We start from the raw sequence: 285,658 nt of genomic DNA on the forward strand, positions 1-285,658 counted from the left end.
TTTTCGTCATTGCCTTGTCAGCACTTAGCTACCGAATAAGATAAATAACCAAACTTAAAGTAAACACAGCTTCCGCTTGAAGACCTAGCCATGCCATGATCAACTTATTGCGCTTCAATCAAACTGCATCAGTCAACAAAGTTCAATTCCACAATGCAGTGAAAAAATTGCAGCATAAAGGTTTTATTCTAAACATAATTGAGAGTTCAAGAAGTTTCTCAAGAAAATGTTCTAGCCTATTCTAGACATAATTGAAAGTTAAAAACATATAAAATTTTATTAAAATAAAAATTATTTTTTTAAATAATTAAACAATAACAATAACAAGTGGATCTCAGTTGGAGCTAATCTAAAAGCCTGTGGCGTCTCAGCGCCTCAATCAAGGGCCAGCGCAGCGAGGAAGAGTTCATAAAGTTCGCATACAGCCAGAAAGTGAAGAAGAAGCTGACATGTCGCCAATGGTCAGACGACAGCCAATAGTTTTGCCATTGTATTAGATCGCGCGAGTTACCAGTGCCTCCTAGGGTGGTGTACTTTTGTGATTCAGCTGGTGTGCCTCCGTATGGTATTTTAGACCGAGGTAATTTTAGTTAAGACAATCGGATTTTCTCTTCTGTGTTCCGAAATGAACTGAAATTACTTTATTTATCGAACAAAAGCTTAAGCTACAAATGTTTAAAAGAATGCTTATGTTGTCTTAATTGTGTCCGCGAAAAATCTGTTGCGGCAGTTCCATATGTTTATTCGAACTGTCGCAATTGACATCCTATCCAATGCTGAGTCGGCATTGCAACAAAGTGTAGTTGTGATCACTTGAGATCACTGGGGCGATGAACTCCTTCTAGGTGGCTTGGCGGGTGGTACCGAATTGTGTATACACTGTATGGTCGATTCGGCAACTCCTCCAACTAAAGTGAAGGCCACATTGATGGAGTGGTCGAAGCGTAATTTAACGGGAGCTCTGCCGAGGCGAAAATGATGGTCCTTCTTTTGCAGGTCAAAATACAAGCTACACATATGGTAAAAAATGCAAACAAAATGTAGATTGTGTAAACGTAGGTTGTTGCTGAAGTTTTTATGACAATTAAGACGTCTTGGCTGGATAGAGATCGTAGGTGGAGTTTAAATAAGTTTATGACTTCGAACGTGTTGTTAATATGGATCTTCTTAAATGACTCTATTGAGAGTCGTTAAGCCGTTAATATTGACCGTGCAATTGGTAAATGTTAGCATCACTGACCCACTGATTGAGAAACGTCTCTGGCAAGTGTCGTTGGTTCTCACGGTGTTAAATATTTAATATTCCACTTCCTTGATGATTCCTTGCAGCCCGAAGTCTTTAATGTCGCATGTTTGACCGTGGAGTATTCCTTTGATGCAGTGGATGTCGATTAGGTTGGTTTGTTCGACCACTTTCGCATATATAAGTCGTATGAACCTTCGGAAACTTGTCTTGAAAGTACGTAACTTGGTCGTTTTGATTATATAAGGTGGTTATCTATATAAATGTTCTTCGGATTCAATTCTGATGTTCTGATTGGATATAAATTTATTTATGGATTCAATTTCTGTTTCTGATAATATAAATTTAGGTATTATATTGAGCTTAGTTAGCAAAATACTTTCCGCTATGTTATTATTGCTAATAATATGGTTTTCTAAAATATCTATATTGAAATTAATTCTAGTAATGTATTGGAGTAAGTGTATTTCGTTGGGTTCGTCATTGCGTGTTTTATATATATTGTTATTGTAGTTTTTAATGAATTTGTTAATAATTGTTTGTTCTAGGCTTATGTGTTGTGTAATATTTTCAAATCGAAGTAATATCTTTGATAGGTATATTTTGTTGGTTAATTCTCTGTGTAATTTGATTTTTATTTTTCTTAACAAAGTTAAACCAAAGACACTAGAATAACAAGATGCGTAACGCCATACGATTTTTTGGCACACGATTTTTTCGCCGTGGCTCTAGAGGCGGCTCCAGGCTCTCTCGAATTTTTGTTAGAGAGCGAGAGAGCGGAGAGCGCTACAGCGAACAGGTCTTTTCTACGCATACAGTGATAGCAGACAACTGTATGTGTGCACACGTATGCTCATGCATTGTAAATTTGACAAAATATACCCTTCACCTTAGAAGTTCTTTGACTTTAAATCTATATTATTTTTGATCAATTGGCACCATGCGAAAAATTCTTGTTTTGCATTGCCTTAACGTTATTATTATTTGAAAATAGATTAGAAATAGCCAAAACTATGTACATATTATCACAAAATAAATTTCAAAAATGACTTTATATAAGAATATTTGTCATTAGAGTATTCATCTTGCGGCGTGTGAAAAATTAATAAGGCAATGATTGTTGAGTGCTTGTGTCCGTACTTCGTGCCTCAAGATATGAACAAAGCAAAGACACTAGAATAATTCCAGTGTCTTTCATACGACTTTTGCAATAAACAGTTATCATATTTTTATTTATTTTATAAATTTATATTTTCTACTTCGTATTATTTTTATGAAATATTTATTTCTCAACGTAATGTCATCTTTTTTTTGTACTTCCTTTAAATATTTAGTATATTAAGTCATTTGACTTAATATGATGTAACATTAGCATTAAAAGTGTACCAAAAAAAAAAATAAGTCGCTTTTAAAAAAATTGTCAGATGAGAGAAAACTTAGAATTGAACATAAATATAAATGTGTAAACGGTAGCTAATTCGAGCGGCGATTTTAACAAACAAATTTAAAAAGCTTTAAAATTATAATAGTCAGGGCGCGAATTTTTAAAAATTTTTTTATTTTATCATATTGCTAGGAAATTGGCAAAAACTACCCTAATATGTACCATGTAAATTCGTTTCTTCGATCAGAATTGATTTCGGCCCGAAAATCGTCTTCTAGCACAACACGCACACTTATACGCGTTCTCGTCTCTTGTTTTTACTCACACAAGCAAGCAAATTATATTTTTAGATTTCTTACGGTCTCAGGGTGAGCGAGCGGAAAGAGAGCAATTTTGGCCGTCACTAAAAAAGTGGCTGCATAGTGCCAAACCAATGTATTGCCGTTACGCATCTTGTTATTCTAGTGTCTTTGGTTAAACTTATCATTTATTTGTTGGGCGTCTTTAGCGTCCATATTTCCTGTCACAACTTTTGTTTACTTGCTTTTTCTTATTCTCTTGGAAATAAATGTCCCTTTCCTTGATAGCCCATTCGAAAGCTTCTTGGAGGTTGGTAGGTCTCATGGACCTTACCTCTAGTCCGAATGTGCCTTTGATACTCCTGATGAACGTATTTAGACAGGTGTCCGTAAAAAATTTCTCCTTTCGATTTTCTTCCTAATTGACCTTAGAAGCATTTGACCGTAGGGTGTCTTATCGATTCCTCTGATTAATAAGAGAATTTCTTCTACGTTATTAATAAAGTGTTGCCGTCATAAGGCGGTAGGAGACGGATTACGTCCGGAATCTTAAGAGACGAAACAAGGTCCATGTTGCTTATTGATTAAGTGGCGGAGAGCTTGCTGGATAAGCCCAATAGTCGACATCTAATAATTTGTCTTTCTATTATTTAAACTGTGACTGTGGCGGTCTATTTGCTTTAAAGTTATTCTCTCTAAATTGAACGTTTTCACGGTGTAGTGTAGGAGCAGTGTGGTACTAATTATACGGTTGCTTATGTTATTTGTGTAGTGTAGTAGTAGACTTCATTCGCTAAAAGATTTTGTGAAACCGTTATGTGGCGCCGATCCCGTTTCGTTAAGCTAACGCTTTACACGTCTCCTTTTTTCACTATGCACTTTAACTAGACGAAGAAGTACCCATTTAATTGTTTAACCTATAAATAAGAATATAAAAATTGAAGTATAATATGCAAGTCAAGAAACATAGACGTAACGTAAATACATACATAAGTCAGAAGTGAATAGAATGGAATTGACTAGAATAAAATTGAATAGAATGGAATAAAACAGAATAAAAGTGAATTGATAATTAATATTCCATAATTGTGAATTGAATGAAATAAAACAATAAAACTGAACAGAATTGAATAAAATAGAATAAAAGTGAATAAAATATAAGTGAATAGAATAGAAGTAAATAAAGTAGAAGTGAATAGAATAGAAGTGAAATATTAAAATGTGCAGTTACATTATTTTACGAACGAATAAGTAAGCCGATAAGGTGATGAATACTGATTATTTTTGGCAAACACGTAATATGTTTCAGCACAGCCACTGACCAGCTCCATCCAGTTCGAAGATCTCATTTTATTCACCAATGCCTACCGATATCCCAGAAAAATAATGAAATGTAGCGTTCGCATTCACACTAGCTGAGTATCGGGGAACTCGACTATAACATTCTCTCTTGTTTTGGTCTATCCAAATCCAATTGTGTGTATTAGAAAAACTTTGTACATAAAATGGTAGATTTTTAAAATACTTTTGCTGCACCGTATAGGGCCATTTGATGCTAATACTTCACATCTTGTACATAAAATGGGAAGACAACATTTGTTTTCATTGCTCATATTTCTCGTGAATCCTATGTCTACTTATGTTTGCATTTGTGATGTCCTGGTCTGATACCTGATCATTTTTGGTTTGGTTCTGGACGTTTAGATTTTTTCTCGTCATTAACTTGACGGGTTGTATCTGTTGTTTCCCTTCCTTAATAAACTCACGGTATTGATTGTGGCCATAATACTGTTGTTTAAAGTAACTAGCTGGAACTTCTTTGTATTTGTCCGCGGGCTTAAAATGTTATTTCGTCTATTGACATTGGGCTGTCCGATGGGCTTAGTCGTTTGGTAATCAGGAAGTTAGTGTTTTTAGATGTAGAGGGTTGCTGTAGTTAAGGGTATGAATTTCCTCTAAAATGTGCTGTTTGGACCGTTTATTTCTCTGCAACTCGTGGGAACCATGAACCATAGACCCAAAAATATTAAAACACCGCAGGCCTTGACTGCGGGTGGTCTCCTTGACGGAGAGCGGCCTACTTCGGTGGTAACACCAAAAAATGCTCCTAAATGGAGTGTGCCAACGGCACAAGCACGCCCAGTTGCGGGAGGGCAGCCACACCGAGTCACTCGAATGTGGTCCAGGCCGGCCAAGCGGGACGGACTAAAAACCCATTACCGCAACTTGGTCAGCCTGGGGCTCGGGATGACCCTAACCGTAAGGGGCTAGCGGGGCAAGTCACCCGCAGAAGCTTTGTCTCTGGCCGTAGCCACTAGATCAAAGCCCCAACTCTGCTTTGAAGCGGGCAAACTCCACGGAAACACCTAAGAGGCAGAAGGTGGAGAAGAGCAGGCCACTGACTGCTCCTTTCGATGGCCCAAGTACCTCATGGGCTGCAAAGGCAACTGAGGTACGCAAGCCATCATATTGCGGCCGTAACTGGGACCATTAAAGTTGCGCTCGTACCAGAGGGGTACCCCAAAGCCATCCTCAGCAGTGAGAACATGTCAGGGTGGGTCACCTGATAGTGGACTGCCGCAACGCAACCACTGCTGAGTGGCTGCAATTAGCAGTCCCCAGCTTCAGTAAGTGGAGCGGTGTCTCCATGGAGGTAAAGATGGGCGACGACTTGCCGTCGTCACGCAACATCACCATCTTTTGCCCCAGGACAGGAGACAAGACAACAAAGGATCATGGAATTGATCAAAAAACAAAACTGAGAAAAAAAAAACTGGCGTCTTATATCAAGGAAGAATGAGGGTGGTGGCTCGCTCCTCAGCCTTGGCATTGATGACAACTCATGTGCCAAGATTATTTCTAGCGACCACAAGCTGAGCATCAGGTTTGTAGACTCTCAGTTTGTGGTCTAAAGAAGGCCAAGGCGATCAAAGTCGTCACAAGACGGGTCAAGACTCCTCGAAATCTACCAGTCTCCGCGGAAAAGGAGAAGCCCAATAAGCTCTCCGAATCCAGCGAGGATCTGGCGGATGATGACGATCTTGATGCGACCATCATCGAGATGGGGGATTACACCCCGCTATCCTCTCAGGAGCTAGGTATGGAACTAGACCTGCTGAGTAAAGAAGAAGCAATACCGGCGGATGGTGATCTGGGTATCTCCAGATCAGAAACGCCGACGATGGAGCCGATCATTTAATGGTCGGGAGTACATGGATAGGTGAACATCCCTCGCGCCAAGGCGGCCTCGGCTGTGATGGCAAGAATGTTCACCAAGCAACATATTGGGCTAGCTCTGGTACAGGAACCCTGGTATAACCAGGGAATAAAAGAACTGTACGTGAAGAACGCCAAGGTAATTTGGGATCAACGGGCGTCTACCCCTAGAGCCTGTATCCTGGCATGTAGAAGTATTAATTATTATATACTTAAAGAATTTCTCACGCGGGACTGTGTACCGATCGTGGTAGAAGATGTGGGAGCAGCCAAGAAGACTGTGGTGGCATCGGCATACTTTGCCGGTGACGAGGCGTGCCCACCGCCCGAAATCACTGCACTGATGCATTCAACCATCATCATTGGATGTGATGCACATGCACATCACGTGATATGGGGCAGCAGCGACGTGAACCAAAGAGGTGAGTGACGCTTAGAATTTATCTTGAATAAAAATCTAGAAATCCTAAATGTCGGCAATGTTCCGACATTTGTTACTAGGGTAAGATCTGAGGTTCTGGACATTACACTTTGCAGCAGATCAGTGGCTTTGCATATAAGCGACTGGCACGTATCTCTGAGGAGTCAATGTCAGATCACAGAATTATTCGTTTTAACATAGGGCTAAATCTAGAATGTAGCGAGCGTAGGCGCAATTCCAGGAATACGAACTGGGAAGGGTTCAATGCCTCCTTACTGTGAGATCCAGTTACTAGGGTAACCGGGAAACTCCGTACCTCTCTAGAACTGGAGGCCGCCGTAGAAGATATTAACTCGTGTCTTACTTAGCCGAGCCAAGAGGGATAAAGATACTCCATGGTGGAACGACCAATTGGAGAAGTTGCGGAAAGCGACCAGGCGTCTCTTTAACAAAGCAAAAAGAGAAGGGAACTGGGATGCCTACCGGAATAAACTGACCATGTATGAGTTTAGATCAGGAGATCAGGAAATCCAAACGAAGGAATTATATAACCTTCTGTGAGGCAATAGTAAACACATGTGAAGGCGCTAGACTTCACTGAGCAATCTCCAAAGGAGTGCCAGAATCAAATCAGGCACTATGAAAGGAGGATAACTCTTATACTATAGGAAGTAAGGAGAAACTTGAGCTACTACTGGCAACTCACTTTCCGGGAAGCACGCTTCAAACGGATGGGAATACCCCGGTAACTGCACAAAGTAGACCGCGTGCTACTGATTGGGCCAAAGCAAAATCACAAGTAACAACAGAGAGATTAGGATAGGCAAATTGTACATTCCAGCCCTACAAGTCTCCTGGTCCAGATGACATTCAGCCAATCCTGCTTCAACGATCAGGAAAATACTGATCAGCAGCCTAGCTTTAGGACTCATACCTACTGCCTGAAGTATAGCAAAAGTGGTCTTCATTCCGAAAGCTGGAAAGAAAGACATCACTGTTCCGAAGTCGTTCAGACCCATCAGCTTGACATCGTTTTTGCTAAAAACGTTTGAAAAGCTAGTGGATGTCAGCATTAGAAGCACTCTGCTTGTGAAGCATCCGCTCCAAAGGACGCATCATGCCTACAGGGCGGGCAGATCAACTGATACTACCTTATATCACCTGAAAAGCCTTATTGAGGATTCACTGACTCATACGGAAGTGGCGTTATGTGGCTTCTTAGACATACAGGGTGCTTTCAACAATACCTCCCATGAGGCTGTCAACGCCTCCCTGGCAAGAAGAGGACTAGATGCGACAACCAGCAGATGGATCAAATCACTACTGGCATCACTACAGTATCCACCACAAGGGGTTAACCAAGGGGGTGTCCTCTCGCCTCTCCTGTGGAGCTTGCTGGACAGACTGACCCGCATGGGTATACTTTGCCAAGGCTATGCTGACCATATTGTCATTATGGCTAGCTTTAGGCCTGAGCCTAAATCCTGGCAAAACTGTTATTGTTCCTTTCACAAATAGGTACAAGCTACAGAGAATAAAGGCAATAACCCTGTCAGAATGTCGCATAGAGGTCAACAAAGAAGTTAAGTATCTTGGGATAACCCTTGACTCCAAACTTAGCTTCAAAACTCATGTCATAACACAATTGATAAGTGCACCAGAGCAATTTCACGTGTAGAAGCATTATCTCAGTAATAAAAACAGTTGGACATCCCTGTGGAAAGTAACCACAAAACCACAAATAAAGTGGTATACAGATGGATCCCTCACCGACGAGGGAAGTGGGCTGGGGGTTGTAGGCCCCATGTTGAAATACCACGAATCAATGGGCAGATACACCAGCATTTTTCAAGCTGAAGCCTATGCTATTGGACGCTGTGCAGAGTTTAATCTGCAAAGGAACTATCGTGACAAGGACATTGATATACTGTCTGATAGTCAAGCAGCCATAAAGGCGCTCAGCAAAGCTAAGATAACATCTAAGCTAGTAAATGAAGTGAGAACAGCCCCAGACAAACTAGGAGCTGTCAACAAACTCACAATAAGGTCGGTCCCGGGACACAACAACATCCCGGGAAATGAGCTAGCGGACAACCTAGCCAGGAAGGGGCCAGAGAACCCTCTAATTGGGCCCGAACATTCTGTGGTGTTGGTCACCACAGAGTACTGGGCTTACTTAAGTCAATAGCGGAAGAAAAACGTCTGTCCTTCTGGGAACACCTACCAGGACTTAGGCAGTCTAAGATTCTCCTCCGTGAATATACCCATAAAAGGTTCAAGACCTTAATGACATACGGGAAAAACACCGTGCGCATTTTGACTGGCCTTCTTACGGGGCATTGCCGACTTCACAGCCATTTGCACAAGATTGGCATTGAAGACTTCTGCTGCACGGAGGAGGAGAGCTCAGCACATATTATATGTGACTGCATGGCGCTTCAATCAAGAGGAACAGATTCCTCGGCATGTATGTAGTCCCACGGGAAACAATTACCCCAATAAAATTCTGGCATTTATACAGTGCATTGGACTTCAGGGGGATCTTTGAGTCATGAAGGGGTAGTACAATAGATCTGACTGGGTCGCAGTACACAGACAAAATCACTTAATAATAATACTTCATAAGTCAAGCTAAGAGGCCTGCTTCACAAAGTTTCAGCTTAGGAACAGTAATGGTCTTTAATGGACCAACACGAGATTTCGAGCAATATAACTAGCCGGAACGCTTTCCTCCTTTGAACACAATGTAAACACAAGCACCATAAGCCTTAAGGCTAGCATCGCTAAACCCATGAATTACACGATCTGAATCTGAGTCCAGCACAAAACGTGGGAATTCATCGCTAAAGCTAATACAAAAGCTAATATCGAGCCATTTCGTATTTTGAGACTCGGGTATGCTTTAATGCCAGGATAACTTCTCCTTACAGAGCTGTTGCAGAAAGATTTTACACTTTGCGATGACGTGTCCAAAGTCCAATCGTAAAACCTCGCAAGTGAGGATAATACAGATCGTCTAAATGTGGTCGATGATGACTGCAGAGCAGCAAATGAGAACAACAGACGATCTGGGATAGTATCCCAAGGGAGACGCAAGTTCTGGCAATGTCATGGCAAGCCTATGTTATGATATTATGATATTATGATATTATGATATTATGATATTATGATATTATGATATTATGATATTATGATATTATGATATTATGATATTATGATATTATGATATTATGATATTATGATATTATGATATTATGATATTATGATATTATGATATTATGATATTATGATATTATGATATTATGATATTATGATATTATGATATTATGATATTATGATATTATGATATTATGATATTATGATATTATGATATTATGATATTATGATATTATGATATTATGATATTATGATATTATGATATTATGATATTATGATATTATGATATTATGATATTATGATATTATGATATTATGATATTATGATATTATGATATTATGATATTATGATATTATGATATTATGATATTATGATATTATGATATTATGATATTATGATATTATGATATTATGATATTATGATATTATGATATTATGATATTATGATATTATGATATTATGATATTATGATATTATGATATTATGATATTATGATATTATGATATTATGATATTATGATATTATGATATTATAATATTATGATATTATGATATTATGATATTATGATATTATGATATTAGTATATGATAATATACTACGCATATTATGTCTTTCGCCAGCCATCGAAACTAAGATAAAATAAAATACATTTTTCTTAATTTATACAACCTTGCTAATATGGATACGTTTCTACTTAACGAATCCTAGTATAGTTTAATAATAATATCTCATATGACTGTTAGTTACAGTGTGTTAAAGTCAGTTATCTTGGTGCGGTATTATTTGGACTCTGTATTAACGACTTAAATAACTTTCAAATTTGGTGCCAAGCCAACAAGCGGCTTAGCTCTAATAAGTGTAAATCCATGGCATTTTACATTAACTTACTTCTATATCAAATAAACGGCACTCGAACGCCTAGATACCGAACACGATCTTGATGTACAATATTAAAAATAAACCCATAAGGGTATATGCTATAAGGGTATAAGAGTCTAAGGAATATAATGATACGCGAGAAAGCTCCTATACATTTCGCTGGTGCGCCCCACACTAGAATATTGCTCCATTATCTGTTCCCCGCATATCCGTTTGTTATAAATATATGATTAGGGACAGTTTCCTCTGTTTGCCCTTAAATGCCCACCCTTGGAAAAAAAAAACAATTTGTAAAAAATTAAAATAAGGCTGAAATATTTCAATTGTGGCGGCATCTGACGACCAATCGACAGAAAACAATTAGTTAATGAATTTAAATATTTAATACGCGACTTTGCGGCGATTCGCACCTCAATCGTTAAATAAAACATCCGAAAACCAAGATTATGGGAATTGCCTTGTACTTATGTTGTACCTGTTGGTATTATATTCCTATTATATACCTACGCTTTAAGTTTTCGTAAACTTTAAAATTGCAAAAAAAAACGGACTCCCCCTTGCTAAGCAAGGGATATCTGAAAGTCTGTTTATTACCCGGAAGGTATATTGATTTAACTCAGCAGTTTGCAGAGCAGTAAAGAAGTAAAAGTATATAAAGTACAGTTGCGGTAACAATAATAGCACCACAAGCACATTTCGAGTTTGTCCCAGCGTTTCTCTATTTTCTGACACTTTTTCATCATTTTACTTACTAAACTTAAATACTACAATGATTTTCAATCGAAATAAAAAAATTAGTAACAGATTAAATGGATACTTTAAAAATGATTGGTAAAACAAAAAAAAACCTTCAAATTTAGGCGGTAACAAAAATAGCACTGTTTCTCGTAGTTTGCCAAAACTAAGTAAAAAAATAAAAAAAGGATTCAACAAAGGGATCATATCTTAAGAACTATGTTTAAATAATCTTAATATTTGGTTGCGTGACCTTTGTTGGCAATAACTGCTGCGCATCGCCTTGGCATGGAGTCCACCAAGTCCTGTCACCGTTTTTGAGAAATTTTGGTCCATGAATCCTTGACAACACCCCAAAGATCCTCGTTATTATTGGGTTTGGCTTCAGAAATCTTTTTTTCACTTCCGCCCAAAGGTTTTCGATTGGATTCAAGTCGGGTGACTGAGCAGGCGATTGCATTACTCGGATCGATTTCTGCTCAAACCACTTTCTAGCTTTCTTGCTCGTGTGTTTTGGGTCGTTATCCTGTTGAAATGTCCAAGCCAACGGCATATCATCCTCGGCATATGGCAGCATCACATTTTCCAGGAGATCTGTGTAAATGTGCTGATCCATGATGCCTTGAATCTAATGGATCGGACCTACTCCATAGTATGAAAATCACGCCCATACCATGATGTTTGATCCCCCGTGCTTTACCGCCTTAAAGGTGAAGCGAGGATTATATTCAGTTCGTGGTGGACGCCGAACATAAGACCGAGAGCCTTTCCCACCAAACAACACAATTTTGCTCTCATCTGACCACAAAATGTTGCGCCACTTCTCCACAGGCCAGTCCTTGTGTATCTTGGCATATTCGAGTCGCTTTGCCACATGCTTAACAGTCAAAAGCGGGACTTTTCTGGGACTGCACGCATTAAGGTTGTTTTGTCTTAAGCGTTTGCGAACTGTTTCCACGCTTGCAGCTATCTGAAGCTCCTTCTTCAGTTCCGTCGCCGGCTTAAAAGGCTCCTTCTTGCTTTGCCGAACCAAGCGCTTGATCTCCACGTTGGACATTGAGGGCTTTCTTCCACGTGTTTCGTCCTTTTCGACAAACAGCATTGTGGATCATTTTGTTTGAACACCCGACAATTCGACCAATTTCAGCGTAGGTTTTACATTCAGAGATCATGTTTTTAATCAAATTTCTTTTTTCGACGGTACAATGCTTTTCGCGACCCATAACTAGAGAATTTTTGGTCTTCGTTTGGAACAAATTCAATTAAAACCTTTAATACAACTCCTTTTTTCAAAATTTGTCGAAAAAAATCCCAAATCACTCCTATTAATTTTATTCAACAAATACGTGGTCAGTGCTATTTTTGTTACCGTCTCATTTCGCGCGCTTTTGCAGCAAGTGCCCAAAAACAAAAAGAACCGTTACATTGAGAGAGTAAAAATTTCTTGCTCAGAGAGCCAACATATGGAACTTATTATTCATGAAATCTGACTTAAAAAAAAATAAACATTTTATAATTTTTTTTTAGCAAATCAACTTTCCATCTGCAGTAGTGCTATTATTTTAACCGCAGCTGTATGTACATATGCATACATATTCATATATTTAGTATCGTATATTATGTATAATTATAAATCTATGTGCTTCCTCTTCTATTTTATACATATACATTCTTACCTATTAATTATATACTTTGGAAGTCGGAACGAAAACGATATAACCATTGGAATAATCAAAACAAAACATAACAAAATATGTTCCATTTCTTGTTTATAATTTTAAAGTGCCGTTATTCACTTTAAAACACTTTTTGATAACATATGTTTTTGGTTCTTATTTGATAAGCATCCACTGTATCAATTATTTAAAAATATTACAGAGAAAATTATAATTTTGTTGTATTTGATCATAAATTGTTCTTATTCTTTTTATAAAAAAAAATGAAACATGCATTCATCTCCAACGACTAACTAGCTTTAATATTCTACGTATGTATTTATATTTACACTTTCGGTGCGCTATTTTATTTAGCATTTTATGTTTGTAGTCATGTGTTGCATACCTCTTAGTTTCGTCAATTCTTTTCAATTGATTTTTGTACACATGTCATTTGTTTATAATAGTAGTAATACTTTAAACAAGTATATTATAACGTGTTTAAGAATTTGCATATATGTGCTGACTTTTTGAAGGTGCCCTATACATATGTAAACCTTTAATAAGTAAAAGTAAAAGCTACATGCAAAAATCTCAGCACAGCACTTTAGTATTCATTTATTTGAGATCTATTTGTCTGAACTTTAAAACATTCCCTTCATATGATTTAGGCAACAACAATACAATAAAGATCCGTTATATTTCGTTTCATTTTCTTTTTCTATGCTTTGGTAAAGCTTTTGTGAGGTTGCGGCAGCTCTAGACTCGACCAACTTGCTCTGAGATCGTGATCAAGTTGGCTGCTGCAATTTCTTGCGCTCTCTGAGCCATGTCATGATTCACTGAGCCATTCCTTTCCCTGGCTCATTCGTAAGCTCGTTTTGCAGTAACTTTTCTACTTAAACATTTTATATAGTCGTACGTATGTAGCTACCGCTTCAGTTTGGTGCTTAAACGCGTTGCTCGTACTTCATTAAGCCGTAATCAATTCAGGTGGTGTTGCTATTGCTTAGTACACATACTTTAAAAATATATAGTCTTATGTTGTGAACATCCACCCAAAGTATTGTTAAATAGCTTAAAGGAATTAATAAAAATACAAGAAGAATAGTGAAAAATAAAATTATACGCCATTCATACAACTATGAAAGCCATGGATCTTAACGGATTTTACCAAACTTTTATTTCGTTCCTGATATGGGGTGCATTTTCCAATTTTCCTGAAGTATTTGCAGTACGTGTTGCCAACTCACAGCAAAATCAACCTAAGAAAGGTAAGGAAATCCCATCTTGGTAATTTTTTTCACCTAAGAAGTCTTGAAATATCATTTTGTGATTTGTCGACAGTACATATTCCTTTCATTAAAATGATTATTTAAGTGCAATACGTATATACTCGTATACATCTAAACATGACTATATTTCCAAGGGGTGTTCCAAAGATTTGGGGGATCTTTTGGGTATCTTTACTGTAAATTAATTGGAATGTTTTGCAGGACAAAACGTTGTTTTGCCACACTTGCTTTCCGTTATCGTTTTCATAAGAATATATATATTAGAATTATAGGTTGATTATTTGGCCAACCATATATTATATGGATCAAAACATTTTAAAACTTAAATACCGTCTTTACCTATTCAACCCATACGAAGTAGAATAGTAAAATTATACACAATTAAATACATATGTATGTGCAAATAAAGTGAAAGGGAATAAATATTCAAACTAAAGAAAAATTGAATGGTTTAGGAGAAAGAGCAGTGCAAGTCTACAGATTTAGGGAACTGGCCATATTGGACCCAATGTAGATAGATAAACGTACTTTCTAAAATTTTCCCATACGACGGGCTGGAATGGAAAATTGCCTACACTTTAGGTAAAATTTTCGAAACAAACAAACTACAATATTAATCGCTCTTTTCTATATTTCTTATACCACAAAATTTTGCTTGTATCTGACATTATTTTTGTTATTTATTAAAACTTTTTTTATTTAAATTGCCTTTTTCATCAATATATATTAAAGTTAACAAATTTATAAAGAAATCAAAATATTTAGCCTTCATAAGCTTACACTGGTTTAGCCTACCACTTACTTTGCGCAATAATGTTATACTTTTTTAATTTTACTGATAATGGTATTTCTTCAACTTTTTAATTGCTGAATCGCTGACCTTGTCAGATGTTAGCATGCTACTCCCTACAAATTACGAAAGTGCGAACACTTCAACAAGCTTCAAACTTTTAAATCGTTGAAACCCCGATAATAAGAAAACTCTGTAAGATTAAAGTAAAACAACAGGATTTATTTACTTCGGTCTTAAATTGGAAAGCATTAAAAAAACATATTAAGATCTTTGCTAATAGTTTCTAACTTACTACATATGTACATATGCATGTAACTAAAAGAATTTAACAACCAACATAAATAAAGATATATTAGATAAATACTAGTGATTTCTTTTGTCAGACCATTTAGTAAAAGTTATTTGTAAATTTTTTAGCTGAGAAAGAAAAGTAAGAATTTTTAGACTTTAAGAATAGTGTATAACTATTTTGAGTGAGTCTTAAAAATTTTTTTTTTGCAATTTTCATGGAAAATAATATCAGCAGATATGTATGTATGTTCGGATAATAATATTCGCAGATTTATGTACGTTTGTCATGAAAGTTGACTCCTGTTTTCAATTCGGAGGTCGTCATTTCCATCATTTTTTGGTATGATCTCTTAAAAACTATTCCATAGTTTTTTGTAACCGATTGTAATTTTTATTAATTCACAAAAATAATCTATGCTTCATTGCTTTTCGATTTAGAATACACACCAGATAAAAAAAGAGATATCCGAAACGCACTTGAAAAAAGTTTTTTCGCTTTCAATCGAAATTTTGTTTTGAATTTTAATCTACACATCTTTTAGAAGCTGTGTTAGCGATTTATGTCATTAATCAAACACACGTTTTAAGTGTTGAAATCCAATTTTAGCAATAATATGTCAAAAATGAAACTCAGGAAGGTGATCGAATTTTTGACCCTTTTTCAAAAATACATGTACATAACTTCCTAAAATGAAAAGCCAGTTCAATTTATTGTATATGTATTGTATTGTATATGATTGAAATGAGGTGATCACAATGATTTTGTGCATTACACTTGGAGTTAGGCTTGTGATTTGTTGAAAAGGGTGAAAGGGAAAGTCTAGCCTTAGACTACGTCATTAAAACTCATTGTTTGCAGTTTATGTTTATATAAATATATTATATTTAATGCGGTTTTTACTTTTTATAAATTATTTTTCTGTCATTTATATCTTTATTTGCCTACGTTACACTTACTAATACTCTTAATTATTTGTGGTATGGTCGACAAAAATTAACCTAGCTGGTGGTCGCGCCTTTAAGTTTCTTAAGTTACTTTGAAGAACAATGTCCGCCATCCATTTGCGCCTCGCTCTCTCTCATAGCTGACCAAAGGACTTGTTGACATACGCGACATATCTAGAAGCTGGTTGTGATATTTTAGGAATACATGCATACGTTATTATTTCGAAATTTTCTAACGGATAAACGGGTATTTGATAGTTGATGTACTCGTTTTTTGATCATTCAAGTATGTGCAGATATGATTTGAATATACATAAATTATAGTATAATTTGGTATCTTCCTTAATTAACATTTTTCTAAGTGGTCCTTAACCAATAAATACAAATGTTTTATTTGAAATGAATGCAACATCAAAATACAAATTTATTAAGCTTAAAACCGGTCTGCAAGGGGTATTAAATGGTGCAGCCTTAAATTATAACTGATTCAAGGTGACTTCAAACTGAAAATTTGTGTATGTATGTACGGGCACCCAAACATATTTATTCAATGTTAAAGACAATACAATGGTATTACATTACTAAACTTTAACTTGCAAAACAGAAATGCTTTTTTTAATCAACACATTTTTTTTGTAATGTTATCGTTGCTGAAAATATGATAAAGTTGTTAGGTAAACCCATGCTAGTCATCTCTCTATTTCCATGAATACAAACTAACAGAGTAACATACATATGTGACACGTACGGAATGTGGGACTGGTTTCCGATTGCATTTATACAGTCCCAATATATACATACCTACAAACATATGAATGTACGTATGTATACTATATAAATATGTATGTCCGTTAGTGCAAATGTTTCGAAATAACGTAATTGATTACACTAGCGTACAAAATAAATTGTATAAATAATTTCAAATGGATCTCACAATGTAGAGTGACACATTTTTATGAACCCTATTAAAGAGTTTTTAGAAATGCAAGTTCTATTTCCGCAGTATACCCTTTTACCTTCTCTAAACCGTTCCATATATCCATCCATATCCATTTTTAAAAACGACCATATCACCAAAGACACTAGAATAATTATTCTGATGTCTTTGATATCACCCCTTTCGAGAAATATAAATAAATAGAGTAATATGTGAATTATTTAAAAATTACCATATTATAGATAGGCTATATTAACAATATTGGGTGCTAGGACCGTTTTGTAAATTGTGAATTACACAAACTCTATATCTTGTTTATATCGTAAATATTTCGAAAATCAGAAAATATGTCTTTCTAAAGTATTTTCAGTTCAGTTAATTAACAAATTTATCATCAATCTTAAGATAATATTTAAGCAAATTTACAAACAATGTGCGTAATTTTATTACCATAAAATTATCAAAATATATTTATAAATTTATTTTAAATATGGTTGCATGTATAGTTGTATGTAGATTTCCCATTGATTTTTAAGTCTATTACGGCTAGAAATTGCGGACCAAATACAACACAAAATAACTCACAAAACAAGACTAAGTTGAGGAGCCAGTTTTCTGGTTTACTTTAAAACTGTGTCTGTAATTCATATATGTATGTGTGCAAAAATATTTAACTGTGTGAAATGTTTATACTATGTATGAAGCTGTCTTTGGAGCCCAACGAAATGGAACAGAAAAACTAGTCGACGACAACAGACAAAAAGCTAATAATTTTGTTGCTTGTGGTCTTTTTAAGCGAGAATAATCAAACAAAAAGCTAAGCTAGAAAAGTTAATCTTGCGTTTGGAACATGTACATATGTTTATTTCAAACTCTTCACTTTAATGGGATTCCAAGATCAGAAAAAGTTAAGAGATAAACAGGAGAGTATTGAAAACGATTGATTAAAAAGTGCATACATACATACAAATGTATGTACAAATTATCATTTTAGTAGATTTTCCATATATTTATTAGCGTAAGTTTATTAATTACAATAGGGCTTGCGCGGTCTGCACTTAATGAGACGAATAGTAAGTACGTGGCGATGACCGACGCTTCTAATCTTCCAAAATCGACTGACTTAAGTATAGCAAGAGTTCTTATCTCTAAAGCTTAACAAGTTACAGTTTCTTATAGGTAAAGCTCGATCTATAGATGGGAAAAGCACTTGAGGCTTACGACTATATTTCGGGTGTTTTGTGATTGTGTTAACTCCTCCCCTTCTAAGACGAAGGCTGTCCACAGACTTTTTACAATTGGCAAATCTATTTGAAAGCGGATCTTACGGGTAACATTGGTTGTGCACTAAGTTCCCATACTGCCAACCTGGTACTGCGTTAAACCATCGAAGGGAAGGCAGCTCTGCGTGTCTGGATGATCCGAGAAGTTCGTAAATGCTGCTGATTCTCCATGTCATGGGTTCGCAACAAGGTTCTGGAGATGATCGTAGCGAACTTGGAAAAAATCTTTATTGTAACCGTCGACTTGTTGACGACGATGATGCTGATGTTGGTTGAACTAGTTGACCATCAAAACGTATGTGTTGAACGCACTCTGGTTGGCGTCTGATGGCAGATATTATTCAGTTCGTCGTTTCAGTACCCAGGCGCAGAAATAGTTGCCGCATCTTTACGTCTTTAGCAGATACTACGTTGATAGATCTTAATTCCCTCTTCTACTCTTCTCATCTACTTAAGAGGTAGTTACAGTTTTAATACTAAAGTTTTGACAATAATTAAGTATAACAATTATAATTTTATAATAAAGTTCATTCAGATATTTTTGATATTAAAGTATGTAGTAAAACGCTTATTGATTGCAAGTATTGATTTTCCTATTTAGTTGAACAGAATCAGGAAAGGGTATTGATAACATTAGTGTTTTATTTTTTTTTTTAATCGGGAATTTGAAATCTAATTAGAGTGAGTGCGCTATACTGTTATTATGCCGTTTTGGTAATGCATTTATTTTCTATGGTAGTTTCAGGAAATATTTGTGGTTGCGTGGACTTTAAGTTTTCAAATCATTCGGGTCTAGCATTTCATCACATACCTTTAAAATTTTCTAAAGAGGATGAAGCGGAAATAATACAAAATGTTTAAAGATTAAATAAGAAGGATTTGACAAATATTTAATTGAAAAATGTTTGCAAACTCTTTTACTAGTGTTCAGATTTCACGTTTGTATTTTGCTAACTTGGCGATGGTCACAAAAGGAAAAGAAATACTAAACCTAGCGTAGATTATCTTTATGAACGACCCTCCCTTTTATGAGGACCGTTGTCCCGAGGTCTGCTTCGATTAGTTCTTCCCTATACCGTGGGGTTAGTTTATTTCCCAAGCGATTGTTTTGTTTTACCATGACGGTTTCTCCCACCTCAAAGGTTCTGTCTCGTCTTGTTACATTTTCTCTTCTTAGCTGTTTTTTAAAAGAAGCCAATACTGTATTCGCTGGACCTTTTATTTTATTTCGCATAATACCAAGAGCTTGGTAAAATGTTGAACTTCCCTCGTAATCTTTGAAAACTTTAAAAGCGACATGAGCCGCTTTTCTCCACGACACATATGTTTCACTTTTGCCATCAAAATCTGGCAGAGATTTAATTATATCTAGAGGCTCGCTACAGACAACACCTGGTCTAATTTCAGCATCTACATAAGTTTCCACCTCTGGGGTGTTCACTGTTAATTTCCCGATTCGCTCATTCATCTCCTGCAATTGCTTTTCAAATGATTGTTTTTGGACTGCGAGCGCACCGGCAACAGCACTCTCTACGATCGCTTTTAACTGAGCTTCAAATTCCATTTCGCTAGTTGTCTTTGTTTTTGACCACCAATTATCTGATGACCTATTATTTTTTTCTGCACTGTTTTGCCTACTTGCCTGGTGCGCTGACCATTTATTTAAGCTTGACACTAGGTTGTCCAAAAGGTTATCACTGTCACTCATGTATTTTTATTATCAATACTCTTTGCATAGGTTATAATATAATAATAATAATAATATTTCCAATTCGTTCAACAAGCGTTATACTTACAATATAATAATAGTGATTAACAAACAATTTTAAGGTAGATGGTCTTAGTAATTAATATTATACTTTATGTAATCACGAAACTTTTATTTCTTAGGTTAGAGTTAATTAGCCAAAGCCGCTGGTTTTGTCTCCGGATCCTCCTTTTGTTATTTATTTATAATTATTCAGTTATCGTAGGTTTTTATATCCGTTTGGGCGCCAATTATCATTTTAGTAGATTTTCCATATATTTATTAGCGTAAGTTTATTAATTACAATAGGGCTTGCGCGGTCTGCACTTAATGAGACGAATAGTAAGTACGTGGCGATGACCGACGCTTCTAATCTTCCAAAATCGACTGACTTAAGTATAGCAAGAGTTCTTATCTCTAAAGCTTAACAAGTTACAGTTTCTTATAGGTAAAGCTCGATCTATAGATGGGAAAAGCACTTGAGGCTTACGACTATATTTCGGGTGTTTTGTGATTGTGTTAACTTACACATAGTTTATAGTTCCAAGCTGGCGAAATTGGTTTTTCGCTATGTACGTTTCTGGTTAGTTTTACATAACGACGAGTTGCTTTAAATGAAGCTTTTGTCTTTACAATTACAATACTAGATGCGAAGAGAAATATGTACATATAACATAAAATCTGTATTCAAAAGATATAAAACTTGGCAAAATATTATTGTTTCTTTGCCTACACATGTTATAGCAATCTTCAGCAGAGTTTCAAAAATAAAACTTTAAGTAAGTCGATCTGTAATCCTTATTTCTCGTATATTCTGATGTCAATTATTTACTACGTTGGAGTAACGACCCTTCCGAAATTTTTTGTTTTAAGCATGGGATATTACATTAATATGTAACCATATTAACAAATCTTAACAAAAAAACCTTATAAAGCTAATAATTTCGGTATTTACAAGCGATACGTGCACAGCAAAGTAACGGTCAAAGTTTGGCATCCCGCAAATTCTTTGCGACCATATACAGCTATATACAGTTTGTCAAGAAACTGTTTACACGCTGTGAAATAAGTTGAATTTTTGACTTTAAAGGTAAAAATTAAGGGTTCTTTGCTTAATTGAACGCAATTTTTTCATAAAATATAATTAAACAATATTTATTTTACTTATAAATAAAAAAAATATTTAAAAAATATTAATTATACAAGAAAATACACAACAAATTCCAAGTTTACACACTTTTGAGACTGTCAAGAAACTCTACACATTTTGTTTTCCTACATTTTTTTGTTCTTTTTCTTAGAACGAACTCGATTTTTCCGTTATTTTTGTCTTTGCTTTGCTTTTTACAACGCTTCTATTTTTTAACTTCTGACTGTATGTGGTCTATAATATAGCATGAAACTTTCCTATATGTTGGAGTATGTTTGTTATGGGGTAGTCGATCAAACGCAGCTCAAGTATAGGACGGTGCGTGCTGCCAGACTGTCGGAACGAAGTCCAATGGCGTACGCGAGGCTAACTTGAAAAATTTATTAGAGTGCGAAAACAGTCATCGAGAGTGAACAAGAAGTGAAATCGAAACCACGCGAATCGAGAGATCACAGAGATCAGAGATCGTCGAAATCCATACAGTAAGGGTGCTACATAAGAAGTCCTTGGTTAGTGTCCTGCGACAGTCATAACAGCCGTGCGCTTTGGGAATGTTCTGCTATTTGTAGTGTTGAATGCTTTTGTCAAAGTAAAGTTAGTAAAGTTGGAATTGCATATTGGCGTCGCATCGATCGCTTACCGAAAAGCTAAACTCAATTATATAATGCCGATGGACTCTTCGCAGATCATAGATAATGATGTCACCGCTTTAAATACAACTTTTCAATCAATTTGTATTCTAGGTGCTTCAAACGTGACGTTGATCAACCGTTGTAAACTCTTTTCATAACAGAATAGTTCACTTTAAAGACCCAATAATACCATAATACCATTAAAGTTAAAAGGAATTTTTAGGCGTTTAAAGTCTTTTTTCCTGCTGTTTAAAAAACTCCGTTATGGTCATTGAGTCACCATCCTTAAAAATATGCATTTCTATTCGAAAATTGTTTGCGCGCTTCGCTCTTCATGCTCTACTCATTCATCTTTCGCAAGCATTTCTTTGCCATCCACCTTAGCTCCGCATTCACTGGTGATACTATTACGCGACTTTAATCTTTCACTTTTTTTCTGGATCACTTGTATCGAGCAAAACAAAATGATTTAGTGAATGGTCTTATCGACTGATCACTCGGGACCCACAGTAAATGTTAGATGTAATTGGACTTCGTTTTCATATTAGATTTATATATTGCATGAAACACACGCTCTACTTGATGATCCGTTCCGGAGGATTTTAATCAAACTACTCTTCAAATCTGCACAAATTTCCAAATCTCCATAAATCTTTGCTTAGCAGCAATGATGTCGATCACATCCTATACTGGCTGTAAGTTAAATGTGTTCCAGTAGCTTCTGTTAAGTCCTCGATTGCCCCCCTACATACTCAGCATATAATAATGCTGTAATCTGTTCCTTATAGCCGGATGTAACGTTTTGAAAGCCTCCGTGAAATTAAGGTATCCTTACGTGGTCCCGTTATCAGTTCAGTCTAACAGTTCAATTTACATTGTTATTCATTGAGCAATGAAGGTTTTTTGCCACCGAGAAAGAATCCTTTAAATTTTTACTGCATATCATGTCATAAATTGTCAGATATTAACAGTTATCGTAACAAAAGTAAGCTCAGTACCATTCCGAGGCTGAAAATTAATCATTGATCAGCTACCAGTTTAAATCCATTGTTCATCTTTGCTAGCACGGCTTTCTTATAATCCCCCTGGTTAACCTTTATGAGCCTAGGCTTCCAATTATCAATGCAAAGTGGTTTGACTGCAGGAAAGCCTTTGATTCTTTTGGTTATGAACTACTGATACACAAGCTTAAACTAATCGGCTTATACAACCTTGCTAATATCCTACTGTATCCTAGTATAATTTAATAACATTGAAAATTTCATTGAGAAATGACTGAGTTCCGGTGCTCTCAAGTCATTGATCTTTGTCGACTTTTATTTGGTCTCTGTAATAACGACTTCAAAAACATTAAATTCTGTTGCGAAGCCAGTAAGCTACAAAAAGAAAAAACAAGAGAGAATGCTATAGTCGTATAGTATAGTTTCCCGACTATCTGATACCCATTACTTATCTAGGGGGAATGCGAACCCAAAATTTTATCAGTTTTCTCGGATATCGATAGATATTGGGGAATAAATTTAAATAAATAAATTTTGGGCGGGTTTAGGGCGTGGCAAAAAGTTTTTTGGCAAATCGCTAGAAATTTACAAGACTTATAAAATTATGAAAAAATACAACAAAATTTTAAACACGTGGGCGTGACAGTTTTGGACGGTTTTAGGGCGTTAGAGTAGGCGAGGACAGGGTTACATCGACTAGGCTTTGATCCTGATCAAGAATATATATACTTTATACCGCTTCCTTCTACATGTTACCTATTTTTCAACGAATCTAGTATACCTTTTTACTGTACGATTTATGGGTATAATAATAAGCTAAATCGAGACTAAGTTTTATTGTTATATATATTTTTTTTATTTTATGCAGAAAATCAACCAGATCTTACACCAATGGGGTCCTTCTGGCAGCAACATGTGGCCACTCCTAGTAGTTCAACTCCATTCGATTCACCATTTTTTTCGGCAACACACGGCCTTGTGCAGACTCACCCGTCTATAGGTGGAAGCCACTCTGGGCCCGCTCCATTAAATGGCAATAGCCTTGGGTCTGGAGCTCCATCCTCAATCCTAGCTGGTACTAAGCCAGCCCTAACCGCTGGAAGCGGTTACCTAAACTCACGCGGGAGTCTACCGACCTCTGCACGTTATCCAGCTAATAAGATCACAGGAACCGTCGTGGAACCCAACCCAAAATCTCCATTCCGCCACTTAGATTTCTCTACTAGTGCAACTGCCGAGCTGCGGCGCAATCCTGCGCTATCTGCTCCTGATGAATGTGCACGCGCTTGTCGCGAAGGCGAGCCTCCGAGAATTTGCTACTATCATTTTACGTTGGAATACTACACAGTATTGGGAGCGTAAGTATTCAAAATTCCAAAATTTTTTACTAGAAATATTCGATTTTTTAATAGGCAGTTTCTATACTATTGTATACTATTGTAGATTCGTTGAAAAGTATGTAACAGGAAGAATAAAGCATTTCCGACCATGTAAAGTATATATATTCTTAATAAGGATCAATAGCCGAGTCGATCTCGCCATGTCCGTCTGTCTTATTATTTTATTACCGCCGAGACATCAGGAACTATAAAAGCTAGAAGGATGAGTTTTAGCATACAGATTCTAGAGACAAGGACGCAGAGCAAGTTTGTTGATCCATGCTGCCACGCTTTAACTTTCTCAAATTGCCCAAAACTGCCATGCCCACATTTTTGAACTATTTTCGAAATTTTTTCATAATTGTATTACTCGTGTAAATTTCCATCAATTTGCCAAAAAACTTTTTGTCACGCGTTAACGCCCTAAAGCCGCCAATTTGGTCACGCCCACACTATTGAACAATTATCAAATTTTTTCTCATTTTATTCCCCAATATCTATCGATATCCCCGATTATGAAATTATTAAATTTCGCGTTCGCATTCACACTAGCTGAGTAACGAGTATCTGATAGTTGGGGAAATCGACTTATTTTTTATATACAATGAAAATGAATTTAATCATATGAATATCGATTATAGCTTTTTATTTAATATGAATATTTATTTGGGCTTAAGGTGTAACCTCCTCGACATAAGACTCACATGGCGCAGGCACATTGAAGACAAAAATACTCATTGTCGGGTCTCGCACCCTCCAGCAGCACCTAAAATTATGTCTTCAATTATTGCCAACATTGGAGACACAATTAGTCTGTGGCACCTCAGCTTTCTTTTTATATTGCATATTCATATGCATATCGCATATCAGCTGGGTGAGCAAGTAAGCTCTTATTTTTTTTGTAAAGACCTACACCTCTGCACTATAGGCTAAATGATACCTTTTTGTGGCCAAAATTAAGAACTTCAAAACGGAAAGACTAGACTAGGATAAAGACTTGACCATGCCTTTTACAACAGCAACAATTGTGGCCGTGGCACCGCCCCCTTATATTTAATTAACTAATTTTTGAATATGGATTTCTCTAATTTCGTATGCTTTTTTTAGTCCAATCAAAAAACAACTTATTTCGTAATAATCAAAATTAAACCAAAGACACTCGAATAACAAGATGCGTAACGGCCATACATTGGTTTGGCACTATGCAGCAACTTTTTTGGTGACGGCAAAAATTGCCCTCTGTCCGCTCGATTACGCTGAGAGCGTAAGAAATCTAAAAATAGAATTTCCTTGCTTGTGTCAGTAAAAACAAGAGACGAGAACGCGTATATGTGTGCGTGTTGTGCTAGAAGACGATTTTCGGGCCGAAATCAATTCTGATCGAAGAAACGAATTTACATATTTGGGGAGTTTTGGCCAATTTCGTAGCAATATGATGAAATTGCGCGCTGTTTAAAAATATCAAATTGTAATATATAAAAAAAACTGAATATGAAAAACAACTGAATCTAATGTGCATTTAAAATAATAAAATTGGATCATTTACATACATCATATTAAGTCAAATGACTTAATAAATATACTAAATAATTAAAGCAAATACAAAGGAAATTATTATAGCTACTGTAATTTAAAACGTAAATTTTCCAAAAAGAAGACATTACATATGAAAACTGTTTATTGCAAAAGTCATATCAAAGAATTATTCCAGTGTCTTTGCTTTGGTCACATCTTGAGGCACGAAGTGCGGACACAAGCACTCAACAATCATTGCCTTATTAATTTTTCACACGCCGCAAGATGAATACTCTAATGACAAATATTCTTATATAAAGTGATTTTTGAAATTTATTTTTGTGATAATATGTACATAGTTTTGGCTATTTCTAATCTATTTTCAAATAATAATAACGTTAAGGCAATGCAAAACAAGAATTTTTCGTATGGTGTTAATTGATTAAAAATAATATAGATTTAAAGTCTAAGAACTTCTAAGGTGATGGGCATATTTTGTCAAATTTACAATGCATGAGCATACGTGTGAACACATACAGTTGTCTGCTATGCGTAGAAAATAGCTGTTCGCTGTAGCGCTCTCCGCTCTCTCGCTCATGAACAAAAATTTGAGAGAGCCTGCAGCCACCTCTAGAGCCACGGCGGAAAAATCGTGTTCCAAAAAATCGTATGGCGTTACGCATCTTGTTATTCTAGTGTCTTTGGTTAAACTCACTTTTATCTGAAAAATCTCTCCCAAAATCTCAAAATGTGCAATTTTTAATTACAATTATATAAACAAGAATTAAATAAGCTACAACATGCGGTACATTTCATTGTTGGACTCAGCTGGACTCACTTCAAATTCCTTTTAAAAATTAAGTTATTATCAAATAGTTGTTTTTGTAAGGCAACCGGAAGGTGCGACCTAAAAAGGTTAATTACAAAGAAAGTGCTTAAAAGTGCTTTTTAAGCACTTTAAACGAAGTGAAACTCAGTTTAAATCTCAAGTTAAACATAAGTTTTTGTTTCAACTAATATACCTAAAAGCGCTATTTAAAACACTCAATTACAATCCAATACAAAACCACTTATGAAATTTATTATATGATATGTTGTACAGATATTCAATAAATTATTGCGTTAAGGCAATGCTTTAACGTAATATAGATTTAAAGTCTAAGAACTTGTAAAGTGATGTGCCTCATACGCAAGTACTAAAAGCCTTACATTGGACTTTGACGGCTGGACGATGCTTTATCTTTCTCTCAAGAGATAAGAATCTTTGCAATGCTTGCTGGTAGGACTCCCCCAACAGATCTAAACTTAGCTTGTCTGGCAATCGATCAGAATAATCCCCGGCCGGCAAGCGAGCAAAGTGTTTCACGATATGAGCTTCACAGTAAAGCTCTTCCCTGGAAGCACGAGCAATTGGGTCGAGGTAACTCTCCACCTCCCAAAACCGACGAAGCAGCACATCAAGTCGATCCAGTTGGGTTTCCTCATTAGGCGGAATAACCGTGCACGACGATATAAAAGCCTTGCCATTGGAGCGACTGCAGCGGCAAACGAACCAGGCAATCGCGGCAGAAGTCCGTCTGGACAACGAATAGCAGGACGTAAATAAGACTGGCGCCTATCAAGGCGATGAGGGCGATTGAACTCTGGATCCGCGAGTTTCAGGTTTTGGGGTATTTTCCAGTTACAAACGTCGACGTTGGTCTGATGTTTTGTTATATTGAAAGCAATGACAGCAGTGATGGAAGTCAAGTACTCGGAGGTTCGAGATCGCATTGTTAAGTTAACTGACAAACCACCTGCTTTGAAACTAGAGTCACCTATTCCAGTAACACACCCCAAAGATTTTTCTGAAGTTGGCACATGTGGCTAGGAGTACGACATCTTTGCCTTAATCGTGAGAAATAATAGCTCAAGATGGACCTGACATTGCAGAGGGCTCTGTTACATGATTCAATAAATCAATCTCAGTAACCTGATATATTTTGAGTGACGAAGACGAGGCTTAGTTCTTCAAATGAAGCGGAGTACGGTGCTTATATCCGCAGGCATGACAATGGCCAGAGTTGCACTGCCTCCATTTTTTGTTTTTTTTTTTTTTGTTTTCGCACGGGTCCCACGGCCACACTTCCCTCCCAACCGACCGAGGGGCGCTGCCGTGTATCGTACGGCTCGATTTGCGAGAAGATATAGACGCGATATAAAACAGAGAACAGGAACGAGGAAATGAATATAATGTAAAATAACCATATTAAATATTACTGTTAGTAGTATCGAATTATGTAATTAAAAAAGTTAAAATCGATTGCTTTAAGAGCGGCAGGGACGGTAAATTAATTAAAAGTAGTCTACTATAATAAGAGGTAATATACGGTTTGCATCCCAATTTAGGCGCGGCAAGGCTAAAAGTAAGAATTTTTTTGGACCGATTCAATGCGGTCCGAGTGGACTGCGTATTGTGGACTCCAAACAGGTGATTCGTACTCGAGAATCGGACGGACTAACGAAATAAATAAGGTTTTAGTCAAGTAAGGATCATCAAATTCCTTAGACCACCTTTATTTTATAAAACCAAGCACACCCCTGGCCTTATTGACAATAGAGGAAATATGGTCAGAAAATTTTAGTTTTGGGTCCAGAAGAACACCAAGATCATCAACTCGTGTTATTCTGTCCAAGGAGCACCCACTTAGAGTGTATGTCATTGCGTATTGGGTTGGCACGACAAAAGGTCATAACTTTACACTTGAAGCCATTTAAGTCTAACACGTTATCACGGCACCATATTTGAAATCGATCTAGATCGGATTGTAAGTCTAAATAGAATAATTTAACATCGACTGCGTACATAAGTAAACGCGAATGTTTTATTATTAAGGGGAGGTCGTTAATGAATAAGGTAAAAAGAAGCGGACCAAGATGGCTCCCTTGTGGGTCACCGGATGTGACTCGGAGAATACAAGATAAAGAATTTTTAAAGAGGACTTGTTGCGTCCTGCCATTCAGATAGCTTGAAACCCAATTTAGATGATCAACAGGGAAATTAGAAGGTAATGATTAACAGAGTCAAATGCTTTACTAAAATCAGTGTAGATGACATCTGTTTGAAGATTATTTTTGAAACCCTGTATTACGAAAGAAGTTAGCACCAAGAGGTTAGTGATTGTTGATCTGCGTATCATAAAACCGTGTTGACACGGTGATATGATTGATCTACAAAGGTGCTGCAAATGAGGAGTGATAACATTTTCAAAAAGTTTCCTTCCATATATGAGAGAATTGTGAAGATTAACCGAGCGCTTAAATATTTACAAAGGATGCACTGAGAACCGGCATTTTAAAATTTTATATAGAGTCTGGACTTTACATTTCTTAGGTGTGTCAACTCTTTATTAAACCAAGGAGGTTTAGAGATTGACGGATAGTACATCGGAACACAAGAGTCAAAAAATGATTTAATTGCGGTATAAAACATATTAATCGCATCCGCCATTATGTTGCAGGATTAAAGATCGGACCAATTAAAGCCAGCTATAAAATTGTTTAGCCTTCGAAAATTTGCCTTGCGAAAACAGGGAATTCGCTTTGTTGACTTCTCTGAATTTACTTTTAATACCGTACCTATGTCGATTGCCACCTCGAAAGTAGGATGATATGGATCTTCAGGTTGAGTAAGAGGTGCTACCCTCAGAAATACACAGAACCACACTTTCAGGACTTGGTACAAAACACAGATCCAACAGACGACCAAGAGAGTTTGGAATATAATTAACTTGCGACAACGATAAGTCGAGCAAGCCGTCAATAAAATCATGTTGTGCTAAAGGGAGAAGGATATTCGATTGTTTTTCTGGGGACCACATTGTGCCAAGTATATTAAAATCACCTAAAACTACCAATTGGTCCCTGTCAGACAGTTTATTCAAGATGGAAAGATGATTCTGATATTCTGGGAATTCAGAAGATGGCGGAATATACGAGCACGTAATATAAACTGATCTGTCGGAAAAAGACAGCTTTACGCATAAGAATTCAGAGTTACGGGACTCGTCAAAAACGCGAGGGTAGATCTAACCGCAATTAAGACTCCACCTCCCCGTCTGGAGGGATGGTCATACCTATATATAGTGTACATATCTGGGAAGACTTCGGAGTTAAGTATCTCCGGCTTAAACCAAGTCTCTGTGAACACTATTATATGGGATGCAAATGAAAGACTATCACAATACAATTTGGTTAGTTTGCTACGCAAGCCTCTAGCATTTTATTAGGAGATAGTTTTTTGAAGAAGAGGAAGAAGATGAAGTGGCGGATGGTGCAGTGGTCTGACCACGTGAGGGAAGTTTAATTCCCACGGGCCCCTTTTTTCTATTTTTGATCTTAGCTTCGAACTCTTTTACCACCATACTATCCGGCCAAAAATTACCCGATCATATGGTCGAAAAAAGCTCGTTTGGGACATTTATCTTGAAAGATGATAAGTCCCTAGCGTAAGAGAAGTTAAATTTTTCCACTTTTATATTATCCGCTTTTGTTTTGTCTTGTATGTAAGAGAATATATCAGATGATGTTTGATCAGGGGAAAGCCGAGAAACGAAAATTTGTTTCTTTAGTGAAACCACCGCGAGGGGTTTTGGCCCTGCAGATTGCATTTCTAAAGTGCCAACTTGTGCCGGTAGTTCGGACTCAATGTTTCCTTGTGGTGGTAAACTAATCGGGACAGGTGGAATCACTGGTTGAGAAACCAGTGCAGACAATTCGCAATCTTTAGCAATCACAGGGTGGGGTCCCTGCACAGCGGATTGATCGGATTGCTCCGCATCTTTTTTAGCTGCCGATCTTAGCAACATATGCGGATTTGCTGCGAATGACAGCTGATCAGTTGTGGAGTCCTGTTGATCATTTACCCGTGGTTGCGGGGCCTTTGGTAGCCTACCACCAGCGGCTTTTTTGCGCTTTGGAGATTCATCTAATAGCTTAAGGTCATTAAACTGTGAATTAATCGCGGAAAGAAGATCATCGGCTCGACGAAAACTATCTCTAGCTACGCCAAAACTGTTGATCAGTTCTTTCAAGCCATCTTTAGTTTGGCGCATAAACGATTTCATCTCGTTCGCAACCACAAGGCAAGCATCACAACAGTAATTTAGATTTTTACCCTTTGCTAGGTCATCACTTCTACGGCCATTAAAACCAGCGCACTTAGTATGCACCATTCTTTCACATAGCCAACAAGTCATTTTTGGCTGCTCAGGTTTTATAACCTGGCAACAATTTTTATAAAAGCAGACAACATTTACGGTTTCCATGCTTATCTAAAATCAGACCACTGTGCACGAAAACACAAGATCAAAACTTTCAAGCGAGCTGGGAGAGTGAGAGAGTGAGAGCGAAAAGTGCAGTTTATGTGTATGCAAAAAACAACAGCATACAGCCCTGCGAACAACGCACAAAAGGGAGAGTAAACAAAAAACAAAGACGAAAAATGCAAAATACTTTGTATATTTGTTTAAACTACTGCACAAATCATAAGGAATAACTCGCGAAGCGAGCGGATCTTTAATAATTATGTTTAAAATATATGATAATTAAAGAAGATTATTAAAAACTACGGCTGGTTTGGCAAACACAAAATAAGAATCGGGGCGCAAAAAAAACGACCGTTCGCTTTGAAAGCCAAATTGTGTCATTAGGCATTAACTGATAACCACTCTTAAGGCGATTTATACAAAGGTCAGTTTTTTTGCTTCTTGAAATCGACTTCCTGGAGTTATGTTCTTAAGGCTTTGTCAGTACTGAATTGAGTGCCCAGAAGCATAACAGAAAGAACATGTCGGAGGATTAAGGTGGCTAGAAAGGCTGATTCACGCATATTAGCTGTACAATTAGTTTCCACCATGGCGCAATCCGTAGTCACCAGAGTCCTGCATCGCTGTTCCAGATATGATGACATGGAATCCCCTTTGGAATTAAGATTTTGAAGGCTAGGTCCTCCAAGTGCTCCTCCCATTTGGCCTGACTCGACAGATCCAGCTTTTGGGCAAGTACTTGGACGTTAATGCATACAGCAATTTGCTCCGTTGTACCCAATCCGCTTAGAACACGAATATGAGAGTTGAATTTATTCGACACGAAATATTAAAACAGATACGCTCTGGACATCCGATATCTCCTGACATACGCTTGAAAAACCAAAAGTCAATTAGAAAATCTGTTACACTTTATACAGTTGCCGTCGGTAATGAGCGAATGATTTTCAACGACGTGTCCCTTAGACAAGATCGTAGATGCTGCAGCTTTTCTACGCTTGTAGAATGACTATCTATTATCGTCGCAAACATAGAATACAAGTTCCAGTGAATATCGTGAGCTCAAGAGATGGCAGCGACGGTGCCGGTGTCATGCCGGAGTGGACGTAGCTGATGGGCACAATCATACGTAGAAATGCCGCCAGCAAAGGTTGCGTGCGGATGCGTTTACAAGGCACGCTTTGAAATTTGAGGAGAATGTCATCAAAGTTCTCACTTATATAACTCTTAATTTCTTCAAAATCCAGCTGGATCGTCGGCAAACGTGTCGAGTATTTGTAGGGATGTCTGCTGTATAGATGAGGTATAAAATAGGACCAATTACGCAGTCTGGGGATTCTCCAGCCTTAATTTTTGTTCCGCACTGCAAACTTTTTGTCATAGACTTTAGAAGTTTGTGTATTCTTTCTGGTAAAGCTGTAAACATTAGACAATCAAGCCAGACCCTGTCAAATGCGTGGGTATACGTCTAAAACTACGTCCGTACAATATTCTCTATTTTCGAATCCTACTTATTATTTTATTATTATTATTACTTATATTATTTGCGCTGTAATTCGTTTCACATGCTCAATGGTTCCGTGGCTTTCGCGAAAACTAAATTGATAGGCTGGGACTTTGTTGTGGGCTCTCAGATGTAGATTAAGTTGGATTATCTGGCATTTTTCCAAAGGTTTCAAAATACATAAGAGTTGACTTATTGGTCTGTAAGGCGAAGCAACAGAGTGGTCCTTACCAGGCTTTGAAAACATTATGATAATCGATCACTTTTATCATGGTAACTATGTTTGGTAAAGAGCTGAGTTATATAGCTAACGCCGGAATGTGGCCGCTCATGATCATTTTCGGTGTTATATGGTCAAAGCCACCCGGATTTTTTCCGGATAAGATTGTCTTTAATTATTTTAGTTTGGAGGAAACACAATTGTGGTGTGTTGTTAGTGGCAGTTTACGGATAAAGACGGTAGCGCTAATGTACTAGTAGCCTGGTTTGGAGTTAATACATTTTGTAGGTGAGCGCTAAATGTGGAGGCTCAGTCTGCTTAACATTGAAATATTTCTCAGCAAAACGCTGAGCGTATTCCTTCTCTACCGTGTGGCTATTGTTAGCTTTTGTTTTGCAGATGGAGATCTGGAGGACTGCCATTCTCCACGTAAGCGTCGCTTTTCCAGGACGAGTTTCGATTTGTTCGTCAGTCCTATTCGGATTAATTGTAACGTTTCTGATTTTAGGGCTGCTGCCGTAAGAACGGATTCTAGTGTACCTGTGCAGCTCCTTTAATCAGATTCAGTGTTAAGTTTTGGGTTTTTAGCTCAATGTGTGAGCTTATACATTTTTATACCCGTTACTCGTAGAGTAAAAGTGTATACTAGATTCGTTGAACAGTATGTAACAGGCAGATATATATTCTTGATCAGGATCAATAGCCGAGTCGATCTACCCATGTCAGTCTGTCCGTATGAACGTTGAGATCTCAGTAACTATACAAGCTAGAAGGTTAAGATTCAGAATACAAATTCTAGAGACAATGATGACCACGCCCACACTTATGAAAAATGTGTTGATGTTTTTTCACATTTTTATTAATCTTGTAAATTTCTATAGATTAAAAAAAAAATGTTTGCCACTCGCACAGTTTAAAAAATCGTTCTAATTTTTTTTCGTTTTATTGTTTGTTTTGCCAATTTCTATCGGTTTACCAAAAACACTGTAGCAACGCCTCTACTAACGTCTTGAAAATTTTTTTAATTTCTTCTAATTTCCCAATACTATCGATATGCCAGAATTTTGCGTTCATATTTCCACTAGTAAAAGTAACTTGTATATGATACTCCCGGAATTCGTCTATAGCATTCTCTCTTGTTGCATATTAATACATTTTTTTAACTGATAAAAATTAGCTTGACCAACAAAACCCTGCTATAATACTTTAAAATATTGGTTGTTTTTAATTTTTTATTCCGAAACGAAAACACGGCTTACAAAATACAGTCGTATTTCTAAGTTTCTCTTGCACAGCTGTATATGTATTTTTGAATAAAGAGTATAATGTAAAAACTTTACCTACTTTAGGATTGAACGATGGGCATAAATGCGTGTGCAGTTTAATTCTAATGCGAATACTTACAAGAACATTTTTGTCTTTATCAGTTTTAAGTTTTTAAGTATCATTATTATTATTGTCTACATGTTGCATTAAGCTTTCTGACATATGCAATCGATGAATAATCATTTCTGAAATAAGCTTACGTATTCCAAATTAAAATGGGAAGGGTGTGAGAATACTTTTGTATTATATTTAATTTCGAATAATTTTTAATGTGAAGGGACCTATATTTAGAGCGTGGCTATGCAGTTTAAACTTTATTTTGTGTACTTATGTATTCATTAAAAAGAGTCTAAGGAAAGAGACAAAAGAAAAGATTAAAAACATTGGACAACAGGATACATTTAAAATGCATTTAAATGAATGATTATAATCGTGTATCAACAGATCAGAGTCAGCCTAACATCATACTATTCTAGTCAAGCCAAGCACAGAAGAGGTGTTAAATAAATCGACAGTATTGTAGCGAACAATTTCTTTGAGAACCAAAGACCGAAATCTAACGATCAACGACGACAGCTCAAAAATGCTGGGCACATACAGTTTTGAAAATACGATAATTCGAAAATGTCCACAAATACAAAATATTGACCTTTTTCAATTTGCATATCAAGTTTGTCCTGCCTACCCACCCATTAGAATTAAAATTAATACATACTTTCGAAAATATTAGACATTAAAGACAAAATAGGTCTTCTCGGAGAAAGTGTTTCCCCATCTCTTTTAGAAATAAATTTTATCAATATATTTGCCCCCCTCAAAAATAAATATACTTTGTACGCATATTAAAACTAATATTTTATAAAATTAATATACATTAAATCGTAAGTAGCTATAAAAGCTCTTCGTCTGTTGCGTTATTATACCAGTTACTTGTAGTGTAAAAGGGTATACTAGATTCGTTGAAATGTATGTAACAGGCAGAAGGAAGCGTATATGAACCGTATAACCGAGATCTCAGGAACTATAAAAGCCATAATGTTGAGATTCAGCATACAGATTCTAAAGACAAAGACGCAGCGTCAACTTGTTGACCCATGTTGCCACAAACACTCTAGCGCCCACAAACCGTCCAAAACTGCGACGCTTACATTTTTGAGTTAAGTTTTGGATATTTTTTTTTTTTTATAATTTTATTAGTCTTGTAACTTTCTATAGACTTGACAAAAATCATCACGCCCACACTTTTAAAAAATGCTTGGATTTTTCTTCGTTTTATTGTTAATCTTGCCAATTTTGATCTGTAAATCAGAAACCCTGGTCACGCCCCCTTTCACCTACACTCCCAAGATAGACACACAAACACTGTTAAACAATTTTTAAATATTTTTTCATTTTATTCACCAATATTGGCTACACTTAATATGTCTTTCCTTACAATTGAGCAAGTTTAAAATAAATAAATCAAATTAATATATTTTTATCGGATTGACCTAATTATAATTATAATTATTTACACACAGTGCGTGTCAAGTATGTACTCCAAACGCAACGAATACGGTTTGGAGCCATTGTCAGTGTGTCTTAGCTGATGGAGTTGAACGTGGAATTCTAACTGCGAATCGTATGATACCCGGGCCAAGCATTCAAGTGTGTGAAAACGACAAAGTCGTTATTGATGTGGAGAACCATATGGAGGGAATGGAAGTAACTATACACTGGCACGGTATATGGCAACGTGGATCGCAGTATTATGATGGGGTGCCCTTCGTTACTCAGTGCCCCATTCAGCAGGGTAATACCTTCCGTTATCAGTGGACAGGAAACGCTGGGACACATTTTTGGCATGCTCATACCGGTCTACAGAAACTAGATGGACTCTACGGCAGCGTCGTGGTTCGACAGCCACCATCAAGGGACCCTAACTCCCATTTATATGATTTTGATTTAACAACACATATAATGCTTATCAGTGATTGGTTGCATGAAGATGCAGCAGAGAGATATCCTGGACGCTTGGCTGTTAACACAGGCCAAGATCCGGAGTCTATGTTGATTAACGGAAAAGGCCAGTTTCGTGACCCGAACACTGGATTTATGACTAATACTCCGTTGGAAATATTCACAATTACGCCAGGACGTCGTTACCGCTTTCGAATGATAAATGCATTTGCTTCAGTCTGTCCAGCACAGGTAACAATTGAGGGTCACGGCATGACGGTTATAGCAACCGATGGTGAGCCTGTGCATCCTGTTGATGTAAATACAATCATTTCCTTTTCAGGTAAGTTCCTTTTTTATTAGAATAATATCTACAAATATTTATATTTATTTCTAGTGAATATTTTAAAAGTGGAACTTTATTACAGATTGCTTAATCATTATCTTAGACAAAAATCATTCACTTAGAAATAAATAGCTAGTGCAGTTTCCCTCCCGCCATCTTCCATTACGTTTGAAAGCTGTCAAGCTTTCCATAATTTGAATATGTCTTACAAAACTCAAACTCCACAAACATTTCTAGTAATCCCTTTCACATTGCCATCAAACTTGGGTACCTTCGATTTTCAATATTTCGTTTTGGTATGAAACTTGCAGAGATTTCAAATAAGAAGTTTACATTAAGAATACGATTATTGGTTTACCCCAAACTCTCACTCCTACAATTGAAAGTTAAGCTAGAGGCCCGCAACCTCACTATACTCTTTTTTTGCACGCGAACCTCTCGAGCGACCTGGTTCTGTGCCTGTGTACAAACGAATAGCTTCGGACAGTGATTATTTCGGTCACCTACCCTAGTAATTATGGTAATTATAGCCTGGTACAAACAGATAGTGTTAGGTCTATGGATACATAGTCACCCATCAGTTTTTGATCGAAGAAACCTATTAAACCTGATCAAACCTATGACAACCACTTTATAACTACGACTGCATACTATTTAAAACCTTCCTGAACCAGAACTTCTCAAAAGACCAGAAATAATACAAGGATATAGCGACGGCCAGAAAAACCTAGCTTAAGAGTATTATTAACAAGAGAGAATGCTATAGTCAAGTTCCTGGACTATCAGATACCCATTATTCCGATGGAAGTGTGAACGAGAAATGTAATTTTTTTTAATATCGGTAGAATGTGGGAAAAAAATAGTGTCCGTTTTGGGCGGTTTGTGGGCATGGAAATAATACAAAGTAATATCACAATATTTCTCAAAAGTTTGGGCGTGGCAGTTTAGGGCGCTTTGTGGGCGTGTGGAAAAGTTTTTTTGCATATCAATAGAAGCTTACACGACTAATATAAAAAAAAAACCGTTTTCAGGCGAGTGAACATGTGAGCCTTGGGCAAAAAGTTTTTTGTCAGATTTATAGAAATTTACAAGACTAATAAAAACATAAATAAATATTAAAACATTTACCAAAACATTTAATCTCAACCTTCTAGCTTTTATAGTTCTTGAGATCTCGACGTTCGTACGGTTACTCTACGAGTAACGACATCTCACATTCACTCGATTTAAAAAATTTCAAAATTATTCTTTCAATTTCCAGTCAAAAACGTTAAGTTGTTGCTTAACTTATAATGCTGGTTCTTCCTAGAAAAGATATGCTGATGCTGATATATCAGAGAAATGAGAGTAAAGACAATAAGCTATAGATAGATTACTCATGCACGAGTGCTTCGTGCTTACTTGTGACAGATATATACAGACGAACCATAATTCAAAATGCCAATGGTTCAATACTATTTAAATGTTCCAACATACATGGAAATAGCATTGGTCGCCTTGCATTTCAAAGAATTTGAAATATTGAAATATATTATATACAAGCACAGAATTCTCACTGCGGAAAAATCATATCCATATATGCCCACCGGAGACAGTTGATGCATGCAGGACCAATGAGGGTTCTGTGATAATAGCAATTTAGAAAAAAAACAACGTTTTTAAACTATACAACAAACAATACAAGAAAAGTCAAGAATACTAAAATCTGAAATGATAACACAACTTCTAGCACTCTGTAATCTTTTTAACGTCATATCAATTTAGTATTACCTTTGACCAATACAATCACTTCACCACTGAAATTAGAACAGAATTAGAACAGTTCGATCACTTTTCTATAAGGCCAAAACATATGCATATGAAATCGTCAATTTTATACCGATTCATTTTGCTGCGACTCAAAAGCTGCCTAACCAGGTGCGGACATTGCGGCAGGAGTTTTGCCTCGGAACTAGTGTATACCTCCTATATATGGCAGATATACCCACGAAACAGCGAGCAATGACATCTACGTTTGAAGATGATGCCGCTGTATTAAGTAGTTCAAAATGTCCACTTGATAACCGGAGTGACAAAAAATCCCCATTAAAAAGAAAAGTTTAAAAGTTGTTACCGTTGCGAAAATGCATTTTATTTTTATACTTTTTTTTATACTTTGTGGTATATACACTCTCGAGTGGGATAAACAGTGTTTCTGAAATAAGAACTATTTTTCTATTTTTATACCTGTTTCTCGTAGAGTAAAAGGGATACTAGATTCGTTAAAAAGTATGTAATGCAGAAGGAAGCGTTTCCGACTATATAGAGCTTATATGCTCTTAATCTGAATCAATAGCCAAGTCGATCTGGCCATATCCGTCTGTCCGTTTGAACGTCGAGATCTCAGAAAATGTAAAAGCTAGAAGGTTCAGAATACAGTGACTCAGAATACAGATTCTAGAGACAAAGCCTCTATAATTGTTGATATTTTTTCACATTCTTATTAGTCTTGTAAATTTCTATCGATTAGCAAAAAATTGTTTGCCACGTCCACTCTAACGCACTTAAATCGCCCACAACTGCCACGTCCACATTTTTGAAAATTGGTTGGATATTTTTTATTAGTCGTGTGAATTTCTATCGATTTGATAAAAATCTATTTGCCACGCCCCCTCTAACGCCCCAAAGCCGCCGACCAGGTCACGCCCACACTTTGGAACAATTTTAAAATTTTTAAAAAGTTTTATTCACCAATATCTATTGATATCCCAGATATCAGTATCTGATAGTCGGGGAACTCGGCTATAGATTCATTCTTTCTTGTTAGAGATGGATAAATGTTTTGTTGTCCGCCACTGATTTCGTCCCTGGCGAAATCGCTCTTTACCGATTTTGAAAGGTAATCCCACCGTTGCTTGCCTTCACTTTCTTGTTGGTCGCTTGTGCCACTCTCTCACTATTGTTATTTGTATGTTGTATTTTACTTTTGTCATTTGCTAGCATCTGCTCTGTCACGTCAATAACACAATGGTCACTTGTGAATCATTAGCTCTTCACACAAATTTTAATTTTTGCGTTTAATGGCATTATAATGATAACCACTTAAAAACATGAAGCTCGCTTTGATGTTATGTCTTCGGCTAACTATATTTGTGATAAATTTTATACATTCAAGGTGAGCGCTACGATTTTGTTATAAGCGCCGATCAACCTGTTGGAGCTTATTGGATACAGTTACGTGGACTTGGTGAGTGTGGTATTCGTAGAGCTCAACAACTGGCTATCCTGCGTTACGCTCGTGGACCTTATCAGCCAGCATCTTCTCCGCCAACATACGATGTTGGAATACCGCAAGGAGTCGTAAGTATCTATAGACCAAAGACAAAATATATTTTGAATCATTTCGAAAAGTAGATATGTTTCCTTATTTAAATGCTTATAAAATTGGTAGTATTGTTTTTTACAATGCTAATTTTTTGGCAATCGATACTGACAAAATCCTGTTGTGACTTATTCTAAAATACATTAATGAGGATCGATTTCTTAAAAAAAAATAATATATCTTTATTGCTAGTTTATTTAACTTGAAAACCGTCTAGAATGTTAGACAAGAACTCTTTTATTTATTCAGACCATAATTATAATTAAGCATCAGCAGCCCATAATTGCAGCTTATCCCTCCCTAGTTTATGGGGGTGCGCAGTCATATTATATAATATCATATTAATTGTATTATCGAAATAGGGCGCGTTAAAAAGCTTAGTGGAGCTTTTAAATCTTTTATTTATTTTTTGACATATTTTAATTATTCGATTAATTAAATGACTCATGGAATTCAATTTTTTTATTTGTTTTTGCAAATTTGATTTGCTTCTTATTTTCTCTGCTTAAATGACGTTTCAAAATTCAAATATAAACATAATTTAATTAACTGGTGCTGTGTATTTCATGTGATGTGAATGGTTGTGAATATTGTAGTAAAAATCAATAGAGTATTTATATTTTTCTTTACAAAAAAACCTTATATATGTATATATGTATATTATAAATAAAATGAAATTCTATGTATTTTTCTTTATGTTTCTTTTAATACCCAATATGTATATTATCACCAAACCAAAAACCACTCAAACCTTGGTTATCCGCACCTGTATATATACACACAAAAACCGTTGTATTTTATGACCGTCCAAAACGCAACAAATAATTGCAAAGGTTATGAATCCTTTGGACGCCCAATGTAACCGTCAACGTAACGATGCCATATGCGTAAGCCAACTTAAAAACGCTCTTGAGATTGATCGTGGTATATTGGCAGAGAAGCCAGACGTAAAAATATTTTTACCTTTCCGGTTCTTTGTATACCGGGCTGAAGATCTGTTCCAGCCAAACACTTATAACAGGTTTTTAGGTACGTAGCAAAAAATAAGTTTTAATATAATCACTAAGTACAAATATTTCAGTGGCACCCACCGGCGACCATGTAATTTCACTTATCGATGAAATTTCATACCTATCGGCTCCAGCGCCACTGACTTCCCAATATAATGATATAAACCCAGATCAGTTTTGTAACGGGGACAATCGTCCCGCAGATTGTGGGCCAAACTGTATGTGTACTCATAAAATAGATATTCCACTTAACGCAATCGTGGAAGTCGTTTTAGTCGATGAAGGTAAGCTTTTTTTGAAATATATATATTAAAGCTCTTGTATACTTTTATTGATGCCCCATAAAGCTTATATTTTCTTGATCATCCTTTCTGGTGACATTGACATTGGGTCTCACGTCGGACCCTCTCGGAGTATGATCCCGACTATTCATAATTGTAGAATTTGAACATATTTATTTCAAAAAAGAAATTAGGTAATAGTTAACAACGAAACATATGAGAAGCCACGTATTTCCCGCAAAGTTTAAAAATGTGCAAAAATGAGAACACTATAGTAAAGTTTCCTGACTATTAGATATTTATATATATTTTCTCATATTTCTGAACCCTGGCTTCCGTTGTTCCACTTTTTTAACAAGATGGGCAAAGGTCAAACTTTTGAAAGCTCGATATTAATCGGATAAATCTTAAATATTCGTTCTTAATCTTAACTTTTTAATTTTTAAAGAATCCGAGATCTCGGCTTGCATACGGACGAAGGGTCGTTTGCCTGCCTGACGGAAATACGGAAATGGGTAGATCGACTCAGCTATTGAAAAAAAAAAAACAAAATTTTTAAAGGTTTGTTTGTGCGTGGCCGTTTTGTAATTTTTGTAGGTGTTAGAAGGGCGTGGCCAACGAGTTTTAGGTATGCCGATAGAAATTGGCAAGACAAACAAAAAAACGAAGAAAAATCGAAACATTTTTTAAAAGGGTGGGCGTGGCAGTTTTGAGCGGTTTTTGGGAGTTAGATTCTAAAAGATTTATATTTGTGCTACCAGCTTTTTGGCATCTAAATTTTTTTTAATTAAAACTCAGCCTTAATTTGGGAAAAGTTATAAATTTTATTTCTTGTGAACTTGCGCTTAGAATAACGGCGACCAAGCGATCAAGAAACAAATAGTGAGACTTTAAAACGACCGCCACTGCCGGCTAATATGCGTTGCTGCAGCTGAGGCCTTAGAATATAATAGATATAGCATTGCTTAGTATTAAGTATACTATTTTGCTGTTTAGAAATAATAAGGCCAACATCTCCTACTGTCGACATGCTTCCTCCGTTGTAAACTCGCTTTTAAAAGAATAATCTAATGGCAGCAGGCACAATTTCATGAGCGCTCTACACAAGATGCTGTCCTTTACTTTCTGCCATCCGTCTAAACGATTGTAGTTCAAGCTGTCAAGTTAGACTCATAAGCGGCTCAGCAGGTACGCAAAGAGGTGGGTGAATGGTGCGCCAATCGTTATTGTCAGCCAGACAAAATTGACTAATAGCTTAAGAACTGGCGTCGCTCACTGCTAATTGTGACAATTCCTCCAAATCATGTTTTTTATAATGAACACTTTCATAAAAATTAATCCAGTACAAAATCATTTATGATATTTATTATGTGATATTATGTACAGAGGTTTGGCTATTAATATTTCTATGCTATTTTCGAATCTATAATGTTAAGGTTATGCAAAACAAAACAAATTGAAAACTTGTAAAGTGAAGGGTATATTTTGTCAAATCTACAATGAGACGTGAGCATACGTGTGCACACATACAGTTATCGGAAACCCGACTCAGGGAGACGGAATCTCGGTTCCGGCGGAAGCGAGGGCTGAGCAAGCAGGCCCCTCAGGTTAACTAGGGAGTGCATTGCGGCTGTACAGGTGGAGAACTTGGCTCCTACAGCATCTACTATCGCGACAAGCCAGAAGACGATGGACTACACTACCATGCCATCGCAAAAGGCGGGATGGTCTTCGGACCTGACCACGGCTCTCCAGAGCCAGAACCTGAAGTGCATACTCACCAGGATAACTGGCAAGATAAACATCCTGCTATCCGCATTTGAAACTCAAAGGCACGTCACAAGAGAGACTAAGGACTCTCAGCCCTTAACAACAGGGCGATAGAGTTGTATGAAGGGGCCACTAGCGAGCACCGCTTGACGAGCAGTGCTACCCAGACATAGGTAGAAAAGCCTACAAAAAAGGCTTCTCACAATGCGCAGGTGCCCAAGGAGCAAGTTCCCAACGTTCAGGCGCCCAAGCCGAACTACCAAGCGACTGGTAGCAAGGGAGAAGGAAAGGCGACATCCAGAGCAAAAGAGTCCAAGCCAGGCAGCTATGAATCTGTCTCCCAGAATTCTAGCACGACTGCAGAGTGGACCAAGGTGAAGCCTAAGAAGAGGAGCTCCACAGCTGCATGGTCGCTCAATCGCGGTGGAACGCGATGTAAACATCATGCTCCTAAGCGAACCTTACGTCACTGGGGACAATACTCCAAGATCCTAGACGAGTCAGGTAAAGCAGCTATCAAGTGTTGCAGCTCTCCCCACGTTCAGGAACTGGCTGCATCACCTATGCGGGCAATTGCATATGCGAAGGTAAAACACGTGTATATGTACTGCTGCTATGCTCCGCCTAGCGACGCCCCCGACCAGTTCGAGGAGTTTGTGGAGGTGCTTGTGGGCCATGCGAGAGGGCGAAGCCCAAGGATCATTGCTGGTAACGCTGTGCGACCACGCTATGATTTCCTTTAGTCTCTCCGGAGGGCACGCCGATCAAGCATGGGATACCAGGAAGATCGATGAGGAAAATGCTGGCTTATCAAATCAATTCCCTGGTAATCCCAAATAGGGATGCAGAGAGTTCGGCGGCTGACCTCATGAATATGCTTGGTAAAACTTGCGAAGCAACCATGAGAAGGAAGAAAAAGGTACGGCGCAAACCACACGTGTACTGGTGGAGTGCCACCCTAAGCCAACTACGGTCTGATTGCTTCAGGGCTAGGAGAACGGCGAAACGAGCCAGAGGCAGTACCCACCACGCGGAGCTCATGGTGGCTTTCAGAAGGAAACGCATAGAGTTCAAGCGTGGCATGGCGGCTGCCAAATCGCTGTCGTATAAAAAACCGTAGACAAGCGTATCAAACCCAATAAAGCCGCTGGACTAAATGGAATTCCTGGTGCAGTTGTTAAAGCATTGGCGTTCGGTAGACCTGACATCTTCAGGGCCACCTTACAGCAATGTCTTTTGGACGGAATCTTTTCAATAAGGTGGAAAAGCCAGAAAATAGTTCTGCTGCACAAATGCAAGGGATCAGCATATGCTGCAAACAGCTACCGCCCTCTATGCCTACTAAATATAGTTGGAAAACTGTCCGAAGATATCTTGTATACTCGAATAGAGGCCGTCGATGCTCTCAGTGACGAAGGAAGTCAGCAATATGGCTTTCGGAAGGGAAAGAGTATCCTGGACACTCCTTTGACCGTGAGTAACATCGACAAGACCGCTCTTGCTGGTGATACATGGCTAGTTGGCAGGGAGGAATACTACGCAATAGTGACTCTGGACGTAAAGAACGCCTTCAACACCGCCAGATGGGCCGCAACTCAGCAACTTTGGGTACCGTGTCCCATGGTACGATAAGGAAGCTGGGCCAAAAAGATACCGAGGCTTCGGCAGGTGTTCCCCAAGGATCTGTACTTGGACCAATCGTGAGCGTGCAAGTACTGAATAGAGCACAAGGAGATTTTTGTTTTAGTACGTAGGCAGAATTGCGCTAGGAATCTTGCATGCCACCTACGGACGGTATGTGATATCTTTAGAAGGTTTTAATACTCGAACAATAATAATCAGATCGACTCGGCTTTTGATTTTCCTTCTGCCTTTTACATACTTTTCAACGAACCAAATATACCCTTTTACTCTACGGGTAACAGGTATAATTGAGCATACGAAAATATACAAATAGTTACGTTACAAAACGTTATAGACTATACACGCAAATGGGCAATATTTAGGTTAAAATTAAGAAAATAAGAAAGGACAAGCAGGAAACAAGATGCCTTCAAATCCTTTACCCCAGCCATCCAACCCCCTCATACAAAATATGAGCCCATATAAGAAGTTTCTGCGTACTAAAACCCAGTAAACAAGTTTATGCCTTTGCAAACCCAGAAAACGATAAGCCAATATTAACTAGCTATTACTTCTCTGCCCTCTCCGGAGATTGGAACTGCTCAGATGAGTTTCGGAACAAAAAAAAATTGACCAAAGCATAGAAAAAAAACAAGAGAGAATGCTATAGTCGAGTGCCCCTACTATCAGATACCCGTTAGTTAGCTAGTGTTCATAATTTTTGTGGGATGGGTATCGAAAGATATTGGGGAATAAAATGGTAAAAAAATTTAAAAATTGTTCAAATGCGTGGGCGTGACCGGCTTGGCGGCTTTTGTGGGCTTGAGTGGGCGGGGCGAAAAGTTTTTTGGCAAATCGATAGAAACTTACAAGACTAACAAAAATGTGAAAAAAAAACTTGCGCTGCGTCTTTGTCTCTAGAATCTGTATGCTTAATCTCATCCTTCTAGCTTTAATACAATATTTCCTGAGATCTCGACGTTCATACGGACAGACTGGCATGGCTGGATCGACTCGGCTATTGATCCTGATCAAGAATATATATACTTTATATAGTCGGAAATGCTTTCTTCTGCCTGTTACATACTTTTCAGCGAATCTAGTATACCCTTTTACTCTACGAGTAACGGGTATAAAAAGACATCTCAAACTAATCTCAGCCCTACAAAAATTAAAAGGATCTTCTTCAGGACTTAATGAAGTACCAAATGATTAAAAATTAGCTTTCCTACAATAAAAAACAGAATAACAAAACTTTTTAATGAAATAATAATAGCCACATACTGCAACCGAACCATTTCTCTAAACTGCTGTTGGGTTTGTGACACAACAACCTACTTAACGTAAACCAATTTGGATTTAAAAAAAGGCTAGTCGACTATCTCATTACGAATTCAAAATTCCTTACCTCCTCGTCCTCGTACCTACCTCGTCATTCTTGATTTTGTTTAAGGGCCTTCGGTCGAGTAGCACTCCATAATCCACAAACTGCAGGAATGGAGAAAGATAATCAACTACATAAACATCTTTATGAGTAACAGGAGAATAATTGCCCGCGTTGGCCCCCATACATCTAAACGACTACGCCTATTCTATTTAATTCCTTACCCATATTCACTCATCTGCGTAATATTACTTCACATTGCTTTCAATAAATTATCTAAAATAAAGGAAATAAAATGTATTGCATATGCCGATGACTTCTTCCTTATCATACATTTTAATAAAAACATAAATACCAACTTCAGTATAGACAATGAGGCCCATCTAGCCTTAAATTTTATTGCAATATTGTAATATACACTTCCTAATGTCGCGAAGGCAAAGGTCTTATACATTTTTAGAATGATAAAATATATGGCCAAGTAGCAAGTAGCAAAATATCTCTCTTCGTTGTGGAGGAATTCGCTTTCGAACTAGGAAACAAAACGGCGACTCGATTATATTAACACTCCTAAAAAATTACACATATTTTGGGATCAGATTTTAAACATCCAAGCAGATTAAAACTTTTTTGCAGTGAACTAGTAAATTATTAAGATCCTTAATTTCTTTCTCATCTTTTATTTTGCAGTTCAACAACCCAATTTGTCACATCCTTTCCATTTGCACGGTTACGGGTTCAGTGTCATTGGTATTGGCCGTTCTCCTGATTCTTCAGTGAAAAAGATCAATTTAAAGCACGCCTTGGACCTAGATAGGCGGGGACTTTTACACCGTCAGTACAATTTACCGCCTACTAAGGATACAATTGCAGTACCAAATAACGGCTATGTGGTTCTGCGGTTTAGGGCTGACAATCCTGGTATGCTTTAAAAGACAAGGTGGTTTTATTTGCGTACTTATTAATACCCTTAACTATTTCAGGCTTCTGGCTATTCCACTGTCATTTTCTTTTCCACATTGTTATTGGCATGAACTTGATTTTGCAAGTCGGCACTAACGCTGATCTGCCACCCGTTCCGCCAGGATTCCCAACATGTGGAGACCACACACCATCCATTCCAATAAATTAATATTCTACCCGACGCACAAGTAAATAAACCCATATGGCGACAAATTTGAAAAAAGCAAACAGGACATACCTACTGATTAAACAGTTTGTAAACATCACTATATATGAAGCCAGTTTGTATATATATATATATATATATTTAAAACGCACAATGCACTGTTTTTATTTAATAATTTTAAACACTGCCAATGTCCAATTATATATAAATAACAATATACCTTTCCTTCTATTTTCACCCAGTAGCTTACTATCAAATGTATATATTTTATTATTTGTGTGTATTTGTAGGAACCAAAAATAACAATACATTAATTTATTTTATGAAAAAGCCATTATGTAACCTTTTTATTGTTGAAAATGACTGCAAGCAACAACCCACTTCTGTTTTATTTTATACAAATTTCCTGGTAACATTTTCATATTTACTTGATCTTCATATGCAACTATTTTCAAATACAGTTGCGTTCAAAGAAATAGTGTAAAATGGTTTGTATTTAACTAAGAAATAATGAAACAAAGTTTTTTCACGACTATGCTATCGATATAATTTCTTGTAAATGTAACATTTCTGTACAAAATAAAGCTATTTTTACTAAATTTTAGGAATAATTGTAATAATTAACAATGAATATATTTAAATATTGTATTTTTTTAATTGGTAATATTTTTCTAAAATTATATCTTTTTATTTTACGTCATCAATTGCTACTTAAACATTTTTCTAAAACTTTGTTTATTATTAAAATGTAAATACCAAAATGTCCTTTTGATTATTGTGACAGCAAAGTTGATTTGCATACAAGTATACCTGTCATTATGGTGCCTTATCGTTCAATCCTGGGTACACTTAATTGGTTTTTGTGTTTGTATCTTACGCCCAAAATTGTAATATCACAATATATATTAAAAATATGCTCACAATGAAAAAACCCCTTAATTATAAATGTACACTCAATTGTTAAATTGTTTAATATGTATACAATAAAAATATATAAATGTATTTTAAACCCCGTTGGGAAAAGGATGTATAAGACCCAGTATATATTATGTAACAGGTTATGTAAAGTAAAAATATTCATGACCTGGGGACCTCCTGCACGTCCGTCTACATGTACCTCTATATGTACCATATGAACATGAAGACATCATGAACGACCAGATCAAGAAAATTGGGACGCGCATGCATTGATTATAAAGTGGAAATCATAAACGCATAAGCAAATTTAGACATCTGTTATGTGTATAATGTTATTGTGAATGTCAACGAGGATCTGGAGATTTCTTGACGGCGATGCAAGAAATGCACGTCTGGTCACGAAAAAATTCCTAAAAATTTTGAAAATATTAAATTTGTTTTATATTCTCTTATAAAATCCTTATACTAGTTTATTTTGTCAACAGCTTTTAAGCTGTCCTTCGATGAGACGCCAAAAAGTTTGTTCGCTGACTAGGTAGGTCATTGCGGCTGAGGCGGAATCGACTGTTGGGATGCGTTAGACTTCGCGCTATGTGGTTGGTGTAAGCTTGACGTAGTACTTTTTAACTGAATTGCGTTTTTGACTGGAGGTATGTCCAAGACTTGTTGCATTTCGAACATACCACGGTGCCCCGGCGATAGTTTTGAAGATCTTTTATTGAGCTCATTGAACGATTTCCATATTGATATTGCCGGTATTTCCCCATTGTTGATAGTCATAGGTCCAAATTGGTTTCAGTACAGAGTTGTAGAGTAGTACCTAATGGCTCAGACTCAGCGGGAAGTGTGCGTTGATCAGCCAGTGAAGGGTGTTGGCTTTGAGTTTAAGTGGGTTTTTTCTGCTTCAATGTGCTTTTATTCTCCAATTTAAGACCCACTTCTCAAATTCCACCAGGTGAAAAGCAAGATGCGCTGATGCTTGGGTCGGTCATCTGGAACTGCTAAGAATGGCGATGTCGTCGGCAAAGGTGGATGTTGTCAGACATCTGCTTGTTGATAGGTCAGCTGTGTATAAGAGGTATAGAGTTGGCCCAAGAACGCCGCCTTGGGGGACCCCTGCTCCAGTTTGATGGTCATTGGATGTAGCAGTATTGCTTCTCACTGCAAACGTCCTTTCGTAAAGGTATGACTTGAGTAGTTTGTGCGTCCATTTGGGTAGTTTCAGTTTGATCTTAAGTACGTCTAGCCAAACTGTGTCGAATGCTTGGGATACATCCACAAAAACAGATGTGCAGTATTGTCTGTTCTCGAATGCGGTTCCTATTTCTGTTGTTATTCGGTTAACCTGTTATACAGTTCGATAGTTGATGTGCTGGTATTATGTTTTGAGCTCTAAAGTAAAGGTTGAGCGGGGTCCGAAGCCATTTTTCGTAAAGCTTTGAGAGATAGAAGAGTAATCTTATGGGTCTGTACGTCGTAGCAGATGTCGGATCCTTTCCGGGTTTAGGAATCATTATGGTAAATTTGTTTTCATCTGTCTGCAAAGTAAACTACTCTCGTTATGGCGTTGAATAGCATTAAGGCAGTTAGTTCAATGAGCATGGTTTAACATTGGAGATTCATTGGAGAAGCAGATAACCGCCGAGCAAACGTACTACATGCATAAATATATACCAATATTGGATATTTCTTTTGTACCCATTACTCGTCGAGTTCGTTGAAAAAAGTGTTCCAGTGTTTTAAACCATTTTCTGACTTTTTATGTTACCATTTAAAAAGATTTTAACGTCGTTGATTAAAAGGGGGTGTGTTTGACAGAACTCATTTCTCTTAGTACAACAGTTATTTCAAATTAAATCTTTTAGACACAAAACTATTTAATAAATATGTAGCGCTTAAAAATCATATTTAAGGAATCTACTTAAGGCTTCATTTTTATTAATTTTAGTAAAAAGCTTAACTTTTCAGGGCCGAGTTTTTCCTTGTTTTTATATGAATAGTGCGATGTTTGTAATCGAAAATTGTCGTAATAGCTTTTTTTCGAGCGCTACTTAAGTAATTGTTAACTTAAGTGTTTCCCTGTATTTATATTATATGGCAATTCAAGAACTGTTTAATTCATCGATCCACGTGATAGACGAACGTGTGAAGAGTTGTGATGGTGTCCGAAGCACAGTACGATCAATTTACGATCATTCAAAAGTTATACTTTGGGCAGTGTGTACTAACTGTTGACGAATTGTTTTATTATTATTAAGTGGGTTTGTATGTGTACTGCGACCCAGTCGGATCTATTATACTACCCCTTTATGACTCAAAGATCCCCCTGAAGTCCAATGCACTGTATAATGTCAGGATTTTATTGGGGTTTAGGGCTGCAATTGATTCCCGTGGGACTACATACATGCCCAGGAGTCTGTTCCTCCTGATGGAAAGCGCCTTGCAGTCACATATAATACACACTGTGTGTGTCACAATCTTGTGCAATTGGCTGTGAAGTCGGCAATGCCCCGCAAGAAGGCCAGTCAAAATGCGGACGCTGTTTTTCCCGTGTGTCATTAAGGTCTTGAACCTTTTATGGTTATATTCACGGAGGAGAATCTTACTGACTTAATCGACTGCCTAAGTCGTGGTAGGTGTTCCCAGAAGGTTAGACGTTTTTCTTCCTCTAGTGATTTTAGTTAGCCCCGTACTCTGTGGTGACAACACCACAGAAGGGTTCGGGCCCAATTAGAGGGTTCTCTGCTTCTTTCCTGGCTAGGTTGTCTGCTAGCTCATTTCCCGGGATGTTGTTGTGTCCCGGGACTAACCTTATTGTGAGTTTGTTGACAGCTCCTAGTTTGTCTAGGGCTGTCCTCACTTCATTTACTAGCTTAGATGTTATCTTAGCTTTGCTGAGCGCCTTTAATGCTGCTTGACTATCAGACAGTATAGAAATGTCCTTGTCACGATAGTTCCTTTGCAGATTAATCTCCGCACAGCGTCCAATAGCACAGACTTCAGCTTGAAAAATGCTGGTGTATCTGCCCACTTTTTCGTGGTATTTTAACCTGCGGCCTACAACCCCCAGCCCACTTCCCTCGTCGGTGAGGGATCCACAGTTGACGAATGGTATGAAAACCACTTTTAATATGTCTCGTTTCGTTGGAGAGGTGAGAGGCTGACCAAGACACCAACACCCAAATATTTATTAAGAAACTTGTGTTGTTAGCTCAACTATTTGGTTGTCCACTTTTTCGCTTAATTGTCAATAACGGACAGAGGGGATGAACAAACCAACCGGAAAAGCCGATGTACTAGGGAATGGCGTCTGATGGTATTGATTCATTATTGCTTTGTGTGACTATGTGGGTGGCGGTGACGTGATAGGCCGCAGTTTGTTGTTTTTATTTTTCGAGGCTTAAATACCGGAAAACATTTTGACGGAGAGGGTCTTACTTATCGCTTTACCGACAAATTAACGTTTTGACAGATTTTATCGTCTTTTCTATCCGCAGCAATGTGAATCGAGTATGGCTTCCTAACATTGTGCATAAAATAAAAATTACAATTTTAATTAATTGAATTCATTTATATTAAAATACTTTCATAAAATTCCGTTAATTATTCATGTAACGAAATTTATTGACTGTCGGATACGTTACGACTCGTCATTTGCTCCATTGAGAAGGATATTTTATTTTTCATTTTTGGACCACGTAATACCAGGTATATTAAAATCACCTAGAACCTCCAATTGGTCGAAAAGTACCTCCGCTGGCGTGAGGGTAGACCTAAGAGCGAAATTAAGATTCCACCTCACCTGGAGGGACGATTATGCCTGTATATAGTGTTTTCATATATGGAAACACTTTAAAGTTATCTATCTCCGGCTTAAACCAAGACTCTGTAAGCACAATGATATGGTATGCAAGGGAAAGGCTATCAATTAGTTAGCATGTCTCTTGAATTTTGAAAGGAGATTGTAAGACTAGGTGTTAGTTTGATGAGAGAGAAGTAAAATAAAAGATAGCTTATTTTTGCATAGGACACAAATGATATAAATATTCTGGTAATTCAGACGACGAAGTAGTAGAAACAGAGGTTTTAAAAAATTACAGCTATACGCATATGAATGCACGAATTAAATGATCGCGACTGCGCGCAGCGATGAGCTTGCATCCGCTTTCCTGTCTTTGACTCTTACGAATAAACTTAACTGTTCTCTCTGTTTCTTAATTCGCTCAAGATATGATACGCTCTGTTATTCTTACGTTCGTTTACATACGTTTCTAAATTATAACTTCCACACCTCTCCTTAATGTTACCATTTTTCACTTAATTTCTCAATACCAATATTTATATAATTTCATAAGCTTAATCAACTTCTCATGTTTCAGTTTTGACAAACTCTTTTTTAACATATCGGCCATCATAACGTTAGTTGGTACATATTTTCTTTTTAACATCATCTTTTTGGATAACTTCTGAAAAGACACCTGGTATCGAAATTCTTAAGCCGCGTATGGTTAATTGGATTTTTGCAAAATTAATGAGCGCAAAGATTGTCTCTATGAATGACTGTTGGGGTGTCCTTCTTTGCACATCCAATCTCGATAGCTTAACAACTCAGATGTTGCGCCTCTTTTACAGCGGATGAGAGCTTAATGTATTCTGCTTCCGTGCTGCTTAAGGTAACACCGTTTTGTTTTCCCGACTTCCAAGAGGTAGGGCCTCCCGACAAGAAAAAAACAAATCCTGTATGAATGTACACATTGATCCTGGGTTCGCATTCCTTTGTGATACTGCGTAGTAGCATGATGGTTAACAGATCGTCAATATTCATGAGGTTAACTTCGTTTATTTTGACTACTAAATCGGAAAACTTTTCTGTGTCTTCTAATATCACCGCCTGAATTAATTTTCAGTAGAATAAGGGGTTAAAATAGTGCGGCTTTGTGGGCTAGCCCGTAGATTGGGATGTGTTGTGCAGCTTTTTCCATACATCGTTTGCAGTTTCGCATTTTTTGGTATGCCTTAGCTCCGATGTTGACATGGCCAAAATGGGATCAGACTTAGCCTTTACATCTTTGCCTAACCACTGTGAAAAGTTATCTTCGGGGTTTAAAAGGGTCCCGTTGACATACACTTTTGAAAAATGTTTCGTTTTTTTAAATATTATTATTTTTAGAGCACATATCCAGCCGAGTAACGGGTATCTGATAGTCGGGGAACTCGACTATAGCATTCTATCTTGTTAAACAACATAATAGTCTATAAGCTTGCTTTCCTTTATTGCTTAAAATTTGTTTGACGTTGGGACTCCCGTAACGACCCATTCAACTATAAACATGTTAAAATATGCTTTTTCATAAAGCCAAAGTATACTAACGAAATGATATTTTTATAGATTCTCAACCCTCTGGATGCAATTTGTGACCGTAAGCGGGCCGATGCGGTTTGCGTTTCGAATTTAAAAAATGCTAAAAAAGTCGACAAAGGCGTTTTGGTTGAACGCCCTGATGTGAAAATCTTCTTGCCTTTCAGATTTTTTGTATATGAGCCCAAGGCGCTTTTTATACCAAATACCTACAACAGGTTTTTAGGTATGTACATTCGAAAACTATTTTGACTTTTTCAGTGACTAACAAAAAATTAATATTTGAAATGGGTTATACAATATTATAGTTGTGCCTAGTGGGGATCATCTGACATCTTTGGTCGATGAAATATCATACATATCACCACCGGCACCTCCCCTTTCACAAATTGACGACATTCCTCCCGAATACTTCTGCAACGGGGACAACCGACCGCCAAATTGTGGACCAAACTGTGAATGCACACACATGGTTGATATACCACTTGGAGCTATTGTTGAAGTTGTGTTAGTTGATGAAGTGCAGCAAGTGAATCTTAGTCACCCATTTCATTTGCATGGCACTGCGTTTTATGTTGTCGGACTAGGTCGATCGCCGGATAAGTCAATAAAAAAAATTAACCTAAAGCATGCTTTGGAACTTGATCAAATGGGAATGCTTGAGCGTCATTTTTCTAAGCCCCCACTTAAGGATACCATAGCCGTTCCTAACAATGGATATGTTGTAATCCGTTTTCGCGCAGATAATCCAGGTTATTGGCTTTTTCATTGTCACTTCCTTTTTCATATCGTCATAGGCATGAACCTTATTTTTCATATCGGTACTACAGCTGACCTGCCCCCAGTTCCACCACGATTTCCCACATGTGGCGACCATGTGCCGCCGGTTACATGGTACTAGTCCAGTAGTATAGATATTAAATTAACATATAATTAAGATATATTTTATAACTAATTTATTGCTAAGTTAACCATTTTGATTATAACAAAATTGTAACATGATGTTGATACATAATATGCTGTTGATACATACAAATTTACTGTTTTAGGTTATTAACGTTACATTCAAATAATAGCAATAAAACTTTCTTATAAACAGAAAACATAATGTAACGTTTTATTATTCGTTTCTAAATATTAAAAAATATTTTAAATATTACTAATTTATAGTCGCTTCGGACGCTGATCATCTTATATCACTTATCGATGAAGTATCTTATATATCACCACCTTCCCCGATGCTATCACAGTATAATGATATACCTCAAGAGTATTACTGTAATGGGGATAATCGGCCAGTAGATTGCGGCGAAAACTGTCAATGTACTCATAAAATAGATGTACCTCTTAATGCAATAGTTGAGGTCGTTCTGGTGGATGAAGTTCAACAGATAAATATAAGCCATCCATTTCATTTGCACGGTACCTCCTTTTATGTACTAGGACTTGGGCGCTCCCCGGATAAGCAAATTCAACGAATGAACTTAAAGCATGCCCTGGAGCTTGACCAACGCGGATTGTTGGAAAGACAATATTTGAAGCCTTCCTTGAAGGATACTGTTGCGGTACCAAACAATGGATATGCAATTTTACGATTTCGTGCAGATAACCCTGGATTTTGGCTTTTTCATTGTCATTTCCAATACCACATTGTAATAGGCATGAATTTGGTGTTTCAAATAGGTACTCCCAATGACTTGCCTCCGGTACCACCTAATTTCCCTCGTTGTGGCAACCATTTACCACCCATAAAGACTATTTAAGCACCTCATTCTTAGATATTTCATTTCCATTAATGAAAGCATAGAGGCAAGATAATATTAGGAATTATGATTGCAGCTCCTCATCAAATAAAATGAAATTGGAAGCTTAATATATGTTTTAAGGAAGGCGATAAGAAATCAAATATTTGCCACTGTTGGATTAAGTAATAAATAAATCGTGGTAGATGTGAGTATGCAAGTATGTGAGACGATGAAATCGTGCAAGGGATGTAGAGGGACCACTGAGCGGGACCACTGAGCTGATGCAGTGAATTATTAAAAAAAAAAGTTTGAAAGTTACGTCTCTGAAAAAAAGATAGCTCCGGCGATACAAGCAATAACAATACAACGATCTCAACCAAAAAGTTAAATATTTAGATAAGTAAATAAAAATTCGTAGATTGAAACACTTGAGGAAGCTGTGGCACAGGTCTAAGTACATCTTCGCGGAACCGCAGAATTCTTAAGAAGGAAAAAAAAAACGTTCTGCATAAAAAACGAAAATGAAGGAAATCATAAGAGAAGCGGCGACATGTCGGCAAACTTATTTCCAGCAAACTAACACTCAATGTACCCCAATCGAGAAACCGTCGTTCAAAATACCATCATTATCGACAAAGCTATTTTAATAGTTGAATCCACCTGATTCTCAGCAGAAGACACGAAATAAAATATAATTACGTCGTTTTTGAGCTAAAAAAAAAATCTTTTTTAGCTATTTTTGATAAAAGAAAGACGATTTTTTTGTAGCGATTTCGAACGATTCTGTTTAACTGGTTTCAGCGAAATACCCTAAGGCTAGGCTTCTGATTTCGATGGTAGCGGAAGTCCTGAATGTCTCCGATCCATTACCAAACTGACTCTTAACTCGACTCCCAGGTGGCATCTACTCAAAGGGTGCAGGATTACCTCCCAGATCACTGTCTACACCGAGTTATTTGTCAGTGCCAGCGGTGGCGCATATACAGGTTCTGGCGCGATCAAGAGTGACCGTTCAGTTTTTGCCCACACCGATTGTAAGCGTTGGTTAGTGTGACAATGGTCTTTTAAATTAATTCATTCATTCATTACATTTCAATGACTGAAACAAGATTCATGTTTTCAGTTTCCTATCTAAGCAACTCACATTAAATATATAAAAAAAGTGTATACCAATAACCGTTAGTTGTTTGGTAAGTCGATAGAAATTTACAAGGCTAATTAAAATATGAAAAGCTATCAAAAGATTTTACAAAAATGTGGGCGTGACAGGTTTGGCCGGTTTTTGGGAGTGAGAGTAAGCGTGCCGAAAAGGTTTTGGCAAGTTGATTAAAAAATTTACAAGACTAATAAAAATATCGAAACATTGTTGCCTTGATACATTACATTGTTACAACATTATTTGGAAACAAACTGGCGCTTAATCTTAACATTCTAGCTTTTAAAGGTTTTGAGATCGAGGCGTTCATACGGACAGACGGACAGAGCCAGATTGACTCTCCTACGACGCTGATCATGAATATAAATACTTTATATGGTTGGAATCGCTTCCTTTCCTTCTTGTTACAAACTTTTCAACGAATCTCAAAAAGTAATAGGTGCAATTAAAGATACTTTCCACATACATTTCTCCTCACAAAAGCATTAGCAAACACTTTACAATCAAAGTATTCCATGCTAGTGTTCCTAGTTCACAAATGAATTTTAAAACCAGACAAAATGAGTTCAATCTAAAACAAGAACCGAATATTTCAGAGTCTCTTAAAATAACTCGAAAAGAGTTAAGTCACGGTTGCGCGATCCACACGAAGAAAATAGTTGTTCAATGCCAAAGTTTTGGGCACTCTACTGGAAGTGGCCCCTATATGTCAGAACGTACGTACATACGTTTTGTGCACAAGCGATAAATGCCTGTGTATGTATTGTAGTGGTGATCATGTCTCGATCACCTCTAGTAAAGACAGACAATTAGCAAGCGTGCACATGCAAACATCAACTGGGACTGTCGCAGTAGCTGGTAAATACCTACCTCCAACAGAAAGAATTGTTCTTCTTTGAATTCGCTGAATGTTTGCGTCGTAAGGCAACACATATATTGCTGGTGGTAACCACAATGCTAAGCATGCAAATTAAAGTTGTTACTGATTAATTATTAAAAAAAAAAAAAAATTTTATTTTATTATAATTTAATATTTTATTTTATTTTATTTTTCACGTAAACTATTACAAGGCACTCTTTTTATTGCTTATCTTTTATTTGAAACTGCTCAAGATCTCGTCCCGATTAAGACTGATCTTCTAAATCTTAATCTTTCAAAAATTTCAAATATGTTTAGGATAAAAGCTTTATACTGAAATTATTTTACAGCATTGTGAAATTGAAATTTGCTGGCTGGTGTTTGGTTGCTTATCGTGTGGCTAAGGGCTAGCGACAATGACGAACAAAGAAAATGCTGCTGAGATTGGAGTTTGAAATTTGTTTATCAACTGGGGCAGAGTGCTATATTTAAGGGTTAAATAACTTGCATGGTGGGGAAACCCATGATCCTAGACTAGAGGTAAAATGATGCAAAAAATCATTGCACATGGGCCATATTTGAACCACGGGAGAACTCACTTTCTACTTTAACAACCCATACATCTATAATTCTGGTCAATATACAAATCCAGGACTCGGTGGATATTGACAATGCCACCAGCCTTTTCATAGGTACAGTAATTGAGGCTGCTCTTCTTGCTGCACCGAGAACTCCACATGAAGTAGAGGCTCCCAGCAGACTTGCCAACTGACTGCAAAAGGCTCTAGCTCGAAGAAAGCAGACAAATATTTATAGGGTTTTGGATAACTTGGGTACTGACGTGACCAAAATCACTTACTGTGGAGAATTGCGAAACGATTCTAAACTCAGCCCATCCCAAAACCGGAATCGGAAGTCATTGACACCAGAAAGCTGGTGTCGGTTTAGCGCGGAAAAAACTTAAGTGTTCGCCAACGGCCTTGTACACCCTATACCTATGCATCGGATCTTTTGCCGCAGGTTAAAGAGTATTTGAAATCGTCCTATGAAATGACCCTACCTATTACTACCTGTTAATAGCAAAACTGTCACCCAAAAAAGGTCCAGGAGAAGATCTTCTTGACAATAGAATCAAGAATTTGAGTTCCTTGTTTCAATATGATCCTTAACAGGCTGCATAATTACCAGGACTTAACCAAAGCTTTCCTGAAATTGTGGTTTCTGCCTGCATCAGGGTGCTCCTGAGCCAATACAGGCATACAACAAATAAAAATTACTAAGATAAAATGTTACAAATTCGTAAATGATCGAATCATATTATTATTCTCCCTAGTACTATTGGGATAAATCTTCTACTAGTCTTAAGGAACAAACCTCTAATGAAAACTGCAATTCTTTAAGCATATCAAATTTAGTTGTGTTGCTCAATAAAACTTTACTGTACAATAGTATATTCATTATAGTATATTTATATAAATATAAAATTAATTTTATTCGTCATGTCTTGCCATAGTGTGGGCATATTTTTTGGCAAAATTTACCAAGCTATACAAAAATTTAAAAATAAAACGAATCCCTGTATGTTTAATCTCTACCTTTTATAATTAGTAGTTAGTATAGTAGAGTGGAAAACAGGGTGTCTTGTGACGAGATATACCGGACCCCCTAACGTCTAAGGTTTTATCTCTATCCCGACAAAACGGTCGGTTGTTGAGGATTTGCGTCACTATAGTGGAAAAATCATCAAATGTTAATGCTTTCGGCCGTTTCCTCGTCCTTGGCCAGATTAATGACCATCCGTCTCATGTCGTCCAAAATCTGTTTGCTGCCACGAAATGTAGTTGTGGTCTGAGTAAAGGTCCGTGTGTTTAGATCGACAAGCAATAAATCGTTAAAAAGCTGCGATGAAGGCTTTGGTATTTAGGTCGCTAACTTCCTCGATTTGAATTGCTTTAGTAGTTTAGCATAGAATAATTGGAAACCAGTCTTTCCGATACGTGTGCTTTTTCCATTGCACTCCTTAATTAAGCACGGACCATCGTAATCCGAACCGGTATGTTGGAAACAATGGCTGGCTTGAACTCGAGGTATGGGGAGCGGATCCAGAATTTGGGGACTGGTGTTCTCGCGTTGGAGATGCGTAAATGTTGCTCTAGTGTGAAAATGTACGGCATAAAAATGTCCAACTAGTAAGGTAGTGTGTTCACCCATCGCACCCTTTGGGATCAAAATCGGATGTTTGACGTATTCTGCTGGAAAAAACCGAACTGCTCCTTTGATGAAAACGAAAAGTCTGAATAAATCGATAACTGTAGCTTATTACCCGAATGAGACGCGTCCATGATGAGATCTATAGTTTCATCTGGAAAGTATGCAGAGTTGTTAGCTGGGTTGCCCTTACTTCGGTGTTTACGTCTTTACTTCGAGCCTCGAACTTACTTGTGGACGGTGGCTAGTCATAGACTGGTTTGGCCAGGCATTAAGCTCCAGAAGCTTGTATGGGTGACGTCCGCGAGAAGCGCAATCTGCAGGATTTTCTTCCCTTAGAACATGGTTCCAGCAACTCCGTCAAAGGGGAATGTCATTAAAAGGGTCGGTCTCAATCTTGCGTCAAACAATACGCTGAAAGTTGGTGTGGGCTTTGGAGACTCGAAGCCCTCGGAACATTTTTTCGATATCGGCGCGTAGTACAAGATTAATGCAGTCTGAAGCGTAAACAAACTCAAAGAAGGTCACGCTGAATCGGTGGCGTAACATGAAGCCAGTCTTTGAGCGACATTCTGTCCTTGCCAGATCCATCAAAGACCACTCGACACTTGGAAGTTAGACTATCCAGTTTTCTGCGTTTTTTTTTTAATTTGAGCGGGTGTGACCAGTTCCATGTGACCCCGTTGTAGTCATCTAAGAAATTTTCAGAAAGTTCAGCTTAAAGTTTGCGCGTTCTCGGATGACGCTAGAGCTGTTGGCTGCGAGTGTATTTAAAGATCAAATTCCTGAAGTCGAAAGGCGGTCGACGCTTGATGCTGTAATATATATGGCTGCGTTGTGCCATTAACCAGCGCGTGATGCTTGTGTCGACAGATTCATCATGTGTGCTTTAATGTACCAGCCAGCGTGGGACTGAGACAATTGAAAAAGAGCTTTCTTAATTTGAGAAATTCCCACCGTGATGCAAGATCCAGTGCGATAAATTGTTGGCACTTAAGCAGTGAATGATTCTGTATGAACGATGGACATTTAAGCTGACAGATGATCTTCGAGTTTGGGTTGTGCGTACGAGTTGAAAAGTCTCCAAAGTAACGTAACGAGATGTAAGAAATTTAAAAATTTGTCGATGGTCACACCCTCTTTCTCGGAGTCGGTACACTGAACCGAAGGACCAAAAAGTCTACGAATAACGGGTTAAATCATTGGTACTGCATTCCGCTCTCTGTCTCTTGAACGAAAATTCGGGATAGCCTGAAGCCAGCTCTAATGAGCTATCATACCCGCTATCAATTTCGATGCTGGCAAAGGTTTTGGGCTAGCCATCAAGTGAAGCGCTCTTAGCACGGAAGCAGCTGGCGGACGAGGCGCACTTCCGTCGGCACACAGCTGCAGCTGCTATTCTATCCGCTGATGTTTACTCGGTGCCGCTGTCGTTGCGGATTTCATGGCATAGCAACTACAATTTTGTAGTCCGCTATCCTTGTGTATTTGTTCTCACATAAATCAAATCATCTCGTGCCGGTCTCCACATCCCTCCTTTATTAATGATTTTAAGCCGCCATTAGGATTTTTGTCTGTGTGCTGGAGTGCGTAATCACAGTGCGAAAAGCAGAAGCAAAGTCAAAAAGTCAGGTCCTAAGACAGGAGAGAGAGAGAGGAGAGCTTCCCTGGAAAGATGGCAAACAATATTATTGTACAGCTGATGTGCCGTAAGCTTAATTGTATCTCCAAAGTTAGCACGTTAATAATTAATAAATTTAGGAACAGCTGGCAGCTGGAGGACCCGACAGATTATGTTTTTCAAATGTAGTTTGTAACCCCTAACTCGTGCTCGTTCATATCCTCAATGCCTGGTATTTTGTCCAGAGGATTACGTTGAACATCAATGTTATGATCGCCGCCCTGGTGATCCATGCGGGGTTAGATTGTACATGGGGAAAAATTTTGAATTTTTCTTTTTATAGTTTTTAAAGTGTGCGTATGCTATTTTCAGGAGTTTACCCCTTCTCTTGAATAAGTTTTAAACATCCTCATCTATGTTTTAGACATTGATCATGCACGTGGTCAATAAGGTGGGGTTCACCTGTTCAGTGCAGTAGTTGGACGCGTTCATAATCTCTGCATCTTCTTGTGAGAAGTCTGCCATTTCGGAAACAGTCGTAGACTTTAGAACTTTGTGTGAGGAGCAGAATGCAGCATTCTGTCCTAAGGCCGACTGTTTCTACAGTGCACTATGGTAAAAAGGCGGAAATTTTGGAATTAATTACAATTTTAAAGATAAGGTCATGATTTTTTTTATATTTATAATTAGGATTTACATAGAATTTTTGATCTTGAAGGCGTGTTTCATCTCCGCTCACAAAACAATCCTTGAAAATAAAGGGAAAAATGTATTTATATACAAATGAAAGCGGTTAGAAAGGTAGATGAATGGGTGGCGAAGCAGGTGTGGGTGTTAATATGTCTGTGGTTCAACCGGTGAATCCGGAGGTGTCTTTCCTGGGGGATTGGCGGGAGGACACAAGATGCAAAAACCATTATTATGAAATAAAAGTCAATAAATTTTTCTATATTTTATTAAGCTTATTGCTATTCTTCAACTTTCTCCTCTAAAATATATTAGGGCAATTGAATTCGCCTCCCTCTTCCACTTTTTCTTCTTCATTATTAGATTGATAACTTGATTTTTAAAGTTCTGCTTCCGGATTTTGAAGAATATCGATAACTTCTTCTGGGAGGAGTTTCTTTTTTCCAAACTTTCTTAGCGTGAGATTTTCTATCGCTCTTGTAAAGTTTGTTGCGCGCTTCTGACGCGTTTTCTCCAACGAGAGTAACGTTCCGGTTATAATGTTTAAAATTTTACCATCAATTAATCTCATATAAGGTTCGTATTTAACTGCTATTATTTGGTTTTTGGAAGTGTAGGAATATGGTTTACGGTTTTTTATAGCCACATCCAAAATTGTTTTTTCTTCAATGTAAGGGCAGTACGTTCCTTTATAAACTCAATTTTCAAAGGCCGACCAAATCTCACAGATTGTGGAGATGAATATATCCAAATAACTCGATTGTGGATTTCATTTATTAGTGTTAGCGTTATAATTGGAGTGACAAAAGGGATTGCTTTGGCCCGTAGATCCATCGAAGCCATAGCTCACAATTAATGTACAAAAACATTAATACCATATGATTCCACATATATTTGTAAAAACATACAACTTTAACTTTGGTGATTCGTTGTGCCATACAAAAGTAATATTCCACAGAACACTAGAACGTTAGTTAGTAAACAATTGAAAATACTCACAAGCAATACATTTGACAATTCAACAACAACCACACACAATTATCGGAAAACATATATTCACGAATAATTTACATACTCTGACTTTTTTTTTCCATAATTTAAAATAAACTCAAAGTTTGCTATAAAGACAATTTTTGCTCTGCAATTGGTTTACCTTTTTCTGCCAATTTTCACAATTCAAAGCACCTCTGATTTAGCTGATTTGAAAGCGCGCCAAAAATAAATGATAACTCGTAAAAATTTTCTAAAATTATTTGTATGCTATCTTGTTACTTAGGAATAAAAATATTAAAGCAATCACTCACAAAAAAAAATGTCCGGATTGAATAATGTGATATTTTCCGGATATGCAGCCGTAAAAATAATATTTCAATGCGAGCTGGATGCTTAGACGGGCGCTTGAAATAGCATTGAAACTCTTGTGATGCACGGCACAACCCCAGGCAAGGCTCTCTTTTTTCGTTTGGGGGTAGCGTTCCCATACCACTGATACGGCCTCAGGTTCATTGGATGGTTTGTATTGCAATAGAACAGAACATTAACCGATTATTACATCTTGTCATGGATTCTAACGTAGGCAATATGTAGTTTCATGGAAAATAGCCTAATTTGCCAGCCGTATTTTGACTCATTGCCAGAAGATTGGAGGTATCCCATATGCCCTTTTTCCCAAGACCTTCTGGTACTCGACGCACTGGTTGCTTAACCGTTTTCCGACATAGACGATGGAAAGTTTTACCCGGCTCTTCAAATGTTGGCCCCTCAGAGACTCAAATTACGTGCAGATATTTATTACACACAGAACTTTTTGCCGAACAGAATCTTATGAATCTTATGGCTAATGAAATTAATTTTGAAACCGGAGTCAATGATCAGGGAAATCTATCAGTTGTCCACTCGGCAATGCATATAAACAGGGTGCATCCCTTTTGTATTGCTTGGATTTATTGTCAGTAGACATCTTAATTTACCGTTTCGAAGCCCGAAATAGGAAAACGTTAACCAATAATTTCACTGAAGCAAAAATGCTAGCGTTCTTTGTGAAGGCAAAGCTATTGAATTCCATGGTGTGGTTCACTGGTATAGTCCATAGGGTTTGTTCGGCGTTACATCTACAGTTCTAACAATTTACAGATGACAGTGACATTGAAGAAACACCAAACAGAAGCCAAGCAAAACGCTTGACTGTTTTTATGACACCATTTCAAGTTTAGTTGATCTGTTAGAGTCTTGGAATCCCGAATAAGCTCGTTCGTGTTATTAGAAACAAACATTTCGAAATAAGAAATGCGATCTTGAATATCGACATCAAATCGTTTTTTGAATATAGGGAGGTTTGTCGCCGGCGTTAAGCGTTCTTGTCTGATGTCAGGCGTTGCAAAGATACGCAAAATCATCCCCTTAAAACGAAAAGTTTCTGAATTTTGTTAACAACAGCAAGAACTACCGTGGTTGGAACTAATTCAAGGGATGTATATCGACATTATCTCGTGGTTTATTAGTGGTTTTCATTTAGCTTTGAAAGGCATCTGGAAGTTTTAATGGAATTAGCTCTCAAGTAGCGTGCCGGATTAACGGCCAACATTGAAAAGAGAGATTTCTGAATGCGGCGGGTGCGTTACTTTGGCCATATAGTCGGCGGCGGTGGAATTCATGCCGACCAGAAAATGTCGAAATTAGTTTTATGGACACAAAAAAACAGCACATCGACCTAAACTTGAAAGCGGTTTGTTCGGGACCGGTTAGTCTCGAGCAATCCTCGTTGTCCCCCAGCCGGGTGGCGGGCAGCTAGAACGGAGACACCAACGGTCGATCGATGCTGCTAACCAGCAGGTACTCGAGACCGTGTCCAGTACGACCGGGACGCGACGGAGACCTCCGGACGGGGGCGATCGGTGGGGATCTGGGGATACCTCGGGTTCGTCTGCGCGGGAGTCATCCTAGGAAATTTTGTCTGTCAAGAAAAGAAGCAAAACAGGACTTACTATGTGCAGACTACACCTTGGTACCCGGAATGGTGGAAGAGCCCTAATCTCTAGGATCGGAGGACTCTTTGTCCTTCGCGGGTAGGAGAATGACATTGTGGGCATTGTGCCCTGTAATGTGGTCATCGGCTCCGGGGAAGGCAGAAACGATTCTGCCGGGCCGTAATTTGTTCTATGGAAGATTTTCCTCCTTCACGACAACCATATCTTCGACTTGGGGATTCCTCGGAAATTGCCATTTATTGTGTTAGTGGAGTTCTTTAAGGTGCTCCTCTTTCCACCGTGTACTAAACTGCTGATGTTAAGCCTTGAGATGTTGCCATCTATTGAAGCAGTGAAAAGCACCGGCCCTCCAATAGAAAAACTACCTGGTGTGGGGCCAGCGATTATGTGAGATCTTCGGGGATAGGGGAGAATTTTAGGGGTCTAAAATTGAGGTAAGCATCGATCTTAGTGACAAGTTAGAATTAGAAGGCGAGACAGGCTACAGTCGTAGAGGAGATATATCGGATGGCGTTTATCATATTGTATGCCTTGCATGCCCTTAAATGGCCGTGTTGGTCCATGAATGGAAACCAATTTAGTAAGAGACTGGGAAGGGTTTTTATCTGCCAGATGCTTCTGCTTTCGGCCGTATGCTCGGTTCTGCGCAATGGGGACCAGAGTTCTTTCTGCCTATCGGATTCCTTAACTAGGGGCCGTGAATTGGGCGGAGTTGAGGTATTGCGGCAGCGCTTAAGGAAACGTTTGAGAAAACGTTAGAGGAAGTCGATAGTTATTCGGGGATCGAATAACCCAGTGACCCTTCTCGCTTTGTATAGGAGGTTTCCACAGCTATTTCAGGAGGGACGAAATAGAATTCGTCGGACTTTGCCCTCCACCGAATACCGAGCGTCTTGGCTGTGCTTTCGGCATCGATGCCGGGACATCTTTCAGTATGCCCTTGAGGTTTGAGGTTCACTTTCTCAAAGAAAACCCGCAGGAGCTTAGAGCTTGCAACTCTCGAATGGAACTTGGGTTTCGTTCACGGACTTCGCCCCTGCCAGAAAGACATCGACGTATATGTGCTGCTTAATGATGAGGCTGGCTTTTGGAAATGGCACTTGGTCGTCCTCTGCCAGCTGTTGCAGTACTCGAATGGCGAGGAAAGGGGCGCAGTGGACCCCGAAGGTAACTGTTTGCAATTCGAAGTTTTGGATATCTCCATCCTTAATTCGAAACAGAATTCTTTGAAAAAGGGTACGTTTCGAGTCGAACTAGATCTGACGATACATCTTTGTAATGTCCGCACAGTCGGCACTATGTACAGTTCCTCTTATTTCCCATTGGCACAACGCTTCAAATAGCGGCGAAGGCAGACATGACCGCTGGAACATATACATCAGATGGGTGTTTATTTGGCCATGCTTTCGCTTGGTAGTTCTGGTGATGACCATCTTCTGTTAAATGGCCATCTAGTCTTTCGCTGCAACAAGATCCAACGGCGGTACTCATACTATCACGAGAGCCGCTTAGTTCGACATTATTAAACGCGTAGCGCAAACACCCTACAGCATTGTCGCAGGTAGGTTGGCACCCCAAACTCGACTAGCCCATCTATTATATTGTTTCATTGCGACGTGTCGAAGGCGTTCCTTTTAGCGAGGATGGCCATGAGGCATTATTCTTTCGTGTGTCGTTTTAATCTGACATCTTCGATTGTTTGCGGTGCTAGATTGCCGACTTCTTCCATTAGGCATACTGGCCAAAACGCTAAGAGTATTCTTGGTAGCTTTCTCGCGCCTAAAAGCGCCTAGTGACCCATATTCCTCTAGTGCCGCTCTGCCCCTCTTGTTAGTAATTGTATTACCACATCTCTCTGACAATTGGTTTAGGCTGGGATCTTGTCACTCATTGTGTACCCACCATACGCCAAATTTGGTTCTAACAAGCCCTTCTTTCACCAACACCTCCGATCTTTGAATGGCTTCTCTTGTGCACAGCCAGATCACTGCGTAGGATAATATTGTTCATTTATTTTTTACAAGAAGGGGTATGTACATGTAGCGAAGCGTGAACTTTTTCAGCGGGACTCCCGAATTTTTAGGTTGCCACAGTACCCTTCCATTAAGAACGTCACATAGTTTAAACGCATAAATTAATGGTTTTTGAACAGTCTAATGTCACAATTTCAAGTAAGCACCTAAAATATTAAAAACTAGAAGGTTGATCCAGCATACAGATTCTAGAGACAAAGACGCAGCAAGTTTTTTGACCCATGTTGCCACGCCCATTCTAACGGCCACAAAAATGATTTGAAAATGTGTTGATATTTTTTCACTTTTTTATTTGTCTTGTATTTGTCTTGATTTGCACAAACAAAGCTTGTGGTGGTTTCATAAGTCATTATATAAATTATTGAATTCGGCTCTTTCATTTGTATTGCAGTTATGGGGGTGTCACCATTTCTTTTAACAGAAAGTTAAAAGTTGCTCTTGATGTAAAAAATTACTCGCCCGAATCCATCACGTTCACAATTACACCTAAAAGATATTAATGTAGCTCATTTCTCGAAAAGCTCTCACTCTGCAATTTTCTCGCTTTGCTCATAGCTTCTCGCTTCGCTTCTCGCGCGCACTCTGCCGTCATCCTGAGGAAACTTTTGGTGGCGGTACGAAAGATCAGTTTCGGGTTCTCTCTGTATTCAATTGTTGGGACCAAGGAACGAAGTTGGAAACCCAGCTTGCTCGACTGCGCTTTCGGAATTTTCCTAGCTTGTTAGATATAATAGCATAAGTACTAGTAGGTGTCATCAATGCTTCGAGCATCGGCCGAAAAGATTGTTAATTGGAACAGGGTATATTTTTATTTTCCCTTTCCCGCGCAAGTCGACCCATGACTTAAGGCCAGTCGTCTCGTCTCGACGCGAAAGGCGATAGAGTTTTCATTTTAATGTCTTATACAATTCTTACAGCAGCCGAGTTTTAGAAAGCAAGATATTTGTTGTCCACCGGAGGTCGTGTTAAAAGGTATTGTACATATAAAATTATATTTTCCTCCAGGTTGACGTTTGTCAAATCGAACTTTTCTTTGTCATCAATAATGTTATGTAGTCGGATCGGGCGTTCAACAGCCACAGCTGATGATTATTACGTGCGAAATTTGGAAACTTTACCCTTGACCGAGACACGCTCACAGGGCACACCCAACCGTGCTGATGATGGGCCTGAGAAGCTTTCGTACGCAAGACTTTTAGCTGCTGCCCACGAATGTGGGCCCCAACGTCGTCCGAATTTGATAAACTAAGTCTCGGAATTAGTAAATTCCGAATTGTTACTCTTTAATGCTTGGTCACTCCGGTAGACGAATCTTATAGGTTGCCACAATATCAGCATCAAGATGGTGCCTTTTTTGCCCATAGAGGCGTTTTTGAAATCGGATTCTAAAGGGCCTTCCTCGAAGGTGACCCGAAAGAGCACTTAGCTGAAGGGTAATACTGCCGATGAGGGGAGTATCGCGCTGGATATGCCTGCAGATTGGTTTTATATATGTTCCATTGCGATTAGCATTGTTTATATTGTTTGTGCAGATTTGTGTAGTTTTTATTCGTGTAGTTATGTATGCTAATTTATTTCTCAACTACACATAACACATTACATAATATTTAGTAGAAATGTATGATGAGTAGACTGTGTAATAATATATAAATATACGCAGCAGGAATACAATTTAATTAATAAATTGTCAAATTTAAGCGGATCAACTACACTGAGAATATTAACTGTGGCTGGGCGCTTATATTGACACGCTTTAAATACAAACACAAGTTGATACTTTAAAGTTTTAATTGTTTACAGTCTTTCTACTTAAGATGTATTTGCTTTTAATAAAGACTTGATGACTACTTGATCGGTTCCATAAAAGTTTCGGTTGTCCAGTCTTCTGCATTAGTATCTGTAAGCATCATCCAAATTAAAAATATTAATTTTAAAATTAGAATAACAAAAATCTTATAACAAAGTTAAAACTTTGGTTATAAAATAAAATTCATTTAAACAAAAGAAAGAGGTCATGGGAAAACCAAAGATTATGTACAATTGCTGCTTAAAAATGTCGAAATATGATATGACTAAATTTATCAAACAAAGAAAATTCTGGTATATAGCGATTTGTGCCATTTAACTTTATTTTCCTCTCAAAAATAAAAAGTATACCGAAATTGATTCGTGCCTTATGGCTGCATCTTAATGTCGAGTAGCTTATATGTAAGTATGGCTTAATGGTAGCTATTTAGTTTTTCCGAAATGTCGGCATTTAGAATGCAATTCATCTCGACGACGAGGCCTTAAAAAATTTGTAATCTTATAAGAAACCTTTATTCTGGATATTTTATGCTCGCTACTCGTAGAGTGAAAGGGTATACTCGATTCGTTGAAAATACGAACCAGGTTTGAGTAGCCTATTCGATCTGGCCCTGTTCGTCTTCCTTTCCGTACGAACGATTTTTGTATTAGTTTTGTAAATTTCTATCGATATGCCATACAACTTTTTGCCACGCCCACTATAACGCACACAAACCGCCCAATTCGCGAGTAAAAATCGTAAGGTGTGTGCGTTATTTGGAAGGATTATTGCAAATTTTCCATTGCACACTGGGCCAGATTCCTTTTTTTTTGGCATAAAGTCTAAAAATGTTGTAAATTGTATTTTGAATTTAACTATATATTATGAAAGAGCACAGATTAGGGACACCAAAAAGAAATTTAAAAACACTTAAGTTGCAACACTGCATTTTTTATGCGATATCAAAATCATATGTTTGATCAGCTGTTTGTTCAAGCAAAATTGGCGTGTCCAAATATTTTTAAATAAAATGGAATATAAAGGTCAAGGTATGCTTAATATAGATATAACTTATTGAGAAATATGTGTTCCATGTTGTCTTAGTTTAGGCAAAATCTAACCAAAGTGTTCGTCTATTGTGAAGTGAGAAATGATTTGTGCCAGCTTGTGCCAAAAACTAATAACTGATGTGTTTACTCAAAACTGTAATTAAATTGATGTTAGTAGCGCCTTTTGCCTAAATTTGTCTATGCTTTTTATATTTTGCCTTTTAAGACAAGTTTGAGATTAGCCGATCGGTTCTGCTGGATGAATGGATCAAAGGAGATCGAAATGAAAAACCCTTAGTTGACTGGGTTGTTGGCGAATTTAAATTAAATGATATTACTATTGACGAGGAAGCTAAAATCGCTAAGCAAATCAGAAGCTTTAAGTTAACCGTACAATTGAAGCATTTAGAAAAAAAAACATTCCAGTTGGCTTTCATCCACGATGATGGTTGTCGTGGAGCAAAACAACAACCAAGTCGCTTCAGACTGTCTGATGGGACGACCTCGACTCTCTTATAGTGATGCAGGGGCGCGGCTCAAAAGAAAAATAGCTACGGATCTGGCTAATATTGAAGAAAATAATACAAGTCTTCCTGTCCATGAAGCATCAATTTCAGCCAAAAAGGAAAAAAGAAAGAAATTGATGTTCTCAGAGCCAGTACCGCTCACACCAATTCAGGCTTTTGCATTTTTGATTGACAGCTCTCTATCCAAAGCAAAATACAACGACATAAGAGCTTTGAACAAAACACAATTTAGCAACATTTATCCATCGTATAATAAAGTCAGAGAAGCTAAATTAGCGTGTAGACCTGCGGGAGTTTATGTGACAGAGTATCTTTCCAAAATTTGCTGAATCATATGGCCAGTCGGCCAATAGAAAAAAAATCGTTTTGCCGAAAGAAGTCGTCAATCTTGTAGATGAACCAAATGTAGAACATATTAATAATGAACATTTTTTGGGAAACGATGATAGCGACTCGGATTCGGATCACGATTTTCCATTTTCTATGCATTTCGACGTAGAAAATTTTGATTAATATAATAGTATAATTATATGTGTATTAAATAGATACATAAGATAAGATACATAAGAAAAATTCAGCTTAAATTTATTATATTAATTAATAAAAAGAAATAATCATGCCAAATCTACTCCTTAACTTTATATCCTAATATGAGCGGCATGGATGGGCGTGGTCTGACTTACTTGAAATTATTTTAAATGTCAGATGTTCCAATTCTACAAAAATTTAGCTCTCTAGCTTTATTATGTGACTTTATGCCAAAAAAAGGCCAACAAATCTGGGCCAGTGAGCATTGTAGAGAACACGTTTTGCCAGGTGAGCTTTTGGGTCAGCTGTGTAACAGCAGGGCATTCGGTTCGTGACTGCGCTACCAGCAATAAGCTGATTGGTTGTGCACTGGAGGAGGCGTTTTCGTCGCTGGAGGTTCCCGGTGCCACTGCTGCTGTCACCGCCGTTACTATCGCTGCTACCACCGCCACAGCTGCAACCAATACCGCCCTTGCTGGGGAGGCAGCAAGCCAAGGGAGACCTGGTCGGCTGGGATCCACAGCAAGGATCCGAATGTCTCTGGGAAGAATATGGCGGAAAAAGTCCGCAAGGACGGCGAGCGAAATTAAGAAAGTGGTGGCACACAGAAAGTTTGGTGAAGTGGGCCTCGAAGTGCAGCAGATCGCATCACAGAAAGCTAAGAACATCTTCATCAACGTTGATACAGCCTAGACGCCGGAAGCCTTCATGAGTGACTTGTTCAAGAACAATATTGCGGACAGGATGGACATGGCAGTCATAGTCGCAGGTTGATGAGGCCACTGTCAACGTGACGCTTAATGTCAACGCCGAGGCTTTAGACGTTTTGTATGTAGGCGCACATAGCTGATCTCCTAAACCAGCCAAGCGAGGTGTACGCGTTCGACAACTGTAGATCCCACAGCGATATCGACGTGACGATCGTCAACTCGGCATCATCTATGTGGGTCACATACGAGTGGTGAGTGGGCGAGTGGGAGTCGAGTGACAACAACATGATTACTGTTGTGGCAAATCCGAGAACTGCGAGTACCGTTGAGAGCTTTGCTCCGGTACCGTGCTGGAACTTCTCCAATGCACGTTGGCCACGATTCGAACAGGAAATAGTGAGTAGGGCAGCCGACCTTCCGGGAGAATTATCGTTATCCTCGCTGAACCAACATGTCTCTACCCTGCGCAGGATTGTAAATGGCGTGTGCGAACTTGCTCTTTTCAGGAGACTTAGGCGCATCCCACAGGATGCCAGACATAATGTGATAATGTTGCCAAATGAGCTGATTGTGGTTGAAGTGATGCGTACCTCAGCCGGGTACAAAAATCGTATTCTAAAGGCTAAGGAGAACAGCTGGAGACGCTTCGTGGGAGAAAACTCACACGACATCTGGGCCGGGTATACAGAATGGAGAGCTGGTCACTTTTTCCTAGCTGCGGGGTGCGATGCACCGATTGCACGATTTCCTCAGGTCCCTCTTCCTGGCTATAGGGCTCCTGGTACAATTACGGTCCGAACCGAATTGTGTCTCTATTCCTAGGGATCAGACCTGGAATCAAAATCGAGACAAATCAATCCGGGCCAAGATACAAATCTAACTGTAAGACAGGCAGGAATAAGGGCGGCGACATCAAGATTATCATCGAGGGAGTATCACGACAATTATTCCGAAAAAGGCAACGGAACCGAAACTTTCAGAAAAAGATTAAAGTTCCCTTGTCGAAGAGGTAGAGTGCATTAATAGCTCTGTTGAAAATCAGTGCCTCTTTAGCGTACCATACATAGAATATGGTACGAAAATTGGGACCAGGTTACAATTCCTAACATAAACTTTTTAAGCCCCAAAAACAACACCCTTAACCTTAATCGCGCTTCGGGCAATACCAAAATCACGCATCGCTTCACCGAACAACTTTTTAAAGCACTTGGTTCACATTCTTCGTCCTTCCCAGACTCCATTAAACGCCGTGATCTACAGAAAAAAAAATACGCTGACATCACACCGGGGATCAAGATACACGATAGGAATTCTCTGAACGTGCACCTAAAACTGGATCCGATGCGCTCTAAATGTGAAAGAGAGACACTAACCGCGTTAATAGCCGAGTATTCAAAAATATTGGGCCATCTTTAGTGAAGATTATGAAAGCCACTGGAAAGCCATACGGGCTGTCTTCGACAACCTAACGAGAAAAGACTCACATCGTATCAACAGAGGCTATGTTAAGACGTTATGAAAATGAAGCCCTCTGTCAACGTAAGGAAACTGAAAAGTTTCCAAGTCATTATATTAAACAAATGAATGTTACGCCACAAATAAAAAAGAAATGCTCGCGATAGCAAGGGCTTCGAAAAACCATACCTATATGGTGTAGCATCCATCAAAATTAACATCGATCATCAGCCTTTGACGTTCGCATTAGAGAACAGCAACTTTAACGCCAGACGAAGAAGAGGACGATTGCGATTTAATTTAAAAGCCCGCCAAGTGAAATGCAGTGGCCGACGCACTTTTACGTGTCGCAACGTACGTCAACCAATTGGTCTCTGACACGGCAACTACCTTCGATTTCATACCTACAATCCAATTTATTTTATTCCGTCACTCAAAACCTAAAACTGTCGTTAAAAAACGGGATAAAAAATGCGAAATCCTACCTTCAATCCTTGACGATGCGGACAGCGGCACTATGATGTGCCTAAAGTGGCGGACCATCTGGCGGCAAATATCAATGTGTGCATCAGTAGTTCCTGTGCTGGGAACAACAACAGTATAGACGAAGCAAGCAGTGAATAAACTGTGTCTGCTACCCCTTAAGCAATTTCGTTGAAAGCCACTCTTCCAACGGTAGGGTCACGCAGCCACCAGCCATTCGAAATTGTATACTTTGTAAATATGGCATCTTTGGAGGCTCCTCTGCGGCTCCTCAGCTGTGCAGAAATATCTCCATTATCTAAGCTCTCCTCTTTCGCAGGCTTACTCTTGTACTCTCGAACCTATACCTTTGGCTTTGCGTTCTCTGTTCGCTCTGCACTTAAGTCGCTCGTTATCATTCGCTTTCGTTAACCTGTACTTTACATTTGCTTGCGTAACATTGCTGACATTACTGATTATTATGTCCCGTAACTGTTTACGAACCCTAGGAATTGAACTCTATACAACCGAATACGCTGCATTCCAAAACACATATTGTTGTCGACAGATACAACAACTCTATGCATGAGGTGATAAAAAAAGTTCCATCTAAAGCACAAGACTAGGCTGTTTGGTAAAAAATAAAAAATACATTCATAGAGTACAGTACTTGTAGTTCTCGCATAGCAAACCCACTTTAATCATCCACTGTGTTCTCGTATAAAAAATAACAAGATAAAATGCTAAGGTGGCCAAAGTTTTTCGGCAAATGGTTAGAAATTTACAAGACTAATAACAAAATGAAAAAATACCAAAACATTTTCAAAAGTGTGTGCGTGGCAGTTTTGTGCGCTTTGTGGGCGTCAGAGTGGGCGTGGCAACATGGGACAACAAACTTGCGCTGCGTCTTTGTCTCTAGAATCTGAATTCTGAATCTCAACCTTCTAGCTTTCATAGTTCCTGAGATCTCGACGTTCATTCGGACAGACATGGCCGGATCGACTCGGCTATTGATCCTGATCAAGAATATATATACTTTATATGGTCGGAATCGATTCCTTCTGCCTATTACATTTTTCAACGAATCGTGTATATCCTTTTACTCTACGAGTAACGGGTATAACAAATGAAGGTGTTTGCAGTACTAAAGTTTGTGTAGATGACACCGGCGATGTAGGTATGCAAGCTCCGAAATTCTTGTTGTTGATCTCCATTTTTCAAGACCGTACTGACATTTTGTTATAATTGATCTACAAATGTGCTGTAGGTTCTTCAATAAACCTTAAGTATAGCCGACATATAACAGACACCTAAATAATTGCTTGCATTGAATTTGTTACCTCTTTGTGAAAAGGAATAAACGATATCTAGCTGTCCAGAATGAGGAAACGAAGAATATATTGTTTGGGTAAATAGATCGGCATTAGATTGCATTATCTAATGTTACCGCTGCATATTAGAAACTAAGTGAGGAGTAGAAAGAAGTGATTTTTACGATTTGGATCGTACAACCGATTAAACAATTAAATTCTTCCTAATTAGTTTCACCATGTTAGCTAAAAAGAATGTATTTTTTTTTTGAGTTTAATTGCATTACTTACCGGGTTAATTGTTTCATCTTCATCAATGTCGGAACAATCAGAGCTCCAACTGTTTTTTTCGTGTTGATCCTGAACAGATGGACCATTTACAATATTTTGATCTGATAAGCACGTTTTCTCGCTTCTGATATTCGTATTCCGGTTGGAATCATTAAGAGGCAATTCAAAGCATTCCGTGCGCCTCAATGAACAGTGGGTAATGTTGGGGGCTTCACAAGAACTTTTTTGCCATAGGCTTTGATGCCGTATGTTGTACCTCGCTATTTGATCGCCTTTGAGCTTTTCGAGTTGGTTAAATAGCACCCTTTTAATCTCGGCAACCCACATTTCTTTTACACCGATTGTCGATGCTTGCAACGTATAAACTTCCTGGCGCCCTTTGAGCCAAACTTCAAATCGTTTTGCATCGCCGCTTACGGACTCTGTTAAGCCAATTTGAGACATCTACAATGTAATACAATGGTAATGGTAATCAACTTCATACATATTTAAGGAAAGTTATATGTTATTATTGGTCATATTAAACAAGTTATACCCTCTGTGTGTAGCGCCGGAGATATTCACAATTTAGAGTGCTCATTTAAAATCTTTTTACCAGTGCCACCCAAAGTATTGTACTTACATACTTGTGTACTTTCTGTCTAAATCCCTTTTAATTTGTTTTTTGGTATTAAATTATTTTAACATTTTTTTTTTCTAATTTCCAAACAGGTTTATTGAACGTGGGATAACAAGTATGCAACAAAAAATAGTGTAATAACGGCTGCAGGCAATATTTTTCTTCTAAATGTGCGAAAAACGCCTTAAGGAGATGATCCAGTTTTCTTTGACCAAAATGGATGTAAAATAACAAACCAAAAAAAAAAAAAAAAAAACAATGCAACCTCTTTTATTTTATTTATTTTTGAGTCTTCTGGACTCCACGTAAATTGTATATTTTTGTATTCAAAAAATGTATAGTACATGTAAAGTTTAATTATCAGGCAGCTTAAACATTTATATATTTATGGAGGGGAATTATTAATTCTATTGTATTTAACGAATTGTTGTTATTCGTAACGAATTTTTACATTTTTACAAGGATATATATTTATTGACAACTTATATTAACAATTAGGATATTTATTGCAACAGTGTTCTAAATTATAGGTCCTGTCGGTAGAGTCTTTTTAGTCTTCTCCTTACTTTCTGCCATAAAAGGGTTCTAGATAGAACATGGATGATGGTTCAACATGTCTTCGTACTTCTGAGGCTAGTTTTTGAATGAGGCCACCAACCTACTCTATAGTCAAATCTCTTTCTGTGTTTGTAGTACACATGTACCAGGGAGCGTTCCCCATTCCTCTCAGGGTTTCAATCTAAGTTATACAGATTTTGCTTATGTGCGATTTAGCAGAAATTCCATAAACTTGAAGATCATATATCCATCGAGCTGAGGATTGTTTTATATATGGCGACCTTGTTCTTTAAGGAGAGCTTTGACCAGGGAGGAGTATCTGATTCATCAGTGTTCACAGTTTGGACTGATCCTGGAGTTGGCATGTCAGCAGTATACAAAGAACACAATGTAGGGCAGAGGGCGCTGCTTTGGGGGACACCTGCGCAAATTGGTCTTTCTATGTATTGATACCAAACAGATCGACCTTTCCTTTAGAGAGCTGGTGACAAGCTTATGTAGTTGTGGGGTAAGCAAAGGCTTTAGCTTACATTGTACCCCTTTGTGCAACATCAGCAAAGGCTTGCTAAAACCCGCCACAGAGTATTTCATTTCTTTGATGACCTCCAGTGCGAATCAACAACGGTGGCTTTTTCGAGATTCTGATGCAATGTCAAGTGTTCGAGTGCAAATTGTCTGCGAATGCTTCATCAGCCACCTCTTAAGTCGCCTGGTTAGTTTCCAGAGGGAGTAGATTTATTATGCATTCGTATCATATATATCAACGCATATCAAGCGTTCAGCTGTATCTGGGGACAATTGCCCTCTTTTATGTTGACTAGAGTGTTGAAAGGTCTGTAAGCTAGCGGCAGCTATTTGTAATTTGCTCATGAATATTGAGATTGCGTCCTCAATATCCTCAGCGCTACTCAGGTCGAAGTTTAAAATTAATTCTCATATCAACTTCAAAAATACCAACAGAGAAGCCATGTGTAAGTAATTGTTGTCTACGTGTTTTGAGTTGAGAAGAATGATGCAGTGCAGCATCACTTGACGACAAGCAGTTTGTTGTCAAGAAGACCATACGATCTGAGTATAATACGACTAGAATGTTGGTTAGCCTGTGGCTTGGACCTGGCATAAATTATTGGCAAAAGCTTCCTGAAGTTGCCGCAAGAACACGATCTGATACCACCCCACCATTGGTGTTTCGCGTCAAAGTGGCCTCCTAATCAAAATATTGCCAAACGAAATAAACAGGGTTCAGTTGGGGGCAGATATGAGGAAGCTTTTTGCATCTTCCAGGATACCATGTAGGCTGTACCAGATTTTGCCAGCATTACTGCTCTCCCTGTACAGTTACCTCATATCCTGAAAAGTACACTTTCTTCTTTCTACACTTTATATACAGTGAATTGGCACCAAGGAAAACTTTAGGCTGAACGTATCTTCTAAGAAGTCATAGAGCACGCTCTAAACTAACCCTGCGCCTGCCTACATTTGTTATTTCTAATGCATCAGGCACCTTTGGTGCTTGCATAAGATTAACATAAAACAGGTTTTGCCTAGTCTTAGCATTGACGACTTCCTCGTTAGATCCATCTTAAATTTTTCGCCAGTCAGGTCTCATCATGCAGTAAGAACATTAAATTCCTTTTCGGTGAATGCATGTTCAGTTAAATCTTTTGGATGTGTTTTTTGGCTTGTCCTCCCTTAATTGGCGGTGCCAAAACTAACAATTCAAGACAAATAATGTTCTGACTACCATTCTAAATGACATTGCGTCAGTTGTATATATGCGAAAGATGCCCGATTTAGAGGTGCAGAATTTAACTCTCAAGAATAACTTCATTGAGTGCTCTTTTTAAGTTACCAATGCTGTTACTGCTGCATTTGACCTTGATGCATACGTGAGCTTGGAGCAGGGATGTCATCATCTCCACTGTGCCCATTGGCAGAACTTCCTGAGCTTCCTTCGCAAGCCTTTGCTGCAGAGAGACAGGAGTCATTTAAAACGATCAACCTTGAAGAGATGGAATTAATATACTATAAGTTTCCAGAGACACTCTAGTGAAGAACAAACTCCAGTTCGGGAGTGCACTGTATTTGTATATGTATATGGTAGTAATCACGACGGTTGTTGTGATTGTGCCAGTAACAGAAGTGGCAAAACTGGTCAAATCTGCATATGAATTATTTAATTCCCTCGGCGGCATTTTCAGATTTAAGGCTATGTCCCTTGCGATTATAGCGCATATTTCAGCTGGCGTTTTACTAACAACTTTCATCCTTTTAGCATCAAATGCGCCTTCTAAGGGCTCTGAGCTAGAAGATGTTTTTCTGTCCATTTTTGATTATTTCAATTTCAAATTCAATTACGAAAAAAAGGTTAATCACCACAGTTCACTCTCTCGCTGTCTTGAGTTACTTGTTTTTTTTACTTTTACTTAAGTTAAGTAAAAAGAAACTCAGAAACTAAAAAGAAACTCAGAAATTATTTTTAGTTTCTGAGTTTATTTTTACTTAACTCAAGCCAGCGAGAGAGAACTAGGCTCTAGCCCTAAGGAGAGAGAAGTAAAATAACTGAGCTTAATATTCACCGAATATGACTAAAAATAGATTTGTAAACCGAACTCGCGATAACAAGACGAACGAGATCACTTGTGGATTAAAGAATAGCTAGATATTCTAGATAGATGTAGATATTTTAGAACCTGACACCTGCTCGTCTCCTGCTTTGGTTTTATTTATTGAATTTTCTTAACTTCGAGACTAACATTAAGCTTATTAAAAGACAGACAACATAAATGTCCATATTTTTATATCCGTTACTAAAAGAGTTTACTAGATTCGTTGAAAAGTAGTAATAGTAGGAGTGTAACAGGCAGAAGGAAGCGTTTCCGACCATATAAAATATTGTATATATATTCTTGATCAGGATCAATAGCCGAGTCGATCTGGTCATGTTCGTCTGTCCGTATGAACAGTATAAAAGGTAGAAGGTTGAGATTCGGCATACAGATTCTAGAGACATAGACGCAGCGCAAGTTTGTTTACCCACGTTGCCAAACCCACTTTTACGCCCTAAAGTCGCCCAAAACGCACGATATACGCAATGTTAGACGTCTGTTTAGGTTGACGCCGAGGTACGTTATTTTGTTGACTTCGGGGATAAGGGTGCTATTCAGTCAGAACGGAGGCCAAGTTTGTCTGTTAAGAGTAAACGATTACACTTTTGTTCGTTTATTTTATTATTGGCTATTTGGGTTGTTGCACGGAGTGGCCATCTGGAGCGGCTGAGGATCGCAGTGTCGTCGGCAAGGGTGGTTATAGTTAGTCATTCACAAGTGGGAATATGCGCTGTGAAAAAGACTAAGAGTTGGGCTAAGTGTGCTGAATTAGAGGACAGGTAAATGTGTTTTAATCTTATGCATGAGACCTTTGAGCCAGAAGCGGTCGAATGCTTGATATACATTGAGGAATATCGTGCGCCAATATTCTTTGTTAACTTTCTCGATAGTTCCATATTTTTCTTTGAAGACAAATTGATGGGCTGGGATAATATTGTGTGCTTCCATAAAAAAAGAAGGCATACTTCGAATAATTTAGGCAGGCATGATAATAAATTTATTGGTCTGTAAGATGACGGAATCTTGTGATCTTTAACGGGCTTCAGTATTATTATGATAATAGATTTCTTCCATTTACTTGGGTACTAGCGGAGACTTACTATTCCATTGAAGAGTTTGCCGATGAACTCAATAGCACAGTTCGAATTTTCCTGAAACTCTTTCTGGCTTTAGCTCCCTGATGAGTTTTGTGATCAGACTGGATTTTCGGAAGATCATAAGCATTTTTAGCAGGGTTTCACTGGAAGACATCCCTGAGATGTTAGGCAAATGCTTCGGCTCTGTCTATGTCACTGCGGACCCAGCAAACCTACGGGATTTCTTATAGGGGTGACGGTTTCAATCGGAGAGCTTAGATTTGGATGTGTAACTGTTTTTCGATATATTTCAGTTGTGCATTTTCGGCATCTTGCTTCAGAGCCCGGTTTAGTCTGCGCGTGGCGGTGCTTTGATCATAGCGATTTGCTGGTTTGGCTCGCCTGTTGCAGACGCCTCTTTGCCAGAAATATCTGTTCAATTTTCAGGTTGGTTTTAAAGTTCTTTATTATATATAAACCTCCCTGTGAGGTTCGTTTCAACCAGCAGCATGCCGTCGATGTGGTTTACATTTACGATTTGCCTTCCACATGGATATACGTAGGTTAGACATTTATTATTTGGATCGTTGTGCTAAGAGCAACTAAATCACCATATTCTAGTGGAACATGAGTTCTGTAGTTTGCCGTATGGTTTCCCCCGCAGTTTCCACATCTTTTTCTTTTGGTAGTCATTTTTGTTAGCGCAGACTGACCGAAGTATGCAGTATGTCTTGGTGTGACCATACTTCTGGCAGTTAGTGCATTGTATAGGTCCGTTGCGTTTGTGTGATTCTTCCACGCAGTAAGAACTGCAGGTTGTAGATCGGGTGCACTTCCTTATTCTTTAGGTGTTTGCTATCTGGTTCGAGCCCGATCTTGAAAAGTGGTTGCGGCGTTTTGTTTTTGCTTATTATGATGCTGACATTTTTGGCACAGAAGCCCTTGTCTTTAAGGTAGTTCTGTTAATAAGTCGAACAACATGGAAATAGGTGGGGGCTTTGGTTTCTTTCGGGTCTCTTGCCCCAGCTCTGCTTGGTGGTTCTCGAGTTCTGCTAAGATGCAAAATCGGTTGTCATTGGTGCTCCTAGCTTGTACGTTGCTTTTTTTTTTTGGTACGGTTGGACCTAATATGGCTTTTATTAAAAGAGCCTTAGTTGCCATATGGAGTTTGCTTGAGTGGAAAAGCCAGTCCAGCTTTTTCAGTTTCCAAGAGGATTTGGCTCTAACTGCCGTGATATGGGCTTTACAACTCAACGTCCGATCAAGGTGAATTCCGAGGTAGCAGTGGAATGAGACGTAGTCAATGGTATTTCCGTCGAAAAGAAGACCTAGGCAGGTTTGAGGTCGCAGAGTAAATGTGACACAGGCAGACTTAGTGCAGGTAATGGCTATGTTCCATTTGGTAGTCCATCGGTCGATTGCATGCAGCCATTCCTGAACTGCATTGGAAGCGACTTGCAAGGATGAGTGCGACGCAAGCATGGCGGTGTCATCAGCGTAGGTGGCCATGATCAGCTGAGCAGGGGGCGCTTCATCGGTGTTGGCATGTCAGCAGTGTACAGGGTATACCCCTTCCTGTATACCCTGTACACTGCTGAGCACAAGCACACTGTGGAGCCCCTGCATGAATGTGTTCCATGCTTGACAGCGATGAAGGAGCTGAGGATGGCATAATGGGCTGCTGGGAGGAGATCTTTAATTTTATATAGTAGACCTTCAGCCACACCTTATAAAACGCTTATTTCACGTCCGAAAATACGCCGACTGTGTAAAGCTTGTTTTTTTTTTTTAATTCGTTTATTGAACCATTAAGATTAACTTTTTAGTTATTTATAAAATAACATTATACCATCCAGGACTCCCCGCGGTGTGGCCGTGAAGCTTTGCTGTGTAAAGCTTGTGCTCAAAGCCATGCGTGATGTGCTTTACAAGGCGATGGATTTGTTCGGGGCAACCATGAGACTTCCAGAAACCGAACTGGTGTTGTGTGATGTGTTCTGTTACCTGCGGTAGTTCCATCAAGCGGGTAAGCAAAATTCTCTCAAAAACTTTGGAGAAAGCTGGTAGCAGGCTTATCGGGCGGTATGAGTCGATCTGTGTTGGTGACTTTCCAGGTTTGGGGATCATTACAATGCGCGTCTGTTAAATTGAAGGGCATGAAAGTGGAGGACAGGTGAAAAGCGAAAGCAGTTGCTTTTTCATAATCCGTCTTAAGCCACATGCCACCTCGATCCTGAATTGGTGATTGAAAGAAAGGCTGTCTCTTGATGCCTCTCGTGAGTTTCCATATTGAGAGTCCACTATTACTATCTGGACCAGCACTCTCCAATAAGGTATCCAGGTTTGCTTTACGGTTATTGGCTAGCAGACGGCGCAGTCTATTAGTAGTACTTGAATATTGCTGATAAATGCTAGGATCTCCTGTCGCGATGTATTGTCCTCTGAGGCGTCTTTTGTGGCTGAGCAAGTCACTAGCCTCTATGCTTAAAATGGGAGGCCTCCTTATGGCCGTGAGACCAACTTGGTGAGGGGTTGGTGTAGCCTGCCTTGCAGCTTCTATGATTGCAGATGTAAAATAGTCGACGTATGCTTCCAGCCTACTGCAAGTGTCAATGGGAATGCTGAGTTCTACAGTAGCGTCGATGTGTTCTTTGAATATCCGAAAGTTCGCTTGTTGAGACAGCATTTTTGTAACACTTCTAAATGATTGGGCGTCCTCATCTAGCTCAACCATGATCAGATCAGATGACAGTACTGTCAGCACATTAACCCTGATTTGTTGCTGTCTAAAGCCTTCGGAGATCCCGAAATCAATGGCACTTAGAGAGACATTTGCGCGATAGGGGTAACAGTGGCTTCTCCAGTGTCAACGATGTCGATTCGATTTTCTGCAAGTGCAGAATACAGCACCCTACCTCTGGTACGCATCCTGTAATTTCCCCACCATCTGTGTTTTGCGTTCCAGTCACCTGCCGCAAGGAACTCCGTGCCAAATTGTGTGATAAACTGCCTAGCAATAGCATCTGTCCATCTAAAAGTCGGAGGGCAGTATACTGAGGCAGCATTAAAGTTTCCTCTGCTTGCAATCAGCTCAATAGTTACTGGATATGATTTTTCGATAGAGTGGCGAATGGTTGATGAGAGACATTTGATCTAACAAGGATCGCCGCTCCACAGTGTTGTATTTTTTGAGATCAATATAAATCATATTAAGAGGGAGTGAGATCGACTTATTGCGTGGAGTATATACACGTACAAGGCTATGGCCTTCATTCTGTAGGCATGCGATGATGTCCTTCGATGAAACTTCATGGTGTATGCTACGCAACACGATTCTATATGGTCGGTCCTCGGGGAGCTGGTGATGATGAAATAAGGATCCTTTCTTTAGAAAATGCCGAGCCACCTGCCTGTAGGTATCCGAGGCGTTGCATTGAACAGCGCAGTCACCTGAATTTAGTGCCTGATGGTGTAGGAATCTCCTACAAGGGCGTCCAGTTCGCTGCGAAAAGCTGTGAAGTTCACCACATTGTGAAAAATCATTCTGGGTACCTTAGAGTGATGGATTGGCTTCAGGGTGCGGGGCAGCTTGGTTAACACTAGCCGGCTGTTTGTTCCGTATTGTTTTCCTTGAGGCACGAATAAGGGCTTCTTTCGATTAACAAGGCTCATCATCGTCACTCGAGGATACGACGTCCATATCAAAATCTTCATCTTTACTTAGGCGTTGGAAGCGATTTGTGGAGTTGATTAAAGGCTGATCAGATGTCGCCTTCTTTGCCTTCTTTTAGCGAGAAAGTGGAGATGCACGGGGACGAGATGGTTGAACTTGATGATGTTATTGTGAGGGTAGTACTGCAAATTGTATTTGAAACACTCGTCGTAGTCAAGGCAGAGTCATAATTTGGCAGGATCTTCAGCAACGGCAACAGCCAGCAAATTGCTTCATCGGCGTAAAGTCCTACCTCCACTTATGAGGTAGGCCATTATTTTCCATTTTCCGTTAATGATTAATTTTTTTTTTTTTTAACTTTTTCACTTTTACACTTGACAGCTGTAGAAAACTCCACTTAAAAACGAAAAACCTCTACTTTCTTCAATATTTTTTTCCGGAGCTCTGAGAATAATATTAATACGCACCTCCCTCTTGCTAATTAATGGGTATCTAAGTATCAGGGAACTCAACTATAGCGTTCCGTCTTGCATAGATTTAATTTACTGACGTATGATCTATCATTCGTTTTTTAGGCATGCGTCGAAAAATTATAATACCCTCTCCAATGATATGCAAATAAATTACAAAAGATATGACTTACCTTTACATCGCTTTTAAATTGATAACTGCTTTTGTTATATCCCGATTTTGATGTTTGCTTACAAAGCAGCAAAGACTTTTGATATAAAAAGATATGCCGCCGTTTTGGCTTCATTCGAAGACGAATGTCCTTTTTAGACTCTATCCACACCTGGAATGAGTCTTGCATCAAAAGTTCACCCTGTTTCGCTAAATCACCCTTAAAAACGCAATTAATTTTTTATTTATGATATGATATATTATTTATTTGAATAATGAATACCTACCGAAAACCCTGTTATTGAAATTTGGTGCATCGAATCGTTTACGCACTTCAAAACGATTAACATACAGTCCAGTGCATTTTTAAGTTCATTTCTGCAGCTATCGTTGTCAGTGAAGAGCAGCAAGTCCTTTAAAAGAAGTTGGTACTTTGTAATTCTTTGAACTGGCTTAAGCAAATATGCACCCAGAGGAAGTTTATGACCAAGTCCTATTTGACATTCTTTGAAGAACATATGAGTATCCACTAAGGTTTCACGTAATTTCTCTGAGCGTTGTATATTTTGACAATAAAATGAGTATAATTGATAAAATTTGTCACGCTGAAAAGTAAATGATTTTAAAATGTCTTTGCATAATTTGATTAATCGTACCCTTTTAACAAAGCATAATGCAACGCGTTCAGTGACGGATATACAGTTTTCAAGATCCTTAAGAAAAACATCATTATGGAATGAGTAGATCTCATTAAGGTTTCCGAACAGCACATTCGCTTTACCTTGCAGACTGGCAGGAGCACTTTCATCCGATTTCAAGCGATCATAGTAGCCCTAAAAATAATTAGTAATTTTAAATTTATTTTTTCTGACTTTTATGAGCTATGAACTTTAAAATTAGCAAAACACGAATACTATGGCATTGATTTCGTTTAATCCTTCAGGACAAATCAAGTGAGATTGCTATAGTCGAGTTCCTCTTCGTAGTTGGAGTGCAAAGAGAATATTTAAACTTTTTTTGAAAAAAAAAAAAAAAATGCTTGGGAGACTTGTGGGCGTAGCAACATCAGGAAATAAACATGCGCTGCATCTATGTCCCACATTTCTAGCTTTTATGGTTTATAGTTAACAATCCTGATTGAAAATTTTTTTAGAACCGTTGCACTATAATGCATGTCTACCGCAGCCAAGGAAGCGACATATTTAAGAGCACTCATCAACAGAATAGTGCTCTTAAGATGCTATAACGTATTTAGTATTCTAAATCACAATCAAAAGTGGTAACATGCACATAGATTAAATACAAACCGAATAGATCCCAGCTTGCGTCATGAACACAGGGATAAGTACTGTAAAGCATTCAAATTATATTTATTGGCTAGGCATCATATGAATCAAATAATTAAAATATTGTTACTTTGAGGGCACGCTTTGCAATTTTTGGTTCTGTTTGCAAAGTAACATACATTTAATTCTAACAGTTCGCCAACGTTCAAGAACCAGAAGACAGAAAGTAGCCTTTATAATTTCATAGGAACTTAACCTTCGTTACGAAGGGATTTACCGGAGAGTAATTCACTTTAGGAATTCCTGTATTCCGTCATGTCCAGTTATTTGCCCGTAAGTGCCAGTAATTTTACCAAAAACCAAATATAAATAATACAAAATCAGTACGATGTACATCTTTTTCTTTTGGATATATATTTTTTATGTTCTTTTTTCATAAAAGTAGGACAACTAAATCAAATAGCTGACATAAGAAAAGTCGGAAAATTATTAGCTCATTAATGGAAAAAAATTCCTGGCTTCAATATTTTCGTTATAATGCGATATAAAACTACAACGCCCTCACTTTTATTTTTTTTTTATAAACTTTTTTCATATTTTTGTTAGACTTGTAAAGTTCGTTCGATTTGACAAAAACTTTTTGCCACGCCCAAAACAGCCACGCCCACCCTTTTGCAAAATGTTTTTATATTTTTTCATCAACTATAGCATTCTCTCTTGTTTTACTTATAATGCGTTTTTAACCAATATATTGTATTTCTTACCTTTAAGATTGACGCTATTTCATTAACGTAGATTTTCTCCGTTTCAAAAAGTTCCTTTAAAATATGACCACGTCTGTGTCGTTGCATTTCTGGGTCCTAAAAAGTATAATTTTAAATAAATTAAAGATATGTAATGAATACCATTTAATATACAGTTGCTGATTTTTTGCACTACTTCGATTAAATTAAAACGAATGAGTTTAATCCAAGGTACAGGAATCCCAAGAATGAAAAGACAGCGAATATATAGTAGTTCTTCTTTATATGTATTAAGTTATTATGTTAATAAACCAAATATTTTTGTAGTTTAAAACTATTTCGCTCCATTGCACTGTGGTCCATAAAGTTGGCATAAAGTCTAAATTTTTATGTCCATATATCGTCCTTTATCAATTATTTTCTTAAAGAAAATTGATCATATAAATAAAAAACAAGAACGAAATTACCGAAGGCTTCACTAAAGCATTTTATAAGCTATTAACTGAGTGTTAAACAGTTAATTGAGAGAAGGCAATTCCAAATTATTTGCTTACGTTTGCACATGGTACGATTGATAATACGCATCCATGAATTATAGTAAAATATGGAAAATAAAAGCCAAGGTATGTTGTTTTTAACGTAAGTATGTAGTTAATATATGTGTAGTTGTACTGTTTTTGTTTTTTATAACATCTAATTTATGTGTATTTGAACAGAAAATTCTAACGTGTCCCCTGTGTTTCGCGGAGTATAACTCATTTTCTGACAATTTCTGACTAAAATTAAAAATGTCAGTTTGTACCTTTAACTATTATCTTTTGCCCATTTTTGTTCGTTTTCTAAAAACTTGATTTTATATATAGGCAAGTTCGAGTTCAGACATAGCGACCTCCTGGACATTTGGAGGCGTAAAAATCATCAAATAAGTTATGTTTTAGATTACGTTTACGATCTGGGATCGAAAAAGACAGAAGAGATTGACAAAAAAATAGTAAATTTTGAATTATTCATTAAAAGAAAACTGACCGAGTGTAACAGACAACTTGACCGATTTATTTCCAAACATACTAAGTGAATGGCGTCTAAGATAACAATTCTTGTTAGTTATTTTGAAAACTCCAAGACACCACAGCAAATGGGACGCCGAAATTTATCTTACCAAAATGCAGGAGCAAGATTAAAAAGGAAACTGGCATCTAATCTGGCAAGTGAAAGTGATCACGAAACAAGTTTTTTTATTTCTGCTATAAAAGTATGAAAGTTGCCTTTGTTCTTTAAGAATCTTTAAAAATACAAAAACTTCCTAACGAATCGAGGATGCAAAATTCAATGGCAAAAACCAACTCCTCTTTCACCATATGAAGCTCTAGATTATCTCCTGGAAAACACGCTGACAAACACCAGCCTTTTAAATAAAAGCCATAACAGCGACATATATCCGCCCTATAGCCGCCATTCAAATCTGCAAGCTTTTGGGTATGCGTTTTAAAGTTGATATTTTGGGAAGGTTACTTTTTGGAAATAGATTCTTTGACGAATTGTCTACCTCGTACGGTTTAAGGTTAAAATGTAAGGAAGGAAGCTGTCCTCATATAATTCTATTACTTTTTTTTTCCATTTTTATCAACCTTTTTTATTCATTGCAGCTGTGATACGCTTTCTGCAGTTACCTGTGACGTTTATTCTCATGTAGCACACTGTAGTGTATTGAGCACTGTACTCCAGTATGGCTATTAAGAATATTAGCAATAACATTGTAACACTCCGTTGTAATAGGACTTCATTCCAAGTGTTTTATAATCCTCGATTTCTGATTTCAGCATTCTAACGCTGCTAGGTACAGCCACATACATACATAAATAAATGCACACACAACATGCCTTCCTTAGCATATTCTAAAACCATATAATATAAAGCCCCGCTCTCCTGCTGTCCTCAGCAGCAGCGCATCCCTGCGCATTAAGGCTTTGTTTTAAGCAAGTTAAGTGACAAAAATCATGAAATAAAAATAAAGAGCAGCGACTAGTAGAGTCGCTCTCATATCTTTAAAAAGAATTCAAAACTCTAATCATTATGGACACAACAATAATACAACACTGATGTCTCCCTAAGACACCTACCACCATTATAATTGTTTAGTTATCTAGCTCTTTAATTTTCTGACTTTTCTTAAAAGTGACATAAAATCGTTATGACTTATGACCAGAAAAATTGACGCCAGCACTAATTAACATCATTCCGCTCAACGTCGCAGCTGCACTTCTGACTCAAAAAGCGATGGAACACAAGTGCTTCTGAGTGAACCATAGAATTAGGCAAGGTGGCCATTAAATGCGGCCTAGCGTATCCACAGAAGAGTGGAAACCGTACCAATGCGCGGCGTTGCATATGCTCAATCTAGCGATAGTCCGGAGCAATTCGAGGACATGCTTGAAAAGCTGGTTGACCATGCAAGCAGCCGCAGACCAGCAGTCACTGGTGCTGACCTCAATGCCTGGGCTACAGAATGGGGCAGTCGGACTTCTAATCCAATAGGACGAGCAGTGATCGATGACATGAACCTGATAGATCTCGTATTGCTAAACGACGGACTCAAACTGACGTTTAATAATGACAGAGGTAGGTCTTTCATCGATGTCACCTTTTTAAGCAGAGTTCTAGTGGCTACCTCGAACTGGATGGTGCATGAGGATATACACTGAGCGATCATAGCCTGATCTCGTTCAGTGTCCGAACAATGAGGGCGATGCAGCGGAGATGTGCGCTAGGGCCAGTATGGGACTTCAGGAAACTGGATGAAGACATGCTGACCACAATGGACACGCGGTGACCATGGTGACAGCGCTCATGGATAGGCCCAAAGCAAGGGGGACTCGCTTACAAAGCCGTATGGAAAAACGTAACGCCGCAGGTGCAGGAACTCCGCAGGACTTAGCCGCCCTGGCTAACATCGTGTCGGAGCTATTCCCAAGTCAATACACGTTATGGCAACCCGCAGTTAACAGAAGCTGGTCCAAGAAGTCACCAAGTTAGGAATATTGAGCATCAGCAAGCCCAGAGGTGTGGAGCTTCACTGCTTCGCCGACGACGATGCGGTAACCGGAGCTCCAGGGCAACAGTAATGTGGCGATGGGGGCAGTCATAGAATGGCTCGAGAAAGTCGAGTCTTATGCTGCGCATAACAGGACAGCAGTATGCATGTGGAAGTCTAGGGAGTTGAAATCGCCCTAGCAGAAACGCTAAAATACCTGGGAGTCCTAAAAGACCGAAGTTTCTCGTTTAACGCTCACGCAATGTATGCCAGTTAAAAATGCGGCAATGACAGCTGCAGCCTTGGTGAGAATTATGCCCAACGTGGGAGGACCCATATTGCTGGCTAGGAGGCTGCTAGTGGCGGTGTTAAAGGCAACGCTGCCTTTGGATAGTACCCGCGCATTGTCACGGACAATGGCTCTCAGACTAATCAGAGGCTTTAGAACAATATCGGATGACGCAGCGCACGCTCCTTTAAGGCAATACACTCATTAACCTGGACATAAAGGGCAAATACCTAGCGAGAGAGGGGTTTATCCAGTTAGGTATCCGAGAGTTGATTCAAGGAGTCTGACAGACTAGGTGGCATGAGTCGCAACGAGGACGCTGGGTGTACCACCTTATCCCAAATCTATCGGAGCGGGATAAGTGTGAGCATAAAACTGTGGACTACCACATGACCCAGTTCCTTCCGGAACATGGTTGTTTTCGAGGGTATCTATCTAGGTTCCACCAGTGCCTCTACTGCACAGACGCAGTGGAAACATCCTTCTACACTGCTTCAGGTTCGTCGAGGAGAAGGTGCAGCTAGAGGCGTTCGCTGGGGCACCTCTCAGTCCGAGAGTCACTATGATGAACCTTGTCTGTAAGGACAAGATGGCCAAACGAAATGATGGGTGAGGAGTACTCCCGTGTGGCGGCGGGGCAAGAATTCTACCACTGTACGTCCGTCAAGAAAGGTGCGTCACGCTGCTGTACATCGCAAAAGAAGATGGAGTGCGACTTGGCATCCCATCCTGCTCACCGATGAAATACTTTGACTGGCAGTCCCGGTAAGTTTGACAAGGAGAGGAGAGAGAGCGGAGGCTTTTTTAATTCTCTAAAATATCTTAAAGATCTTGCAGTTTTGACGATTCAAAATTAACTTTTAGATTCTAAACGCAGCGCAAAGTTGTTCAGGAAGGTTGATACGCCCACATATTTGAAACATTTTTGGAGACATTTTTTTTTTGTACTTATCGAGTTCAGATTTCTATCACACAGTTCACAGTTATACTGTTGTATGCGCTATGTCCTCCATTTTTGACTCTTGTTAGGGACGAAGCGCGCTACTGTTTAAACTGCGTCGCATTTGTAAAGATTTGGATCCCTTATTTTATTACGGGTTGGACACACAAAATTAATTTGATATACCCGTTACTCGTAGAGGAAGGAAGCGTCTCCGACCATATAAGCTATATATATTCTTGATCAGGATCAATATCCTCTCCGACTGTCCATATGAACGTCTCGATCTCAGGAACTATAAATGCTAGAAGGTTGAGATTAAGCATTCAGATTGTAGAGATAGTTGCATATTTTTTTCATAATTTTATTAGTCTTTAAATTTATATTGATTTGCAAAAAAAACATTTTTGGCACGCCTACTCTAACTCCCTACAACCGCCCAAAACTGACACGCTCACAATTTTGAGCCATAATTTTATTAGTCTTTTAAATTTCTATCAATTTGCCATAAAACTTTTTGCCACACCCTAAAGCCGCCGAACCGGTCACCCCCACAATTTGGAACAATTTTTAAATTTTTTCTTATTTTGGGAACAATATCTATCGATATCCCAGAAAAGTTATGAACTTTCGCATTCGCGGTCACACAAGCCGAGTAACGGGTATCTGATAGACGGGGAGCTCGACTATAGCATTCTCTCTTGTTTTATCAGAAACAAAGCTTTTGCACTTCCAAAGGTTGTGTGATTCGTTAATTCCATTTTAGCATTGATCAATGAAAATATGAAAAAACTTTTCGTCATACCAGAAACGTCAAAATTTTTTACACTCGATGAATTGAAAGTAGCCAGCTCAGGGAAAACTCGAAGCAGTTTGTTTTATCTCTTCACTTGGAAAGCAATTTGGAGTACTCTTTAAAATTTTATGATACACCGAAAATATGGACCTACAGAAGAAAGATAATGGTCTTAAGACAATGCATTGTCATTGCAATGACGTAATAATAGATGTATTTTGACAGCACTATAAGTATCAGCAGTTAAGTCGATTTATATGCCCCATCTGTAAGGAATCTCAAGATCTGTTACAGCTACAAAATATGTTGAGCCGGAAACGGCGCCTTCTACCTGTCACATACTTTTCAAGGAATCTAGTGTACATTTGTACTCTACGAATAACGGGTAGAACATTTCCATTTTTGGCAAAACATTACTACAAATAAAATATGAAATCAAGGGAAAAAATTTGTTTCAGGAAGGAACAGGAACAGCTTATTAATATCTATTTGGATCTTAACTGAATAAGATACAAAAACAAAGAATTGAATGAAATAATCAAAAAACTAAATAGATCATTCGAAGATATAAATAGAAATAAAAACGAAATGGTTTTTGCACTAAATCTCAGCTTAAGGCGCCCCTAAATTTGATGATATCATTATTATGCTAGTGTACGACTATTCATCTTCAAAACTTCGAGCCTAGCTGGAAAGGCTTGGAATGTAGAAAAGCGAAAAAAACTGTCAATTCGAATTACTCTACATGGACATAAACAGTTACTCTTCTGCGACAAGAAGCCCAAACCATCTGTGCAACTTTGCAGGAACTCTCCAGAGTTGCTCTTCGTAACAATCGCTTTTGAGTTGCTGTCAGATGCTTTATTCGCAACTGCGTAGGACATTTCGGGGCGATTGCTTGTTATAAATGAAGAAGTGTTAAGCAAGTGGCATCCCAATGTAAGACCCTTTAAAGTTGACGTAAGTTTAGAACTCAATGTTTATTTGTAGAGTTCCTAATCTATTTTCGGATTCAGTTTTCACTTGTGAATTTTTTCGCATCAATTATGACACTAATTCCATTTACATTTGTATCCGACTTGAAAGTTAATTACCTGCGGTTTTTTAAATATTTCATTGGATTTTGGAAGATGTGTTATATTTAAAGAGCCAGTGAAGTAAGTGGTGCCATCGCTGATTCCTTGTGTTACATCATTTGTATCCTCAGTCTGCAAGATAAAATGAAAATTAAACTCAAAAGAAAGCTATTTTCGGCAAGCCGAAGTTTAAAATCCAGTAACTATAGTCGAGTTCCCCGGCAAACGCCAAATATGCTAAATCTTAACCTTTTAGCTTTAATAGTTCTGAAATCTCGAAGTTATATACCCTTTTACTCTACGAGTAACGGGTTAACAAGAAAAATTCGACTAACAGATAGCCGTTACTCAGATACTGGGAGTGCGTGTGAAAAATTTTTAGAATTATTTATGCGTAACTATTGAACTTGACAAATAGAGCAGTAAATATAATCGATAGATAGTATGGGCTTTGTAGGCGTTAAAGGGGGCGTGGCAAATGTGTGTTTCGCAAATCAAAAAGAATTTACAAAACTAAAGTTTTTTGGGAAATCGATAGACATTTTCAAAACTAACAAAATTATGAAAACATATCCAAAACTTTTTTCAAAAACGAGGGCGTGGCAGTTTTAGGACGTTAGAGTGGGCTATGCAAAACGTTTTTTGGCAAAACAATATAAATTAACAAGACTAATAGAATTATGAATATATAAATACATATCTGTAAAGTATGTATGCTTAATCTTGACCTTCTAGCTTTTATAGTTTCTGAGATCGAGACGTTCATATGGACAGTCGGAGAGACGGATATGGCCAGATCGACTCGGCTATTGATCCTGATCCTGATATATATACTTTATATGGTCGGAAACGCTTCCTTCTGCCTGTTACATTTGAACGAATCTAGTATAACCACTTAATCTACGAGTAACGGGTATAAATATAGAAACAATAATTTCTTTTTAATATTTTCAATTATGTTGAAAACTTTCCAATGGCAGGTAGTCGTTAGATTTTAATCAAACTAAAATCAAAATTAATCATTTCCTATTTATTTTCCGACTGTTTATGGCGGTCGTTTTTTGTTTACAAAATGAAATCAAATGAAAGCAACAAAAAATATCCAGATTTTGATATAATATAATTTCGATATCAATTTGATTGAAATCTGACGTCTATATCGAATATCTGCCATAGGTAAGATAGAACATTTTTTTGTCATTATATTTCATTTTGGTTTTAATTTGATAAACATCGGACGACAATCTGTCAATATCTGCCATAGAAATAATTGGAAAATGTCTAGCTTATAATAGAAAATAAATCTCAGCTTCGTTGTTTGCGGTCATACATTGTATTATACTAATTATATATGTTAATATTTATACGTAAATATATGAAAAAGTATATAAGCTTCGGCTTGCCAAAGCTTTCTTTTTGCCATTTTTTAATTTCACTGATGCTTAATGACTAACACATGCCCTAGCGAACTTCACTCTGAATTGCATCGCTGACAAAAATTGTATTACAAACGATATACATATACATCACAATTGTTGTTGTATATTCAGAGACTGCACTTAAAACGCAAACGAACAGCAAACGAAAGCATAATCAAAGTTTCACCTTTAATGACACCAATTTCTATTTCTTTTTTAATATTATATACCATCAAATTCTTAAACAGAAACTTGTGTGAAGCAATTGCCAATTTTATCTAAGCAGATTTTTTTTTAATTCTAAATTCGGTGTTTTCTTTATATTCAAACCAAATTGTATCTACACTCCCATTATGCGAAATTGTTCGTAAAGTTCAAATATCGAGTAGATATAATAAAATATATTAAGTTTGTTTTGGTTCGTTGTTACAGAATTTCTCGCTTTATTTTGCAAAAGGGCACCATCATCTCTTCAGTTCTATAATACTAACCCTTGCCAGAAGAATGGTTTTCCGTGAAAGTTTTTCATCTGTTCCGCTCTCGTGCAGGCTTTGTACGTTTTTGGATTTTATGTCAACGCTTAAACCTTCATCCAAGTATGAACAACCATCGTCATCACAAAAAGACCCGCTGCAGCAACAGCTTGATGTTAAGTTTTCATGAAAGTCATCATACTCCGTGTTACAAAAAACACCTTCTTCAACTGCATTTAGGCAATCCTTGGAAAGTTCGTTTGGCGGAGTTGCGATACATTGGTATTCATTACATTCGCAGCAATCTTCTTCTGAACCGCAAATAGAATCTTTGTTTAGGCAAGACCCATCGCAACTAGACAACGAAACAGAAGCGCTTGATAATAAATCAACGGATTGTGGCATAAAAGACTTTCTAAATTCATTTAGGTCACTGTGGTCACCAGTGGGAAAAATAGTTTCACAATCTCTATTATATGATCTGATAAATTTACAAGAATTAATTTTGCTCATAGATACTAGATAGGGATCGTTCTTGTATGAGTTTCCGCTGTCATTGGAAGTGTGATCCTCTTCTTTTATATTCAGATCATTTAACTTGCGCTCTAAGTCAATGTTACACTTTTTTGTGCTTTGCGCGGCAGCTTTAAGCAATTCATTGGTTGTAGCCTTAATTAAATTCTTTTTTAAAAAGTTCTGCAAATCGTTTGGGTCCCCATTGTCCCTTATTTGTCTTTCAGATTCCTTGCTCAGATGCAGTTTTTGAATATTTTCGTAATAATCATAATCTACGCTGTGGAAAGGTTTGCTTTGCTTGCTAGGAGGAACTTTATTAAGAAATGCTTTGTTCTGATGTAAGCCTTGGGAAATCGAACAAGTTTTGTAGTCGTACTTTATATCGGTATATTTGGTCTGGGGATGTTCTGCTTCTGTAATGGACATCTTGCTCTCAGTGGTTATCAGCGGTCGACGATTTTTTATATACGCACAATCAAACTTTGTGTCATGGTATAGAGTTCTCCCCTTATATTCTTCGGGAGGCAACTCGGAGTTACAAGCGCTTAATTTACTGCTGTTACTGACGTCTCCAATTCTTGAGTTTTTAAATAGCCAGTCTGGAGAATGTTGATCGAAGCGAGTTTCGTTAGGTTCCGTTACCGGCTTAAGAATTTGGGTCTCTGGTTGTAGATGGGTGGTTCTAATTCCGCAGGTCTCAATGCGTGCGATGCGATCTGCTCGCGATTGAATTCCGCCAGCCGCAGTCAAAAAATCCGAATGGTCACGCTGGCCTTTTAAGATACCATCATTTTGATAAGCACCAGCCTCTGTGTTGGCATGGCTTAGATTGTTGCAAAGGCAAGAGGATTGTGAGAAATCGTTCTGCGCCTTGAGCCTTGACATATAGTCCTTGTCTTCACTTTTGTTCAAGACAAATCGCAAAGAATAAACTTTTGGTTCAGTCTTAGCGGTATCTGGGCAGAGACTTCGACTGGTTTTATGGCTATTCTCGGGTTGAGAAAGATTTCTTAGTTGTCGGCGGTTTCCTACAAAACGAGTCTTTTTATTACGACGCGCAGCGATCTGTGGCTCGCTCGACCTGTACATAATAGCTTTCTTGCCTTCGTGTATATAATGGGTCATAAGAAGTTCCATTTTGGGTACATAGGTACTGTTACGGGTATCTGAATCTTCTTCCATCTTTGTGGGGTGTATTTGCATCTTGGGAGCAGACATATTTTGGTCAAATAGTTTGTGATACAATAAAAAGTGTTTTGGCGCCTGGCTTGTTACTAATTATTTTCTTGTAACATTTTTACAAAGCTGGTGCATTTGTTCTTTTCACATAGAGAAGCTGGTTTCTTTTGCACATTTATTTTAACAAAATCGAATGCGGTTTATTTTGTTGAAGCCAGGCACTCGCCTCTGAGGCCAAAAACATTCCGACGCGACGCAATGTAGTTGCTACATCAAAAGATCAAATCACACTGTTACTGCGAAAGCAAGTAACAGAGGTAGCGGTCTCAATGGTTTTACACCCGCTGTTAGAAACTACTGTTACAGTCCGGTCTGTTCCCCAAACTGTTGATTGTGATAGATTGTTTGAAAAGAGAGAGTTCGTTTTAAAAGACCAAATTGGATGGTAACTCGGTGGGGTATACATTTTCGGAAAAGTTTTTTTTTTTAAATGTATTTTTAAGGTTAACATTCGCAATTTTGAGAACATTATTTTAAAATATAATTTCTAATCTAAAATTTGCTAATTAATTTTTTTTTTAAATTATACAAAAAAATTATCAGAGAAAAAATGTATTTAACTGGTGATTTCTAAACATTAGAAATACATTTGTTTTTACTTCAAAATATAGTTTATTAATATTTATTGAGATTTATTTGTGTTCAAAGCCTAAACTTTAAGCATACGTTTTTCCCTGCATTACCACAATTCACCATTTCCCGAAACCTTCACGAATGCGGTTGCCTTTGGCGCTCTCACCGACACTCTCTCTACCCATTACTCTATATTTATAAACAATTTATGATACATTTTGTGATATTATTATATTTGTTCCGTAAAAACTTCATCTTAATATCTACAAAATGATTGTTTTGGTGATAACCCTTCAGTTGGGATAGATATGTAAGGTTGTTGGTTTGAGTATTATGTGTACCATCATGGTGTTTCGATCGGGTATGTTTATGTACATTTATCTACACGCAACCAGTTTGGGGCTACAGTTCTGTTAAGAGCAGCAACCTGTAGAGAGATTTCTGTTACTGCAAGTTTTATAAAACTTGTTTAGAGTTCACTTACTCCAGGCTTTCTTAGCAAGTTTTTGCTTGAGGCCAAGCTTAAACTGTAAATTGGCCGTAATATCTTTAATTATTGTCCCAAGCTATATACATATGTACATATATGTATTCTGGATCGAGTAAGCTTTAAGCTGCCGGTTTTTGAGATGTTCAAATGCCTTTATGTGTAATATTTTATGGTTTAATGACAGAAACAACTTTAAATTATGTCTTCGGAATAAACGTTTTGTTCATTTAAATACTACAGCTTGGCTGCGTTACATTGAAGCTGAATATCAATAAAAAAAAAAGTAAGTATATGTTGTAAGACGTACATACATATGTATATAACAGGTAAAAGAAAGCGCACGCGACCCTATAAAGTGTAACAATTCTTTTTACGGTGCAATAGGCGAATCGACCTGGTCGCGTCCGCCTATCCGTTTGATTGTCTATATCTCAACTATCTAAAATTAAGATTTTAGGGTGTATCATGGTCAATAAGACCTCAGCACTAGAATGTAATTAAAATGAATTAGATGTATCAGTTAAAAGTCGGTTTCCCGATTAACTTTTATTTTTAAATAAAAAAAGGGTGTTGTATTTTGAGTTATTAAAAAGTTTTCTGACCCGACACGATACGAAGCGGACTACATTTCCTGTGAGAAACTATTAGTTTCAAGAAATGTAAACAATTTTTACACCTTTGCAGAGGGTACATTAGTTTCACCTAATAGTTTGCAACGTAATAAAGTCCCCTTTGCGAAGGGGAAGTATACATTTTAAATCTTTAACAACAGCTGCCCGTCTCCATTAAACCTCTCAGTAATAAAGCTTATAAATATAAAAAAACCACATAATGATCAAAAACAACTATTTTGTGATATCCTTTCTATTATTTTCAATTCATATTCCGACTGCCTTAAATACACCCATTTTATGTTGTTTTCCTATTTTGATAAAAATATAAAAGAAATGATATCTGTACGTCTTAATGTGGATATCTTTATGTCAAAATATAAAAGAAATAATATCTTTATGTCTTAATGTGGTGCTTACTAAATAACCACTATTTATAATCAAAGTACGTAGAATGAAGCGTTTGCGAACCAATAAAATGTATGTGTTCTTATCAGTATAAATATATTTATACCCGATACTCGTAGAGTAAAAGGGTATACTAGATTCGTTGAAAAGTATGTAATAAGCAGAAGCAGGACCATATTTATCGATTCAATAGAATCGATCTAGCCATGTCCGTCTGTCTGTATGAAAGTCGAGATCTCAGGAACTATAAAAAGGTTGAGATTCAGTATACAGATTTTAGGGACAAAGACGCAACGCAAGTTTATTGACCCATGTTGCAACGCCTACTATAAAGCCCATAAACCGCACAAAATTGTCATGCCAACAGTTTTGAAAGACGTGTTCATATTTTTCCCATTTTTTTAGTCTGGAAAATTTCTATCGATTTGCCAAAAAACTGTTTGCCATGCCCACTCTTACGCCATAAAGACGCCCAAAACTGTCAAAACCGCACTTTTGAAAAATGTTTTAGTTTTATTGCTTTTCTGGTCAATTTGTATCTGTATACCAAAAACACTTTCACCTACAAAACGGTCACGCCACATTTTTGAACAATTTTTTAATTTTTTCTCATTTTATTGACCAATATCTATCGATATCCCAGAAAAATAATAAAATTTCCCCTTCGCATTCACACTAGCTGAGTAGCGGGTATCTGATAGTCGGGAAACTGATTATAGCAATCTCTCTTGTTAACATATAGTTAAAGGAGTTTTTGGATAATATCAGAATTTTTGAGAGTCAATTAACTTCCAATGTTTTTACCTCAATACCATGACCAAAAGAAGTTCGCATAAGCTAAGTATTACCATCCCTATCTTGATAAGTATATACATACATACGTATATACAGTATATATGTACATACATAGTATGCAGACTTTTGCGTGTGTTAAAAATAAAATATAAAGTATTGTTTAACAATTTTAACAAAAATACGTTAACGAAGACAATAAATAACAATTTTTTAAGTAGGTTAATTACAGCGCTAACCGACCAAGCCATTGATGTTTAAAAATTCATTTTAAAAACTTTTGTTGGATGTATGTGAAAAATGTAAATAAGTTCATGACAATAATTTGTAACATGATTACAAATTCAACTACCTCGTTAAGCCACACTGAATGCAACAAAAAAATTCAGGTCGACAATCAACGAGTGTGTTAGTCCAGCGGCCGCAATCGTTCACATAGAAATTATACCTTAATAATTGGCACTGTTCATTTGGCCCATAGAACCGATTAGTAGACCAGAGAAGACCAGAGAATGCTTTAAATGGTATTTAAAGACCTCAACCACCGATGGGGCTGACAATTCTCGGGAAGAGACCTTCTAGGTAGGCGACGGTTGCGACATCCTAAAGGAGCCATTCCCTAAAGGAGACAGTCGCGAGAGCTGAATTTTCGGTCCAAAGTGGAAGGTCATCATTTCGTGGTCAAGATCAATAGAAGTCCAAAGAGCCCAGAGAAAACCTCGTTGAGCTAATAAGTTTTTATAAGCAATAAAAAAACGAGGCTTATATAGCGATTTTAAATGATAGCGAATGAGATTTTGCATCGATGCGATATGTACAGGTTAACGAAAGCGAATGATAATGAGCGACTTAATTGCAAACGAAACACCAAAGGGTTTTAGGCATAGAAGTTATTTGAGTGTTAGCCTTTTCCAGGCAGAGTATTTCTTTGATAATAATTAAATGTTTAATGATTAATACTTTTTATAAATAAAGATAACTTTTCAGCGGCGAGTATCAGCCTTGTGTTTGATACACAAAGACAAGAGCCCTCAGAGTAAATTCTATACCATCCGCTAAACCAATTATTGTCAACTTATATAGCTTTTGTATACTAGCATTTCATTTTCCTTTATTACTCACGGTACTAGCCAACAATAAAAATGCGATATTAATTCAACTACGATAAAATGAGAGGGTTACCAAGATCCTAAGAGCCGAATATGACGAGCTTACGCTGGCAACCAGGTGCCTGGATATCCGATGCCTCTCCCTCGGCCCAAGTCCTATTCCAGTACGAGGGCACTAATTCGCCTACGTAACAATGCACTTTATAAAATGCCACGGAATCTGATCCTTAAAAAGACTCGGAAGCTTATTCTAAGCATGTAAAATTGTAGCAACAGAGTAAGCTACCGCGTAAAAATATATAAATACACAAGCAATAATTGTTTTTAACTTTGGATACAGGAATACATAGTTCATTGCCAATGGAAATCAAGATCGTAAGAAAGAAGATTCGCTTAATGGTGGAGGAAAATCATCCTTTTATGAGTATCAAGCTGGAAAGGTCCATAGATCAATTTCAAAGTTGAGGATAAGGGCCTCAGCTCGCTGGAACTGATATGACCTGCTTATTGAAAAGATAAATGTAACTTTATTGTTGTATTAGCAAATAACTAATTTGTGGATCAAGCAGAAGAAAATTTGGTTCGTACCTACTGCAGTTCCGCTTAAACATTCCCCAAGGGTGATGGATTTTGGCAAACCAATAAAAGGATATCAAACACCTTTTCGCAGATGACAGGTTTTGGCCAAGTTTTCGGACAACCCATCTGAATCCAATTTATTGACAATTTCCATTATCTCGGGGTCTAATCGTTGCTCAGTAAGAAGACAAGTAGTTGAAATTTTAGACAGATTTAATCGTTTTTCGGGAATTTTGTTCAATAACGAAACATGTTCGGGTAACAAGGGATTTCTTGACAGGAAATCGACGTTAGCCATACGCTTACCCTCTCTATATTGAACATCAAAATTTAATGACTGTAAGTAGGCCCTCCAGCGACGAACTCTAGGGGTTAAGTGGATTTTTGTGCGTGAAGCTTTCAATGAATTACAATCTGTTAAAACTACGAACTCGCGGCCAAGCTTTCCAGCTCATAGGAGTGGTACCTGGATTCCACAGAGGTAGTCGCTTTACTGAAGTATTCAATTACATGGGGCTTATTGTTTATTCGGTGCAAAAGTCCTCATTGCGAATCCATCAGTGTAGTGCAGTGCAATTTAATAGATTATTGCGGGTCGAAAATCACCAATACAGAATCGTCACAACTTTGAAACGGATGTCTTCAAGCTCAGCGTTCTATGTAACGCCTTTGCCAGATGATAGCGTATACAAAGGTTTCATAATCTGGGAGATACTAGCCATGAATTTGCGAGAATTCGGAGCCAAGCCGATGAAATCTCTAACGCCAGTGACTGTGTGAGGAGAAGCCATGGAGATTAGCGAAGCTTTCGTGAATTAGGACGAATCTCTTCCGCTCGTACTTCATAACCTAGATACTGAACGATACGTTTTTTTTTTAAGGAAATTTTTGAGGTTAAGGGTGAAACCAGCATTCGTAAGAACATTCGAAACATTCGGCAGCTGGTATTTTCTCGTTTACGAGTTCAGTTCCGTCCTTTCCGTTCTTCTTTTTGGCGAGAAACATGGGGCTAGCAAAAGGAGGATAAATTGGGCCAACAATATTACACTTTATTTACACTGCGGCCGGCAATATTTTTCGAAGCGCTGGAGAAATAAGTGCTGTAACTTGTTCCAAGACATACCGTGATAGGAAATTTGCGAAAGCTACTGGGATGCGGTTCCCTCGATGCAGTTGCTCAGTGCCATGGTCAATTTACTACAACATGTAGTAGTAGTACTACACTAGAGGGCATAAGTATTTAGACAACTGCCGGGCTATGCTTTCCATAGTACAGTCAAATAAATAAGAAAACTATGGATAATAAAACAAAGAGTGCAATTACATTTACACGCGAGAGGTATATTTTGCCGTTTACCTTTTCAATTATCCTTCTGATTAGATAGCTACACAGATAACGATTTGGGCGGTGCCAAAGTATTAAGACATCACATTTAATTAGTTCGCATTGATCTGTTGTTCGAAGAATATCAAACTTTTGACTTTTTTTAGATCAATTGAACATTTGTTCTTGATAACGTGTTACTACCTACTTTTATTTCATTCCTAAATTTGTTAAACATGGGGAAAACAAAGGAACTGAGCGAATTTATGAAAAATGAAAAATTAATTAATTAATTAATTAATCTGGTATTTCGGTGAAAAATATCATTGATTTATACAAAATTCACCGGGCAACGGTGTATTACCAAATAAATAAATACAAAAAACACACACAACCAAAAACGTTGCGCGTAGTGGCCGACCACGTAAAACAACTTAAAAGGACGATGGTTATATTTTACGGAAGTTTAAGCAGAATGTTCTACAAACTCCCCGATCGGTTGCCAAAGAACTAGAAGAAGGAGCAGAAATCGATATCAGTGAAAGAACGGTTCGCAGACGTCTTAAGGAAGCCGATTTTGGAAAATATGTTAGCAGAGTTATACCACAATAACTCCACGAAATTAGTTAAAGCGCCTCGACTTTGCCAAAAAATATGTTGGTCAGCCTGCATCATTCTGGAACAATGTTTTGTGGAGCTCTTTTGAGTTTCACTGCTCAAAAAATATTGAAAAAAAGTGGCACCAGTATGTCAATGAATAAGTCATTCAGGAGGGTCTGTTATGTTTTGGGGATGCGTAGCTTTCACTGGCTTGGGAGATTTGGTTCCTGTTGATGGAACCATGAATCAAAGAAAATATTTAGATGTCCTTAATAATCATGCATTACCCTCTGGTGATAAATTGATTGGAGAGTCCTTCATACTCCAGCAGGATAATAGAAAACCTCTGGTCATATATAAAACAAAAAAAGGCGTGCAAACTTATCTAGAAGTCGCGAAGAAACGATTTTGGAAATTCAAACCTTACGGAAGGATATTTTAATGGATTATATCCACAGCTTGGTACAGTCTGTACCAAAACGTCTTCAAAAGGTGATAGACGCTAAGAGAGGGTATATTTTTTATTAATTTGTCATAATCTTTTAGTTAACTTTTTTTCTTTTCAATTTAAACTATTTAAATAATTTGTCCAAATACTTATGCCACTGCTAATTTGTAAAAAAGTAATTTTTTGTTAAATCAACAATGAAGTTATCCATATGTTTATGTTACCTAATTTAACAACGATAGCCTATTTACTAAAATTATTGAACAATTTTGCTTTAAGTTAACAATGAGTTACAAAGAAATATATTGAATATATTTCTTGTCCAAATACTTATGTCTACTAGTGTATGCTACTGCTCACATGACGGCGATGCTTGCATGATTTTCGCAAGTTCATCGAAATTCCGTATTGCATTTCGAGAACTGCACGCCACTGTTCCCTCGGAAATCGCAGGGTGCGGCCAAAGACACTATTCTAGTGTCTTTGGTGCGGCACAGATCCCACTTTTGATATCGGCTCATAAGGATTTTGAGTGTTGTTGTACATCTTTTCTGTAAAATGTAATCTATTTTGTAAGGCTGAGGTATCAACGAGTTCTTCTATCTGCTTTGGCTTCTAACCAACAACTGACGCTCTCGCCTCTAGCATGGTTCATTTCCTTTTCTCGTATCTCTTTCGCACTTTAACCACGTTCAGCAACAGCACTATCGGTCACGCTCTAACACATTTATTCCCAATCTCAGATAATTTGTCGCTTTATTCCCATACATTGAAAATAAATGAAATAAGTTAAGCATCAAAGAACGCAAGGAGAAGAGGAAACAGTACAGCCTTGCCACACCTGTTACTTTACCACATATGTTCATCCGTCTGTTCGTACATCGGCCTTATCTGCTTTTGGCCCGATATTTGTTTATATTTAAATTAGATAAGAGAAAAATGATGCTAATACATTTCAATCAAATTTTATTTATAATATTTGACACAAAACTAATGGCTATTATTGTTTTATGTATTTTTGATTTTGCATTGTCTGCCATATCTGAGCTTTTGCACAGCATGTCAAAAAAGAGCAATGTGGGTCAACCTGGAAGAGAAAAGTTTTAGTGTTTATAAAAATATTTATATTTATATAACGAAATATAAGGATAAGGAACGAAATATTTGAAATTACAAGAGAGAATGCTATAGTCGAGTTACCGGACTATCAGATACCCGTTATTCAGCTAGTGGAAGGGAAAATGGGAATTTTCATAATTTTTCTGGCATATCGATAGAATTAGATAGAGAATAATATATTAAAAATATTAAAAAATTTAAAAAAAGGTGGGCGTGACAGTTTTGGTCGTTTTATAGGTGCTAGAAGGGGCGTCCAAAATTGTTTGGTATAATCAAAAAATTTTTCAAAAGTGTGGGCGTGGCAGATTTGTGAAGATTGGGTATTGGCATATCAATAGAAATTAATAAGACGTATACAAAAATGAATAATATAAAAACATTTTAAAAAGTGTGGTCGTGGCAGCTTTGATTTGCTTGTGGGCGTAAAAGTAGGCGTGGCAAAATTGAGAAACAACCTTGCACTTCGTCTATGTCTCAGGAATCTTAATCTATGTCTTAAAAATATGTTGATATTTTATAACATTTTATTTTATAAAATATATAATAAAAAAATATATATATATAAAATTCAATTTTGTCGCGCCTCTAACGCCACACACACACTTCTTAAATGTGTTGAAAATATACCAAAAACATGTTGTCCACGCCCAATCGGTAGCTTATTCGGGCGGCAAATATATAACATCCATATATGGAGGCATATTTATTGTTTTTAAATTTATCAGCTGAGTAACGTGTATCTGATAGTCGAGGCACTGGACTATAGCATTCTATAATATCATGTTTTTTCTACCAATTTTTATCGGTGTCATTTTGTCATCTGCCTTCTAGTCGAGTTACTGGACTATCAGATACTCATTACTCATTTAGTGGGAGGGGGAACGAAAAATGTTGACACTTTCTTAGCAAATCTATAGAAGTTTACAAAGCAATTAATGCGTCGCCAGGGTAGGGCAGGGGGAGCAGCTTCCCTCCCCCCCTCTGGACCTAAAAGGAATGTTCCAAGAAATTTCATAATTTGCTGCCTATTACGTAACTTCCAGTTGTTTATTTACACTATGTACCGTTCTTATTCTCTTAGTCAATCTGCCTCCAATTCTATCGATAGGTGCTTTCACTAAGAGTTTCCAGTGTTGGAAGATGAATTCTGGTCAAAAATATATGTAACTAAACGGGCTCTGTTTGAAGACAAATACTTCTGCGACGTCATTTTATTATCATAAACGACAGTCTCTCAGTTTTTGTCTGCCTACTTGCTCTTCTGGCTTGTTTCAAACTTCAACATTCGGTACATCTAACTTGCTATTCGGCACGAACTCAGATATGGTGGATGTTTTTAAAGGACCGGACATTCACCATCGCCAACCTTGTCTACATTTCTTTCTTTACTTTTTACTTCTTTGTATGGACCTTGACATTACCCTTTAATCTCAAGCCAACTCCATATTGAGTCTGATCACAACAAGCCAGTTTACTTTGATTTGATCAGTTTGATACTTTACTGACTTTCACTCTTTCTCATTGATGTTTCACTTTACGCTCTTTGTTCAACTGATCTCTTAATGTAAGGTGATCAACACTCAAGTCAACACCCGGTTTTTGTTATGCATCCCTCTATTCCTATTTGCCAATGAACATTTGGCACGTCAGTAAATAATATTGATTCCTTTTGTACCAAATGTTGCATTTTGCATGTTGTATAAAAAGTGGCACGGTAAAGCAGCGATTAACGCAACCCTACAAAAACACGAGGTATTGGATGTAACAGAGGATTCTCCCCAGAAGCGGAGATGTTTAGGGACATACATTCGGACATGCCCATATGGATCAGAATCGATCACAGGAATCGTGGTCCTAAGAACCTTAAACCCGGAAAAGCTTAAAGAAAAGACCCTACGTTGGATCCCAGCCATTGCCATGCATATGCGTGGCACGCATACCCAAAAAAAAAAAAATATATGTTATAATATTTTTAAATTTGTAATAAGCTTGACAATTTCTATCGATTTGCCAAAAAACTTTTTGCCATCAGCACTTCAACGCCTACAAGCCGCTCAAACTGCCACGCCCAATTTTTTTTTTTCATTTTTCTTTAGGATTTCATAACTGGACTGTGGTCTTCTCTCTTGTCTTAGGTATAGAGACCTTAGCACACTTAGTTTTTAATCGTCTAACGGCATAAGCAACATTTTACGGTCATAACTGATGTTGCTTATGCCGTTATGTTGACGATTAAAAACCAAGTATAAAAAAAAAACACATCCTTACAAGGCAATACGATAATAAATCGTTTAATAGAAAATGTTTTGGTGGACAGGAATTATTTTAGAAAAACGGGCGCCGTTTGCGTAAATTTTATATTATGAATTTATAATTTATGCAATATATGCAATATCAATTGTAGTCATACAAGTTGATTATTTTTTGCACGTGGGTGGTATCGTCACTTCACCCTTAAACGGCAAACCGTAAAGAAGGTCAGAATAATATTGTTTTGTTTGAATGTGTTTTTTTACATAGGTGGAACTAATATTTGTTTAAGGGTATCATGTATTACCTGTCATAACTTGCATGAATTCTGCAATGAAAACGTTATTATTGAATGTTTGATTAATTATATTAAACTACTTACCGTCAAAATCAACCGTACCGGATCCATCCGCATCAATTTCTTCTATAATCATATCTAAGTCTTGGTTAGAAAGCTTATCGTCCAATTCGTGAAGAATGCCTCTTAGTGTTGCAACTGTCAGGTATCCTTTCCCCTCTTTATCATATACACGGAAGGCCTCTTTTAACTCATTTTGAAGAGCTCCCACATCTTCCTCAACTTCAATAAAGCGAGCTGCCAGTTTGCAGAACTGGCTAAAATCCAATTTACCAGTTGTTCCTTTATCGACCTCTTTAATAAGGGCCTTTACCGCAGGTGGTTCTAATTTCTGACCCAAAATTTCAAGAATGCTAGATACATCAGCATGTTCGATCGATCCTGCACCGTCGTGGTCGAAAGCCTTGAAGGCGTTCCTAAGGACTAATACGTCGTTTTTTAAATAGTAAATAAAAGTTTAATTTTATACTACTTCTCAATTGTTCCTTGTCGTATTCTCCATCGGCCTGAAAGAAGTATGGATATATAATAAAATCTTTAAGATAATGAACTATATGTTCATGTCAGCCTGGTGTCTACAAGAGTAATGTCATAATTATACTCGTTTGGTGGACGGGTATGTTGTATTTCCAAAAATATATTGCATACAGATGCATGTCTTTCATGCACAAAAAGGGTACGTTTTCTTATGTGCATTTTTTGTAACGAAGTCAACTTTTGCTCGGTAGCCCGTCTGTCCGTATGCAACTGATTTACCATAAATGTTCGAAGACTCTACTTTAGCGATGTAGAACAATATATCCCTTATATGTATGGCTAGATCGACTCGGCTATTGTTCCTGATAAAGAATGTATGTCTATGCTTTATGTGGTAGAAATCGCTTCCTTCTGCAAGTTACATACTTTTTAACGAATAGAGTATACCCTTTTACTCTACGAGTAACGGGTAGCGGGTGTTATTGCAATAAATACTAAGTTAATGATAAATTAAAAAATTTTAAGGTAATATCTTCTTCACTGTCTGGTTATTAAAATCCACATAGCGCACGTTGTCGTCTACATTTTAATGTTTTGAAAATGATCTGCAGATTAACGGCAGTGATGACAATTAAGTTCCTATTTGTCTCATACGTAGATAGACACTATCTATATCAAAAAAAAAAATATATCAAAAATCACTTTCCCTTGACAGCTTATTTCCAACCACTTTACAAACTTAATACTTTATACTTTATCGCTTGTGGAATTTATATTTATATAAATTGTGTTTTTTCATAGCAAGGGTAAATAATTATATTTATATTTATATTTAGTCAACAGTAAATTTTATATAAAAAATTCAGAATGTGCTCCATTAATTTTTAGTTTAATCAAAGTTATAATATCGTAACTTACCATTTTAAAGAGTTTTTTTTTGTTAAATCAAATTACACCGCTAAGGTTTAGGAAAACCCTTTAAATATAATATAAAAATACTATATTACTATTACTATACGATATTTTTGATAATCTAAAAAGTGTCCCAGAAGAGGAGCTAAAGAAACAGGGTACGCTACTTTCAATTATCACCAAGCTTTTAAACAATTCGATTTGTGTTTTATGTTAGCTAAGTTCATCGGCAATGGAAAATGCCAAAGCTTTTCCGAACGAACGCTAACAATAAAAATGTAAGCGACTACATCTGTATACAAACGGCTAAATTTTCATCCTAATCGATGATAAGGAAATAAGAGCAAGAAGCGCTCGAAGAGTAAGGGTGGTCTTTATGCCGAAACTTTTATTCCTTAAATTGTAAAAGCAATAATCCAATTAAAAATTTTTATTTTTTAGTTTATATAAAATTAGAAATTTAAGTATTTTTGATACCATAAAGGCAACATATTTCTTAAATTAATGATTTACCATAACACTTAATCTATACGGGAAATAACAAACATTTTCTTTGACAGTTCAACCATAAATATTACGCGGAACTTATATTTTTAAGCGTTCCTCGTTGCACAGTAATATTTATATCTTTAAGATATCTTTACTTACTGAATCAAGCTTCCTTTCCTGTTACTGTTTCTTCCTAATCTACCTAATCAAGAGAAATGCGCGATAATTGATGAGTATCAAAATGTACCATTGCATATATTTTACCGAAGTTGGTGCATTCATCACGTAGTGTCAAAATGGGGTGAAAGCTATTTATATTTTATTAATTTAGTGAAAGTTGTTAATTAATATGATTTTATCGTAGATAAAGTACTTCACGAAACCAATTTTACCTTCACACTTTCAAAAATGTGTGATCTCATTGTTTGTTATACCCGTTACTCGTAAAGTAAAAGTGCTAGTTTCGCTGAAAAGTAGCGTTTCCGACCATATAATGTATGTATGTATATATTCTTGATCAGGATCAATAGCCGAGTCGATCTGACCCTTTCCGTCTGTCGAGATTACCATTCCAGAGACATAGACGCAGCGCTAGTTTGTTGACTCACGCTAACGCCCTCAAGCCGCCCAAAACTGCCACGCCCACACGTTAGAATAATGTGGTACACAGCCTACATCTCGTAGCAGATGACATGGAGGGGACTGCTGGGCCTATAGAATCGTTCCCAAGGCAGGCACTGTCGCATTCTACAAGGAAGACGCCCAGTGAAAGACAATAGTTCCATCATGGCTTTTAATTATTGATGGTTGGACGGTCTGTGAAAACGAATTTCTGTCTTATACGGTGAAATAGCCAATGGCTGGGCTTTTTAGGCTTACGTTGACGCTATGACCGTTATGACTTGTCGCTCCGAAACTTGATTTACGTGGCGTCTCTCACATTGACAAAGTTACAACCCACAAGTGGGCCAATGATGCATGTGCCTAAGCACTCTTTTCCAATGGCCCTAAAAGCTACGTATAGGTAGGTACATATATAGCGATGTACAATTAGCAATTTGAATGGAGTATTACAGTTCAAGTTCTGCTGGAGCTCCAAAGTGTGATTATTTGGCAATGGTCCGTCATCTTACACCTCAAGAAAATATTAACCGAAAAACTGCTAGGAAAGACAACAGATCTGATCTTAAATACGCCTGCAGATGAGCGGAAGGGCAGTTTGTCCCCTGATCCTATATAATGTAATCAGTATTTCACGCGTTTTCGATTCTATAGAGTATATACATTCGTGATCAGGATCACAAGCAAAGTCGATTTGGCCATGTTCGTTTGTCTGTCCATATAGAGTTGTGGTTAAGCATTACATTTTAAGCAGTATTATTTTAATTTAAAATGCTTGCCAACCCCGTTTCGGGGTTTGTAGTCCCAAACTGCCCGGCGCACACATATGAAAAATTGTTGAGTTCTTTTCAATGTCTTTTGCCCACAAACAGCGCAAAACTTCAACGCCCACACTTTTTTACTGCCAATATCCAAAGGAATACGGGTTTTCTGGATTTTGCTCTCGGATTGTTTCGGTGGTGTATAGGACTTTGCAATATCTGGGTTTTTGTAAACGCATGGCTTTCATTGTTTTTTCAGTGCGCTCCCACAGCCCATCTCCTCGCCACCAACACAGGTGGCATTGCACGTACCTGGTCAAGCTGAAGTCACCAAGATTGCACCGATCACGGCTATATATTACTTTGGTTGGACGAACACGGGTTGACCTTTTTGAGGTGTGAAGTTTCTTTAAGTGACACCTTTTTTGGTATAATTTGGATTAATGACACCGATTAGGATAAGAGAGATCAGAAACCCATTTTTTTCAATTCCATCATCCTGCTGGTGTAATTCGTGGCATATCTCAGCCAGATATCTCATTCGCGGTATCTCATTAACCAACCCGTTTTAATGTTTAAGCTGGACTGTCTGCAGATCGTGATAAAATCTCGCCTTATTGATTATGTCAAAGAATTTTCAAGATTTTAGAGAGGGTCGAAGAGAATGAGTGATTTAACTCCGCGGTGTTATTGATTGCATACCGATGTACCGATCGCATTATGTTACCAAGTGACCACTTGTCCTGCGCCTTCGAGAGCCTCATTTCTTCTTTCCGGTCCGTGTGTTACCACCCCTCGCTGCGATGTAAGAGAAATTAAAGCTTTCACGACTGGAAGTGACCCAATGAAGGTAGGACAACAGAGAGTGCTATAGTCGAGTTCCCCAAAATATCACCATTTTTCTGGGACATCGATAGATATTAGGGATTATAATGAGAAAAAATTTTAAAAATGTGGGTGTGACCGCCTTGACGGCTTTAGGGCAAATCGATTGAAATTTACAAGACTAATAAGATTAAGAAAAATGATTAGAACATGGTTCAAAAATGAGGGCGTGGCAGTTTTGGGCGGTTTTGAGTCGCTAGAGTGCGCGTGGCAAAAAGATTTTGCGCAAGTCTATAGAAATTTAAGCGACTAATAAAATTATTAAAAAATACCCCCCACAAAAATGTGGGCGTAGAACTGCTACGTGCTATGTGCGTATTTAGGGCATTAGAGTGTGCGTGGCAATAAGTTATTTTCCAAATCGATAGAAATTTACAAGACTAATAAAATAAAATCAAAAGTGTGGGCGTGGCAGTTTTCTTCGGTTTATGGGCTTTGGAGTGGGCGTGGAAGAATGGGTCAACAAACTTGTGCTGCGTCTTTGTCTTTAAAATCTGTGTGCTGAATGTGTGCTTCTAGCTTTTATAGTTCCTGAGATCTCGACATTCATACGGACAGAGATACTAAGAAATACGAAGGCATTTTTCCATGTCCCTTTTCGGGATCGACTTTTTATTCCACTTATTTTTGTAAAATGGAATATGTAGATAGCATATTTAGTTTTTCACGTTAGACGTATTTTCTTTACATTCTTGAACGAATTCACAACTTTTAGGCTGTACATTAGAATAGCAGAGTCTGGTTTTGTCCAACTTAAAGTCCACAAATGATCAATATTTCTAAAAAGTGAGTTTGTTTAAGTTAACTCGTATGTTTAAAAGGGCAAAAAAAAAATATATATATATATATTTTAGTGGGTAGAGGACAGAACTGCTCTTAGGAGAAAAAATAGCAATTTTTAAGCTGAGAAACGAAGGAAAAAACATATAAGGACATTCAAAAAATCCTTGAATGTTCTGCCAAAATGGAAGCCTGAAAACCGTGGTACCATTTGTAAAAGCTATCTGTGCTTGAGGATCGAAAGTATATCCTGTTGCATCTTCTAGGGACATAAAGTCTGAGCTGAACTTGGGAATCAGTGACGTTACAATTCGGAGATACTGACTCAAAATTTAAGTCCGAGGAGTCCAAAGCCAAAGGTGCCCCTACTTAGCCAAAGGCATATTAGGGCTAGGGTTAACTTCTTGGGCTTTTCGAGGGCCACTAAGGCGGCGAGGCTATAGTCTGATGTGGTCTAAGAGGCGGGCAGGCCGAGCTGGGTGCTGTAGCTGGCACAGCGCCTGAACGTATTGTAGATAGGCATTTGTATTTGTGATTCTGCTTAAATATGACACAGAAATCTTTTTTCAAAAGGGTGTTAGGAGTGGTGAATAGTTTTGGATGAAGATGCATGGTCACTCTAATATGCGATCAGACCTTCTCCGCTTCTCCGAGTATGCAGCGAGTGGGAGAGGTGGGGAACGCATTGACGAACAGCTCCGTGATAAGGTGGTAGGACTTTTTGTATATAAATAAATAGGAAGGCCATAGTCTATTTTAGATAGCATTAGGGCTCGAGTAATACTTATAAAAGTATTGATTTTTATATATAGCAGTACTTGGAACTTAAAAATGTAGTAATATTAAAGCGAGATTCAAAGTTGTTTTCTAAGATTAATGCAATGGTGTTCAGAATTTAGCTTTAAGTCGAAGGTTATACGCAGAATTTCTAAGTGGTATACACTTTTAATACAATTATTCCTATACATAATCTTAGGAAATGTACATCGTTGTTTCTGTAGTAGCTTAAACTTATCTGAAGAAAGCGAAGCACTTGGGAAGGCTCCCCACGAATCCAAGTCTTCCAAAATGTTCCTCTGACAATGTCGAGGTTTTTTATATTGGTAAAAATAATAGCGTCGTCAGCATACATGGATATCTTTATGTTTTTATGTCTTTTCAAAGTGAAACTGATTTGTTCAAAAGCTACAATGAAAAGCTACTACTGACTGTGGGGAGCCTTGGGGGATGCCGTTGAATAAACTGTTTGTTCGGAGATGATGTTGACTCGAACCCTGAAGGTGCGGATGGCCATAAGCCCCTTAACAAGGTTCGTAAGCCTCCGAGCTCGGGTCTACAAAAACTGCATGTAAACCCACGCAATCGATTTCTTGTTGAAATACGCAACAATGTGTCTAGTGTTTATTTTTGAATGCTACCTGATTATGGGAGACCAAGCTATGGGGGCCGATAGACCACATTAACCTACCGCCTATTATTTTTTATATTGTTTTACTTAAACATGACGGAAGAGAAATCGGACGGAGACTATTTATTTCATTAGGCTCTTTATTTGGATTGGCTATGAAAATAACAATGGAGGAACTCCATGTCTGTGGGTAGGAGCGTATGTGTTTGGGCACCCGGGCAACTTGGTGGTTTAAGCACCCCGTTTTACACTGTAGCTACTCGAATCACTATTTCACGTTCGAAAATATCCCAATTAGCTTTAAAAGTATTGTAAATTGGTAGAGGAGGTGTGTAATCCGGGCTAAAAACAAAGAGAGGCACATTGATATGGGGAAGTGGTCACTCCCATGATGATAATCTAAGGAAGCGCAGCTACAATTTGTGCGGATACCATTGAGATGTCGACATGGGTGAAAGTACAGTGTATGAATAGGTGGGTTTCTGAACCATTCTTGACCAGTACCAAGCTTCTTTCCGCTATGGCCCGTTCCAAGATTTTACCACGAGAATTTAAATGGCGAGATCCCCAGAGCGAGCTCCATGAGTTGAAGTCCCGTAACATTATAATGGGGTTATAATTGGATCTGGTTGAGAATGTCATTAATTTTCCTAATAGTGAAGCCTTGGAATGAGGGATGTACATATGTGTTTATAATGGTAACTATATTACCAATACAAAGCTGTAAGGCGGAACAGAGAAAGTGATGTGTCGTTTTATGAGCACATCGGCGCCTTGCTTGGCCGACGCGTTTTAAAGCAGGTTGGGGCAGAATAAGTTTTTGAAACTGTGAGGTAAGTGTGTTTCTTGTAGACATATCACATCTGGCGAGTGTTCTCTGATCAGAAGGGTAAGCTCGTTAATATTACTAAAAATACCATTTATATGGTAATGGACATTATAAGTATAAATGGCTGGGATTTAGAGATTGCACAGGGATCGGCGCGCATTTTACCGTGTGCTTGAGGGGCTATCTGCTTGTCGCAGCTCATGTTTGAATTTGAGTTTGTTGTTGTTTGTTGGGTTGCTGCTGTAGCAGCATGAGAGGTTGAGGAGTTGATCAAAGTTTTGGGTTGTTTTTGTTTTTGTATAATGCGGGCTTCTCGCATACTACATTGTTTTTGTTCTGAGTAAGGTATTGTGGGCATTGAGAAGAGCAGGCCGGATTATATATAAAGATTGAAGGTTTCGGGGAGTTCGGGGAACTCCTCCGGAAACTTATCGTATGGACGATTTTTCTTGGTTTTGGCGCTGACGTTAAAAAGACCACAGAACGATAGAAAAAAAACACTGACATCCGCACTCGAAAGGAGATAGTCAGTGACTGCGATGGGTCAAATACAGTGGTATTTGGTGGAACTGGTTCACTACAATATATCCGACGACCTACAAACACGGAGTACCACCCAAAACACCCACTCAAGGCTTTTAATCATGGTGGACCTAAAATCGTGGTATGGCCTTTTTTTTACAGTGGTACGAGTCCAAAACCTATGATTTATGTTATTATAGACCGCATATGTAATTATGCTTAGTGATTTCTTACTGTCATATGCTAAATGGAATATGCCCTTAAAACATGGACATTTCAACAGGATAATGTTCCGAAACACACAAGCGAATCGGCTAAGAATTGGTTCACCCAAAATAGAATAGAGGTAATTCCATGACCACCACCAACTTCCGAATCAAAACCGATTGAAAACCTCTGAGGGGCATTAAGCAATATGTGTCGAAGACCTCCCCGACGTCTAAGCGTTGCCAGGACATAGTGGACTTCATGCCGCGTAAGTGTAAGGCTGTGCTGGCTAACAAAGGCAATCCAACCAAGTATTAGACCCTAATTAAAACATTAATAAGAAAAGTTAAGTTAGTTCTAAGTCAAGTTGAATTTTGTTACTATTTTTTTTTTCAGTGAACATCAGAATTTCTGCCTAATATGTTGTTTTAATTTATATTTTCTAAACTATTGAAGAAATGAAAGTGAAACATTTGATGAATTGTTTGAAATCAAATACCTAATTATATTATAAAAAATTTTGCTAATTAAGACTGTAAATCATAGGATTTTTTATCTTAAACTCGCAGGTCCCAAGCACTGATATTTTAATGAACACAGCTGCGTATAGTTTATATAGTCGGAAACGCTTCATTCTGCCTCTTACATACACACGAGTAAAGGGTAGAAAAATTGATAGAAAGGAAGCAAGGACATAATTAACTAAGCGGCTAAGTCTTTCACATGCATACCTTAAAGCCCAAAATCCCTGATAATGAATTTCAAGTGATCTCATAAAAGGAAGGCTTGGTCTAAGAGTATACCGCTGGTTGAAAGGCCACGGAAAACTGATGTAGTCCGGCGGTTTTTCCGCGGAGTCCGGAGTCCGGAGTAGAGTATCAGTTTATTGCCATACGCCGACTTATAGATAAAGTTATTCCGAGACCGCTACGCGAAAGCGCATTCGTGTATCTTGACGACCCGCTGGTCTGTTTACCTACTTTTGAAAAATACTTAGCTATGTTGTTTAGCCAGGTCAGTTATACGAATTGTCTGAATAACAATAACTAAATGGCAACAGCACCAGTGCTTGTCACTCCTGATTTTAAAAGGCCGTTCACTATTCAATACGACAACGCGTAAACTATTGGAGTCAGAGGAGTCTTTTTTCAGACTGGTGTCTGGATCGCATATGTGTGAAGTAATCAACTAATCAAGGCGCAGAGGGATTACAGCATAATTGAACTGGAATGCTATGCTGTCATTGTCAGAATCACAAAATACTGTACTTATGTTTAGTCAGCGAACACGATAGCCTAAAATTGCTTTTAGTCCAAATGGATTTTTTAGATAGCGTCTTAAAATACAGTCTGTAATGTACAATTCAGTGTTTATGTTAGTCTAAATTTGCTTATGGGACAAACGAATTTGTCAAGGAGTCGGTTTTATAAGTTGCTTGGAAGGTCTGTACCTGTATGAAGGATAGTGAAGGAGTGTAGAGTATGCAAGACCAATCACCTTTGACCTATGGAAGAACGCGAGTCACACAAATGACAGCATCAAACGATCGAAATTGGTATTCCCAAAGTAACCTATATCCGCTTTAAAGAAAAATCAAGCAGAGGAGCTTAGTTGTTTATAAAAGAAGCCACCGGCAAATTAATTAAGAAGGGGGACAAGTTGTTTTTAAGAAGAAGAGCTTTACAACTTTATAAAATTTTAAAAATTAAATTAATTAATCCCACCTAGAATAGCACTCTCTATGTTGTATATCGGCCTGTTACTATTCTGCATATTACTACCAATAGAATGTAGTAATCCTTTAATGGCGGAGGTATTATTCACCAGCTTCTGTACTGTAGCTGGAGCTGTTTACCCCCTTGCTGTATTGGTCATCCTTACAATGAAAATATTAGACCGATTATAAGCCGGATTTAATCCTTTTAAAGAAGCTTTAAAGGATATTATCGAGGGCTGAACGCTTACCGAAGTAGAATTTCTATGCGAGTGATTATGTCCGTTGTACTAACCTTTTGATACTCGAAGCCGACCTGGATTTGCTATTAATGTGCTATTAATTTGACTCAACTTACTATTATATAAGAAGTTCGTGTATAACAAGTCCTTTCAAACTGTTACACTTTAAAAAGAGGGTTCTGCCACAAACAAAACATCTCATGGATATAAACAGACAAGAGACGCAATTACAAACGTAGAAAAAAGAAAGCAAACCTACATATATAATAACCCACAACAGAACACTATCCGCCATAATGCTCAATATAAAAGGCTAAGCCCAGGGCTATCACTACCCATAGGCTGTCGACCCTACGCATCTGCAGCGCCTTCAGTGTCTAACGAGGTTAAGAGTTGCTGGACGCATTACCCAATCTCCGACCTCAATCTAAAGACAATAGAATAACAAGATGCGTAACGCCATACGTTTTTTTTTTTTGCGCACAATTTTTTGGTGCAGGATCTAGAGCTGGCTCCAGGCTCTCTTGATTTTTTCTTCAAAAGCCAGAGAGCGGAGAGCTATAGCTTGCCTATATAGCCAAAAGCTAAACGACCACTGTCATATCACTTCAAAAGTTCTTAGACTTTAAATCTATATTCTTTTTGATTAGTGGGCAGTGATTTTTGATTAGTGATTGTTCGGTGTTTATGTCCGCACTTCGTTTCTCAAGAAATCCCTTTAGCAAAATCAGTTTCCATATTTTTATTCAGTTTATAAATATTAATTTTTAAATGCAAGCTTGTATTATTTTTATAAAACATATTTTTATACCCGTTACTCGTAGAGTAAACGTAACGTAACAGGCAGAAGGAAGTGTTTCCGACCATATAAAGTATATATATTCTTGACCAGGATCAATAGCCGAGTCGACCTGGCTGTGTCCGACTGTCCGTATAAACGTCGAAATATCAGGGAAGAGGAACGCTGTTATCCTTGCAGGAAAAATCCGAAATCATAGCTTTTTATGAATGCGGGCTGTCTTTTCATAAAATTACAGAAAAAAACGGTGGTCATCGCAAAACTAAAGCCAATTTTATTAAAAACTAGTAAAATTATAGAAAAAACTGCAAAGGTGGTAATAACAGTGCCTTTAACGCGGCAGATCGCAGGTCCTCCTCCAAAATTCGAGAAAAAAAGTTGTGAAAACCCGAGCAAATCGTTGATTCAAAGGGTGATTAAGAAAGCTAAACATTTAAAACACGAAAAACAGAAAAACAAAACCAGGATTGAGTTTTGCTCGAACTCATAGGACCTGGTCTAAGGAGTGGCATTATGTTGTATTTTCGGACAAGAAGAAATTTAATCTGGAGAAACCAGACGGCTATAGTCATTGCTATCATGATTTGCGTAAAGAGGAGCACATTTTGAATCGCTTTCACAGTCTGGTTGGGGGTGTCATGGTATGGGGCGCAGAAAGAACGCGAAAGATTATAATTGTGTATTAAAAACTGCATTTCCCTACTTTAAAAACGTTTTTGGGAATCTAGAATGGCATTTTCAGCCTTAATACAATAGAAAACGTGTGGGGATGGTTGGCAGGGAAGGAATACGAGGGTGGTAAACAATATGCCACTCAAGAGGAATCGATACAAAAAATATAAAATATATTAATTTCCTTTAAAAATATTCTAATCTAAATATTTAAGTGTTAAAAATCATCAAAAAACTTAAATTATCGTAGAGGGCGCTAACCTGATGACCCAATTTTGACTTACCCATTTATGGATTGTTTTTCTTTTTTATTTAAATAAAAATCTATAAACAACAAACTGAATCCCATATAAACATTTTATTTATAGAATTGTTCAACTGTTAAGGGAAAAAACTTTTTACAGGTTTCTAAATATCTCACATCAAAGATTTTTGCTCAAGGGGCGCTACTTTATAAGGTCGGAAACATTTCCTTCTGCCTGTCACATATTCTTCAACGAATCTAGTATACCCTTTTACCCTATATGGAACGGGTATAAAACGGTTAAGGCGATGAAGGATGTTAAGGTTGAGGTTAAGATCTGTGAATTGATGCACAGGACAAAATATGCAATGCCGCAGCCGCAAGCACTTACTTACATGTATATCGAAGTGCTTGGCAGAAAATTAGTTCGCATTTTGACTGTAATCAGTGCAACTACAGAATACAAATCAAAAGTTAATTGTGACATTTAATCAATTCGTTTACTTGCATTATGTAAGTCCGCGCATATGGTGGATTTAATTTTTTGTGTTTATTATATGTGTTGATGTAGCTGTAGTATAGTTCTTGTGGCAAGGGACAAGATTTTATTGATTTATACCGTTGACACGCCCACTCTAACGCACGCGAACCGCCCAAAACTACCAAGAGCACACTTTTGAAAAATGTTTCATTTCTTAAATGATATTTGTCTTACCAGTTTCTATAGATAAAATGAAATATTAAAAATTTCCCCCTCGCAATTCCCCTAGTTATGTAAAGCGTGCTCCTATTTTTGAATATTTTATTATACTAGCCCAATAAAGGGTATATGATAGTCGGGGAACTTGGCTATTGGGTTGTCTCTTGTGTGTATTTTTTTTTTTTTATTATTTATTATCCTGCTTACCAAAGGTAGCTTCTTTTACTTTATGAAATATTTAGAATTTTATATTTGAACTACCATATTTGTTTACCATGCCAATACCTATTACGAAAAACAAAAACAGTTAACGGTTATGAAGTGCATCCAAGTGTAGACATATTGGTTAAAAATATGATTATTAAAAGACTATAATAAACCAATTACTTATACAAATTTTAAGAAATTCGATCAATTTCCAAATTGCGAAGCACAGATGCAGCCAAGTCAACTTAAATTTATTGAAACGTAACCTAAACACGTTGTATGCATATATTGCTGTAACACCGGTCTCTCTCTGTGACGTTAAACAGAGCCAAAAAAGCTAGCTCAACGATCAGTTTGTTTCAGTTAACTCGCGGAGAAACTTCGTCGGGGCAAGAGCTTAAGCTTTAAGGAAAATTGAAAAGTCGTATTGCTTGTTGGCTTGTTTTGGTTTATCGGTCTAAGTGTCATGTGCTAATGAGATAGTTTTGGAAGAGGTGCCGCATTCTTTTCCAATTGCATAAGGTTTTATACCTAGCGCAGTGCGAAAACTGTTAGGATGAAATATTTGTATTTTACAATTTATTAAAATGTGTGTTTAAAAGTTCGTTTACCCTGGTGAAAGTGTGCTAACGGTTTCGTATAGCTCCATATACTGTCGTGAACAAACACAGTCACAGCAGTAGCATTACTGCTGGCCCTCAGAAAGATCATCTCACTGCAATGCATATGCATAGAGTATTAAAGTGCAAAAAAATAAAATTAACATGATACTTTAATAATCGAAGTATTTGTCAACTAAAGCGTGTCCCACTTTTTAAAACTTTTGAATCCACTTATACACTGGTACGAATAACCCGAAAAAAGGAACATATTTTGGATTATGATTTCATCTAATTATATGAAATTATACAAAAACTGCAATCGATACGGTAACAGATATTTAGATGAAATATAATTTTGACGTTCTGCGTCAATTTTTGTAATATAATGTCACATATGTATAATTATAATAACATATTAAATAGAATTGCAAGGATAGAAGCCAGGTCTTACACTTTGGGAAGCCGAACGAAGTTTTTGTTTTTTGATATTGATTGCAAGCAAGAAAGAAACTAACGGTATCAAGCCAAAGAACACATGTTAACTATGTTATAATTACACAATCGTGATCGGTTCCTATTTCTATATCTATTATCGCCTCAGCCGCAATGTCTATACCATGTACATACCCTTAAATCATAAATGGTATACCACAGATTATTGTACAGTAAGATATTTTTTTGTTATTATACCCTGTCCATCCCCCTATCCGTATGAACGCCTTGATCTCAGGAACTATTAAAGCTATAGAGTTTTATTAAACTCTTTAAACATGAAGATTCCAGAGGCATAGACGCATAGCAAGTATGTTACCGCGCCCACTATAACGCCCACAAACCGCCAATAACTGTCCCATACACACTTTTAAAAAATGTTAATTGTTTTTGTCTTGTAAATTCTTATTGATCTACTGCAACGCTTTCACTTTTTAAATTAAATAAAAAAATATTTAGAAATGTTGAAATTTTTTTTCGCACTATCCTAGTTGCGTAACGGGTATCTGATAGTCGGAAAACTTGAATATATTGGGGAATAAAATGAGAAAATATTACAAGTTTTAAGTGTGGGCGTGAGAGTTATTGAGGAATTGTGAGCATTAGGGTAGGCGTGGCAAAAAGTTGTTTGGCATATCGATAAAAATTTAGAAGACTAATAAAAAATGAAAAAAAAAATTTTTCAAAAGTGTGGGCGTGGCAGTTTTGGGCGGCTTGTGGCTTGGCATAACGTTTTTGGCATATCGATCGAAGTTTACAAAACTAATACAAAGATAGCAAGGTATTTTGCGTTGGACGGGATTTAGGAAGTTGCACTTATTGGAAAATAAATATTGTTATGTATTAAACATATTCATTGTATAAAATGTGATTGTGTCTCCTCTTATGTAAATTAAAAGATAATTGTTACTTCATAGGCAATCTGCACTACAGTAATTAAAAAAAATCACGTTTATTGTACCCACCAAGCTTAAGCAGTTGCTTAGACGCACTAGTTTTTTGATTGCTCGTAATCTAAACGTAACGGCTCATGATATAGTAGGTCATAAATTTGGATGATTATGATGCAAAACGTTTTAATCAAATCTTAAAATTTTATGAACCAATACCAATTTTAAAGCCAATTATGGGAAAACTGTTTCTGGTTCGGTAAGTTCTTAAACCCATGGACTTTAGCGAAAGTTATCTTTCGAATGCAAGTTTTCATATATTTTGGTATTTTTTGTAAAATTTAGTAAATTAATCCTATCGATTTAATTATACCTGTTACTCGTAGAGTATGTAACAGGTAGAAGGAAACATTCTTATCCTATAAAGTACACACCTGTGTTCAGAAAAATAGCAGTGCGAGGGAAACTAATTAATACAAACGTATTTTTCCATGTCCCTTTTCGGAATCGACTTTTTATTCCACTTATTTTTGTTAAATGGAATGTGTATATAGGGAAAAAAAGAAAATCCGGTTAGTTTTTCATGTTTTCCTTTTTTTATTTACATTCTTAAGCGAAATCACAACTTTTAGTCTGTTCATAAGAATAGCAGTGTCTGGTTTTACCAACGTAAAGTCCCGAAATGATCAATATTTTTTAAAAAGTGAAACTATTGAAGAAATAAAAGTGAAACATTTGTTAAGTTGTTTGAAATTAAATACCTAATGATATTATTTAAAAAAAATTCCCATTAAATGTGTAAATCATAGGAATTTTGTATCTTAAACTCTCAGGTCCAAAGCACTGATATTTTTATGAACACAGCTGTATATATTCTTCATCGAAAGCACTCTATGTCTGTATGTATTTCCGTCTGTCCGGCCTTATGAACCTCGAGAACTCAGGCAATAAGCTATAATATGTTCTATAAAAGCTAGAAGGTTGAACAAACCGAATCTAGAGAGTTTTTTTTCGGAACGCTACCACGCTCTTTGCTTTTCAAAATTAGCGAACGATTGGCGAGAAAAGGAGCCGGAAGAAAGGAGGAATTAAATATATAATAAAATAAATATGATATAAATAAATATTATTAAAAATAACTATTTGTTAAAAAACTTATAATCCGATGCTCTAAGAGCGGCAGAGAGTTAAGATTACAGATAATAGGATAAAGTCTATTATAGTCAGAACATAATACTCTGTAGGGGTATATAGGGTTATGTAGTTTCTAGTAAATCTGCTTGAAACAGAGAAGTTTAGAGACTAACCATGCCAGGACTAACAACTTCACCACGAATAAGCTAACAAATAAAAACTGTTGCAGGCATCGTTTTACGGTAAGCTAGGGTAAATTAATTAAAAGTAGTCTACTGGATGGTAAGCATGCGTTAATATATGGTTTGCACATCACTTTAGGCGCTTCAGTCCGAGTGAACTACGTATTGAGGACTCCAAACAGGTGATGCATAATAAACGGACGGACTATCTAAATGAAAGGTCTTGGTCTTTAACTACTTTTTAAAAAACCAAGCACACCCGTGCCATTCAGATAACTTAAAATCCAATTTGAAAGTTCAACACGGAAAATTAATAAATATAATTTCTTTACTAGAAGAAAATGATTAACAGAGTCGAATGTTTTACTTAAGTCAGTGTAGATTACATCTGCTTGGAGATTATTTTTGAAGGCCTGTATTACGACTTAAGTTAGCTCCAAAGGTTGGTGGTTGTTGATCTGCGTTTCATAAAACCGCACTGACATGGTGATATAATTGACCTACAAAGGTGTTGCAAATGAGGAGTGATAGCATTTTCAAAAAGGGCTAGCCGACAATTAGAGATTTCTCTGTAATTGCTTGCTGTAATTTGCTACCTTTTTTATGAAGAGGAATCCCAAATGATTCCTTCCACTTATGGGGGAACTGTGAAGATTCCGGTGATAAGTTAAACAGTTTCAGTAGAGGCTTGCAGAAGGCTTCCGCACAGAACCTAAGCACAAAGCCAGGGATTCCGTCGGAACCTGGCGAATAGACAGGCTTAACACGCTGAATATCGTAAAGCAGCTCGGTTTCGTTTGATATCGCGTAAGAGTACGGCTGTTCGTAATGATGTTACGTCGAATACGTTGTTTGAAAAAACTTGGCAAATAGATCGGCTATTGCCTGATCTGATGTTACCGTAGTATTTTCAAAAAATAGAAGTGTTTCGGATCCAGTGCGAAGTGGAACTTGCAACGTTTTAAATCGTTTTTGTAGCACTCAGCACTAAGCACGGTAAAATTTAATTGAGCACTTAAATATTTAGAAGGGATAGACTGAGAACCGGTAGTTTTAAATAAATAAAGTCTTGACTTTAGATTTTTTAGGTCTGTCAACTATTTATTAAAACAAGGAGGTTTGTTAGAGATTGATGGATAGTATATCGAAACACAAGAACCAAAAAATGTTTAATTGCGATATAAAAAATATTTATGGCATCCGCCATTATGTTGCCGAAGTAAAGATCTGATCAATTAAAGCCAGTTATAAAATTATTTGGCCTCAGAAAGTCTGCATTTCGAAAACAATGAATTCGCTGGGTTGACTTCTACAACTTCTCTTTTATTGCCATACCTATGTCGATAGTCACCTCGAAAGTGGGATGATGTGGATCTTCAGATTAAGTAAGAGGTGCTACTCTGTACAGAAACACACTTTTAGGACTTTCTATAAGACAAAGATCCAATAGTCGACCAAAGGAGTGTTCGATTTTTATTCTGGGGACTACGTAGTCCCATCACCTAGAACTACCAATTGGTCCCTATTTGAGACGGATTGGATAGCGGACAAATGATTTAGACATTCTGGGAATTCAGAAGACGGCGGAATGAAAGAGCATGTAATAAAAACATATCAATCGGAAAATGTTTATTATTTAGTTGTTGGAATGGTTTTTAAGTTTTAAGGATAATGTAAAATTTAAATATAAATTTATTAGACTAATATTTTATAAGAAATAGTAATGTTAATATGTTGCTCTTTCGTAGAGTCTTAGTTCAGAGTATACATAGATTACGAAACGGGATATTTCGAAAAAGCAAAATGTTGAATTCTAAAGCACGCGGAAAATATTCCGAATAAGAGAAATCTCTTCAGTCGAGTACTTTGTCTTTCAGTTAACAGTTACCTAAATAGGCAGCCTTTCTTGAATTTGCAAGCTTATAGTTCCCGAGATCTCGACTTTATCGCACAGGACATATATTAAAGTTTTTAAGAAAAATTTAGATGGTGTGAAGTTTTGAATGGTTTTGTAATTAATAAATAATACGATTTTGAAACACTGTATCTGGAGAAGTCAGCATGCAATCCTGTTATACTTTACGTTTTATTTTTTTTATACGTTTATTTATATATACCTTATTTTTCGATTTCGATTTGGGCGAAATCTTTCTTAGGTGCCCTAGCAAAACATTTCGAGGCAAATCGATAGCAATTTACAAGACTAATGCAAAAATAAAAAAATATCAAAACATTTTTCGAAAGTTAAGGCATGGCAGTTTTTAGCGACTTGCAAATGTTAGAGTGGGCGTGGCAAGAGTTGGAAAGAAACTTGCGCTGCGTGTATGGGTATGGAAGCTGCAAGCTTAATCTCAACATTCTAGCTGTTTTAGATCCTAAGAGCGAGACGTTCATACGGACAGACAGACATGGCTAGATCGACTCGGCTATTGATCCGGATCAAGAACATATATACTGCTGTTTCATACTTTTGAACGAATCTAGTGTACCATGTTACTCTACGAATAACGGGAATAATTACTTATTGGCTGTGTGCTATGTCATTGGAACTTTGCATAGCATAATATTTTTTTAATAACATTTTAACATTGTAGATTTCAGGGGGCTTATAATCACAGGCCATAATGTTGTTTATAACATTAGTTTTTTGTAGATGAGAAGTAGTAAAATGTGTGTGTATCTTTGTGTGTTTCTTGTTATTTGAGGAAGTCCAATGTACTACCTGTGGACTTTTAGATGAAACTGTATGACATTAAAAGCTCATTTAAATAGAACCGCTTCAATTAAGTAATTTTAAGCGGTCTGCTATACGGTCGATTAAAAGATTTACTTACATAGCAAGATAGCTAGATACTCCCCTGACGTGAAGACAAACAGTTTATAATTAAAAATCCCGTGTGTAACTTAGAAGTATAAGTCCGTAATCCACTACATTTAATTAAAACTTATTTAATATCGTAAAATTTTCATATTAACTATTGTGAGGAAAACAATTTACAATGGGTAAAATAAATGTATTATTTCGCTAGCTCCTGTAAAATACCTCAATAATTTTCTATAATAAATCATTTTTCGGCATGATATGATATCACTATAGTCACTATATTTATGCTCTTTATTAAATTCTGGGGCGTCCTGTTTTCCTGTTTTCCAGCTTGCTGCCCTAGACCTAAAACAAAAGATAATGCTATAATCGAGTTCCCCGACTATCAGATAACCGTAACTCGGCTATTTGAAATGCAAAAGGGAAATGTCATAATTTTTTTGGTATATCGATGGATATTAGGGAATATTTTGTATTAGCTGTGTGAATTGCTATCGATAAGCCAAAAAATTGTTTGCCACGCCCACAAACCACCCAAACCTGTTACGCCCACACATTCTCCGGGGTACTGTTTAAAAACAAAGATTTAAAAACGTGGGCCAAAAAACTTGCGCTGCGGCTATGTCTCTAAAACAGACATAGAAAGACAGACGGACAGACAGAAAGACGGGCGGGCAGGGTCAGATCGATTTGATTATTGATCCTGATCAAGAATATATATACTTTATATGGTCGAAAAAGCTTCCTTTTATCTGTTACATACATTTCAAAGAAATATTATACCCTTTTATTATTGTTTTTCAAATATTCTATAGTTATATGGTTTTGTTTAATTTAAAATCAAAAATATATATATTGTTAAAAAACTCAGAAAAATAATAGAAACGAAAATTGCTTTTATTATGTACAACCCTTTGTATACCTCTCGTTGATTTGTTAATTAGTATTTAACGATTAAAGGAAAGCGTTCTCGTCTCCATGAATAATATATTTTTAAATTCAGAATCAATAACCGAATCGATCTTGTCATGCCCGTCCGTCCGTATGAACGTTTAGATGCTACGCCACTTTGTATTGTGACGTTGCCACGCCCCATGTTATGTCCAAACCGCATAAAACTACCACGATTTCACTTCTAATGTTTTGATAATTTTCCATTGGTCTTGTAAATTTCTACCGATGTGCCAAAAAATGTTGCCACACCCACACTTTTGAAATAATTTTTGTTTATTTTTTTCGTTATATAATTTGATATGTAAATTTATATTTACGTTGTATGACGGTAAACCGGTAAAACATTTTGGCCAAATCCCATCCAACGCCCACAAACTGCTAATAATTGTCAATTTATATAGATCTGCCAAAAATGTAGCAATTTCTCATTCCCACTCCAAGCTTGTAATAGTCGAATATATCATGTTTTTTAATTACATATCTACTGTAAAGGTATTTCGGCTTGCGGAGTCTATTTTCCTTTCTGGTATAATTAAGATATTGGTTTAAGTTTAAGGGTATACGCTTACCGAAGATAGCGGCTTAGGAATGAATATTTATTTTTCAAAATAGTTAAATGAGCTGGTAATAAATGGACTAAATAACAGCGATTCATGTATCTAATATCTTCTTGTCATTTCTACGTTTTATAAATAAATTTGTTGTACTTTTGAAAAATACTATTGTAGTAAAGGAGGCCTATCAATTAAGTCGGTGTAGCCATTTTCCTTCGTTTCAATTGATTTTCAAAGTATAGTTGATCGCCTTTTGATTTAAAAATTTTGCAACCGTCTTTAATATATTGCTTGTATCTCATATCTGCTTTTCAAGTTTTCTAAGAAAAATTAAAATGTAATTTATCTGTGTTTTCTTTTTTGTCACATTCTCACCAGTAAAGAAAAAAGAGTATTACAGCTATGGCTTTTCAAAGTATTTTTGTTCTCGTGTAATAATCTTATATACTCAGGGGCAATATACTATAATCGCTTAGACTAAAGCACTTTTTCAGCATTAGTTTTTGGCGCTGAGTAGTAAAAAAATGCAATTAGAGACTAGGAAGTATGGGTTTGTTTTAAAAGGGTCTTCGTTTTGGAGTTACACCTTTTTATTACCCAGGTGTGTGTTGCTTGTTTTTGGGTGAAATCCAGTTTACTACCCTGTTGACTTTTTGCTAACACTGTACGACATTAAAAGTTAATTTAAATGGAATCGCATCAATTATATATACATTATGTAATTTTGAGCCGTGTACTATACGGTCGATTAAAAGACTTAAATAGCAAGCTAAATAGATAAAAAGTCTATTAGGCCGAAGCCCACGTACTGACCTGACGTCGCGACAAATGTTTTAAAATAAAAAAGCCCGTGTAGAACCACGTCCGAAATCCACTAAATAGAAATTAACTTCTTTTTTTTAGCAACATGCTTAAAAAAATTGCATTGTTTCTTATTATCTGGAGTTGCGGCACATTGGCTGCGGACATCCTAATGGCTACGCAAGGTAAGAATAGTTTTAGACTTCATAATTTTTGATTTTTGGTATACCTGTGTACTTCGCATTTTAATAGTTAAAATTCGAAATTGTAACTTCTTTAAATTGTTTCCCCAAAAATGCCTTCTATTCAATTGAAATTGATATGCGTCTATATTGGGTTATTGATTGAGTATTTCATTTAACAGTTAATTCTGATAACGATAGGATATTACCTCATCATGTAAATAAATTATATTGAGGTTTTCCTTAAAGTATATTATGCAACTTTATTTTCATACACCGATATATTCCAAGGGTGCTCACTTTTGTTTTGTTTTCTAATCGTTATTGCTATTAATGCATATTACACAAATAATTTTTCCTACTCATTTCATTTGATTGTTCAACAACAATGTCATTGTCCAAAAGTCAAAAATCGTTGAAATGAGTTGTACTTTTCGTTCCCGGGAAAACCTATTTGTCAATATGTATTATATAGTATACATATATGTACATGTGTATGAAACGTTCACAAAAAGTTTCCGTTTGACTAGTGATTAAAAAACAAAGGAGCCTGTCCAAAATGTTTTACATTTACCGATATGAATTGGCAAGACGAATAATGTAATGAAAAATTATTAAAACATTTTTGAAAAGTGTGGGCTTATCAGTTTTGGTTTGATTTTGGGCGTAGCAACTTCACTAAACAAGAGAGAATGCTATAGTCGAGTTCCCCGACTATCAGATACCCGGTACTCAGCTAGTGTGAATGTGTGAATGTGAATGATATTGGGAAATAAAATGAGAAAAAATTTAAAAACTTTTCCAAAGTGTGGGCGTGACCGGTTCGGCGGCTTTAGAGCATTAGAGTGGGCGTGGCAAATAGTTTTTTGGCAAATCGATAGAAATTGACGAGACTTATCAAATTATGAAAAGTGCCGAAAAATGATTTAAAAATGTGGGGTGGCAGTTTTCGGCGGTTTTAGGGCGTTAGAGTGGGCGCGGCAATTTTTTTTTTTTGCAAATCGATAAAAATTTCCATGACTAATATGATTATGAAAAAAATTTCCAAAAATGGTTCAAAAGAGTGGGCGTGGCAGTTTTGTGCGGTTTGTGGGCGTTAGAGTGGGCGTGGCAACATGCGCTGATCTCGACGTTCATACGTATGGACAGACAGACGGACATGGCCAGTTCGACACGGCTATACTAATCAAGAATATATATACTTAATATGGTCGGAAACGTTTCCTTCTGCCTGTTACATACTTTTCAACGAATCTAGTATACTTTTTTTCTCCACGGTATAATTAGGAAAAGCTTCCCTCTTACTTTATTTTTCTAGTGCTTGCAAAATAAGATAAGCCTATTTTGTGTACAAAGTAAAATTATCTTTTTAACAATTTTCAGGCGGAACGAAGTCACACAAGATACCATTCTGGGAATTGGCTAAGGGATTAATATCCAGGTATATATGAAAACAAAAATTATTTAAAAACTGTTTGTATAATGTAATGTTACCAATATTTATTTAGTTTGGAAATTTGTTTTTTTGAAGTATATGTTATTTTTCCTAAGTTATAACTATATATTGTCCCCGTATTGTATTGAGTTAAGTGTAGTTTTCAGCTGATTGAGGTGAAATTTGTCTGCGTGGCCGTATATTGAAAGACAGTAGTCTATCTTGTTGATTATAATTGGTTTAATGATTTCGATTAGGGAGGGGGAGTTAGTATTGTACTTAACCGAGGAAAGATGTTTACCTATGCCTAGCGGATTTCCGAGATTGCTTTTATGTCTGGGAATGTGAGAGTGCCACTTAAATTGATGGCAGATTGTGAGGCATAGGATTTCGACGGTGCCTGATATTGGGGGGATATTGGTTGGGCCTGTGATAATTTTTCCCATGAAGTTATACTTGTAGAAGATTTGGATGATTTGACACTTGTCTTTTGATAAGACTGAGCCAGAGTAACAGGGGAACTCGACTATAGCACTCTCTCTTGACTTAATTTGGACCACTGTAAAAATAAAACAAAACCAAAACTTGCCTGCTTGATTTTAAATGTATCACTACAGCGCAGTCTGCTGTATTAGATTTCGATTTTGGAATAAAGGGAGAGTAATCGAAACACAAGCACAGTAGAGAACAAAATCATTCGCGAAAAGACCCTAGTTTTAACAATTACGTGTACAAAATATAATTATTAAAGAATTTATTAAAAACCAACGCTGGTTTTTACAAAAGCTAAAATAATTTCGGAGCCTTATGGAAGGATATTTCAATAGATTATATTCACAGCTTGGTACTTGTACCGAAACGTCTTCAAAAGGTGATACACGCTAAGGGAGGGTAAATTCCTTATTAAGTTATAATTTTTTAGTCGATTTTTTTCTTTTCAATTTATGCCATTTAAATAATTTGTCTATATACGTATGCCACTGCTAATTTAAAAATAAAAATAATTTTTCCTAAATCAGCAATGATTTGTTTATATTACATAATTTAATTATAAATTAAATTATATTAATTAATTTAATTATTAAACAATTTTCTTCAAGTAAACAATGAGTTACAAACAAATATATTTCTAAATACTTATGCCCAATAGTGTATTTCAGTTTTTCGTTACAAATGTTACGGCAAGTCTAAGATGCACCATTTGCAACTACGGTTGGACCAAAGAAAGATGCGTAACGGTTTGGCACTATGCAGCCACTTTTTTGGTGACGGCCAAAATTGCTCTCTTTCCGCTCGCTCACGCTGAAAGCGTAAGAAATCTAAACATAAAAAAAATTGCTTGTGCGAGTAAAAACAAGAGACGAGAACGTGTATATGTGTGCGTTTGTGTAAGAAGACGATTTTCTGGCCGAAATTAATTCTGATCGAAGAAACGAATTTTCATATTAGGGGAGTTTTGACCAATTTCGTAGGAATATGATGAAATGAAATAATAATTAAAAATTCACGCCCTGACTATTATAATTTTAAAGTTTTTTGAATTCGTTTGTTATGATCGCTGCTCGAATTAGCTACCGTTTACATATTTATATTTATGTTGATAATTAATTATTTGTAATATACATATGTAATAATCGATACCCAGGGAACACCACGGGGAGACCATTACAATTGTAATGAGTCCTATATATACATGAACTTCGCGTTTATTTTTCACTACTTATCGCAATTACTATTTGCGCTTATATTTCCGTTTTTTACTATTGCAACAAATTTTTGAAATTGTTATAATTGTAACTTAAAAACAAAAATTTTCCAAAAAAAAAAATTGTATAAAAATAATACGTTTTAGAAAATACTGTTTAAAAAACTGTTTATTGCAAAATTCGTATCTTGAGGTACGAAGTGTGGTCACAAGCACTCAACTTTTTATTAATTTTTCACACGTCGCAAGCTGAATACTGTAATGACAAATATTCTAATATAGTCATTTTTGAAATTTATTTTGAGATATTATGATTTGGCTATTACTCTTTTTAAGTTATATTTAAATAATAATAACGTTAAGGCAATGCAAAACAAGAATTTTTCGCATGGTGACAATTGATCAAAAATAATATAGATTTAAAGTCCAAGAACTTCTAAGGTGAAGGGCATATTTTGTCAAATTTACGATGCATGAGCATACGTGTGCACACATAAAGTTGTCTGCTATCACTGTATGCGTAGAAAAGAGCTGTTCGCTGTAGCGCTCTCTCGCTCTCGAAAAAAAAATTCCAGAGAGCCTGGAGCCACCTCTAGAGCCACGGCGAAAAAATCGTATGGTGTTACGCATCTTGTTATTCTAGTGTCTTTGGTTGGACGTATGTTGGAACCAGGCTTCAATAAGACTGAGCTCACATTTTGTTGAGCTAATAAGCTTTTATATTAGCAGTTTTTAAAAGACGAGGTTTATTTGTCGATTTCGGAACGATATGTCTATTGAGTTTAGCGAACAAGAATTGAATCGATGCGATGCGCACGAGATAACAAAAGCGAATTGAGAGCGATTTAATTACAGAGCGATCAGCAGAACGCTAAGCCAAATTGTAGATGCGAGGGTACAAGAATAAGAGCTCGAAAGAGCTTGTAAAACGAAGCACACACCTCGTCAACCCGTGTTGTTCTGTCCAAATAACACTCACTTAGAGTGTAAGGGAATAGAAGTAAGGTCGAAATTTGAAATCGTTAAGCGCACATGCGTGATCTTCGTCCCGCCGAAGAAAAAATTAATTATTTTGTCACCAAAGTTATCGGTTTTGTTTTTTAATAAACTAAATAAGAATTTCATGGCGCCCCCGGGTGGATTGTAAGACCGAGTTAGCAAGAAATGTCCTTATATTGCACGCAGAATAAATCGAACCACAACAAACAAACTGTAGAGTTAAAAGAACAGTAAGAGTATACAAGTGATGTTTTAATACATTTTTTTAGATATTTCACAATTTCCAACAGATTAATTTGCGAATCGTAAAGATGAAGATTGTAATTTTAAATATAGAGTCTAACCGCTGGTTTAAGCAAAACAACAAAAATCAAAGCGCCGGAATTTACCGCTCCCTTTATGTCAATGTAATTGTGTGATTGCATTTTTGTGTCGTTGACAGTGTTCGCACCCTTTTACAATCCTGTTCTCATCCTTTTTTATCAGTTGTCAGACTAATAAGGTTTAGCATTGAAGGTTTAAACATAGCATAACTACGGTTCACTCCCTTTTACTTGCTGAATCTCCTTGCGTCAACTAAGAAATTTCCTTTCCTTTTATAGTAGGTTCTAGAGTGCTTATGAATGGGATGACGTTTGGTTTGGGCTGTTGGTACCAAGATGCTGATTCCTAACAAGAAAATGTGCACCTCCTTGGATTGCCATTACTTTCTTCGCACCATGAGCGACTTAAACTTTACAAAGTATAAATATAAGAATCGCTGGTGGCTGGGTGACCCGACAGTAACCTTTCGAAAACCCATCTCCTTTGTTCAGTCCAATCACAATGATGGCGTATTAGGCATTCGGCGAGTGCAGACGTGTTTCGTGCTGCTCTCCAACTAATGTATAATCAACTAATAAATAAATCACAAAATCAGTGAAATTAAAATGCAAAACGAAATTCGTGATCAACGTCAATGTGAAATAGACGCGCGTCGGCTCTCTTCAATCAAAAACAACGCGTATTTCTCGTTCGTTTCTACGGAAACGCTCAAGCCCTTTCAAGACCAGAGAGCGAACTCTTGCTCTCCGTCGTTGCCAAGAACAGTTCCAAAATCTTGGAAATCCACAATGCCGCAACCAACAACAAATTACACACATACTCCGTTAACCATTGTAGGCAAGCCTACAATCCAAGTGGCCGCCCGAATTCGGTCATGCAGACTGGATCGCTACGTTTTTGCAAAACGTCAACGGAGTCCGCAACATACAACAGGTAATAGAGCCAAAAGAAATTGTGGTAGCGAAATAAAAATTACTACTACCAACAATAAAAACAGGTTTGCACTGCTAGCAGAAAACGCAAGCGAGGAAGCTAATAAAACGACAGATAGTATATCTCAAAACCAAAGCCTTCACCAATATACATCAAAGAGATTACTACGAACGCTAGCAAATAAAATAGTTCGGATAATAATAATAATAATATCGCAAACAACAAATGTCACGTTATACCTCTAAGAAGCGAAAAAATTCAAGAAACTAAGCTTCAGGTCAAAACCGAAACCAGTTTCATGCGGTTTCGAAGTTTTTAAACAAAAACGGAAAAAATATTACACGTACCAACTCAAAAGCAGTAAGGGCTGCAAGTGGTACTAAAAGATATTGAGCCTGATGTCACACCCGATGAAGTTACGAATGCACTTCACGAAAAGGGCTTTAAGGTTAAAACAGATATTAATATTCTTAATAAAGATAAGAAGCCCCAGAGCGGTTGGGTTGAGCTAGACCCACTAGCCAAACATTAAAGAGAAAAAAACTGTACCCAATTTACAATCTCAAATTCTTATTACACCGTAAAATTACTGTAGAAGATCCACATAAGCGTAATAGTCCAGTACAATGCTCCGACTGCCAAGAATATGGCCACACATATTGTACCCTTTCTACCATCTGGCACTTGCCCGGCTAATAAACTTGATCCAAATGTGTACATTGTGTGCCAATTTCCGGGGATCTTAAGAGTCGCATGAACAAACGAAATGCTTCGGCAATTGATACCCTCTTCCTCCAGTAAGCACCATACCGGGTGTTTCATTTGCCAGTGCCCTAAAATCGGGAACGGAAGGTCCTGCGTCCAAAACAGAGTTCTCAAAAGCGCCGCAACCTCGAGCCGTGCCAGACGACCTGCAACAACCCACAAGTGCCATTGAAAAAATTAGTTAATCATTCCAAGTAACGATGACGGAATTTATGTCGTTCATGAGAACAACAATGCAGGATCTTACTTATGCCTTAGTTCAAGTATTTGCATGTCGACATTCAAAATAAAAAAATGTCCTCACTTCGTATATGTTTGTGGAATGCGAATGGCGTCTCAAACAAACTTGATCTCGCTAGGGTCTTAAAAGATAAAGAAGTTGACATGTTGCTCTCAGAGACCCATCTAACCAGCCTATGCCGAATGTGAAGAGTCTTAAAACTCCCCACAAATCTCGTGTAGGGGAGTGGCCCAGCAACCGCCGCGATGCAGGGCGGCCAGGGCAAAGCGGAGAGACCGTGAATTAACGGTACCCCGTTAGGCCTTGGACTCGAGAGGGCCAAGGGCACAGGTGTCGAACGGTAACGGTGCGGACGTCGGACAGGCACAAAGAAGACGCACCGTCAACTAACGGTACCGCTCTGGACCTTGGACTCGAGTTGACCAAGGGCACAGAGGTCGACCGGTAACGGTGCGTTCACAAAGAGGACGCACCGTGAACGGTACAACTGTTGAACCTTGTACCCGAGCTGGCCGTGCGAAAAGTGGAAATAACGGGATCCCCGCCTATAAAGCTCAAGGCAGTCAGGATAGTCGAGGAGAGTACCGGCGCGAGTCGCGCGGTCATCGCGCAGTCGGAAAGGAGTCTGAAGGCGGAGAGTAGGGATCAGTCAGTCTGATCGCTCGTGGAAGAAGATAGTGAGACCGAGCAGTGAAGGAAAGAGTTCGGGCGTGAGAATGCGCGGACAAGTCGGAAATGAATAAACAGTGACAGCGTCGGACAGCAAGAGGCCCGCAGGACACGGAAGGACGATCACCACAAGTGAAGAGTGATCCTGGGAGTAGAGGAGAAGGATCTGGCATATCTGAAAGGGTCAGTGGAGAGGTGGCCAGCAAAGGCAAAAGCGTAGACTCGCCCATGGACGATACACCATGCACCATAACATCCTAAACCCGAGCGTTGCCTCGCCCGTGGACGATACTCCCTGCCCCATAACATCCTAAACACAAACCGACCGGCAGGTGGTCTTCCAGAGGAGACGACAAGGAAGTGGCGTGTTCAAAAGGGACAGTGGAGTCAGTGGTCGGCAAAGGTGGTCCCAGGTCGAGCGTTGCTCGCACGTCGACGATAAACCCTGTCCCATAACATCCTAATCCCGTCCGGGCCGACTCGTCGTCCGTCGTCAAGGAGCAAACAGGACAACGGAGGCAAGGCTTTGCAGGAGAAACGCCGCATGAGCAGCGAGATCGCTGGAGGCGTTATCCATAAGTTGGTAGAATAAAACGACTATAATAAGAACCATTCGCTTTTCCTTAGTCGGGCAATCACACAAATCATAAATTTGGTGGGACGAACGCACAAACTCTCTGAGCTAGCCGTTGCAATCCGTAGCGAGCAGACATAGAAAATCAGTTCCTTACACTATGCCTAACAAATGGATTTACGCTGCCGCACGTCTCCGATAGACAACCTACTGATCCACTGAATTTTCCACCGAACGAAATTTAAAAGTTATCAAAGAACAACTGAATCCAAAAAAAAGCACCTGGCCAAGACTTAATATCTCCAAAAATGATTATAGAGCTACCAAACTGTGCTGTACAATTATTTTCCCAACCAATGGAAAAAGTTCACCTTATTATGATTCCAAGGCCAGGAAAAGATAGAACGCAGCCATCATCCTACAGACCAATAAGTCTTCTTTCATGCATCTCCTTGAAAAATGACTCATCATTTTTTGCTGTAAGGTGCAATGCGAATACCTCCGAGAACATGCGAAGGGGAGTCCCTCAGGGTAGCGTTTTTGGTCTGACACTGTATCACAACTGACATCCCTACAAGTGATCGAACAACACTATCAACTTTTGCTGATGACACCGCAATTCTCAGCCGATCGAAAAGCCCCCTGTAGCTGTCCCCCATTAACTCTAAATAACGTCCAAATTCCACGAAATGATTCAGCCATTTACCTCGGAGCTCATCTAGACAGAAGATTTGCTTGGCGTAAGCACATTGGAGCTAAGAAAACGCATTTGAAGCTGAAAGCCAGTAGGTTTCACTGGCTTATCAACTTACTCTCTCCACTAAGTTTGGACTACAAGGTGCTGTTATACAACACAGTTGTATAAAAAACCATAAAACCAATATGGACATATGGATGTCAACTATGGGGCAATGCATTCAACTGCAACATTGAAATAATACAACAATCAAAAATCCTGCGAGCAATAACTGGTTCGCCTTGGACCTACGGATTCCAGTTGTAAAAACTGAAATTGTCCAGCAGAAGGCTAAATATCTAAAGCAACACATCCAAATCGATTGACCAAATCACTTATAGAAGTGAATAACAACACGCGCCTCCAACGTAATGATTCACCTGCCCAGATGCCAAGACCTAGGCCATTTAGTATAACTTTATAATTAAGTGAGGAGATTAAGATTTGTAATCTTAATGTTAGTCTGTATATACCAAGAGAAGATTCAATAAAATTTCACCACCCCTAAAAAAAATAATGGCGTTCAGGTATGCGATTGCAAACGGTTTCCGGTCGTTTAATCGTGACTAACGCTTTTTGGAATGCCCCCAAACGGCGTCCACGCCTGGCTGTGAAGGCAGTGTAATGCCGGTTTTATCTGTCAATTGGAATTTCCCAGTACCAGACGTCTGATCTGTCGTTTATCTTGGCCTTTAGTCCACTTATGGTCTTTAGTCCATCCTCGACACTAGGTAGGCGTCATGTTTGTGTTCTCTTTTAGTAGTCGGAACTGCACATTCTATAGCCTTTCCTTTTTCTTCTGCTCTTTATTTTCATCCGTTACGTATACCATATATGCCATGATTTTGTAATGCCCTATACTGCCTCGACTAAATGTTGTGGTATTTTCAATTATAATAAGGTTGATGGATATCCGTCAGAATTGCAACCCCTTGCTTCTACAATTCATATATATCCGATCAAGTTTTCCCTCTACCGTGCACTCGGTTAACATGAGCTTCCTAAACCAGATTGCTCTCATTCGTTAAAATTCTCATAGCCTCCGCTACTAAGTCTCAACTTGTTCTTCGTATCTGGCCAGCAATAAATACTCCAGTAATTTTGTTTATACCTGCGCGCATTGCTGATTGTGGTGTGTGTCTGGTTCCACCAGTCGATTGCGACTGCAAGATAAGTCGCATGATATGCACCAACTGGAGGAGTAGCGTATCTTGCCAACCAAATGGTACGTGTCCCATGAACCAACCTCGGACACGGTCGATGTTGCCTACTTCAACCTTTCTTCCCACTTAGGTGTATTTCAATGAGTCCATCTCCGGTATCCAAATTGAACACATTGGTACTGTACAACGTCAATATGCGTCAAATTTTCACTACTCCCGATTAGTCGAGCACGATTTGTGACATACCAGTACGATATATTCTTCTTTTGGAACCACTTTAACAAGTTAGGACGCCACTGTGATGATCTGTGCTATGTTGGTTCACCAGGATTGCTGAGAGAGACGCTGATCCGATCACAGAATGAGAGGTACATATATATCGCAATAGTAGTAGTATAGTTCTTATTGTTCTCTAATGTGTAATAAATAAACCTAGGCCATGAAGGTGTCGTGCGGAGCTGATCGTTTACAACGAAAGTTTTGTCGAAACGCTATTTGATAAATTAATTCGTCCATTCCGTTATATGCCGGCTTGTATTATATTTAGTTTAAAGAAACAGACGTTTTGGGTGAAGCGTAATAAAGTTTGGCTCGCATGGACGTTGAACAGAAAGTGGCGCATCGCTGCATAGTATAGTAGTCTCTATAGTCATACGTCATATTAAATACCAACAGTATTCATCGTTGTGAACTTATCGATATGTTTCGATATCGATGTTAAGGTTTAACATAACATAAATACTTGTTATGTCGTCTTACATATGATCATTTTTTTTCTCTCTCTTTTTATTTACAATCTGTCTTAAAAAAGTATGACAATAAGTAAATTTTATAATTAATATAACAGAGGCAGTAGTTATCCATTAATCCCTACTACATACTCTATGCATAACATATTTTAATTCTTAATACCTCTCAGGGAGATCTAGGACGTGAAAGCTTTATTTTTTTACGTTGTTATTATTATTTACCAAACTTAAGGCTAAGTTAATTTCATGTGTTCTTAGTCTGTCTATATACTTTTTACTATGTTTCTTCTTTAACATAAGGGATTCCTAAGTCTTTATGGATACAAAGCATTTGAAATATAAAATGGAGCATTAAAAATTTGTCTTCATATTTTTGATTGGTAGCGTTGTAGAATATCCATATTTGAGTTGCTGGTAGTACCCCAGAGCTGTATGCCATAAGTCAAAACGTGCTTTAGTATAGCTTTCTATAAACGAACTTAATATTCCAGAGTGGTTGCAGATTTTCGGCCAAGCAACCAGGTCATCTTCAAACTTTTTTGTTTTAGTTGCTGTTGCTTTGCTTTTACGTGGTTTTTCTACGTTAGTCTGCGATCGAGGTGCAAGCCAAGGTAGTTTATGCACTTACTTTGTGGGATTGCTGATCCATTAAATGACACTTCTGGGCAGTCACCTCTTCTAAATGCAAAAGTTATTTGCTCAGATTTCAGGGCGTTGACTTTAATTTTCCAAAGAAGAAACCAGCTTTCAATATGCTTTCATCCGCATGTGTTGTCACAGGGCAGGTTTACTAATTATGCCAGGAAACTAATATAAGCATTTGAAAATTTGTACGAATTATAAATAAATATTATTATAATTCTTATTAATATTAAATTAATAACAAAATTTTCTCTTCAATTGGTACTTCGATGTTGACTCCCGTAACGTATCTAAAGGCAATTTTTTAAATTTATTTATCCATTATTGAAACATAAACTTCTATCCGTTTTTGATTTGTCAACAATTTGAGAAACTCGTCCTGGTTTTTGGGAAGCTGTCCTTTAATGGTTCCAGGCAGCAAAAAACGTGAATGAAATATTGAAAAAATGGACGGAATCTCTTGGAACCTCGTTTTGTAATCATGTGGTCATTGTCGTTTACCATTTTTCAGATGAGATTCAGATTCAGATGAGCATTGCGCCTTTTTCAACCATCATAAGTTAAAGATAAATAATATTCAGATAAACGCGGACTTGAATTCTCCGGGCAACCATTAATTTAATTTGATTATGAAATATAATTCTTCATATTTAGTTAAATAAACGGATACCTTTATAAATAAATTTGAAGAGTGCATTTTCCGTTCCTTACCAATTCTTGGTTTTGTGGTCATGGGCATTATAAGCTCACACCAATCGTTTTGTAAGTATCTATTTTACCAATGTGCAATTAATTACAATAAAAAAATAAAATTTTTCATACTAACAGTTTATACGCGAAATGATTTTAAATCAGATATACGAGTATTAATAACCCCTATCTACGCTTAGTTTAAACTTATAAAATTAGATCTGTAATCAAAAATCTAATTTTTTCAGAGGTCACAATATTACCTTTTTAAGTGGATTTCCTGCTGATTTTAATATTGAAGGACTGCTCGAGGTAACACCAGCTGGTCTTGTTGAATATATCCACAACTATACGAATTGGGATCTCTTGGGCTCACGCATGGCGGGAGAAATGCCCATTAAGCCCTGGGACGGACTGCGATACGCTTTCGAAGTAAGTTAGACGTTTTAACTGATTCTAGATGATAAGGAGTAAAAGAGTTGAAGGGAATTTTTTGCTAAAGGCTTATATTAAATAGAAATCTCTTCCACTGTCTATCTTCGTTAAGACCACAAAAATTATATTGTTAATTTAATATAGAAATTCCTAATTACACCTACAATAAATCGTCTTGCTTATTACATTCGGTTGTCGGTTTAATCCAAAAACTTAGACTTTGTGTTTCAGAGAAATGTACAACACGCTTTGCGGATCGTTGTACGCCAATCGATATTGTCAGCCAGAGAAAATGGCTAATATCAGAAGAATGAGCTTTGCTCAATGCTAATTGTGTTAATTTGCCTCGTTGTCAAGTCCTGAACAAGCTCCAAGTGCCCTGCCTTGTTGGTGAAACAAATGAAAAGCGAGATGTAGCACATTGTGGGCGGTCTATTGCCCACGAACTGCAAAAGCCCGAGATCCAGCCAATCGTTCCTTCGGAAGGTTGCCCATGATATTTAAAGCATTTAACGAACTCTTGATACATCTTGTAACCCGGCAATAGGCCAGAACTGCAAACCTAAATTTGACAGGAGTGGTCGTGGGCCTAAGTGCAGCTGTCGTTCATAAAAAAATCATTGGGTGCCTAGCAGCGTATGAAAGTGCAGAATTTTCCATGCGGGAAATAAATTTGGAGACGTATCCAAATTTTCTTTGCATGGCAGGGAATGAATTAATAAGCTTGCAATTGATTGTATTTTTCAGTTATAGGAATTTACTTTGTAAAACGCTCTTTCGCAGCTCAATTAGTAGCCGTTCAATAACATAAGAGCCCGGACAGTATTTTAAACCTTGTGTAAGAAAGGGCGGACCATAAAACTAAAGCTTAGATTGCATCACTTGATTAGGAATTGCACCGCTGGAAAGATTATCAGCAGGGTTAAGATCGGTCTGTAAATAATGCGATTCCATTCCTGAATAGAGGCTACTCGGTTTTAAGTGGATATTTTAAATTTTGCAGGTTCGTCCTGATCCAAGAGAATGCCACTCTGGAGCTTTCAGTGACATTCTCTTGGATACCGCCAATTTTTTTTAAGGTACCGACTAGCACAGTATATGAGTGGTTGCCTCGGACCTAAAAACAATGTAGACGCAAGCTCCGTACGCTTCTGGCATCACAGAATCAATGAATTGCTACGGTACCCTTTGGGGTAGTACTAAACGGCTTACACTCACAAAATTGCCGCTGATCTCCATCCAATTCGATTGTAACTATAAAGGAATATTTTCCTCTCAGTTTAGTTTAGCGTTCCACAATTGCTGCAATAAAATCTTGCAACTGCAGGTCCGTTGAGACGAAGAGGGTCGTAGATATGAGCAATAGTGAAAGTGATAAAACGCTTACTAGGTTTGTATGCCCGTTACTCGTAAAGTAAAAGGGTATACTAGATTCGTTGAATAGTATGTAACAGGCAGAAGGAAGTGTTACCGATATCCCAGAATAATGATAAAATATCGCGCTCGCATTCACACTAGCTGAGGAACGGGTATCTGATAGTCGCCGAATTCGACTTAGAATTCTCTCTTGTTTTTAATATGATTTTGACAGCATAATTTTCCAATTTAAACTCAAAGTTCGGCTACAACTATGTATAGCGATCAAGAAAAGAAGAGTGAGACTTAAAAGCGACCGCAGCTGCCGGCTGTAATGCATTGCATAGAGTAGAACGCGAGAGAGCTGTAAATGAAATAACATTGTTTAGTATTAGGTATCTTCAGAATTCGATTTTATGTTAAAAAAACATAAGTAGTTGGTTGCTGTCGACAATATTCCTGCATTGCAATATTGTAATTTTTTTAATTTAATTCGCCTGCTCATATATACGCCACTTCGATCTCTATATTGTTTGCACGATGGACTTCGACTTTTTGTGCTCAATTCGCCTTTTGAATTTATTACTTGCACGAGGTACACACGAACTTTTCTAAGGATGGTGATGATTTCGACGTCACTTCAGAAATCTCTTGTACCTTCATCATTTTTAGAATCGCTAGGACAGCTAGCACCATGGCGATGAACCTAAAAGTATGGTTCACGGCAAAAATATCGTTGTGAATATGAGTCGTCTAAATAATCATATATTAGACAAAAGCTTTCTGAATCACCAAGATTTGCTTTTAGGGGAATACTTGGACACCCACTATTTTGACATTAAGGGAAAGAAACAACAAAAAATGCATTCTTTCTTCAATACTGACATACATTTCAATTCGAATTTCTTAAGGATTAAGTAATATACGTATGTTTAGTAATATTTAGTAGTAATACTAATAGTTTGGCTAATAAGTACAAAATAGAGAATATTAGACAATATTAGAATATTCGTACAGCCGTAGTAAATTAGGCAAGCTTGAAATATCTGAAATCGTGTAGAATCTAAATATTTGTAAATCACATTATGTTTTCCATAGACTGTGAATTCTCTAGATTTGTTGAAAAATGTGTGACAGGTAAAATTGTATGTTTGGGACCCTATAAAGTCTTGTACTTTTGAGCCTAGGGGATCTGGATACTTCATACCCCTCACCCAATTTGGACGGCCTCTCGCTTTCTCGGAGAATTCCGTGAAGTTTGTCAATATTAAAAGTGTTTAGAATTTTCGATTAACTATTAAAGATCACAATGTCGATTAGTAAGCACCAAATTTAATTACAAAAGTGTTTTAAAAATCCTTTTATTGTTGCAATTTATATATTTAATATGCTAAAATACACACATTTTGACTTCTTGACCAATAAAACTCTTTTCTTTTTCGAGTTTCCGAAAGATGTAATTGATGTTAATACTATATAACTATTTTATATATATATATATGTAGGAGCAGAACTGCTCCTACTCTGGTTACCCAATTTACGTTAAATGTCACTGACAATGTTTGATGACATTCAGATAGGTTAAACCGCATAACAGCATATGTTTTAGGCGCGCATTGGTTAGCCATTTTTGATATTTTTGTAATGAGTGCGGATGACGTGTGTACAAATTTAAAAGTGCATACTACAAAAATTATAACGTGTTATTTCCTAAAAATTTAAACATTTTAATTTTGCTCCTCTTCGTTCTATATGTCACAATAAGCAATAACAATCAGGCGATAAAGAATTTGCCTGGTGTAAGCTAGCGGGCGTGGCCTTAATAACGGAGTCTCAGCCAACAAAAAATGAATGAAAAAGCCTAATGTTTCCGATATTGCTTGCGATCGATCCTGTGATTTTAAACTGTTTTCGAATGGTGATTGTTAATTGACTGTTCAGAACGCAAGTTCACGTTCATGTATCTATAGGACCCTTAATTTTGGGCAAAGCGATAAAAACTCACAAAAATGATTTAATTTGAAAGAAATCAAAATTGTGGGAATCATAGATATGCGCGACCTTTAAAATGCTTACACAACGAAGGTGACCACAATCGTATGCGAATACTGACTGTCACTGAACTTGGGGACCGAGCTGAGGATTGAAGAAGAGGATGATCCCTCGCTGCATTTGTTGTCGGCCATCTAGCAATGGCCTCCGTTATAAAATTTAGGAAGAATACGTTGTAAATGTAAAAGCCTTTCTTAACATTCTGGTCTAAAGACTCAGTCAGAGCTTTTATTTTTTATTGTGCGAACATCAAACTCTTTCAAACATAGGTTGGAAATTCATAGCGGCCCCACAAACGTGATGTGCTTGCCGACAGTGCACGAGCATCTGGTCATATGGACTTCGGAAATTCGGTCATTTGTCCGGTTGACTCTAGTTTCTTATACATATGTGCGTCATATATTTGTCGCAGATCATTTAAATGAAACGAAATTTCGTGTTTCTGCTTGGCACGCGTCATGCAGACGCCTCTTTTTATTTTTCTGATGCGCGGCAGACAACCGTTAGAGTTTCTGCCGAACGTAGTCTGGTCGCGGGTAGGAGCGGGGGGGGAGTAGATGTCTGTACGAAAACGAGAAGCATACAGAAAAATGCGGTGTGCATAAGTATTGGTGTATGCGGACTAGAACAACTGTCATAATTGTGTTGGTGTTGCATGTAAAGTCAAGAACTACGCATAATTCTGATTTTGTGAAGAAGAGATCAGTCAGTCAGTTTTCGATCGTTACGCATAACAGACATGCCTCGCTCAAGCGCCAGAAAACGTCGCGCGAACCATAACGAGAGTAGTGAAGAGGAAGAAGGGCATTCTGATGACTCTTCGACATCAGAAGTGGGATCGCCTATACCTACTTTGAACAATGAAAATAGTTTGCTGACAATTTTGGAGTCGCAAAATCGCCATTTTTCCGAACTTTTGAAACAAGTGCAACACTCACAAAGAGAGTCAAAAGAATCGTTTGCTGTGGTATTGCCCAGGTTTAATCCTGAACGTGCGGGATCAGATGCGCAATCCTGGTGTTCAACGGTGGACTACATCTTGTCCGAAAACCAACTGGAAGGCAGCGCTCTTGTGATGACCCTTAGCAAATCACTGGAAGGAAGCGCGTCTCATTGGCTTTCACAGACTTGCTTTCCTGGTATATCATGGCCACAGTTCCGAGAATTGTTTTTGCAACATTTTGAGGGAACAGAAACATTAGCGGCAGCAGTTATGAATCTGCTAAATGGACGCCCTGCGGAAGGCGAGTGCCTGTCGTTATACGGAAGCCGAATGGTTACTTCGCTTATGGCCAAATGGAAGACGCTGAGCGTGGAGCAAATCGCAGTCTCCATTACACTGGCGCATGCAGCTGGAATTGACAGGCGTTTGCGGCGTTTAGTTTTCACTTCCGACATCAACACTCGGAACGAGCTGCACCAAGAACTAAAGGCCTATTCATTCGACGCTAGACCGAGCCACCTTCCAAACGATGGTACATCAGAGCCGCCAGAAAAACGAGCTAAGCCCTACTTCAAGTGTCACAACTGCGGAAAGCCTGGTCATAAAAAGGCGGATTGTCGATCAAAAACAGTGGCAGTGCACGTTCAGCAACCCGACAGGCACCCATCAGGGAAAGTCCGGTCTACTTTGACTTGTTTCAACTGCGGAAAAGCTGGACACATCTCTACCGTATGTCCTGATCGTCAGGAGCGTTCATCGTCTAGCAAAAATAACATTGTTTAAGATGCCAACATCTGTACCGTTTTTGAGCCCGTAGGGACGTTTTCGCAATCTGGTGAGTCGTTCCAATTTTGTTTTGATTCTGGAGCCGAGTGTTCACTCATCAAGGAGGCTACTTCGCAGAGACTATCTGGATCCAGAATGGGCAACGTAGTTATTTTAAGGGGTCTTGGTAGCAATACTATTTGTAGCACTTTGCAGATATTGGCTAATGTTTTGATAAGTGAACGCTCATATGAAATATTGTTTCATGTAGTGTTAGACAATTATATTAAGTATGACGCTCTGATTGGTCGAGATATTTTGAGCAAGGGAGTCGGTGTGACAATAACATCAAAATCTCTTACTATGTTTAACGAAAAATCTATATTGTCTGTTGAAGTTTCCGAAAAGAATCCCGATTTGGCTCATGTTGACTTTCTGTCTCGGAATCCGGTTCCAAAAATTGTCAAGAATTCCATAGGCGTACTCGAAAGGCATATCAATCTGACAGAAATATCCGACAACTGGTTATTGGCTGAACAGCAAAGAGACGAAGAAACTTCTTCCATTATCTCTAAATTGCGTAATAATGAATTGTCCGAGGATTTGGCCAAGACTTATGAACTACGGTCTGGAACTCTGTACCGAAAAATTCAAAGAAATGGAAAGACTCGATGTCTGCCCATAATCCCAAAGCAGTTTAGGTGGTCCGCTGTCAACAACGTACACGAGTCTGTTATGCATCTCGGGTGGGAGAAAACTATTGAGAAAATGTACGAGTTCTATTGGTTCGATAAAATGTCTAAGTATGTTCGCCAATTTGTGGACAACTGTATCACTTGTAGATTATCAAAACCTCCGTCTGGCAAAATACAATCCGAACTCCATCCCATTCCTAAAATTGACATCCCGTGGCATACGGTTCATGTGGATATTACAGGTAAACTTAGCGGAAAAAGCGACCAGAAGGAGTATATAATTGTGATGATAGACGCATTTACCAAATTTGTCTATCTCTCTCATACTACGAAGCTAGACACCGATAGTTGCATTAAGGCAGTGAGGTCTGTTATATCATTATTCGGTGTCCCCTCCCGACTTATTGCTGATCAAGGTCGTAGTTTTGCTAGTTCAGCTTTCCGTGATTTCTGCTCAGCACAGAAAATGGATTTACATTTAATTGCCGCAGGTGCTAGTCGTGCCAATGGCCAAGTGGAGCGAGTCATGAGTACTCTAAAGTCCATGCTGACTGCGGTTGAAACTGGCCCAGGATCTTGGCAGGATTCTTTATATGAGATTCAGCTGGCCCTTAATAGCACGCCCAATAGAGTTACTAAAGTCAGTCCATTAGAGATACACATTGGCAGAGAAGCAAGGCCATTTGGGCTTACACCTGTTGTAAAAGAACAAAATATTGTCGATGTTGGCTTAGTTAGAGAAATAGCAAAACGCAACATGGAAAAGAAGGCCAAAATTGATAAAGCTAGATTCGATAAAAACAAAGCCACTATTGTAAGACACAAGCTAGGAGACCATGTTTTACTTAAGAATGAAGAGCGTCACCAGACCAAATTAGATCCTAAGTTTAAAGGTCCATTTGTAGTGGCCGAAGTATTACCAGGAGATCGATATAAACTCAAAGCATTAAATAATAACCGAACTTATAAATATTCTCATGAATTATTGCGATGTATGCCTGAGAAGAGGATTACCACAGTATTTGAAGATGAAGGCACAGAAGATGCCAGTGATCAAGCCAGTGAGGGCTGTGATCTTGAGAATGACTAAAAATTTGTAAACCTCCGGACCTATTCCAAATGCGACTTTCTCTACCTCATGGGTGCCCGAGTTAAGTGGTTCGCCATTTTGTTGCAGTTAAGCTTAAATTTGGTAACGGTTGGTGGTGTGAGTTAACTGGCCGGCTTATAGACTGCGTCATCTGGGTGCCACGTATGTTGGCCGGATTGTCGAGTTGTAAGCTGTGAGCTAGGCTAACAAAAGATGGACTGGCCGGTTTGAAAAACTGTGCGCTAGTAGAAAAATGTATTGAAAATCAAGAACGTTAACGATTTATGTTTGAAGAAGACAAAATTATGATTGTTTGATTGAAATCTGATGGTGGTCCGGTTCTCATGGCTTAAATGTAATAAATGAAATGTTTTAAATATTTGTATTGGTTTGACTTAAAGTAGTAAAGAATGAAGAATAACTTTATATTTTGAAAAAAAAAATAAGCCTTTGATAGATTCTGTTTAATTATTGAGACTGTTAGCACACGAGGACGTGTGATAGGTCAGGAAGGCCGTGTCGCAGATCATTTAAATGAAACGAAATTTCGTGTTTCTGCTTGGCACGCGCCATGCAGACGCCTCTTTTTATTTTTCTGATGCGCGGCAGACAACCGTTAGAGTTTCTGCCGAACGTAGTCTGGTCGCGGGTAGGAGCGGGGGGGAGTAGATGTCTGTACGAAAACGAGAAGCATACAGAAAAATGCGGTGTGCATAAGTATTGGTGTATGCGGACTAGAACAACTGTCATAATTGTGTTGGTGTTGCATGTAAAGTCAAGAACTACGCATAATTCTGATTTTGTGAAGAAGAGATCAGTCAGTCAGTTTTCGATCGTTACTCGTAACAGACATGCCTCGCTCAAGCGCCAGAAAACGTCGCGCGAACCATAACGAGAGTAGTGAAGAGGAAGAAGGGCATCCTGATGACTCTTCGACATATTCATTATACGTGATACATATTTCACAAATAATGTTCTGTATCCATTAATTTAATGATTATCGCAAAATATGTGTTTATCTTGCACATTATTTTGAAAGTGAATTTAGGGAGTTCCTTTTTCTGTTTCTTTTTAGAAATATTTGGATTCATATTAAAACGTATTTATTTAAATTATGTGGAAAATTGTGTTATCTAATTGGCATCAGATGAGTACCAAGCAATATATCAGAACACCGTCCATTTTAATGGATATTTCTGGAAAACAAATACAATTTTTATTTTCTTTAACAATGAAAAAGTAAGAGAAAATTAAGAGACGATGTAAAAATTAATAATGTGTTTTTAATTAACAGTCATGTGACGCAATGCTTCGTGACTCAGAAACAAAGGAGCTGACCAAGAAAAGCTTTGATTTGGCTATATTAGATGGAGCTTTCCCAGAGTGCTTCTTGGGATTAATGTACGACTTCAAGATTCCATTTATGTACATAAACACGGTGGGATTCTACACAGGCAGTATCTCGACTGCAGGAAATCCCGTTAGCTACGCTATTACTCCCAACTTCTATTCTCGATTTACGGACACAATGAATCTTTACGAACGTGCTATTAATACGGCCATGCAGATTGGACAAACACTGATGCACATGGTGAGTGAAAGTTATTTCTTAGCCTAATTTAACTAATAACCATTACTTCCATTTATACTACAGTATGTTATGCGTCGGACTCACCTTGTGATGCGAGAGCACTTGGGTACTCAAATCCCGCATCCTTACGAAATGTCGCGCAACGTGAGTTTCATTTTGCAAAATGGACACGCAGTTTTGTCTTATCCTAGAGCCTTTAATCCGAATGTAGCAGAAGTGGCTTGCATTCATTGTAGGCCAGCTAGAAAACTTCCTAGAAACCTTGAGGAATTCATCGGTGCTTCTGGAGCATCTGGATTTATTTACGTTTCTATGGGTTCCTCCGTAAAGGCCGCGAACATGCCAGAGGCGTTGCGTCACATGCTTGTAAAGACCTTTGCACGTCTTCCCTATCATGTGCTATGGAAGTATGAAGGCAGTTCGACAGATATAAAAGACATCACATCAAACGTAAAACTTTCACGGTGGTTACCGCAGCAGGACATTTTGGGACATCCCAAGCTTAGAGCGTTTGTAACACATGGAGGCTTGCTAAGCATGTTTGAGACGGTATATCACGGAGTACCCGTTGTTACAATGCCGGTATTCTGCGACCACGATGTTAACTCAGCCAAGGCCGAGGTCGATGGATATGCAATAAAGTTAGATCTTCAGACGCTGTCAGCCAATCAGTTGTACAAGGCTATTATGAAAGTGATTCACAATCCTCGCTACAGAAATTCAGCACGACATCGGCAAAAGCTGTTCCTGGACCAGCGCTCAACAGCGCTAGATACTGCCATATACTGGACCGAATATGTGCTGCGACATAATGGCGCTTATCATCTACAGACTCCATCCCGAAATATGACGTGAGTTTACAACGATTATTGTGGTGTTACCATATTAATTATTTTTCCTTAGATGGTGGCAATACTACTTACTCGACGTAGTTGCGGTTTATTTAATTTTACTTTACGTCCTGATCTTAGCACTGAGGCGCATTGATTTTCCATACGAGAAGGTGCGGAGTCTTTATTCCCTTATGGCTCCTTTTATTACAATAGCAAAAACGAAGTCAAAGAAGATTTAAAAGGTCTCTATAATATTACTAGAGTGGGGTGCTTAAATCTTAAGAAGAATACGTTGCGATTCAAAGCGTCAAGCAAATGGATCGATTAGAAACGTTCGCCTATTCCAAATATTGTAACATTGTAATTTGAAATTATTTTAAAGAATATAAAAACACGCACACAATAACAAACAAAAAATAAACAAAAGAAATCCCTCGGAAATGGAAAAGTGTATAAAGCCGTATTTATCTACTTGATACTGAATTTAATACAAACCTCTGATATAATTAATTAATGACTTCTTAAAAATGGTAACTACTCTTCTGTCCAGAATTTAATGTAAATCCCTATATTAAATATTAATAAGGACCCAAACAAGTGATTCAAATCATAATTAAAAGGATACATTAAAAATTTTTGACTGTTCCAAAGATGGTATAAAACAATTATGTTTTACGACCTACATTAATATATAAAGGCATTAAATTATGATTTTAATACAAGCTTGCTTTCCCTAAAACATCTTTAATAAGAATGTCTAAATAAATTACAATAAAGCGCATTTTCAAAAATGGAAACTAATTTTCTGCCGTTTGCAGCGTTTGACGCCCAAACGATCAAATATTTATGGAGCTTTATTTAGTTGATCGATTCATCGGTTCCTGTTTCGGAATGTCCGCTCAAGGTCGTCGGCACTTGACCAACACCAGTTGGACTGCAGATATCTCAAAGACCACGTCTCTCATGCACTTCCTTAGTGTGCTGCTTTGCCTGTTATCTCCCTTATGGTCTTGTCTTATTCTGTGTTTATTTGTTGAACGAACTGAATTTATTGGTCGTCTCGATACGAGATACGTGCGGCTGCTCAAAATCCCACCATATTTATACTAAACGTTATCACCCTGTTACCAGTAACAACACTTATCAATTATACTTTCCTTGATCTTTATTTGACTCGCTTTAAACGTAGCCGCAAAACCGCCGTCTTAAGAAAATATTCATCGTCGGAATGGTTTTATTTGCTTAAATGAGCAATATGTGTTAATCGAAAAATTAATTTAACACAAACCGAAAAGCGGAGAGCGTGAGACCCTAGAACGAAGAAAAAACTAAATTATTCTTTAATTAATTTATTATTTATTCTGGGACCTGAGTTGTTTTTTTTTTTTTTTTTTTTGATTACGTAATAATAAGGCGATGTGAAGTTTAGCGAAAATTATGAGATAAGGAAACGTCGAATGATAGTGTTTGAGTGGTTTTTATTGGTTCGAGTGTTTTTTTGGTCGTGGTTTTGGAGTCTCGGTGTACAATTTTTTTTTTTTATCGGTTTTTCTCTTGTATATTTATGGAATAATAAAAAAACAATTTGGTGAGCCAAGAGTCTCGGTGATTTTGCTCACATCAGGTTTCTCCGGGAAGGCGCTTTCTTCGAGGACCCAACTGTAAGTATTATGGTGAGCAAATTTGTACTAATTTTATATAGTTCCCTTACACAAAATCCATTAACGGCATGGAGAAATTGAGTTTTATAAGAAAAGAAGAAAAGCGAGATTTCTAAAAATATAACCTATTCCGAAGCAATTAAAATTCAACCTTGAGAAAAATCAAATGGGCCACGGAGATTTGAGTGGTATAGTCTACCCGAAAGCGAGTTCAAAGAAATTTCACACTCAAATGCACACTCAGTTTCTCCCCAACTCGATTTTCGTTGTTTATGGGGGAAAAAGAAAAGGAGGTGAATCAGACGTTTTTCCATGGCAATATATATGGTATATAGTATTTGCAAGCTCCGCTCCAAAGCTCCGTGCACTCAAACACTCAAGTGGCCTGCGAGCAACGGTTAATTCCTTTTTGAGTGTTTTCGCTACTGATCGGCGATCACTCTTTTTTTCGCATGCTCTAACGCTGCCTGCGTGCAGCAAACACATAATTTGAATTTAGTTACTAATAAACTTCTGTGCTGTAAACTATATAGTATATAGTATAGCAGATGGAGTTGGAGAGCCTACGTGCAAATAAAACCTGATCATTGGTGGATTTGCCGGCAGGTGAGAAGGCCATTGGGTCAAAATGGGTCTTTGCAGTCAAGCGTAACAAGATGGGCAAGGTCGAACGCTTTAAGTCACGAATTGTCGTAAAAGGCTGCGCTCAGCGATACGGCGTTAACTTCACGGATACGTTCTCACCAGTGGCACGCTACTCATCAATCAAACTAGTAATTGCTTTGGCGGTGGAAAACGGTCTCTACATGCACCAAATGGACGTCTCGTCTGCATACTTGAATGGTGATCTTCACGAAACGGTATATATGAGGCAGCCAGAGGGATTCATCGATGAACGATATCCGAAGAAGGTGCTGAGGCTACACAAATCTATATATGGACTGAAGCAGAGCGGCCGAGAATGGAATAAACTACTGAATGACGTACTGCACAGGGTTTTCTTCATGCCCTAGCGAGCCATGTGTTTACACCGGTAATTCTGGCAAAAGTAAGAACCTTTTTGTAGTGTACGTATCATAGCCAGTTCAAGCAAGGAAGAAGTGTGCGATATTAAAGCATCAATTTCAAAAGAATTCGATGTCGGAGACGGGGGCGAGCTAAGACATTTCCTGGGTATCGAAATTGAACGTAACGGAGAAACTGGTGGCATCAGGATTGGCCACAAGCAGTATATTGAGAGCCTTCTCAATGATTATTCAATGCTGGTATGTAAGCCGAATCTCATACCACTGGAGGCTTTGAAGTAAAATGTGACAAGACCGATTGTCAGAATGTGAATCAAGTCAGCTAATGTATCTAGCAATCACAACTCGATCTGATATTATGCATTCGGTTATTAAACTATCACAACGGAACGCAGACCCACATAAAGAGCACGAAGCCGGCGCAAAGCGAGTTCTGCCACACTTGAGGGGTACAGCTGGTGTGCCTATACATTGCTATGTTGACGCGGATTGGGCTGGTGACGGACCACGGACCGAAAATCCTTTACTGGATGGGCATGTATTGCTGCAGGACCTGCCTTTACGTGGGACTCAAAGAAACAATCAGTGGTTTCTCTAAGCATCACAGAGTCAGAGTATGTGGCACTTTCCATGGCAGCGAAGTTAGTGGCGTATGTTCAGAAATTGGTCAACGAAATGGGTTTTGGTGAAACCCAGGCAACTAAGGTTTATAGCGACAACCAGAGTGCCCAGTGCTTGGTGAAAAATTACACTTTCCATGCACGTAGTAAGCATATCGACATAAAAAATGATTATATAAGAGAACTGTATAAGAACAATATAATAGAAGTTAATTATGTCCCACAGAAAACATGATAGCAGATGTCCTAACCAAGAATTTGAATAGATTTAAACAGGAAAAGTGTATCCAAGGGATGGGGTTAAGCTAATAGAAACATGTTTTTTGATTTTGAAATTAAGATAAAAAATAATATCTGTTAGGGTTGACATATTGCATTGAGAGGGAGTGTTGAAAACATGTATGTAATAAAGTCAATGCACTGTATCTCCCTCTTATTGTCACGGTAACCAGAAGCTTCTTTCTCTTATTGTGAGACTCTCTGTAACTTGTAAGTTGGCTGCCTGCGTGCAGTAATATTGTACTCTAGATCAGTTACAATAAATATTTGAAACGAATATTTACTAAAGTCAGTGTAGAGACATCTGTTTGAAGATTATTTTTGAAACCCTGTATTACGAAAGAAGTTAGCTCCAAGAGGTTAGTGGTTGTTGATCTTCGTTTCATAAAACCTTGCTGACACGGTGATATGATTGATCTACAAACATGCTGCAAATAAGGAGTGATAATATAGATAGCCGACAATTTAGAGATTCCTCTGTAATTTCTTGCATCTAGTTTACTACCATTTTTATGAAGAGGAATCACAAAGGACTCCTTCCATATATGAGGGAATTGTGAAGATTCCAGAGATAAAATTTCAGTAGAGGCTTCCGCACAGAATCTGAGCACACAGGGATTCCATTGGGACCTGGCGAACAGACCGGTTTAACACGCTGAAGATAGTTAAGCAGTGAGCTTTTGATTTATAGTGGGGCAAAATAATAGATGCGACTTAGATACCGCATAAGAGTATGGCTGTTCGGAGTAAGGTAAAGTTGAATAAGTTGTTTGAAGAAACTTGGCGTACAGATCGGCTATGGCCTGATCCGATGTGATTTCAAAAAATAGCGAGGAAGGGTAAGCACTTGTTTTTCGCTTAGTGCAAACGAAATTATAGAACTGTTTTGGATCCTGTGCAAACTGGAACTTACAACGGTATAAATAATTTTTGTAGCACAGAGCATTAGGCACGGTAAAGTTTAACCGAGCGCTTAAATATTTAAAAAGGATGGACTGAGAACCGGTAATTTTAAATTTTAGAGTCTTTAAATAGAGTCTGGACTTTACATATCTTAGGTGTGTCAACTCTTTATTAAACCAAGGAGGTTTAGAGATTGACGGATAGTACATCGGAACACAAGAGTCAAAAAATGATTTAATTGCGGTATAAAACATATTAATGGCATCCGTCATTATGTTGCAGGAGTAAAGATCGGACCAATTAAAGCCAGCTTTAAAATTGTTTAGCCTCCGAAAATTTGCCTTGCGAAAACACTTTTAATACTGTACCTATGTCGATTGGCACCCGAAAGTAAGATGATATGGATGATATTATATGGTTGAGTAAGAGGTGCTACCCTGGACAGGAACACACTTTCAGGAAAAAATATTTCGCTTTTAAAAAATTGTCAGATGAGAGACAAATTAGAATTAAACATAGCTAATTCGAGCGGCGATTTTAACAAACAAATTTAAAAAGCTTAAAATTATAATAGACAGGGCGCGAATTTTTAAAAATTATTTTATTTTATCATATTGCTACGAAATTGGCAAAAACTACCCTAATATGTACAATGTAAATTCGTTTCTTCGATCAGAATTGATTTCTGCCCGAAAATCGTCTTCTAGCACAACACGCACACATATACGCGTTCTCGTCTCTTGTTTTTACTCACACAAGCAAGCAAATTCTATTTTTAGATTTCTTATGCTCTCAGCGGGAGCGAGCGGAAAGAGAGCAATTTTGGCCGTCACTAAAAAATTGGCTGCATAGTGCCAAACCAATGTATGGCCGTTACGCATCTTGTTATTCTAGTGTCTTTGGTCATACCTATATATAGTGTACATACCTGGGAAGACTTCGGAGTTAAGTATCTCCGTCTGTAACCAAGTCTCTGTGAACACTATTATATGGGATGCAAATGAAAGACTATCACAATACAATTTGGTTAGTTTGCTACGCAAGCCTCTAGCATTTTATTAGGAGATAGTAAGATTCGTTGTTAGTTTTTTGAAGAAGAGGAAGAAGATGAAGTGGCGGATGGTGCAGTGGTCTGACCACGTGAGGGAAGTTTAATTCCCACGGGCCCCTTTTTTCTATTTTTGATCTTAGCTTCGAACTCTTTTACCACCATACTATCCGGCCAAAAATTACCCGATCATATGGTCGAAAAAAGCTCGATTGGGACATTTATCTTGAAAGATGATAAGTCCCTAGCGTAAGAGAAGTTAAATTTTTCCACTTTTATATTATCGGCTTTTGTTTTGTCTTGTATATAAGACAATATATCAGATGATGTTTGATCAGGGGAAAGTCGAGAAACGAAAATTTCCTTCTTTAATGAAACCACCGCGAGGGGTTATAGCCCTGCAGATTGTATTTCGGAAGTGCCAACATGTGCCGGTAGTTCGGACTCAATGTTCCCTTGTGGTGGTAAACTAATCGGGACAGGTGAAATCACTGGTTGAGAAACCAGTGAAGACAATTCGGAATTTTTAGCAATCACAGGGTGGGGTCCCTCCACAGCGGATTGATTGCTCCGAATCTTTTTTAGCTGCCGATCTTAGCAACATATGCGGATTTGCTGCGATACCGCACGAGTCAGCACGCTCAGAAATTTTAGATTTTGTGTGGGAGAGCGAAAGAGCGAGAGAGTGACAGCGAGAGAATAGGTGCACAGTGCAGTTTATGTGCATGCAAAAAACAACACCAAACAGCACTGCGAACAACGCAAAAAACAAAACACAAAGACGAAGAATGCAAAAGACTTTGTACATTTGTTTAAACTACTACACAAAGAATCACTCGCGAAGCAACGGATCTTTAATAATTATGTTTACAATATATGATAATTAAAGAAGATAATTAAAAAACACGGCAGGTTTGACAAACACAAAATAAAAATCAAACGGCAAAAAAAATCACCACCGTTCGCTTTGAAAAAAACAAAAATGAAAACGTTTTATTTATGTTAATTTGATTTCCTGAGGGAATCGCATGCAAACCTATTCTTCAAAGTAAATATTCTTAATGCTCGCCGGTTCTTTTTTTTCGTTTCCTATGAATTTATATTTATTTGAGAAAATTAAGCGCGATTTTATTAGAATGATCACATTTTTGTGCTTCTTAAATCCTCAGTTCGGGAGAGATTTCAAAGCCCTGGAAAGATACCTTTTTCTAAGCTGGAGCAACGTCCAGCCTTCAAAGCTCAATAGAAGGTTTTCATTAGGGAGACAGAATGATCTTGTTTGGGCAGATAATTTTTTTTATTCAAAATAACATGATGGATCAGCGTCAAATTCTTCTCTATACTCCTTAAACGATGTTCAGATGGCTTATCCACTAATTCAGTCCGATTCTTCTTCGTTTTCGCTTGCCTCCAGTTGCAGTTACAGGAGTAAAACAAGTGTGCCGGTGTTTTTCTTAAGGATAACTACTCTTTAGAGAGGTTTTCCTCAAGATGACCTTTGCCTTTTTGGCTGTATACCATTACGTATAACAAGAAAACAGATTCCTACCTAGCTGTGAGGTCCATACCTCAGTTATCTATAAATGAGGTGGCGACATATAAGATAAAATTCTACATTCTACACTTCAATTCGTTTCGGAAGCTATTTTTTCTCGAGGAGTTTCACCGAACTGAACCCCATAACTGATTGGGCACCAACAGTTGTGACGATTAATCGGGGTTTGGGCGGCTCAGGGGTTGCCCAGTGAAGTCGCTGTTATTTCTTCGGTTCGGATGTGGTTGGTGGAAGAGAAAGCTGACCCGGTCCCAGAGTAAAGTCCGCTTAGGAATTGGGCCATCTTAGGGAACTTACCCATTCACCAGCCCGTCAGGATGCTGAGCCACCATATTCCCCGAGGCGATCCCGATACCGCCGGTAAGTATGTTCCAACCATTTCCAATTTCTATCGGTATACCGAACACACTTCGGCTACTCTTTTTACCTATACCTACAAAATGCCTGAAATGGTCACGCCCAAACTTTTGAACAATTTTTAAATTTGTTTCTCCTTTTATTTCCCAATAAATAACGATATACCAAAAAATTATGAAATTCCGAGTATGCATTTCCACTACCTGCGTAGCTCGTATCTGATAGTCAGTGAACTCTTAAAGGCTTCTTAAACTTTCACAGCTTCACAGCTTTCACAGTCCCAGAAGCAAGGCTTGACGATCAAGGCTTGATAGAAAAATAAGAATAATGTTAGAACTAATAAATAAAATCATTTATGTTTATTAAAACAAGAAAGAATGTTTGAGTGACTGTTGACTGTTGGGAATATAAAACCTTCATAGTCGCCTGGAACGACACCGACGAATTTATAATGGGTGATGTCCGTAAGATATTCCGCGCATCTGTTGATTGCATCTGGTTTAGCAGACCATTTTTGAAATGACAATAAGTCCTTACAAGAATGGCATAGCCACCCTTCACCAATCATTTACTAATTTGGACTTCTTCGAGTAGATAGTCGGCTGACGAACTGTCGTAACGTGTAACGAAATAAATTGATGGAAGGAATTCGGTTCTAGCTCGTTGGCGAGGAGTTTGGTGGTCTTGCTTGTACAGATACCTTTTCGCTACGGACATTAATGAATAAGATCGATATAATCGCCAGAAGCCAATTATTATATTCGAAAGAAAGCTTGAGACAACTGTTACTGGCGAAACACCGGTGTAATTGTGTTTGCGGATTGCCCTACCCTACCTATGACCACTTTCCTTAATAGCAAGGCTCTAGTGGTCCTTATGTGCCCTATTTCCGGAGAAACATCAGCCGAGTTCAGTATTTAAATTTTAAGAGGTTCATTTCTGTATTCATTTTGGTTGCTTATAATTATTAACAATATTTATAAAAATTATTAATATGTAGTAAGTAAGTTAAGTAATAAGTACATAATAAATTGAAATAAATTTGATTTGTCAAGGGTAGAGAGTTAGATAAATACTTATGTAAGGAAATAATTGCTCATTAAACTAGTTGGTAAATATATTATTTTTTTGTGTCAGACTTTATGAAGGCATATGGGGTAGTTTTATCACCTTGGTCGCTAATAATTCAGCCCTTTAAGGCGCGTCGGCTAACAAAAGTTAGCTGTAACAAAACAATAATACAAATATAACAATTGACAATATAACAATTTGAGATCATCATCACCTCCTGGCTCTCGTCAAGGGGGACCTTATGGTCCTTCGGCTGTCTCCTGTGGAGCCTTCTTGGTGGGAGAGCTCTGGAGAGTGCCTTGGCTAGGCGATTTCTGTGGCGCTCTAGCCTGAAGTGGTACGGGCTGGAGTGCACGTTTATTGTGTTCCTTACGTACCATTCGCAGCCGGTAATCATCCTGGCGATTTTGTTTTGGGCAGCCTGAATGCGATAAATTTGGCTGTCGCAAGCCAAGCCCCAATCTGACAACATACCTCCATATTGCCGCTATAATTTGTTTGTCACTCTTCAAGAAGGTGACAATTTACTTCGCGAATTAATAAGCCAGTGCTTTGACACTGCTGCACGTATACTCTCTCACTTGCTTCGAGAAGTTTAGTCTCCGATCCAAGATTACACCAAGATATTTGGCTGGATTGGACTGGGGGACAGAGGTGCCATCGATGAGCACAGCCGGTGGTGTTTTCCTTTTCAGCGTGTAGCACACATTTGTCACCATTGATGCCACTGTTCCAACGTTTCGCAAATGTTGATGCGAAGTACTTGATGTCGTCAGCAGAATCGTGTGCGCAGCAGGACCTGTAGGTGACACACACGTCGTCAGCAAATGTGGCCAACATTGACTCTCGGGTAGGCTAACGTCTGGCAGTGGCATGTCGTAGATGTACAGGCATCGGACGTTTCCCTGTGGTACTCCGGCTGCCACATTATGCTCATTTGATAGAGCCAAGTGGAATCGAAAACCAAACTAATGCTCGGGAAAAACGAATTTTTCTTGCCAAATTTAACCCGAAAATTTAAGCGCACACTCTCCATTTTTAGGGAATATTCATGTTATGGAAAATAATTAAATTAGGTTAAGTTAAATAATATAAAATAAAATTAAAAACTAAAAAATGTAATTTAAAAAAAATTAAAAATGCACAAGTAATGTAAACTAAGTTTCCTCCTCGGGTACACATTTTTACGAATTGTTGCAATACATTATAATATATAATATTAAATATAACTATTCCGAAAATTTCTCTCAGCGTAGATTCACACTTTGGCATCTTTTACGCCGGTGTAGGGATTTTTATGTTATATTAAGTCGGTTTGTATGTGTACTGCGACCCAGTCGGATCTATTGTACTACCCCTTCATGACTCAAAGATCCCCCTGAAGTCCAATGCACTGTATAAATGTCAGAATTTTATTGGGGTTTAGGGCTGCAATTGATTCCCGTGGGACTACATACATGCCCAGGAGTCTGTTCCTCCTGATGGAAAGCGCCATGCAGTCACATATAATACACACTGTGTGTGTCACAATCTTGTGCAATTGGCTGTGAAGTCGGCAATGCCCCGCAAGAAGGCCAGTCAAAATGCGGACGGTGTTTTTCCCGTGTGTCATTAAGGTCTTGAACCTTTTATGGTTATATTCACGGAGGAGAATCTTACTGACTTAATCGACTGCCTAAGTCGTGGTAGGTGTTCCCAGAAGGTTAGACGTTTTTCTTCCTCTAGTGATTTTAGTTAGCCCCGTACTCTGTGGTGACAACACCACAGAAGGGTTCGGGCCCAATTAGAGGGTTCTCTGCTCCTTTCCTGGCTAGGTTGTCTGCTAGCTCATTTCCCGGGATGTTGTTGTGTCCCGGGACCAACCTTATTGTGAGTTTGTTGACAGCTCCTAGTTTGTCTAGGGCTGTCCTCACTTCATTTACTAGCTTAGATGTTATCTTAGCTTTGCTGAGCGCCTTTAATGCTGCTTGACTATCGGACAGTATAGAAATGTCCTTGTCACGATAGTTCCTTTGCAGATTAATCTCCGCACAGCGTCCAATAGCACAGACTTCAGCTTGAAAAATGCTGGTGTATCTGCCCACTTTTTCGTGGTATTTTAACCTGCGGCCTACAACCCCCAGCCCACTTCCCTCGTCGGTGAGGGATCCGTCTGTATACCACTTTATTGTTTGTGTTTTCATAGGGTGTACTTTCACCAGGGATGTCCTGAGCAAACCTATGCTCAGCTGGCATCTCATCCCTTGGTTGCATTCGCAAAGGGATATCCCTTTTTAGGCTTTCAGCATCCTTACTTGTGAGGTTACAGTCATTTCCTGCTCCCTCAATTCTTATTAGGATGGCTTTCCGTTTCATTTGAATGACGATATGAAGCGGCGTCGCCTCCATTAGTACTTCAAGGGCTGCAGTGAAACATGTACGCATTTCTCCTGGCATGCATACGCAGGCCATTCTTTGCAGCTCTATCACCCCAGGCTATTTGCCAGATAAGTTAGTATGGGTCTGACTACCATGAGGTACAGCCATCTTAGTAGTGAGGTTCCCCACGACTTACCACCAGCAATTTTTCTGCACGTGAAAAGTGCTCTGGTGCATTTATCAATTGTGTTATCGACATGAGTTTTGAAGCTAAGTTTGGAGTTAAGGGTTATCCCAAGATACTTAATTTCTTTGCTGGCCTCTATGCGACATTCTGACAGGGTTATTGCCTTCATTCTCTGTAGCTTGTACCTATTCGTGAAAGGAACAATAACAGATTTGCTAGGATTTACTCTCAGGCCTACTTCCTTGCACCACTCGAGGCCCAGTTGAATGATATCGCAGAGTGTTTCCTCATATTTACCTCCAGCTGTAATGACCCCTGCCTGTCAGTCTGTCCAGCAACTCGTCTACCAGCAAGTAGACCAGCAAGTACCGTGGACGACTGTCCTCCTACAGTGGTCATGCCAGTAGTGATTTAATCCATCTGCTGGTTGTCGCATCTAGTCCTCTTCTTGCCAGGGATGCGTTGACAGCCTCATGGGAGGTATTGTCGAAAGCACCCTGTATGTCTAATAAATAACGATATACCAAAAAATTATGAAATTCCGAGTATGCATTTCCACTACCTGCGTAGCTCGTATCTGATAGTCAGTGAACTCTTAAAGGCTTCTTAAACTTTCACAGCTTCACAGCTTTCACAGTCCCAGAAGCAAGGCTTGACGATCAAGGCTTGATAGAAAAATAAGAATAATGTTAGAACTAATAAATAAAATCATTTATGTTTATTAAAACAAGAAAGAATGTTTGAGTGACTGTTGACTGTTGGGAATATAAAACCTTCATAGTCGCCTGGAACGACACCGACGAATTTATAATGGGTGATGTCCGTAAGATATTCCGCGCATCTGTTGATTGCATCTGGTTTAGCAGACCATTTTTGAAATGACAATAAGTCCTTACAAGAATGGCATAGCCACCCTTCACCAATCATTTACTAATTTGGACTTCTTCGAGTAGATAGTCGGCTGACGAACTGTCGTAACGTGTAACGAAATAAATTGATGGAAGGAATTCGGTTCTAGCTCGTTGGCGAGGAGTTTGGTGGTCTTGCTTGTACAGATACCTTTTCGCTACGGACATTAATGAATAAGATCGATATAATCGCCAGAAGCCAATTATTATATTCGAAAGAAAGCTTGAGACAACTGTTACTGGCGAAACACCGGTGTAATTGTGTTTGCGGATTGCCCTACCCTACCTATGACCACTTTCCTTAATAGCAAGGCTCTAGTGGTCCTTATGTGCCCTATTTCCGGAGAAACATCAGCCGAGTTCAGTATTTAAATTTTAAGAGGTTCATTTCTGTATTCATTTTGGTTGCTTATAATTATTAACAATATTTATAAAAATTATTAATATGTAGTAAGTAAGTTAAGTAATAAGTACATAATAAATTGAAATAAATTTGATTTGTCAAGGGTAGAGAGTTAGATAAATACTTATGTAAGGAAATAATTGCTCATTAAACTAGTTGGTAAATATATTATTTTTTTGTGTCAGACTTTATGAAGGCATATGGGGTAGTTTTATCACCTTGGTCGCTAATAATTCAGCCCTTTAAGGCGCGTCGGCTAACAAAAGTTAGCTGTAACAAAACAATAATACAAATATAACAATTGACAATATAACAATTTGAGATCATCATCACCTCCTGGCTCTCGTCAAGGGGGACCTTATGGTCCTTCGGCTGTCTCCTGTGGAGCCTTCTTGGTGGGAGAGCTCTGGAGAGTGCCTTGGCTAGGCGATTTCTGTGGCGCTCTAGCCTGAAGTGGTACGGGCTGGAGTGCACGTTTATTGTGTTCCTTACGTACCATTCGCAGCCGGTAATCATCCTGGCGATTTTGTTTTGGGCAGCCTGAATGCGATAAATTTGGCTGTCGCAAGCCAAGCCCCAATCTGACAACATACCTCCATATTGCCGCTATAATTTGTTTGTCACTCTTCAAGAAGGTGACAATTTACTTCGCGAATTAATAAGCCAGTGCTTTGACACTGCTGCACGTATACTCTCTCACTTGCTTCGAGAAGTTTAGTCTCCGATCCAAGATTACACCAAGATATTTGGCTGGATTGGACTGGGGGACAGAGGTGCCATCGATGAGCACAGCCGGTGGTGTTTTCCTTTTCAGCGTGTAGCACACATTTGTCACCATTGATGCCACTGTTCCAACGTTTCGCAAATGTTGATGCGAAGTACTTGATGTCGTCAGCAGAATCGTGTGCGCAGCAGGACCTGTAGGTGACACACACGTCGTCAGCAAATGTGGCCAACATTGACTCTCGGGTAGGCTAACGTCTGGCAGTGGCATGTCGTAGATGTACAGGCATCGGACGTTTCCCTGTGGTACTCCGGCTGCCACATTATGCTCATTTGATAGAGCCAAGTGGAATCGAAAACCAAACTAATGCTCGGGAAAAACGAATTTTTCTTGCCAAATTTAACCCGAAAATTTAAGCGCACACTCTCCATTTTTAGGGAATATTCATGTTATGGAAAATAATTAAATTAGGTTAAGTTAAATAATATAAAATAAAATTAAAAACTAAAAAATGTAATTTAAAAAAAATTAAAAATGCACAAGTAATGTAAACTAAGTTTCCTCCTCGGGTACACATTTTTACGAATTGTTGCAATACATTATAATATATAATATTAAATATAACTATTCCGAAAATTTCTCTCAGCGTAGATTCACACTTTGGCATCTTTTACGCCGGTGTAGGGATTTTTATGTTATATTAAGTCGGTTTGTATGTGTACTGCGACCCAGTCGGATCTATTGTACTACCCCTTCATGACTCAAAGATCCCCCTGAAGTCCAATGCACTGTATAAATGTCAGAATTTTATTGGGGTTTAGGGCTGCAATTGATTCCCGTGGGACTACATACATGCCCAGGAGTCTGTTCCTCCTGATGGAAAGCGCCATGCAGTCACATATAATACACACTGTGTGTGTCACAATCTTGTGCAATTGGCTGTGAAGTCGGCAATGCCCCGCAAGAAGGCCAGTCAAAATGCGGACGGTGTTTTTCCCGTGTGTCATTAAGGTCTTGAACCTTTTATGGTTATATTCACGGAGGAGAATCTTACTGACTTAATCGACTGCCTAAGTCGTGGTAGGTGTTCCCAGAAGGTTAGACGTTTTTCTTCCTCTAGTGATTTTAGTTAGCCCCGTACTCTGTGGTGACAACACCACAGAAGGGTTCGGGCCCAATTAGAGGGTTCTCTGCTCCTTTCCTGGCTAGGTTGTCTGCTAGCTCATTTCCCGGGATGTTGTTGTGTCCCGGGACCAACCTTATTGTGAGTTTGTTGACAGCTCCTAGTTTGTCTAGGGCTGTCCTCACTTCATTTACTAGCTTAGATGTTATCTTAGCTTTGCTGAGCGCCTTTAATGCTGCTTGACTATCGGACAGTATAGAAATGTCCTTGTCACGATAGTTCCTTTGCAGATTAATCTCCGCACAGCGTCCAATAGCACAGACTTCAGCTTGAAAAATGCTGGTGTATCTGCCCACTTTTTCGTGGTATTTTAACCTGCGGCCTACAACCCCCAGCCCACTTCCCTCGTCGGTGAGGGATCCGTCTGTATACCACTTTATTGTTTGTGTTTTCATAGGGTGTACTTTCACCAGGGATGTCCTGAGCAAACCTATGCTCAGCTGGCATCTCATCCCTTGGTTGCATTCGCAAAGGGATATCCCTTTTTAGGCTTTCAGCATCCTTACTTGTGAGGTTACAGTCATTTCCTGCTCCCTCAATTCTTATTAGGATGGCTTTCCGTTTCATTTGAATGACGATATGAAGCGGCGTCGCCTCCATTAGTACTTCAAGGGCTGCAGTGAAACATGTACGCATTTCTCCTGGCATGCATACGCAGGCCATTCTTTGCAGCTCTATCACCCCAGGCTATTTGCCAGATAAGTTAGTATGGGTCTGACTACCATGAGGTACAGCCATCTTAGTAGTGAGGTTCCCCACGACTTACCACCAGCAATTTTTCTGCACGTGAAAAGTGCTCTGGTGCATTTATCAATTGTGTTATCGACATGAGTTTTGAAGCTAAGTTTGGAGTTAAGGGTTATCCCAAGATACTTAATTTCTTTGCTGGCCTCTATGCGACATTCTGACAGGGTTATTGCCTTCATTCTCTGTAGCTTGTACCTATTCGTGAAAGGAACAATAACAGATTTGCTAGGATTTACTCTCAGGCCTACTTCCTTGCACCACTCGAGGCCCAGTTGAATGATATCGCAGAGTGTTTCCTCATATTTACCTCCAGCTGTAATGACCCCTGCCTGTCAGTCTGTCCAGCAACTCGTCTACCAGCAAGTAGACCAGCAAGTACCGTGGACGACTGTCCTCCTACAGTGGTCATGCCAGTAGTGATTTAATCCATCTGCTGGTTGTCGCATCTAGTCCTCTTCTTGCCAGGGATGCGTTGACAGCCTCATGGGAGGTATTGTCGAAAGCACCCTGTATGTCTAATAAATAACGATATACCAAAAAATTATGAAATTCCGAGTATGCATTTCCACTACCTGCGTAGCTCGTATCTGATAGTCAGTGAACTCTTAAAGGCTTCTTAAACTTTCACAGCTTCACAGCTTTCACAGTCCCAGAAGCAAGGCTTGACGATCAAGGCTTGATAGAAAAATAAGAATAATGTTAGAACTAATAAATAAAATCATTTATGTTTATTAAAACAAGAAAGAATGTTTGAGTGACTGTTGACTGTTGGGAATATAAAACCTTCATAGTCGCCTGGAACGACACCGACGAATTTATAATGGGTGATGTCCGTAAGATATTCCGCGCATCTGTTGATTGCATCTGGTTTAGCAGACCATTTTTGAAATGACAATAAGTCCTTACAAGAATGGCATAGCCACCCTTCACCAATCATTTACTAATTTGGACTTCTTCGAGTAGATAGTCGGCTGACGAACTGTCGTAACGTGTAACGAAATAAATTGATGGAAGGAATTCGGTTCTAGCTCGTTGGCGAGGAGTTTGGTGGTCTTGCTTGTACAGATACCTTTTCGCTACGGACATTAATGAATAAGATCGATATAATCGCCAGAAGCCAATTATTATATTCGAAAGAAAGCTTGAGACAACTGTTACTGGCGAAACACCGGTGTAATTGTGTTTGCGGATTGCCCTACCCTACCTATGACCACTTTCCTTAATAGCAAGGCTCTAGTGGTCCTTATGTGCCCTATTTCCGGAGAAACATCAGCCGAGTTCAGTATTTAAATTTTAAGAGGTTCATTTCTGTATTCATTTTGGTTGCTTATAATTATTAACAATATTTATAAAAATTATTAATATGTAGTAAGTAAGTTAAGTAATAAGTACATAATAAATTGAAATAAATTTGATTTGTCAAGGGTAGAGAGTTAGATAAATACTTATGTAAGGAAATAATTGCTCATTAAACTAGTTGGTAAATATATTATTTTTTTGTGTCAGACTTTATGAAGGCATATGGGGTAGTTTTATCACCTTGGTCGCTAATAATTCAGCCCTTTAAGGCGCGTCGGCTAACAAAAGTTAGCTGTAACAAAACAATAATACAAATATAACAATTGACAATATAACAATTTGAGATCATCATCACCTCCTGGCTCTCGTCAAGGGGGACCTTATGGTCCTTCGGCTGTCTCCTGTGGAGCCTTCTTGGTGGGAGAGCTCTGGAGAGTGCCTTGGCTAGGCGATTTCTGTGGCGCTCTAGCCTGAAGTGGTACGGGCTGGAGTGCACGTTTATTGTGTTCCTTACGTACCATTCGCAGCCGGTAATCATCCTGGCGATTTTGTTTTGGGCAGCCTGAATGCGATAAATTTGGCTGTCGCAAGCCAAGCCCCAATCTGACAACATACCTCCATATTGCCGCTATAATTTGTTTGTCACTCTTCAAGAAGGTGACAATTTACTTCGCGAATTAATAAGCCAGTGCTTTGACACTGCTGCACGTATACTCTCTCACTTGCTTCGAGAAGTTTAGTCTCCGATCCAAGATTACACCAAGATATTTGGCTGGATTGGACTGGGGGACAGAGGTGCCATCGATGAGCACAGCCGGTGGTGTTTTCCTTTTCAGCGTGTAGCACACATTTGTCACCATTGATGCCACTGTTCCAACGTTTCGCAAATGTTGATGCGAAGTACTTGATGTCGTCAGCAGAATCGTGTGCGCAGCAGGACCTGTAGGTGACACACACGTCGTCAGCAAATGTGGCCAACATTGACTCTCGGGTAGGCTAACGTCTGGCAGTGGCATGTCGTAGATGTACAGGCATCGGACGTTTCCCTGTGGTACTCCGGCTGCCACATTATGCTCATTTGATAGAGCCAAGTGGAATCGAAAACCAAACTAATGCTCGGGAAAAACGAATTTTTCTTGCCAAATTTAACCCGAAAATTTAAGCGCACACTCTCCATTTTTAGGGAATATTCATGTTATGGAAAATAATTAAATTAGGTTAAGTTAAATAATATAAAATAAAATTAAAAACTAAAAAATGTAATTTAAAAAAAATTAAAAATGCACAAGTAATGTAAACTAAGTTTCCTCCTCGGGTACACATTTTTACGAATTGTTGCAATACATTATAATATATAATATTAAATATAACTATTCCGAAAATTTCTCTCAGCGTAGATTCACACTTTGGCATCTTTTACGCCGGTGTAGGGATTTTTATGTTATATTAAGTCGGTTTGTATGTGTACTGCGACCCAGTCGGATCTATTGTACTACCCCTTCATGACTCAAAGATCCCCCTGAAGTCCAATGCACTGTATAAATGTCAGAATTTTATTGGGGTTTAGGGCTGCAATTGATTCCCGTGGGACTACATACATGCCCAGGAGTCTGTTCCTCCTGATGGAAAGCGCCATGCAGTCACATATAATACACACTGTGTGTGTCACAATCTTGTGCAATTGGCTGTGAAGTCGGCAATGCCCCGCAAGAAGGCCAGTCAAAATGCGGACGGTGTTTTTCCCGTGTGTCATTAAGGTCTTGAACCTTTTATGGTTATATTCACGGAGGAGAATCTTACTGACTTAATCGACTGCCTAAGTCGTGGTAGGTGTTCCCAGAAGGTTAGACGTTTTTCTTCCTCTAGTGATTTTAGTTAGCCCCGTACTCTGTGGTGACAACACCACAGAAGGGTTCGGGCCCAATTAGAGGGTTCTCTGCTCCTTTCCTGGCTAGGTTGTCTGCTAGCTCATTTCCCGGGATGTTGTTGTGTCCCGGGACCAACCTTATTGTGAGTTTGTTGACAGCTCCTAGTTTGTCTAGGGCTGTCCTCACTTCATTTACTAGCTTAGATGTTATCTTAGCTTTGCTGAGCGCCTTTAATGCTGCTTGACTATCGGACAGTATAGAAATGTCCTTGTCACGATAGTTCCTTTGCAGATTAATCTCCGCACAGCGTCCAATAGCACAGACTTCAGCTTGAAAAATGCTGGTGTATCTGCCCACTTTTTCGTGGTATTTTAACCTGCGGCCTACAACCCCCAGCCCACTTCCCTCGTCGGTGAGGGATCCGTCTGTATACCACTTTATTGTTTGTGTTTTCATAGGGTGTACTTTCACCAGGGATGTCCTGAGCAAACCTATGCTCAGCTGGCATCTCATCCCTTGGTTGCATTCGCAAAGGGATATCCCTTTTTAGGCTTTCAGCATCCTTACTTGTGAGGTTACAGTCATTTCCTGCTCCCTCAATTCTTATTAGGATGGCTTTCCGTTTCATTTGAATGACGATATGAAGCGGCGTCGCCTCCATTAGTACTTCAAGGGCTGCAGTGAAACATGTACGCATTTCTCCTGGCATGCATACGCAGGCCATTCTTTGCAGCTCTATCACCCCAGGCTATTTGCCAGATAAGTTAGTATGGGTCTGACTACCATGAGGTACAGCCATCTTAGTAGTGAGGTTCCCCACGACTTACCACCAGCAATTTTTCTGCACGTGAAAAGTGCTCTGGTGCATTTATCAATTGTGTTATCGACATGAGTTTTGAAGCTAAGTTTGGAGTTAAGGGTTATCCCAAGATACTTAATTTCTTTGCTGGCCTCTATGCGACATTCTGACAGGGTTATTGCCTTCATTCTCTGTAGCTTGTACCTATTCGTGAAAGGAACAATAACAGATTTGCTAGGATTTACTCTCAGGCCTACTTCCTTGCACCACTCGAGGCCCAGTTGAATGATATCGCAGAGTGTTTCCTCATATTTACCTCCAGCTGTAATGACCCCTGCCTGTCAGTCTGTCCAGCAACTCGTCTACCAGCAAGTAGACCAGCAAGTACCGTGGACGACTGTCCTCCTACAGTGGTCATGCCAGTAGTGATTTAATCCATCTGCTGGTTGTCGCATCTAGTCCTCTTCTTGCCAGGGATGCGTTGACAGCCTCATGGGAGGTATTGTCGAAAGCACCCTGTATGTCTAAGAAGGCACATAACGTCACTTCCTTATGAGTCATTGAATCCTCAATAAGGCTTTTCAGGTGATATAGGGTAGTATCAGTTGATCTGCCCGCCCTGTAGGCATGCTGCGTCCTTTGGAGCGGATGCTCCACAAGCAGAGTGCTTCTAATGCTAACATCCACTAGCTTTTCCAAGGTTTTAGCAAAAACGATATCAAGCTGATGGGTCTAAACGACTTCGGATCAGTCATGTCTTTCTTTCCAGCTTTCGGAATGAAGACCACTTTTGCTATACTCCAGGCAGTAGGTATGAGTCCTAAAGCTAGGCTGCTGATCAGTATTTTCCTGATCGTTGAAGCAGGATTGGCTGAATGTCATCTGGACCAGGAGACTTGTAGGGCTGGAATGTACAATTTGCCTATCCTAATCTCTCTGTTGTTACTTGTGATTTTGCTTTGGCCCAATCAGTAGCACGCGGTCTACTTTGTGCAGTTACCGGGGTATTCCCATCCGTTTGAAGCGTGCTTCCCGGAAAGTGAGTTGCCAGTAGTAGCTCAAGTTTCTCCTTACTTCCTATAGTATAAGAGTTATCCTCCTTTCATAGTGCCTGATTTGATTCTGTCACTCCTTTGGAGATTGCTCAGTGAAGTCTAGCGCCTTCACATGTGTTTACTATTGCCTCCCAGAAGGTTATATAATTCCTTCGTTTGGATTTCCTGATCTCCTGATCTAAACTCATACATGGTCAGTTTATTCCGGTAGGCATCCTCACTTGCGAGGTTTTACGATTGGACTTTGGACACGTCATCGCAAAGTGTAAAATCTTTCTGCAACAGCTCTGTAAGGAGAAGTTATCCTGGCATTAAAGCATACCCGAGTCTCAAAATACGAAATGGCTCGATATTAGCTTTTGTATTAGCTTTAGCGATGAATTCCCACGTTTTGTGCTGGACTCAGATTCAGATCGTGTAATTCATGGGTTTAGCGATGCTAGCCTTAAGGCTTATGGTGCTTGTGTTTACATTGTGTCCAAAGGAGGAAAGCGTTCCGGCTAGTTATATTGCTCGAAATCTCGTGTTGGTCCATTAAAGACCATTACTGTTCCTAAGCTGAAACTTTGTGAAGCAGGCCTCTTAGCTTGACTTATGAAGTATTATTATTAAGTGATTTTGTCTGTGTACTGCGACCCAGTCAGATCTATTGTACTACCCCTTCATGACTCAAAGATCCCCCTGAAGTCCAATGCACTGTATAAATGCCAGAATTTTATTGGGGTAATTGTTTCCCGTGGGACTACATACATGCCGAGGAATCTGTTCCTCTTGATTGAAGCGCCATGCAGTCACATATAATATGTGCTGAGCTCTCCTCCTCCGTGCAGCAGAAGTCTTCAATGCCAATCTTGTGCAAATGGCTGTGAAGTCGGCAATGCCCCGTAAGAAGGCCAGTCAAAATGCGCACGGTGTTTTTCCCGTATGTCATTAAGGTCTTGAACCTTTTATGGTTATATTCACGGAGGAGAATCTTAGACTGCCTAAGTCCTGGTAGGTGTTCCCAGAAGGACAGACGTTTTTCTTCCGCTATTGACTTAAGTAAGCCCAGTACTCTGTGGTGACCAACACCACAGAATGTTCGGGCCCAATTAGAGGGTTCTCTGGCCCCTTCCTGGCTAGGTTGTCCGCTAGCTCATTTCCCGGGATGTTGTTGTGTCCCGGGACCCACCTTATTGTGAGTTTGTTGACAGCTCCTAGTTTGTCTGGGGCTGTTCTCACTTCATTTACTAGCTTAGATGTTATCTTAGCTTTGCTGAGCGCCTTTATGGCTGCTTGACTATCAGACAGTATATCAATGTCCTTGTCACGATAGTTCCTTTGCAGATTAAACTCTGCACAGCGTCCAATAGCATAGGCTTCAGCTTGAAAAATGCTGGTGTATCTGCCCATTGATTCGTGGTATTTCAACATGGGGCCTACAACCCCCAGCCCACTTCCCTCGTCGGTGAGGGATCCATCTGTATACCACTTTATTTGTGGTTTTGTGGTTACTTTCCACAGGGATGTCCAACTGTTTTTATTACTGAGATAATGCTTCTACACGTGAAATTGCTCTGGTGCACTTATCAATTGTGTTATGACATGAGTTTTGAAGCTAAGTTTGGAGTCAAGGGTTATCCCAAGATACTTAACTTCTTTGTTGACCTCTATGCGACATTCTGACAGGGTTATTGCCTTTATTCTCTGTAGCTTGTACCTATTTGTGAAAGGAACAATAACAGTTTTGCCAGGATTTAGGCTCAGGCCTAAAGCTAGCTATAATGACAATATGGTCAGCATAGCCTTGGCAAAGTATACCCATGCGGGTCAGTCTGTCCAGCAAGCTGCACAGGAGAGGCGAGAGGACACCCCCTTGGTTAACCCCTTGTGGTGGATACTGTAGTGATGCCAGTAGTGATTTGATCCATCTGCTGGTTGTCGCATCTAGTCCTCTTCTTGCCAGGGATGCGTTGACAGCCTCATGGGAGGTATTGTCGAAAGCACCCTGTATGTCTAAGAAGGCACATAACGTCACTTCCTTATGAGTCATTGAATCCTCAATAAGGCTTTTCAGGTGATATAGGGTAGTATCAGTTGATCTGCCCGCCCTGTAGGCATGCTGCGTCCTTTGGAGCGGATGCTCCACAAGCAGAGTGCTTCTAATGCTAACATCCACTAGCTTTTCCAAGGTTTTAGCAAAAACGATATCAAGCTGATGGGTCTAAACGACTTCGGATCAGTCATGTCTTTCTTTCCAGCTTTCGGAATGAAGACCACTTTTGCTATACTCCAGGCAGTAGGTATGAGTCCTAAAGCTAGGCTGCTGATCAGTATTTTCCTGATCGTTGAAGCAGGATTGGCTGAATGTCATCTGGACCAGGAGACTTGTAGGGCTGGAATGTACAATTTGCCTATCCTAATCTCTCTGTTGTTACTTGTGATTTTGCTTTGGCCCAATCAGTAGCACGCGGTCTACTTTGTGCAGTTACCGGGGTATTCCCATCCGTTTGAAGCGTGCTTCCCGGAAAGTGAGTTGCCAGTAGTAGCTCAAGTTTCTCCTTACTTCCTATAGTATAAGAGTTATCCTCCTTTCATAGTGCCTGATTTGATTCTGTCACTCCTTTGGAGATTGCTCAGTGAAGTCTAGCGCCTTCACATGTGTTTACTATTGCCTCCCAGAAGGTTATATAATTCCTTCGTTTGGATTTCCTGATCTCCTGATCTAAACTCATACATGGTCAGTTTATTCCGGTAGGCATCCTCACTTGCGAGGTTTTACGATTGGACTTTGGACACGTCATCGCAAAGTGTAAAATCTTTCTGCAACAGCTCTGTAAGGAGAAGTTATCCTGGCATTAAAGCATACCCGAGTCTCAAAATACGAAATGGCTCGATATTAGCTTTTGTATTAGCTTTAGCGATGAATTCCCACGTTTTGTGCTGGACTCAGATTCAGATCGTGTAATTCATGGGTTTAGCGATGCTAGCCTTAAGGCTTATGGTGCTTGTGTTTACATTGTGTCCAAAGGAGGAAAGCGTTCCGGCTAGTTATATTGCTCGAAATCTCGTGTTGGTCCATTAAAGACCATTACTGTTCCTAAGCTGAAACTTTGTGAAGCAGGCCTCTTAGCTTGACTTATGAAGTATTATTATTAAGTGATTTTGTCTGTGTACTGCGACCCAGTCAGATCTATTGTACTACCCCTTCATGACTCAAAGATCCCCCTGAAGTCCAATGCACTGTATAAATGCCAGAATTTTATTGGGGTTCAGGGCTGCAATTGTTTCCCGTGGGACTACATACATGCCGAGGAATCTGTTCCTCTTGATTGAAGCGCCATGCAGTCACATATAATATGTGCAGAGCTCTCCTCCTCCGTGCAGCAGAAGTCTTCAATGCCAATCTTGTGCAAATGGCTGTGAAGTCGTCAATGCCCCGTAAAAAGGCCAGTCAAAATGCGCACGGTGTTTTTCCCGTGTGTCATTAAGGTCTTAAACCTTTTATTCACGTAGAAGAATCTTAGAGTGCCTAAGTCCTGGTAGGTGTTCCCAGAAGAACAGACGTTTTTCTTCCTCTAGTGACTTTAGCAAGCCCCGTACTCCGTGGTGACCAACACCACAGAAGGGTTCGGGCCCAATTAGAGGGTTCTCTGCTCCTTTCCTGGCTAGGTTGTCTGCTAGCTCATTTCCCGGGATGTTGTTGTGTCCCGGGACCAACCTTATTGTGAGTTTGTTGACAGCTCCTAGTTTGTCTAGGGCTGTCCTCACTTCATTTACTAGCTTAGATGTTATCTTAGCTTTGCTGAGCGCCTTTAATGCTGCTTGACTATCAGACAGTATAGAAATGTCCTTGCCACGATAGTTCCTTTGCAGATTAAACTCCGCACAGCGTCCAACAGCACAGACTTCAGCATGAAAAATGCTGAAATTTATCTGCCTACTTTTTCGTGGTATTTTAACCTGCGGCCTACAACCCCCAGCCCACTTCCCTCGTCGGTGAGGGATCCGTCTGTATACCACTTTATTGTTTGTGTTTTCATAGGGTGTACTTTCACCAGGGATGTCCTGAGCAAACCTATGCTCAGCTGGCATCTCATCCCTTGGTTGCATTCGCAAAGGGATATCCCTTTTTAGGCTTTCAGCATCCTTACTTGTGAGGTTACAGTCATTTCCTGCTCCCTCAATTCTTATTAGGATGGCTTTCCGTTTCATTTGAATGACGATATGAAGCGGCGTCGCCTCCATTAGTACTTCAAGGGCTGCAGTGAAACATGTACGCATTTCTCCTGGCATGCATACGCAGGCCATTCTTTGCAGCTCTATCACCCCAGGCTATTTGCCAGATAAGTTAGTATGGGTCTGACTACCATGAGGTACAGCCATCTTAGTAGTGAGGTTCCCCACGACTTACCACCAGCAATTTTTCTGCACGTGAAAAGTGCTCTGGTGCATTTATCAATTGTGTTATCGACATGAGTTTTGAAGCTAAGTTTGGAGTTAAGGGTTATCCCAAGATACTTAATTTCTTTGCTGGCCTCTATGCGACATTCTGACAGGGTTATTGCCTTCATTCTCTGTAGCTTGTACCTATTCGTGAAAGGAACAATAACAGATTTGCTAGGATTTACTCTCAGGCCTACTTCCTTGCACCACTCGAGGCCCAGTTGAATGATATCGCAGAGTGTTTCCTCATATTTACCTCCAGCTGTAATGACCCCTGCCTGTCAGTCTGTCCAGCAACTCGTCTACCAGCAAGTAGACCAGCAAGTACCGTGGACGACTGTCCTCCTACAGTGGTCATGCCAGTAGTGATTTAATCCATCTGCTGGTTGTCGCATCTAGTCCTCTTCTTGCCAGGGATGCGTTGACAGCCTCATGGGAGGTATTGTCGAAAGCACCCTGTATGTCTAAGAAGGCACATAACGTCACTTCCTTATGAGTCATTGAATCCTCAATAAGGCTTTTCAGGTGATATAGGGTAGTATCAGTTGATCTGCCCGCCCTGTAGGCATGCTGCGTCCTTTGGAGCGGATGCTCCACAAGCAGAGTGCTTCTAATGCTAACATCCACTAGCTTTTCCAAGGTTTTAGCAAAAACGATATCAAGCTGATGGGTCTAAACGACTTCGGATCAGTCATGTCTTTCTTTCCAGCTTTCGGAATGAAGACCACTTTTGCTATACTCCAGGCAGTAGGTATGAGTCCTAAAGCTAGGCTGCTGATCAGTATTTTCCTGATCGTTGAAGCAGGATTGGCTGAATGTCATCTGGACCAGGAGACTTGTAGGGCTGGAATGTACAATTTGCCTATCCTAATCTCTCTGTTGTTACTTGTGATTTTGCTTTGGCCCAATCAGTAGCACGCGGTCTACTTTGTGCAGTTACCGGGGTATTCCCATCCGTTTGAAGCGTGCTTCCCGGAAAGTGAGTTGCCAGTAGTAGCTCAAGTTTCTCCTTACTTCCTATAGTATAAGAGTTATCCTCCTTTCATAGTGCCTGATTTGATTCTGTCACTCCTTTGGAGATTGCTCAGTGAAGTCTAGCGCCTTCACATGTGTTTACTATTGCCTCCCAGAAGGTTATATAATTCCTTCGTTTGGATTTCCTGATCTCCTGATCTAAACTCATACATGGTCAGTTTATTCCGGTAGGCATCCTCACTTGCGAGGTTTTACGATTGGACTTTGGACACGTCATCGCAAAGTGTAAAATCTTTCTGCAACAGCTCTGTAAGGAGAAGTTATCCTGGCATTAAAGCATACCCGAGTCTCAAAATACGAAATGGCTCGATATTAGCTTTTGTATTAGCTTTAGCGATGAATTCCCACGTTTTGTGCTGGACTCAGATTCAGATCGTGTAATTCATGGGTTTAGCGATGCTAGCCTTAAGGCTTATGGTGCTTGTGTTTACATTGTGTCCAAAGGAGGAAAGCGTTCCGGCTAGTTATATTGCTCGAAATCTCGTGTTGGTCCATTAAAGACCATTACTGTTCCTAAGCTGAAACTTTGTGAAGCAGGCCTCTTAGCTTGACTTATGAAGTATTATTATTAAGTGATTTTGTCTGTGTACTGCGACCCAGTCAGATCTATTGTACTACCCCTTCATGACTCAAAGATCCCCCTGAAGTCCAATGCACTGTATAAATGCCAGAATTTTATTGGGGTAATTGTTTCCCGTGGGACTACATACATGCCGAGGAATCTGTTCCTCTTGATTGAAGCGCCATGCAGTCACATATAATATGTGCTGAGCTCTCCTCCTCCGTGCAGCAGAAGTCTTCAATGCCAATCTTGTGCAAATGGCTGTGAAGTCGGCAATGCCCCGTAAGAAGGCCAGTCAAAATGCGCACGGTGTTTTTCCCGTATGTCATTAAGGTCTTGAACCTTTTATGGTTATATTCACGGAGGAGAATCTTAGACTGCCTAAGTCCTGGTAGGTGTTCCCAGAAGGACAGACGTTTTTCTTCCGCTATTGACTTAAGTAAGCCCAGTACTCTGTGGTGACCAACACCACAGAATGTTCGGGCCCAATTAGAGGGTTCTCTGGCCCCTTCCTGGCTAGGTTGTCCGCTAGCTCATTTCCCGGGATGTTGTTGTGTCCCGGGACCCACCTTATTGTGAGTTTGTTGACAGCTCCTAGTTTGTCTGGGGCTGTTCTCACTTCATTTACTAGCTTAGATGTTATCTTAGCTTTGCTGAGCGCCTTTATGGCTGCTTGACTATCAGACAGTATATCAATGTCCTTGTCACGATAGTTCCTTTGCAGATTAAACTCTGCACAGCGTCCAATAGCATAGGCTTCAGCTTGAAAAATGCTGGTGTATCTGCCCATTGATTCGTGGTATTTCAACATGGGGCCTACAACCCCCAGCCCACTTCCCTCGTCGGTGAGGGATCCATCTGTATACCACTTTATTTGTGGTTTTGTGGTTACTTTCCACAGGGATGTCCAACTGTTTTTATTACTGAGATAATGCTTCTACACGTGAAATTGCTCTGGTGCACTTATCAATTGTGTTATGACATGAGTTTTGAAGCTAAGTTTGGAGTCAAGGGTTATCCCAAGATACTTAACTTCTTTGTTGACCTCTATGCGACATTCTGACAGGGTTATTGCCTTTATTCTCTGTAGCTTGTACCTATTTGTGAAAGGAACAATAACAGTTTTGCCAGGATTTAGGCTCAGGCCTAAAGCTAGCTATAATGACAATATGGTCAGCATAGCCTTGGCAAAGTATACCCATGCGGGTCAGTCTGTCCAGCAAGCTGCACAGGAGAGGCGAGAGGACACCCCCTTGGTTAACCCCTTGTGGTGGATACTGTAGTGATGCCAGTAGTGATTTGATCCATCTGCTAGTTGTCGCATCTAGTCCTCTTCTTGCCAGGGAGGCGTTGACAGCCTCATGGGAGGTATTGTTGAAAGCACCCTGTATGTCTAAGAAGCCACATAACGCCACTTCCGTATGAGTCAGTGAATCCTCAATAAGGCTTTTCAGGTGATATAAGGTAGTATCAGTTGATCTGCCCGCCCTGTAGGCATGATGCGTCCTTTGGAGCGGATGCTTCACAAGCAGAGTGCTTCTAATGCTGACATCCACTAGCTTTTCAAACGTTTTTAGCAAAAACGATGTCAAGCTGATGGGTCTGAACGACTTCGGAACAGTGATGTCTTTCTTTCCAGCTTTCGGAATGAAGACCACTTTTGCTATACTTCAGGCAGTAGGTATGAGTCCTAAAGCTAGGCTGCTGATCAGTATTTTCCTGATCGTTGAAGCAGGATTGGCTGAATGTCATCTGGACCAGGAGACTTGTAGGGCTGGAATGTACAATTTGCCTATCCTAATCTCTCTGTTGTTACTAGTGATTTTGCTTTGGCCCAATCAGTAGCACGCGGTCTACTTTGTGCCTTTACCGGGGTATTCCTATCCGTTTGAAGCGTGCTTCCCGGAAAGTGAGTTGCCAGTAGTAGCTCAAGTTTCTCCTTACTTCCTATAGTTTAAGAGTTATCCTCCTTTCATAGTGCCTGATTTGATTCTGGCACTCCTTTGGAGATTGCTCAGTGAAGTCTAGCGCCTTCACATGTGTTTACTATTGCCTCACAGAAGGTTATATAATTCCTTCGTTTGGATTTCCTGATCTCATGGTTATACATGGTCAGTTTATTCCGGTAGGCATCCCAGTTCCCTTCTCTTTTTGCTTTGTTACAGAGACGCCTGGTCGCTTTCCGCAACTTCTCCAATTGGTCGTTCCACCATGGAGTATCTTTATCCCTCTTGGCTCGGCCAAGTAAGACACGAGTTAATATCTTCTACGGCGGCCTCCAAGTTCTAAAGAGGTACGGAGTTTCCCGGTTACCCTAGTAACTGGATCTCACAGTAAGGAGGCATTGAACCCTTCCCAGTTCGTATTCCTGGAATTGCGCCTACGCTCGCTACATTCTAGATTTAGCCCTATGTTAAAACGAATAATTCTGTGATCTGACATTGACTCCTCAAAGATAAGTGCCAGTCGCTTATATGCAAAGCCACTGATCTGCTGCAAAGTGTTATGTCCAGAACCTCAGATCTTACCCTAGTAACAAATGTCGGAACATTGCCGACATTTAGGATTTCTAGATTGTTATTCAAGATAAATTCTAAGAGTCACTCACCTCTTTGGTTCACGTCGCTGCTGCTCCATATCACGTGATGTGCATGTGCATCACATCCAATGATGATGGTTGAATGCATTTCGGGCGGTGGGCACGCCTCGTCACCGGCAAAGTATGCCGATGCCACCACAGTCTTCTTGGCTGCTCCCACATCTTCTACCACGATCGGTACACAGTCCCGCGTGAGAAATTCTTTAAGTATATAATAATTAATACTTCTACATGCCAGGATACAGGCTCTAGGGGTAGACGCCCGTTGATCCCAAATTACCTTGGCGTTCTTCACGTACAGTTCTTTTATTCCCTGGTTATACCAGGGTTCCTGTACCAGAGCTAGCCCAATATGTTGCTTGGTGAACATCCTTGCCATCACAGCCGAGGACTGAGGTTGGTGACTGCTAATTGCAGCCACTCAGCAATGGTTGCGTTGAGGCAATCCACTTTCAGGTGACCCACCCTAAAGTGGATTCCTGCAAAATTAAGTGCAACTGGGCGTGCTTGTGCCGTTGGCACACTCCATTTAGGAGCATTTTTTGGTGTAACCACCGAAGTAGGCCGCTCTCCGTCAAGGAGACGGTCATCGAATTGTCTTGCGACATTTCCCGCAGTCAAGGCCTGCTGTATTTTAATATTTTTGGGTCTGTGGTTCATGGTTCCCACGAGTTGCAAAGAAATAAACGGTCCACCCGGGCAGAGATCCGCAGTACTCGGGTAAGGCTAACTAGACCGGGCGGACGCCACATGCCCGGACTCTCCGTTAGCGACTGGGATAGTGCCACAATTACGGCCCGTACCACCGTTGGTGGCGCGTTGATCCCCTTGTGATACCTACTGACGTGGCGGCGTGGGTGTAGGGTAAGGGCCGAGAGAATTTATCAAGCATTTTTATATATTTTATTAATTTTTCAGATATTTACTTCTTTAGAAACTTCTCCAAATGTTTTCTTGTCGCCTTACCATGCATTATTTTTGTCAACATGCTTTGGGCCCCTTTTTTTTTATTAATACATCTTTCTAGCAATGAAATTAAATACAAATCGCAGGGTCTTCATTTACTCGTGACCACTGTCCCGCTGCGGTTGCTTCTCTGGGCTACTGTTACTCAATGGGATGGGGTGCTCCACGGGTGCTCGAAGAGGTGCGTCCCGGGACGGCTCGAAAGGGTGCTCCACGAGACGGCATGACTCCATTCTTTTTTTTGCTTTCTGTCCGTCTAAAAAGTTAGAGCCTTCGCGTCAACTAACTGATCACTTTTCCCTTGATATTTACATACCTTGACTGCTCCAGTCGAACCTTTGGTTTGTGGCGTGGAAAACTGACTCTAATAATATATTTCCGTACTTACAAAAAAATTTCCCGGCCAGCAGGTTATAATTTTTTCCAAGAAAAAACTAACTTTCCACGACTAGACTCCACAAAGAATGATTAGAAAGAAAATAGAAAGAAACTCAAGCCGGGGTCTAGGCCATCAGCGGAAATCATGATCAACTGAAAATCACTGCATTTACGATAAGCAAATTATCGCAAAACATTCAAAGTAAATATTCTTAATGCTCGCCGGTTCTTTTTTTTCGTTTCTTATGAATTTATATTTATTTGAGAAATAAAGCGCGATTTTATTAGAATGATCACATTTTTGAGCTTCTTAAATCCTCAGTTCGGGAGAGATTTCAAAGCCCTGGAAAGATACCTTTTTCTAAGCTGGAGCAACGTCCAGCCTTCAAAGCTCAATAGAAGGTTTTCATTAGGGAGACAGAATGATCTTGTTTGGGCAGATAATTTTTTTTATTCAAAATAACATGATGGATCAGCGTCAAATTCTTCTCTATACTCCTTAAACGATGTTCAGATGGCTTATCCACTAATTCAGTCCGATTCTTCTTCGTTTTCGCTTGCCTCCAGTTGCAGTTACAGGAGTAAAACAAGTGTGCCGGTGTTTTTCTTAAGGATAACTACTCTTTAGAGAGGTTTTCCTCAAGATGACCTTTGCCTTTTTGGCTGTATACCATTACGTATAACAAGAAAACAGATTCCTACCTAGCTGTGAGGTCCATACCTCAGTTATCTATAAATGAGGTGGCGACATATAAGATAAAATTCTACATTCTACACTTCAATTCGTTTCGGAAGCTATATTTTCTCGAGGAGTTTCACCGAACTGAACCCCATAACTGATTGGGCACCAACAGTTGTGACGATTAATCGGGGTTTGGGCGGCTCAGGGGTTGCCCAGTGAAGTCGCTGTTATTTCTTCGGTTCGGATGTGGTTGGTGGAAGAGAAAGCTGACCCGGTCCCAGAGTAAAGTCCGCTTAGGAATTGGGCCATCTTAGGGAACTTACCCATTCACCAGCCCGTCAGGATGCTGAGCCACCATATTCCCCGAGGCGATCCCGATACCGCCGGTAAGTATGTTCCAACCATTTCCAATTTCTATCGGTATACCGAACACACTTCGGCTACTCTTTTTACCTATACCTACAAAATGCCTGAAATGGTCACGCCCAAACTTTTGAACAATTTTTAAATTTGTTTCTCCTTTTATTTCCCAATAAATAACGATATACCAAAAAATTATGAAATTCCGAGTATGCATTTCCACTACCTGCGTAGCTCGTATCTGATAGTCAGTGAACTCTTAAAGGCTTCTTAAACTTTCACAGCTTCACAGCTTTCACAGTCCCAGAAGCAAGGCTTGACGATCAAGGCTTGATAGAAAAATAAGAATAATGTTAGAACTAATAAATAAAATCATTTATGTTTATTAAAACAAGAAAGAATGTTTGAGTGACTGTTGACTGTTGGGAATATAAAACCTTCATAGTCGCCTGGAACGACACCGACGAATTTATAATGGGTGATGTCCGTAAGATATTCCGCGCATCTGTTGATTGCATCTGGTTTAGCAGACCATTTTTGAAATGACAATAAGTCTTTACAAGAATGGCATAGCCACCCTTCACCAATCATTTACTAATTTGGACTTCTTCGAGTAGATAGTCGGCTGACGAACTGTCGTAACGTGTAACGAAATAAATTGATGGAAGGAATTCGGTTCTAGCTCGTTGGCATTGAGTGTGTTGGTCTACAGACATTAATGAATAAGATCGATATAATCGGAGGAAGCCAATTATTATATTCGAAAGAAAGCTTGAGAAAATTGTTGCTAGCCCACAACCTACCGACCTAAGCGAAGCCAGCTTGCTTTTCTGTGATGATTGCCCAAGCTAAGAAATGTATACTTTTTTGCCAAGTGAACTTGCTGGATGCTCCTGAAAAGAAGTACAGTTCCCGAGTTGACTTCCTCCACTGAAAGCCGTGGTTTTAAGGGCTTAGATTTGACTCTGCAATTTGCAATGGAACAATAAATATTCCTAAATAATAGTCCTAGGCTGCATTCCGAATGGTGAAAATTTTATGTTCTGTACGCGGAAGAACATAACGTTGCACGTTGCCTCTTCAAAGAGGTTGCAGAAAGATCTTAGATCCAAATGGATCACAGAATTTGGTTATTGTTGACAATGCAATCCGCTTGGTGGGTTGATGATTGGGCGGTATTTGAGAAAAATTAAATAGAGGCTTATCTGAAGCCGGATCCTAGGCAAATCCCAATGGTTTGGCGATATCAGATTTAATAAACTGCTCCTTGTCCCAGTCAGACTCTTCTTCCAGGGCTGATGACTGATTCGAACAACATCTACGGATTGGAAAGTGGCCACGCGAAAGTAGTTCCTTCACCTGAAATTGCTATTACCTCCTCAACTGAGTCCCCTCCAGAGAATAAATCATCCACATAGAAATATCGACGAACAATTTTTGCTTCAACTGAAAATGATTCCGGTCTTATAGCTAAGAAGGCAGCTGCCTAGGTTCAATAAGTCACAGGGTTTCAATTTAAAAACACTCAACTCCTCCGCGGAGTTCTCTCGGCAAATTTAATTAATTTTAACCCCCAACCCGAGTTTTCCGTATTACACACTTTTCAATTAAAATAATTAAAATAAAATGTCCTTTAACTTTAAACACCCTTTAATTTTGCCTCAAAATTGTAAATTGCAATTGCTGTTGTTTTTTTTGTCGGCAATTTGCTTGCCTGGCAACAGCGAATAGAACTGGTACTATATATAGTACCAGCGACTATATAAACATACATATATACATGTGCTGTATTAACGCAGATTGAATGCGATTCACTTTTGTTTGTAATATTTTGCACAACGCGGTTTTGGTTTTTCACAGCGCGAAATGTACAAAAAATTAAGCGTCCGAATGGGCACTTTTATGCGTTTGTGTATGTGTGTGTATGTGGCCGACATGGCAGTCCACAAGGCTCCCAACTTTCATTCATTCTCTTCACAAAAGCCAATAAAAAATTAGCTGAAAGCTCATGCTTTACCGAGACATTAACCTTGGCGCATATGCCGACTACTTTAACATCGTAACATAATTAAAAACCAAAAAAAATTTTAGCATAAACTTAAATCCTATTCACGCTATTCGACCGGGCTTTATATTCCAGGCTCACACAATTGTAACATCAATTTACTATCTGAAAGCATGCAAATACAGAACTTTACATCCCTAAGAATAATAGGAATACACTTTAAAAACATAATAAAATGTCTTTCAAGCCCAAAACCACGTCACACCAGGAAACGAACTCGCTGACCGCCAAGCAAGAACTGCAAGAAGCTAACATCTTACAACTATTGAAAACCTTAACACATACTTATAATTATAAAAATCGTAGACTACAAACATATGCGTCTATAGCTTTCAAAGCGAACGGTCGTGTTTTTTTGTGCCCTAATTTTTTATTTTATGTAGTTTTTAATATTCTTCTTTAATTATCATATATTTTAAACATAATTATTAAAGATCCGTTGGCTTCGCGAGTGATTCTTTGTGATTTGTGCAGTAGTTTAAACAAATATACAAAGTATTTTGCATTTTTCGTCTTTGTTTTTTGTTTACTCTCCCTTTTGTGCGTTGTTCGCAGGGCTGTATGGTGTTGTTTTTTGCATGTAGATAAACTGGACTTTTCGCTCTCACTCTCTCGCTCTCCCAGCTCGCTTGAAAGTTTTGATCCTGTGTTTTCGTGCACAGTGGTCTTATTTAAGATAAACATGGAAAACGTAAATGTTGTCTGGTTTTATAAAAATTGTTGCCAGGTTATAAAACCTAGGCAGCCAAAAATGACTTGTTGGCTATGTGATAGAATGGTGCATACTAAGTGCGCTGGTTTTAATGGCCGTACAAGTGATGACCTAGCAAAGGGTAAAAATCTAAATTACTGTTGTGATGCTTGCCTTGTGGTTGCGAACGAGATGAAATCGTTCATGCGCCAAACTAAAGGTGGCTTGAAAGAACTGATCAACAGTTTTGGCGTAGCTAGAGATAGTTTTCGTCGAGCCGATGATCTTCTTTCCGCGCTTAATTCACAGTTTAATGACCTTAAGCTATTAGATGAATCTCCAAGCGCAAAAAAGCCGCTGGTGGTAGGCTACCAAAGACCCCGCAACCATGGGCAAATGATCAACAGAACTCCACAACTAATCAGCAGTCAATCGCAGCGAATCCGAATATGTTGCTAAGATCGGCAGCTAAAAAAGATTCGGAGCAATCCGATCAATCCGCTGTGGAGGGACCCCTAAAAAATTCTGAATTGTCTGCACTGGTTTCTCAACCAGTAATTCCACCTGTCTCGATTAGTTTACCACCACAAGAGAACATTGAGTACGGACTACCGGCACAAGTTGGCACTTCAGAAATACAATCGCCACAACCCCTCGCGGTGGGTTCACTTAATAAAGAAATTTGCGTTTCGGCTTTCCCCTGATCAAACATCATCTGATATATTGTCTTATATACAAGACAAAACAAAAGCCGATAATATAAAAGTGGACAAATTTAACTTCTCCCACTTCCTCTTCTTCATCTTCATATTCTCTTCTTCAAAAAACTAACAACGAATCTTACTATCTCCTATCAAAATGCTAGAGGCTTGCGTAGCAAACTAACCAAATTGTATTGTGATAGTCTTTCATTTGCATCCCATATAATAGTGTTCACAGAGACTTGGTTAAAGCCGAAGATACTTAACTCCGAAGTCTTCCCAGTTATGTAAGTTAACTAAGTTAACCGGACTGATCGTCCGCTGACCAGCATTTGGCCGGAAGCTCGAGCATAGCCGGCAAAGCTCTGCACTTTGGCAGAGGCCGCTATGAAGCTCTTCTCTTTGTAAGCTTTAAGCAGTTCGTTTTGGACACTCATAAAATAAAGAGCCATCGCTCATTAACCAACAACTCCGGCATTCTGTCGTTAATTTTATATTTGATCATAGAAATCTGAGTCCCTAGGCCAATTGCATTAAGGAAGACAGTCATCTTCCCAACGTAATCATCGTAATTCTCCAACTGGATTTATCACCCTCTTCCCCTGTAAGAGAGACACCATCAGCCAACCGGCAAATCATGGGAGACTGCAGCGAGGGACCCCCTGCAGCACCCCCACATTTAATAATTGGCGCCCCACTAAGGAAACACACAACAACACACACAAACACACAGATTATGTAAGTGAGCGCCTATCTCCAAACCCCAACTGCATTTAAACAAAGTTTATAACATTTAAAATATTTCTGCGATAAATAAATAATCTGTATTTCCATGACAATCCTAATCTTTGTATGTGTTGTGAATTTAAATTATATTAATGTATGAAATTTAAACATGGAATTTTAAATTTTGATTGACTGTGCGGATTAAATTATTCTTTGGCACTGTCGCAGAGATTTATTGATTTACAATTTACATCATGTGCATTATTTCGTTCCACTTCTGCATATGTCTGCACACTGTCGTTCCACTTGAACTTGAATTCTCTCCCCACAGCCGTCTCGGGCCCTCCTATCGCTGCCCCGACACCCGATACAGCAGCGCATGCTTTGCTGTAGCAATTTTTTGCCTTTTATATATCTCTTTGTCTGTGCTGCTACGATTTGCTTGTCATTTATATATTTGTTTGGCTTAGCGGATGCGAGCTCCCCGCGGCTCCGCTCAACGAGCCCTCGGCCAATGTTATTAAACGCCGACTCAGCCCCCGCGTCCCCTCGCCGAACTAATACTTCCCTTGGGCAATACGACTTGAGTATTTATATACTCAGCTTCTCATGAGCAACTCATTCCGACAATATAGGAATTCTAAACCATTCGCTAGCGACTCAGAGTCAGAAGGCGACGATTCTACAGAAAACTCTGTACATAAGAACACCGCAGTTAACGCATTTGTTGCATATAAAATGTCGCTCGAAACGGAACAAATTAAAGTCCTCATAAGGGCGTTACAAGAGCAAGCCCTAGAAGGTCAACGCAGGGAGGCTGACCTGCGTAATACAGTTCAGGAACTTGCCAGCCAGCTCGCGGCTATGCAGGTTGCCCCTGTGCGGGCAGAAACTCCACAAATTAAGGTTTACCAACCGGTAGATATCACCGGAGAAGTCCGTTGCGAAGAAACATTGGACGCTGTAAAACGCCTCCCAGATTTTATGGGCACACAGGAGACATACGTCTCCTGGCGGCAGGCGGCGAAGGCCGCTTACCACATGTTCAGAAACTATGAAAATAGTTCGCGACACTATCAGGCTGTAGTTATCATCAGGAGCAAAGTTAAAGGCCCTGCTGATGTAGTTCTGTCATCCTTCGGAACTGTGCTGAATTTCGATGCAATTATAAATCGCCTCGATTTTACGTACAGCGACAAGCGCCCGATACACGTTATCGAACAAGAGTTAGGCACTCTCAGACAGGGAAGCATGACGCTCCTTCAGTATTATGACGAGGTTGAGAAAAAACTCACCTTGCTCACCAATAAGGCAACCATGTCTTATGAAGCCTCGGCAGCAAAGGTGCTGTGTGAAAAGTTCCGATATGATGCTTTGCGAGTTTTCGTCTCGGGACTCAGGCGCAACCTCACGGACGTGCTGTTCGCGGCAAAACCGAAGGACATGCCCTCAGCACTCGCCTTGGCACAGGAGGTGGAATCCAATCACGAGCGATACACCTTCGCAACTTCGTTTGCAAGAAGCCAAGAAGATAGGGACCGCACGCAATATCCCAAAGTGCAGGAGCGCCAGCAGGCCCCTCCACAAGCCAACCCGCAGGGAAGTGCCGGAAAGAACCTAGGCAGAGCACAAGTGCACTCTGCTCCACGTAGCGACCGGATGGCTCGAGAGAACACACCGGAACCTATGGAAGTTGACCCTTCATTGTCCAGGATGCAACCATCTCACGCCCCGGCTTACCCGAAATCGAAGCCGGCCACATCTGGCCGCTCGATCCCGCCTAAAAGGCAAAGGGTCAACCATGTTGCCCAGGCCTCAGATTACACGGCTTATGCCACCGCAGCCTCCAGTGCAGCGGTTAAAGTCGACGATGATGCCATCCTAGAGTATGACTCGGATGCCATTAATTTTTTAGGGGTAAGTCCCTGCTACCCGTCATCAGACGAAGAGTAGCGGGGATTGACATGAAACTGCTAATTGCATGGCCAAAAATTTTATCTGACCTTTTATGGGGTTGAAAGGCGTCCGCCCGGTGGAGTCCCCATTCGCAGTCCATTCGATTCATGGCGTGACTACAATCGCAAAAAAATGTTTTATCTCTATTTTTAACCTTAAAGCTACATTTTCCTTACCACCAGATTTGACCTCCTTCGACGCGATCATTGGCCTAGACCTATTAAAACAGGCCGGCGCGTCGCTTTGCCTAGCTTCCGGCCAGCTCAAATGGGGCTCCGAAGCAGAGCAAATTGACTTTCACACTGACTTCGTCAACGGCGAAATTCAAGAGCTGCTGAAAAAGGGCATAATCCAAAAGTCGAAGTCCCCCTACAATAACCCAATATGGGTCGTAGACAAAAAGGGCACCGACGATGCTGGCAACAAAAAAATGCGTTTGGTACTGGACTTTCGCAAACTGAACTTGAGGACTGTACCAGACAGATACCCCATGCCAAATATCTCAATGATATTGGGGAATCTCGGCAAGGCCAGGTACTTCACGACACTCGATCTGAAGTCTGGCTATCATCAAATCACGCTCGCTGAACGCGACCGTGAAAAGACATCATTCTCAGTAAACGGAGGGAAGTATGAGTTCCGAAGATTGTCATTCGGACTCAGGAATGCTGCAAGCATCTTCCAGAGGACAATTGACGATATTCTGCGAGAGCAGATCGGCAAGTTCTGCTACGTTTACGTTGATGACGTCATCATCTTTTCAGAAGATGAAAATGCGCATGTCAAGCACGTAGATTTGGTTCTGAAGAGCCTGTACGATGCTAACATAAGAGTATCTGCAGAAAAGTCACGCTCCTTTAAGAAAAGCGTGAGCTTCCTAGGGTTCATCGTCACCAACAATGGCGCGGCGACTGACCCAGAAAAGGTTAAGGCCATAAAGGAATTTCCAGAACCCAAAAACGTATTTGAGGTGAGGTCATTCTTGGGCTTAGCCAGCTATTATCGATGCTTCATCAAAGATTTCGCATCAATACCAAGGCCCATTTCGGACATACTGAAGGGCGAGAACGGAAGTGTTAGCCGACACAGGTCCAGGGGTATCAAGGAAGAATTTTCCGAAGCGCAGCAACGTGCCTTCGAGAAACTTCGCAACATTTTGGCGCCTGAGGACGTCACCCTTAGATACCCTGATTACAAAAAAGCGTTTGATCTAACGACAGACGCTTCGGCCTACGGCATTGGCGCAGTGCTGTCCCAAGAGGGACGCCCCATTACAATGATCTCTAGGACATTGTGTGACAGAGAGGTTAACTACGCTACCAATGAAAGGGAGCTATTAGCCATAGTCTGGGCGCTAGTCAAGTTGCGACACTTTATACGGTAAAAGAAATAAACATCTTTACCGACCACCAACCTTTGACGTTTGCGGTATCGGAATCCAATCCGAACGCCAAGATCAAGAGGTGGAAGGCACGCATCGATGAGTCCGGCGCAAGAATGTTTTACAAGCCCGGAAAAAATAATCTCGTTGCAGATGCCCTTTCGAGGCAACAACTCCACGTTGTTAAAAACCAGGAACCTGAGTCGTGCGCGTCCACGGTTCACAGTGAGCTTTCGCTCACATACACAATTGAGTCTACGGACAAACCCGTAAATTGCTTCCAGAACCAAATAAATTTAGAAGAGGCGCGTTCCCCTTGGAAACGCACTTTTATACTATTTGGAAATAAGAAGCGTCACTTGATTAACTTCTCGTGCAAACAGACTTTGCTAGAGGAACTAGCCAACACCATTATCCCTAATGGTGTGAATGCCTTCCACTGTGATCTTCACACGTTGGCAAAAATCCAGAACGAGGTGGTCCGACAATTTCCGGCCACAGAAGCTCGGTGAAACACCAATCCCGGGCCACGTAGGAGAAATATTGCACATCGATATTTTCTCGACGGATAGGAAATACTTCCTCACCTGTGTGGACAAATTTTCGAAATTCGCCATGGTGCAGCCGATCCCGTCTAGAACCATTGAGGATCTAAAGCCACCACTGCTTCAACTTATGAATGTTTTCCCCAAAGCCAAAGCCATCTACTGCGACATTGAACCATCACTGAAATCGCACACAATAGTGGCCATGCTGGAAAACCATTTCGGCGTCAGCATCTCGAATGCACCGCCCCTCCATAGCGTCTCCAACGGACAGGTGGAACGCTTCCACAGCACGTTGGTCGAGCTCGCTAGGTGCCTAAAAATCGATAAAGGCATAAATGACACGGTGGAGTTGATCTTGCTGGCCACAGCCAGATATAACAAGTCCATCCACTCCGTCATTAACAAAAAACCGGCCGAAGTCATGCGGGCAGATCCGGACGATCCACAAAGTGATGTCCAGGAAAAAATCAAAAATGCCCAAAACGTGACACGAAATCGAGAAAACGCCTCTCGGCGGAACAGAGTCTTCCAGGTCGGCGATAAAGTCCTAGTAAAGTCAAACAGACGACTAGGCGAGGAGAGAACTATCGAGGCAGAATTGGGGACCACAGTCCCAATTAAAGGGAGGGTGGTCCACAAAGACAACCTCAGGTGACCCAAACAGAGCCCAGTTGCGTTTCCCCCGGATTTTCTTTTCATTCTTTTCATTTATAGCCACTTGGCATAAGTTTTTTATTTGTTTTTCATTCGTAGCCAATTGGCATAAGTTTTCATTATTTTTCGCTTCCCATAGCCACTTCGCGTAAGCCTTTCTTATATCCTTCATTACTCATAGCCACTTGGCTTAATTTTTTAACGTTTAATTTACTTCCTCTTATTCGTCTATTGGTGGTGGGCAACTCCATTCCGAGTATTTATTAATCAACCACGCATATTACAGGTCGTTTCCAACGCTTCTATTTTGTCTCCTGGCGGTGGCATCGGCCCACGTCACAGATTACACCCACGCAAATTACATCCCCGTCATTGATGGCCAAGTCTTAGTAGAATAAGAATATGCCTACGTCAGACACTCTGCTAACCTCTCTGAGTATAGGCGAGTGATTGACGAAACCAACGGTATGGTTGATATGTTCCCCGAGTCCCATATGAAGAAGCTCCTGAGCATTGACATCGCTCACCTTCGTGACATGCTCGACTCGTTGAGCGTCCATCACAGAGTGGCTAGGAGCCTAGACTTCTTGGGAACTGCGCTAAAGGTTGTCGCAGGGACACCTGACGCAGAAGACTTTGAGAATATAAAGTTCACCGAAGCAAGACTAATTGATGCACACAAGAGCCAAATCGAAATTAACACCAAAACACAAGTTCGAATCAACGAACTTACCGACACCATTAATCAACTTTTAAAGATTTCAAAAGATAAGCAAATCGACACAGGCCACCTTTACGAAATGCTATTAACACGCAATAGAATCATTGTCATGGAACATAGAACCTTTTGCTTACAATCACACTCGCAAAAATTAACGTAGTTAGTCCAGTCTTTCTGGACCATACAGACTTGGAGAATGTTTGGGGCGAGGAGCACACCAACACCCCCATAAGGGAAATTTTGTCCGTTGCGTCCGTAAAGGTTTTACAATCCCTTAACGTTTTACATTTTATTATAAAATTCCCCAAGATTGTTATGGCCTGTAATAAATTCACCGTCTTCCCAGTGGCTCACCATAACACGGTATTGAGGTTAGAAGACAACATGGTGGCAGAATGCAATGGAGAAATCCGTACCGTGAAGAACTGCTTCAGATCACTCGGGGCGACATTTTGCCAGTTATCTTCGGTGAGCTCGTGTGCCCAAGAACTCCACGCTGGAGGCATGGCACATTGCAACACGCAGCAGAGCGACTTACATCCTATCACATACGTCGATGAAGGAAATATTATCATCAATGATAATAAGTGACAGGCACTCTCCTGTCCTTAATATCTCGATGAAACACGAGATCCTGAGCCTCCCATACCTTCACCGCTTGAGTGAAAGGAATTTGGAGCAGATCAGGAAATTCGAACAAGACGTCGACGGATACCGACTAGGTCAGATAGCGCTAATTGCAGGAGCAATTTTCTGCGCTCTCATTTGCATCGGTCTAACCTGCCAACGAGCCATTAGGGTCAAGAAGTCCACAGCCCAACTTAAGGAAGTACTCTCCAAAATAGGGTCGGCCGAGGACGGCCTCAATCTTGAGGGGGGAGTAGTTAACTAAGTTAACCGGACTGATCGTCCGCTGACCAGCACCGGTCAAATTGCTGACCAAGCATTTGGCCGGAAGCTCGAGCATAGCCGGTTAAGCTCTGCACTTTAAGCAGTTCGTTTTGGACACTCATAAAATAAAGAGCCATCGCTCATTAACCAACAACTCCGGTATTCTGTCGTTCATTTTATATTTGATCATAGCAATCTGAGTCCCTAGGCCAATCGCATTAAGGAAGACAGTCATCTTCCCAACGTAATCATCGTAATTCTCCAAGTGGATTTATCACCCTCTTCCCCTGTAAGAGAGACACCATCAGCCAACCGGCAAATCATGGGAGACTGCAGCGAGGGACCCCCTGCAGCACCCCCACATTTAATAATTGGCGCCCCACTAAGGAAACACACAACAACACACACAAACACACAGATTATGTAAGTGAGCGCCTATCTCCAAACCCCAACTGCATTTAAACAAAGTTTATAACATTTAAAATATTTCTGCGATAAATAAATAATCTGTATTTCCATGACAATCCTAATCTTTGTATGTGTTGTGAATTTAAATTATATTAATGTATGAAATTTAAACATGGAATTTTAAATTTTGATTGACTGTGCGGATTAAATTATTCTTTGGCACTGTCGCAGAGATTTATTGATTTACAATTTACATCATGTGCATTATTTCGTTCCACTTCTGCATATGTCTGCACACTGTCGTTCCACTTGAACTTGAATTCTCTCCCCACAGCCGTCTCGGGCCCTCCTATCGCTGCCCCGACACCCGATACAGCAGCGCATGCTTTGCTGTAGCAATTTTTTGCCTTTTATATATCTCTTTGTCTGTGCTGCTACGATTTGCTTGTCATTTATATATTTGTTTGGCTTAGCGGATGCGAGCTCCCCGCGGCTCCGCTCAACGAGCCCTCGGCCAATGTTATTAAACGCCGACTCAGCCCCCGCGTCCCCTCGCCGAACTAATACTTCCCTTGGGCAATACGACTTGAGTATTTATATACTCAGCTTCTCATGAGCAACTCATTCCGACAATATAGGAATTCTAAACCATTCGCTAGCGACTCAGAGTCAGAAGGCGACGATTCTACAGAAAACTCTGTACATAAGAACACCGCAGTTAACGCATTTGTTGCATATAAAATGTCGCTCGAAACGGAACAAATTAAAGTCCTCATAAGGGCGTTACAAGAGCAAGCCCTAGAAGGTCAACGCAGGGAGGCTGACCTGCGTAATACAGTTCAGGAACTTGCCAGCCAGCTCGCGGCTATGCAGGTTGCCCCTGTGCGGGCAGAAACTCCACAAATTAAGGTTTACCAACCGGTAGATATCACCGGAGAAGTCCGTTGCGAAGAAACATTGGACGCTGTAAAACGCCTCCCAGATTTTATGGGCACACAGGAGACATACGTCTCCTGGCGGCAGGCGGCGAAGGCCGCTTACCACATGTTCAGAAACTATGAAAATAGTTCGCGACACTATCAGGCTGTAGTTATCATCAGGAGCAAAGTAAAAGGCCCTGCTGATGTAGTTCTGTCATCCTTCGGAACTGTGCTAAATTTCGATGCAATTATAAATCGCCTCGATTTTACGTACAGCGACAAGCGCCCGATACACGTTATCGAACAAGAGTTAGGCACTCTCAGACAGGGAAGCATGACGCTCCTTCAGTATTATGACGAGGTTGAGAAAAAACTCACCTTGCTCACCAATAAGGCAACCATGTCTTATGAAGCCTCGGCAGCAAAGGTGCTGTGTGAAAAGTTCCGAGATGATGCTTTGCGAGTTTTCGTCTCGGGACTCAGGCGCAACCTCACGGACGTGCTGTTCGCGGCAAAACCGAAGGACATGCCCTCAGCACTCGCCTTGGCACAGGAGGTGGAATTTAATCACGAGCGATACACCTTCGCAACTTCGTTTGCAAGAAGCCAAGAAGATAGGGACCGCACGCAATATCCCAAAGTGCAGGAGCGCCAGCAGGCCCCTCCACAAGCCAACCCGCAGGGAAGTGCCGGAAAGAACCTAGGCAGCACAGAGCACAAGTGCACTCTGCTCCACGTAGCGACCGGATGGCTCGAGAGAACACACCGGAACCTATGGAAGTTGACCCTTCATTGTCCAGGATGCAACCATCTCACGCCCCGGCTTACCCGAAATCGAAGCCGGCCACATCTGGCCGCTCGATCCCGCCTAAAAGGCAAAGGGTCAACCATGTTGCCCAGGCCTCAGATTACACGGCTTATGCCACCGCAGCCTCCAGTGCAGCGGTTAAAGTCGACGATGATGCCATCCTAGAGTATGACTCGGATGCCATTAATTTTTTAGGGGTAAGTCCCTGCTACCCGTCATCAGACGAAGAGTAGCGGGGATTGACATGAAACTGCTAATTGCATGGCCAAAAATTTTATCTGACCTTTTATGGGGTTGAAAGGCGTCCGCCCGGTGGAGTCCCCATTCGCAGTCCATTCGATTCATGGCGTGACTACAATCGCAAAAAAATGTTTTATCTCTATTTTTAACCTTAAAGCTACATTTTCCTTACCACCAGATTTGACCTCCTTCGACGCGATCATTGGCCTAGACCTATTAAAACAGGCCGGCGCGTCGCTTTGCCGGCCAGCTCAAATGGGGCTCCGAAGCAGAGCAAATTGACTTTCACACTGACTTCGTCAACGGCGAAATTCAAGAGCTGCTGAAAAAGGGCATAATCCAAAAGTCGAAGTCCCCCTACAATAACCCAATATGGGTCGTAGACAAAAAGGGCACCGACGATGCTGGCAACAAAAAAATGCGTTTGGTACTGGACTTTCGCAAACTGAACTTGAGGACTGTACCAGACAGATACCCCATGCCAAATATCTCAATGATATTGGGGAATCTCGGCAAGGCCAGGTACTTCACGACACTCGATCTGAAGTCTGGCTATCATCAAATCACGCTCGCTGAACGCGACCGTGAAAAGACATCATTCTCAGTAAACGGAGGGAAGTATGAGTTCCGAAGATTGTCATTCGGACTCAGGAATGCTGCAAGCATCTTCCAGAGGACAATTGACGATATTCTGCGAGAGCAGATCGGCAAGTTCTGCTACGTTTACGTTGATGACGTCATCATCTTTTCAGAAGATGAAAATGCGCATGTCAAGCACGTAGATTTGGTTCTGAAGAGCCTGTACGATGCTAACATAAGAGTATCTGCAGAAAAGTCACGCTCCTTTAAGAAAAGCGTGAGCTTCCTAGGGTTCATCGTCACCAACAATGGCGCGGCGACTGACCCAGAAAAGGTTAAGGCCATAAAGGAATTTCCAGAACCCAAAAACGTATTTGAGGTGAGGTCATTCTTGGGCTTAGCCAGCTATTATCGATGCTTCATCAAAGATTTCGCATCAATACCAAGGCCCATTTCGGACATACTGAAGGGCGAGAACGGAAGTGTTAGCCGACACAGGTCCAGGGGTATCAAGGTAGAATTTTCCGAAGCGCAGCAACGTGCCTTCGAGAAACTTCGCAACATTTTGGCGTCTGAGGACGTCACCCTTAGATACCCTGATTACAAAAAAGCGTTTGATCTAACGACAGACGCTTCGGCCTACGGCATTGGCGCAGTGCTGTCCCAAGAGGGACGCCCCATTACAATGATCTCTAGGACATTGTGTGACAGAGAGGTTAACTACGCTACCAATGAAAGGGAGCTATTAGCCATAGTCTGGGCGCTAGTCAAGTTGCGACACTTTATACGGTAAAAGAAATAAACATCTTTACCGACCACCAACCTTTGACGTTTGCGGTATCGGAATCCAATCCGAACGCCAAGATCAAGAGGTGGAAGGCACGCATCGATGAGTCCGGCGCAAGAATGTTTTACAAGCCCGGAAAAAATAATATCGTTGCAGATGCCCTTTCGAGGCAACAACTCCACGTTGTTAAAAACCAGGAACCTGAGTCGTGCGCGTCCACGGTTCACAGTGAGCTTTCGCTCACATACACAATTGAGTCTACGGACAAACCCGTAAATTGCTTCCAGAACCAAATAAATTTAGAAGAGGCGCGCTCCCCTTGGAAACGCACTTTTATACTATTTGGAAATAAGAAGCGTCACTTGATTAACTTCTCGTGCAAACAGACTTTGCTAGAGGAACTAGCCAACACCATTATCCCTAATGGTGTGAATGCCTTCCACTGTGATCTTCACACGTTGGCAAAAATCCAGAACGAGGTGGTCCGACAATTTCCGGCCACAGAAGCTCGGTGAAACACCAATCCCGGGCCACGTAGGAGAAATATTGCACATCGATATTTTCTCGACGGATAGGAAATACTTCCTCACCTGTGTGGACAAATTTTCGAAATTCGCCATGGTGCAGCCGATCCCGTCTAGAACCATTGAGGATCTAAAGCCACCACTGCTTCAACTTATGAATGTTTTCCCCAAAGCCAAAGCCATCTACTGCGACATTGAACCATCACTGAAATCGCACACAATAGTGGCCATGCTGGAAAACCATTTCGGCGTCAGCATCTCGAATGCACCGCCCCTCCATAGCGTCTCCAACGGACAGGTGGAACGCTTCCACAGCACGTTGGTCGAGCTCGCTAGGTGCCTAAAAATCGATAAAGGCATAAATGACACGGTGGAGTTGATCTTGCTGGCCACAGCCAGATATAACAAGTCCATCCACTCCGTCATTAACAAAAAACCGGCCGAAGTCATGCGGGCAGATCCGGACGATCCACAAAGTGATGTCCAGGAAAAAATCAAAAATGCCCAAAACGTGACACGAAATCGAGAAAACGCCTCTCGGCGGAACAGAGTCTTCCAGGTCGGCGATAAAGTCCTAGTAAAGTCAAACAGACGACTAGGCGAGGAGAGAACTATCGAGGCAGAATTGGGGACCACAGTCCCAATTAAAGGGAGGGTGGTCCACAAAGACAACCTCAGGTGACCCAAACAGAGCCCAGTTGCGTTTCCCCCGGATTTTCTTTTCATTCTTTTCATTTATAGCCACTTGGCATAAGTTTTTTATTTGTTTTTCATTCGTAGCCAATTGGCATAAGTTTTCATTATTTTTCGCTTCCCATAGCCACTTCGCGTAAGCCTTTCTTATATCCTTCATTACTCATAGCCACTTGGCTTAATTTTTTAACGTTTAATTTACTTCCTCTTATTCGTCTATTGGTGGTGGGCAACTCCATTCCGAGTATTTATTAATCAACCACGCATATTACAGGTCGTTTCCAACGCTTCTACTTTGTCTCCTGGCGGTGGCATCGGCCCACGTCACAGATTACACCCACGCAAATTACATCCCCGTCATTGATGGCCAAGTCTTAGTAGAATAAGAATATGCCTACGTCAGACACTCTGCTAACCTCTCTGAGTATAGGCGAGTGATTGACGAAACCAACGGTATGGTTGATATGTTCCCCGAGTCCCATATGAAGAAGCTCCTGAGCATTGACATCGCTCACCTTCGTGACATGCTCGACTCGTTGAGCGTCCATCACAGAGTGGCTAGGAGCCTAGACTTCTTGGGAACTGCGCTAAAGGTTGTCGCAGGGACACCTGACGCAGAAGACTTTGAGAATATAAAGTTCACCGAAGCAAGACTAATTGATGCACACAAGAGCCAAATCGAAATTAACACCAAAACACAAGTTCGAATCAACGAACTTACCGACACCGTTAATCAACTTTTAAAGATTTCAAAAGATAAGCAAATCGACACAGGCCACCTTTACGAAATGCTATTAACACGCAATAGAATCATTGTCATGGAACATAGAACCTTTTGCTTACAATCACACTCGCAAAAATTAACGTAGTTAGTCCAGTCTTTCTGGACCATACAGACTTGGAGAATGTTTGGGGCGAGGAGCACACCAACACCCCCATAAGGGAAATTTTGTCCGTTGCGTCCGTAAAGGTTTTACAATCCCTTAACGTTTTACATTTTATTATAAAATTCCCCAAGATTGTTATGGCCTGTAATAAATTCACCGTCTTCCCAGTGGCTCACCATAACACGGTATTGAGGTTAGAAGACAACATGGTGGCAGAATGCAATGGAGAAATCCGTACCGTGAAGAACTGCTTCAGATCACCCGGGGCGACATTTTGCCAGTTATCTTCGGTGAGCTCGTGTGCCCAAGAACTCCACGCTGGAGGCATGGCACATTGCAACACGCAGCAGAGCGACTTACATCCTATCACATACGTCGATGAAGGAAATATTATCATCAATAATAATAAGTGACAGGCACTCTCCTGTCCTTAATATCTCGATGAAACACGAGATCCTGAGCCTCCCATACCTTCACCGCTTGAGTGAAAGGAATTTGGAGCAGATCAGGAAATTCGAACAAGACGTCGACGGATACCGACTAGGTCAGATAGCGCTAATTGCAGGAGCAATTTTCTGCGCTCTCATTTGCATCGGTCTAACCTGCCAACGAGCCATTAGGGTCAAGAAGTCCACAGCCCAACTTAAGGAAGTACTCTCCAAAATAGGGTCGGCCGAGGACGGCCTCAATCTTGAGGGGGGAGTAGTTAACTAAGTTAACCGGACTGATCGTCCGCTGACCAGCACCGGTCAAATTGCTGAGCAAGCATTTGGCCGGAAGCTCGAGCATAGCCGGTTAAGCTCTGCACTTTAAGCAGTTCGTTTTGGACACTCATAAAATAAAGAGCCATCGCTCATTAACCAACAACTCCGGCATTCTGTCGTTAATTTATATTTGATCATAGCAATCTGAGTCCCTAGGCCAATCGCATTAAGGAAGACAGTCATCTTCCCAACGTAATCATCGTGAATCTCCAAGTGGATTTATCACCCTCTTCCCCTGTAAGAGAGACACTATCAGCCAACCGGCAAATCATCGGAGACTGCAGCGAGGGACCCCCCTGCAGCACCCTCACATTTAATAATTTGTACACTATATATAGGTTTGACCGTCCCTCCAGACGGGTGGTGGAGTCTTAATTGCGGTTAGATGTACCCTCTCGTCGGAGGAGTTACTTTTGGATGATTACCGTACCTTTTTTTTTGTTTTTTTTTTTTTAACGGGTCCCACGGCCACACCTCCCGCCCAACCGACCAAGCACACCCCTGGCTTTATTGACAATAGACGAAATATTGTTAGAAAATTGTAGTTTTGGGTCCAGAAGAACACCAAGATCATCAACTCGTGTTATTCTGTCCAAGGAGCACCCACTTAGAGTGTAAGTCTGGCGTATTTGGTTGGCACGACAAAAGGTCATAACTTTACACTTGGAGCCATTTAAGTCTAACACGTTATCACGGCACCATATTTGAAATCGATCTAGATCGGATTGTTAGTCTAAATGGCACGAAGTGTCCTTGTACTGGAGGCATCATTTAACATCGACTGCGTACATAGGTACACGCGAATGTTTTATTATTAAGGGGAGGTCGTTAATGAATAAGGTAAAAAGAAGCGGACCAAGATGGCTCCCTTGTGGGACACCGGATGTGACTCGGAGAATACAAGACAAAGAATTTTTAAAGAGGACTTGTTGTATCCTGCCATTCAGATAGCTTGAAATCCAATTTAGAAGATCAACAGGGAAACCTAAAAGATCAAGTTTTCTTATTAGAAGGTAATGATTAACAGAGTCAAATGCTTTACTAAAATCAGTGTAGATGACATCTGTTTGAAGATTATTTTTGAAACCCTGTATTACGAAAGAAGTTAGCTCCAAGAGGTTAGTGGTTGTTGACCTGCGTTTCATAAAACCGTGTTGACACGGTGATATGATTGATCTACAAACGTGCTGCAAATGCTGCAAAAAGTTTTGGGATAGCCGACAATTCAGAGATTCCTCTTTAATTTCTTGCATCCAGTTTGCTACCTTTTTTATGAAGAGGAATCACAAAGGACTCCTTCCATATATGAGGGAATTGTGAAGATTCCAGAGATAAGGTAAACAGTTTCAGTAGAGGCTTGCAGAAGGCTTCCGCACAGAATCTGAGCACAGTCTGAGTATAGTCGCTTGAGGTTAGTTTTGATGTCATCCCAACTAAGGAGTACATCGCGGAAATTCAGTGCTTGGTCTGCCCTGCCTTTAATTTTGTCACGGATAGTTCCAAGTAAGTACTGTCCTTATGTCAGTTAGACTAGATCCGCTTCTTAGCCCTAATCTGCCCCTAACTGTATTACTAATGTGGGCTTTTTCCTAACATTTACGTGTATTGGGAATAAATCTGTATTTTTGTTTGCAAATAATAGTGAATAATTATTGAATAATTATATATTGGGGTATTGTTATGGTATGAGTAATAATATGTGAGGTATAAATAGGTATATTAATAATATACTTTGTGTAGGGAAAATGTTGGGTGTTTGGTTTGTTTTGTTTTCGTTTGTATATCGATGTAGTAATTATTGTATTATTTATACGTATTGTGGTATATATATTGGGGTGTGGTTATGGTATGTGTAATAATATGTGAGGTATAATTATGTAATATGTATGTATGCTTTTTTTTGTGTTTGTTTGGTTTGTTTTGCTTTCCTTTGTATATTAATGTTATCCGAGATCCTTAGTACACGTTTCTATGTTTGAATGTGTATTATAAAAGAAAACCTGTATGTGTGTGTCCCTTATGTAGTTTCTTCTTATCCTTGTTTCCCGGTGCTTTGTGTTAATTGTATGTCGTTTTTGTAGTGCTGCTGTGCTTCCATACACCTTTGTAATTTTTTTTGTGTTTTCGACTTTAACTGTAATACATGATTTAAATAGGTATTCAATAGAGTGTATTTTTTTATAGGTTAGTGAACATTTGACAACAGTAGGCGTTAAGTTGGTTGGCTCTTTTTTTTTCTATACATATATGTATTAATTTTTTTTTAATTATTTGAGTGGGTTTTTTTTGCGTGTAGTGCGTGGTGTGCAAAAAGAATTCAACAGAACTCAACAGTGTACAAGCGAGCACACACATATTTTTTTTAACTTTGTGTTCATGTAAATTGATAAGTGTAAACGATCTCGGTGCCTTAACAGCGATTGTTGTACACATATTCAGTCGTTAATCACAAAACTCAAATTTATTTTTATAACCCACTGTGCATGAGATCCCGTTGCCTTGGAGGCAACTGATTTCTACATTCACCTCCCGCGCAGCGAGTTCTGTATTTATGTATTTATTTGTTAAATAATTTTGTATTCATGTAAATTGATGAGTGAAAACGATCCCGGTGCCTTATCGGCGATTGATGTACAATCGGTCGTTAATCACACAACTTACATTTATTTTTTTTATAAACCACTTGTGTAGAAGTTCCCGTTGTCTTGGAGGCGATCGATTTCCACATTCACTCTTTGCGCAGCGAGTTCTGGTCACAACGAAGTCTAATATTCGACTGATCTAGTTCTTTACCATTCTTCTCTTTTCTTTTGTGCACAACAACCAACACTTAGACGCTCTGTCGCCGCGCCAAACGGTTGTTCTCAGAACTATAGAGACACAACAACCATTCGCAGTGCAAATATAGGCTGAAGTTATATTACCATAGTGATGAAATTACCATTCTTATGAAGTAACCAAAGAGCATACAAATACTCTCCCAAATATGCACCCCAAGCGCCCTCCGACACACGCAAACAATCACCACACACAGTAGTTTGACATGTCAGAAAAATTTTTTTTCTTCTTTTGTTTTGTTTTTGATTAATTTACCATTTTTATGAGATAGGGTGTATGGATGATCCCGGTGCCTTATCAGCGATTGATGTACACCTATACGGTCGCCTGTGAATCAATTTGTACTTGATTTTGTTTGTTTCTTTTGTTTTATTTGCACTTGCACGTCATTATGTTTCAAAACCGCTTTATCTTATTTTTTTTTATTTCACTACACACTAATACAATTCCCACAACCACTGCCGTCACATGTTCATCACCACTTTAGAATTTGAACGATAAGCGTAGTGGGCATTGTTAATCCCTTGTCTGTAGTCCGGCTGCGCCAGTTACAATCCTGTGGTCGAGGGAGGAAAGGAAAAAAAAGAACTGAGCAGTTTAGGGTATGAAATGAGAATGCTCTTTATTACGAAAGTTGTCTGTTTCCCTCAAAATGGTTTCGTTCGGGTTCGTATTGGCGATCTTCGTTTAATTTTTTGCTCGTCTCCGTTTTTTCGTTTGCTGGATCGGTGTTGTTTCCCTGTGGTCGGAGAGAGGGGGCATGTTAACTATCCCGTAGGGCGAGGACCTTCGCATTCGCTTTCATCAGCAGTAAACAGCTACACTAGTACTCGCGATGAAATGTATAACACAATTAGGCTTATTATACCCGTTTTTCGTAGAGGAAAAGAGATACTATTTACGTTAAAATAGTTAAAATAGTATACATAATGAAGTATTTATCTTGATGAGGATCAATAGCCGATTCGATCTTTTCCTATATTCCTGTTAGTCTTGTAAATTTGTAAAGATTTGTTAAAAAAATTTTTGCTTCTCCCACTCCAACTCCCAAAACCGCCCAGATTTATTGTTTGCCTTGCCAATTTCTATCGGTATACCGAACACACTTCGGCTACTCTTTTTACCTATACCTACAAAACGCCTGAAACGGTCAGGCCCAAAGTTTTGAACAATTTTTAAATTTTTTCTCCTTTAATTTCCCAATAAATAACGATATCCCAAAAAATTATGAAATTTCGAGTATGCATTTCCACCATCTGCGTAACGTGTATCTGATAGTCAGTGAACTCTTAAAGGCTTCTTAAACTTTCACAGCTTTCACAGTCCCAGAAGCAGTCGACGATCAAGACTTGATAGAAAAGTAAGATTAATGTTAGAATTAATAAATAAAATCATTTATGTTTATTAAAACAAGAAAGAATGTTTGAGTGACTGTTGACTGTTGGGAATATAAAACCTTCATAGTCGCCTGGAACGACACCGACGAATTTATAATGGGTGATGTCCGTAAGATATTCCGCGCATCTGTTGATTGCATCTGGTTTAGCAGACCATTTTTGAAATGACAATAAGTCCTTACAAGAATGGCATAGCCACCCTTCACCAATCATTTACTAATTTGGACTTCTTCGAGTAGATAGTCGGCTGACGAACTGTCGTAACGTGTAACGAAATAAATTGATGGAAGGAATTCGGTTCTAGCTCGTTGGCGAGGAGTTTGGTGGTCTTGCTTGTACAGATACCTTTTCGCTACGGACATTAATGAATAAGATCGATAATTATTATATTCGAAAGAAAGCTTGAGACAACTGTTACTGGCGAAACACCGGTGTAATTGTGTTTGCGGATTGCCCTACCCTACCTATGACCACTTTCCTTAATAGCAAGGCTCTAGTGGCCTCTTATGTGCCCTATTTCCGGAGAAACATCAGCCGAGTTCAGTATTTAAATTTTAAGAGGTTAATTTCTGTATTCATTTTGGTGACTAAAAATTATTAACAATATTTACACTGGCACCGACTTCTGTGGCTCCTGCACAGACACTTCAATTTCTGACTGGATTCTAGTTATATCCGTTACTCGTAGAGTAAAAGAGTATACTAGATATGTTTAAAAGTACGTAACAGGCACAAGGAAGCGTTTTCTATCACATAAAATATATATGTTCTTGATTATAATCAATAGCCGAGACGATGTGACCCTCTCCCTCTGTCCGTCCGTCCGTCAAGATATGACGCATAGCAAGTTTGTTGACCTGTGTTGCCACTCTACCGCACAAATATGTTATAATATTTTTTCATATCTTTAAAGTAATTCAGTACTCATCGTCCAACGGGAAAATTCCATAAGTCATTGCGGACCCTTCTTTTCTCCTTTGCAAACCCAAATTTATGGATCTTCGCTTGGCCTATCCTATTTCTGGAAGATTTAAAAAGGCTTTTTTTATTATATCGTCTACATAGGGAGATTAACAAAACCATTACTTGAAATAAAATTAAAACTTAACTAACACTAAAAAAAATTGTGGGCCTCTAATAACTATACTGAGCGGGGCTCGGATAGAAATCCGGGTTAAGTTCCTGGCCATATGGCTTGGATGAAAAGTGATTTTGATTTACACTTTTAGTTGATTTGTATTAAAAATATGTCTCATCCCAAACTTTACGCAAAATGAGCTCATATAAACCAACCAAATCAAATATTGAAGTCAAAAGGTTTGGGATAGTTTAGAGATAGAGAGCTTGGTTAAAAAGAAGATTTACAGTTTACTGCTCACGAACGAATAAGTAAGCCGAATAAGATAAGGTGAATCTCTTTCATTAGTGGATTTTAATGACCAACCAATTTATTAACTGTCTGGCAGTTCAATATATAACCAAACGTATGCTCGAAATGTCCACATATGTATGCTCATTTTGCTTTTGTTTGTTTTCAAATTTAAAACCTAATCATTGCGTAAGTCTATTGAAGTGAAATAAACTAAATTTAAATGTTTTTATAAATATTTATGCAATGGAGCCAAGAAAGTCTTACTTTTAAATTACCTAATGTTTTCGAGTATCATATGTAGTAAATAATAAATGAAAATGATATCGAACGGAAGACGAACAAGTGTAGAATTATTACAGGAATTAGAACGGTTAGGTATAGAATGAAAAAATATCAATATTAATCAATAGATCAGTAATAAAATCAAATTATGTTTAAGTAGAAACACCAATTTAAACTACATGCTGATCCAAGAACTTCCGTACCCCAATTGGATAAAAGCGGCCAAATGCATAATTAATTTGGAATCGCGTGGACCATGGCAGGGTGAGCAACTATCACCCCCCAATGACATTGTGGGTTGTGCATTGAGAGAAACTCCCTATCTATCATTTTCCATAGCTATCATTTAAATTCACATAGATATGAATGAGCACCCAAATGCTGTAACCTCAAAAGAACACCACGACACTCGCTGACGAGATAGAGCCGGATTGAAATGCGTGCTTTCTTGATATCCCCTATCAACGTCCAAAGTATTACCACTATTGAAATATAGCTAGTCTCCGAATTAAATTCAGTATAAAACTGCGCTCCACCCATAACCTTTATTCAAGGCTATCTGCTGTTCCTTGTGTTACGATTTTGATAAAGCCGTACGTACTCACAAAAATATGCGACATGAAGAAATAGTTATTTTAGATGGGAACACTTAGCTAATCCTACCTATCCTGAGTCTAAAAAAAAATATCCGAAATACAATTTCACTAGAAAGGAGTAGAGAGTAGTTTGGATTACTGGAGGTCAGTCTTCTGGACCCAGGGAGATCATATTATTTTGCACCCAGCCGGGGCGATGATTCGGTAGACTACGCCTTCGAAGTTCTTCTTTGTATGGACTAAAAACAACAGAAGTCCGATGATTTAAGCATTGTTGGAGTTTAATTCAGCGGAGTCGGCATAGCACTATACCTTAACATATGTAATTAACACACACGATCTACAAGCAACAATTGGATAATTTATTGATTTAACCGTACATAAAGATTAATTAGAATGTTGATGTAGTAAATTAACATATTTCAAGTATTAAACTTCATAACATCTTGATGTGCACCTTTCGATGTTTTATTTTCCTTAAATAGTGGTGACGTTACTATTTCTCCCGTTTTTGTTTACTAAAAAATAAACAATGTACACATAGCATTAATAATTAAGTCAATGTAGATTTAATTTAAATCATAAATATTTAATTTTCAACTGCTTGTTTTTAAAAGAACATTGTCGGTTAAAAACGTGTTGGTATAAAATATTACTTTCTAGCCATAGCAATGCCAAGTCCTAATATTCCGCCAAGTACTAAAGCTGCTCCGCCTGCAACCACCATACCCTTTGCCACTTCCTTATCGATTTCTTTTTTAATATATTCCTGAAATATGTAAAGTTATTTAGTAATTATTCGTACATTGAATTTTAGTGTATGTACATTAGTGAGGATCACATGAATATGTTTTTCATTATTATATATGTACATTTAACACGACACATCTTTTGTGATCATGGGATTTTGGTTGTCATAAAAATTTTCTGGATCAAAAAATTATTTGAATCTATTGGAGATTATATAGAAATTGCTGCTTTCCTTAGTGACCTTACTAACCTCTAGGGAGCGAACTTGATCATTTGACTCGATGTCAAGAAAAGCTCGGCAGTATTTTAAGCCAGACGTATACTCCTTGATACGAGCATTACCAAACGCAAGATAATATATATAGTCACGCCTTCCATCTGGATGCGTACGAGCCAGTTCCTCCAAAATCATAATTCCCTGGATTATAAATAAAATAATATTTTTACATCTTTACAGCTTTAAAAGTGAGTCACCTTTCTAACGTCATTTGTGTACCGACTTCGGACCAGACAGAATGCGTACCTATTGTGTCATTAGAATTGAGAAGAATTGAGATATTTTAATGTTTTTAGATTTAGGAATGCGTACTCAAACTTTGTGTCTGTGGTAACTTCACCATCCAACTCAAGTTCGTGATGATACTTTTTTTCGAATCTCTGGAGCAAATGCAAAATATTTATTTTATAACAATCAGAACTAAAATAATATTTTTTACTTCTAAATCTTCTTGTGGTACAACTTCGTTTAAAAGATCCTCCATTGTTTGGCAAATGTTGTTAGCAAATACAAAAATTATATACAGAGAATTTAACGCCAAGAGTAGCCGTTCATTCTAAAAATATAGGATTAGTCGTACCGTTTATATACAATTCTCAGAGAACGACTTCCTTCACATTTTTAGTGTTCCTTCTTATATTCGATTGCCACTGAGACTATTTAATAAGGGGTACTCCGTTAATAGCATGTGTTCTTAATTAAGCCAAATAAAATTCAGCTTTGGAGTTTCAAAAATTTTAGCGAATTCACGGAAGTATTTGATTTTAACTACTTTAGTTTGATTTTATAAAATTTTTGATGTTATAATTATTAATTGTGATCAGAGAAAAATGCATTTACAAAAAAATGTTAACTTCTTTGGCTCCTCAATACCGACTCGGTTATTGATCCTCAATAAAGTGTTAGGAAAAGTTTTGTGTTACCTGTTTTATTCATTTAACGGGTATAACAACGAATTGTTGATTTCTTTTTAATTCATTTCAATTGAACCTGATCCAGACTTTTCAACGAATCTACTTTAACATTTTACTCTTCGAGTAATGTGTGTAATTTAGTATTCAAATTCCTGTATTTTGTGAATAGATAAGGTGTAAGTCCGTTTTTTATGTATCTCGGTTCCATCAATTCAGAGTTTCTTAAAAAAGTTTGTTTATAAAAATAGTTGTTATGAAATAATATTTATCATGTTCTCGATGTGCGCTTTATAAAATATGAAGATAAATGCAATGAAGACACTGCTGGTCGGAATCTCTTATTAATATACCCCTAAAAGAGTTTAGAATGAAAAGCTTTTTTGAAAATAAATACCCATCATTAACTTTAATGGCCACTGAATTTCGTATTTCCTACCTACCTTCAAAAGATCGCTCGATTTTAGAGCTGGCCTCCTATAATTTGACAGCAATTTTGCTAACGCATCAGTATAATTACGATGAGGATCCGGTTCATTCTTTATTTGTTGAACGATGGGGCTCGCGTACGTGACGGCATTTCTTCGCGGGACGGTGCGGGGAGGCAAGAGATGGGTTGTGCTAGTCCCACGAAGTTGAACAGGCAATGATATTGCAGAATTACTGTTCGAAAATCAATGAATATGCTAGCGGTTCAATATATAGCTGACGCATGCAAAGAGCAAAATACAATCGAGTGATACACAAAAACCCAAGCTGGCCACCAGCTTGGTCCTCACCAAGGGCCAGTATAAAGTATCTTAATTTACACCCAAGAAAGTGTCGCGCAATTGCTTCTCGGCAGTTTTTGTTGACATGTCCCATGACGTGAACACAATTTTTATTTCTATTGCTTTTGACTTTTATGCACATGCCCACTCATAATCCTAGAGACATTTGTCATTGATGGTCCGGTCCGGCGAATCTATTGTTGTTGATTGTTGAGCCCGGCTCTATTCACACTTTCTTTCGAACCGAGTCGGCCAGACTAGACCGTCGTATTATTGTGATTTACTTGAGCCGCTTTATCGCCGTAATCACAACAAAGTTGTGCGACAAATACAGATATGGGGACCAACAATAAGAGCGAGAGTTGCGGATGGCAGGCAGCTGCTTGGCTCCTAACCAACTTGAAAGTGACTAATCGGAGCTTAATGTCATTCCGGGACCCTGACCGGAAGACGACGGTTCGCCGTCGATTCGTTAAGGGCAACTAATTGTTGCGACGTGTTTACACACACGCTGTGTCAGCACGGGGTTGTTTTTGCAGCGGGTGCTACCAAGAGACTGCTACCAGGCGGTTGCCCCGTTCGCCATAAATGATCCTGTAATTTTCGTTGGGCGCGTGCTCGCGATTGTTCTTTATGTGGGCACCCAAGCAGCAGGAGCATGACCAGGACAAAGACCATTGTTGTTCACGTCGATTATTATCGCGGCAATTGGAAAAACTATTGCCGACTCATATATCCGTTTATTTATTATTACTTTTTCCCTTATCAGCCGAGCCTCGAGTAGCTGTCCATGGAGTAGTCGCAACGCCGCTTGAAGGGTGAAGCTTCACCCTCCGAATACCACAGCGTAAAACGAGCAGTCGCTGCACAGGCACACCGCAAAATTTCAATTAGGCTGGTTTGGCCTTTTATTCACAAACCCTCAAAATGAAACGCCAATCACAAAGAAAACCAAACTCGGTAGCAAAGTAAAGTAAACATGAAAAAGATCATGGTTCTAATTCACAAATTTATTTAACGGTATCCTGCTTTTTCTGTTCAATACCCATGTATGGATTTTTTGATTTGAATCTGAACGAAAAAAATGAGTCCGCCTGTCCGTCTGTCTATCCGCCTGTCGATATGAACTTTTGATTTGACTTTGAACATCGAACTACGACCTAAGATAAGCTGCAAACTACAAAATTTGTCTAGAATTGGTAGGTTTCATAAATGTTGCAACCGATAAGCATCTCGCTTCGATCTCAACTTCCTTTTATACCCGATACTTGAGAGTAAAAAGGTATACTAGATATCTGGCATAATAAGGTAGCTTATTGCCAAATTAGAAAGATCAGACAAAGTGTAATTTTCGGTGTCCTTTCCAAAACAGTCAAGGATCACTTTCCCAAGACGCGAATGGTAATCTCGAAAACAGTTTAAGCTCATGCGTCGCGTTGTGATTAATCGGTTACGAGCCTTAATGAATCCTTCGTTGCTGAAGTCCTTATGTTCGTCATCCAATGAGCTCCCAGTCGGAAAGGTCAGTGAATACGGCATTAAAAATTTAGATTGTTATTATTATTTTTTATCTATAAATGGTTTCATTACATTTTTACGGTTTATTTTATAAATTTAGTAATCACGTAACGGGTTATTTAAAACGGTGTTAGTAATGGTTACAACATTTAAAAACATTTCTTACTTTTTTAATGCTGCTTTGAGAGAGTTCGAAAACAAAATCCTTCACTAGATGTGACGGGCGGAAGATATACCTTTTTGAATCGTGGATCTAACAAAGATGTTTTGACCAGTGTTTTGGTTCTTTGCAATGAATTAAAACGCTCTTGCGATACTCTAAGTGGACTCGATTTCGTTACAGCTCCTTCAGAAGATTCAATTTTTATTTTGCGAATTTTATCAAACAATAGTGATATTAATGGTATAGCCATCTGACAGTAACGTAATATTCATTGCTTTAGCAAATGACAAAAGTCTTGGTAAATAGAAACTTCATTGGATGTTAGTAAGCCTTTTACAGAAGACACAGACAAAAATTGACAAAATACAATATAATCACAAAAATTTAACGAAGTTGTAAAATGATTAGCTGTTTTATTCTAACAACCACTTATTGGTGAATATCACAAAAACGAGTCTAACGATTTCTTTTTTTCAACCTTAATAGTAAAAGTTTTAATGGAAATAAAAACATAACCCTTTTTCATCAATAAATTTATTAAGAGCTCTACCAATTCTCCAACTCTTGATATATAACACGTAAGGATGCTTTTCGGAATATTAACCAATCAATATACATATAAATAATCATAATAATAGTATCTAAGAGCTACTTCTTGGTCTCAGTTTTGAGGTATGTATACTTTAGGTAACAGTGGGAAGTGTATAATAATTAAATATCTTCTTATGAAGCATGAACACAAGAAAGTAACTGAAGTCATAAAATACCTGATATAAACCTGTAAATGTAGAAAATTTGCGGGTGAACAATAAATATATAAGAAGTTTGTTGTAATAAAATAATTTTATAATAATAAAATATAAAGGATATTGGAATGCTACTTTTAAAGCACACTTTTAACTGTATGAAATGGAAAAAGACGTTATTAATTTATAACGATAGAAAAATATTTTTATCCGAAAAATATCGATAAATGTCTTATTGCACTCCCATCGGTCTACAGCAATTGCTTGTAGTTGGGTTGGTTAGTCGGCTTGATAAGTTTAATCAGAATAAGCTTTTATTTTGCATTTGCCAAATACAATGTACATCACAACGGGCAAAACGTTTGCGGTGCTGAAAGGACCTTTACGTGATTGTTTTTTTCTTAGTAAGAGATGGCCAGGTAACGTACGCTTTTTTGTCGCCGTCTAAAATAGGCAGGTACATAGATAATGTATGCATCTGTAGCTATACGAAATAGTATAAAGTACATTTATACATATGCACACATTTTTTATTAAATGCGCAATAGTTACACATACGTATACATATGTATGTATGTTCATACGAATTAGTACTAATATTTGTATATTTTAATCTACTTCCATACACACAAAGCTGTTCAACAACTGCACTTAAGTGTCGCAATGGGAAATTATGTGAATGAAGCCTCAATTCCCCTTCCAATCAATGTGGACTCTGCGGAAACAACTCGATTCTCCCCCCAGCGCTCGCGTGACATTTCGTCTACAGTGATTAATGCACAAGCACCAATCTCAAGCATTGATATCACAACTGACAACAGTTTTCATGCAGTCCTAAGCGATCCAAATATTTGTCAAGATCCACATGTACAGTCCTATGATTGTTTCGGGTTGATCAGTCTTAATTCCGCGATGCAAAGCAATGTACCAACACCGTTTGGGGGGCTTAACAAGTTTTCTCATCTGAACATGCCTGGCGGACAATGGTCCCAGGAATTCAAGTTTACAGCGCAAAACATGCAGTGCTCTCACTACAGCGGTCTTCGCGAAAGTTTGCGAGCGGATTGGGCGACTTACGATCAGAATGCTACTCTTAAAACGAATGACCAAGGTGAGAAAGCTTCGTTCAAAAAGTAACCAGTAAAAATATGTAACTGTATAAGCATTTTTTCGTATATGAATATTTTCATGTATACAATATATTTACATATATATATGTATATAACATTGTAATTAGAAATGCATCTACATGTCTGCATATATCAGGAACTCATTCTAAGGATTGGCTTTCAGTTCCCAGGAACCCTATTATATAGAAATTAGAATTGACCAAAGAATTTATTAAATTGCAAGAAAACCGAAACAAAGTGTGAAATAGACAATTGTGTTTGGAGTGGGCATGCCCAACGTATTTTTCGAATACCATCTTTTTAGCTTTTTGAGGTATAAATATTTGGACTTTCATACGGACGGACATGAACAGATCGATCCTGATAGAGATTCAAGTCTAAAACACTTTTCTTTTATCTGTAAGATACTTTTCATCGAATATAAAGAACCGTTTTAAAATACTAGTAATGGGTATATAACTCTAAAATAAAATAGATATATTTTGTATGAAATGGTGTTTTTCCTATATGCATTCTTAACACATAACCTAAATATATTTTAAACTAATTTTACAGGGTTGTTTAATCGAAGATATTATAGCACCCAATCACCTATGCAAAACTCTTCCACAAAAACACCTACAGGTGCAAAACTAAGTAAAAGTGAGCAGCTGAAGAGGGCATTTAAGGAATATGGAGCGCCAATTGTTGCGTTTCACGTAGGAATTTCACTGATTTCTCTTGCCGGTTTCTATGTGCTTGTATCAAGGTAAGGTGGTACTACAATTAGACTGCTGTCCAAATTACAATACTGTGTTTCCGAGTTGTACTTTACACGTAGAGCAAAAGGTTATATCTAACAGACTAATGGAAGCATTCTCGTTTGCACTTCTGTCTATCATTTTGTTCGGTTCAGTTCAGACTTACAATAAACTGAAAAACAAGAGAGAGCTATAGTCGACTTCCCCGACTATCATATACCCGATACTCATGTAGTGGAAATGCGAACGCGAGATTTCATAATTTTTGTGGGATATCGATAGATGTTGGTGAATAAAATGAGAAAAAACTTAAAGTCGTTGAATATATATATGAATATATATACTGTATATGGTCGGAAACGTTTCTTTCTGCCTGCTACATACTTTTCAACAAATCTAGTGTACCCTTTTACTCTACGAGTAACGGGTATAAAAACAAAGATTTATTTTGCGACGCCAACGCATCGAAAGTACCACAAACTGCAATTGAAGGATTAATACGAGTGTACCAAAAATTCTTCAAATCGCACTATGTATCACCTTGAATGATTCAAAGATATTCTTAATGTAAGGCAAATGTAAATACTTAGGGGTACCATGCATTCGAGTATCCTGTGCACGCAGAAATCGGACCGTCATCGAAAACATCAATGAGCTCCACCTCACTGCGTTAACCAAATTTCTGATCTTTTTCTAATCAACACTTTTTGAATGGCAAAATCGAAATCCACGCAAATTTTAGCTACATGAGCTACATTTTATCGTTTTACATACTTTTCAACAAATAACCTTCTACTCTACAAGTTACGAGATATAGAAAAGATATAGAAATATAGAAAGTTATAAATTGGTTGGCCCTATGTTTTCTTGTTATAAATATAATACATTGGAACCCTTTTTTTTTTAATTACATGTTTTATGCTTTTCTTGCTCTATTTCACAGTGGCATAAACTTGGTCCCAGCTCTGGAGTGTATTGGAATTGCATCACCCGCTATTGTAGAAAAAGTGGCAACGGGGAGCACCTTTGTTGTTGCGTATGCCGTACACAAAGTCTTTGCCCCTGCTAGAATAAGTATCACGTTAGGTTCTGTGCCATTTGTTGTACGCTATATTCGATCTAAGAAATCGCAAATACCAAAGCCAAAAAATACTTAGAGTTGAGAACAATGAAGTCCTTTCAATAAGGGATTTCATTTTTTATAATTTGTTTTTTAAAGTTTAGATGGAAATGTTTATTTGTAGGAAAAGCGTACTACTACCATCTAGGCAGATTAATCTAATGAGAAATTATTTGCTTAGCTATTCAAAGCAATGAAAAGACGAGGTTTATAAAGCGATTTTGAACGATATTTTTTATTGGGTTTAGCGAAGATTTGGCGGGATTGGCGGTGGCTTATGAAACATCATGTCGCTGAGTGGCCCCTGGCCCTGTTGTTGACCCACACCATGTGAAGGTGGCTGTGGCATTGCACAAGGGGGCTATAACATTCCCACGGGTACTACTTTTGGCAATACTGGAAATTGAACGCCGCCCTGGGATGCCTGTTGCGGCGGTGGTTGCTAACTTCTTCTTGTTTTTGCGATTGCTGCGAGTGGCCTGGCATGCCGGGCGTCCTATTCTGCTGTCCTGTTCCCAAGGAACTTATTCCGTTGTCCTGGGATTTCTGTTGCGCCACGAGCAACCTGTCCTTTACCCTGGCCGAAGCATTTGGGATTACGGCAGCATGCTGGTATGTGAACTCATGTTGACCAAGTTAGCATAGCCCCCAGCGCATTTTGTTAGCTCAAGAGGGGGAAGCGGCGGTTCATGATTACGGGACTGAACGCTGCTGTTGGCCACACTCATTAGGAGGGATGCCGTCAAAAAAGATTATCTCCTCCCGTATAGAGGATTTAAGCGTTACGACCATGTCAAATTTCTCAGCCAAATCACTTTCGAGTTCATGCAAATCAAGTATTTCGAGCTTGTTGAGAATTTTTCTAAATGTTTTTTAAAGGTCATCGATCAGCTCCCACCTCTCACGAAGAACGAACTCATCAAACGATAACGAGTCCGCTAAATGGTCCACTTAATTATAAATTGCAGACGCCTTGCACTTTAAAAATGTCTCCCTGTTTGCGTCAGCGGTTACGTTTCCAGAATTTGCATTGCAACAACCATGAAACCGCAGAAACAGCTCACAAATATAACTCTTTATTGCAATCTTGCGTAACCAACGAAGTTACTTTCAATGTCCACTGCCTTTAACTTTGTCTGAGTATTGCAGACACAAATTTTTGTCTAACAACGGCATCATATTTAAAAGCTATCTACATCAGACTGTAGAACAATGGGGCAAGAAATGTCCTTATAATGGAGGCATAATTTAATATTGTCTGCGTACATAAATACACCCGAATGTTGTAAGCAAAAGTCTTAGTTAAAAGGGGATAAGAAGGAGCGGACCAGGGTTGTGATCTAGAAGATCAACATGTTGATTATGTTGATTAAAAGTCAAGTGCTTTACTAAAGTCAGTTATGACATCTGCTTGAAGACTATTTTTGAAGACCTGTATGACGAAGGAAGTTAGCTCCAAAAGGTTGTCTGCACCTACAAAGGTGAGGTTTGATAGCAAATTTAAAAAAGCTGAGGTATATCCGACAATTGAGAGATTTCTCGGTGATTGCATCATTCTTTCCTTTTTTTTATGGAGGGGGATCACAAAGGACTCTTGCCATATTTGGGCGGACTAAATATTCCAGAGAACAATATGAGCACACAGCCAGGGAATCCGTAGGAACCTAGAGAATAGACAGGCTTAACGCGCTTAAGATCGTAAAGCAGTGAGCATCCGTTTAGAGTGGGATAAAATATTTAATTCGACTTTAATACCGCGTATAGATCTGCCATTGCCTGATTCGATGTTACCGTAGTATTTTCAAAGAAAAAAAAAAAAGAAAACGAGGCAGGGTGAGAAATTGTTTTGCGCTAGGTGTCAACAAAATTATAAAACTTTTCGAATTTAGTGCGAACTGGAACTTACAATGGTATAAATAGCTCTTGTAACACTAAGCATTAAGCACAGTAAAATTTAACCGAGCAATTAAATATTTAGAAAGGATAGACTGAGACTAAATTTTGTCTAAAGTCTGGACTTTTCAATTCTTAGGTGAGTCAACTCATTATTAAACCAAGGAAGTTTGTTAGAGATTGACGGATAGTACATCAGAACACAAGAGCTACAAAATAATTTAATTTCGTTATAAAAATATATATGGCATCCGCCATTATGTTGTAGGAGTAAGAATCGGGCCAATTAAAGCCAGATGTAAAACTAATTAGCGTCAGAAAGTTTGCCTTGCGAAAACAATGAATTCGTTTATGTCGATTGTCATCTCAAAAGTAGGATCCAATAATCCAGGTGAGTTTAGAATAAAGTTAACTTGCGACAACGATAAGTGGAGTCGATTTTTCTTCTGGGGACCACGTAGTGCCATCACCTAGAACTACAAATTGGTCCCTATCTGACAGTATATTTGAGACGGATTGGATAGTGGAAATTCTGATATTCTGGGAATTCAGAAGGTGGCGGGATATTCGAGCACTAAATATATTCTGATCTGTCGGAAAAATAACAGCTTTACAAATAAGAATTCCGAGGTACGGGAATCATCCAAAAGTAAGAATTCAAAAGACGCCGGAATGTATAAGCACAATACGTGGGAAAATTACAGCGTATATGAGGGTATACTTTGTACTTTGTGAGGGTATACGTAACCGCAATTAAGACCACCAACCCGTCTGGAGGTCGGATCATTCGTGTTGTGGACAAACCTAGAAAAAACTTGAGAGTTATGTACCTTTAACCAAGTCCTTGTAAACACAATAATATAGGATGCAGAGGTAAGGCTATCAGAATACTATTTAGGTGGCTTGCTACGCAAGCCTCTTTCATTTTGAAAGGAAATAGTAGGACAGTTCTGGTGGGAAACTAACCGGTACAGGTGGAATCACTGCTTGAGAAACCAGTGCATACAAATGGACTGAGTGTTAGGACTGCCTCCACAACTGATTGATCAGATTGTTCCGAATCTTTTTTAGCTATCTTAAGACAAGTCCTTGTAAACACAATAATATAGGGTGCAGAGGTAAGGCTATCAGAATACATTTTAGTTGTATTGCTACGCAAGCCTCTTTCATTTTGATAGGAGACAGTAGGACAGTTATGGTGGGAAACTAACCGGTACAGGTGTATTCACTGATTGAGAAACCAGTGCAGACAAATGGACTGAAAGACAGGACTGCCTCCACCACTGATTGATCGGATTGTTCCGAATCTTTTTTAGCTGCCGATCTTAGCAAGATTTGAGGATTTCCTGCGATTGACAGCTGATCAGCTATGGAATCTTGTTGATCATTTGTCATTGGCTTCTGGTCGTTCCCCTTATGCAATATTCACAAAACCACTAAACCGTTACTGCTGTAGTTTTCCCAAACGCTTCCACGCCCTTCCGATTTTTGTAGTTGATTGACAAATTTAACATTTAATAAAAACGGATTTATGATTCGTGTCTACCAATACGCAGCTGAAAATGTGGAACAAGTGAAGTTAGTTTTCGCAGTAAAAACTTATGGACAAGTCCAGAATACTGGCACATATCGTAAATAGTGTAGGGAGTGACTATCAGTGAAATAATAGTGAAACGTAAACATTTTTATTCAAAAAAGACAGAGTTACAGACAGACAGACAGCTGCCACGCGATCGCCCAGATGCCCAGCTGCCACGCGATCGCACAAACAGCTGTTTGTGATTTTAAAGCTTATATATTCCAGGATTCAAGTCTTGACTAGGACCCTGCTGATTTGTTGTGTACTTACATGTGTGCCTTAAAATTGCCAAATTCGTGTCGCTATAAATCACGACGGAAAATGGAATATAATGGTCCATCGCAATTATCACTAGACTTTACGTTGATGAAGCAAATTGCCGCAGTCTCGTGTTTCTCCAGAGACTGACAGGAAGAAATCGAAATCCAATATCGTCAAACAAGGTGAAAATCCTTCGTCAACACAACCTAGCTATGGCGGCCACACAAACCATTTTGATTTACTTGCACATCTCTCAGTCGACAAAGAAGTAGGCAATTATATTGGCGATCTGTGTGACCAACCCAGTACCAGTCACCAAGCTGCTATTGCTACCTCTAAGCGGGATGCAGCCTCCGCTGGTATCACCAGCTCACTCAACAAGGCGCTCTCCACCTCCTATAGTAATGGAGGGAGTAGACAACGTATGTCTGATGATGCAGAGCATCGATAAAATAGTGGACATTAAAAACGTTGAGGCTAAGGCGGCACATTTCGCAGCGTAGTCAACTGGCTCGAGAACGAAAAATATGAGTTCCACTGTTACCAGATAAAAGAAGACAGGCCTTACAGGGCATACGTGAAAGGCAGCAGACCGATAAACTCAGAAAGGGACCTAGAAGAAGCTGTTGACACTCTCACCCTTAATATCAAGGCTGCAGCCAGACTGGCAACTTCTAGCAAATCCTATCGGCTTTCGAAAACAAGGAGTAGTGCAACGCAGTCTTCCTGGATGTACGTGAGGCGTTCGATCGGGTGTGGCACTCCGGTATCCTGCTTAAAATTAAGAATTCGAAGTAAGAATGCAGAATAAAGTAAATTGTCACTCTCCAACAAGGTGACAATTTTCAAGCAAATTATAGCTCCATATGGAGGTCTGGTTGTCAGATTTGGGGCTTGGCTTGCGATAGCCAAATTTGTCGCATTCAGGCTGCCCAAACCAAAATCGCCAGGACGATTACCGGCTGTGAATGGTACGTAAGAAACACAACCCTGCACAAAGACCTCAAGATAGCCACTGTCTCCGAGGCAATAAACATGCACTCCAGCCCGTACCACTTCAGGCTAGAGCGCCACAGAAATCGCCTAGCCAAGGCGCTCTCCAGAGCTCGCCCACAAAGAAGGCTTTACAGGAGACAGCCGAAGGACCTTATCATAAGGTCCCCCTTGACGAGAGCCGGGATATGATGATGATCTAAAATTGTTATATTGTTAATTGTTATATTTGTATTATTGTTTTGTTACAGCTAACTTTTGTTAGCCGGCGCCCCTTAAAGGGCTGAATTATTAGCGCCCAAGGTGACAAAGCTACCCAGTATGCCTTAATAAAGTCTAAAAAAAAAAAAATTTATCCTAGACATGGAAGAATCTAAGGAAGCCCTTACCCATCAATGACGTTTTAAACGCATTGACCGGTCAGGTGACTAGTAAAAGTCATCTGATTTCTATGGGGTCATAGCTGTCCTGACAAACAATTTCCTGCAAGCTCGTTAAATAACCTTAAGAGACTACTTTGATGTACTAAAATCGATTCCAGGATAAAATTTAGAATTATATTAAATATATTTTAGACACTTCACGTATTCACTGGAGATTTTAACGGTTGGCACAAAATCGGGGGCACAATCAACAACAATACTAGAGGCATAACTTTAGAAAAATTGATCACCCAATCTAATTACATCTTAGTAAATGACAAGTCACCAACACAATTCAGCGCACACAACACACTTACAAGCATTTCGTCAACCCACTACTAAAAATCGCGATTCTGCGGTCTTAATCCCATAAAACACATACGCAGCATCCTTAACCCTTCCACAAACACAAGCGCTACCACAAATTACAAATAGCAGAGCTTTTCTGTTAAAACTTATCCGAAACATCTCTTATACCAACATGTCCAAAACCTTTAGACAACAAAAACAAACTTCACGTAACAACATTTAAGAAAATTAAAAACCTTAACATATCTAGAATTTTCAGCAGCACTAAACACACTAAAAGGTAACACACCTGGAATGGACAGGATCAACTATGCTATGATAAAAAAAACCTGGACAAACCAAAGTTAAGATAATTAAACTCCAAAATAACATTTTTATCATATACATCCCCCAAGGATACCAAAACAGCAATTGCGAAATCAGACGCAGATAAAACCATGCTAAACTCTTACCGGCCTATCTCACTGTACTGGATAAAATTATAGTAAAGATACTGTCGTGGATTATTTTAAACGACAAACTAATCCACAACAGTCAAACTGGTTTCAAGGAAATGAATCACCACCTATGAGCTCGAGATATCTTTAGAAGAAACCTGTTTAAAGAATTATAGTAAGAATTATAATAATAAATAAGGCACAAATAGGTTGTATTAATATATATGTATGCTAAACTTTATTAGCCGATGCAGATTGACTAAGCGAAAGCTTGGCCTCTACATACATATAAATTAATCTAATGATTGATCGCACCGTCTTGCGATACTGTCGTCGTCAGGATTCCTCCAGAGGTGAAGGGCTTCCTTCGCTGGCTGCTCCGTGGAGTCCGGGGAGCAAAAGTGTATTTTTTACGTTGAGAGGAACTTTCCTCTTTTAACTGCCAGCCTTGTGGTCTGGCAGAGTAAGTAATAAGAATATATTTTACGACGCTTAGTCGGAGTTGACGAGCTGCCGCTCTTTATTCTGATAAATGCAAATTCAAACTGAACTTAAGGCTAACAAAGAAAGAGCTTCATAGCGGCCTCTGCCAAAGTGCAGAGCTTTGCCGGCTATGCTCGAGCTTCCGGCCAAATGCTTGGTCAGCAATTTGACCGGTGCTGGTCAGCGGACGAGCGGTCCGGTTAACTTAGTTAACTTATACATATATGTCGAAGAGTCATCAGGACACTCTTTTTCCTCTTCACTATTCTCGTTGTTGCATAACGTTTTCTGGCGCGTGAGCGAGACATGTCTGTTCTGCTCTACGATCGATCACTGACTGACTCAATTACGCGTAGTTCTTAACTCGACACGCATTGCCAACACTCCAGTCCACACACATCAATACAAATGCACACCGCATTTTTCTGTACGCTTCCGTTATTCCTGCAGACATCTACTTCCCCCCGCTCCTACCCGCGACCAGACTACGTTCGGCAGAAACTCTAACGGTTCTCTGCCGCGCATCAAAAGGATAGAAAAGGCGCCTGCATGGCGCGTGCCAAGCAGAAACGCGCAATTACTAGAAATGTCGTTACATTTCAATGAATTGCGACACGGCCATCCTGACCTATCACACGTCCTCGTGTGCTAGTAATCCCTTAATATCGATCATCGTTATTAATTCATTAAGTTATTCTTCATTCTTCATGACTTCAAAGCAAACCAATACAAATATTCAAAACATTTCACCTATTACATTCAAGCCATGAGATTCGGATTACCAACAACTCTCAAGCAAACAATCGTAATTTTATATTCTGCACACATAAATCGTTAAAGGTCTGGATTTCCAATAAAATTTTCCACTAGCGCACAGTTTTTCAACCCGGCCAGTCCATCTTTTGTTAGCCTACAACTCGACGATCCGCAATACAACTCGGCGATCTGGCCAATATAAGCCGGCCAGTTAACTCACACCACCAACCGTTACCAAATTTAAACTTAACTGCAACAAAATGGGCGAGCCACACTCGGCCATCCTGACTCTAACACGACCTCGTGTTCCATTCAATTGTCTTTTTATAATTTTACTATTATTTATTCATTTTCCTTTCACAAACAAAAGATTCAATATTTCCATTTCAACTCGTATAAACTTATCAAGTTAATTTCACAAAACAGTATCAAGCCTTCTTAACCAATATCTTTACATAATTTTTACTATAATGTAATTTTTAAAAAAATCAATTATTCTTCTTCATTCATCATTACAAATTCAATGCCCCACACGCCATGATCAAAACAAACATCAGTTTGTTTTGCACTTGTGCTTGCATTAATTGTCTGGTCTTGTTACTCTGCCATTTCCTTTGGCCAGCAGTAAATCTTTCATCACCTTTATTGGTGTGCTTCACTTTCTTTAGTGGCTTCAACATTTTCGTTTTCGCTCTCTTCACACACATTCAACTCCTCGGGCACTTGCCCCTCTGGCATTTTTCTCAAATCTTCATGTGCATATTTATAAATTCTTTTATTGGTTAAGGACTTTAAAGTGTACCTGTCACACTCCAGAACCTGTATTATTTCAAAAGGCCCCTTGAATTTTGGACTCCACTTGGTTTGATGCCTCTCTTCGCTTATAAGTAGCACAGAAATCTCCTACTTTGTGTCTAAGAACTTTTGCCTTATTTTTATCAAATCGTTCTTTGTCATAAACTGCCGTGGCTAAAACATTCTTTTCAGCTTGTGCTCTTACATTTGACAGATCAACATAATTTTCTATGTCACCAGGTGGAAGTAATCCTAATGGGCGTGCTACCTTTCCCAATAACATTTCAAAAGGACTTGCCTTCGTCACACGGTTAGTTGTACAATTGATTGCCAACTGCACCTTGCATCCGTATGCAACTCAATTGGATATTTTGGGTCAAAAATAACAATGACTGGTTTATCAATTAGAGTAGAAATAACCTTTTTCCGTATCTGTTCATGTTCCGCTTTCGAAATAAATTTATTTTTGTCTGACGTTAAAAAATATAACGGTTTCAACTGTGAAAATCCCTTTATAAACTGTTTGAAATAAGTTGCTAATCCAATAAATTGCCTAAGCGATGTGACTGACTTTGGAGGCGGAACGTCAACGTTGCAGTCAACGCAACAATTTTCTGGGGGTTTGGGCGAATTTCACTAGCACTAATATGGTAGCCTAAATATTGAACCGATGTTTTCAAGAAGGAACACTTCGTAATATTGAATGAAAACCCGGCCTCTGTCAGAACATCTAGAACAATTTGTAATCTTTCTAACGCCTCACACTGTGTTGATGCAGTTATCATGATATCGTCCATATAGACGATAACATAAGAATTTGCAAGATCCCCGAGCGCTTGCATTACTAATCGTTGAAATACCGACGGCGCATTTTTAAGCACGAAAGGCATAGATAAAAACTCATACATACACGATACTCATCGGGTGTCACAAACGCTGTATACTCAATTGAATCCGCATTTAAGGGAATTCGGTAATAACCACTAGCCATATCTAAACATGTAAAATAATAAGCTCCTCGAAGTCTACTTATTTGATCCTGTATAAGTGGCAGAGGGTATTTATCAGCGACTGTGTTTGAATTTAACTCCCTATAGTAAACACAAAGCCTATCCGAACCATTTTTTTTTCTTTACCAGCAATATAGGGCTTGCATAAGGTGAACAGCTTGGTCTAATTATATTGCATTTCAGCAATTCGTCAATTTTTTCTCGAACTAAATCTCGCTCGCATGGGTTTAATCGATATGGCCTTCTTTGAATTGTCTTTCTTGGATCAATTAATCTTATTTTAATTTCGCCAACTTTAACCTTAGTACATGGGATACCCTTTATAAGATAATTCGAGTACCCTGCCAACAATGAATGTAGTTTTATTTTATCTAGTTCATTAAGTTCAGTATAAATATCGGCTGAATCACTGCCGGTACACAAATTAATTATTTTGGTTCTCGAAATTTTAAATCGGTCTGACGAAATGACAATATCAAAATCCTGATTTAATATTTCCAATAAACCAATAATAATAATAAAATAATAAACCAAAAATAATAAACCAATAACAATATCGTTATGAATCCCTTAGGTAATGCAACACTGCACTGCTCCACTACTACATGTACGCAGCTACAGAAGAAAAAAGGGCGAAAAGAGAAGCTCGAAGAGCGCTGCAGGTACAGTGGTACACCTATGCGCGCATGGCTTCTGCTTCGAACATACTTCCCACGTTCGAAAAGGTAGGGTTCCAACCATATCGGAATCGATGGACAGAACGGCTAGTTTGGCGACGGCTTTTTTTATTAGCTGTACGGAGCATAGCTACTCTGATGACACCGTCACCGCCGCGTATGATTTCTTGGATCCGCCCAAGCCCAATCAAGCTGCCATCTCAACGGCGAGATGTTGTCCTCCTTCATCAATACTATGCTTCCAACCTTGACGTTGGACGTATCGACGAGCCACTTGGTCCTTTCTTGCAGTAGGGATAAATACTCGCCACTCCATCTTTTCCAGAAGAGATGTCGCATCTTGGTCATCAATTGCCATCTGCTGAGGCGGCCTTTTTGAAATTGTACAGAGTGGACGGAGTTCTTAATTCTTCGATGGCTAAGATGGAATCTCCGACGACTCTGTAGAAGTGAAATTTAACCGACTTAACAACAGCCTTCCATAGACCACCGAAGTGCAAGGCACGCGGAGGTATGAACTTCCAATCGACTGCCCTGACAAGTCTCTGCCCCATGATAGAATGGCCCACAACCTACCGACCTAAGCGAAGCCAGCTTGCTTTTCTGTGACGCTTGCCCAAGCTGGGAAATGTATACTTTTTTGTCAAGTGAACTTGCTGGATGCTCCTGAAAAGAAGTACAGTTCCCGAGTTGACTTCCTCCACTGAAAGCCGTGGTTTTAATGGCATAGATTTGACTGTGCAATTTGCAATGGAACAATAAATATTCCTAAATAATAGTCCTAGGCTGCATTCCGAATCGTGAAAATTTTATGTTCTGTACGCGTCATCCCAATGCACGTTGGCTCTTCAAAGAGGTTGCAGAAAGATCTTAGATCCGAATGGATCACAGAATTTGGTTATTGTTGACAATGCAATCCGCTTGGTGGGTTGATGATTGGGCGGTATTTGAGAAAAATTAAATAGAGGCTTATCTGAAGCCGGATCCTAGGCAAATCCCAATGGTTTAGCGATATCAGATTTAATAAACTGCACTCAACTCCTCCGCGGAGTTCTCTCGGCAAATTTAATTAATTTTAACCCCCAACCCGAGTTTTCCGTATTACACACTTTTAAATTAAAATAATTAAAATAAAATTGTGGACGCCGAAAAAATGAATACACGTGCTCCTTCCTTTAAATAACTTCACAATCTCTTTATTCGACTTCTCACTTCAAGCTCACGCCACCGAATGCTGCGTCTCGCGTATTCCTCTTTTCTTATGCTCTTTCAAAAGAGAGAGTGAGCTAGGTGTACATTCTTATCTCTTAATGCTAGCTTATAAGTAAGAGCGAGATAGCAATGATATACTTATTCCTAACGGGGATATGATCGTATGCTTCTTCGTATGCTTCCTCGTATGCTTCGTGGGCCTTATGAGTGTTCATCCTACCACAACTCGGCCATCCTGACTAGCTGATCCCCTGATCATGGTTTACATTGATTGCTTAGTTGTATGATGAATTCTTTTACCTTATTTATACATATGTACATACAATATTAATCTGTTATTATTATTATTATATTATTATTATTGTTTAATTGTGTCTTCGTTTATTTTTCTTGTTGCCTATCCAATGCTTAATATTTTGGATGCTCCAGACACCTTGGTATGGGTTACGAGATATCTGAAAACCTTCTACGTCTTTTAACAAGAATCTGTCGTTTCTTAATACTTTAGATATCACATATGGGCCTTTACACTTTGGAATCAATTTTCTAGAGATGCCTGCTGTACTGTCGAAATTTTTAACCATCACATAATCTCCTTTTTTGTATTCTGATGGCTGTCTGGCGGTCTTGTCATAATGTGTTTTATTATACGCTTGAGCCTTTTTTTGATTATTTTCAACTTCATTTCTAATTTTTACCAAATCCCTATCTTCTTCAGTATTTTCTAATTCCTCTAGTTTTTCTTTTAACTCGTCTACTATTTTTCCTCTTTGCTCTAAACCAAAAAGAACTCTGCTTGGAGTTTGTTTGATGCTGCGGTGCTGTGTATTATTTAAGACGTGCTCAACTTTATCTATTACTGTGTCCCAATATATGCCTTTCTCTGGTTGTACCAGTTTCGCTATCATTGGACCTAGGCTTCTGTTGACTCTTTCAACCTGTCCGTTTGCTTGGGGTGAACCAGTCGCAATCTTCATATGCTTAACATCAAACTCTAACATAAAGTCATCAAATTCCTTGGATGTAAAACAACTTCCCCTATCTGAAATGATGCATTTAGGCTTGCTGTATGCTCTAAAATAGTCCTTCAGGGCTGTAATGACTTCCTTTGTATTAGTGGTCTTTGTGGCGTATAAACGTACGAACTTCGTAAAACCATCGATGACAACAAAAATATGTTTTTTGGATCTGCCTGAGTCGACTGGGCCGTAATGATCGATATGTATTAGTTCAAACGGTTTGCTGCCCTTCGGAATGCAGTGCAGAAATCCTTCCTTGCCTGTCTTAGGAGAGAACGCAACACATTTTAAACAATTTTCTATATGGCTCAAACATTTGTCTTTGGCATTGGGAAACCAATAAGATTTAGAAATAACATCTAACATTTTGTCTCTACCTATGTGTCCGATCTCATTGTGATATTTATATAGAATATGATCTTCCATGTCTGTGGGAACATAAAATAAAAGTCTGCCGTCGTTACATTTTCTATAAATTATTCCGTTTCTCATTTCGAACAACTTGTGTTCATTTTTTTCCAGCAGTTTCTTGATTTCTTGAACTTTTTGATCCTTGCCTTGGCAGATTACTAAATTGTCTTCAAACGTATTTGATTCCACTATTAAAATATTCGTGCATCTACTAAGAGCATCAACATGCTGCATCCTTTTACCCTCTCTATGTATGAGCTCATAATCGTAGTTCTGGAGCTCTAACGCCCATCTAGCTATTCGCGGATTAAGTTCAGTCTTGTTAAGCGTCAAAGTGAGAGAATTACAATCAGTTATAATTTTAAAGCGTTTTCCGTACAAATATATTCTAAATCTACGCAGTGCGTGAATAATTGCCATTGTTTCCAATTCGAAACTGTGATATTTTGCCTCAGCGACTGTTGTTCGCTTTGAAAAATAAAATATTGGGTGTAATTTTCCATCCTCTTTTTTTTGACATAACACCGCACCGAAACCAAGAGCGCTTGCATCACAGTGCAGTTCTATTTCGTCTTTGAAATTATAAATTGCTAAGACCGGTGCTTGCACCAGCTTTTCCTTAAGAGTTGAGAAACAGCTCATTTCCTTTTCTCCAAATTTAAATTTTTCATCTTTTCTCAAAAGGTCATATAAAGGTTTCGCTAATGTTGAGAAATCTTTTATAAATCTACGGAAGTATGAACATAAGCCCAGAAAACTTTGAACGGCTTGTATTTTGTCTGGAACTGGAAAATGCTGTATGGCATCTATTCCTTTGTCATCAGCCCTAATGCCTTCACCATTTATAATGAATCCTAAATATTTAATATTTGTCTGAAGGAACTCACATTTATCCATTCGTAATTCCAATTTATTTTGAGCTAATCTGATAAACACTTCCTTTAAAGTTTCTAAATGCTCCTCCGAGTTCTTGCTAGCAATCATGATGTCGTCCATGTATACAATTACTTTGTTATCCCTTATAAGATCCTCGAAAATTTTGTTTACGAACCTTTGGAACACCGCCGATGCAGTTTTTAGGCCCATTGGCATTCTGAGGAATTCGAATTGCCCTAACGGTGTAACAAATGAGGTGTATTTGACTGATTCCTTATTAACGAATACGTGAAAATAACCGTTTCTTAAATCAAGTTTCGAAAAAACTTTCTTGTTGACTAGCTTGTCTAGAAGGTCATCGATAAGCGGTATCGGATAATTGTCTTTAATTAAAACTTTGTTCAGTTTTCTAAAGTCTATACATAGCCGTATGTCTCCTGTTTTCTTTTTGACTAAAACAATTGGTGAAGCATATTCTGATACACTAGGTTGAATAATTCCCTCTTTTAAATAGTCATCTAATAGTTTTTGTAATTTTTCCTTTTCTGAGTAGGCAAGTCTTCTTGGGGCGCAGCTAAATGGTTTTGACGTTTCTAAACAAAGTTTTATTTCGCATTTGACTAAAGGCTCGGTAGGCTTATTAACGCTTAAGTAGTTGCGTTTAATAATCTCCTTTAACTGACTGTTTAAGGCTTGGTTATTGTTTTCGCCGCATATGAAGTTCATTTGCTCATCCTCTAAGTGTTCAATGCTACAAATTTCTCTAACAGCTTCTTCATAACTGGGCACAACCGCAGCATAAGGTCCGGAATCCGTCGTGAAGTTGGCTAAAGGCATAACTGTTTCGATGACTGTTTTGCTACCTGCTTCGTTAACAGTTTGACTAACTATACTACTCGCTTCGTTGGCTGTTTTACTAATCGTCTTATTAACTGTTTCATTATCCATTTGACTAACTGTTTCACTAACTGTTTCACTAACTGTTTCACTAACTGTTTCACTAACTGTTTCACTAACTGTTTCACTAACAATAGAACTGATTGTTTTACTATTTGCTTTTTTATATCTTTTACTATCAACTGGGTTGACCGTTATCCTTCCCAAGGCGTCTGGATCCAGTTTCAACTGGCACGCTTCCATGAAATTTCGTCCAAGAACTACATTATGACTCATAGACTCGTCTGGGACCACGTACAAATAAAAATAACATTTAACTTTTTCTTTTATAATGTAACATAAGCTTTTTCCATGTAATGTCAGTTGGCTTTTATTCAGCCCGAAATAGGTTCCTGAAGCGGATTCTAAATTAATTTCTTTGGATACACTGCTTAACTTTGTAAATGATATTGGACTCCCTGTGTCTATGAGGCATTCTGTAATTAATGGGGTTTTATAGTTATTGTGAAAAAAAATCTTGACAAGTCTTACATAATTGTTGATATTGGCGCTCTTGCGCTCCGGGCATTGTCCGACGAAGTGCCCAAATGCCCCACAGCCATAGCAGGATCCGGGCTCCCTCTTTGGCTTGAGACACTCCCTGGCGAAGTGCCCTTTGGAGTTGCAATTGGCACAACGTAAGTCCTTATTGGCTGCACCTCCTCCAGTAAGGCGCTTTGATGAACTGCTCCCTGTTTTGTGCTTCGGCAGACGGACTTCCGAGAAAGCCCGCAGAATTTGCATCGGCTCGGAGAAACGCTGTATGCGCGCCTGGTTGCGCAACGCTGGTGCTGGGATTCCTTCAATGATGTTTTCCAGGAGCTCCTCTAGATCGATGTTGATGTCGTTGGCCAGCATCACCTTGTCCTCGAAGTAAACAGCAAATTTCTCATCCGGATGCCATTCGCGTTTTTGAAATGCGCTCCTCAGTTCCCCTTTTGACATCTTGATCTCGAATGTCAAGATTAACTGTTCGCATAGCTGGTCGGTCGATTCTAGGATGCGTGTGGCGCTTGCGTGCAGCCAGCGCTGTGCGTTTCCTTTTAGTTTGGCAATTAGCAGCATGTGCATGCATCCGTCGTCCAAATTGTAAATCTTTCCGATGTTTTGAAACTGCGTGACCCAATTGCGCGCACATAAGCTGCCGTCAAACTCCATCGTTACCTCTTTTGCCAAGGCAAGCGATGTTGCAGGAGATTCCAGAAGCTTGTTTACATTTCGACTCTGGTGCTGAACAACACTACCAGCGGTTTCTTTTCCAAAACTGGTATGTCCCGTATCAATGTTATCGGCGGCGATAGTCACCTTGGTGCTGTTAACATTGGCGTCGGTGCTGTTAGCGCATATGTTAACATTGCCGTGGTTTCCGTTGCTGTTGTTCTCGATGACGTCATTGATCTGGCGAACATGAGCGGACTTGCTCTTGTTCGCGTCGTCGATATCCGCTTGGATCCTCTGCAGTACAGCCATGTTTGCCTCTATCTCGTCCCGAAGCTCTTTTAGAGTGGCTCTCTCTGCATCCACCAACGATAGCTGATCCAGATCGAGGTTCTCCGGGGGTTCTGACTGCAATGACTGCTCGTCGAACGGGATCGTGCGTGTGTCTCCACCCTGTGGCTCTCTCTGCTTTGGCCAGGCTGCATCTCCATCCAATTCCTCCAACTCTTCTGCTGCTGATCCGTTATTTGGCGGTGAATCGCCACGCGTTTCTGGGGAAATGGCCTGCAGACGCACTATTAGTTCCGCTTTTGTGCCGGAAGTCTGGCATCCAAGAGCTTCCAACCACTTCTTTAGTTGGGGCACTGAGAATTGATTCCATTTAGTGTCAGGCATAGTGGGTAATGACCACTTCTGATGTTGTGGACGCCGAAAAAATGAATACACGTGCTCCTTCCTTTAAATAACTTCACAATCTCTTTATTCGACTTCTCACTTCAAGCTCACGCCACCGAATGCTGCGTCTCGCGTATTCCTCTTTTCTTATGCTCTTTCAAAAGAGAGAGTGAGCTAGGTGTACATTCTTATCTCTTAATGCTAGCTTATAAGTAAGAGCGAGATAGCAATGATATACTTATTCCTAACGGGGATATGATCGTATGCTTCTTCGTATGCTTCCTCGTATGCTTCGTGGGCCTTATGAGTGTTCATCCTACCACAAAATGTCCGAACGCGTTAGAGGCACGAAACACCCTTTAATTTTGCCTCAAAATTGTAGAGGTGATAACCGACACCGAGACGCAATTGCTGTTGTTTTTGTTGTCGGCAAATTGCTTGCCTGGCAACAGCGAATAGAACTGGTACTATATACAGTGATCTAGAGGGCAACCGCACCACGCCCAATGCATTGAGTTATATAAAGCGAAGCGAACTGAGCTTAAGAACGGCATATCAGCAACAAAAGCGAATGCATTTAAGGGCATGATTGCTAGCGTAGAGGACGACCCCTGGGGTCTCACCTACAAAGTCGTAAGGAAAAAACTCAATTCCGCTGGTGCAGGATCTCCGCAGGACCCAGCCACCCTAACATCGTGTCAGAACTTTTTCCAAGCCAACACACGTTATGGCAACCCGCTGTGAGTCCTGCTGAGGAGCAGAAAGTACGTTGAGTGCATGCGTGTGGAAGTCAAAGGAGTAGAAATTGCCTCAGCAGAAACGCTAATATACCTCGGTGTTCTAATAGACCGAAGGCTCTCGTTCAAGGCTCACGCAATGTATGCCAGAAAAAAAGCGGCAATGACAGCAGCAGCCTTGGCGAGAATCCAATCCGCCCAACGTGGGAGGACCCAGATTGCCGGCTAGGAGACTGTTAGTGGCGGTTTCAAAGGCTGCTTTGCGCTGCCCCTATCTGGAGCAGCGTTACCACCAAAAAAAACCTATCTAGATAGTGCCCGCGCAGTATCACGGACAATGGCTCTCAGGCTAATCAGAGGCTTTAGAACCATATCGGACGACGCAGCGCACGCTCTGTCAGGCATTACACCCATTGACCTGGGCATAAAGGGCAAATACCTAGCGAGTGAGGGGTATACCCAGTTAGAGATCAGAGAGTGGACTCGAGGAGTATGGCAGACCAGGTGGCAAGAGTCGCAACGGGGACGCTGGACGTACAAACTTATCCCGGAACTAACGGAGTGGGCTGATTGCGAGCACAAAACGGTGGACTACCACATGACCCAGTTCCTCACGGACCATGGCTGTTTCCGAGGGTACCTATTTAGGTTCCGCCACGTGGATATAGCCCAGTGCCTCTACTGCACAGACGCAGTGGAAACCGCAGAGCACATCCTACTACACTGCTCCAGGTTCGTCGAGGAGAGGGAGCGACTCGTGGCGCTCGCTGGGTCAGCACTTAGCCCAAGAGGCCTGGTTGCCGCTATGATGGCGGACAAAATCGTTTGGGATGGGGCTCACGTGATCATCGTCACCATTATGAAGAGTGTTCGTAAGGACAAGATGGCCAATCGAAACGATAGATAAGGAGTATGTTGGCGGGGCAAGAACTCTACGACTGTACGCTCAGTTGGTCGTGAAAAGGCGACTAATGAGACAAGGAAGGTGCGTCCCGCTGCTGTTCATCGGAAAAGAAGATAAAGTGCGACTTGGCATCACATCCTGCTCACCGATGAAATACTTTGACTGGCAGTCCCGGTGAGCTTGACAAGGACAGGGGAGAGAGCGGAGGTTTTTGTTTAGTACGTAGGCATAATCCTTCAGCTGAGGGTTATGAATCGTGCATGCCATCCGAGGTTAGATGGTATCTTTAAAAGATTTCATTTTCCTGCCGTATATAAAAAAAAAAAGATAAACACGGAAACCGTAAATGTTGTCTGCTTTTATAAATATTGTTGCCAGGTTATAAAACCTGAGCAGCCAAAAATGACTTGTTGGCTATGAGATAGAATGGTGCATACTAAGTGCTCTGGTTTTAATGGCCGTACAAGTGATGACCTAGCAAAGGAAAAAAATCTAAATTACTGTTGTGATGCTTGCCTTGTGGTTGTGGTTGCGAACGAGATGAAATCGTTTATGCGCCAAATTAAAGGTGGCTTGAAAGAACTGATCAACAGTTTAGGCGTAGGTAGAGAAAGTTGTCGTCGAGCCGATGATCTTCTTTCCGCGATTAATTCACAGTTTAATGACCTTAAGCTATTAGATGAATCTCCAAAGCGCAAAAAAGCCGCTGGTGGTAGGCTACCAAAGGCCCCGCAACCACGGGTAAATGATCAACAGGACTCCACAACTGATCAGCTGTCAATCGCAGCAAATCCGCATATGTTGCTAGGATCGGCAGCTAAAAAAGATTCGGAGCAATCAATCCGCTGTGGAGGGACCCCACCCTGTGATTGCTAAAAATATCGAATTGTCTGCACACGTTTCTCAACCAGTGATTCCACCTGTCTCGATTAGTTTACCACCACAAGGGAACATTGAGTCCGAACTACCGGCACAAGTTGGCACTTTAGAAATACCATCTGCAGGGCCAAAACCCCTCGCGGTGGTTTCACTAAAGAAACTGTTGGGTCATGCAGCCGCCAAAACTGTGCAGTAGCCTAATCTCCTACTCTTTAATATTGTAAGCCGAAGTAGTCAGTGGTAGCAGTTGCGATGCCCATAGTGCAAACCGCTGTTCTCGCACTAATTTATCTGTACGGCGCTCATTCCTTGTTCTTTTTGTTATCTACCTACGTTTAGCTTGGGCGCTGCACTTCGGCTGTCTGTCCCGCCAATTGCCACTTCTTCGTCTGTCGGAAGAGACTAAACTTGTGCATTCGATATAGCTCTTTGTCGACCCTAGCTGCTGTAAACAATTCGCGAAATAAACAGTATCGTAAAATAAACAAACTTCCTTCGGCTATTTATTATTCGCAACAGCTATTGAAAAAGCTCAATAGCTAAACTGAAACAAATGTCCCAAACGAGCTTTTTTCGACCATATGATCGGGTAATTTTTGGCCGGATAGTATGGTGGTAAAAGAGTTCGAAGCTAAGATCAAAAATAGAAAAAAGGGGCCCGTGGGAATTAAACTTCCCTCACGTGGTCAGACCACTGCACCATCCGCCACTTCATCTTCTTCCTCTTCTTCAAAAAACTAACAACGAATCTTACTATCTCCTAATAAAATGCCAGAGGCTTGCGTAGCAAACTAACCAAATTGTATTGTGATAGTCTTTCATTTGCATCCCATATAATAGTGTTCACAGAGACTTGGTTACAGACGGAGATACTTAACTCCGAAGTCTTCCCAGGTATGTACACTATATATAGGTATGACCAAAGACACTAGAATAACAAGATGCGTAACGGCCATACATTGGTTTGGCACTATGCAGCCACTTTTTTGGTGACGGCCAAAATTGCTCTCTTTCCGCTCGCTCCCGCTGAGAGCATAAGAAATCTAAAAATAGAATTTGCTTGCTTGTGTGAGTAAAAACAAGAGACGAGAACGCGTATATGTGTGCGTGTTGTGCTAGAAGACGATTTTCGGGCAGAAATCAATTCTGATCGAAGAAACGAATTTACATTGTACATATTAGGGTAGTTTTTGCCAATTTCGTAGCAATATGATAAAATAAAATAATTTTTAAAAATTCGCGCCCTGTCTATTATAATTTTAAGCTTTTTAAATTTGTTTGTTAAAATCGCCGCTCGAATTAGCTATGTTTAATTCTAATTTGTCTCTCATCTGACAATTTTTTAAAAGCGAAATATTTTTTCCTGAAAGTGTGTTCCTGTCCAGGGTAGCACCTCTTACTCAACCTGAAGATCCATATCATCCTACTTTCGGGTGCCAATCGACATAGGTACAGTATTAAAAGTGTTTTCGCAAGGCAAATTTTCGGAGGCTAAACAATTTTAAAGCTGGCTTTAATTGGTCCGATCTTTACTCCTGCAACATAATGACGGATGCCATTAATATGTTTTATACCGCAATGAAATCATTTTTTGACTCTTGTGTTCCGATGTACTATCCGTCAATCTCTAAACCTCCTTGGTTTAATAAAGAGTTGACACACCTAAGATATGTAAAGTCCAGACTCTATTTAAAGACTCTAAAATTTAAAATTACCGGTTCTCAGTCCATCCTTTTGAAATATTTAAGCGCTCGGTTAAACTTTACCGTGCCTAATGCTCTGTGCTACAAAAATTATTTATACCGTTGTAAGTTCCAGTTTGCACAGGATCCGAAACAGTTCTATAATTTCGTTTGCACTAAGCGAAAAACAAGTTCTTACCCTTCCTCGCTATTTTTTGAAATCACATCGGATCAGGCCATAGCCGATCTGTACGCCAAGTTTCTTCAAACAACTTATTCAACTTTACCTTACTCCGAACAGCCATACTCTTATGCGGTATCTAAGTCGCATCTATTATTTTGCCCCACTATAAATCAAAAGCTCACTGCTTAACTATCTTCAGCGTGTTAAACCGGTCTGTTCGCCAGGTCCCAATGGAATCCCTGTGTGCTCAGATTCTGTGCGGAAGCCTCTACTGAAATTTTATCTCTGGAATCTTTACAATTCCCTCATATATGGAAGGAGTCCTTTGTGATTCCTCTTCATAAAAATGGTAGTAAACTAGATGCAAGAAATTACAGAGGAATCTCTAAATTGTCGGCTATCCCAAAACTTTTTGAAAATGTTATCACTCCTCATTTGCAGCACCTTTGTAGATCAAATGTATCACCGTGTCAACACGGTTTTATGAAACGCAGATCAACAATCACTAACCTCTTGGTGCTTACTTCTTTCGTAATACAGGGTTTCAAAAATAATCTTCAAACAGATGTCATCTATACTGATTTTACGAAAGCATTTGACTCTGTTAATCATTACCTTCTAATAAGAAAACTTGATCTTTTAGGTTTCCCTGTTGATCTTCTAAATTGGATTTCAAGCTATCTGAATGGCAGGACACAACAAGTCTCTTTAAAAATTCTTTATCTTGTATTTTCCGAATCACATCCGGTGTCCCACAAGGGAGCCATTTTGGTCCGCTTCTTTTTACCTTATTCATTAACGACCTCCCCTTAATAATAAAACATTCGCGTGTACTTATGTACGCAAACGATGTCCCTAGCTAACAGTAGAACTATTCTTGGAACAGTCTTTATTTGTAAGCTTATTCGTGGGGATGTTGAGAGTCCCGACTCGATTAGTCGGCTTAACTTCTCGGTTCCAAGTAGATTTACTAGAAACTAGTGATTTATTTTAAATCATTGTAGATCTAACTATGACTTGCATGAACTTACAGAGTAATATGTTGTGACTATAATAGACTTTATCCTATTATCTGAAATCTTGACTCTCTGCCGATCTTAAAGCAATCAATTTTAACTTTTTTTAACATAATTAGATCCTACTAACACTAATATTTATTAGAGTTATTTTACATTCCATTCATTTCCTCGTTTCTACTTTCTTTCTATATCGCGTCTATCTTCTCGCGAATCGAGCCGTACGATACACGGCAGCGCCCCTCGGTCGGTTGGGCGGAAGGTGTGGCCGTGGGACCCGTGCGAAAAAAAATATCTATCTAACATCACCAAAACCTCTACGTGGCATCAAACATTCCTCATACATAAACATAATCCTCATAACAGCTACCAATTTTATAACTTTAAGCAAGAGAGAATGCTATAGTCCAGTTCCCCGACTCTCAGATATCCGTTACACTCAGCTAGTGTGAATGCGAACGCGAAATGTCATCATTTATCTGGGATATCGATAGATATTGGGGAATAAAATGAGAAAAAAATTAAAAATTGTTCCAAAGTATGACCGCCTCGACGGTCTGGCAAATCGATAGAAATTTACAAGACTAAGGAAATTAAGGAAAAATATCAAATAATAGTTCAAAAATGTGGGCGTGGCAGTTTTGGAGAAGGGAACTTATAGAAAGAGAAAGTGGATAGAGAGCTGAAACCGCAGAGCGAGATGGCGTCTGAAACGCTACTTTTTAACTTTTACATACTTTTTACTCTCTTTTTTTTGTTTTTATAATTTAATGTGAGGAGTTTTAAAACTCCCGACAAATCTGGATGCAGGGAAGCGGCCTAGCAACAGCAAAGACGGCTGGGATGCAAGAAGAGTCAAAAGCGGTCAGGTCAAATAGTTATTAATGGACCTTGGACCCCGTAAACTAACGGTAACGCGCTGGACCTTGGACTCAAGCCGGCCAAGGGCAGGGAGGTCGAACGGTAACGGTGCAGACTTTGGACACAAAGAGGACAGGAAGGGCACCGTGAACTAACGGGAATTTAGTGGGACTTTGTACCCGAGCGGGCCGTGCGCAAAAAGGGATAAAGGGACGGCGCAAGGGCACCTCGGGCGGTCACTGACAACAAGGGAGAAGCCATGCGTAAGCGAGGGTAGTTGAGGAGAGTACCGGCGTGAGTCGTGCGGTCAAGACTCGGCCGCGCAGTCGGACAGTCAAAGGAGACAGTGAGAAGTCAGTGAAGAACGAACTGTGACAGTGTCGGGCAGTGGGAAACGCGCAGGACGCAGAAGGAAGTACGAGCAATGCGAGGTGGAGAACGATTCTTGCAGTGGTGGAACGAGGACCTGGGGTGGTTGCAAGGGTCAGTGGCGTCTGTGGTCAGCAAAGGTGGTCCCAGGCCGAGCGCTGCCCTCACCCGTGGACGGTACACCCTGCCCCATAACATTATAAACCCATTCCAGCCGGTAGGTGGTCCTTCGGAGGAGACGAAACGAACCTGGCGTGTTAGAAAAGGACAGTGGAGTCATTGGTCGGCAAAGGTAACAGATTTGATACAAATTTCTATCAACGCAACCATGCAGCTATTCCAATCCGAGTCCTGCTGCAGTATCGAACTGCACGTGAAATGTCCGCTAATCAACAAAGTGCCTATGAGAGGCAGCCCTTAACAACGCCAAATCAAGTTCCTTCGCCACGAAGCGCTTCATCCGATTTGAAAATAAAATATTCCGGAGTAGGGGTGTCAGTGGACAATATACAATTTGTATACAGAGTGGTGAAATTCTGTGGTAGAGGTTTTTTTCTACGACTCCAATTTCGACAGATTCGCGACGATGGTGATATAGAGGAATTAATTGGGAACACTTAACAAAAACCGAATGAAAGTTTTGATAGTTTCTATTTAGTCGATCAGCTAGAGCAGCCCTGGAAAGCCAACCAACTTATCCGAGTGTTGAAAAGTAACTTTCGTCCCGAGATTCGCCACTAAATTTTGAAAATCGATGTTAGAACAGTATTGGAGTTTAAAGAGATCTGTTGCTTCAAGGCCGGCATGTCGAAGTCACCAGTGAAACCGAAGACTTTGAATGAGTCTCGAAATAAATCAACCATGACCGATCACTAGATAACACCAATTACACCCGCTTATTCTCTGCTTCGCAGCAAAATGTCTGAGTTACAGAATGTCTGCATTCCCAATTTCAAATCATTAATCAGTTCTATCCCGACAGGACCTTGAAATCCCCGACCGTGTTTACAGATTCGTTTATTGAATTGCCTTGTTTATGGATTGTTCGACTCAGGCGAGTCGATTAGTTGTATTGGTTAGTAAAAGATGCGGTAGAATGCAAGAAGAATCTACGACCGCAGACGTTAAATTCCAGCAAATAATAGGACTTCTGAAGGTGGACGTGGAATACGGCGATGTCAAGAAGCTTTTGAACTGAAACAGGATCTCTATTTGGGAATAGATCTTTGAAAATTATTTGATCCTCTCCCCCGCTATCTTTAAAATAGCCGAAATATTGCCGGCAGACCTCATCCATGAAGTTGTGGCAGATCAGCACGGATCCGAAGGTGACAAAACTAAGTTAGCGAATGTGATCAATTGCTTTCCCTCATTTAGTCGGGTAGGATTAGGTAAGACGAATTTAGTTTCTCAATGTAAAGTTTCTCGAATAATGTGGGAATAGCTAGACCTGTGAAGCTACGGCATTTCCCCGTCTCCCAAACCGTCGAAAAAGCGATGTATGCTGAAATTGATAGGATGTTGCGTTTAGGAGTAATAGAAGAGTCTGAGAGCGCTTGATCTTTTCCAATCGTAATGCTAACTAAGCCAGGTAAGTAAGAAATTGTCTTGATTGTCAATACTTTTACAGAAAAGGATGCATATCTGCTACCCCAAATAAACGGGATAATGAGTCGCTTACCAAAAGCCGAGTATATATCGAGTCTGGATCTAAAGGATGCATATTGGCAGGTCCCTTTGGATCCTCAATCTCGGGACATAACTGCTTTACTGTCCCAGGCAAACCGTCATATCAATTTACAGTCATGCCTTTTGGGCTATGTAACACCACGATCACTATGCCTCGATTAATAGACAGGGTAGTGCCTGCTCATTTGAGAAATTAAGTTATCATCTATCTAGATGACCTGGTAATAGTATCATCCAGGCTTGAGAACCATTTAGATGTACTTAGGGAGCTAGCCCTGCACATAAAGCACGCGGGCTTAACAGTAAACAACGCTAAAATTCACTTTTGTATGTGACGAGTACGCTATTTGGGCGGTGACATGGGAATACGGTCCCTGAAAAGGTAGCCGCGATCACCGATTTGCCGTTACCGAAGAGTAAGTTTCATGGGATTGTTTGGATGGTACCCGAAGTTCGTCCCAACTCTTCTTGCACTATTGACTGACTTAATGACTTTGAAGCGGAAGTTCGGCCTAACAAAGGAGGCAATAAAAGCGTTCAGCAAACTCAAAGAGTGTCTCAGTAAAGCTCCTGTCTTCTGTAGTCCGGATTTCGCGAAGCCGTTTGCAATACCTTGCGAGTAAGTCAGGGTTAGGGGCGGTGTTGGTGCTATTATCGGAAGAGTGCCCTATCGTGCGACCTATCGCATTTGTGTCAATGAAACTTAACAAAGCTCAAATCAACACATAACACCAATGATGAATTTGAATTTGCGAAAATAATTCAGATTAGCTAAAAATGTGGCTAGTATTGAAGCACTCGTGTTTTTTGCCTCCCTCTTGTCCAATGATCTCCTGGATGACGCCTCTTCAGTCTTCGCCTGGTTGTCGGGTCAGCCAGTGAAGCCGCTTGGTGGTTGGTGTTTGCCTGAAGCCGATCGTTGTAGCGACTTGAATGGTGATTAATCTGTTCTCTAACCAAAGACTCTAGAATAACAAGATGCGTAACGCCATACGATTTTTTGGCACACTATTTTTTCGCCGTGGCTCTAGAGGTGGCTCCAGGCTCTCTCGAATTTTTGTCCGAGAGCGAGAGACCGGACAGCGCTACAGTGAACAGCTCTTTTCTACGCATACAGTGATAGTAGACAACTGTATGCTCATGCATTGTAAATTCGACAAAATATGCCCTTCACCTTAGAAGTTCTTAAACTTTAAATCTATATTATTTTTGATCAATTGGCACCATGCGAAAAATTCTTGTTTTGCATTGCCTTAACGTTATTATTATTTAAATATAGCTTAGAAATAGTAAAAGCCGAATCATAATGTCACAAAATAAAAAAAATGACTTTATATTAGAATATTTGTCATTAGAGTGTTCAGCTTGCGGCGTCTGAAAAATTAATAAGGCATTATTGAGTGCTTGTGTCCGAACTTCGTGCCTCAAGATATTACTTGCAATAAACAGTTTTCATATTTCTATTTATGTTATAAATTTTTATTTTCCACTACGTATTATTTTTATGTAATATTTATTTATATTTATTTCTCAATGTAATGTCTTCTTTTTGGATAATTTATGTTTTAAATTACAGTAGTTATAATAATTTCCTTTGTATTTGCTTTAATTATTTCGTATATTTATTTAGTCATTTGACTTAATATGATGTATGTAAATGATCAATTTTAATTATTCAAAATTCACATTAGATTTAGTTGTTTTTCAGTTTCAGTTTTTTTTATTCCAATTTGATATTTTTAACAAGCGCGCAATTTCATCATATTGCTACGAAATTGGCCTAAACTCCCCAAATATGTAAATTCGTTTCTTCGATCAGAATTGATTTCGGCCCGAAAATCGTCTTCTAGCACAACACGCACACATATACGCGTTCTCGTCGCTTGTTTTTACTCTCACAAGCAAGCAAATTCTATTTTCAGATTTCTGACGCTCTCATCGTAAGAGAGCGGACAGAGAGCAATTTTGGCCGTCACCTAAAAAGTGGCTGCATAGTGCCAAACCAATGTATGGCTGTTAACCATCTTTTTATTCTAGTGTCTTTGCTCGAACTGTGCGGTCATTTGCGATGTCAACATACCAGGGCGCGTTGGTGATTGTGCGCAACTATCGGTTTCGGACACTTTGCACAATTATTATGTTGGAGTCGGACAGCGTACCCCATATTTGCATGCAGTAGGTTAACTATCGCTCTGAAGAGCAAGGCTAAGTCTTAGCTTGCTCGGTGATTTTAGCATTCAGATCAGCAGACTTAACTCCCCGCTGCAATTTTATGAGCGTGCTGCTGTCCTTTAGCTCAATCCTAGGAGGAGTTTTGTGCCTCGGGGAAAAATTGCAGTGCTGGGACTTATTTCCATTGATGGATATGTTATACATTTTCGTCCACTCGCTATGAAGGTCCAAAAAGATTTTGGATTTCCTTGACGCTTCGAATCGAAATGGCGAGTTTGCGATAAAGGCTATGTCATCAGAATACGTTGCCAGGAGAGTACCCGGTTGTCTGGGATATTGCAGGTCAGAGGTGTAAAGGGTGTATAAAACAGGACTCAACACACTACCGTGCGGAACCCCTGACCTTTCATCTCTCACATCGATCGTGAATTTTCGCTCCAGCAGATAAGACTTTACGAGGAGAAATAGCCCAGCTGGTTCTTAGCTTAAAAAGCAGCCCATCATGCCACACACGATTAAAGGCTTCTTTCACGTCTAGGAAGATAGCAAAGCTAAATTAACCATTTTTAAATGAAAAATGACATGCCGTGTAAGACGATGGGATTGTTTTTCGATTGCGTGTTATTTCCGAAAGCCGAACTGGGGATCTGGGATGGCATACTGAAAGCAACTTACTGCCATCATTCTACTCAAAAACATTCTTTAGAATATCTTTAAGAAAGTGGGTAGCAAGCTTATTGGTATATATGGATCTCATTGGTTTGACTGGCTAACATCAATATTACAGCGCACTTCCATTGAGTACGGAAGTGGTGGATACTTAACATGTAGTTGAACATGTAACGCCTCTAATGGCAAGTGAACTAGCTGGTGCACGCTTTGGAATCCGGCAATAGCTCGTTGGCGTTGGGAATGGTGGTCATGCTTGTACAGATACCTTTTCGCTGCAGACAGTAATGATTAAGATTGAACATTCTTGCGACAAAAGAATATAGGATTTAGAATAAAAAATCGGAGGAAGCAAATTAATATATTCGGAAGAAAAGGAAGAAAAGCATGAGAAATTTGTTGCTAGTGACACACCGCTGTTATTGTTTTCGCGGATTGCCCTACCCTACCTATCACCACTTTCCTTAAGAGCACGGCTCTAGTAGCCTCTTAGGTGCCCTATTTCCGGAGAAACATTAGCCGAGTTCAGTATTAAATTTTTAGAGGTTCATTACTGTATTCATTTTGGTGACTAGTAATTGATAAGAATATTTATAATAACTAATAATAAGTACATAATAAATTGAAATCAATTTGATTTGTCCAGGGTAGATAAAAAAAAACTTATGTAAGTTATAGGAATATAAGATTTTTTTTGTAAATTAAAAAAAAATCTTTATTCTTGTTTCATAAATTATTGTTTGTTTTCTTCAAATCAGTTTTTTCATAAGAAAAAAAAGTTGCGAGTAAATTCAGCAAGATTTTAGTTTATTCAGCAATTAGGGTTCAATAAATCGTTCGCATTATGTTCATTAGAATTTATTCAAATCACCTTGAAAGCAAAGTCCTAAATTAGAAAAGAAATTTAACGGAAACTTAAGCCGGGATCTAGGCCATCAGCAGAAATCATGATCAGCTGAAAGTCACTCCATTCACGAAAACCAAATTATCCCAAAACTTTCCTTGTGCAGCTGATAAAGAGTTGCATCTTGTCTAGTATATTCCCGATGCATAACTCTGCATTTAATATGACCCTAATTCAGAATCCACAAAGCTAAGCTCAAGCTTCCTAAGGTTTGTCTGCCAGGAGCTTTCAGAGTGTTCCAACATAACAACTTTAGTTGCCACTACAAACAGGAGGACAAGAAACAGAATTAACTTTTTTTGGCAGAGATTTAGCAAATCTGTTATCAATTCCGTCGAATCATTGAGCATTACTGGAGTGCCATCTATGTAATATTGGCTCTAAATCAGGACATGGAGTATTAGAAATGCCAGTCGTGCTTCAACGACTTCAGTTTCGCAAGATCAAATGGTTTAAATCAGCCTTCCAGCTCGTCAGCAAATGCCAAGGAAATTTGTGCATCACTTTATAGGGACAGCGAGGGCGATGCTGTTTTACTGATCTTCCTGCTTTCCAGAGGTTTAATCCATGCGCATTAGTGGGATCAGCATTGCGAATTAGATCAACGAAATAGTCATTTTTTGTTTTGTGCAGCAACTTCATCAGTTCGTCTTCAGTACGACGATAAGCACTTTTATCGGCCGGATCTCTTGAACGCAAAAACCTACGACGCAAGGCTCTTTTCAACGGGAAGAAGGAGATTGCTTGAGCAGTTCCTGGCGATGAGAGTCATCATGGACATCATCTTATGGAACATTTTGTCAAGCTGTGTTACAAAGGCCGACATTTTTCATCAGATCGCATGAACATTTGTACTTGTTGCCGCCATGAACGTTATGAAAATTTAGCAGTTGATGGGATGAATTTGGCTGATAGTAGTTGCATCTTGATGTTGCTGTGAAAATTCTTGCAGCTGCAGGCGACTTTACCTTGGTGCTGACTTGCTTGCTGAGTTTGGATAGAACCACAGGCAACGTACCCGAAAGAAAGCGCAATGCCTCTGGAAGCAGCTGACGCCAAAGGAGGGCTACCGTGGGATATAGCACCTCTAACTATCTGCCGGTAGGCAAGACAACCATTGTTAGCTGTATGATTACCGCCATACAACTTCTTTATATCAGTTATTTTTTGTGTTATTGGATGGCATTGCACGAAGTCATCCTTTTTGTGTGGAAGTTCGTTGCGAATCCGTATTAGACAGTGTCTTAAGCTCATGTAATTTCTTATTGTTGCAAGCGGGCTCTAAATCAACAAAGACTAGGTTGAGGAGCTTTGTTTTGTCGGAACGTCTTCTAGGTCTATTGATAAAACGCACTATGAAGCAAGTGAAGCAAATGTGAAGCAAGGCTTTCCTTGAAGTCCTCATCCGGGACAGAGTGATGTACGCCTCGGGTGAGTATACAGAAGTAACTTTCCTTCTGAGTTGCCAGGAATGAAATGTTACCTTATACCTCTGTACGTATCTGAGTTTAAAGACAGGAATGAAATGGAATTATCTGAGTGGTATTTGATGGAAAATTTTGTTGGGTAAACAGTCTTATCTATGAGTCTGAAAAGTCCGTTCAGAGATTCACAATTTTTGACCACAATTGGAGGTGGTTTGTGAAAGGGTTGAGTTTTGTTGCTGTCAGAGACTTGATTTGTGCTAGAATCGTTGCTGGGAAAGCAGTTTTTGTTGATTTTGGTCGGTGTTGCGTTTGGTGTTGTTGATGCTGGCATTGGATTGACGGAGGTTATTGTGGCTGACTTGGTTGTCGTTAGTGATGCTATTTGCGTTGCTGGAGCTGGTACTAAGGTGGTTGTGGTTGCTGAGGCTGGCGAGTTAAGAAATTATTCCTATGATTTTGGAATTTGAATTGGGAGAGCTTGAATGTCAGCGTCGTTTGTTGCTTATCGGACGTGGGGCTTTCCTAGCGCCTCCCAAATAGCGTGGCACTTGAAGGCAACGCGCCCGCTGGGCAGCGGGGACACGCTTTTCAGAAATCTACACCCGATGTTGAGTGAAAGTTTTCTTTTCACTGGGTAACACTAAAAGTAATAATTTACAGAACGTGCCACTGATGTGGGCTTGTTAATGCACGAAAATTCACGTAAATTGAAGAACTTGAAATATTTTTCATTTTTCGTGTGTGCTCACTTAAAGTCTACTCACCATTAAAAAAAAGACACCTAAATCTTATCATTCTAATCGTAATATTAACACCAAAAAATAATATAAAACAAGGGTACAATTTAATAATGCGAATTTTTTGTCTTGTTTCCCATTCTTTTCTTGTATATTTCCTGTATTTTTTATTGTATCTCATATTTTTTATTGTTTTTACGTATTTATTGAAAAAATATTTATAAAACGTTATTTTTTACGACTTTTCACTGCATTCATTTTAATTTTTTATACGGTCTAGAATATTATAGTACTGGTATTAAACAAACAATAATTGTAGTAATTAACAACGTACTAATTACGACTAAGCAGTAATACAATAAATCAGCTGGAAGAAACGAATCAAAGGTTACAAAAAATGTTAATGGTCTTTTAGTCCTGGCTGCTATCTTCATCACTGTTTGTACGCCGTTTTAAGCCTTAAATCTAATTGTTATTGTACGTGGTTTGGTACGAGAGTTGTTTGACCATTTAGTAGCTATCGACAGCCGCTTTTTCGATTTGTGCATCTAGTTGCTCCTCCGCATTAGCTTTGCGTCGGTTAATCCATGGCATAAAACTCCAAAGGCTAGCTCCAGCCAGGAGCGTTAAGCCGAGGGCGTGGAAGAGAGGATTATAATCATTGACCGCCTCGAACCAGTAGTTACATAATGGCGGCCCAACCAACTGCAACAAGCCATTAACGAAAAGGCTGATGCCATACGATGATGTCAAGCGTTCCGTTCCAAGCATGTCTGCCATGATTACTGCAGTTATTCCGACGTAAATACCAGAAGCTAACCCAAAGAGTGCACACCAAAAACATACAGAGCTGTATGTCCATGCAAAAGGCAGAAGGGCAAGAGAAAGCCCCGATATGGACAAGCCACCAACAAAGTACCAGGTCTTAGGTATGTACCCCATGTCCGAAAGTGCTGACCCGCCAATACGTCCAATTAGATCCGTGGCTGATACAACTGAAAGCAAATATGCAGATAATGATTTGTTAAAGCCCCTGGCTTCTCCAAAACTGGGCAGCAATATAATAAAGTTCGTGTAGCTTATGGCATTCGTCGAATTCGAAATTAGTATGACCAAGTACATAGGGTCTTTTAAAAGGCTTAGATCAAAAAACTTCGATCGTTGCGGCTGTTGTGCCTGGCCTCGGGCGTCGACGTCGGCATAAGATCCATCTTGCCCGGTTGAGTCGCCTGCATGTCCCGTTCCACTACTCCCCATAGAGCGAAGGGACAAATGCGAGGAAAATTCTTTCGGTTGAAACGACAATGTGCTGCCATGATATGGTGTGCTGACGTATAAAAAACTGCTTGTTGAAGGCGAGCGCTTGGATAACCGTGACTTTGACGAATTTCGCAGAGTCAGTTTGTTGGAGCTTGATCGCCCCTCTGGCACAGCGTACAATGATGATTGCGAGTTAAGTTGGCCAGGCGTAAAAGTCTGATTTCTCTGGGGTAACCTCACCGGCGTACTGATCTTACGCGATCGAGACTGAAACTCGTCTCCAGACTTTGAGTAGCTTTGGACAACAGCTGCGGATGCGCTACGCACAAACTGCAGCCTCTCATCGCCAGGTAAATACAGAGGAGAAGGAGGCGAATTATATGGTAACAATGGCTTGTCAGCCGGCTCATTTTTGGGAACCGGCTCGTCAACATTTTCGAACTTCATTACGATTCCAATATCCTCCTCTTCTGGAATATTTTCCAAAGCCTGGCGAGCACGAGGTACTCGTACCATATGTTGTTCAACAGGCTCATAGAAAAGAGCAGCGACAAATACGTTCAAAGTAATGCCACCCATAATTAGGCAGGAGCCGTGATAGCCATAGGTCTCTAGTAGCCAACGAAGAAGGGGCGGCAAAATTATGCTGCCTAAAGCACTACCGGAAATGCAGAGGCCATTCGCTAATCCGCGTAGTTTCGCAAAATACGACGTCACAATGTAAACTGTGGGGGGGAAAGAGAGACCAGCCCCGATTCCGACCAAAACGCCATAGCTATAAAACAATAATATTAATGTATTTTAAACACGTACCTACGACGCCTTATTTACCTGATATACAAGAACTCAATAGATGATGCCCAGAAGGAGAGTATCATACCCAGTGACGCAGATGCCCCACCAAGAAGGGTGACAGTACGATATGAGTACTTCACAGATAGAATGCTTGAAACCGGGCCTGAAAATAAGAAATCACATCTATAGCAAATAAGAAAACACATCTATAGACTATTTCAACTCAAATTTTCTGACTTTATTAGTACTATTGTCACTTACCCAATGAACTATAAAGAAAATAACACAGGGCTGGTATCCAGGCAGCCTTCGTAGGAGAAGAGTTGAATGCATCGGTGAACTCCGAAAATAATACTCCAAAACTTTTTATTGTGCCAGGGATTAAAATGTTAGTCAAGCACGAGCCCAGCAGCACTAACCAACCCCAACCACCATCAGGTGGGACAAGGTCGTATTCTTTGTCATCTTTTTTGTTTATTAAACTCACTGTGTAATATTAAAACAGGGAAAAATAAAATAAATTCATATTTAGTATGTTATAAATATTACACATTTAAAGTTTTCTTTTCCGTATTCACTTCGACAAGCCGAAGCTTATTATACCCATAATAGTTATAATATCGTGAAACAGTTCAGTCAGAGCTGTCCTTTCACTGGGCTTTCGATATTTGATCAGATGGCAACCCTATCTGCCACGCAACAATAAGAACTTTGACAGCTGGACCAGTGGGCGTGGCAAATAGATTTTGGTAAATCGATAGAAATTTACAAATTTATCAAACATTTTCAAAAGTTTTTGGCCGCGACAAAAAGTTTTTAGAAATTTACAAGACTAATATTAATTCAAAAGATATCAAAACATATTTTATAAGTATGCGTTTGTGGGCAACATTGGTCAAAGAATTTCCGGTGCCTCTGTCTATAGAATCTTGGGACGGTTTTGTGCAGATCAGCTCGGTCATTGATCCTGATCAAGAATATATCTAGCAGAGATCTACATTAGTCCACCGCAACTACAAGTACACCGCATACACTCACAGTATTTCGTAGACTCGCGTCACAAAGCATCAAAAAATGATGCGGTGTTTGTTTACTCGTTTCCTTTGCGCACTCCTCCTATGCGGTGCCAAATATGTGCAGGTACTTATGCAAACAGGCACCGCGTATACGATTGCGAAAACAACACGAACATTTTAGGTTTTGATGGTGTTTAAATTTAATAAGAAGACATAAAAACAGATTATACTTAAATAACAAAAGGTTTTAATAAAATTCATGGATTAAGTAAAAAAAAATGTCTGCATATTACAGAACTCAACACAGAACAGAAAGAGAATGTGCAAAAATTTCACGTGTCAAAGATAGAATACGTTTTGGAGTGTGCCTTTTCAAACTGCATATTGCGGTGTTACGCGAAATTTTTCTGGGATATTGATAGATATTGGGGAATAAAAGTGGGAGTAGGCGTGGGAAAAAGTTTTTTCGCGCTTCGTCTTTGTCTCTTAATTCTGTATGCTGAATTTTAACATTCTAGCTTTTATAATTCCTGAGATCTCGACTTTCATACGGACAGTCGGACAGACGCAGAGACGGAAATGGCTAGATCGACTCGGCTATTGATCCAGATCAAGAATAAATATACCATATATGATCGGAAACGCTTCCTTTTACCTATTACTTACTTTTCAACGAATCTAGTATATTCTTATATCAAGTATATCAAACGGTAAATCCATGGACACGCTACGTTTAAACTTGTACATACGTACGCCGTTTTAATCTTAAATCTAATTTATATTGTACGTGGATTGGTAAGAGAGTTGTTTCAACGTAGTAGATATCGACAGCCGCTTTTTCGATTTCAGAAACACAATTTGCATTGCTAAAACCGCTCTCGGTGGTTCCACTAAAAAAAAAAATTAAGTTTTTCGGCATTCTCCTGATCAAACATCATCTGATGTATGGTCCTTTATACAAGTCAAAACAAAAGCCGATAACATAATACTTGATCTATTCTTACGCTAGAACCATTTCATCTTTCAAGATAACTCTCCCTAACAAGCTACTTTCAGCCATATGCTGTTTATTTTTTGCCGGATATTGGTTTGCAGCTAAGATTAAAAAAAAAGGCCGTGCAAATTAACATTTCCTCATTTGGCCAAATCACGGCACCGTCAACATTTTCTACTGCTTCTTCTTCAAAACAGTAAGCTAAATAAATTGTATAATTGTATAGAAGTGTATAATTTTATAAAATTTGTATTCTGATAACATCTTCTTTGCATCCCATATCTTTGTGTTTACAGTGCCTTGGTTCAAGTCGGAAATATTTGAACTCTGAAGTGTTCCCAAGTATTCACCCAATATACAGGCACGAACGTGCCAACAGTCTTGCGGTTAGATGAGCTGCAGCGCCTTTGTCAATTATATCGCCCAGTAAATACCGTTTTAAAAAACGCAGATAAAAAGCCACTAAAAACCATTAGATACCCGTCACTCAGCTAGTATACGAGTAGCTGAAAACAAGAAATTAAAAAAATGTTCTAGCACATCGACAAAAGTTGGAAAAAAAAAAAAAAAATCATTAAACAAACTTGAGCTGCGTCTATGTCTCTATAACCTGAATGTGCGATCTCAACTTTCTAGTTTGTCTTGATTATGAGATCTAGACTTCGAAGCGATAGACGAACATGGCCAGATCGACTCGACATGTGATCCCGATCAAGAATATATATTCTTTGCATGGTCGGGGTCGGAAACGCTTCCTTTTACCTCATAGATACTTTTCAAAGAATCCAGTATAGCCTCTTACTCAACGAGTTGTGGAGTCGAGTTTGTTGAGTATCACGGGTTGCCGATATTTTGGACCCGGCACCCACAGCAACAGAGCCTAATGTTTCAGTTTATCGCCGATGCTCTCACATCTCTTCCCACAATCAAATACAAGCCTGAGGTTGGAATCATGGTGGAGTAGGTACGTACTCTTCAAGTGCTAACCCTCACTGGTCATTTTAAAGCAACGTATGATGAAACTGGGAAAGTGCTCACACGCTTATTTCAAAGCAAAGGTAAGCATGCTTTCCAAACGGCAGCTTATTGAGGTTATTATTTTGGCAAAGAAGGCGTGTAAAGGAACACCCACTACTTTTTTTCTTTTTATTTTTTGAACTCAATATATATATATTTATTATTTATATTTACATATTTATTTAATAGTGCGATAAGTAATGATTATTTTTAATTTTTTTTAACTATCAGAATCATATAAACATTCGCGCCCGTTTAAATTCAGAGATGAGTTTATCGGGTCTGGAGTTTTCAATCCTCTGTTTGTTTTTTCAGGAGCCACACATTGCTCCAGCGTCCTCCACGTCTTTAACAGAGCCTTATTGTATATTGAGAGGTTACTACGTAAAATTTTATTTTCGTTGCAGATTAAGATCAAGTTTTCTGAATAGAAAATTAATAACTCTACAGCATGGACTAACACACTTCAACAAATTTTTAAAACTCTATGTAAAGTTCAAATTTAATTTTGAAAGTTCGAAGGGGACATCATTACTAAATACACAAATAGTTAGGTCTAGACTCACAAAATAAGCAACATGTTAAAAACTATGTGTTTTTTACTTACACTTACACTTAAAAGTGTATATACATTTTACATTTTATGGGTGTTTCAACCACAAGGAAGGTTGAAAAGATGAATTTTAGTATGCACTAAAAAAAGCTCACGGATTTATAGCTGTTATTTTTAACATCGGAGTGTTAATTTAATCCGTTCAGAACCAATTTTTAAGAACATATGTTTGCCAATAAAACTGGTTAAATTTCCCTTAGTGGACTGAACCCATGATACTTTACGAATCATGTGGTTTTATGCTACAGCGAACATCTTAGTGCACTTTGAAATGATATTAATTCATAGTGCATTTAACGAGATTTAAAATTTCCTTTTCTTATTTCTAAATTTTAAAAATTTCCATTACTTGAAGAGAAAAATAATAAGCAATTTTATTAATTTTGCTATAAAAAATAGTAATAAGCAATCACTTTGTGATGTATAATATAAAGTTAGGAATGGTAGTATTGTTGCTAGGATGAATATAACAAAAAAACTAATTAATCCTCAACTACGTATTTTACAGTTAGCTATTTTTACTGACCTGTTTTATGTCTACTTTCATTTGTATTTCCATTGGGTTTATGATCTTTTTGGTTTATTTTGCTAGCATTTTGTGAATTAATAATTTTTTCCTTGTGCATGGCCTGTAAGAGAAAGAGAGAAAATGTTTGCAATGGCTCATTATGCGAAAAGAAATCGTTACAAAACCAACCCTATAAAATATATAAATTCTTGATCAGTTTCACTATACTGGCGATATGATCATGTCCGTCTGTCTGACCTTAAGAACTATAAGAGCTAGAAGAAACATTAAACATTGAGCGGTCAAGCCACTCAAAACATTTAATAATGTTTTTTATTCTTATACCAAGCCTATTTGAACGCCTGCAAACGACCAAATACTAATATAGTCGGACCACTGTATAACTTTAGAATTTGTTGTTTTAGCGTGCCTTGCTATCGTTGGCTGCTTATATAACCCTATACTTGTAGAGTAAACGGGTAAACTAGATTCGTCGAAAAGTATGTTACAGGCGGAAGGAAGCGATTCCGACCATATAAAGTATATATATTCTGCCTCGCTCACATTTTTTTAACAAATTTTGGAAATTTGTTTATAATATTATTATTAGCGTAAATTTCTATAAATTTTTGAAAAAAAAAACATTTTGCCACGCCCACTCTAACACCCTAAAACCGTCCAAAACTGCCAAGCCCGCAACTTTTTGCCACGCCCTAAAACCGCCCAAAACTGCAAGCCCACATTTTAAATTTTTTATTTCATATCCATACTTTTATTAGGCTCGTAAATTTCTATTGATTTGCCAAAAAAAAATTTTGCCACACACATTCCAACGCCCCACGCTTTTGAACAATTTTTAATTTTTGACTATGTATACTTTATACGATCAAGAAGACAACCTCCTCCCTGTTTACAGCTATTCAACCAATTATTTTATATTATATTATATATTTTTTTATTTTTATTTTAACAGAAAGGGTATTTATATATTGATATATATATTCATGTTCTCCTGCTTTTTATAAGTAGGTAAACAATTTCGATCAAATGCCTTTAATTGTTTCCAATAAGCTTCAATTGATTCGATTTGAACGCGTCACTAGTGATTACGTTACCATAGCCTTCTACACGATAGATCATTTCGTAAATATATAAATGTGTACGTATGGACGACGCCTATACGTAGTAACGATGAACACCGACGACTACTATAGAGCAGTGATTCTATATTCTTTCCAAGACCATTTCTACCTTATTATGTAGTATAGTACGAAATACGCGTCCACCTGAAAGATCATAATCCATTACTTCGTTGGTTCCTCGGCTTCTAAACCCCTTCTAATTGATCAGAAAAATGTATTTCTGACCCCACCTCAGATTTGACAAACAAAGTTTTGCCGTCGGCAACAAGAAATTTCGATTTGGCAAGGGATCGATAAGTATGGCGCCAAAAGTTGTCGCGAAAGTTTCCTGACTGTTGGAGAAACGAAACATGCATGTAAAAATACTTATAAAATATAAAAGAATTAATTAATAATTAATTAAAATTAAAAGCTTACTATTAAGGCTTACAAATATTTTCCACATTTTAAAGAACCTTTTTTATACTTAGTTATGCTGAACTGAATATGGCCTTAAAATTAACATTCTAACAGAATTATTATCCTAAACATACAAGAAAATTCAAAAGACAGAAAATATACGTAATGGTGTAGCTGGCATAAAATGCCGACCTATTGCGTCGAAAAGGTTCCTGACTTCTAAGGCTCAGCTTTGGCTAGTTGTGCGGGATACATGGGCACAGAATCCCCTTGGTAGACTATGCATTTGGTTTTTTTTTTTAACAAGAGAAACCGACGATAATATGGACGGACCGACGGTTAGATCGACTCGGCTAGCGATCCTAATAACGCTTACATGAAACATACATTTTTTCAAATTTCTAGGCATGGCAGTTTTGAACGGTTTTGGGGCTTTAGAGCGGGCGTGGGAAAGTTTTTTTTTGCAAATCGATAGTTACGTACTTTTTAAAAAATTGCGTATACCCTTTTACTCAACGAGTAACGGGTATAATCATCCTTAACTCCCAGGACACAAGCGCTATTGTACATATACATATATTTTTTTATATGTGTAAGCTCGAACATACGTGACATGTATGTAATAACGAAATATATATGTATGTACAGTGTTGCAGGCGACGACAACATACGTAAACAATTGCCATGTTAAACTTTGAAAACCATTTAGTTTGTTATTGAAGCTTGTTGAGCACAATTAAGAAAATTTGTTTGTAATTGATCAGAATGAAGGCCATTTTTGGAACTAATACCAAACCTATATTAATAATCACTTATTTTATTCATTTCGAATATCTTAAAATACCAGGTAACCCCGAAACAAAAGAAAAAATAAGTAGTGCTTATGACTTGTGAGCTTAAGATACAAAATCCTATGACTTACACTTTTAATGTGAAAACATTTTTATATAATATCAACAGGTATTTAATTTCAATCAATTCAGTAAATGTTTCACTTGTGTCCAGCAAAACGGCTCCACGGCATTAAGTCTATTTTATTTTGGGTTAACCAATTCTTAGCCGCCTTGCTCGTGTGTTTACGATGCTGGAATGTCCATTTTAAGGGAATATTGAATTCAACATGAAACAGCATATTTAATATGTTTTGGACTTATACCATAGTAAAAATAAACAAGCCCATACCAGAATTTTAGGTTCACCAGCCAGATCAACTCGGCTATTGATCCTGATCAAGAATATACATATGTATGTACATACATATGTACATACTTTATATGGTCGTAAGCGCTTCCTTCTGCATGTTACATACTTTTCAGCGAATCTAGTACAGCTATGTTCTATGAGATATTCAACGGTATTTTTCCATGTCCCGTTTCGGAATCGACTTTTTAGTCCACTTATTTTTGTAGAGGGTAGAGGACAGCACTGCTCTCAGGAGAAATGAATAACAATTCTTAAGCTTAGAAAGGAAGGAAAAACATATAAGGACATTCAAAAAACCCTTGAATGTTTTGCCAATGGTATCCAATGCCAATATGAATGGAAGCCCGAAAACCGTGGTACCATTAGTAAAACCACAGATATAGAGGATCGACGCATAGTTCGTTACAGATAAGTCAATCCTTTTGCATCCTCTAGGGACATAAAGTTTGAGCTGAACTAGAGAATCGGCGACGTTACAATTCGGAGACGACTACTGAATCAAAATTCAAGTGCGAGGAGTCCACGAATGGTTCCATTACTCAGCCCAAGGCATATTAAGGCAGGGTTAAAACTACCTAATCTGGCCAGTCTCCAAATGGCGTAATATCGTTTGGATTTATGGGTCAAAAATAGTGCTATTTGGTAGAACTGGTTCAGAACAGCATGTCCGACAACCTATAAACACGGGGTACCACCGATAACACCCACTCAAGACTTTCAATCATGGTGTTTTCTGTCTCTCATATAAAAAATGTCCCTCAAATTAGAATTACAATAAATGAAATCACCAATAGGTTACTAGTGGAACATAATATCGAGAAAAGCTTTACTTCTTAAATTGTTGCATATAAATATTTATCTCTCTTGATAGTCGAGGAATCCACTATGGGTTCCCGTCTATTTTTTATTACTATACTGGTACTCGTTGAAAATTATGTATAAGGTTGAAAGAAGCGTTTTCGACCATATAAAGTATATATAAAGTATATATATTCTTGTTCAGGATCAATAGCCGAGTCGATCTGGCAATGTCCATCTGGACGTCTGTCTAATCCGTCTCGGGAACAGCTAGATGGATGAGATTAAGCATACAGATTCTAGAGACATATACGCAGGCCAAGGTTGTTAACCCATGTTTCCACGCCCACAAGCAGCACAAAACTGTCACGACCCCATTTTTGAATCATTTATTAATTTTTTTTTATTCTATTATTTCTACTAACATTCCAAAAAATATAGAAATTTCTCATTAAAACTTTGAGGTGAGTAACGGCTATCTTATAGTCTGGGAAGTCGAATATAACAATCTCTCTTGTTGCTTAAAAGAATTTAGAAATTCCCTGGCACTCTCACTAGCAAGAAACGAATATTCTACACTCCAGATACTTGACTATTGCGTTCCATCTTGTTGTGAAACTGGGGCAGCACGCGCTATTTAGCCGTTATCCGCTGATTTCATCAACGTACATGCGTACATATGTAAGTAAAAATGTCTCATTGATTGCGTTTTAAACATATAACTGAAATCAATATACCTTTTATAAGGGTATAAGATGGGCACTTCTGCCCGGAAAATGCATAGATTGGGTAACAGCTCCGATAGAATAAGAGATATGCACATGGCTAAAATGATCCCGTTAGTGATCTCGACAATTTTTCTACATGTTACATCAACAATATGTATGTTTCCAAAGACGGTAATTAATATAAAATTGTCAAAACTTCAATGAAAATTGATATGCAAGTCGATCTTTGTGTCAAATAGAACTTAGCTATTAATTTAAGAACGATTTTATTATTAATCAACCACACTGGAAAGATTACGATAGGACTCATTACGATTAGGCTTGGGCTATTGACATATGTAGTAACACGCTACTAATGGTGTACCGATTATAAAAGGCTATCTATGTCATGTTTGTTAACTAATTTAAAGCTGGCTTTCTATTATTAGAATTGAATTTGTTCAGTCTTTTCCTAGACATATATTTAATGTGTTGATTTGTTCATATTCAGCACCACATCAACTCAACAAGGACATGCTAACTCACCTTCGAACCTTGTATGTTGCTTTTATAAATTCGTCCTAGATAAGATCACACACCAATTTCTGCACAAAGGGGAGGCGTATTTTTTTACTTTTCGCTAATAATTTTGCATTACAACTGATGTAAAGTAATTTAAAACCGATCCATTTGATATATTGCGTGAATTTTTCGAGTGGCAAACAAGTTTTTAAAACATTTATATGTACACGACTTTATGTTACACTTATTAGTTTTATGTATTTTTTCAAAATATATACAAAAACAAAATGTGAAAAACAAAAGATTGTCACTTGTTTTCACGTACGTCCAGTGTGACCGAAACATGAGCAAACAAAAAGACAAAAATGAAAAAGTTTATAATGTGTTGAATAATGTGATGCAGTTTTCACATGCTAAGCATGTTTTTTCAATTACTGCCATTGTGGTTTAGGTCGTTGAATTATTTGGTAACCCTCGTGTACACTCATACTTAAAAACACATTCATTATACGATTACCATCCTATTTAAGTGAGTTTAACAATAATTTATCATCTTAGCGTGCTCTACAGCTACCTTCCATAGGTGAGTTTAGTCGGGAATCCATTCCACGATCGGTGACTGAAAGGGTACGAGCTCAACTGAAATTTGAACTTCTTGGCGGCATATATTTTGGGTGTTAAATGGGTCAACTAATTTGCGCTGCAATGTGTATGCTTAATCTAGCTTTATAGTTCCCGGGATCTCGACGTTTATACGGATGGACATACAGACGGGCATGCCCAGGTTCTTAAACAACACTTAAAAAAGATGTTTTGGGAGAAACAAAATTAGGGACTGAAAAGTGTGAAAATATGACCTATAATTAACCATTCGCTTTAATTTTAAAATCTCTTTGAATAACGAAACATGTTTTTTATGTTTTATATATATGAAGTTTATTTTAGCTATTTTCATTGCTAAACAGGTTCTTATACTCACTATGTGTATAAAGGCTATACAAATAATGATATTCAAATAGAATTCAATGTGTAAATGGGGTTTTTTGACCATACGAAGTTGATATAGATATATCTATGTATAAATGAATTCCTTGTTCCCTTTTTTCGAACATTGTTTTCAACTGTTAGTGTAGACGCAACCCTGTCTGAACATGCTATTATTGCAATAAATTATGTGCCCGAAATAAGAAATAAATTTAAGCGCTTCGTAGTAGATAACAGCATCTAGAGCTATGGGCAATGAAGGCAGCAAACTAAAAGGAATACTTGTTGAGGAAAATGCGGTGGAGACTAATCAATTTTGGACAGTTTATAACGCTAAGACGCCAGAGACAACCAACGATGAACGTTGCAGCCAGATGCTCTCCGTATTCGAAGGAAAAGTCTTTGTCAAGGCACATGTATGGTCAAATGGAGTGGGCCCGATTGAAAGAGCAATAAAAGTATACTTGTAGGGTTAAAGAAATCAACTGTTTACCAAATGTTTTCCCCTAGAACCTGATGGTCTACCGCCACCCGTACATCTTAAAATATATAGCTACCTGGGAGAAGTCGGGACGGAAGTATCTTGCTACAGAGAGAGTCAGACCTCTAGATGAGGTGCTGGCCCAGCAGACTGACATTGAAGTCTGCCTAGGGCTGCGAACCATTTTATGCGCTCTAATATTTTTGGTTGAGAAGGCCCTGGCTCGGCACTTAAATATTAACACGCAGTCTATTTACGTAACGGAGAGTGGAAGCTGGCGCCTCGCTGGCTTCGAGTACGTTTGGAGGGCCACGGATGTCAACAAACAACTGCTCGACTTGGCACATTCTTTTATAGACTTGACTATTCACGGAGAGAACTTCGAACAATTTTTCTTCTCCATTTTGTGCGAGAAAGTGCTAAGCAGGAAAGGAACTGATAGTTGTATTACTGATAGCACTCCACACGTTCATGAGTTCCGTGAGTATTGCAGCACACACCTAAAGCATCAAAATACAAAGCTAAGGCCAAGACTTTCTGCTATCTTGCTACATCCATACTTCAACCATGAATTCGTGCTTATACATTCCTTTCTCTTTGAGTTGCCACTGAAGTCAGTGCACGAGCGCCACAAATTCTTTAGAAGTTTGATTGATCGATTGCGATATTTCGACGAGGAAGTAGTGGCTTCGCAGCTGGCATGTGACTTACTCTCTAGAATGGTTCTGCTGGATCCTGCTGCACAAGAATTTGTGACTCCGCATATACTCCGTACAAAAGTTACTGATAAAGCACCGGCATCGCTATTTTCTCCGCAAATCTACGTACAATACTTAATGCCACACATACTCAAGATGTTCCGCTTGCGTGATGCACAGATTCGATTAATACTTCTTGACTATTTTATGGACTATGTTCGTCTCTTAAGCGATGAGCAACTAGAGAGCGAAATTCTTCCTCATTTACAGCTTGGTATGAACGATACTAACGACGTCTTGGTAGGCAAAACACTAAGGTGCATGGCTGATTTAGTTTCCATATTAGGAGCTAACAAAGTTTTGGGCGGTGATCGTGCACGATGTTTTTCTGATGGCCGTCCACACGCTGCTGTTTCCAGAGACAGCAACAATCCTTATCCCGAACCGCGGTCTATTAGTCCTTTAATGAATACTAGATCCTTCGACGTAGAAGACTTTATGGTTTCTGGGAGCCCATTGCCACAAGAAAGCAATGCCTCACCTTTATCTATTCGCCTTAGCCCGGACGGTGGGGAGGACGAGAAACTTCGGTTAAATTCAAATGAAAAATCCATAAGTATAAAACATAATATAGACCCCGAGAAGGACTCGTATATATCTGGCACAGAGCATGAAAGAGTGGCCAACATTGATGAGGAGGGGACTTGGCTTGATTGGGACAATACAGACCACCTTCAACAGGGCTACCAAGTGGATCACGCTGTAACCGACTCTGAAACAAACAGTAATTCATTTGCTAGAGAGATCCAAACTGGCAAATCTTTATCGCCCTCATATCGCACTGGAAAATGTAATTTATCAGTTGGAGTAAACGAGACAATATCCCAGACAGAACAGAAAGTTATCGATGATCTCAGTGAGCTGGACATAAAAGTGCAAACGGTGATTCAAAGGTCTGAGTTCAACGAATTTGATTTCTTCAAAGATATGGAACCGATCATCGAAATCCGGACTAGTACCTGTGAGACACCGGAGCAAATAAGCAGCCGTTTTGCTGCTGCTGCGTCAGCCGTGAACTGTAATGAGCTGTGTGCCGATCAGGGTTGGGGTCATGATGAACAGGATGATAAGGACGATATTGTCTGGGGCGTGACGAATGTATCAACGCTTTAATACAAAATCGAGGTATTTTTTACTGTTAGCTAAACAATAAAAGCCATAAATGTAATTAAATTGTATCAGGAAACTTTGGAGATGTTTTTAAAAATACCTAACATACTCTGTGTATATGCAAAAAAAAAAAAAAAAAAACTAATTGAATTTTTTCAACATTTTCTTTGTTTTTGTCGTACTTGCCGTAAATGTGACAAAAATAGCGCAGACCTACAACTGCCACGCCCACGTACGTTTCTCGTTCGCACTCCCACCAGCTGATTGTAATGGGTAGTCGGAGAACTAGACTGTAAAGTTTTCTCTTGTTTGTTCCTTTTTTTGTCCTAACAAATAAATGCTTGCTTACTTTTGTATTATAAAAAATCGACACCTCGGTATTTTTGTTTTTGATTAAGACTTAGTAATAGAATTGTAATCGTAATTTAAACTTGCGTAGAAACGGATGAAAATGAAATGGATAAATGTACTAGTAATTTAATTAGTGCTAATTTATAGGGTCCAATTTCTCTGCGTTGTTACTTTTGATTAAAATTAAAATGAACCCTCTGCAAGGATATATAGGAATATACCCACCAAATTAAAATAATATTAATTTCAACTATTCAATCGTCTTTATTCTGTGTTCATACATTTAAACAAGACTTGCCCTCCAAAAGCCTTGGAAATTTTACGTAACAAAATGGGACCAAAAATGATTAAATTTCAATTATAGTATGATCAGGTTATACCTATTTCCTTTGCTTCATGTTAATAGCTTTCTCATACAGCCTCGGGTATGAATATGACAAACAATCTGTTATTGCTGTGTTAATTTAATCGCATACAAATCAGGACCAATGTTTCTTTTAAATCTTTCAACTTTTTACCAAGGACCCATAGAATACAGGTTATATGAGATTGTTTTTGAAAGCCCTCTGTGATTTCTTACTCTTCGCAGACATGTTGCTGCTGATTTACGTACTCATCAAAGACGGTAGACGACTAATATATTTGTGACGTCAGTAAAAATCGCAGTGGCCCTTACAAAACACCTATATGTAATTTTAAAGGCCAAGATAATGAAAACTAATTTGTATTGCAATACTTGAATTAAAAAGCGTAGCGAAATGTGTATAAAAGTAAGCATCCTTATTAATTCTGCAAGAATGTAAAATTAACGAAAGGAGTAAAGCTAAAAAACATGCATTCCTAATAAATATACTTCATTTTACTTTTAACTTATGGTTACGGCTGTTTTGCTTTTTCTTTTAAATTTCCATTAGTTGATCTTTCTCGCGCTTTTCGATTTTGATTTGTGTTATGATTGTGTGATTTTTTATGAAAATTGGATTGATTTATTTTATTATTTTAATGGATTGGTTTTCTTTTAGACAGACGAAGCAACAAACATCGCAACATTTTCAATTCAGCTCCTTGTCCTCTAAGTACTTGTATTCAAAGGTGAATCCCTCCTTCTTTCGCTGACTCCACTTTTCATAATCAAAATAGATGTACGTACCCTGTGAATAGTGTGCACATATTTTTATTAACTTGCTCTTTCCTGCAAGGTTTCATTCCTTACCTGTTCGTAATCATCGTTGATAATCTTCGGCTCCTCGTGCCTTTGAAACCACATCATATACTTTGTGTGGAAACGCCAGCTCTGCTTTTTTAAGGCCTTGGCCGCTAGATACTGGGCCTTGGAGCCCTCCATATAGTAGAACACAAAAAAAAGGGTCTCCGTTGAGAGTCGTTGATAAAACTCAACTGTATCATATATTGGCATCTGTGCCTTAAAATACAATTAAGATAAGGTAATAGGTGAATCAAATTTGTATACTAATATAGCTCACCTGGGGATAGTGCGATGGCGTGAGCACTGGTGCGCGATGAAAGTACGTTTGTAGCTTTTCCGTGTCCATAGGCTGTGGCAGGTGATAGTAGGCAGCTTCCATCATTTGGAACTGCATTTGGTGCTCCTTTTGAAGTGGTGTTGGCCCAAGTGGTGTCACACCAAGCAGTGTGGGAATGTGCGCTTCCGTCGTGGCCATCTGTTGGGGTTGGCACGCATGCGTTTTGGCATTGCCGCTGATAGGCTGACCAGTAGCGTTTGCTACATTCATGAGACCACTACCAGTTGAAGTTCCGTTGTTAGAACCTGTGGTCGCAGCAAGGGAGTTATTCTGAAGCTGTTGCTGCTGCTGCGATGTCAATTGCTGTTGATTCGTGTTGGTTTCAGAGTTGAAATGTTGGAGAAGTGATTTCTGCGACTGCGGCTGTCTCAGATCGATGCTGCTTGTTTGCTGCTGATTCAGTGAATTAGGATCGATCGCAGATCGATTAATAGCATCCTGTGCCATTGTTTTTAGAGAAATCGTATCGACGACATTGCAGCTGTTGTCATTAGTACTGTCCGAGACAGGAAGACCTGCAAAAAGATGATCTCGTTCAGGAAGTGGTTTACAATACAAAAAATAGGAACAGTTAAGGTTAAATGCATTTATCCAAGCTTCACATGCCTGTATAAATTTAGAAAAATATATTTCTACGAAGTAGATTAGAGAATTAAGTGATATCTAGTAATTAACCAAAAACTACTGCTGGATCGCCTTTTACTCGATATTAAACCGTCTAAACTTAGTTTTTCATCAACCAAGTCCGCAACAAACAAGCTGGGATCGAATTAATTTAATTGAAAGACGTTTGACCTTGATCACATAAGTACTTAACTGGCTAATATTGTACAGGAACCATTCTCAATGCAGACCACATTATGGCGGGCAACAGCAGTAGCCCCTGCCCCCGATTTCCCGTGCGTCACAGAACTCGAAGTCGTCGAGGCAACCAAGCGGAGCAGTTGCTAAAGCAGTGGCGTTGGGTAGACCTGACATCTTCAGGGCCACATCTTTTGGACGGAGACTTTCCAACGAGGATGAAAAGCCAGAAACAAGTACTGTTGACGAAAGGCAAGGGACCAGCACATGCTGCAAACAACTACTCGGGAAGTAAAGAACGCCTTCAACACCGCTAGATGGCCCGTAATCCTCGGAGCCATTAACAGTATGGGGATCCCGTAGTACATGAGGACAGTCGTTGGCAGGTACTTTAGGGTACGATACGGAAGATGGACCAAAAAGATACCGAGATAAGATTCGCCAGGTTTTTCCCCAAGGATCTGGGGAACATCATGTAGGATCTTGGGTATCAACAGGCCCTTGGGAGTAGAGCTGCACTGTTTTGCTGACGATGTGGCAATTACAGCCGTCGCCAAAACAATTGCAGAGCTCAAGAAAAATGTAACACCACGATTGGAGCTACCATCCACTGGCTCGAGAATGTCGGGCTAGCAATCGCGGCGAACAAGACCGAGACAGTTCTATCAAGCAGCAGAAGAAAGGTGGAGACTATGCCGGTCTCCGTGGGACACAGTACCTGGGTGTTATGCTAGACCACAGAATATCGTTCAAGGACCACGCTAGTTAAACCACTAAGAAGGCAGCAATCACAGCTTCTTCATTGGCTAGACTCATGTTCTGCGTCGATTGTGAGGAAACAGAGCATGTACTAATGCACTGCTCCAGGTTTTCGGCGGAGAGGGAGCAGCTAAAGGCGTTGACAGGTACCCCGTTCAGCCCTAGTGGCTTGTTCGCGGCTATGTGGGCAAACAGCGAGGCATGGGAGTTGGGACACAGTTAAATCATTAATATGATAAAATTAGTCCAATCTGACGAGATGGCCAACAGAGTGGGTGACTAAACCCAAACAGAAGTCCTGTGTGGTGGCGGGAGAAGAATACTACCTCATCGTACCAGGTTTGTCGTAAAAGGCTAAAAGTAGGGGAAAGGGATCGGATCTGTTAAGTTTTTAATCATCATGCTTAAAAAATCAAAAGCTATAAAGGATCTCAATTCCTGTTCACATTTCGCGTTAAGGGGCACATGTTAAAAAATGAACTAAAACATGTCTTATTTTATATTAAAAGCAAAAGTTTAAACAACCCACAAATTTTATTATTTCTGTCGACGCCAGCCCACGTCGTGACGAAGCGCACCAGGATAGTGTGCGAAGGCGACTACTATCCATATGTACATGAGAATATGAAAATATGCTTTGGTTGTCCAATAATTTGAAGAAGTATTTGAATCCTTTTTAGAAAATTTTGGAGCTAACATTGCTCACACAAATGAATAACAAAATCTTTGCACACGCCTACGCGGTGCAAGTTGGTTTATCTTAGCAACGCCCACAAACAGCAAACAGTTTTCACGCCTACAGATTATTTAAGATTTTCCTATTTTTCTTGCCAATCTAAAAATTTAACGCTATGACAACAAAATGCTGAAAAATCTCCCTAACACTGCCACTAGATAAGCAACGGGTTCCTGATAATCGCGCAAATTGACTATTGCCTTTTTTTTAAGCTAAGCCAAAATTTCCTAATTTCTATATATGTATAAATTCCGCAAAAATGATGAACTCTTAAATGTTACTAAGCCCAAAAAATAACATGAAAACTAATGCTTTTTTTTTTAAATATAAGCTTCAGAAAACAAAAACACTTCCAGCATACAAGAGTTTTGACTAAATAAATGCATTATCTAAAGTTTACTCGTTAAAAATGTTTTTCTTTGATGCAATAGATAATCGAAAACGTACTACAACAACCATTTATTATGCAGATAGTGACAATAGCAATTCTTGTTTTGAAATGGTTCTTGAGACAGCAAAAAACAAACAAAAATATATGTTCATGATCATATAAATCTATTCCCTATAACATCAGAAAAAAACACATATAACTCTAGCCTTACCATTTTGTATGTGAGGGGAATTTGTTTGAAGATTGGATAATGGTGGCACATGTTTTTGCTGCGCCTGCGTTCCAGCTCCTACGATAGCTGCCACAGTAGGAGTTACTGCTAGTTGCTGTTGCAAAACAGGACCATTTTCCAGGAGTGCTAAAATAAAGACAATTATTTAAGTAAAGGCAATAAATATGTACACCCGAACCCCCTACATGTATTGTGTTTTGCTACTGCAGCAAATGCAATTGTTGGTGTTGGTTGGATCACAGATTGGCCTTGAACATTGGCGCTGCTCACAATCGTCGCCGAAACAACATTAGTCGAAGCTGCTGCAGCGGCAATGCCGCTTTGACCAGGCGTTGGAGCATTTGGCTGAACCGCAGGATTGTTACCAGGATTGTTACCACTAGAAGCTGATTGAGATGCTCCCGTTCCTCCAGTGGAGCTGCAACTTCCGATACTGCTTTGCGATTGCATAGCGGAGGTTGCAACGATTGAAGCTGCTGTAGGCAGCTGTTGCTGATTTTTGCTGGGAGTTGAACTGACAATCTTATTGACTTGGGCTGTAGAGAAATCCAAAGTTAATGAAACTGAAACACGAAGAAAGCAATTGGTGAAACTTACTATCACTGCTCAGAGGCAGCTTGGCCGTGGCTCGTACAGGGGTAGGTTTTATAAGTTGATGAGGTTGTGGCTGTTATTAAAAGTAAGACGTATATTGTTCAATGCGAACAACCATAAGAAAATCTATTCATAATACATACTTTCAATTTTAGGGCATTGCTTTCGCTGCTCTTGTTGCGTTTATCGGCTAGCCCTCCAACACAATTTACAGCAACTGTGCCGCCTGCAGGATCTGTAGATGTTGTAGCAGACGAAGAAGCTGCACTTGTGTCGCTCGCGTAGCCCACATTGTTGCCATTCGATTGTGCCGCTGTCAGCTGCTGCTGAAACAGTGCTGCGCTAGCTGCGCTGCTACCACTACTAGCTGCCCCCTGCGACGAAGTGTTTAAAATTTGTTGAACCGTGACAGGGGACTGTGATGGACTGCCTCCGGATGTGACACTGCTTGGAGAACCGCTTGTCTCGTTGCTGTTGTTGCTGTCCGTGGTAGCCGTGCCACTTAGCTCCACTTCATCAAGACCAATTATATCATCGTATATGAACTCATTTTCCTCAAAGTCTGGCTCTTGCGATGAATCAATGTAGTATTCGACATCGTCTTTGATCTTGTTTACCTGCTCTGCTTCGACGCCGTCATTGTCAAGCAGCCTAAGCAGAGTTTCCAGCTTTGTTATGTGGAACTTATGGCGGTCCAACTTTCCTCGTAGGTCATCCATTCGCTCCTGCTTGTCTCGATCTAAACGTTTCTTTTTACCTGCCAACAACGATTCGATCTCGCTCTCATACTGGTCAATTTGTATTTGAAGGGAACTTATTGAGCTGGTTAACCAATTGCGTGCGTCGTCTTTAATACGCTGGGCAGGATCCATCTTTTGTGCAGCCCCCAAGCCTTCCTTGGAGTAGGCTTTTGTTTTCGTCTCGCGCTCAACCACCTTAAAGCGTTCCATTTGCTAAAAAACATATAATTTTGTGCGCGTAGTCACAACAAATAATATTAAATAAACCCACTGTTTCAATGAGACGTCGATTCTCAAGAAGGGAGCTCTTATCCTTAATTTCAGCTGATGCAATCCATGATTTAATTTGGTCGCGAAGTCGTTGCAATTTCTTGATTTCCTTTTTGAGGTCTGCCTCATACTTCTCCTGCAGATGTTTTTGCTGATAAAGATGGTGTTAGTTAAAAATTGTTTATACATATAGGATTATTCACATAAAATGTAAAACGTTTTAATCTCACCTTCTGATTGGTGTTTGTCGCATTGTGTACTTTTTTCCAAATATCCTCAAACGTTTCAACGCCCTCTGCTACCTTTTTTAAACATCGATCAATTTCGCCTGGCCACGATATTTGTTGGGTAATTTATTAGAAAAGAATTCGAATTCAAGATCTTTTTGCTTACCTTGCAATTTTCTCGTCGCAGCCATAGCTATGTGTTCTCTTGTAAATTTTGGGGACGCAAATACTTAGACATAGTCTGCTGATAGATGCGGCAGTATTTTTGGCTACAACCTGGATTCGGGCCACGAGCGGAGTTTGTTAGGAATGAACGTTCTGAAATCCTGTGGCGTTGCGTTTAAATATCGTTTAGTGTTAGCAAGTCGCGCGCAAGCCTTAGAGCACTGGAGGTCGTTGAAAGTCTGCGAATGCAAAAGTTTGACCTGAGCCGCAACTGATTTCCTCGAGTGGACTGCAACACACCCGCCAGATCCTTTTGGTAGTATTTCTCCTTTTTTCGGCTGGGTGGCGATACGTTGCCGTCCGTGGGTGCAAGATTTCGATTCTTTGGCTAAGTTTAAAATCTGTGCGTCAAGGTAAAGGCACACAACGTGGCGATCAGATATATTGGATATTCATTACATTGCCATTTACTGTGTACTGTGGCTTAGTAAATACATAGATTTACGCATATATACATCAATAAATACACTCATGGATTTTTCGCTTGCTTTTTGTTCTCTTCTTCCTCACACTTTCCGCCATCTTGAAATACATACCAGGAATACCATATATACCATATATTAAAATATCGAATACGTTATCTATTTTCGTGGCAGCCCTGGATTAAAATTTGTAAAGTCCTCTCCACACTAAAGTAAGTGTTAACGTAGCAAGCAATGAATTATACTAGATACTGGTTTTCGAAGGATTGATAGATTTTTATTAAATAATATTATAATTATATTTATATATATATATATTTTATACTACATATATTATTTATTAGCAAATAAAGGCATTAAAGTTTCCTAACGAAATTATTTTCACCAACTTTTTGCTTTATGTTTTTCGTCTTAACACAAACTTTAACAATCATCAGTGTAAAAAGACACTTATATATAAATATGTCTTGATATCTTCTTAATTTAATTGTTTTAGTGCATTAATACCAACTGCAAGAGCGCTTGGTTCTCCAAATAGACCATTATCTAAAATTTGCCGTACGTGATCGTTAAAATAGACGTGTCGGCAAAAGGTACGATTGCTTTGTTTTGATATTGAAGACATGTATCTGTGCAAGCTGGAGTCATTGCGTGTTTTTTGCTGTTCTCTGTTATCAACAACAAACAACTGAAATTGGAAACAATATAATCATAATGACATATACCTAGAAAATTTTTGAAGAGAACACAAACGGCAGCTGCTCAGGTGGCGATAGTACATCTCTCATATGTGCGATAGTTTGCTCAATAACCAGAAAAGCAATTCCAGTGTAAGCACTCCATAAAAGTGGTTATGATATATTCAACATCAAAAATTACAGATTTACAGATTGATAGTATTAACCAATTAAATGAAGAGTTCTAAATCTAAATTTAATTAGTATCGCTCTTTTCGGTTATATTTATTTTATTTTTTATCACTTAAAACAATGTACACATTTTTGCCTTATAAAAGAAATTTCAAAACATCGATTATAAGTTGTTATTATACATTTTTTTACAGGCGTGGAAAAATTCTTGTAAACCGCTTAAAATATACGCTATGTTTGATGTCCAGCCAGTCGACTTGTCAGTTTTCTCACCTTAACAGCAATACAGACTTGACTATTTTGCCAACTGCAACGAAATAAGATGGTAGCCACTGTAAATATCTGCACACATTGTTATTTGTTTACATGCTAACTTTGGAGACACAGTTCAACTTAACTGCGCCTTAGCTGAGCAGCAATATCATTATCGTTATCTATGCAAATTAGCTGCGGGAGCATCTAAGCTCTCCCCTCTCTCGCACTTTCTATTTCAGTCTCTCTGCACCTACACGTATCGTTCTGTTGTTCGCTCTGTTCCACTTAGAATGATCATTATCGTTTGCTTGCGTACCATTCTACATGTCGCATCAATGCACTTTTCGTTCGCTACGCCAATAAAACAAATCGTTCAAAATCCCAAATAAACCTCGTCTTTTAATTGCCCAAAAACATGTAATAAAAGACGCGATTTGTGGATAAACAATAAATAGTAAAGCTGTTTAAAGCTTTAACTTATCAATTAATTCGCTATTGTTGCTAAGTGCGTTGTTGAACAACAAATTTTGTCTGCAATATTCAGACAAATTAAAAACAGTGAACATTGAATATAACTCCGTTGGTTTCTCAAAATTGCATATTCTTCCACTGTGTTGTTGATGCTATTGCCATGGCTGCTATGAATTCTGGAAACGTTACCGCTGATGGAAACATGATAGCAATTTTGGATTAGGCGGCTGCAATTTGTGATCGAGTGGAATCCATAATTTAAGTTGACGAGTCCGTTCTTCATGTGAGGTTGGATGAGCTTCAGCAACCGTTCAGGAAAATTCACAACGAGCTCGAAGAACTGGATTTTGAGGAAATTGAAAGTAATTTGAAAGAGAAATTAACTGAATTCCCACTCATTTTTTGCTAACGGGATTTTTCCGTGTGATTGTGGCTATCAGCAGCGTTCAGCGTGCTTCCAAAATTCGCTGTACGCTATGCTAACTGGCTGCACTTCTATAATATATAGCCATCCTGACCTCACAAACATAGAAAAGTTGCAGCATCTACGATCATGTCTGAGGGGAACTGCGCTGGAAATCATTCGCTGACTATAGCATTGGAGTTGCTAATATTCGTTTAATATTCCAGGAACACATTACTGAGATTCTGGGGCTAAGTGCAGTGCAGAGTGGTTCCGTCTCAATGCTTCGTGAGCTTTTGGATAAATTCAACGATCATATTCGTGCGCTAAATAAAATGGGCTCAACGGAACAAATCTCCGGATGTACAAGTACTTGTTCAAATGCTGGATCCGGCGAGTCAGGCGAAATGGGAAGAGCTTTTAGAGGACCCAGTGTTCAAAAATGCAATTTCGACGTGGGAATCCATGGCATTGCGTCTGGACCAGCAGTAAAAGACGCTGGAGAACATGGAGTTCGCCATGGCAAGCTTAACGCTTGTAATAGAACACCTGCTTTGTGTAGGTCCGACCTTCTTGCCACAAGCCTCAGCCCTGCGACCTGTGCCTTCTGTCATGCTTCTGGTCACTCAATTTATCACTTCCAAAGTTTTAAAAGCCTTAACCAGCAAGTCGATTGCAAGAAGCGAAGAGACTGGATTTTTGTTTAAAGTGTGTGCGGATCTAAACACCACACCCTGTTTCATCTGGGAAACATGGCTTCGCCTTCGCAACATGAAAGATCACGGGCTGAAGAAACGTTTTTTATAAAATAATAAATTATAAAATTTCGTTTTCGCATTCACACTAGCTGAGTAACGGGTATCTGATAGTCGGGGAATTATTATTTTTTTTATAAATATTAACTTTTACCTATGTATGTATGTTTGTATTATTTTTATTTTTTTTATTATTTTTATTTGTATTTTCTTTTTTTGCAATACTTATGTTTTCATTTACAAAAGTTATAATAACAATTGCAGATAGCAATTTTACTTATTTATAATTTGAAATATTGATGAACTTAATATCAATGCTGTAAAATTAATTCTCAGAGTACCCTGTCGAAATTTTTCAACGAAATTGGCCAAAAACTCTAAATATCAAAATTGATTTCGGCCCGAAAATTGTATTCTAGCACAAGTACGCACACATATAAACGTTTTCGTTTATTGTTTTTACTCACACAAGCAAGCAAACTCTATTTTTAGATTTCTTACGCTCTGTTTTATGTGAGCGGAGATGTCACCAAAAAGTGGCTGCATATCGCAAAATGACCCTTACGCATCTTGTCATTCTAATGTCTTTGGTTAAACCCACGGAACATACACCTAATATGTGTGATTGCCAAACCCAGTCCTATGCAGCTTTATTCGGTGCTCGGTGCATTTCCAAATCCACCTTTGAGGGCCGTCGGGAAAGCTCACCACTGCAGGGCCTTGTTTTATGTTCTGTAGCACCCTCACAACTACATTCTCAACGTTGCAGTCTTAGCGGGAAAGCGCACCACAGGTCCTTGATATCTGGTATGTTGCTGTGAGGGATCGCACTGTGTTCTCAGCACAACAACACCATCATTATTTTACTTCTTAAAAGCGGCCCACGGTATCCCCTTATATCACAGCGCATTTTATTTGTGCTCGGTCAATGCTCGATCATTTACCGTTTGACATCTTTGTCAATAGCCAAGAGTTCAAGCGCCTTGCATACAACAGATGGAAATTACCACATCCGGCGCATTCTCCTCATTCACCGACGCGGCCAACGTCCATCCTCAAACTCCTTAACCTTTTAATTATATAATATTTATTTATTTTCTATCACTAGGGAGGATATTGTACTACGTCGTGTTTGTATGAGCTCTATGTTTTCGTATTTCAAAATTTTGTTCAAGTGCTATTTGATTACAATAGAAAGTATCTAAAGGTCGTTTTTTTTAAATGTAAATTCGAAAGACTAAAATTGAGTGAAAGAGAATGCTATAGTTGAGTTCCTCGATTATCAGATATCCGTTACTCAGCTAGTGTGAATGCGAACGCGAAACTTCATCATTATCAATATCTATTGATAGATATTGGGGAATAAAATGAGAAAAAATTTAAAAATCTGTTCAAAAGTGTAGGCCAATTTTTTTTTTTTGCAAATCGATAGAAATTTAAATCGATAGAAATCATTCATCGATCTACTTGGATGCTTTAGCTACCATCAAGGGCTTCATCTGCGGCGGGTCATCGAAAACTGTTTTCAAACTATCAGAGTACTTTTATAGTTGAACTGGATCTCTAGACGAGTATATCCGGCCATAAGAGTCTGTCTGTCCATATATACGCTGAGACTAATGTCTACTAGACTTGAGGATCACTGTTTTTTTACTAAATGGTTTTAATATTAAGAGCTTTATAAATATTTGCATTAGTTACATAAACAGGACCAGTGCCAGTTTATAGTAATGTTTTTGACTGGTAAAGCTGAATTATCTTAATATTATAGTTGCTAGCAGTTCCTCAAAGCTGTATAGCTTTTGTGCTAGCAGGATGAATTAATAGAGGAGAATTTATTTTTCAAACAAGTGTTCTTATTGTCGACTTCTTAAACAGATATTTTGCTTTAATATGAGTTTCCCACATTTGAGACAAAATTCAGGCAGTTAATTATTATTTTCCATTGAAGGTATAATAATAACAATTCACATTGCTGGAGCTCGGAGCTTTATCTCTAGATCTGTTTCTATTTCGTTAAACGAATGCATTTTGGTTATTAACGCTTTAGAGAGTTCAGGAAACAAATGTCTAATACAATTTCATGATATTTTAATTTTTGTAATTAGGGTTGGGATCTACAACGGACTCGCACTAAAAGAATTATGGAAATCAAATAGCTTAGGAATTCGACTTTATTGTTTCAAATTACTTAAAATTGTTTAATTATAAGTATGAACAATAATGTGCCCGCCATTATATTCAATCGTAAATATTCAAAATTGTAGGACTAACAAATATACAAGATATTGCCTACCCCATTCCTTAATTCTATGCTTTATAAAGACCAAGCTTTACTATACTTAACAGCTTTTATTATTATTTATTTTTCAATAATATTTCTGTAAATGGTTTGAAGTCGATTGGCTTATAAAATCTCGCTCGCCAAAGTCCTATAGTAGGGCACAAATTTAAACAAGCCAAATAGAATTCAAAAGTTAATGCGCATGACAAGCCTATTGAAACCCCCCCGCGTCAGAAAGCAGCAACCCCAATGGATTACTTTCCTGGAATGCACACGGTTGCTGTTGCCAGGAATTTTAGGTGAATCACATCACCCGCAGAGGCCAGTAAAACTATAATGACTGTCCTATGTCACAAATCTTTGGGCTGAAAGGTAAATTATTAACAAATTAACAGACGCGGTGTCTGACACGCTCGAATTTTGTAACTACGTGAAGTTCACAAAATCAATATACATATGTATGTAGCTCGTGCCAACCGTATACGAAAAGTAGTCTTTGCGTAACCCGACCGACCGAAAAATAATTTCTTTTCCAATAGAACTATTAGTATGTCAATATGTCGATATCAGCTTCGCACCCGTGCGGGTTAAACGCTGATGGCACAGCCACCCAGTATAAAGAATCTACGGCCACCATACAAACTTCTGGTCTTCAGTCATCACCTAGGTCCTTTCTACCAGAGCGAGAGGATACGTTAGAGTACTTCATAAAGTTTCCGAAGCCTTCATCTAAAAATGAGTTTGTACTAGCTAAGGACCATGATGGCGAGGACAGCCACGTGCCCATTGTCATGCTGTTGGGGTGGGCGGGCTGTCAGGATCGATACCTCATGAAATACTCAAAAATTTACGAGGAGCGGGGGTAAGTGTGAAGGCTGACACATCAACGCAATCATAACTTATGACATTTCGTTATTCCTAGCTTAATTACTGTGCGATACACGGCTCCGGTAGACAGCCTATTTTGGAAGCGATCTGAAATGATTCCTATCGGCGAGAAAATCCTTAAACTAATCCAGGACATGAATTTTGACGCCCATCCACTAATATTTCACATATTTTCCAATGGCGGAGCCTACTTGTACCAACATATTAATTTAGCTGTGATCAAGCACAAGTCTCCGCTGCAAGTTCGCGGCGTGATTTTTGACTCTGCTCCTGGGGAGCGTAGGATAATAAGCCTGTATCGCGCCATTACAGCCATCTATGGTAGGGAAAAACGCTGCAACTGTTTGGCCGCACTGGTTATAACCATTACACTCAGTATTATGTGGTTTGTGGAGGTGGGTGACGTTGAATCAAATAGAAAAAGATTGTAAACATAAACAATTGACTTCTTTTCAGGAATCAATTTCTGCCTTGAAAAGCCTATTCGTGCCGTCTTCGCCAGTACGCCCCAGTCCATTTTGCGACCTTAAAAACGAAGCCAATAGATACCCACAGCTTTTTCTGTATTCGAAAGGTGACATTGTGATTCCCTATCGAGATGTGGAAAAATTTATTCGTCTTAGACGCGATCAGGGTATTCAGGTATCGTCAGTATGCTTTGAGGATGCCGAGCACGTTAAGATTTACACCAAATATCCCAAGCAGTACGTCCAGTGTGTGTGTAATTTTATTAGGAACTGCATGACAATTCCTCCTCTCAAGGAGGCTGTTAATTCTGAGCCATCCGAAAGTGTGTCTCGGGTTAACCTAAAATACGATTAGTCGGCACAGGAAAAAGAAGCACAACTAGTTTCTCGTATGAAAAACTTAAAACTCAACGTAATTATTTCAAATTTAAAGCGCTTTATGTAGAATCAAATTTAAAAGTAATTAAAATAAAAACATTTTCAAATATTTAATACAGATAATGGTGGTTTATGTACGGAAAACTTATCTTCAAAGTCTTTGTATAAATCTGTATCTAATTCCGTGTGTGCTGGCGAAGTGAATTTTTAACGGCGCGATCCCGTCCGTAGTGTGAGTAAAACCAATTTGTTTCCCTTTTTATTAAATTAAATCAAGACCAAGATAAATATAAAACAAATTAATGGCATTGAAGTTGGTATAATAATAATGTATAATATAATTATTATATATTAATATATAATATTAATATAATATAATAATTGTATAATATACAATGTGCCACAGATCACCAGGAAAATATTGTTCAACATAATTTACTTTTTGTCTCGCCGTTTCACTTTTTTGATATGACTGGTTTGTTACGGCCAAAAACGAGTCAAAACTGCCACCTCCACACTTTCGAATTTTTTTTTTTGATATTTGTGAATTTTTGTATTAGTTTATTAGTTTCCATCCATATGTCGAAATTTTTTTCCACTCTGAGCCCCACAAGCCTACCCCGGTCAAGTCAAGAAACATGTTTTGATATTTGTATCAGTCTTGTTAATTTCCTTTGATCTGCTACGCCCACTCTAACGACCACAAACCAACCAAATCTGTCACGTCCACACTTTTGAACCATTTATCTTTTATCTTTTAAAATACACTACTTTAAAAAGTTCCATTCCGCAGAATGCGTGTACTTTGGGATGGTTATTTCTATTTTTGGTGATACGAAATCAGAATATAAATCAATTCTTCTACACAGAAAAGCAAAACTTTTGCTATGATCAGAACAATTTAAAAAAAGGGGTTTGTATTGACCTTAAGCACCTAAATATATACGTGAATAAAAAATGTACCAATTTTAATCAGATATTTCGATAAATTACTTAAAGATGTTCTGGTAAATTCAACGATACGAAATCAGATCTATTGCAATCAGTTTTTTGAAACGATCAGTAGGTGTGTAAATTCTATTTCAGAAAAACTCTTGAATAATGTATTGGAATAGAATGATGGTTCAAAAGTTGCAAGAATTATTAATATATTCCAAATTTGATGGTATACTTTTTCAAATTTGTTACATTTGTAATATGTATTATTTTTAATATGCAATTAAAGAAAGATATTTAACATTTATGATGTGGCTCGAATAATAACAAAAGTTATTCGACAGAAAGGCAACAACAACACTCACTATGACCTTGATTAATGCACTAAAATGTCACAAAAATGCATTTGCCCAGGCGATCAGATCTTCGATGAGAGAGATTGAGAAATATACCACGCAGGAAATACTCCCCATTCAAATATTCAGTATGAAATAGTTTTTTATACAGTGTATTGAATAATTGTATTGCATTGTGTATTGAAGGCATAAGTCGTAAGGCTTTATTCACCAAAATTCAAAAGGTCAGTGCTAGACTATATATATGGGCTAGTGCTAATTAGTGTTTGCGTGCGAATTCCTGTTATCCATCGCCACTGTATCGATTTTTAAAAACACAATTTTGATTGAATTCTCTAATGTTAGCGAGTTGTCCTTATTTTACAGATCTGTCTACCAGCACCATACAAATATCAAATGATCCGTTGGGTCGTCTCTGAAAACTTTTAATTTATTTCATAGGATTTTTAAGTTATGATTTATAAAAAAAACTGTGGGATGTTATAATGTTGTTATATTAGAAGCGCTTTTTAAAGTTTCACATCTGCTTATATCCCAGCCGTTCCGCATAGAAGTGGTATATTAAGCGAGATGATTCGTCATTCAAAAATACCATTTTGAGTGCGACGGTCACACTTTAGGGCGTGTTATTTTCCAAGCCGACTTGTTAACGAAATTTTTATAGAAATAACAAATGGGTGCGTCCAACCGCATTTTACAAGTTGCCCTTTGCGCGTCCGTGTTTTCCCTAATATGTTTTGTTATCGCGTTTTCCACGCCTTATTGGCTGGTTACAGACGGCAGATTACAAAACCCGCGATTCACTAACCTAGGCCTTTGGGAAGTTTGTTTCAACAACTTCCAGGACATACACCGATTTTTTGACAATTCCTTTAACGGATGCCTATGGGTTTTCGAAGAGGAATATTACATCATACACGACTTCCTCCTGCCTGGCTTCTACATATCCGTTCAACTTTTTGCTACGCTATGCTTTGTAATGTGCCTTGTTGTTATACCACTCACTGTAGCATTTCTTCGCACTTCTCGCGATGATGACAGGTACATGGTGCTCCTGCTGGCGATAGGATCATGCCAGGTTGTGGGCTCTGTTTTCGGGTTTATTGCTGTGGTCATTTTTGGCGCCAAAGGAGATTCTCGGGATTGGATGCCAGGATGGCAGAACAATGATATGGGCTGGTCATTTGCTCTGGGCGTTGTTGGCGCTGTGCTGCTACTGCCGTCTGGCGTACTCTATCTAGTAGAAGCGCGTCGGGAAAGGTACAAGCGCTTAAACGAAATCAGCAATCGGGAGATCAGTGAATACGGAGATGAGTATTACCAGAATCAGGGACCCTCCGCAGTGCTTCCGACCGCTCCATCGCCATATCAATCCTATTTTGCATCTGAGCCAAGCCGACCAAGAAGACCCCAACAAAGTAGTGCATCGAATTCCGCTGTACAAGGAGGAATTCAAACAGATATATAAATCAAAAATGAATTCGAAGGAATTATCCGTCCATTTACACAATATTTAATAATAATTAACAAATATACAAATATATACGATGTAAGGTAGAATAGTCATTCCACTAAATCCACTACAAATGTTTTTAAAATGTATCGAATTCGAAGGTAATAAATATTTGTCAAATAATTTATTTTATCTTTTCCTTTTTTTCCGATTTTCTTAACTTAAAATGTTAAAGACAGGACACTGTGCCTAGGTTAAATCGCGGGAGCTAGCTACACTGTCTGTCTTACAAATTTGCAAGATTGTATGTATTTTGATTGGCAGTGTTATTAAATTATGATCACAATACAGGAGACAGACAAGGTACCCACTTAGCTAGTTCTTCTATGCGAGTATAGTTTAGCTTGTAAGAAGGGAGCCAGAAGATCTTCTGACAAACTATAAACTAATAAAGGGTTTTCATTGGGGCGCTTGATCTTTGAACTGAAAAAAAAAATTTGAAAGGTCAATCGAATCCATTATGAATGGAATATGACATCATTCAAATGACCACCAAATGCACGAAATGTCCAATTTTCGATGACTCCGCGCACAAATCGGGCTGTATTTGATCGATGGCGTGGCGTATGTTGACTTTGAGGACATCGGTGTCTTGCGCCTTGTTGTCATGGACCTGCGAAAACCCCAAATGAAAAAGAGGGGTCAAATCACACGATCTCGGTGGCCAGTCCTGTTGAAACCACATGTTGTCCAGTTCCATATTCTCGATTTCAGGCCATATGAAGTTGGTTATCATCGATCGATATCGCTCACCATTGACGGTGACCGCCACACCATATTGTTTTCGAAAAAATACGGACCAATCACAACTGCAGCCGTAAATCCGCACCAAACAGTCACTTTCTTCGGATGTATTGCCATTTGGTGAACCGCGTGTGGATTGGTCTCGTCCCACCAATCGAAGGATAGTCGACTCGGCAGGACGATCATCGCGACCGTAAAACGGGCTAAGTGCGCGGAACGTTGCTTGAACTAAAGACCCATTTTCATAAAACAAAAAAAAAAAAAAACAACAAACATCAAAAAACATGGCCGCAATGTTGCGGCAAGTGGCCTTTTTTGCGGATCAATTGCGATTAGATTTTTATTCAAGGTCATAGAATAATTATATAAACAAAAACTTATGCAACTCACAAAAGGAATAATTTAATGTAATACATTAAATTAAATACATTAATATATTTTTGCATACATTATAATACTTGTTTTAATTTAAGCTTAATCGTACATGTGGACCGATACCCAACTGAAATGAAGAGAAGCTGGCCCTAACTCGAAAGACAGCAAGACGCCCCAGACTCCGGAATTTTATTGCCCTAAATACCCTAATACGCAATACCCTTGCCCTAATACGCAATTTAAATAATAATGATGAAATAATTTTGTTCTGAAAAACTAGCAAAAATAAATGAAAAAGCGATGAAAATATTTTTCTCTTCAAAAATGAGTGTGTGAGTGCTTAAAATGTGATGAAAGAGTGATGAATGAAAAACCCGTTAAAATGCGCATAAACAACAGTGATTAATATTCATGACTTTTCGCTGTTTATGTGATGCCTTTGTCCTAGCGTTGAATTCCTAAGATATGGCAAAATATTTAAAAACAAGAGAAAATGCTATATGCTACGAGAACTTTAATTATTTTTTAGCTTGGAAGTTGAATAACCCTTGAAGTTCCATAACTTTTACATTTGAAAAACATTTCCATAAAAAATGCACTTTTAAAGTTATTGAGCAAAACAATTCATTCAATTAATTCAGAACAACTAAAACTTCTACAATGTATGTAAGCTTTATCTGTATCACTTTAGGAAAACAGCTTTAAATAGCTAAATTTCATACTACTGATCTTGTAGATATGTACACATACGTATATAAAATATGTATATGTAGTTGAAAAGGCATTTTAAAATGCATTCTATACCCTTTAAACTTAGAAAGTCGGGTGTGCCTCTATTATTTAATAGCTTAGTTATTTAAACGGGGATGAATTGTGGGCATGTTATTAATATAAAAACTAACACATATATTTTTTTCCGAGGCAAAAACTTGTGGCGATCGACTTCTTCAACATTCACCAATTTTATTGCCAACTGTTTTTGCACAATGCATAAGAGGTCAAATAAATGTTTTGATGAAAAGTGCCAAATACAAAGTTGGATAAAAAATTATTTTTCCTCAGAAAAGTTGCTATCAGAAAGAAAGTATGTTGATGGAGCTCGTACTTCGACAAAGGTGTTTTATATGAAAAACAAAACAAAATATTTTTGAAAAGCCATGTTTCTGCGATTTATGGGCTTGGCCAAAATGTTTTTGTCATATCACTTAAACCTGCATGCCCAATCTGACATTTATTGCTTTTATATTTACTGAGCTCTCGACGCTTATACGGACAGACAGACGAATGGATTCTGATCAAAAATATATGTATGTACATATATGTATACATACACTGCTGGTCATAGGTTAGACGCACCATCGTTTTTTTTAAAGCAAAATCAATTAATTATTTCCACGATTGTTCTCATTGTCCAAATTGCTTTTCATATCAAAGTTTGAATCATGTTCGAAAAAAAATGATCACAGCGGGTTGATTTGCGAAAAAAAACGGTACATTCGAAGATTCTACAAAATTCCTTTGGCAATCACACGTGTTTTCAGTTGGTCATTGAATTAGACGCAGCTTAAATTTCAGACAAACAGATAAGTCGCAGCTCCAGAACTGTTGACAGATATTTGAAGGATCCAGAGGCATATGGGAATAACTTCAAAGGAAAAAAAAGAACTATCAAAACAAGCAGAACGCCAAATTGTTAGAAATGCTCCGAATTCTACAAAGTCTGCTTCTAAGATCAAGGAATTTTCCGGAGTAAAAGCAAGGTTATCAACTGTTCAGCGTACAATCAGCGTACTTACTTCAGAACACCTGATGCGTCTAAAAATCAAGAAAAAAAACCCCTTGAATGCAAAGTGCAAAGAAAAACGTCTTCAATTCGCGAAGGAATACATGGAGTGAAATGTCCAATCTGACACTCGGCTAAATGATTGGCCTTCAGTTGTCTTTATTTCAATATTATTATCACGAGCTATATTTATGTCGCCACCATAGCCGAGAAGGGAAAATAATGGTGTGTGGTGCTATCACATTTTATAGAACAATTGACTTGATTTTTATCGATCAAAAGATGAACGTATTTCCAAAATTAAAAGATCTTTTTGGGCCAATTCCTTGGATTTTCCAACAAGACAATGCTCCTATTCATAATTCTCGAGTAGTAAAGTCTTTTATTTTGAGTCAAAACGTTAATATCATAACCTGGCCACCATATTCTCCAGATCTTAACGTAATTGAAAATGCTTGGTTCTGGCTAACACGGAAAGTATACTAAGGAGGAAAGCAATACGAAGACAAGGAAGCGTTAACTGCAGCTATTAAACGAGCTTGGAGCGAGATTTCCTTGAGCTACATAGATTCCTTGTATCATTTTATGAAGGATCGGATTTATGAAATTATTACTAACAAAGGAGGCAGTACTCATTACTGAAATTATTTTTTGTTATTACAAGTAAATCAAATAGTAACGCCAACTAATAATTTAAACTGAAATTCAAATACTTTTCCTATAAAAATTAAAAGGCGTCTATTCTAATGACCAAGAAAAATTCGCCTTATTTTGACTAGCTTTAATTAAATGTTAGAAAAACACAATTTGGTTAAATATCTATAAATATTTCAATATTATATTAAAAGTATCATTAAATAGGAAACTTCTTTTCTATCGTCCTTTGATAAATAAATATGAAGCAAAGTTGTATGCAACTTAAGGTGCGTCTAACCTAAGACCAGCAGGTACTTTCTTATGTCGGAAACGCTTCATTTCACCTGTTACATACTTTTCAAAATCTAGTAATTGTATGCCTCATAACTCCACAAGTAACGGGTATACGGAAGCGATTTTTCCGAACCCAGCTTCATTAAACATAGCGGGTGGGTCGTGTTTTCCGATCAAGAATATATTAAGGGACCACTTGGCTTCTGTACCATGTATCCCCTGCAAAGTTAAACAAATGTAAATGTCGTACATCTTAGTTTTCTTTATTTAATAATTAAATTATAAGCTATTTTTAGACACATTAAACATAATATAATTCAATTTATGATATAGGGAAAACTTTAAATATCAATAAATTTATTGGTGCGGAGATTCCGTTGTACGGTTTAAGTGTGTGCTTAGGGCCTTTGCTTGGAAGGTGCACGTCTTAAAACTTATATAATCTCTATTAATTGTGGTTGGTTGGCGGTGAGTTGGTTTCTCCAAAATAATTATAATTACAAAGTATTTTACATCTCCCCATAGCTGGAATCGTTTACATAAAACCCCATGTATGTACATACATACGTACTTCGAGAGCACGTACTGGATACAAACTGATTCAAACTCATGATGCAGCTATGACTCTACATCGTTGGCCTCACTCACTGAAGAAAATGTTATTTTTGACATTAAGATTTACGTATATGTATATATACATACAACATATGATAATATTCGAACGAACTTGTATGAGAAAAATTGTATCTAGATAGTAAAATGTAGCTTTTTCATTGGAGCTGCATTCAGAATGTGGACAAGTAAAAATAGTATTTAAATGGGTTTAAAAACTTGGGTTCGCGAGCTTCTATTATAAACAATCAATTTTGTGTATAAACGACTTCTCGATTCCACCTAACGTTTCTATTTATAATTTAAGACAAAGATATTAGAAGGTAACCATTTACATAAGTGCATTGTGTAGATGTTGATTTCAAATCTGGAAACAAAAATACGTTCGCAGAAATGTTTCGCAATATTTCCAACCTTGCATGCAACAAAATAGATAAATTGATAATATCGGGAATGCCCTCCATTTTGAGCTCCAACGAAATTGCAATGGCAAGTTCATAACCCCTCAGCGTGTTTGGGTTATTTACCCTGTTTATCTGTAGTATCGGGATGCAAACATTTTCTCGCTCCTTGGTCGTATTCCGAATTAAAGTCCATCTCAAAATCGCTTCAACAGGAGCGGCTTATTGTTTTCGGCGAACGCAGTGTTAATCCACTTAATGTCCGGCTTGGCAAAACGTACTGTCTGCCCCTCTCCGCAGGAGTTCTCACCGGCGAAGATTCCCTTGAGGCGGACGCTAGAGCCGCTGCCACAGGCAAGGGCGCTTCCCACGTCGAATTGGCAAGAGTCGAACTTGGTAGCACTACACACACTGCTGGAGTCGGCACTGCACTCGCTGCGTGCTTGCGGCAAAGTGTCGGTTACGTGCATTAGAGCGCCCTCTTCATGTACTGTTGAACGAAAAATAAGAAAAGTATCGAATCGAGAATGTAATTAAAGTGTAAATTTATTTAAAAGGATGAATTTATATTGTGAAAAATATTATGTGGAGAATGAGTCTAGCTAAATCTTGAAAACTAACAAGGCATTATTATTTAGTGGGTTTGTATGTGTACTGCGACCCAGTCGGATCTATTGTACTACATATACCCTTGTAAATACCTTTGTATTAAAAAAAAACCTACTAGGTTTGCATACTTTATATTTAGAAACAATATCAACCTAGCCCGCATGTTTTTCTGTTCGTCAGTCCATCCGTCTGTTTTCACTTATACCTTATACTTATATCGTACTTTATGTCTTCTGACAGTATATTAGCATACACTGTGTTTCAAACTTCTAACCAATATCAATATTCGCTCTCCACTGATATAATTTATATCTTAAATTCAGTGATCATGATGAAATTAATTATTGATTATTATTATTGATAATTGAATAACATGAATTGATTGGCTACTGCACACTGTTATATAGATCCATCCATTTGCTGATCATTACTGGTCAATTAAAGTAGAAATGTATGGGGCGAAAACAAAACAAAAGAGAATGTTATAGTCGAGTTTCCTGACTATCAGTAAATTACATAATTTTTTTGTTTTATATACATAGGTATTGGGGAATAAAATGATAAGCATTTTGTAGCTGAAAGGAAGAAGTTGGCCGCAGTGTGTTTGTTATCTGTATACAATAATATCTGTATACAATAATAATAATAATAATTTCAACACATTCTTTAAAAGTGTGGGCGTGGCAACATGGGTCAAAAAACTTGCGCTGCGTCTATGTCTCTAGAATCTGTATGCTCAACCTTTTAGCTTTTATGGTTCCTGACATCTCGACGTTCATACGGACGGACAGACGTCCTTTGCCACATCGACTCGACTTTTGATCCTAATCAAGAATATCTATAATTTATATGTTCGGAAAAGCTTCCTTCTACCTGTTGCACACTTTTCAACGAATCTACAATAGTATACCCTTTTACTCTAGTTACTGGTATAAATATTACCTGTTGTCATTTATATATGAAGGAAATAATTTTTTTTAAATTATTATTAACTTTCATTTACTGTTTTCTGTTCCGATTGTCGCAGTTTTCTATTGAACCTAACCAAGGTGCAGACCAGTTCCCCAATGCATCATGACTTTGAATATAAGCACTTACTAGATAACGCTTGCTTTCCCCAGCCCGAGGTGAAACATTGCTCGGAATCCTTTGGGTCCTCGTCGCTTATGCAGATGGGCTGGATGTGGGATGCGAACTCCAAACGTCTTTCGAGTCGGATAATGGCCAAGTCGTGGGAGTTTGTCGACGGATCGTAATCGGGATGGACATCGACGGTCTTGACTCCAGTCAGCTGGAACGGCAGAGGCTCGTTCGTGCTCCCCAGCTCCCATTCACCAGCCTTGACCCGAATGTCGGTCACCGGAAGACTAAGGGGTTTCAATTGTAGTGAGTTTGAGGGAACATAGACATATAGAATGTTTTCACATACCCATTTACGCAGCTGGCGGAGCTCAAAACAAATTGGTCTCCGATGATGGCACCTCCGCAAATAAGCGTCTTACTGGACTCGCGCAAGATCATGGCTTGCCAGGGGATTTCGGCGAAGTTTGCATCCAGATCCTTAACTCCCGTGGGCTTCGTTCTGGAGGGAAGATGGAGGTAAGTCGTTGGTTCGTGTAAGAAATTTGCCTGCCTACCGCTTGTTCCTTGTCGCGCACACTCCGGCTAAGTTGACCGGCCAGGGGTCTACATAGTTAGGGTCACGACAGCACTTTCCGGGGGAGCCGTTCTCTGTCTGCAAACAGTCCGTAAGGGGCACTCGGAAAGCTGCTTCCATGGGAGACAGCTCTACGGGGGTCTCAGAAAGCACTCCGATGGCGTTGCAGAAGTTCTCAGAGGTGCACACTAAGGCTGAGGCGCACTTGGCAAAGTGTTTTGGAACATTGGCTGGCTGGGGAGTGGGAAAGATCTGAGGCGACAGCTGGTCCTCTCCGCGGTAGATTGGCTTCTGGTTTGATGGCTGCGGAGCGCGGTCAGGCTCGAAGCGAGGGATTTCGTTAGCGGCCGCAGGCGGCAGGTACTCATTCGTTGGACGGCGCGTCGGCTGGGGGCGTGGCTCCGGCCTCGGCCTAATTTTTGGGATGAGACTGCTGGCCGACTCAGTGGCCGGGGAAGGTGGCAAGTAGACTGGCCGTCGGCTTGTCTGGACTTTCTCGTAACTGGGATGCTGTGTGGTGGAGGGCGGCAAATACTCAATGGTGGGTCGAGAAGCTGGCACAGCAGTCGTAGGTTGCGGGCGGAACGGCGCCTGGGTGGAGGGCATCGCGAGCACTGCTGGTTTCGTCGGCAGCGGGAAGGTCTTTTCCGGAAGGTTGAAAATGTACCCATCCTCCGTTAGCGTGGTCGAGGGTATGCGGCAGCATATATTAGGAGCAGGGCAGCGGTTGGGCTGTAAGTGAAAGTGAGTGGGGCTTAGAGAAGAGCGGCCATAGTCGGTTACGTTTACGGCCAATGACACACAATTTCGCGACAACTTGCTAAAGCCGCTTGGCCTGCAGCCTGTACCTATGTGCCTATTCAAAAGTTGGAAGGTCAGTTGCTACACTGGACGGAGTTACTCGCCTCGCCCGTCAATGGCCTTTGCGCTTTGGCTCAATGGAATCAGAGAAAATATTGCAGATTCATGGTGGAATACAACACACCATGGGCGGACTCGGACACCGTCTCCCTAATGGCCCCACGAATTTCAGTACCGCCTTTCATACAATGCATTGTCAAGTTTGTCGGTCTGCTGTTTTTAATTGAAACATTCAACAATTGAGGGTAATGCCATTGTCATGCTATGTCTATCCGATGTTTTCTCAATAAAATTGTATAAAGATCTACATGTATTCATAGAAAATATGTTCAGTTGCGGTAACCCAAAGACGAGTTAACATTTGCATTCCCTTACCGAACATCGAACTATGCAATCATCGCAACTATCATAAGATACAGAGTTGGTAGTCTTTCTTTATGGCAATCTAAAGCCGCATGTTGTGGTCAAATAATTATTTGTATCGTAGCAGAAACAAAACACTTCCGTTTGCCAAGTCCCAGTTCGACCTTATTAAAGTTCATTAATGAAAATAACCATTGTACCATTATCCCTACTCGTATGTGGAACTTGTCTCTCTGATTAATTTGTGAAGATCATCATTAGGCACAGCTGTCGGTTGTCTGCCTCAATTTGGTATCATTTTAGAGTTAATCAAATGTTATCTTAATGTAGACATCATTCACGCTGGTATTTTGCGAGGCTCAGCCTACCGCGCACATTAAACCATTAAAGTTATGTAATACATGTTATTAATCAGGGCGGGCTCTGCGAGAAAGCAGGACGGAGAAGCGCATTTAATTTTGATCAATGACAACAAGCTTTTCTGAGCAGGCGAAATGCCGTACAACACCAATTTTTGCCCCTGAGCGGCGATTACCGGCCAGTGGTGGTCACTGGCCATTGCATAGCTTATGATCAATCATGTTACGCGAAGATAACAACTTCGACAACAAAAACCTCGAGCTACTACTTGTGTACCAGCGACAGCTAAAATATGTAGTCACCAACGACACAACGACAAGCGCGCAGGGAGACCCCAAAATGCTTTTTATAAATGTTGTTGCTGGCCATACCAGACAAGTTGTCCATTAAGGTTGTTGTTAATGTCCCATAGATTGTCTGTCGCAATTTGTTAATAATGTTGCAATTACTCGAAGTATATATATATTATAAAAATGTATAATTTAAAGCCATTACCAAGTTCAATGGATTCAGAAAAGCAGAAGCGGATACTTTGGTGATAGGCCGTTGCTGCCTTAATGGCTTGGGGAAAGGTCAAGCCGTGACGACATCTCCAGCGGCGAAATTTATGACACTAATGCTTCACAACACACACGAAACAATTTTTATGACTGCATTAAGGCGCCTCTAGCACAACACTAAATTGCCCAGTCTTGCTCCTCACCTCCCTACCGCACACTTTTTATAAACCTATAAAGTGGACGCTTCTAAATTTTCGTTTTACGAGTGGCGGCTATCTTGGTGCGGGCCAAGTTTAATCGAGCCGAGCCGCAGAGTGGAAGAAGCTTCTAAATACCACGCTCGGCCCTGAAGTACAAGTGCTTGCAGGTCGCCAGTCAGCCAGTCAGCCAGTCAGCCAGCCAGTTGTGTTAGAAGTTCGGCGTTAAAGCCTTTTGTTTATGCGTCATGCGGTGCAGTTAATGCTTAATCATCATTAACGTGGGCGTAAGCTCGGTAATTTATGACCAAACTAGATACCAAGTCTCTCGCGCTCTATACGAAAACTAATTAATAAAAACCCAAATCAAGCGGGCAAGATGTCATTTTGCGCTGTATATTATTGTACATACATCACGGATTTATGTTAATTAAAACAAAGTCGCAGCCATTGACAGTGTATCGGAACAATAACAATCGATATCGATTAGCAGCAAACAAAGCTAATAAAACCATAACAATTATGATGACCATAAAACACGCATTAGCCAAAGGAAACCGAAAACCCACCAGCAAAGTCAACCTGCACGACTCGAATAAATGTTAAGAGCTGTTAACGACTTTTTGACAACCGTATGAGCAAGAGCAAGCGAGCAACCTCGAAGAGAACTCGAGCGCGACCTAGACCTTGAGTTAGCCGCTTGAGTTTTTCGTCTGCATGCTAAGCGCTCGACATTCCCGGCTTCTGGCTTTCTTGCTATGAATGCTTTTTGAGCCTACGTGCCTTGGTTTTTACCCTGAGGCACCTCTTGGCTTGGAGTAGAGAATCTATAGCTCCATTCTGTCCTTAAGTGCCGAACTTTCTGGCAGATGTGAACTTTTTGAGAAAACTGACTAGCTAAATAACGAAGGAAACTACGGAACAAGTTCTACTTGAGCCATGTATTTTACAGGCAAACTTTCATAACTCTTGAAATCTACAGAAGGAGAAATAGTGAAATAGCCGAAATTAGGCCACCATTTCATTTTTTTGTGTTTAAAACAAAATATATATAGGGTGCAGGTTTTTAAATTCATTTTAACTCAAATCAGTATCTTTTAATTGAGCGAAAGCAATCATTTCTTTATCTTTCAAGATCTACAAAATATTATTTAATTAAGAAGGAAAAAACAACTAACATTGCAATTCTATTGTTTTTCATACGTCATTAACCATAAAATGCTCACCGCAAGCCACATTTTTTGGATTACACTTTTTTAAAATACTTGAGATGGCAGTTAATTACGCGTATGCAATTTCAATGGCCTAACATAGTCCACACTTACAACAAAACTCTTTTATCTTGCGCGCAACTTAAAAAAAAAAGAGATTAACGTACTGAAAATTCTGTTTAATCGATTTTATGAAATTCCTATTTCCAGAGGTACTTGGGGTTGTAAAAACATAATAATTATGCCCAGAGTTAAGTGACCTTGCCTGCATTCCTAGCGTTTTCATGGCTACACTATCCAGCGCCGCCTGGGCGTAACTATAGCCATCGCATTGATAATATACATTAATGTGGCTCTCTGCTGAACAAAGGCACACACACACACACACACACACACCACAGTGGGTTCTGCGAAGCATGCCCCGCAGTTGACGTCGATGCGCGTATAGCTAAGTTGCGACCGTACACAGGAGGGGGGGGGGCTGGGGGGGGGGGGGGTGTTGGCACCATGGGGTCCTACAAGAAAGGGCTTCTTGATCGCAGGCTGAAAGAGCTCAGAGCCAAAGAATGCAAGTCAACGATGCAACGATTTTATTGAGTTTTCAGAGGCATCAGTGATGACAATGCCGAAAGTGCAGCTGTTGCTTTGCCGCCTGCACTGCCAAATTTTTCACTTGTTGTGCTTATTTTTTCAAGGCGTTGCATGCAGCAACACGGTACGCAACTGACCCGTTTTTCCGGCATGTTGTAAGCAAATTATGCAATTGCACTGGCCTGCCTGGTGAAAACCTGAGATCTCTCTTAGTCGAATGTCTTATCGCCTCTCTGAGTATTGTCCTCTCCTATCGAGCCGAGCCGATGACCTACCTTCTGCTTATGTGCACTTGTAAATACAGATACAGTGGTGCAGCAGGGTCTGCATGGACTGCATATACAGCTCGGCTGTAATTTAACACTTTTTACTCGGATGCGTGCATGTAGTGTAGTGCAATACTTGTACTGCAACGGCATTCCAGTTGGACTACTGCTTGGTGGCGTCAAGTTCGTTACCACTGCCACAGTTATTTTAATTGCGTACTCGCCCCGAAGCACTGCCACAGAGTATACTTTAAAGCGGTCCATATCAGCGGCCAGCTCAAACATTCAAGTACTTTTGGGCCTAAAGGATATCAGCCGACATAACTAACCTATTGCGTGCCAATAAACTGGCGGTGCCGTTTCTCAACGATGCTCCGTCCGTCGTGCATCAACGCGATTGTGAAATGGGCTGCGATAGTTGCGGTCGAGTTTGATACTGGCATAGCCAGTTGTATCCGCTGCAGTAGCTTTGATTGTTTCGTCACTGAGACAACATTAAAGCAGCACAGCTATTTTGCTATTGAAATGATGCTACAAAGGCTGAATGAGTGGGAAAACCCTACGTACTAATGATGCCGAAAACCAGTTGTTCCCCCTATGAATTGCTTAACTCTTTTGATGCGAATACGTATTCTGGCCGCCTGCGATCGATCATGAGTAAAGACTTACTCCTTGCTTCTTTACGTAGTTTATGGCGCTAATTTCGCCGTTCCGGCAGTTGTCCGGAGTCACACAGTCGGAGTCGTAGGCACAATTGGCCACTGGCACGGAAGTAGTGGTTGTTGTTGTGGTGGTGGGAGGCGGCCTGTAAGTACAGCAAACGGTGGTTTCCGGATCACAGTTCTGGAAATAAACAGTTCGATTATGGTTAGTTTTTTTAAGGCATAGCATAGCATACTAAAGAACTGAGCTGAGGATACAAATTTAATCTTTAAAAATACAAAGATTCCAAAGCAGTTTTTGAAAGAGTTGACTGATCTTAAGCAGCAATTCTCATCTTATATTCATAACATTCATATGAGGGACTTTAGTATAATTAAAACGTCAGTAAGCGAAATACAACACAGCAGAAGATGCTTAACTAACTGCGCAGCGCCCTGGAGGATTCTTATTCTGTTTATTGAAACAAGTCATGTTAGCCAATAAATTTCCATAGATGTTAATGTCTCTCGACGGCGCAACAATCAGGAATTCCATAGAAGAACAATAACAAGAGGCCGAGCACCTTGTTCCCACCGTGAAGAACGATGTTTTGGCTTGGGTTGCGAAAAGGTTGCACTTTTTTGATGGCAAAATGAACCATTGTACATGTGGACAATATATGAGACCATGCTAGGAACTAAT

At 39.0% G+C, this 285,658-nt stretch overlaps 12 protein-coding genes and 1 long non-coding RNA gene across 32 annotated transcripts in view, besides 172 other annotated features; 7 read left to right on the forward strand and 6 right to left on the reverse strand.

Moving 5' to 3' along the window:
• The first annotated feature begins 1,901 nt into the window (after positions 1–1,901).
• Positions 1,902–3,100: a mobile genetic element.
• Positions 3,101–3,180: 80 nt separating this feature from the next.
• Positions 3,181–3,339: a mobile genetic element.
• Positions 3,340–3,430: a mobile genetic element.
• An 839-nt stretch (positions 3,431–4,269) lies between these two features.
• Positions 4,270–4,378: a mobile genetic element.
• A 29-nt stretch (positions 4,379–4,407) lies between these two features.
• Positions 4,408–4,896: a mobile genetic element.
• Positions 4,897–9,179: a mobile genetic element.
• A 2,076-nt stretch (positions 9,180–11,255) lies between these two features.
• Positions 11,256–12,909: a mobile genetic element.
• A 1,014-nt stretch (positions 12,910–13,923) lies between these two features.
• On the forward strand, positions 13,924–56,275 carry stw (straw). Of its 5 annotated transcripts, none has more exons than NM_165431.3 (8): positions 13,924–14,261; positions 23,930–24,419; positions 35,832–36,592; positions 39,750–39,934; positions 40,790–40,985; positions 41,038–41,250; positions 46,715–46,945; positions 47,008–48,154. In NM_165431.3, the coding sequence occupies exons 1-8, from the start codon at positions 14,132–14,134 to the stop codon at positions 47,154–47,156; spliced, it is 2,355 nt and encodes a 784-aa protein (NP_724412.1). In that variant the 5' UTR covers positions 13,924–14,131; the 3' UTR covers positions 47,157–48,154. The 5 variants fall into 5 exon arrangements, with proteins under 5 accessions (NP_724412.1, NP_610170.2, NP_001260709.1 ...); NM_165432.3 differs by lacking the exon at positions 13,924–14,261 and adding an exon at positions 16,276–16,597 and having other exon boundaries at positions 47,008–47,478; NM_136326.3 differs by lacking the exons at positions 41,038–41,250; positions 46,715–46,945; positions 47,008–48,154 and adding an exon at positions 54,601–56,275.
• Positions 17,386–17,426: a mobile genetic element.
• Positions 18,229–20,803: a mobile genetic element.
• Positions 21,311–21,638: a mobile genetic element.
• Positions 23,454–23,839: a mobile genetic element.
• Positions 24,502–25,029: a mobile genetic element.
• Positions 25,127–25,177: a mobile genetic element.
• Positions 25,591–26,659: a mobile genetic element.
• Positions 27,097–27,132: a mobile genetic element.
• Positions 28,051–31,632: a mobile genetic element.
• Positions 31,848–32,083: a mobile genetic element.
• Positions 32,507–33,606: a mobile genetic element.
• Positions 33,629–34,127: a mobile genetic element.
• Positions 35,260–35,309: a mobile genetic element.
• Positions 37,345–37,784: a mobile genetic element.
• Positions 38,553–38,651: a mobile genetic element.
• Positions 38,846–39,396: a mobile genetic element.
• Positions 41,853–41,979: a mobile genetic element.
• Positions 42,564–42,706: a mobile genetic element.
• Positions 42,783–44,839: a mobile genetic element.
• Positions 44,986–46,465: a mobile genetic element.
• Positions 45,294–45,544: a mobile genetic element.
• Positions 45,564–45,682: a mobile genetic element.
• Positions 48,591–49,647: a mobile genetic element.
• Positions 50,318–51,168: a mobile genetic element.
• Positions 51,736–52,068: a mobile genetic element.
• Positions 53,251–53,312: a mobile genetic element.
• An 86-nt stretch (positions 56,276–56,361) lies between the features above and the next one.
• Positions 56,362–56,772: a mobile genetic element.
• Positions 56,773–56,836: 64 nt separating this feature from the next.
• Positions 56,837–58,444: a mobile genetic element.
• Positions 58,445–58,957: 513 nt separating this feature from the next.
• Positions 58,958–60,563: a mobile genetic element.
• A 1,064-nt stretch (positions 60,564–61,627) lies between these two features.
• Positions 61,628–63,018: a mobile genetic element.
• Positions 63,019–64,220: 1,202 nt separating this feature from the next.
• Positions 64,221–64,377: a mobile genetic element.
• Positions 64,378–64,435: 58 nt separating this feature from the next.
• Positions 64,436–65,981: a mobile genetic element.
• Positions 65,982–66,019: 38 nt separating this feature from the next.
• Positions 66,020–66,403: a mobile genetic element.
• Positions 66,404–66,881: 478 nt separating this feature from the next.
• Positions 66,882–67,056: a mobile genetic element.
• A 1,442-nt stretch (positions 67,057–68,498) lies between these two features.
• CG30440 (uncharacterized protein) lies at positions 68,499–96,041 on the reverse strand. Its single transcript, NM_136328.3, has 8 exons — positions 94,071–96,041; positions 92,180–92,293; positions 86,051–86,146; positions 84,657–84,833; positions 84,288–84,605; positions 84,023–84,220; positions 74,845–75,288; positions 68,499–68,623 (listed from the first exon to the last, which is right to left on the reverse strand). The coding sequence occupies exons 1-8, from the start codon at positions 95,784–95,786 to the stop codon at positions 68,513–68,515; spliced, it is 3,174 nt and encodes a 1,057-aa protein (NP_610172.1). The 5' UTR covers positions 95,787–96,041; the 3' UTR covers positions 68,499–68,512.
• Positions 69,318–70,877: a mobile genetic element.
• Positions 70,981–71,982: a mobile genetic element.
• Positions 72,883–73,050: a mobile genetic element.
• Positions 73,389–73,476: a mobile genetic element.
• Positions 74,002–74,366: a mobile genetic element.
• Positions 74,443–74,601: a mobile genetic element.
• Positions 74,612–74,736: a mobile genetic element.
• Positions 76,133–77,573: a mobile genetic element.
• Positions 78,842–79,041: a mobile genetic element.
• Positions 79,110–80,656: a mobile genetic element.
• Positions 79,280–79,406: a mobile genetic element.
• Positions 80,824–82,888: a mobile genetic element.
• Positions 81,488–81,592: a mobile genetic element.
• Positions 82,892–83,604: a mobile genetic element.
• Positions 85,833–85,985: a mobile genetic element.
• Positions 86,380–87,477: a mobile genetic element.
• Positions 88,255–90,153: a mobile genetic element.
• Positions 90,491–90,992: a mobile genetic element.
• Positions 92,677–93,049: a mobile genetic element.
• An 812-nt stretch (positions 96,042–96,853) lies between the features above and the next one.
• On the forward strand, positions 96,854–149,723 carry Ugt50B3 (UDP-glycosyltransferase family 50 member B3). 5 transcript variants are annotated; one of them, NM_165436.3, is made up of 7 exons: positions 96,854–97,153; positions 127,473–127,555; positions 128,936–128,993; positions 139,426–139,609; positions 147,808–148,104; positions 148,168–148,955; positions 149,008–149,723. In NM_165436.3, exons 2-7 carry the CDS (start codon positions 127,477–127,479, stop codon positions 149,174–149,176), a joined length of 1,575 nt encoding a protein of 524 aa, NP_724417.3. In that variant the 5' UTR covers positions 96,854–97,153; positions 127,473–127,476; the 3' UTR covers positions 149,177–149,723. The 5 variants fall into 5 exon arrangements, with proteins under 5 accessions (NP_724417.3, NP_724416.2, NP_724418.3 ...); NM_165437.3 differs by lacking the exon at positions 96,854–97,153 and adding an exon at positions 119,261–119,866; NM_165438.3 differs by lacking the exon at positions 96,854–97,153 and adding an exon at positions 125,057–125,240.
• Positions 98,021–98,619: a mobile genetic element.
• Positions 100,439–103,564: a mobile genetic element.
• Positions 101,591–103,086: a mobile genetic element.
• Positions 103,617–108,046, reverse strand: TpnC4 (Troponin C isoform 4). Of its 2 annotated transcripts, NM_001169584.2 has the most exons (6): positions 108,025–108,046; positions 107,864–107,921; positions 106,941–106,974; positions 106,493–106,891; positions 106,418–106,438; positions 103,617–103,828 (listed from the first exon to the last, which is right to left on the reverse strand). In NM_001169584.2, the coding sequence occupies exons 2-6, from the start codon at positions 107,864–107,866 to the stop codon at positions 103,824–103,826; spliced, it is 462 nt and encodes a 153-aa protein (NP_001163055.1). In that variant the 5' UTR covers positions 107,867–107,921; positions 108,025–108,046; the 3' UTR covers positions 103,617–103,823. The 2 variants fall into 2 exon arrangements, with proteins under 2 accessions (NP_001163055.1, NP_610173.2); NM_136329.3 differs by having other exon boundaries at positions 107,864–108,046.
• Positions 103,916–104,299: a mobile genetic element.
• Positions 104,584–104,632: a mobile genetic element.
• Positions 104,689–104,735: a mobile genetic element.
• Positions 107,280–107,417: a mobile genetic element.
• Positions 108,776–108,905: a mobile genetic element.
• Positions 109,252–109,332: a mobile genetic element.
• Positions 109,604–109,865: a mobile genetic element.
• Positions 110,621–111,175: a mobile genetic element.
• Positions 111,176–114,962: a mobile genetic element.
• Positions 111,853–114,162: a mobile genetic element.
• Positions 116,614–116,701: a mobile genetic element.
• Positions 116,745–117,026: a mobile genetic element.
• Positions 117,122–118,896: a mobile genetic element.
• Positions 118,234–118,294: a mobile genetic element.
• Positions 120,237–120,562: a mobile genetic element.
• Positions 120,569–120,798: a mobile genetic element.
• Positions 121,352–121,793: a mobile genetic element.
• Positions 121,830–121,904: a mobile genetic element.
• Positions 121,998–123,863: a mobile genetic element.
• Positions 124,419–124,690: a mobile genetic element.
• Positions 125,414–125,519: a mobile genetic element.
• Positions 128,222–128,812: a mobile genetic element.
• Positions 129,503–129,530: a mobile genetic element.
• Positions 129,677–129,764: a mobile genetic element.
• Positions 129,791–130,139: a mobile genetic element.
• Positions 130,213–131,343: a mobile genetic element.
• Positions 131,630–131,683: a mobile genetic element.
• Positions 132,624–136,239: a mobile genetic element.
• Positions 134,140–134,759: a mobile genetic element.
• Positions 135,422–135,662: a mobile genetic element.
• Positions 136,355–136,425: a mobile genetic element.
• Positions 137,880–138,598: a mobile genetic element.
• Positions 141,012–141,181: a mobile genetic element.
• Positions 143,425–147,451: a mobile genetic element.
• A 1,419-nt stretch (positions 149,724–151,142) lies between the features above and the next one.
• Positions 151,143–152,801: a mobile genetic element.
• Positions 152,802–155,446: a mobile genetic element.
• Positions 153,886–154,326: a mobile genetic element.
• Positions 155,447–156,504: 1,058 nt separating the features above from the next.
• Positions 156,505–156,621: a mobile genetic element.
• A 379-nt stretch (positions 156,622–157,000) lies between these two features.
• Positions 157,001–157,372: a mobile genetic element.
• Positions 157,373–157,508: 136 nt separating this feature from the next.
• Positions 157,509–158,415: a mobile genetic element.
• Positions 158,416–158,759: 344 nt separating this feature from the next.
• Positions 158,760–160,510: a mobile genetic element.
• Positions 160,511–160,517: 7 nt separating this feature from the next.
• Positions 160,518–160,596: a mobile genetic element.
• Positions 160,597–160,975: 379 nt separating this feature from the next.
• Positions 160,976–161,347: a mobile genetic element.
• Positions 161,348–161,483: 136 nt separating this feature from the next.
• Positions 161,484–162,390: a mobile genetic element.
• A 344-nt stretch (positions 162,391–162,734) lies between these two features.
• Positions 162,735–163,089: a mobile genetic element.
• Positions 163,090–163,100: 11 nt separating this feature from the next.
• Positions 163,101–164,485: a mobile genetic element.
• A 7-nt stretch (positions 164,486–164,492) lies between these two features.
• Positions 164,493–164,571: a mobile genetic element.
• Positions 164,572–164,950: 379 nt separating this feature from the next.
• Positions 164,951–165,322: a mobile genetic element.
• Positions 165,323–165,458: 136 nt separating this feature from the next.
• Positions 165,459–166,365: a mobile genetic element.
• Positions 166,366–166,709: 344 nt separating this feature from the next.
• Positions 166,710–169,204: a mobile genetic element.
• A 384-nt stretch (positions 169,205–169,588) lies between these two features.
• Positions 169,589–171,730: a mobile genetic element.
• A 384-nt stretch (positions 171,731–172,114) lies between these two features.
• Positions 172,115–174,624: a mobile genetic element.
• Positions 174,625–175,008: 384 nt separating this feature from the next.
• Positions 175,009–178,461: a mobile genetic element.
• A 607-nt stretch (positions 178,462–179,068) lies between these two features.
• Positions 179,069–179,145: a mobile genetic element.
• A 991-nt stretch (positions 179,146–180,136) lies between these two features.
• Positions 180,137–180,253: a mobile genetic element.
• A 2,132-nt stretch (positions 180,254–182,385) lies between these two features.
• Positions 182,386–197,370: a mobile genetic element.
• Positions 183,742–197,260: a mobile genetic element.
• Positions 192,580–192,716: a mobile genetic element.
• Positions 192,995–195,289: a mobile genetic element.
• Positions 197,371–197,426: 56 nt separating the features above from the next.
• Positions 197,427–198,328: a mobile genetic element.
• A 4-nt stretch (positions 198,329–198,332) lies between these two features.
• Positions 198,333–200,545: a mobile genetic element.
• A 148-nt stretch (positions 200,546–200,693) lies between these two features.
• Positions 200,694–201,065: a mobile genetic element.
• Positions 201,066–201,433: 368 nt separating this feature from the next.
• Positions 201,434–201,783: a mobile genetic element.
• Positions 201,784–203,766: 1,983 nt separating this feature from the next.
• On the reverse strand, positions 203,767–205,014 carry Fis1 (Fission, mitochondrial 1). Of its 6 annotated transcripts, NM_001144135.2 has the most exons (6): positions 204,890–205,014; positions 204,763–204,830; positions 204,648–204,696; positions 204,424–204,591; positions 204,080–204,192; positions 203,767–203,941 (listed from the first exon to the last, which is right to left on the reverse strand). In NM_001144135.2, the coding sequence occupies exons 1-6, from the start codon at positions 204,932–204,934 to the stop codon at positions 203,920–203,922; spliced, it is 465 nt and encodes a 154-aa protein (NP_001137607.1). In that variant the 5' UTR covers positions 204,935–205,014; the 3' UTR covers positions 203,767–203,919. The 6 variants fall into 6 exon arrangements, with proteins under 6 accessions (NP_001137607.1, NP_652100.1, NP_001286140.1 ...); NM_143843.4 differs by lacking the exon at positions 204,763–204,830; NM_001144136.3 differs by lacking the exon at positions 203,767–203,941 and having other exon boundaries at positions 203,975–204,192.
• A 3,800-nt stretch (positions 205,015–208,814) lies between these two features.
• Positions 208,815–211,766, forward strand: CG17508 (uncharacterized protein). 2 transcript variants are annotated; one of them, NM_143844.4, is made up of 4 exons: positions 208,815–208,977; positions 209,193–209,669; positions 210,244–210,436; positions 211,372–211,766. In NM_143844.4, the coding sequence occupies exons 1-4, from the start codon at positions 208,896–208,898 to the stop codon at positions 211,583–211,585; spliced, it is 966 nt and encodes a 321-aa protein (NP_652101.2). In that variant the 5' UTR covers positions 208,815–208,895; the 3' UTR covers positions 211,586–211,766. The 2 variants fall into 2 exon arrangements, with proteins under 2 accessions (NP_652101.2, NP_001246141.1); NM_001259212.2 differs by lacking the exons at positions 210,244–210,436; positions 211,372–211,766 and having other exon boundaries at positions 209,193–210,174.
• Positions 210,610–210,863: a mobile genetic element.
• A 951-nt stretch (positions 211,767–212,717) lies between the features above and the next one.
• Positions 212,718–214,520: a mobile genetic element.
• A 3-nt stretch (positions 214,521–214,523) lies between these two features.
• Positions 214,524–214,834: a mobile genetic element.
• Positions 214,835–214,974: 140 nt separating this feature from the next.
• Positions 214,975–215,867: a mobile genetic element.
• An 87-nt stretch (positions 215,868–215,954) lies between these two features.
• Positions 215,955–216,624: a mobile genetic element.
• Positions 216,625–217,851: 1,227 nt separating this feature from the next.
• Positions 217,852–217,935: a mobile genetic element.
• Positions 217,936–218,140: a mobile genetic element.
• Positions 218,141–218,150: 10 nt separating this feature from the next.
• Positions 218,151–218,966: a mobile genetic element.
• A 357-nt stretch (positions 218,967–219,323) lies between these two features.
• Positions 219,324–219,816: a mobile genetic element.
• Positions 219,817–220,786: a mobile genetic element.
• A 1,514-nt stretch (positions 220,787–222,300) lies between these two features.
• Positions 222,301–227,774: a mobile genetic element.
• A 154-nt stretch (positions 227,775–227,928) lies between these two features.
• Positions 227,929–229,423: a mobile genetic element.
• Positions 229,424–233,144: a mobile genetic element.
• Positions 230,132–230,515: a mobile genetic element.
• Positions 230,891–231,331: a mobile genetic element.
• Positions 233,145–233,241: 97 nt separating the features above from the next.
• Positions 233,242–233,497: a mobile genetic element.
• A 128-nt stretch (positions 233,498–233,625) lies between these two features.
• Positions 233,626–233,926: a mobile genetic element.
• A 438-nt stretch (positions 233,927–234,364) lies between these two features.
• Positions 234,365–236,390: a mobile genetic element.
• Positions 236,391–236,728: 338 nt separating this feature from the next.
• Positions 236,729–237,816: a mobile genetic element.
• Positions 237,817–238,200: 384 nt separating this feature from the next.
• Positions 238,201–238,743: a mobile genetic element.
• A 62-nt stretch (positions 238,744–238,805) lies between these two features.
• Positions 238,806–239,694: a mobile genetic element.
• Positions 239,695–241,094: 1,400 nt separating this feature from the next.
• hrm (hermes) lies at positions 241,095–252,995 on the reverse strand. Of its 2 annotated transcripts, none has more exons than NM_001299212.1 (5): positions 252,679–252,995; positions 247,902–248,004; positions 243,997–244,221; positions 243,772–243,898; positions 241,095–243,715 (listed from the first exon to the last, which is right to left on the reverse strand). In NM_001299212.1, exons 2-5 carry the CDS (start codon positions 247,999–248,001, stop codon positions 242,191–242,193), a joined length of 1,977 nt encoding a protein of 658 aa, NP_001286141.1. In that variant the 5' UTR covers positions 248,002–248,004; positions 252,679–252,995; the 3' UTR covers positions 241,095–242,190. The 2 variants fall into 2 exon arrangements, with proteins under 2 accessions (NP_001286141.1, NP_610174.1); NM_136330.2 differs by having other exon boundaries at positions 241,853–243,715.
• Positions 244,669–244,717: a mobile genetic element.
• Positions 245,226–245,435: a mobile genetic element.
• Positions 245,594–246,138: a mobile genetic element.
• Positions 246,143–246,211: a mobile genetic element.
• Positions 246,336–246,536: a mobile genetic element.
• Positions 247,194–247,347: a mobile genetic element.
• Positions 248,335–248,581: a mobile genetic element.
• Positions 248,581–248,704: a mobile genetic element.
• Positions 249,620–249,693: a mobile genetic element.
• Positions 249,738–249,791: a mobile genetic element.
• Positions 249,812–249,899: a mobile genetic element.
• Positions 250,292–250,624: a mobile genetic element.
• Positions 250,626–250,751: a mobile genetic element.
• Positions 250,774–251,356: a mobile genetic element.
• Positions 251,541–251,945: a mobile genetic element.
• An 860-nt stretch (positions 252,996–253,855) lies between the features above and the next one.
• Positions 253,856–256,958, forward strand: CG1344 (uncharacterized protein). Of its 2 annotated transcripts, none has more exons than NM_001273782.1 (2): positions 253,856–254,096; positions 254,149–256,958. In NM_001273782.1, exons 1-2 carry the CDS (start codon positions 253,887–253,889, stop codon positions 255,988–255,990), a joined length of 2,052 nt encoding a protein of 683 aa, NP_001260711.1. In that variant the 5' UTR covers positions 253,856–253,886; the 3' UTR covers positions 255,991–256,958. The 2 variants fall into 2 exon arrangements, with proteins under 2 accessions (NP_001260711.1, NP_610175.2); NM_136331.3 differs by having other exon boundaries at positions 254,149–256,109.
• Positions 256,586–263,402, reverse strand: Not3 (CCR4-NOT transcription complex subunit 3). 2 transcript variants are annotated; one of them, NM_001273783.1, is made up of 10 exons: positions 262,799–263,402; positions 262,636–262,733; positions 262,407–262,556; positions 261,539–262,348; positions 261,399–261,468; positions 260,987–261,337; positions 260,781–260,927; positions 257,823–258,397; positions 257,552–257,761; positions 256,586–257,489 (listed from the first exon to the last, which is right to left on the reverse strand). In NM_001273783.1, the coding sequence occupies exons 1-10, from the start codon at positions 262,821–262,823 to the stop codon at positions 257,391–257,393; spliced, it is 2,535 nt and encodes an 844-aa protein (NP_001260712.1). In that variant the 5' UTR covers positions 262,824–263,402; the 3' UTR covers positions 256,586–257,390. The 2 variants fall into 2 exon arrangements, with proteins under 2 accessions (NP_001260712.1, NP_610176.1); NM_136332.3 differs by having other exon boundaries at positions 257,099–257,489.
• Positions 258,699–259,814: a mobile genetic element.
• A 686-nt stretch (positions 263,403–264,088) lies between the features above and the next one.
• On the forward strand, positions 264,089–264,795 carry lncRNA:CR45472 (long non-coding RNA:CR45472). The gene has a single exon (NR_124441.1). It is a non-coding gene; the product is annotated as a long non-coding RNA:CR45472 (long non-coding RNA).
• Positions 264,796–265,371: 576 nt separating this feature from the next.
• Positions 265,372–265,806: a mobile genetic element.
• A 301-nt stretch (positions 265,807–266,107) lies between these two features.
• Positions 266,108–266,156: a mobile genetic element.
• A 259-nt stretch (positions 266,157–266,415) lies between these two features.
• Positions 266,416–266,622: a mobile genetic element.
• Positions 266,623–267,282: 660 nt separating this feature from the next.
• Positions 267,283–267,424: a mobile genetic element.
• A 1,138-nt stretch (positions 267,425–268,562) lies between these two features.
• Positions 268,563–270,166, forward strand: CG8245 (uncharacterized protein). The gene is made up of 4 exons (NM_136334.3): positions 268,563–268,688; positions 268,856–269,178; positions 269,239–269,599; positions 269,661–270,166. The coding sequence occupies exons 2-4, from the start codon at positions 268,874–268,876 to the stop codon at positions 270,024–270,026; spliced, it is 1,032 nt and encodes a 343-aa protein (NP_610178.2). The 5' UTR covers positions 268,563–268,688; positions 268,856–268,873; the 3' UTR covers positions 270,027–270,166.
• Positions 270,167–270,730: 564 nt separating this feature from the next.
• Positions 270,731–270,788: a mobile genetic element.
• Positions 270,789–271,920: 1,132 nt separating this feature from the next.
• kune (kune-kune) lies at positions 271,921–272,980 on the forward strand. The gene has a single exon (NM_136335.3). It carries the CDS (start codon positions 272,015–272,017, stop codon positions 272,807–272,809), a length of 795 nt encoding a protein of 264 aa, NP_610179.2. The 5' UTR covers positions 271,921–272,014; the 3' UTR covers positions 272,810–272,980.
• A 2,204-nt stretch (positions 272,981–275,184) lies between these two features.
• Positions 275,185–275,254: a mobile genetic element.
• A 1,461-nt stretch (positions 275,255–276,715) lies between these two features.
• Positions 276,716–276,764: a mobile genetic element.
• A 165-nt stretch (positions 276,765–276,929) lies between these two features.
• Positions 276,930–285,658, reverse strand: part of scaf (scarface) — a 14,974-nt gene continuing 6,245 nt past the window's right edge. For both annotated transcript variants that reach the window (NM_136336.3, NM_165441.2), the window contains exons 3-7: positions 284,984–285,157; positions 279,946–280,697; positions 279,738–279,890; positions 279,407–279,675; positions 276,930–278,189 (exon numbers count right to left, since the gene is read on the reverse strand). In NM_136336.3, coding sequence (NP_610180.1) covers positions 277,897–278,189; positions 279,407–279,675; positions 279,738–279,890; positions 279,946–280,697; positions 284,984–285,157 — 1,641 coding nt within the window. In that variant the 3' untranslated portion in view covers positions 276,930–277,896. The remainder of the gene's footprint in view (positions 278,190–279,406; positions 279,676–279,737; positions 279,891–279,945; positions 280,698–284,983; positions 285,158–285,658) is intronic.
• Positions 278,326–278,382: a mobile genetic element.
• Positions 278,774–279,207: a mobile genetic element.

This window comes from Drosophila melanogaster, chromosome 2R (genome assembly GCF_000001215.4).
Source record: "Drosophila melanogaster chromosome 2R".
Taxonomy (NCBI): domain Eukaryota; kingdom Metazoa; phylum Arthropoda; class Insecta; order Diptera; family Drosophilidae; genus Drosophila; species Drosophila melanogaster.

What these genes read in the sequence shown, in the direction of transcription:
- stw (NM_136326.3), top strand. Translation starts at nt 14,132, where the DNA reads ATGAAAGCCATGGATCTTAACGGATTTTACCAAACTTTTATTTCGTTC. An exon ending in TACAATCATTTCCTTTTCAG is followed by an intron (nt 36,593 to 39,749) that starts GTAAGTTCCTTT and finishes TATACATTCAAG; the next exon opens with GTGAGCGCTACGATTTTGTT. An exon ending in TTGGAATACCGCAAGGAGTC is followed by an intron (nt 39,935 to 40,789) that starts GTAAGTATCTAT and finishes ATAATTGCAAAG; the next exon opens with GTTATGAATCCTTTGGACGC.
- CG30440 (NM_136328.3), bottom strand. Translation starts at nt 95,786, where the DNA reads ATGTCTGCTCCCAAGATGCAAATACACCCCACAAAGATGGAAGAAGAT. An exon ending in CATTATGCTTTGTTAAAAGG is followed by an intron (nt 84,606 to 84,656) that starts GTACGATTAATC and finishes TTTACTTTTCAG; the next exon opens with CGTGACAAATTTTATCAATT. An exon ending in AATTTAAAAGCGATGTAAAG is followed by an intron (nt 75,289 to 84,022) that starts GTAAGTCATATC and finishes ATTACATTGTAG; the next exon opens with ATGTCTCAAATTGGCTTAAC.
- TpnC4 (NM_001169584.2), bottom strand. An exon ending in CGACAAGGAACAATTGAGAA is followed by an intron (nt 106,892 to 106,940) that starts GTAGTATAAAAT and finishes ACGACGTATTAG; the next exon opens with TCCTTAGGAACGCCTTCAAG. An exon ending in CGGTACGGTTGATTTTGACG is followed by an intron (nt 106,439 to 106,492) that starts GTAAGTAGTTTA and finishes TTTTCATTGCAG; the next exon opens with AATTCATGCAAGTTATGACA.
- Ugt50B3 (NM_165436.3), top strand. Translation starts at nt 127,477, where the DNA reads ATGCTTAAAAAAATTGCATTGTTTCTTATTATCTGGAGTTGCGGCACA. An exon ending in CATCCTAATGGCTACGCAAG is followed by an intron (nt 127,556 to 128,935) that starts GTAAGAATAGTT and finishes AACAATTTTCAG; the next exon opens with GCGGAACGAAGTCACACAAG. An exon ending in ACTCCATCCCGAAATATGAC is followed by an intron (nt 148,956 to 149,007) that starts GTGAGTTTACAA and finishes ATTTTTCCTTAG; the next exon opens with ATGGTGGCAATACTACTTAC.
- Fis1 (NM_001144135.2), bottom strand. Translation starts at nt 204,934, where the DNA reads ATGGAGGATCTTTTAAACGAAGTTGTACCACAAGAAGATTTAGAA. An exon ending in ACCACAGACACAAAGTTTGA is followed by an intron (nt 204,697 to 204,762) that starts GTACGCATTCCT and finishes ATGACACAATAG; the next exon opens with GTACGCATTCTGTCTGGTCC. An exon ending in ACACAAATGACGTTAGAAAG is followed by an intron (nt 204,592 to 204,647) that starts GTGACTCACTTT and finishes TTTATAATCCAG; the next exon opens with GGAATTATGATTTTGGAGGA.
- CG17508 (NM_143844.4), top strand. Translation starts at nt 208,896, where the DNA reads ATGTACATCACAACGGGCAAAACGTTTGCGGTGCTGAAAGGACCTTTA. An exon ending in TCTTAGTAAGAGATGGCCAG is followed by an intron (nt 208,978 to 209,192) that starts GTAACGTACGCT and finishes ATACACACAAAG; the next exon opens with CTGTTCAACAACTGCACTTA. An exon ending in TCTTAAAACGAATGACCAAG is followed by an intron (nt 209,670 to 210,243) that starts GTGAGAAAGCTT and finishes CTAATTTTACAG; the next exon opens with GGTTGTTTAATCGAAGATAT.
- hrm (NM_001299212.1), bottom strand. Translation starts at nt 248,001, where the DNA reads ATGCACAAGGAAAAAATTATTAATTCACAAAATGCTAGCAAAATAAAC. An exon ending in TGAAAGTAGACATAAAACAG is followed by an intron (nt 244,222 to 247,901) that starts GTCAGTAAAAAT and finishes AATATTACACAG; the next exon opens with TGAGTTTAATAAACAAAAAA. An exon ending in ATTGAGTTCTTGTATATCAG is followed by an intron (nt 243,716 to 243,771) that starts GTAAATAAGGCG and finishes ATTGTTTTATAG; the next exon opens with CTATGGCGTTTTGGTCGGAA.
- CG1344 (NM_001273782.1), top strand. Translation starts at nt 253,887, where the DNA reads ATGGGCAATGAAGGCAGCAAACTAAAAGGAATACTTGTTGAGGAAAAT. An exon ending in CGATTGAAAGAGCAATAAAA is followed by an intron (nt 254,097 to 254,148) that starts GTATACTTGTAG and finishes GTTTTCCCCTAG; the next exon opens with AACCTGATGGTCTACCGCCA.
- Not3 (NM_001273783.1), bottom strand. Translation starts at nt 262,823, where the DNA reads ATGGCTGCGACGAGAAAATTGCAAG. An exon ending in AGTAGCAAAACACAATACAT is followed by an intron (nt 260,928 to 260,986) that starts GTAGGGGGTTCG and finishes TCTTTATTTTAG; the next exon opens with CACTCCTGGAAAATGGTCCT. An exon ending in CGCCATCGCACTATCCCCAG is followed by an intron (nt 257,762 to 257,822) that starts GTGAGCTATATT and finishes TTGTATTTTAAG; the next exon opens with GCACAGATGCCAATATATGA.
- CG8245 (NM_136334.3), top strand. Translation starts at nt 268,874, where the DNA reads ATGTCGATATCAGCTTCGCACCCGTGCGGGTTAAACGCTGATGGCACA. An exon ending in AAAATTTACGAGGAGCGGGG is followed by an intron (nt 269,179 to 269,238) that starts GTAAGTGTGAAG and finishes CGTTATTCCTAG; the next exon opens with CTTAATTACTGTGCGATACA. An exon ending in GTATTATGTGGTTTGTGGAG is followed by an intron (nt 269,600 to 269,660) that starts GTGGGTGACGTT and finishes ACTTCTTTTCAG; the next exon opens with GAATCAATTTCTGCCTTGAA.
- kune (NM_136335.3), top strand. Translation starts at nt 272,015, where the DNA reads ATGGGTGCGTCCAACCGCATTTTACAAGTTGCCCTTTGCGCGTCCGTG.